This window comes from Chroicocephalus ridibundus, chromosome 1 (assembly GCF_963924245.1).
Source record: "Chroicocephalus ridibundus chromosome 1, bChrRid1.1, whole genome shotgun sequence".
NCBI classification, from domain to species: domain Eukaryota; kingdom Metazoa; phylum Chordata; class Aves; order Charadriiformes; family Laridae; genus Chroicocephalus; species Chroicocephalus ridibundus.
The window spans coordinates 96,561,156-96,849,513 of record NC_086284.1 but is presented as its reverse complement, the minus strand read 5'-3'; the positions used below and the strand labels follow the sequence as shown (position 1 = coordinate 96,849,513).

The window sequence follows — 288,358 nt, the reverse complement described above, 5'->3', positions numbered from 1 at the left end:
CCCACACTTCAGAGAAGGGGAATAAATCACAACAAAATCTGGGCAGCCAGTCTACCTCCCCTCCTTAGCTGGTGACGGAGGTGCAGTCAGACAGCACTTTCCCCCCGCTTTGCAGCCACTGCAGGACCGCCTGCAAGCTCAGGGAGGAGATCTCCGCCATCCTTAAAGGGTAGTCCTGCAAGGACATAGAGATATAACACATTCCTGCCTCTACTTCATGTGTTCGTATCTGGGGACAAACAAACCAGACCCCTCACACTGCACTCCCAAGCCCCCAGCCACAGGGTGGTCTCTGCTTGGTGGGCACCCCACTGCTTTGGAAGCCCCCTCCTCTCCTCCCCGGGGCTGCACTTACACAGAGAGCGTATGTGCTGCAAATCTGGTTCTGAACACTGTCTTCAGTCATCACCTTAAACGACTGTTTGGCACAGTCAAACAAACTTTTCCTTTCTAGGGACATCTGAGCAAAGCTATATGTTTTTCCAATGCAAGGTGACATTCTGCTATTAATATGTGATTCTGGGAGTCAAAGACCTGCAGGAGCCCCACTGGGAGCATGAATGGCACCCGGCTGCATGGCAGCTGGGAAGAGAGTAGCACTGCTCTCTCATTTACCCAGCTAAAAGCCAAATATTTACTCCCAAATTGAGCTGAGCTGCAGCTAGTCTGTACCAGCTGGTTATCCCATTGAGCAAAGAAAGGAGGGAAATGGATTTCTTCCTGTTTTCCTTACTGGTCAAAAGATTAAAAGCAATATAGTGGTGTTGGTCCCTAGGTATTGCCTGATTAATATCCTGTTAGCCAGCTGGCAAATTGCCAAATACACTTCTCTCTAAATGAGACAGAGACTGTTCCATGAGCTCAAATGGACTTTATTAGCATAACACTAATAATTCAGCACTTATAACCCAGAGAAAAGATTATAAGTAAATATAGACATGCATTTCCTATAAAGGTTCCTTTTTGCTTTCCTTCTGGATAGCCAAAGAAATACAATGCATCAGATATTTCACCACCGCAGTCAGGTCAGAAGGGTTTAACTTTTACAGGAAAGGTGTTATGAAGCAAAAAGGCCAGAAGCCCTGGGAAACTCCTTTCTCTCAGCAGCATCTAGAAACTTGTGCCTACTGGTTTTTCATGGTGTTGATCAGGTAAGATGTCACACAGAGAAGTCTTCTCTCCTAGTTCCAGGTTTCTTGTCTATTTAGTAAGCTAGGACTTGCCTAGCTGAATGTTGTCTGCTGGCCTATAAATCAGGTCCCTCTCTTGCCTGACCCTTCTAGCATATTTCACATTAATAACCATTCTGAACTCTCCAGTATGTTGTTTCCTTTGGTCTTCCTCCTAGCAGAGGTTTATAGCCAAGTTCAGTTTAAAAACCACCGGTACGAGGCTGGAATCAGCAGCCCATAAGGTACCTGAGATCACTTCACTCATTCAGTGTTATTCGTATGTTTGGGAGTGCAGTTATGACATGCATTTCTTTTGCCTACTGTCTGCATCAGCCACGCATGTCAACAGGGATTTCAGAGGAGATAACTCCTCTCTGTCACCTCGAGCAGCGGTTGCTTCCCAAACGGCGCTCCCTGAGGGACTGACATGCCATAGAAGAAGATAAATGTTCTGAGGACACTCACTAAAAATACCCTGTGTTAATTCCCCAATTAAAAGTCTCAGGAGGAGAATAATGAGTGATCTGTTAGCAATTCTGTAGGTTCGCAGTTGTCTGATATCCCACATCTGGGAGCTACTGCCCTCGGGTAGCAGCTAATTGGCCCCAGTTACCATAGTGCCTCACAGTCCTTAATGTATGTATCCTCACTGCTGCTCAGTAAAGCAAATAAGGACTGATTTCAGTTCGACAGACTGGGAGCTGCGTTTCAGAGAAAGCAGGGAACTGACTTTACAGCATTATACTCCACGTATAAATCACAGAGTAAGGCAAAATCCCGGTCCTGAACAAGTACTTTCTACCCAGGGGAGAAACTGGCCACAGAAGAAGAATTTTCTTTGGGTCAGACTCGCTTATTTACAAGGACTGCAAAAGCGCTGCTTCCTTGTCAAAATCAAACAACAAGCGGTTCCTTCGCCTAGCCCCTCTCAGCCAGCTCTGTAACCAAAAAAAAGCTGTCGCAAGGCCTTTTCTTGAGTGAAGATCCAGCGATTGCTCTTTCTCCTCGGTTTTGTGTTACTTTCTGCCTCTGTCTCTGTGGAAGTCCTGCTCCTTCTCCCACACGGGCAGCCACGCAGAGCTCATTACCTCTCCCTCCAGGGCTTGCTCTTTTATTCTCACAGGCCAGCATAATTCAGCTTTTGCAGCAGCTTAAGAACTTACTTCTGTGGTTTTGGAGGCTTGGTGCAACCAGGGAGCTCTGTTACTTGCAAGGCTTATCTTGAACAAAATGTGGCTTTAAACCCACTCACCCCCTGCAAACGCACCCAGGCTGTAACAACGCTGACATACCTCAAGCATTTTTTTTTTAAATGCTCCATCAGCATTGATTTCAATAGGAGCTGGATGCCTAATCTGCTTATGCACTTCTGAAAATCCTATTAAGTGCCTCTTTACTTCTCTAGGTGCCTAAATATACTTTTCTTAATTTGGCTCTAAGTGATTTGCATGCGTCATCAAGATTTTTGAGAGCGTGGCTCGGGGGGGAGACGCCTCCCTGTCACAGTCTGTCACTTGCTCGGATACCTAAACCGGGAACCAAGCTCTTGTGAAGATGCTGTGACAGTGTGAAATATGTCTATCAAACTGCGAACGCGCTTCGTGCTGTTGCCTCCTTGTCTCATTACGGCTCCCATCCTGCGCTGAGCACATGTGCCCTCGCCCCCAAGGACCCCTTACCATGGGGTTATCACAGCTCCATCTCCCTTTCCACCACCTCCCCAGACCTATACAATTGTCTGCAGTAGGCCCCAGCTGCGGATGGAGACGCGACTCCTCAGAGAGAGCAGGGAGATGTATTTTGGGAGGGGGTAGGGTCAGTTTGGGTGCTTGGGGGCAGCAGCCGGGACAGCGGCAGTGTCTCACCTTGGCCTCCAGGCTAACAAATACGGTGCTTACAGAGAAGTGTTACCAAACCAGGCAGCGTATATAAACATTTACTTCTAAGGATGTCCTAGAGAATTAAACGCCTGTGGTTCAGAAATGTCTTTGCTCAGCTTTTCTTCTCTTCCTTGTCTTGTTGTTACTAAAAGGCAGTCACAGGCAAGAAAAACTGTGAGGGGCCATACATCCGAGGGGCTCAAAAGAGCTGATGCTCCAGGGTTTGCGTCAACAGGATGGCCAAACACTCTTTGATCTGAAGAAAGGGTACTAAAAAAGGGTCTGTGCCTTTAGACCCAGCACTGGATGCAGTAACTGCTTCCTGCAGCCAACGGACATAGAAATGGGGCCAAGAAGAAACCGAACTGGCCATGACCAAGCTGGTACCCACCTAGGGACAACTTCTTGGGAGAGATGGGCCCTGCTGGGGTCCTCAGCAGCTCTGCCCCAGCCCCACTGTAAGCCTTGGTCAGAAAGAAGAAAAGAGGAAATTAGCACCTCCGGGAATTACAGTTTAAACAGTCCTCAGAGCACCTTTAGCTGTTCTTAAGATGAAAACAAACTTTGAAAGGGGGATTAAAGTTTGGACGGTCTGGTTTTGATGTGGAAGAACAGCTATTTAAAAAGAGCAATGAAAAATGGGAAACATATTCAGAGATCTAAGCATACTTTAAGAGAAATCTAGAAAAGTGCAAATATGGAAATTCTCTGAATCTGGTCAGCTATTTGTCCTCTTACAGACCCTATGCTGCAGCCCAGAAAGCCTTGATAAACCAAAGCTTAGAAGCCCACTTGGCCTTTGCCACTGATTTCTCTCTGCATTAATTCTGTTTGCTAAAAATCCCAGCGCAGCAGCTGAAGTGCCCCGGCACTCGCAGCAGCCCCATTGAGGACCCAGCAGTGCAGGGTCCAGCCCATGAGCTTCAGTCAGCAGCTTCTGCGCTCCCAGGTCTTCCCTTGCAAAGTGTTGGCTTGAGCAAGTCTTACAACACAGATGTGCTTCAGTCCCCCATCTGCAATCCCATAGCAATAAAAATGGCCCTATAGAATCCTCATGGATTAATTAGTTACCATTTGCAGTGGACACCAACAGTTGTACTGCTGATGGAAAGAGGGAATAAACTCCCATACAAAAAGCCGAGCAAGTTATGATTTGCTGAAACACAACAAACAGGAAGACAGCCCAAAACCAGAAAAAAAAAAAAAAGGAGAGAATAAAAAGCCCTGATTTTGATCATCCTCCCATTGCATCTGTTGCAATGAGCAGAGAGAGGAAGAAAGGGTTACATTTGTTCCCAGCGGGAAGCCGTGAGAATATTCTCGCCTTGGATCTGCCAAGCTAGCAAGGAAGATCCCCAAGCTGGATTTCCTCGGGGAGCAAATGTTAACTAACAAACAGAGAGTTGGACTTTCTTGAGAGAGGAGCAGGGCTTTCCTCAATACCGCTTTGGAGAAAACAGTCTGCATGAGGCCTAGAGCCAGGGGCCAGAACATAACCTAATTAGGCCAGAAAGGGTGATTAGCTGTTTATTTTGAAGATGTTCAAACCATGCACTCACATTATACACTGCCCTGGGAGAAAGAGGATGCTGTTTATACTCCCAGATCTAAGGGATCAGCAGAGTTTATTTTCCCCTACAAATGAAGGCCTGTTCTACTTACATTCTTTCAACTGAGATCAGATCTGTTTATTTTCACTCATCTGCAGGAAATGGGAATATTTCAGTCTATTATTCTGAGTCCAGGGAAGCAGTTTGTATTGCTTAACCATGGGCAAAGACAAATTAGTCACAGCCTTCACACGCTACCTCAAAAGATTTGTTTAATAGTAGTACCATTAGTGGCAAAAGGGTTTACAAAAACCCATAGTGCAAATTCTGCTTCTTGAACCTTTTCCAGAAGGCATGAGAAACTTTGTTAAACCCCCAAGATGACTAGTGCTCCGTGGTGGGAGATGGAGTTGATCAAGTTCTCCCTCTTCCCAGCAGGCACCTCCATGTATTGATGCTGAGCTGAAGGGTTTAATGCAATATTTTCAAGCTCGCCGCTTCTTTACTCTATTGAATTAGCTGCTCGTTTGTGAGGGTATCTGGAAGCACGGCACTGAAGATGGAAAACACTGGTGGGAGAGGAGAGGTGCAGGGAGGCTCCCCACACAGGACTTCTGCTCAGACCAGTGGCAACAGAACAAAGACGTCTTCCCAATACCTACAGCCAAAAGCTACAGTCGGATCGCACTTCAGTGTTTCCAAATATTTGTTTGAGTTGGATTCATATTTAATTATAAAACAATCCCCTTTTGCTATAGTTTGTTAACAGGATTTGTTTGCATGCTTTGATCTTTTATTTTTAATCAGCTCTCGTGTTCATGAAGCCTTTGGTAAGATTCTCCGCTGATAAAAGTGCTCAAATGATAGCAAATGGAGTATGAGATGACACTATATCTTAGAGAGGGTTTTAATTCCTTTGAAGTTAAGCTTTTTGATGGTCAATTAAATTATTTTAATTGTATCTTACTTATTTTAAACTTAAGTCAAGACTGTTTTCCAACTACTAAAACTTAAAAATTCTGCAGAACCCAGGCAACTGCAAGCACTGCGAATGTAAATTTTATCTGTTGACTACATTCAGCAGAAACAACCAAGAATGCACCAAACATCAAATACTGTGATGAAGACAGAAATTACCGGCAACCAATTATAAAGATATGGAGCAGCAGAAGGTACAGTGTGTTACATACATTATGGGGCTGCCAGAATAGGCTACTTAGGGATGTACAATAATAATTTAGATTGTTGATCATAATAATCTCATGCTGGTCATAACTGTCTGGCTGTTATTTAATGCTTCCCCAGCCTGTTTGCTGAATCTGTTTGCTGTTTTTTGTACTTGTTTATAGTTTGAAAATTGTTGGAGGCAAAGTGAATTTTGCTGTTTGTTTGCACAGTATCAGCTCTCAAGAAGGGGATAGGAAGCTCCATGATCTCCTCCACCGAAAATAATTTAAAAATCCCTAATGGACGCAGTAAAAATTCTTCTCTAGGAAAAACAAACTCAGCTGAACTCTAGCTAAATTAACTGATATCCCTCATGACCCACCAATTTTCATGATGGATTATGGGGAAGCTTTATGAAGTTCAAAAATAGCACCATGTTCCTCCCTCCTCCTCCTCCTCGTTGTCGCAGGGTCCTGCCGGCTATCAGAAGATCGATCTGCCACAAGCAGAACTTTACCACTACAATGAACATAATCCTCCAGTTCACTGGCTTAAGTGAGTCTTGAAGGATTACTTTTCAGAGTAATGAGGGGTTAGATGCTTCCCAAGATAGCTAGGCAGCCTTCATGGGTTTTTAAGATGAGCCAGTACATGAGAAGTTACAAAGTGCTGTAGCCTTTACCTAGGTATTTTTCCATTTACCCACAAAAAGGCCGGGTGCTCTGAGACATCCACCTTCCTGGGGGCAAGTTTCTTGTGCACATCCCAGAGGAAAAAGTTTCTGAGGTGCAGATGTTTCTCTTGTTTGGGTTTTTTCCCAAATAGCTTCATTTTGTCTCTTTGTTACAAAAAAAAAAAAAATTAAAATTCTTTTCTGCTTCACTTTCAAAAATTCCCTGTGATTGCCAGGGTAACCAGACATACCAAGGTAAGATCACTTTATTTGCAGATTTTCTTACAGTGGAGAAGTGATAGCCCGCAAGCTCACACGCACGACATAACCCTGCATCCCAGTGGCCTGGCACACTGTTGCCACCCCTTGCTGTTTGAACAGTAAGAGGACTCACTCCCTAACAGACTTCCAAAGATTTGCCAGAGTCCAAAATCGCATGCAGGTAAGTCCTACTTTCAGGGATCCTTGTTTTCATGGACTCCCTGGCCAGCCGCTGCCACCTGTGGCATGTGTCCTGGTGAAGTGGCTCATGAGTTGTGGAAGTGGGAGAGTGACTGCGCAAATGCTCAATACTGTATTTTCTGACAGAGGAACACCCCAATCTTGCCTCCTGCAATGCAAGTAGCAGTTAAATGTTCCTGGAGAAGCTGAGGACAAGCAGCCACAAAAAGCAGCTTCCCCATCCCCACCTGCAGTCCCTCAGCAGAAAAGCTCCTGAAAGGAAGGGAGAAGGTCACAGCTGAAGAGCAGCAGCATCCTATTCCCCTCTCCAGGCAGCAATCCCTTCGTCTGAAGAAAACAGACACCTTTCCTGTAGAGTTTTGGCTGTTCCTGGTGTCCCGCTTGCATTTGACCAAAGATCCAACACAGACAGTATTTTAATCAGAAGCTTGATGTGAGCTATTCTGGGGTAGGAAGATTCCAGTATTTCAGATTTTTCTATTGTGCATTGGAAAAAAAGTGGTTAAAAGCTGATTAGCTAGTTACTTCTCCTGCAAGACCTGACCCACAGGGACAAGCATTCCTAATATCTACTTGAGATTATTAAGTAATTTCTAGGCTCACTAAAAATTGGACACACTTCTGTGGAATTTGCTTGTAGGTTTGTTGAAACATTTTGAGAAAATCCATGGGAGTATAGCTGATTTCTCCCAATACACACAGGAATCTATGTTAAATTGGCTAACAAAGCTGCTTGGATTGGAAAACAAATTAATCCACCCAGTCATTTAGAAAATGCCCACAAGAAACAGAAAAATAAAAGCTTTTCTACATTTTACTTCTGAGAAGAGAGAATGAAACAGTCTTGTCTCCAGAGATCTTCCAGTTCCCACTCCTACCCTTCGAGTTTTATCTTCCCTCTCCAGATTCAGGTTTTGGGGAGCAAAATAAACTGTTTTTATAAGACGAGGTGATAATGGCAAGAGGGGATACTATCAATCAAGGACCAAGTCCCTGGCCCCATGAACATCCAGAACAAAACGCTCAGAGCAACCAGACAAGCTGTCCAGAGGCTGCTGGGGAAGAGCACCCTGCAAGAGGTTCCCCCGCAGCATTGATGCTTCCAGCAGAGCAGGCATCTGAAGGTCTGATAATCGATGGCGATCTAATCAACACAACTATGGGGGGCCCGTGCTGTTGTTCATCTCAGGCAAAAATAGAAGCTTAAAAGCAGACATTTCCCTCCAGTGACTTGAACCTCTTGCTCACATGAAAGGATCCGCATTTAGCAAAAGGAATCCCACCCTTTCTTGAGGCTGCTTGTATTTCCCGAGTTGCTCAGGAGGGAACACTCTTTCCTTTCTCTTGCACCACAGCTGCCCAAGAGGAGGGTGGGCGCTCAAACTTCCGTTTGCAAGAGGAGTCCCCCTGATGATGAGTGCTGGGGGCAGTGCTTGCCGGGATGAAAGGAGGAAGAAGCTGCGTGTGTTCAAGTTGAGAGGTTCTGGCAGAGTCTGACAGAGACACACAGGCTTAAGAAATTCACCTCAGGGGAAATGCTAGGCTGTATTTTTGTCTCCAAAAAATACCCCAGCTGTACATCACGGCTGTGCCCAACAATGGAATCTGACCAGCAAAGTTCATCCACATCTGCTATCTTTTAAGAAAGGGGCAAAAGTATATTTGATGTGGCGTTCAGCTATTTGCACTTTGGAAATCCAGCTCCCAGGGAGTTATTCTCTCGTTCTGTTTTATTAGTTTTCACTGTCTCCGAGATCTGTGCAGTTCAGCTCCATGGTAACTCAGGAGCTTGCTTAGTTGCCTTACATATTGATGTATACAAGGAAAGCACAGTGCTAATACACTGTTTGAGCACCTCTAAGATATATTTAAAATAGACGTGTAGCAGAGTAGGATTTATAGAGGACACAGAATAGTGATGCCTTGCCTTAAGGTCATAGCAATTGTTTCTTGGGAAGTTCTTCCAAGTCACTCCCGGGCTTTGCAACAAGCTAAAGTTGTGATAAAATTTTGCCCACACTGTTAAGCAACATTCATTCGCCCTGTCCTCCAGAGATTACAATAAAGAAATACAAGGTGATAAAAAGGGAAAGAGAAACAGAAGGAAAACTACTTGCCCTATAGGAATGAGCGGTGTCTAGACTTACTAGCTGGGTGCCACTGACGTAGCCCAGGACATGAGCTCTGTAGTTCTCATTCTTTGCTTTTCCCCAGCACACCATGACTCTGCTCAGCCTGCCAGGCCTGGGCTCTTTTACAAACGGCAGTGGTATGTGACGGGATGCTGCATGTTCATGTTTTATCCTCACATGCATACCCAGACTCAGAAGCATTTCCAGGGATAGGAAACATAGAAAAGCCATAACAACTCTCACACAGACCTGAAGTCAGGTCCCTGGTTCCTACACTTTCATCCTGGTGCTGGCTAGCCCCGTACATGACATCAACTCTTCAGTCACTTTGGATGTCTGCGTTTCTTTCTATGATAAATGATGGGGTCCAGATAGCAAAATGCACAAGCTGCAGTTCTGGAGGCATTGTGGGGATTCATTAGTTAATGCCACAACGACCTGACATGGAACATCTAAAAGTTTAGTGGCATGCTGTTCCTTCTCACTTTTGTTAGCTTTGAATATCCTTGGGATTACTTTTTTATATACCATAGGGAAGATGACAGGAAAAGTAGAAAAAACTACCAGGAAAAAAAAAATGGTTTTCCCACATGTTTTGGGTGAGGAAACGAAGCTGCATTTACCCTTTAAATATTTGTATTAAGCACGCAAATTTTCAAAGAGCAGGAGAGGGATCAGCTTCTGCTATTTCAGCTGCAGAGAGTGACCTGTGTGGTGTTGGGAGAAGATGAGATATTTGTCCAAACACAATGGCAAGAAGCTAAAAAACTGTAACATGTTCTGAGATCCTCTGGCCTGGTTAATTTTTCGTTCTACTTTGAAAAGCCCACCTTTGAAAATTGCTAATGAGTAATCAATGATGTCAAAGCACAGTACTTGTTGTGCCAGTGAGCTTTTCACCTACTGCCATTTGGATTTTAATGACTTTCTGATGTGTATCAATGCAAAGCAACTCATACCACAAACCATCAGCTTTAACTGTTGCCGTTTAATTTACAGGATAAGCGATTACAGAAACACATCTCCCCAAGGCAGCTGGCGAAACAGATGAGGTGAAGTACCCCATGTCAAAACAGAGAGAATAAACACTGAAGAGCTTCTCAGGCCTGTGAAGGCATTTCAATTGAATCTACCTACATCTGCCTTTGCGCAGAAAATCTCTTCCAGTAGCACTAAAGGGTCAGCAACGTGTCGGCGAGGGGGGCGGGAAATAAGACCATTGCAGCTGGCTACGCTACCAAACACATCAGAATAAATGCAGGATCCCGACTCCCTCCGCTAGCAGAGGTAAGGCAAGCACAAGCATCAGTCACTGGTTTCAAATCTGGAGATGAAGATCTTCACTTGGTAGTTTCAGAGAGTTGCCAGCTAGTCTATGTCATCCTCCCGCTCTGACAGTCTTTCTGTCTGAAAGACACTGCTGTACAACATCAGGGTTACCTCAGGTGAGTTTTAATTGGTAGTATGCAACTTTCTGTCTGGCATATGTCTGTAATCCTATCGGCTGATTTCTGAAGTTAAAACCAAGCCAAATGCAGAAAAAGTGAAAATTATTGTCTTCTATCCATGTTTTAAAGTCTGTTAGGGCCTCTAAGATGATGTTCCTTGTTATTGCTATTACTACTGTTATTATATTTTTCATTTTGAAGCACCAAAAGATAAGAAAAGAACTAGGAGTTCAAAACTAGTTCGATTAAAAGAAGGGAGATTCACCCAGGTATATATGATATATAATTACACAACGTGTATAACTATACCCACTACTACAGAAAATGAATTTACACGGTCAGGATCCAGATCCAGCCTATGTAGATAAAGCAGATGAAAGAAAAGGTAGTTTAATTCTGGAGACATCTGTTGTCTGCTACTAAGTAGGGAACTAATTTCTAATTAGATAGATCTTACATAAAATGTTTGGCATTATTTGAAGCACCCTGCATTCTGCATCTTGTTTTAGCTACCTGACTCATCAATATTTTCCTTTTGTAGCTAAGGAGAGCCACACTATGCTAAGGCAAAAATAAGCAGTCATCTGATCTGTAAGTAAAAAATAATACAGTAACGGTAGTGACCCGTTATTTAAGGTTCCAGAACAATTTTTGCTTTGAAGTTCGTTACTTTAGAATGCTTCAGCACATTTTTCTCTGCACTGCTCCATGGTTAGTTCCCAACCAGGAAAATATTTGGAAGTTGCAGGTTTTAGGAGGAGCTGCTTTTTCAGAACATGAAATCAGCAATCTGTAACCTTTCATACTGAAGGTTTTGCCCATTCATAGTCCAAAAGAGACAAAACTGAACAGAAGTTTTCTCACTGGCCATGCTGTCAATGAAGACATGGAACACTTTTTACCAAGAGCCCTGGGGAGGATTTGTTACCAAAGTGATCTCTGCACTTTGTATAACCCCATGAGAAGTTTAGGGAAACGGTACAAGTACATCGCCTGTCCTATTTCTAATTCTATCATACTTTGATGGCTCGAGATACATTATGTATGTCTGGGGACTTATATTAATCAAATTTACATAAAAGTCCCCTATCTCTGCCCTTGTATCTCTCTAATGGAATGTAAAGTCCTCAGACTCCAAAGATCATCCTGAAATCCACCTCTAGCCTACCTCCTTTTATGAATATTCTTGGCAGATGTTGGCAATGAATACACTCAAGCAGTCGTTTAAATTCTGCTGCTTTCTCAGGAAGGGAATTTGTTATAAATTATATTTGGTAGCCTCTACTAATTCATTCATTCTCCTTCAAATGCCAGCTATAGCCTGATCCCTTATGTGTGTTCCTGTGAAAAACCTTCCCTTGAAGCACTGGGACTCCAAGACTCAGCAGTGAAAATACGTGAATTGTTGATTTTATTTTCTAAAAAAAGTTATGTTGAAAACAGCACATTCCCGTGCAATGTTTCCACCTTGATTAAATTACACACTTTCCACTGGGAAAAAATCCATTAGGACATTAGACATTTTCCGCTCTCTATTTATGGAACTGTCGGTCCGTCTTCCTGAGGTTTCTCCACAGTTCAGACAAGGGCAGTTTGCACTTTGCACCAATCAGCTGTTTACTGCCTTAAAAAATTTGGCTTCTATATAGCGAGTCACAGGCACAGGAGATCAGTGCCTGGGTCCCAACTAAGACTTAACTTAATTGTTAAAACGTATTTAAATGCTTCTCTGGGTTGGAGCTGTTATCAGTTTAGACCACAACTTAACATTCAATGGACAGTAAGTTTCAGTGCAAATGCCATCATGCAAAAAGCAAATGCACATACTCTGGAGTGACATCTTGTGTGAAAGCTAGTTAGAAACTTCAACTGATGAACGGTGAGCGTGTACAGACACGGGGGTAAAACTAAGGATGTTGTAGACTTTGCACTGGCCGCTTCCTGGATTTTTAGTATTTGTTTCACCTTTATTAAATGGACTCGTTGTTTTGAAGAACAATAAATTCTTGCAATTAAATCTGCTTTACAGTTATCTCATTTGGGAAGTTCTTTATGGATCACAGTCTTTTCTGAAATTACACTGTGCAAATATTACTGCTTGTGAGGTGAAATTATGCTTAGTGAGTAAACAAAATATATGTGCAAATAAATAGACGACCTTCATCAAGCAACTTATTTCTGAATACATTTGGTCATACCCATAAATTTGGCCTTCTGCTGGCACTGAACTGTAATTTCAGCACCTCAATAACACAATGAGAAAAGCAAACAAGAACGTAGTCCCTGGGTTTTAGTTCAGATTGTACAGAGTAGCATATAACTACAAGGCCACAGCATCAGATCATGGTCCTGGTGAAGACTGGAAGGTCTTATTCTTTGAAATTAATGATTGCCCATGCTGATATTTTCTTTATGATGACTATTTTCAGAGTTTCTTTCTCCTGTATCAAGTGAAATATTAAGGAGATATTATTTCTACCAGCATTGGCTCAAAAGTTTATGAATATTTCCTTCATTTTTCTACCTCTTTATTTTACCCTGTACCCATTCCACCTACCTTGAGATACCTGAGACATCTACATCAGCAACCTCACCACCCAAGATATATCATCTGCCATTCAAAACTCATAGTTACCAGCTCTCCTCACTGGTCCCAGAGATGTTTTTTTCAGCCTGCAACCTGCAGACCCAGAGGCAGCTATGAAATAGTTCTTGACGGGGTTTTGAAAGGTAACCAAGGAATACAAGCCCATAGTCCGCAGGATGAAATTCACTGTAGAAGGGCTCACTCCACCTTAAACGGGCAAGTTGAAAGGAACTGTAAATCAAAAAAAAAAGGTGGAGGAAGACTTTGTCCACTCTTAGCCACTTCAGTGGCTAAACCTAAGCCCTTGGGCCTGGCTTTGCTGTGTAATTAGCCAATTCTGGACACTTGAGGAACAAAAGACTTCATCACTCCTTAGGCTTCTTTGTAAAGTTGAAATATCTTGTAAGCAAACTTCTTACCATAGTTAATTGCATCCAATTGTTCAGAAACATCCAGGTGGTTATCATCTCATAAGCACAGTATAACAGGTATCAAAAACCATGAAAACTTACATTTTGCCTCTGCTGAATTGCTAAAATTATCTAATTGCAAAGCTAGTTACAAAATGAAGAGGGAGAAAGCTGAGGACAACTATAGTAAACTCTAAAGTCAACATTGATAGAAACAAGGTGGCAGGTGTCAGATTAGATAAATTAAATTGTGATTGCGTAACATAATGTGCCTTCATTAAAAATACAAACAAATTTAAGCCTGAGGTTACAAAATTGACCTTAATTAGTCTTCATAATGTCAACTAAAAATTTCAGAAAATGTTGGCAGAAAAAGAAACTGAAGAGAGCACTACAAAGGAAGTTCTATTTTTTGTACCACATAATCAAAATTGAAACAAGCCTTATGTTGAAAATCAGAAATATGATCTGGCTTCTAATTAAGTGGGTAAAATGAGGTAGTTATGTAAAAATTAATCCGTGTTTCCTTGAGCTTGAAAGAAAAATATATATAACTAAGTGGAGAAACTCACTTTACCTGCTGTGCTCAGCTGAATTCAAGTTGCTGTATGTTTAAAGGTACTTACAGTTTTTATGTGAACCATGTCATTAAAGGGAAATATTTACTTCTAAGTAAAAGCTAACTGAGGATCCAGTGCAATCACTGGCCTTCTGATCGTTCATACTAGTTAACTCTTAGGTCATTGCGTTGCAAGCTCTGTTTTGGACTGTTTCGATCAGATATTTCCAACACAGAACTGCTACTGTGATTAGGTTAGCTCTGAGCGTTATAAATTCAGGTTATTCCACATAATTCAGATGCAGCGCCCCCTTGGTTTTCTTTTACTGAGCCACACAGACACAGCCTGGGTAACTTGCTTTTACAATCTCAGGAAAGCTTAATGTGGTTTGGTTTTGCTTTGTTTTAATCAAGCTAAGCTACAACAGCAAAATTCAAGTTTTGTGGCATAAACAGTTGGATTTCTTCAGCTCATTTCCATCAGTTGCACCATGCCACCCTTTTGCTAACATGATTTTGAGAGCTAAAACTTTTCTCTCTGACACCTAGAAAGCTGGCTTCTGTCTTGGGCAAATTCCACACATCTGAATACAAAGATCATCCTAGTATAGTTTTAGATTTGGGACTTCATTATTAAATATTACAAAGGTATTTTATCCCTATCTGACAAACAAAGAATATTAGAAAAGATAAACTGGAGTATCAGAGCCACAGAAGGGCCTAAAAGGTTCATTAGACAAAAAAATCCGCATGAATTTAACTCCTAACCCCAAAAGATAATAGCAAATTGCTTGTGTTTGCATTTCAGATAGATTTTTTTTTTCCCAGATTTCTCTACAGGTTAAGAAAAAATTACTTGGAAACAGTGACTCCTAAAACAAACTGAGCAAAGATTTATGTCTATTTGTTCTCTATTTGAGAAATATTAGTTCTCACTGGGTATGTCTGCATTCAATATTGCCTATATTATTACATGGTTTCACTGTTGCCAGAATCTGTTCAGCTACTCTAAATATTTTTTTGCTTAAGGACATATTTTATTTCTGTTGATGGGAAAATCTGGTCCTTGTAACTTTCTGGGCTACAAATTCATAAATAACAGTCAGATATGAACAGAATTTCTCTCTCTCTTCAGCATGCTCAGAAAGCAGAAACATGGAGATGATACCTTAAGTACAAGCAGGGAATACTGATGTTAAAGTGTTGTTTCAAAAACTGCCAAGAAAAAATGAAATTCATAGGTATTCAACAAAGAAAACTGAGAAAAAAAGAATGAATTAATCTATTTTCAGCCAGCAAACGTGACACACATTAAAAGACCAGCAAAACCAAGTTCATGAAATAGGTTTCCTCTAGATGGAAGTCTTGAATTTGAAAGATGACAGTTGGGTAACAAAAGCATTGAAACTTAGGAAATTATTCTCTTCCTCTACTGATTTTTTCTCCTACTGAAACACCTCCTTAGAGGAAAATGGGCTTACCTCACCTACTCAGCCCATTGTGTCATGAGACACAGCTCTCCTGTGCAGGAGACTTGAATTTGAAGGACTTGAATAACGTGGTAAAATAAATAAAATGATGACTACGATAGAGGTTCTGACAGGTGCAGAGAGCTGTTTATCTGTGTATCTCCTTTTAGAGTAGGATTAAAACTGCTAATCAAGGATTTTAGATTTGACTCAGCTCTTGCCATTGAACTTCCTACTAACACTTGCAAACCTGCCTGGACTAGAAACATTATATTTAATTTTTTTTCTAATAAACTGTTTATTATTATGTAAGCAAAGCAATTATATAAAAATACTTGGGAAGTTAATGGGCAGCAGAAAATCAAATCAAATCAATTCAATAAAACAGAATCTTTGTAAAATATAATGAAGTACCGACAGCCATAGAACAATATTACTTAGCAACTTTGTCATCAGCATCAGAACAGTTCTACAACAATCTTTAAGACAAGTGTGATATCTTTTAAAACTAATCATTAAAAATATATGGTAGAAAAAAAAATTTATACACCTACAGACTATCAGCTTCGGAAAAACACAAAAATGCCATCAGTAACACTGAGACACCACAAATATATTCAATGAGAACACAAAAGTAGATGAGACAGAAGTGCTAAAATGATAAAGAGCTTTGCAAGGTAATACATCCCAGCTGAAGCACTTGCCAGGTAAAATATAATAATATGAGACAGCTGCTCCTAAAGCCTCTGCACTTGCACTGAGGAACCAGGTATCAGCTGAGTGTCAGGCCCTTGAACCCTCCATCAACACTGCAACAAAAGTACCTGCCGTAACCAAGATCTCTGCACTTCAGCACAACACACGGTGTGGAATTTATAATAGAGACACATTAGAAAGCACAATGTGATAACAGGTAGCGAGTGTTGACTTCTGCTGGTGACTGTGCCGTTTTCATTCTTTGTGTTTTCAGCTTCACATCTTGACTGCTGAAAAACACTTTTCTTGGGGCTATCTTTGAAACATAGAAGAATCTTGTCTGGCAGAAAACATAATGTGCATGACCTACTGTGGTATGTATAAGCATGCGCTGTACTCTCATAGCTATCTATTTGCTGCTGGCTGTTATTAGAGGTCCCAGTTACCCTCCTAATCTCCTACTGCATATGTAGCACATTTATCTTCAAAAGATCACTTTTCTCGTTGAATCTCTCGCAGCAGTAGCAATGCTTTCCTGCCTTATGTCTGCGAAGTCCTAGGACTACATCCGGAGATGCCAGTAGCCAGATATCCACCATGCATGGGCCACACTCCGGGAGCTGCCTTTTCCCTGGCAGGGCTCCAAAGAGGATCCCAGCCCCACAACCAATGACACTTACAGCTTGGATGTAACTCACAGCAAAAATTAAAAACTAAAAAAAAAAAATCATTTAAAAGACATCCCTACACAACGCCTGCAGCAATAGTGCCCCAGCCCAGAGGCAGCCCAAAACACAGTCCCCGAGAGGAGTTAATAGCCACATGTAGGATTATTGCTCCCATGCATAAGGAAAAAAACTGCACACAGATGAAAATGATGCAGCAGATCCCAAACACATTAACTGACCTATTTCTATTTCTGACGTAAACAGTAGGGAGGACTAGAGCCACCTGCATCCTTCTGAGGTGCAGCAGAGACCTCTCTTACTGCTGCCGGAGGAAAGAGACCCTGCCCCTGGCTTCCTCCTTGCGCCCTGGCACAGCCACTGGTCCCAGCTCTGCTACATGCTGAGACAGAGCGTGGGGCGGACCCTGGGTGTCACTGGGTGCTCAGCGGGTGCTGCTGGCCCGGGTTGGCTCCTGGGTGCCGAGCCAAAAAGTACCGTGCAAAGTCTGTCAATTGCCTGCTGCCCCAAAACGCGCAGCAGCAGGCGGCAGGGGTGGCGATAGCTTTTCAGAAGACATTTTGTAATTGCGACTGTGTGTTTCATGCACAGCAGACAGATGCCTGGTGGGGGAGGGCGGGGAAAGAGCTATAAATCTATAAATAAGTAATGGAGTGTTGGGCTATGAAATTCATAGATTAGCATTGGAGAAACTCCCTCAGCGGCTGCATTAACGCCAGCACAGCGTTCAGCTGTTTATCACTTTGAAATGGCTCCTGCCTCTCACCGCAAAGGCCCATGCGGGGCTTGCCTGGCCTCCCGTGTGCTTTTCTCATGTTCACCTCTGGACATAAAGAATTAATTTGTCACTGAGATCGAACAATCGGGATCTCAGGCTCTGCTAATGCCCGCTTAAATAATATGAGTCTGCCTCATCTAACGCCAGCCTCTTTCATCTCAGAGCCCAGCTGAGCCCTCACTGCCTGTCTGAGAAGTTTTTGGGGAACAAGAGGCACAAGGGGCCACCTCAAACCTATTGCTGCTCTCACACTGTGAGCCCACAGTTGAAGTCAGGATCCCAAGGTCAGGGCAATATCCCGCGTGCTTGAGACAGGTCTGTGAGAGGATTTATTGCTCTCGAAGAACGCCATGAGCCACTCCTAGTTGTCAAGCAAGGACCAATTCAATCCATCAGAAGCCCTTGCAAATACTGCTTTTTCAGGGAGGAATTTAAAATTCCTTAAACACTGCAGCAGTGAGCTGCACACTGTGCAAGCTCAGCAGGTGCTGGTACTGTGTCTTCTGGAGAGCTGCTGCCATGACCCGTGGCTCCCCAGCAGCGCTGTGTCTGAAGGGGTGATCATCTCCCCAAAGCTGCTTCCCCACGGTCCCCTCTGCCCTCCACTGCCCAGGACACCACTGAGATCACTGGCATCCCTGGGGCAGACGCTGTCTGTGGTGGGTGGCTCCAAACCTGTTTCTAACCCCTCTGTTGCAGGGACAACACACACTTCGCCTTGCCCAGCTGCCCAGCTGGACACAAGACCTTCCCCTGCGTTTCCCTGCCGAGGGCAGACCCCAAGCACAGCTCACAGAGGTACCTCACTGTCCAGCACCTCAATCCTACGGCCCTTCTCCATCTACATTTATCCTGTCCCTTATCCGTTTTATAGTGCTTCTCTGACTGATCATCATCTTCCATCATGGAAATATCATAAGCTTTGTAGTTAGTCACTTTATTCCTCTGCCAAGGATGCTCTCAAGCTCCTGTCACTAGAAGCACCCTGTGTTCTCTTCGTGCCATAGATCTTTAAATGCAGTAGTTATACATTACTTGAGCTGCACATATTTCTTCCTAAAATAACACAGGCGTCTCTATAGACCTTCACTAGGCCTTTGATGCACTCCAGGCGTCTTGCTTTTCGGTCTATTATTCAGCCGCACAACTAAAATAATTGGGCCTTAGTACTGTCTAAGTCTTCACAATTTTTTTGACTCCTAACAGGGTGAGTGGTCTGGTGTGATACAGAGCTCAGAGGAAGCTGGAAGAAAAGAGAATACATGAGAGTGCTAGGAATTACGCTAGTTCTTGTTGTTTGCCTCTGTTAGAGGGGTGTGAGACCTACAGAGGAGAAAATCATAGATAGCACCATTCTGAACACAAGTGAAGAAGGTGAATGAACAGAAAAAATGTAAGTCAAAGACGACAAAACCTGTGTGGCTCCCAAAGCAGCATTTCATTCCCCTCAAAACACTGGCTAAAATCCCTGGAGATTCCCGTCTCAAGCAGACCAGCAGGGAAGTCCACAACTGTGGTGCGCGTGAGACAAATCTGGTTCCAGCTGCTTCGCTGGGTGCTGCCTGATCTTGGACAGGAGCATCCTGGAAGGATGCAGAAGGTGCCCAGACACGAGTCACTGAGCAATCTGTGCTGTCCAGGTGGAGCACTCCCCATTTTCAACCATAGCGCTGAAATCCCAGCTGCCCACAGGACGTACACATTGTACTTTGCATCTAGTGTTTGCTATGGAGCGAATTAGTCCTCTAGGCAGGGAAATATGAGTACAGATGAGAGGCTGGAGCTGGTGGGGACTGACCCTTCAGAGTACATGCCTTTGGCCTGCTGCAGTTCTGCAGGAGTACCCCAGCAAGGCCCTCATCTTGCTGCAGTCCCCCATATCCACCCACTGTGCCCCCAGGTACCTGGGGCTTGACGCAAAGACGTGGTAACAGCTGGCTGCAAACCAACCTTCCCGTTTGCTTCTAGATTTTCCCATTTGCTTCTGCCTTCACCTGGCACATGCGCAGTGTTTGAGATCGAAGTCTGGAGAAGACAGGGGCCTGCTTCTTTGTGGGTACCACATTTATAGACAGGGATTTGTAGGTGGGAAAAGCTGTTCTGAAAAAATAGAGATATCAGGACTTGTGGTATGTCCTCTGCTAGGGCCCAGGAACATCCTACACTTGGGCAGTAGGGCCCTGGCATATCAGGGAGGAATACATCTTGTGACGCATGTGTTGTCATCATTCTGAAGTACCCTTCCACTGCTACGAGACTTGGGGGTGGCTTGGGCTTAAATGTTTATTAATCTAATAGAATAAAATCATTAATTATCTATTTAAAGCAGTCAACATTTGAAGCGTTACAACCTAAAGAGGCAAATAAAAACACTCAAGAGAAAAAACAGGTAATATCTGTTAAAAAAGACACAGAGTTTGAAATAGGATATACCGGTTAAACATATTCCATCATTTAGCTGCACCACTGTCTCTGAGGAAGCAGCCATGGGTATGCTCCTTGCGTAGTAAGCTCCAGGAAAACATTTCTGCAGTACCAAGGCGTGCAGGCTCGCAGTAAGGTCAGCTGGCCAGACTTGCCCTGGAATCACCTCTTGCATGATCTCACTGAAATTAGCAGGGTTGAACATGCTTACAAACCAGAAGAGCAAGATGCCCACGTCTAGCTGTCAAAGTTGCAAACTAAATCTGACGATCACAGCCAGAAATGTGTAAGAGTTTGGTTAAAATGTTACAGAGAAGTCTAGAGATGGTGTGGCAAATGTTCATGCTGGTTCCTCCAGTAAGCCTAGAGCACTTCTGTTTAGGTAGATCATTTTTCCCCAGGTTTAAACCATTGGGACTGCAAGCAGAGTTTGGAACAAGAAATCCAGTTTTGCCCATGGCTGGCAGGTAACTGAAGCCAGGAATTTTTTTGCTGAAGCCAGATTAATTGGGTAAGGGGAGATGGGTGAGGCCATAGGGTGGCTCCTTGAGCAAAGTGTTACGTACAGTAACACCTGAAGCGGAAAATACTCCATCCTAAAAAAAAATAAGAGAGAATTACTCTAGAGGCAGACTCTTGTTTCATTAGGTGTAAATCAGATGTGATACTAAATCCATATGGTAAAGGTTAACATGTAAGAAGTATTGCATATTGATCGCAGCACTTTAGAATTGGTCCATTTTTCATTAGCATTTTATTGGCTTCACAATAGGCAGCAATACTGATACAGAATGCCTAAGAATTAACTGCAACAGTAAATGTTAATGCAAGTTTTGAAAAGGTAATAACGCCTTCCTTACGCTTGTGATGATAACAAACAGCAGAGATCCCTAATAGCAGCATCAATTCCATCTCATAAACAGGGAAAAATTAACAAAAATATATTAATTAGTACCTTCTCCATTCCACTGCATATATGTCAGACTCCAGTGCTTGCAAAAGCAGGAAAGCTTGCGGTATCAGGGTTCCTGTCTCTGAAACTCATCTTTCTATGACTGAGCAATTATCCTCAAAGGCAACTAAATTAAATAGAGGGAGACAGAGACAGTACCTTTTTTTTCCCAAGGACATAAGTGGATTGTAAGATTAGACATCTCGCTGGCATTGCTCTCCATGGAACTGTAAGACCCTGCTTCCTTCTTATCTCTGCATATTAACATCCCAAACTCTGCCAAATACCTCCCTGATGGGTGAACCAGACCTGACACTGACCCTGCACACTGGCAGGAGTGGGCTGGGGTGGGCAGGAGGCGGGCTTCGAACCCCCCTCAGCCCCTTCGAGGTCAGTGCCTCTGATGGCAGGGAGCAGCCATCGGTCCCTGGCTCTCAGACCGACCCCACTGCTCGATCCTCAGGCTCATGCAGGGATATCTGCGCCGATTTGTGTCTAATTTGCATTTCGTGGGCATGCCTGTTTAAATGCAAGTAATTGGGACTGTGAGCACACAAAGTACACACGGTAAGGAAGGCATCAGTGAGTGAAACTGCAGCCTGCAGGTCCACCTGGACCCCTGCACAATCCTGTTAGCTGGGCAGAGCCCACGCACACGACCAGCGTCAGTCCTGGCCATCGGCACGTGCCCCACAGCAGCCCAGAGGCTGGGGGCCTCTGAGCCCCACCAGCGGCCAGGGAACAGGCGTGCTTTCTGAGCCGGGGAGAGCACAGAGATGGTTGGTATTCAACAGACAGCCAAGCTGAGGATTTACACCATAGCATAACAGTGAAACTCTATTTTGCCAGCAGTTCCAGGCAGACTCTTTTCTTTTTGCCTCTTGCCTGCTGCTGAACACTGCTCTTTTCTTAAATCTGCCTCTTACGGCCCAAGCTCTTTCCCGAGCAGTAATAGCTAGGTCAGACACCATTGTTGGGCACGTAAAGCCTGGAGAAAGTCTCCATTTACACTGCTTTCTACCCATCAGCACTGACTTCCACCTGCTGTTTTGCTACGTGGTCATTCAGAGTCACAAAATCCTTCTGTAACTCTCCAGGCAGCTTCCATTTGCACTGCCCACGGTAACTTAGTGTCATCAGCCAGAGATGAAGTTATTTTGGCAAGTTATCTGAAATGTCGTCTTCTCCCCACAAGAAAATCATTCTGTCAAATAAACAATCCCTCTTCTGTGAGCACACCACTCCAATTAATGGAGGTTAATTGTGTATAACAAACAACTATTCAATGTATTCATTACACTAATGAGATTTCCTTTTTAGAGGATTTATTAGTTGAAAAATACAGTTTTGTTCACTCGGCTTTTAACTGCAGCAAGGAAATGTGCTTGAATTTGGGAAAATCTTTCATCACAAGAGAAAATGACAAACCGCTCTTAAAAGAAAATGGATATTTATCCACTAGCTGACACTTTAGATCTCCCTGAGCAAAAGATCAAAACTTCTTTCAAATGCACTAATTTACTAGGTGTTTTGTAATATATATGTGTGATACTGCAGTTGCACCCACTTGTTACACTGATTATAAAGATTTTTTAAAGCATAACTGACCCTAAGAAAGCAATCTGTCTTCCTGTGTCACCACCAGGTTACCATCATAGAGCCAAAATTACCTAATTTTAACAGCAATGTGCTGGAAAGACACACGTAAGTAACAGCTAAGATACTTTCAATGGTCTTATTTTAAAGTTTTCACAGTTAAAATAATTTGGCTGATGAAACTTTGTCCATGAACATTAAAAGGTGTGTATCACCAGAGATGATTACACTGGGCTGGGTTGGGCACTGCTACAGCCAGAGCACTACGTCTTGTTAATTTACAGTTAGGCTGCGTATTGCTCTTCTGCTCTCCATTCATACCCATGCTAGCAGTGCCGGCTATACCCCAAATAAAATCTAGTGTGTTAATGATGAATAAAGGGATATTCAAACCGTTCCATAAGAAAAGAAAAAAAAAATAGATTTTGGTACACAGATATTAGCAAGCCTTTAAAGGAAAGAAAATACGTTGACTGTGATCTTTGTCATATATTCCTAAGCCCGTCCCCAGCATTGTCACATCCCATGAGTATTTGTGCCACTCTCATTTTGCTTGCACAAATGTTTGTGCTGATCCCTCTTCCTTGGTGTGTGCCACATACTAAGCTGCTATCACAAACAAGGCTCTGTCAGGCCAGGTGTTCTGCAAAGACCTACAAAGACATTTTATCCCGATAAATCTGAAACTAAGAAATTTAAAAAGTGGTAACAACTTCAAGTCTTATGTAGATGGCTTTATGGTATTTACCTGTCACTTGTTTAGACTGCAGTTGCTGTCACACCTGGCTCAAACTCCACTTTGAAGGTAAGGTCCTCCAGTGAGGTTGTCCACGTGCATGTGGACATATAGTCATCACTTGATAAAAGATATGTAAAAGCTACATGATGTCTTTTGAGGGAAGCGCTCTGCAGTTCGTAGAGTAATTCTGATTTGATGATAAAAGACATATATAGAATAGAATCATAAAATAGTTTGGGTTTAAAGCTCACCTAGTCTGACCCCCCTGCAATGAGGAGGGACATCTTCAACTACAGCAGGTGGCTCAGAGCCTCGTCCAACCTGACCTTGAATGTGTCCAGGGATGGGGCATCTACTACCTCTCTGGGCAACCTGTGCCAGTGTTTCACCACCCTCATCATAAAAAATTTCTTCCTTATATCTAATCTGAATCTGCCCTCTTTTAGTTTAAATCCATTGCCCCTCATCCTATTGCAACAGGCCCTATTAAAAGGTCTGTCCCATCTTTCTTATAAGCCCCCTGTAAGTACTGGAAGGCCAATAGGGTCACCCCAGAGCCTTCTCTTCTCCAGGCTGAAGAACCCCAACTTTCTCAGCTTGTTCTCATAGGAGAGGTGTTCCAGCCCTCTGATTATTTTTGTGGCCCTCCTCTAGACCCATTCCAACAGGTTGATGTCTTTCCTGTGCTGAGGACTCGAGCTGGATGCAGTACTGCAGGTGGGGTCTCACCAGAGCAGGGTAGAGCGGCAGAGTCACCTCCCTTGACCTGCTGGCCAAGCTTCTTTTGATGCAGCCCAGGATACAGCTGGCCTTCTGGTCTGCAAGCACATTTTGTCAGCTCATGTCAAGCTTTTCATCCACCAGTATCCCCAAGTCCTTCTTGGCATGGCTGTTCTCAATCCCTTCATCCCCCAGCCTCTATTGATACCAGGAGTTGCCCCAACCCAGATGCAGGACCCTGCACTTGACCTTGTAGAATCTCATGAAGTTCACACAGGCCCACTTCTTAAGCCTGTGCACGTCCCTCTAGATGGTATCCCATCCCTCAGGTGTGTCGACCCCACCTCTCAGCTTGCTGTCATCTGCAAACTCGCTGAGAGTGCACTTGATCCCACTGTCTATGTCATTGATAAAGATATTGAACAGTACTGGCCCCAATACGGACCCCTGAGGGACAACACTTGTCACCCCTCTCCATCTGGACATTGAACCGTTGACCACTACCCTCTCGATGCGACCATCCAAGCCATTCCTCATCCACCGAACAGTCCACCCATCAAATCCATATCTCCCCAATTTAGAGAGAAGGATGTTGCGGGTGACTCTGTCAGAGGACTTAGAGAGGTCCAGATAGAGAATCTCCGTAGCTCATCCCTTGTCCACTGATGTAGTCCCTCCATCATAGAAAGCCACCATGTAGCATGGTGAATATAGAGAGATAAATGGGAAAGATAATGAGAAACCTCATCAAAAAGACATATTAAAAGCCTCAAGTACTTCACCATGCCAACAAACCAACTCATTCTGAGTCACTTCCACACTTTCACTTATCTTTTCCAAATAATATGTCTTTAGCTTTCAAGAAAGGCTTAGCTGTGGGGACCGAAAACCAGCCTGGGCCACAAGGCAAAGAACGGTGCATGAATGTTTATAAAAGCAACTACTTAAAAGTAAAAACTCACTTTCATTGTGTGTGTAGGTTCATTTCCCACTTCAGCTGTGTGTGAAGAAAAGATTGTTAAGAGCACAGGAATGAATTATGAAAATGTTTGACAGTAACTAATAAGATGCTAAACTGAATGAGATGTGATGGGAAACACGTCTCTTGGCATGGATTCCACTGCTGCTCCATTTGGACTGAAGAAAGCAAATACCAGCTTCAACTCAATTATTTTACTCCAGCAAAAACCGCTGTGGCCTTATTCATCCTATTGAATTTGCCTTCTCTTCATGTCTCACATATAGCTCCTCCTCCATGAATGCTGTCAGTTGAATGACACCATGGTACTTTTCCCAAAGATAAGTTCCATTATGCTGTCCCAGACCACTTTGATACAGAATTAGCTCTAAATATAATCTACTTCTCTCAGCCCTCTTCCCCAAAGTCTCCCAACTAGTCACATATGCAGCCAGTGAAACAAATGCAAAGCATCACCCCACCAGAACTCGTATTAACAGATTACGTTCTGAGGAACTGCTACCACTCTGGGTAGTTTCCCAAAGCTAGCGCTTCCAAACCAAGCCTTTATCATGTGCCTTGGATATGAGATACCTTCTGGGTGAATGGGGTTACGAACATTTTATTAATGCCAATTAAGCAGCAAGAGTAGAAAAGACATCAGATGATCCAAAAATGAAACATTTAGTAAGAATAAATAACAAAGAAAAAAAGTGTAAAAAAAAAAAAGAATCCTCAGTCTCAGTTGATTAGGTGATACTTCTTTAATCAGCAATTTGCACTCTTGTTTCAGACTGAAGATTGTTGCTACGAAGAGCATAAGAACAAACCAAATCATCTAGCACTTATTTAAAATGCCGCAACACCAGCAGGCTTATTGTAATATAACAGCGTAGTGGAACAATTACACCCTGAGATTAATATTTATAGAACATAATCAGGTTTTCCTTATTTAAAATATTATTCAATAATTTGTGGTCCTTAAAAGCATCTTCAAAGTCGATGTAGGGTTTGAAATAAGTTTTAATGGAAAGGTATCAAAACCCTGGCAGGAACCTGGAACGATGTTCACTGTCCCTCAGAAATCATGCGTGGTGTGGTCCCTGCAAGTCCTGCACTTCAGGAACGAGGATCTCCCTTTCCAATCTGAGGAACGAACACGAGATAGATTAGGGGATGGATTATAAAATGGCCTGAAGTAGGTGCTGTGAAAGGGATTTGCTACATTGCCTGAGAAATAGCCATTCCGTAGCAACAAACACGGGAAAACAACAGAGGTCAGATACAGAATCTCAGCAGGAGGAGGGAGAGTATTTTTCCGCAAGCAATCCAAAAAACTGTGGTACTGACATACCAGCAATCCCTGTGAAGCCAGAGCATCACAAAATTAAGTGTGAACCTCCAGGATGACTGGCCAGTGACACAAGGACCTGGTGACACAGGCCTCCACGTTTCTTTCTTGCTGGACGGTGCCTTCTCTCGAGCAGGACCTGTTGGTCACTCTGTGTTCGTACTGCACAAAGCCCAGGCATGACCAGCCTCGGCGAAGGTCTCTGTGGGCTATTGCAACACAAATGGTGTGTAATAATGGCTATTATTTCTGGAATATAGTTAAAACTAACATTGGAGCTCTTGAGCTATTTACTTTAGATGTGAGAAAGGTATATGCCGTGATTTCCTTATCGGAGTCAGAGCAATAAGAGTGCCCAGATTACGGAAAGAGAGAATGAAGCTACAAGGTATCAAATCCCTTACACCCACAGCACAGGGGATCAATGTCTGCTTTCTATCAGCAGGAATTGACAGCATTTTAAGGTGCTAATTGTTAGCACTGCCAATTCTGAGCTCAACGTTTTCTGCTATAATGAGCCCTGTTTCAAATTCCAAAATGCATGCACATTTTATAACGGGGTGTGGGAGTGTTGTTAATTGCTTAGCTGCACTCTTCAGGAAAGCATTTCTTACATCTAAGTCTGTGTAACTCTTGATCATTTTATTCTTTGCCTTGTATTTCCTACCTGATTTTACCATACAGTAAATACCCCAAAGTGCTTTATCAACTCTGCACCTAATGTTAGTAACCACGATATGATTTTGCTTTATAAGCATGTGGGAGAGTCTTCAGTTTCCCTGTTCTTCAAGGGACGTCCTACTCACAGACAGGACAAAACCATCACCTGGTTCTGGATTGCTCAGCATCCTGTTTCTCCGGTATTAGTAGAGATTCCCAGACCCCGCTCCCGGGACATCGCCGTTTCACTCTGTGCCCAAAGGCTGCTTGGTGCTGCCCAGTGGAACCTGGGTTCAACCCAACACCCTCCTCAGATTAGCCTGGGGAAAAACCCCACACCTCTCCTCTCTGAAAACGGCCTGTGACACCAGTGAAGCAGAGGACAGCCCAACCAGGCATCTTCACAGGGAATAATGATAGGTTACAGCAGACACACAAATGAAGAAAACAGAATACTTGAGATTAAATTAATTAAATTCATTTCTGATACACCTTCTGGCTTCAGCGAACTTGAGTTTTTACATCTCACCGAACACACAGCTCCCTGGCCTCCCTTCTTTGTCTTCAAATTGTAAGAAGGCCAAATTTCTTGTTTGTTCGTACCATCTGATCAGCTTCCTGGCAATGGCTGTCAGCAGTGGATTTCTTTTGACATCATTTCACTAATGGGGACAACTTGCAAAATATTGTCACAACGTGGAGCAAAAAATGTTTCGGATTTCGTTTTAGAAAGCACTAAATAGAACATAGCATCTACCACGTAATTCCCCTGTACAGTCTCTGTTAACTGCTCAGAGGTGCTCAGTACCTGGGAAATCCTTGAAATAAAAGTGCATTTCCCTCTTGTGACTTGATCCAGACAAGCCCAGGCTGATTGGGGTTGCTGGTGGAACTGAAAACATTTTTGCCCTCTGCCTTTTTAAAAATAGCAGCCAACCATGTCAGTCCAGCTTTGTTTGTGACATGAGTAGAAGCTACAACCTGGCCACTGTCATTGTTTGTTTTTTAATTTCCCTCCATCAGGCAGTACTTTATTTTCCTTCACCTTCATATCTTTTACATAAATGTATCTTTTTCATATCTTTAGCAAAGATATTTTAATAAAAATATTAGCTTAACTTAGGTGCGCCATGCCAAAGTGTACTTCCAAGTATAAGCCTCAATTAAAAATCAGGGATTTGCTTTGATATTCACAGTGCCTTTGGTCCTTGTAAATATTCATACAAAGGTTTTTTTCTCGACAGAGGCATCCAATACATTTGCAAGTTCATGTGAAGGCACTGGCAGTTTTACAGACAACAAGATAGTCAACTAATTACAGAACAAAATACATGGCAGGGGACTTAAGTGGCTATTCCAGCACCAGAAATAATAAAGTACAAATGGATAGCAATACAAATATTACCACTTGCAGGGGAATAAGAGTGTGACTTGCACTCACCTCTGCCAATATATTAATCCATATCTCACATGTATTACTGTTTGGTTATTTAAATAAACAGCTGGATTTCTCCATTTTCAGCGGCTAATATGAAAATAGAAGATTTCCATTCCTACATCACATGGGTGAAACTAGAGAGGAAACGGTAATTCTGTTTTCAGAAAAGGGACTGATCTGTACCGGATCACTGATTCTGTAATAGAGCTGAACAGTTAGTCCCATGTATCCCTTAGTTTTCTTTTTAACTTTAGGATTTAATTCTCTCTCTTTTTTTTTTTCACCCTGTCTGAAATAGTTAGTCATGTTCTGCATGTGAACCTGGAGGGTGCATCAGCTGGAGCATATTCGTTTAGCAGTTCAGCTGGAAAAGTGCATTCTTGAACGTAGACCCATTCCAGAAAGTCAGTTCCTGGTGCCTTATGGAAGGCAGGGAAAACACTTCACGGTTTGCAACCTGCATCCTGAGGAGAGAGCACCCGCAGTGCCCAGCACTCTTTTGCACCCGTAAGAAAGATTATCAGGTTGCAGACCCGGGAAGGGCCTAAACTTTGTGTCTTCACTTGAGGTGCACGAAGTGGGCAAGAAAACCAAAGCTCTGCAGGGAAGTGCTGTGCAGCACGGGGCCGTGTCTGCTCACTGGGGCTGTTCTCTTTCTTCTCCCTCCTCAGCGATGAGCTGGCTGTTTTCAAAGCGTGGAAGACAGGATTGATTTGTGAAATTCTCTTCCTGTGTATGAAATGCTTTGCACGCAGTCTTTTTGACAGGTAGAAGCTCCTGTGCTTCCTTTTCTCCCTTATTTAGGAATTCTTGATTTTAGCAGGAGAATACTGACTGTTGCTACCATGAGAAAGGTTACGTGGTGTCAATCTTGTATATGATGTAGAAGGAACTTGTAGAGAAAAGACTGCAGGCAAATTAATGCACACTGTCAATCTAAACTCACTGTTGCCAGGCATTTATAGCCCCTATCTAAATTATATTAATTTTTGACTGTCCATACTGCCAGCCTGACAGATGACTGGTTCATGTAACAGTTGTATTTTCTTCTCATTAAAAGATACTTGCAAAAGCATCCTCAGCAAATATAAAAGTCACCCGACAAGAAAGCAGTGTTTTCCTAGCAACCTTTGCTCTGCACGTTTCTGGCATGTTTTTTACCACATTCCACATCAATAATGCAGCAGCAACCAAAAGGCCATGTAGGCATTTAATCTGTGAGTGCTGAGGGCACACAGCTACCGGCCAAACGCTCTGCAAACATTTTCCATCATGTGGAAACTCCAGGGAGTTGCCATTGGAGACTCCTCAAAGTCTAAGTTAGATTCATTTTAAAATACAGCACTTTTTGACACTAAATAAAACAAACTCCTAGCTTTATTGAATTATATGAAGTGCTGCAGAAAAAAAAAAAAAAAGAAGAAAAATTATGCTTTTAAACCGTATTCGTGTCTCATCTGAAAACAGCTACCAGGAGCAGACTAAAACTTCCAAGTGATGGCATGTAAAAGTACCCTTCGTCCAATTTATAACTCGTATATATCTACATAACTGTATATATCATCTTTCTTACTGCACCCAACAGAGCTACATAACACTGATGCCAGCAGGAGAGAAGGAGGAACAAGAGACAGCGTGAAGAAAGAATGGAGGGCTACAAAATTAAGAGAGCAGAGGACAGACTCCACATCTACTCTCACCCAAGGAGAAAGGAGCAATACAAATTATTTTCTCCAATGGCATCTTCCAGACACAGCTGAAAGTGCTTTGTTCGCCTTTGTCCTACACTTTGAGATTGTTCACTTCATTAGACCAACACACAAATATGGAAAGTAATTATTTTTGTGAAACGTGCTTCAAATAGTGAAGTATTATTGACTCTAACTTGTGTCCCATTATATACACATTGCGAAAGTGCAATTAATCATATGCAAACATTATAAACATTATTAGTTCTCAACATTTAAAATCTATATAAATGCTTTTGGCGGTAATTAATATACAGAAAGCATTCCCTCAGTTAAGGAAAGAGAACACCTAAGGAATAGTATGGTAATCTTATCTTCTCTCAAAGGCAACTGTAAAGATTTTAGTGGTGACACTGCCTCTGTAATAAATGTAGGCTGCCTGAGCTAAACACATGAGAATATATATAGCATGAACTTTTAAATAAAAGTTAGCTTGTTGCCCACAGACAAATAAGAGGTTTTTCTCCCTTTTCTTGCTGCTTCTGGTACTTTCTGACTCCTGAATGCCACGAAGTAGAAAAAGTAATTAATATTAAAAATTACTGTTGTTACATAGCAAATACTATAACATATAATGCCCCTGACACCAAATCTCAGATAAGAATTCAGTCCACAAGAGGACCCTATGGGAAATGTTATTGTGCAACTGCAAAAAGAGACACACAATCCTTGGTTTTGCTTCCCATTCCCAGGGGCAGAAATAAAAATAGAAACTCCAGGGGGAGCAGGGACAGGAAAGCTCAGAGGGTAGGGAACTGGGCTGCCTTCCCCTCTTCCCTCTTGCAATGTCACAGTAATCTGCCCCTGCTGTTATCCTAAGGATGTGTCAATTGCCACTGGAAGCTCCTTGGCGCAGCTCAAGTTTGAGAAAAACACTGTGGTTTACCAGAGGGGAAAAAAAAAAGCAAGAGTAATGAAGTGAAAGGACAGTCCTTTCTACCCATGTGTATATCTATCCTTATACTTGATCTGCGGTACTTCTAGAACACCCAAGAACTTGGTCTTTGCATGTGCTTTGAAAAAAGAAGCGTACACAAACGTACGGCAAACATGTTCCCAGAAAGAAAAATAGCTGCTAATAAATGAGCTCTGAATTAGGTGACAAACCCGCTGTAGGGGGAAGGACTGGAGAGATCAAGGTATACCCGCGCTGCCATCTGTGTTAGCGCTGCAATGGCTACCGTAAGTGCAGGAGTGCAGGTCTGGCTGTGTGCTCGCTGCTTCTCGGGTGGGTTTGGCAGCCCGAGCTGTGCTCGGAGCTGCTGCCACCGAGCTGCAAGGCAGCAGCTGCGAGAGTTAATTTAAGACCGGCTCAAGCATCCTTCCAGTATACAACAGAACTGACTAGGACAGTCTCAGTGAAATGGGAAACAAACACACCTAGGACAGACTTTTGCATGCGAGGCATAATTAGCTGATGGAGTTCCTCTCTAGCACACGTTACTATGCCCAACAAATCAGAAGAATTACAAAACCGGGTAGAAATTCGTATACCTACAAAAAGAGAATGAAAGACAAATTGCACATGAACACTGAATAACACTAATGCTAAAGGCAACAGCAAAAACTCTCTTTTAACTGTGAGGATTTAGGAAGACAACAGACAATATATTTCATAGTTGTTTCTTACACATTTTCTGAATTGTTTGGCAAGGGCTGGTCTCAGAAACTGGCAGCGTACTGGAACAGAGGAGTTCCCGGTATGGGATTTGATACAGGAGGTGCTAATGATGCTGGGAATGATCATCACTGTTGCTCAGCAAGCATTCCCCAGGCGCGAAGAGAGTCTACAGATGCCGCTTGCACTCCTTTTGCCCTGAGATGTTGAGCAGTGATACACTCAACAGCACATTCTTTTACTGTATTGGTTTTACGGTCTTTAAAGGTCTGAATATGCCTTTCCATCTTTCCGGCAGTGCTTTTTCTTTATTGCTTGCATGAGTTGTTCCATTTCATTATCCACCGGCACAGTAAATCTTCCTTGTTTTGACAGGGACTGTTCTGTTACAATTACCTGCTGTCGCTGTGGTTCAAGTGAAGGTGCTGCCAGCTGGACAGAGCTGTAAAGCAACACCAGTGAATTCCCCAATATTAAAGGGTTTTTTTTGAAAATACAGGAAGCAATTAGCAATCTCTATATTTATAAGAGTGCTTATATTGCAGTGAGACACTGCCAGCCTGAGGTTGGGGGCAGACGGAACCTAGACGCTTCCCAAACTTCAGAGATGTTTGACACTTTCGTCACATTTAAAAACTCTTCATCTCATCTCGAAAATTCGTAACATATAGGAACATGTGATACAGCATTCCCCATCATTGTCACAAGGGGAAATGAAAAGTTCATGACAGGCGGCAGAACTCACAGAAAGTGCACGTTTCTCTGATGGGCCGAGCACCTCTTTTCTCAGCTGACCTGAGTAGGAGCAAGCAGGGAACAGAAACTAGGGCTTACCAGCATTACAGGTCTACGTCCTAGATGACTGATACAGGAGATGGCAGCATGGTCACCTGCTCCACTACCAATGATGGACAAGGAACTCCGTCATGCTGGAGACGCAGTCTGTGACCAGTGGTGACCGCCAGACCTGGACTGATAGAGGAAAGGCTTAGGACATATGGGACACCTACCACCTCCCTAAAGATTGGTTCACACGCTGTAATTGTGGGGGAAGAAAAACACAAAAACAGCCTCGTTTTAAGAAACAAACAAATACTTTTGAAAAGGATGACAAGAACACATTTGGAGGCCATGATAACCCCAAAGCACATCACCATTAAACCAGACTTCGCAACCAAACATGCAGCTTCAGAAACATATGAGTACAGACCAGGAGGCTGAAGCCATACACGAGAGGCCATGCTCCTACACGTAGGGTAGAAGATTGGAAGAAAAAGAGGAATTTCAACTCTTACATAACATGATAACTGAAGCTAATCAAAATATAGTACATTTAGCACAGTTAGGACTTTTTGCCAAATTAGTCTTAGTTATATAAATTATCTTTATTTGCCTCAATAAGTCATAGGAATGTTTTTTTGACATTTTTGGCAATTAGTTTCTACTGAGCTAGTAAGTCTGGAAAAAATCACTACTACCTGAAAAATTAAAATTAACCTCTTACTAGCTTGTTCCCTCTAAAAGTTTACCTGTTAATCATAATTGCAATATCCTTTCCTTTTTCAAGAATATACCGTACAAATGGAAATATTTTCCTTCTCCAGAGCAGCTTCAGTTTCATGGAAACCTAGGGAGATTCCTGTAATTTTCCAACTATTACAGTCCCCAAACATTTTACTCTTGAACATGATTATCAGATCCACCAGTTTTGTCTTTCATCTATATATTCCTAACAGATAAGCTGGTTTTGTACCCCCTCATAAACTTAAAAATTAAACTCCTACATGCTCTCCTGCTTCATAATTTGGTGCTTTGGGACAGCGCTGCGGTTAGCTCAGTTAAGAACAAAACCATTATTCAGATGAGCTACAACTGCCTCATCTTCAAACAGCAAACTGCAACTTACAGAACAAATTTGCATTACACTCAATATTTAGCTTAAACATTCAGTACCACACAATACAAGCTCAAGCACATTCAATTTCACAATACATGGAAGACATTCTTCCCAGAAAAGTGAAATTTCCTTCAGAAGTCTGGGGTAATCTTGTGTTAATGAAGACCATTTTGATGGCTCTTTTCTAGTCAGATTCATCACCAACTGCCCCTTGCAGCACTGACAAGTGAATATGGGTAAATATTCTCAGGAGCAGCATATAATTGCCACTTTATGCAGTATAAATAATTGCTTAGGCAGCAAAAAAATAGTGAACTGTTTGTTCCCTAGACTTGAAACTGGACTATCAGTTTTTTCAACACAGAGAGACGTACTGCAGGCTCTCGCTGGAGTGCACAATCCAATAATGAGGCATAAGGATAAGGAGGCAAGTTAATCCATAACTCCTAAAGGCAATTAGGGTACCTAAAAGTACTAACTGCCAGGATGCTTCTAGTGATGCTCAGTAGATAGCAAATTCAGGGATAGCAAGTGCCATGCCTATGAAAGGTACAGTGTATGCCCCAGGCCCAAAGCTACCACCCAGCTACCACCCCGTTTAGTGGAAAATATGGAGGTACGGGTATTCTCACTTACATGGCAATGAGAGTGTGCAGGGGCCAGGCTAACCCTTGCTGCTTCCCAACCCTGCACACTTCTTAAATGTGGTCAATAATTGGCCTAAAATATTTAGCTCCATTTTCTATTTTCGTAGAGCAGGCTGCAAACGTACCCAAGAAATAACTATCATCAACACTGCAGCAGCTGCTGCCCTTCCAGAGGGATTGATGCGCCCAGGGGAGGGAAGCAGTGCTGGAAAAGAAGATTTGGTCCCTCGGTTTCTTCCTAGAGATTAGAGACACGTGTGAAACAGGCCAGTGTGTGTCAGATAATGAAGAGACACAAGTAAACTCCATCTCCTGGTAGTCAGGATGAGAGATTAAGCTAAGGAGACATATAGTCAGGGAAGTCACGATGTGAACGAGATGCTACCTGAACAAAGCCTGCATTTATTTAAATAAAAGTCGTTACAGAAACCTTTCTGATGGACTGATGAACCTCTCCTGTGTCCTAGCCAGAATGATGTCCAGGCAACCTCAGGTTCACAAAGGTCAGAACAACACTAGGCTGCTGAAAGGCATACAGGAATGAAAGCACAAAAACCCCAAACCTGGTATTTGTTATAGACTCCAGAGGTAAAAAGTGGAACTTCTATCACAGTAGAATTACTCATTAAAATCTTCCTCTTTCTGTTTCAAATGCTTATTAGTTGGAATACAGGGAACTACATGCAGGTTTTTATAAATCAAATAGTGCTGCATTTATGAGGGCTTATAATGCAGTGATGGCATTTTAATAATAATAATCATGATTATTGTTTTGCTTTTGAGAAAATTTATATCTGAATATGACTTGTAACTCAGTAAATAAATCTCTTGTCTAGATTGCAATTTAATTTTTCAAAAGAAATTACCAACTGTTTTAGAATTTGAATCAGTTGCTATTGAAATATTCACAGTGTTTCAAATACATCATTTTACACAGGATTTAATTTCATATGGGTATGTATCCTAGGGAAACAATGCCTATTTTTTCTTTTTGGAATGCACTAGTAGGCGACAGGTATGGCTCCCTGCATTCCCGCCCAAGTGAAACCAGGTAATCAAATCACCGTGCCAGAAGGGGCCTAGGTACCCAACCAAGTTAACAACGTCATTCCAAACCGATGCCATGAAACAGAGCACTGTTAATTCATTTCTCTGAAAGGTACAAGATATTTGGGAAAGCGCACTCACACAGTGACTTATGGCTGTGGGTGCACATCTCCCTGCCCTGCCTTAATCTCTACCACCCTCAGCTCCAGGAGACCCACTTCTACCTACTTCTGAATTAACAAGCTGTTCTAGTCACTGAGTCTGCATCCCTCCCCACCTCTCTCTCTCTGTGGCTATCAGCTTCCATTTGCTGACAACCCACTTATTCCTGGGATGAGAATTTGTGAGGTTGAAGCATTCTCTTTTAGTTCAAGCTTTGGCAAGAGTAAACACTCCTAGGCTGGATGAAGCGAGGCATGTGGGTTTTTTTGCTTCCTTACTCTGACGTTTTTCCTCAGGGAATGGTATTTTTCCCATTGTTTCATCTCCCACGTAATTTTCCTTTACAGCACTCTTCTGTTTTAACTCTTGGATATTAGGTAGGTTAATAGTGAATAGATAGCCTGCAAGTCACCCAATATTGTAAAGATATTGTTAACATTGCTGGCACTTCCCTCACTACGCCCATTAGAGATTTTCATCATTTTATCTTCAGTGATAGCATACACAGAAACCATTTCCAAGGACGCTAGACAAGAGAATCCTCAAGTTTAGTGGATAAATTAGAAAAATATAAACAATATAAACATAAGCTTCCATGATTTCCACAAACTTCCATTACTGCCAGCAAGACATTTTGAAATGATGTCATAACATGTACATCACAAATATCTGGATGAGCAAGGCTTGTAGCAATCTTCCTACCAAACAGCCAGAGACCATACATATATGAATATCTTTTTGACAGTATTTGGGCTGGAGGAAAAAACAACATTTTTCTCAGGCTCATCAAAAAGCAATTGGCTTTTTAAGCACAGGGTTTCATCCATGGGGATTTATTTAGGGGAGTTTATTGGTTTCAGTATTTTGCCACTGCACGTTGATAGAAACAACTTATTCTATGCATATTTCAAATTTTGTCTTTGCTCATTGTGAAATTAAATAGCCTGATACGAAATTTGAAATTACATGCTTTTATTTCTGTGTAAACAGGATTTCCCAATAAAGTAACCTGTAATGCAGTTATGGAAGGAAATTACTTTAGAAATGGCAATTCTCAGTTGAATTTGTCCGCTCCCTTTACAGATTGAGTCACCAAATCTTTATAGCCAAATATTAGTCTTTACTACCTTTTGCTTTTGCAAGTACTGCATACACCTCTGGGAGCCTAAACTGGGGTGTCTTTATGAATCATCAGACTCCAAGAATCGCAGTGAAGCCCAGTAACTGCATCACAAATTCAGAAATCCCGCTGCTGGTCATTCACAAACTACAGAGAGAGAGACAATCTTAATTTGCAGGACACATTTGCTAAGCTGGTGTCTGACAAAGCAATACATCTGATGCAGGAAGGACAGAGGCAGTCGGTCTGGAGCCCTCCAGTCACCAGTTTTACGGTCTTGTTTAAGTCCAGAGCTGCAGTGTCCTAACAGCACTTTTGGCTGAAGGTTTCTCGATTGCACAGCAAGTTGATAGCCTCCATCGGTTTGGATCACAAGAGACAGGCTAACTGAGTGCTAACCCTCCAGAAACAGTGGAGTTGGGACCTGAATCTCCCAAATTCTCATCAAATCAGCTGGATCTCTGGGAAGGGAACATCTGCGGTCAACATAGCCAGATAAATGGAGATCCTCCCTCCAGTCTGCCAGACAATGGTTAAAGCAGCTGCTTTAACCTCACTGAACCTGATTTAATCAGAGCAGGTGAGCCTCATCTTCTAATCACTCCGTCATAAAAAAGACTTTGTGGCACCATCTTAGGAACTCTCCTGTGAGAGGAGAGATAAAGGCAGAGGTAAGGGGGCACAGAACAGCACACACACCATGGCCCTAGAGAGGCTGGGAGGTCCTTACTATATCCTCATGTCAGGCAACTGTCTAATGATCGTGGTCTGTGACCTCTTGCTCATGGCATTTGTCTCTGGCACTGCTAGCTAGCTGAACTGAACCACAACAATCATCCAAGCTGAACTGTAGGTAGGGATGTAATTGCACACACCCTGCTGCCACCCTGAAAAAACTCACTGTAGGTTGGAGCGTTTCCAGGGCCCCGGGCAGTGTCTCGCTGACTATACTTCTTATGTTTAGAAACCACTCTCCTTTAATAGCCAAGTTAAGATTCCGTATATTACTCTTACAGCTTTCACTCTGTGACTTTTTAATGACTCAGCTATTAAAATCTATAGACTTTAAAGGCAACAAAGGCATAGCTTAAAAAAAAAAAAAAAAAAGAATCCCCAAAGCCCTACTATTGGTAGGTGGTAATAGCTGAGTTAAAAAGGGGTGATATTTGTTGGAAAGGATCGCTCAAAGGGAAATTAGGAAATTCTGTAAACCTGAACTGTCCATTAAAGAGAAGGTCCCAGCAGTGGAAGTCAAGTGTAACAAGACAGACACTGACGTAGAGTGAGGTTCCTGCATACTGCAAGGTGAGCTGAACAGAGAGAGAAGGCATCAGAAGTAGGTATGAGAAGAAAGTAAGAAATGAGTTAAAGATCAGAATGAGGCACACAGAATAATATGGCAATATTCTATTGAAAAGATTTTGAAGTTCAAAGGTGTACCTTTGATCAGGACTGATATGGACAGAGAGCCATAGACTCCAAGATTAAGAGAAAAGCATTGTTATTTATAGGTCCAAGTAAAGAAAAATGCTACACATTTTTGGGCCAAAGAGAGGACAAAGAAACCTTAGGAGTACTAAAAACCTAAAATTAAACTCTGAAAGGCTGTAAGTATTGGTTTTAAAATACAGAACTAAGAAAAGGCTGGCTATAAATATAAGATTTGTTTTCATAACCAAAGACCCAAGCTCTCAGATTAGAATCCCTTCCTATTTAAGGAGCAAGGCTGTGAACATCCTATAATAAGGACTCTCACTAACTTCTTTCCAATCAACTTCAGGTCTCGAAAGTACTGGCTATAACATACGGTAGAGGATGAAGATGTTTCTAAATAAGCTTTAATGCCTGAGGAGGTCCAGAATGACACTTTTATTCCTCCAGGGATGCTGTGGAAACAGCTAACTGGGCTCTTGGCAGAGGCAGGGCGCGCTTAGCCAGTGCAGCTCCGTCCTATAGAGCAGCAAATGGCTGAGGAGAAACATGCCCACATCTTCCCTTCTGCCCAATATCTCTTACGTTCTTCACCCTGGTGGAGTGTGAGTGAACTCCACTGTCTCTGGAGCGCAGAGGTGGAGCACGATCAGCTCTGGCAGGAGAGCAAAGAGGGCCCAGCTCAGCTGCCGTGGTTTAGCTGTTGGCTACACCGGAGCGCTCCTTTCTGGGAAGCTGTGATGCTGGCACATCCTCAGCAAAGTGGGAACTCGGCTTCCTTTCACTACCCGCTGGATAATATACTGGGAGATAGGAACCAGTAGTTGTTTTTCAGGGGAAAAGAAAATCCTGGATGTAAACGTGGACTGAAGAGTGACAGCAAGCTACTTCAATGCAACTCTAAATGCTAGTTGAACTGTGTTTTAAACATAAAGCTCTCTACTATTCTTCATTATGAGAAAAAAAGTAAACTCTTCAGTGCACAGCAAGGTCTCTACAAACTCTACTCTCCGTGAGTCCACGTGTGACCCTGTTCTGCCAAATCCTGACCCCCTGACAGGGGCAACGCGACTACTTTTAATAAGGTGTTAAAATAATATGTGGTGGGGGGAAGGTTCCTATAACAACCAGACAAGGAAACTCCTGGTTATTTATACCCAGTTACACTGAGCTGGAGGCAGCCCTGGCCAAATGGGGGTTCACATTTGCAGCCAGGGCAGCCACTTCTGTGATGGTGTAACCTGAGGTACTGCTGCATCACGTGTGACCAAGAGGACTCAGGTCACCACACAGGTCCCCTTAGTTATGCATTCTGCCTGCTCAGCAACCGTGACACTTGAATCTCTTGCTGAAGGGAGTAATGCTAAAAAAGGTTTTAAAACTGAACCATGTAATTGACATACTCACACGGCCTGTACTGCTTAACTTTGGCCTCCGCTCCAATTCCATCAAAAAGTGAAAGCTGTCTTCCAGGAGGTTTATGTCCTTTATATCACATTGAATTGAGCCCATCAAAATGGGCTCATTTGACAAGACACAGCACATGAGACTTCTTAGTTTTTGGACATCCACGGTGTTAGGGAAATGGAAAAAACATAAATTTGGCAGTACAAAAGGAGAAGACTATGAGCTTGGATGCACCTTAGGCACTTCATTTTTTTTCTTCTCCAGGATGGAGATCCCAGTCATTAAAGCAGATGTGAACAAAACAATTAAAAACGGAGACAAGAATCTCTGTGGTTCTGTGGCATAACCTGTCATTTTGCAAATGATTGTTTATTTTAAATGGAAATATTTCTGACCTCTGGTTTGTTCAGATAGATACGGCCGTGGTCATGGTGCAACAGCAAAACCACTTTGTTGCAATCCTTATTCTGATGTTAATATGACAATTGAGGATTTCTAGTTATGAATAAATTGGCCACAGCTGTACTTCCTTTCTTTTATGAAGTACTTCACTGAGGCAGATTTACCTTGGGTTAAAAGATGGGCAGATGGCAGGGATATACAGGTCACATGCTCTTCAGCGCTGATAAAGGAACCCCTCCATGCCTATACATTGTCTGTCTCCTGCTGATTAAGGCTGAGAATAACTATAAAAGCACTCATTATATACTGAAATATCTGAATCAGATGAACATACTGCCTAAACTAATTATTATGTTCAATTTTATATACCCCCTGCGAAAAATAAACTTCCCAATTAAACAAAATGAAGCATTTGATCGTCCAAAGTATGAAAGCGACACAATCTGTTGGGTTTTTCTATTTTTCATATGCCCATGATCTTGTTTCCTCTAATTAACACCTTTGACTTTCAAATGGGTAGACTAGATGGCACCGTCTAATCTAGGGTCCTGTCAGCAGATGTTGACAGTCCCAGATATTTCAGATGAGGAAGACAAAATCCTCCTCTTTGTGCAAAAATGAAATAGCCAGTCCATTTCCTTCTTTTAATGTTTGTTTTTAAGTCCCTGAATTATGATCATTTTTACCATCCTTCCTCTTTAGTCCTATGCATACAGTAGTATGTTTTAATTGAGGACATAAATGTCTTATAACCTCCTCCATCTGGTTCTACTCCTGGCCTCAGGATTATAGTCTAATGTTGCATCCATTGCTACCCACTATCCATTCTGTATTTATTTAAATATGATCAGGTTTGTTTGGGTTTTTTTATGTTTGGATTGATTGAATGTCTCCTTGCTCTTGTATTATAATTAAAAATACAAGAAAAAGCAGCATCTTCCCTTTTTTTACTGTGTACTTCTCCAGTTACCCATTCACTTCTTATCTAGATAATCCTAATTTCAATTTTATATGGAAATTTTGCCGGGTCATTCTTCCCAGTGGCTTCTAAATCCTTCTTTTCTGCTGCTCATTCTTTCTATATAATAATCAGGACTGAAATGTTACAAATAACCATACCACAGATTCATTTAGCATATAAATCCATACCTTCCTCCATGCCACTCCTAGGTTTGCACTGAAGTTTTCACTCAAAACTCTTTCTTTTTACCGGTTGCCATTAACTTTGAGCTCTGACATCTGTATAAGCGGTTCAGGCAATTCTTCCAAAATGCAATAGCCACATTAATTTTCATCCGACGCTCGGTGACCTAGCTTAGCTATCTCACTAGTGCTCTTCGGTCTTCTCTTGTTTTAATTATCCCAACCAATTTTGTCATACTGCAAACGTTGCCACCTTCATTCTTTTACAGACTGTGGATTATATTAATCACTGAGTACTGGTACTCAGCCTCAGGCCATCCCACCACCTCTTTTGACATTTCTTTATCTGTCTCACTATGTTTCTATAACAACTTCCTCTTCCTCCACAACAATTAGCTTTTTTTCACAGGTTCCTACAAAGATCTTCTTCAGAATGAAAATAATTTTTATTCATTTCTGTGGAAAATCTTGCATTTTCTTTGATGGAAAAATGTTTGTTCCTACCACATTACATCCACTTAGGGGTCTCATACCTGTTCGGAATTGTTTAATCCAATTTACCCAGCAGTGAAGCAAAGCTCACAAGGGCTGTAATCACAAGATTGTCCAGAGCACTTACAATCTGTTCAGCTGTCTAATACCTTTGCAGCGACTCGTTTCCCATTTGTGCTCTATCTCCCCGGAATAAAAACCACACCGGTGATGCAGGCAGAAGGCTGGGAGTCAACACTGGATTCTTGCTCTGGCTCTGCCAGTTCCTGGCAGTGCAACCTCAAGTAAGTTTTCTAACCTTTCTGCATCTCCCTCCTTTCTCCAATGCAGATGGTGTTTAACAACGTCACAGGAATAGATTTGACAGGTCTCTGTGTTTGTTTCAGTGCCGATTTCTGGGGGCTTGTTAGGTGTCTCCATCAGAGCATTACAAGTCGGGGCACATGAGCACAGAGCAAGCAGGGTGCCCTACTCCTCTGTACATCTCTGAACACCCTTCCAGCTTTCCCAGTATTTCCTTTCTGGATGGGACAGGGAACACTTTGGGGGCATGCAGTGGAGGCTGGCTCTGCGGGGCTTCAAACCACCTGCCTGAGGGAGCAGACACATCTGGAAAAGCTACACATTAATTTTTTATGAAGCTTGATTATTAACATTTTGTAAAATGCTTGGGGATCCTTGGTAGGAAAATTTTACCACCTGCTAAGTATTAGCCTTCTATAAATATTTCCAAGCAGGGCACAGTTGCCAAACATTTTGGTTCAAGTTTAACCATTCTAATGCTGGGCTGGGGAGAATTTTCATGACAACCCAAATCTCCTTGCCAAACAAATGTTTTACACTGCTCATTTTTCTGGTCTTAATAGTCTTTTTCTGTCTTGATAGTCCCCATTGTCTCCTGCCCTAACCTGTCCTTTAAATGGTCATTTTAATCACAGATATAAACATTTTCTGTCAAATGTGTATCTTCTTTCTCAAAGCTAGAACAATATAGTCTTAGTATTAATGTGCCGGTATGCTGCAGATATTAGTTTCAAGGTCTTAACATATGTAATGTAATTAGAGAATCTGACTAATTTGTTCCGGTATTGTCATTTTAACACTCTATTGGTTTTCAACTTCATGAAGCATTGTATAGGACTCTAACTGCAGAAAGTCTGAGATAAATTACACCACTTGAATTTTGAATTTATTTACTCAGTCAGTAGCTTGTAGCAAAGTTTGTAGCAGTAATTCTATTGGGTAAATTATGGTTGTAACTTTTTGGCAGCTTTATTTAAAATATTAGTAGCTGACTTCAAAATTAGTGAAGCAATTTAGTTCCATTCAAAATGATGCAAGACCAATATGAAAATAGGAGAGAGTGAGCATTTTAGAAATGTAGAACTATTACTATTTGAATACATATGTATTTAAATTTGTATTTAAATAAATACATCACGAGACACAAGCCAATGCCAGTTGGTCCTCCTACAGTGTAAGCTGGCTTTGATCTCCATGTTCCCCGTATTTCTTTCCTTATTTCAGCAGAACTCTTGACGTTCTCTCTGCTAAGGCACCATCTAAATGGCTGACTTCAGAGCTGTTTTTTCTCTTCTTTTCCACATGCTGGTACTTGAATGAGAAAATATTATTCTGATTTTGTACTATATTTGTGTAGGACACTATTTTTCCTTATCTCAGTATGCTCTGGTAAAGACAGAAGAGTAAATTTTTGTTGTTGTTGTTTGACTGTTCATGCTGAATTCCTGGCAACCTGTAAAGAAGATCCAACTCAGGTCACTTTTCACTTAGCATCTCTTCCATAAGCGTACTAGGAAGACAGGGGTCAAAATACACAGAATTAGGTTAGGGAGTAATGTTTTCTTCATGTTGTACGTCCAGTCTACATGACCTGGAGATCCACCCTAAAGGCTTGGTGTTCTGCAGCAAGAAGCAGCAGCAAAGAAATCACTATCCAGGGCAGGCTACATGCTGAATTTGGTGGGGGATTCCTGGGTTAGTCTCTCTCCTGCATTATCTCCCCTTTGGAGGGAGGTCTTTTTACTGCAGTGGCTGAAAATGAGCCAGGCGTGCTTTCAGAGTTTATTTGAGTTTGATATCACCATACAGAATGTTGATTCAGTTAAACAGACAAAACAAAGTTTTCAGATACTTAAACACATATTTGATCTTCCATATGAGAGATTCCAAGTTTAAGGAACAGACTGTAGACGTGATCTTTCAATGTGCTGCAGGATTGAACCTCAGGGGTTTAATATTGTGTGGGAACAAGGCTTTTTCTATGCTATTTCTCCTTCTCATAATATTTTCCAAAATATTTTGCCTATCTGTCGAAGAACGACACAGGTGCTTAAAATTGACCCTGAGTCAAACAAAGAGAAAAAAAGATTTAATTTTTAGTCAAGAACTAAGTTTAATCAATTCTTTTCATCAGATTAATTTAAGAGTCTCATGAGCAATCTTCTGCTATATTTAGGGCTACTGTGTCATTTGTGTGACATGAAAAATCAAAGCATAGAGAGGAAAAGGTAAAATGAAAAATCAGGCAAATGCCTAATGTAGTATCTAAGAAACAGAGCAAACGATGTTACCAGACTCCTCTTATTTGAAGTGAGAGGTTAAACCTAAAAGAAAACAAAAAGCAGAAGTTCTTTTGAATATCTTTAACTTTTGATTTCAATTGCAATTCTAGTAAAACAAGGGTATGCTGAGTAACAGCAAACAGATCTGCTGAGGGTAACAGGACTGCTGAGACCTGTGACATTTTCACATTGAAGATGGAATCCCTTGAGTGTTGAAATTAAGTTTGTTAAATTGCAGTTAAACTGCCAGCATTTTTTTTTTTGCCTATCCACAGCAAATTATTTCTGTAAACACTTTCAGCATTGGGAAGCATGTTTCAGAGAAGAGTGATAGTTATGAGTGTCATCCACAGACTTCAAAGTACAAGACCTGAGAATATTTTCTGTGCTGCAGCTGCTGTTAGCCAACAGTATCAGCTGTAAGGCTGGCCAGTGCAGGGAACTGCAGCTTTCCAGAGCTCTGGAAAAAGCCAGGAGCTGGTGCAGAGAGCCAGGTTAAGCCATGGCGGTCAGTGAGATATCAGACAGGGAATGAATCAGATTTCACTCAAACGTCTTGGCTCTGTATGCTTACAGAACAAAGCCTGGGACCGAAAATAAAATGGACTAAGGGTATAACTTCACTGAAGATGGCAACGGACAGCACAGATATCTGAGTCAAATTTAACTAAGTGAGCTTTCAGCAGGGCAAATTAACCTATGCAGAACTTTGTGCTCTCATATACAACTAGCTCAGCATGTGAGCATGCTCTCAGAAATTTAGTCATAGCTCCTTTAGTTTATGAGGTTTAAACTAAGGTATATAATCTTGCAGCTGGGACATGCCGGATGCTTAGGGACCAATAGACATCCATTCCAGTTGTAGCAGTCGTGGCAGAAGCTCATGTGTTCAGTCAAAATGAGCTGGGTAGCTTCAGCAATTTAAATAATAAGTCTTCATTAATCCAGCTCATTTTCTAGAATGGTTTAGGAAATGATCACACGAGGGAGGTTGATGTTATCATTAGTATACCTAGCCTGACAGACAAGAAAGGGTTTAAAGATTCCTTGGAGAGACGAATGTTGTAGGCAAATTTGTGCCTGATGGTGCTGCCAGAACCAGCTTTCTAAGCCTGCTTCTCTACAAAACAGAGGGCATGCCAGAGTGCTTGAGAAATGAGCGCCACCGCTAGTGACAAAGCTTTGGAGAAACTGAAGGAGTTGAGAGAGGCCTGTAAAAGTAATCCCAACATGAAGATTTCTGCCATGGGCTCCAAGAATGGCAGTGGCAGAGTCCTTTTGAGTGTCTCAAGTGTCAACAAAATGCCAGTGCCCTCAAAAGGAGAGGGAGTCAGTGGCAGACAGCCCTGCAGCTAGAGAGGTTCACGCTCTCATTCCCAACAGTTCAGTTTTAGCTGAAAGTGATCGCCAGCCACAGGGACCTGGGAAACAGTACTTTAAAGAGGGATATTCAGCTACAGATAAGGGATTTGCAAGTCAAGTGTAAACCTAGAAAAGTTCTGGGGTGTGGAGGCACGCTCTCCTGTTTAACAACAGGGCCGTGGTTCAAAGTCCATTTGTCAGATTTTACGTGAATTAGGCAGATTAAAAGCAACAGTAAAAACAGAATACAGACTGTGATTGTCAAAACTGCTCTTACAAACAAGTTTCTTACAAAACGTAATTAAAACTATTTACATACCGTGCCACCTGCCCAGCACATCATACTGTCTTTACTGATAATCTTTATCACACTAGAGTTGGGGGAAGCTCTTATTGCCAGATGGATGCTTAAAGACACTGGAGTGGTCATTTTTAAGATGTTACTGAAAAATGGTAAAATGGATAGAGGAAACTCATTCAGGGATTGAAAACTCTAAGAAAAGGACTAGAGATTTGTCCTGATCTTAAACAAAAGATGCCATTAAGGAAGTGGTAAGTCTTGTCACATGGCACAGCAAGTACCTGTTCCCAATGCAAAGGAGAAACAAACTTGCACGTCCCGGCTGGAAAAGGAAAATATACAATCAGCAGTCCCTTACTGATAGATGTGTATTTAGAGTATTCTCATTTTCCTGAGACAGCGTTGCTAGAAAAGATAACAGCTTAGAAAGATGACATCCCAAATTTGATTTGATATGCTAGGCCTGGTATACCCGATATAGTGATGTCTGACATTTATCAGGTTCGTGTTTAACCATTCTGCTCTGAAATACAAGTTTGGCCATATAACCATAACCTCCATTATCTCCAGCCTCTGAAGGCTAGCAGAAAATATGTTAAAGAATATACAGGAACAGATGTCAATTCTGATCCGTACTTGGTACTGCTAAATAACGGAGCGGTACCAACCAACCAACATGACCTGTTACTTGCTGACATTTTATTCAACAGAAAACTGAAAACACAAGTGCCTGCTCTTGAGCACCTATTAGGAACTCATGTCAAAGTCATGGCAACCAGCAGACATATGGGAAAAAAGACGGGGTGGGGGAGAAGGTAAAAGAGAAACATAATCTGGGGTACTGGGAGCTGTCACCATTTTGTAAAAAACAACCGTGAGAATATCTATAATGAAAAGCAATGACTGCAAACAGCAAAATGTCACAAGAAATATCCCGTGGTCAAAGAAAAACTTGACACGCCAGGTGGACGTATGCAGAGGAATAAGTGACACTTTCTCCAAAGGAGAAGTACTGACACAGCCATTTTACCTGAGAAATTCTGACAGTCAACAGCCGCAGCTGGTTGAGATGAATTAGTTTCAGGACACGGCACAACTGGAACTAACAGACTTGCTGCCATCTGACAGCAAGAGTATTGATACTGTGGGAGAGATTTCCAATTCCATGAATCAGTGCAGAGTACCTCAGAGACTAATTGAACGTGTGCTTGTTCATTAAGTTAGATTAAGTTAGTATCTGAACTTCCTTATTATGTTAATGTTTAATTTCAGGATGCAGAGGGAAGTTGCTGAGAACCATGTCTTTAAGAGGCTCTGGCTTGAACCAGTTGTTAAATAAATCTACAAAGTGCAATGCTCTTGTTAAGGCAGATGCCTATCAACCTCCATGGTGCCTGCTGGTCGCAGGACAACCCAGACATATGGAAGAGACATCTTTTTCATTTCTGCGGAAAGTGAAAGCCAGACCAGGAAAAAATAATACATTTCTCACTGCTTTTTAGAATGCTAGTAATTTTCTCCTTTTCTTTTAGGGCACCCATTACTATATTAATGGAATAGTTTAAAGCATCCCCTCTGAAAGATCAGAGGCAAAACATCCCTATTTTTATAAAGAAATCCTAGGAACTTTGCTGCCTCCCCAGCATATCCAGAGTAATTATGCCCCAGAAACACCTATATATATCTGTGGACTAGCTGTAAATGAAGCCCAGATAACTAGCTCAGATGTAGACCTCTATACTATTGGTCTCTAAAGCTACATGAGATGATTCGTATTAGAAAGTCACAAGATGAGAAAACAGAATTAATGATCACTTGCCAAAATCTTGATTTACTTGACCAGCTGGGCACTGGCTGTAGCTATACAGCAGAGGTAATAATAGTGTGTTTCCCTATATATATTCCATTCCTGGTGTGCATGTCCTTCACATTCTTGAGTTGACATGCTTCCGGACAGGTACAACTACTCTGGGCCACATCTGCTCTGTGATTATCTTCATACTTCCAATCAAAGGCACCAAAGGAGGGACAACACAACCACCATCAGGCCTAGTAGTACGAGTCACAGCTTTTCCACTCATGATAGGATTTACCCATTGTTCTGACAATTACTGTAAATAAGTACTTAGCTGTTTAATTATTAGATATCAATGCTAAGTTACAAGATTTTTAGATAGTGTCTCCTCTCATGTGAAAAAAAAAAACACTTGATCCTGTTTTTTTCGTAATGGAAAGAATCAGTTATTATGACTGAACTCGGTCTAAGAGTTGTCCTTTATCCAAAACTGTAATGATTGAGCACAGGCACACCCAAAGCCTGTGGGTGTGGAGCACGTAATGGACACCATGGTATTTCTAAATCGTCCTCAAAGAGAACCCAAACAGCAAGGGAGCCTGAGGGATTTGAATGACATGTAGTGACAGCATGGTGAGGACGCCAGTTTGTATTCCTGCTCTGGGCTGGCCTCGGAGATGCTTCTCTATTCCTGTGCTTGTTACAGCACAGAGGTTTAGGTGGACTGTGAGCGACAGGGATGGCTCTAAATTAGCCTAAAAACACTGCACTGTAAGTGGGTAGTTCAGAGTCTGAGTGACAGGCAACATAGCTATCTGTTCCATAGGCTGGGGAAGACAAGAGATGTTAAAGCAGATCCTCCTTTCTTCATCATCAGAGCTCTAATTTTCTTAAGTCCCTTGTAAGGAAGCCAATACATTGAATCCAGAGCCCAGCTCTAGAGCGACTGAAGCAGAAATTATTTAGAATTCATCAAAAAGTGTTGCTTCTGGCTCTTGTCCTCACAGAAAACATAATTACTCCTAAAGCTTTGTCCCCCTTAACTCACAGTAAAAATATAATCTTCAGATTATATTTGGCACCTTTTGCTAGGTGCTTTTTTGTTACTTGTGCTAAGGATATCACCAGCATCAGGCAGTGCTGCTGATTACGAGTCATCATCCATAAAATTCATACTAAGTTAGAATAGGTATTCACGGTTCTTTAAAAAGCATTTATATATTTCAATGATCCTTGGTTTTCCTCTGCTCCTATGATAACATATGGATTTTACATAAGCAAAGGAGCAGAGAGATGTGTTCGATGTTGCTGTACACCTGGAGCTGTGAGAAAACTGGGGGCAAAGTCTTGTCTCCAGACAAGCACTGGTGGCCAAAAAAACCTGAAGCTGAGCATACTGGCCTCAGGTATAAACAGTGAGCAAAGCGTCACCAGGGACTACACTTTACTACAAGGTAAATAACAACTTGTTCACCTGTGTGTCAATCTCCTGTCCTAACATCAAGATCCTCCTCCTACTTCTTCCAACCTCCTGTTACATTCTCCAATGACATCCCAATAGTGAGAGCAAATAGGGCAGCAGTCCTGAAAATAGCCTCACACATAGCACAAAAATGCCTTTTCCCAAAGAAAAAAATATTTTCCCTTTGTGGAAGTATCTTTTGCCTCCTAAATGAAAAGGCCCCAAGCTACTCATAAAAATCTCTGCTGAGATTAGAACCATGCACAGCACACAGGTGATCATCTGGGGAGTATGGCTTGAATTTCTTCAAAATAAGGGTGCTCTTGAGCCCACAAAGGAAGAGATCAAAGAGATACTATGGGCTGGGTTTAGAGAGAGCTATTACAGAGGGTGGTTTTGTTTTTTCTCTCTCTGCTGCCTCCAAACTTCACTTTCATGACAGCTTTTTAGCTACAGCCAGAGTATCAGGCTCCCAGCACAATGCTGTGTGCAGTGGACGCTGCCTGGGACGAGAATGCCCATGGCCTTGGATGGCTGCCAGAGTGCTGCTGACAACATAAGCCATAGGAAAAAAGGATATTTTTCTCACAGTTTCTCCCTCTGTCAGACCTGAATAGAATTTCATGGGACACAGAAAAGCATACATCTTTGCCCTCTAGGACTTTTTCCCTGCTAAATTTCAAAGATCTGTTGCAAACAATCTATGAATTGGATTTCTGAAGGCAAAAGATTTACAAGAAGCTTTCTCAATGGTAACTTGGCTGGTCCGAATCAGGAAGTCGATACTAACTCCTTCCATTGCAGGTGGTTTTGTTCTTGACGGATAAAAGAGCCTCAAAGTCTGTCTGTGAATAATCACGCAGTGTCAGCATAACACTTCAGAAAGGGAAAGCGTAAGGAAGAGGGAAAAGGAAGCGGGAAGTGACTAAGAAGCCAGGCAGAGCGGTCTCTGCTCTCCTCTGTGAAGCTATACCCCATCTGAAAAAAAAAAGCAGGCTAAGAAAACCAGGAGGAAAGGAAAAAAAGCTAGATGACAGGCAGGAAGTCGGAATACTTGGCAAATAATTATTTACAGAATTAATATTCTCTTCTAAAGTTATAAAATGTGGTAAGCTTGGCTTACCCGGAGGCTATAGGATAAGTGGTAAAGCCATAGCTGTGTCTTAGAAGCCTCCAACTGTGAGCCTTGTCAGCTTTTGGATTGTATTACCACACATTAATAGAAATAGTGATCTGGGAAATGCAGTAAGAAAAAATAGGTATCTCAAACCTCATAAATAGGGCTTGGAAAATAAATTGGTGGCAGAATGAGGACAAAATAAAGCAGAAAGTTAGAATGAAAAATGAAACATAGGATGAAACTAAAAGGCTGAGAATACAAGAAATGCCCTAATGGGTCCACCTAGCCCTGCTTACCCAACAGGGGAAAGACTGAGATCAATAATGTGGCCTTCCTGGGTGAGAAGATTCTTTGCATTTCAGCTATGCTGACTCTTGTGATTTCCCCGAATGTGGAGAAGCTGACTGCATAATTTATAATGAAAGACTGTATTTACACCTTTAAAAATTAAAATGGAGCAGTGGCAGTAAGAGATAGTTTAGAAAGTGCATGAAAGCCCAGCCACTATCTGCAGTCAGTTCCCCTTCCCCAGCATCTACATTTGTTGTACTAGGGATGCTCCGTGGCACACCCCTGCCTATTCCTTCCAGTGTTTGTTTATAATGATGTGTCATCCCTGAAATGCTGTAACTCCTTTTTGAACCTGATGATGCTATTTGTGTCCATAGCCTCCTGTGGCAGCAAATTCTCAAAGTTCACTATCCAGGGGGTGTGTGTATTTTTTTTTAAAAGTGCTTTCATGTATCTGTCTTAAACTATCTTCCCACTTGTTTTACTGAGCGCCCCTTAGTTGGGTATTGCTGGATTTGGTGAACAACAGTTCTGCCTTCACCTTATCTACCACATTCATGATTACGTAAACGTCAACGTCTCCTCTGCCAATTGACAAGTCCCAGCCTTTTGCCCATTCCTGGCAAGGCAGATGGCTCATCCTTGGTTTCTTTTCGTTGCCCTTTTCTTTCTGTTCTGTTCTTTTCTTTCTGTTCTTTTCTTTCTGTTCCTTTGTGTCCTTCTGGAGATGGGGAGGCCTGAAACACCCCAGCCCTACAGCTGGGTGCATCAGAGCTTTATATGGAGGCAAAATGACACCTTCTGCCTGGTTTTCATGCTTGTCCTGATACATCCAATATTTTACTGGCTTTTTTTGACTGACACTGCACCCTGCAGCAATGGTTTCAGAGAACTGCCAGAGTCTGAGGCCAGAGCCAGTTCCAAGTTCAGCATCACACAGAAATAGTGTAGATGAGGATTTCCTCTAGACACAGTATTCCTTGCCATTTATCTACACCAAACCTCCTCTGAGTGCTTACTCAGCTTTGTGGGGCTGTTCTGGAGTTCTCAACTATTAGGGTGGCACCCATCTACTCCAAAGAGCTTAATATGCTTCTACAAAAGATAGTAGGAGGGTGAGAAATGCAAGAGAGAAGAAAAGAAAGATATGAAAGGAAAATGTGTTTGGGTGTTTATTATTTCAGTGCTAGTACACAGCATTTTGATAATGTCCTTATGATGTGGTTTTTAATTATTTTTCTGTATATAGGTGCATGACTACAGCATACAGTTACTTTCATTACCTGGTTTTATCCCCTGTACATCTTGTAAGATCTTTTTAATTTAAAAACATTCAAAAGAAGGATCACGGAGAGATCTCCTCCACGATTCTTATTATATAATCCATACCCATCAATGAGGAAAAGCTGCAACGGGGCAGAAAAGAAATAAGCATCTCCAGTAATCCAATCAAGATTGTTCACAGGTACACAGTACACGGGGAAGGGGAAAATAACCATAACGGCAAGGAACAGCTAAAAAAGAAACTCCATTAAGTAGGGGTTTGTGTAATTTTTAAGTTTCCCCCTCTCTTTTGATGTTGCCAGCTGTTCCTACCTGGGACTGTTTCACCTTTGGATTTTGAAGGATGACCGTGAGCTTCTTTGGCAGTACCAGATCGGCTCGGCTTTGGTTTAGTTTATTACCTATCTTCAGTAAGGTTACTGTAATTTATGTTTAATTATTACTACGGTCAAATTACAGATTAGGAACATGACTTTTTTCCTTACCATTCCTTGACCAAGACCTGGCTGATTGCCGCTCTCTCCCAGCTGGGTGGCTGGCGAAGGTGATGTGGCCACCATGTCTGCAGAGCAGTGAAACAGAATTCCTCATTCAAAAGCGGCAGCTCTCAGATGGTTGCCTGCGGAAATGATGTTGGTGTTTTGCCATGTTCACATATACATACAAGCTTGTAGCTTTCCCAGGAACTTTTGAACCCAGGGGTCAATTTCAACAGAATTAGATGGGGGCAAGGTACAGATCCCAGTGATAAGCGCCAACTGTCCTTTGAAGATAGAAGGCTGCAGAAAAGAGAGAGACCTGATATTGTCTTCAGCGAGGAAGGGTGGCAGTGAAAGTCTACTTCCCATGGAACAATGGAGAATTGACACCATGGAGGAACTTAAAAAAAAAACTCCACTAAGGAGAAAATGCAGTTGAAGATTTATCTTCCTAGACAAACTTCATTTACCTGTTAAGACATGCATTTGTGGGAAACGCGGCCTCCTTAATTATGGTGTGGCATGAGTTTGTGCAATGTGCTACACCTGAGCTCCGCAGCTGCAGGGTGCCCTGACACACAGTAGAATTCCAAGTTGAGTTAATCATATACTTTTGTAAGAAGTTAGTTAGAGCAATTCCAGGTTGGCTGATGGCTTTTTAGGGTTCCTTTGACTGACACTTTTTACAAGGATTGAAAATGTCTGTGTCTGTCATGATCAAAACGTCATCTCTTTTCATTGCAACCAAAATACATTTCTATTGCTCAAAATATGAACTATTTTCAGTTCATAGAATTTGCACTCCTACGCAATATGGCACAGTTTGTCAGAAATCCAGTAGGCCTCCAATATTCTCTCTTACAAAGTACTAGCAGTTCATACTCATCTTCAGCGTCAGTACGATCCTCAAACCTTGTAAGAGGGAATGAATTAACACCTGGGTTACAAATCAAAGTACCTGGGGTCCCGTGTTCTACTTGGAATCTGAGGCACAGAATTCAGTGCTTCCTACACCTTTTTGGATTACAGAACACTGTCAAACCCTTAAAATTTCTTGTTCATCATCACATACCTTTTACCTCACGCTTTTAAGTGAAAACACTATAAATGCTGTTCGGATGTAACTGATAACTATGGTTCCATAAACAACCTTTGAACAATTTACCTGTCCAGTGGCTCGCCAACAGCATACAGACCATATGTGCACACCCTGCGAAGACAACAGCCAAAGAAAACTTGAGAACCCCATGAAATTTTAAGAAATGGGTTTTCCAGTGCCCAAGCCCACACTCAGCTATTTCTTAAGACTTGAAAATAAACTTTTGAATTAAACTATAGCGGGTTGCCTAAAAACACACCACCCTAACCTGGCAGTTCCAAATCTGACAGACAGGCAGCTCAAACATGCGCAGTGGTTTGGGGAGGGCTACCAGGGATTGTAAAGCGTTTCCTTCCTGTGAACAGCCAGTGCCCTTTTCTTCTTATTTCCCTACGAAGAAGTCCCTCTCCCAGCCTTGAAATGATGGATGCCCTGAACTGTTTTCAGACCAACCATTAACCTTGTAAGCAAATCATTCCAGGTCTCAAGTGTAAAGTTTCTTCTGCTTGTATTTCAAATGTTATTGATACAAACTTTTTAATAAGATGTTAGATGTGCCTATTTCAGAATTTAACCTCAAGCTTTTAAGTTAAACCCAGAATCTATAAGGAGATGTATTGGATACATGGGTGAAAATCAAGAATGCCTGCCTGAGAAAGGGAATAACTACTTTCAAACTTGTGGCTGAACATGATCACAAACATATCTCTATATGCATGGCTTGGATGGTCATATATTGGGTATTGGCTGCTGGCAAACTTGGCAAACTAATGCTCGTATTTTCTTGAGCCCATTCAACCTGAAACTGAGTTACAGCATAGCTCTCATTTGTTCTAGTAATTGCTGAGGTAGTGGTATCCTTGCCGCTTCTGCTGGTTCAGTATGCAACTTTTTATGATACAGATCTGCACACAAATCCTAGTTCAGACAGATTCTTCTCATGCGACTGAAACGGTAGGTAGCACCCGTTTTCCCTCTCCCCCTGCACCGAATGTGGACAACTGGCACATTTGTCGGCTTTGATAATTTGCCTTGCCTCTTGCCAGCCTAAGCAATGAATGCTAGAGCTGCTCTCACAAGCGTGTCTTCTTTGCTCCAGAATGGAAAAAAAAAAAAAAAAAAGTGGTAAGCTCAGCCCACCAGATGAAAAAAGCAACTGCTACACTCCTTACTGGAAGGTAGCAGGACCCTTTAAGTAGGCCAAATGCCACAGAATGAACCCCCTCTCTTAGGGAAAGCCCATTTTTTTGTGTGTCTTGCAAACACACCACAACCTTCCCACAACAGCTCTAACTCTCCAACCTGTGCTCTGAGACCTTGTCCATTAGCAGACAAAGCACGTTTATGTGCTGCATCATGTCAAAATGGAGACAACTGCCCTCCAAGACTCTTAAAGGGTTTGCTCTAACACAGTATTTTGGCCCAAAGGCCCCCACATATTATGTTTGGCATTCCTTGTTTTCATTTCAGCTTAGGGTCACACCTGGGTGATGTGGCCTGGTGTGACTCTTGGCACCCAGAGGAAGGCGAGGCCTCTGTGAAGTGACACTGCTACAGCAGGAAAAGCATTTACCTCAGCTCAGGAAGGGAGCTGTTATGTGCGTTTTTCTTCCTTGTCCATTTTTGCATTTTTTCTAGTTAACTTCTAATAATGGCTCTGCATACAGCCAGATGACAACTTCTGCTCAAAATATAAGCGAACCATAATATCACTCACCCATAGTCCAAAACTTACTACTGTCAGGCCTATGTGGTACTCAGCCTGATGGCCTCACAAAAGGAAAAAATGGTTGCTCACATGTTTATCTGTGTGAAATTTAGGGAACAATCTAAATATATGGGCTTTTTGTTTGTATTCCAAATAGCAGATGGTGTTTAAAATACTTTTTAAAGGTTTGTATGGCATAGAGTACAGCCTTATGGGGACATCTCTCACCTTATATGCTACCATTTTGCAGGAGATAATTATTCTCATGGCTTTTCTTGATTTATTTTTTCTTTTGAATTTGTCTGGAGACAGGAACAAGCTGTTCTCGGTGAAGTGTCATCAGCTCTGCATTTTAAAGCTAACCTTTAAACCATTTCATCAGATAATTCTGCTTTGACAGGTTTTTTTCTGTGTGTGGGGAACAACTGTATAATTTACCTTTGTTAACGAGTTTTAAGAAGTTGCATGCTTGCTAAAGTGCTTTGGCAAAAATAAATACTTTGTAATCTGCAACAGTTCCTGACTAATTCCTTCAAAAGAGCCTTGCTTTCTTCTACAAACCATCCAGTCTGAAGTTTGGAAAAGCACACATGTGCAACTTACATCTGTCTTTCGTACACAGTTTTCTGTATGATGTTAAAAATCACACAAAAGAATACATCGGGTAAGTACTTAGCGTTTTAAAACTCATTGGATGCCTCTGACATCGTTTTCAAGTAGCTATTAAGAGAGACAGCCACCAGTTACTTGCCCAACTGGAAGGGTGTATCTAAGAGCAGTTCTAAAAGGTTGTTTAAATTCACTACTTGTAGGGCTAGTAAGATGACTGCTTTCCCAGTAACAAAGGGGGTTCAAATCGTGCTACACAAAATACTTACACCCTTCTGAGGAAACAAAACAAGAAAGCACTTTACCGACGCCTGGACAAAGCTCCACAAGCCCAGTTTCGCACAGAGCTTCTTTATTCCTACAGCCCGGTGCGTGAAATCGGCGACAGTCACCCCTCACCACAGAGACAACGGGTCCGCCGGCAGCCCCGGCGCCGTACACCTTTACCTCAGCGGCGGCCTCCGCGCCCCGCCGACGGACCGGTGGGTCCCCCCTCTCCCCTCCCCGCAGCGGCCTACACGCCCCAACGCACCCCGCCTCCAGGAGCGGCGCTCCCCCGCACACCCCGCAGCCTCGGCGCGGCGGGAACATCGGCCCCTCCGCCGCCGGCTCCACGGCAGCCGCTGGCGCTCAGCGGGTCGGCGGGAGCAGACGATGGCGTCCGGTACCTGCGTTCCCCCCAGGCCTGGCTCTGCCGCGCCCTCACGCACCGCAACAGCCGACCGCCCCGCCAAGCCCCCTCCCCGCGCCATGACATCACCACACGCCTGCGCACACCGGGCCGACCCCCCTCATAAACTCGCGTGGTGGGCGTGGCCCCGCGCGCCGTTCTGGCGGGGCGAAAGCGGGGAGGGTGGGGTAGGGGAAGAAAAGGCAGCGGAAGCGAACACAGCCCCCCGCGTGCGTGCGTGCTTGCGTGCGTGCCGCGTCTGCTCGGCTCGCCGGCGCGCGCGCCCGCCCCCGCCCGCCCGCTCGCTCGCGCGCGCCGTGACGGCTTTGCGTGACGGCGGCTTGGGCGCGCGCGCCCGCCCGCCCTCCAGTAGAGCGAGCGCCTATCGCGGCTGCCGCCGCCGCTGCCGCTTCTCCTCCTTCCTCGCGCCTGGGAGCGTAATCAACGGCCGCGCCTGTAACTGCCCGCCCCTCCCCCTCCCACTATTATCCTCCCTCGCGGAGCGCGCGACAACCCCCCCCCCTCCTTCTACCCCCCCCCCGCCTTTCTCCGGCCGGGAGCGCGCGGCCGCCCGGCGAGGGAGCGAGACGGCGCTGCCGCCGGCCCCTCTCCCCGCCGATCCCCTCCATGGAGCCTGCGCCGCCCCGCTAGCTGCCCGCCGCCGCTGGGGAGTAGCCGGCTGAGAGAGGGGGCGGGAGGGAGGGAGGGGGGTGGGGGGGGGCGGAGGAAGGTGGGGTCGCGGAGTGTGTGACACGCGCGGGGAGCGGCGGCGGCCCGCGGGAGGAGGAGGAGCGGGGAGTCCCGGCGCGGCCGCGGGAGCCCCCGGGCGGGCGGCGGCGGCGCCCCCGGAAGGTGGCGGCGGCGGGAGCTGCCGTAGCGGTCGGGATTCACCGCGGTGGTGGCGGTTGGCGCTGAGCGGCGGGGGAGCGCGCCGCGCGGCGGGGAGCGTGCCCGCGGCCCCCCCCCTTCCCCCCCGCTCCCTCGCCCCCCCTCCCCGGGGCCGCCGCCACCGCCTCTCGGGCTGATCCCCCCCGCCCGGACCATGGCCGACGACGACGTGCTGTTCGAGGACGTGTACGAGCTCTGCGAGGTGATCGGCAAGTGAGTCCCGCGGGGGAGGCGGGCAGGGCCGGGCCGGGCAGGGCGGGCGTGTGCGGATGGCGGGGGGGGGGAAGAGCGGGGAGGGGGGGCGGCGGCGGCGGTGCCCCCTGCCCGGCCCCTCCCGCCGGCCGCGCGGGGGGAGAGGGATGCTCTGCTCGGCACCCACCTGAGTCGCCGCCGCCGCCAGCGGGTCCGTGCGAGCGGTGCGGGATCCGCGTCCCCTTCACCACCACCCACCCCCCCGGCTTTTGGCTGGTGGCGGTGACAGGGCGAGTGCCCCCGCCGCGCTGCCCGCCACCTTCCCTATCGCACGGCAGGCGGAAGGGGGAGAAGTGACCCCATGTTTCCTCAGAGCCACCATGATTAACCACCTAACCATCACTCAGGCTGGCTGCAGCAAGCGGCAACCACTTCCCACCCCTTTTCTTCTCCTCCCCCCCGATATCCCATTCCTGGCACACCCATCAAGGATTGCCTATTGGGGAAGCGAAGATATCTCCCTGTAGATCCACCTATTCACTGGGCGTCTGCATATTTGTGCGCCAGGTGTTGGGTTTTTCCTCTTCTTTGCTGCATAATAACCGGCTTGTTAGTGGCCGTCCTAGTGACGCTGGGGTTAGTGCTCGGTTTTTGTTCAGATCTTTCCCTCCACTCTCATTCGTCTGGAAATAGGGATTTGTAAGGCGGTAGGAGTGCTTGGCCTTTGGAGTCGTCTTATGCAACTGCTATTAAACCCATGTTCGAGTCTTGTGTCGAAGCTAGGAGTTGAGGTAGTTGCTAGCGTTCCCCAGCTGGCTGCTTCGGGTTGCCACTGTTGTAGGGTGGATGAAAATGACAGTTCAAGCCTCTGTGTAATCGCACCAAGAAAATGCATAGAATCCACCAAATCAGATGGTGATAAAGAATTAAAGCTGAGCTCCGTTCCCCCCCTGCCTCCATATTTTTGTGACTGCCTGGTTTTGAAATAATTCTTTTTATTATTTGTTTGTCATCTTTCACATATTTTCTGTAGTTGTGTCTGTGTTGCAAAATGGACATGAAAGATGTAGCAATATTGTGACTTACTAAATTTTCTGTATGTTTCTGATTCTGAAATTGCTGTGGAAGCCTTAGTAGTCACGCTGTTCAGTGTGTTTGCAGTTTTTTCTTCCTGACAATGAATTTTATAAGAATAATTGTTCACCGTCTTTTGATTATAAACAAAGAATTTTTTCTGCATGTATTCTCTTGTCTGCTCTCCACCAGTATGCCTTTCAGTTTATATCTAGTGCTGTCTACTTTCAAAGCTAGGGCTAAAAATATTCTAGAATTAATCTTTCCTTAGGATAATACTAAAATGCTAGTCTTGGATTTAGCAGGTGACTCTGTTGCCAGCAGAAGTTTCCGCACTCAGTTCTGTCATTTCACAAGGTGAAATGACACACATACCTTTCTATGAACACAAACAACTTTTAAAAATACTAAGCTCAAGGGGCTTTGTTTGCTGTCATAAATGGTAAGTGACTGCTTTAGCTTAATGCTGGTTGTTGGTGGGGAGCTTCTGTAGCTGAGAAACAAAACTCCATTATTAAACATGTTTTGAAGACAATTTTCGGCATGCTACTTTCACAAGTGGTTTTATGCTAACCACTGCAGTTCACACGCTATTTTATTCATACCAGATTACCGTTAGAAAGAAGGTGCAGTGATTATGTTTGACATGACTGCACACCCTTTTAGAGAATGGATGATTCACAGGGGTCCAGATGTTTGCACATCTCAAATGACTTCTTGTTTTGTGACTGGAGAATTTTGAAGGAGGGCTCAGAAACTGTGGATTAGGTATTAGCTACAGAAGTTCCACATGAGATTTAGATAGTATAGATAGTATTGTGATGTAACTAGATCTAACAGATAAATATTGAATCACAGTAGCATAATGATGCCAAGAGCACTGTAGCAAAAACAGGGTGGATCACTGAAAATAGCAGCAGTGATGGTGTGAAGGGTTGATAGCTTGTTGTGATTGCTCAGGCTTTTCCGCACAGATGTCACGTCAGTCCTCTAAAAAAAACCCATTTAAAATAAATACACAATTTCATGGACAGTTTCTTAAGTAGTATTCCTGTTTCTTTGCATACCACGCAGGTGACTTCCAGGGAACCAGGGATGCAGCATCTTTATTTGGCTTGCAGATTCTGGGTACCACCTTGCCTGTCTTTAAGCAACTTGAGGAAAGCTGCTATAAATCTGCTTTGAATTGCTACATATGCATCTTGCCGAACATCTTTCAGTGAAACATCCACTAAATGTCTGCATGGTCCCGTGATTTATTATTGATTGATACAGTAATTTAGTTCTTGCAAATAGCACATCTGGCCCTGATTTGTGTTTCAGACACATGAAATATTAAAATGTGTAATTTATCTTTCCTAAATAGGTAGTTACCACTGACATTTAAGGTAGTAAAAGATATTTTCACAAAGGGTGTGGGAAAGAAATCTTTGCCTGTAAAATCTCTGAATAATTAGTCTAAGAGAAGTCCCAAAGTTCCTGTACAATTTACTAGAGAAATAAGGAGAGAATCTCTTAGCTGACAGTATGCGGTCCAGTTTGTTGAGGCATATTCTGATCCTCAGGATACACTTTAAACACTTTTAAGTACAATAAACTGATAAGACTTATTTTGTGTAAACGCAGTGATAATAGCTTTTGGTGTGCTGGAGTGTGGAACAATTACAATGCAATAGTATATGAATGAATTGACTGGAATGACAGTGATAAACTGTTTATTATGTGACATTTAATGTGTTTAAATTCTGCAAGCATGCATTTTTCATTTTTAATGGGTGCTGGAGAAAAGAAAGGCCAGGAGGGATAGAGAGAGATTTTAGTTCATGTTTCCCTTAGAAAAAAAATTTAAGGGAAATCTTCATTTGCCTATATTTCCAGTATACCTTTCCATTGCTGAAATGTATAGAGAGATAAAAATTGGAATAGTAACAATCCCAATGTCTTGTTGAACTTTTTAAAGTGGCGTTTATGACTCTAACGTTAGTCACATAGTTTACTTTACCAGATGTGTTGTGTTCTAGGTTATTGTCTTGTCTTTAAACTTGGCTGACACAAACACACTTCAAGCAAGAAGTAAATTGGGGATTTCTATGTTAGCCTTCAAAAATGTCTTAATGTATCTCGGGATAACTGGCAGTTATGAAAAACACAGGTGTGCCATTTTTTTCCAAACTTGCTTCCAGGTAACTTTGAAGAGATTCTCCTTGTGTATGCGTTGAGAAGTACACAAGTTAAAATATTTAAGCCATTTGAATGACAGTTCACAGATAATAGCGCTAAGTGTACTTCCTTATTTTTTATTAAAATTTTCATTTGGAATGCATTGAGTAGTTTAGAAAATGTAGTAGGTGTAGAGTTGAAACATCTTGGGTATTCATCTGAGTTGAAAACTGTTCTGAGTTTGTCATAGGAGCTCCACATACACATAGTAATAGTTTTCTTTATGCCAAAGAAAGAATGCCTGGTTTTAGTTGGTATTGAAGACTGAAGCATGGCTTTTATGATAGACAGAGTCCTTGTTCTGCAAGGACTTTATTTTACATTATCTGGTTTTGAGTTTCTGTACCTCTTAAGATCCATGTTGGTTTATGTTAACATTAGAGGAGTACCATAAAGATTGTCTGACCTCCTTAACAGTAGGATTGCAGGTTGCTTAAAAATTTCTCCAAATTTTAAAGTTGTGAATACTATGTGATAAAGTTGATAAAAGTTTATTTGTGTTAAAAAGGGCATTGGTCACAATTGAAATCATTAGTCTTCATATTAATAGTCACTTAAACTGTAAATTTTTGTAATTTTGTCTTCCATTTGTGGACCATGTATATGTACAATCATTGTGCATGGTAGTAGTACAGTCATTGGTATTTTTTGTACCAAAGTATGTGGTGATTGGTGCTAATACTACCATAGCTTTCAGAATGTTCTCTGCAATATGACTGGGTTCAGTCTAGTCCTTTTCTGCACTGCAAAACTGAGTATTTTAGTTTGTTTTCATCCATCCTTCCCCTGTGATGGGAAGATTCTCTCTGCTTGGGCTCTTCCGTCTAGTAAAGAGGAGTTAAAGTGCCTAGAGTTCCCCTTTCCTGCAGCCTACCAGCACTGCTGCAACACTGAAGGAGTTGTGAGGGGAGGATGCAAGGTCTTGGGGCGGGAAGTGGGACCGGGGTTTTTTTTGCATGAAAGTATGAAGGCTTGTATCTCACTGAAGTCAGACAAGAGGATGGTAGTGGCAGTTCCATCCGGCTATTACCTTGAGATGGAGGTGCTTTAGACTTATGCCCCAGTCTGGGAGTGTTTAGGAAAGGAAGGAGAGAGCTCATGGATTCCTTAATTTTAAGTGTTGTGGTAACTAAACTATCTAGAAGTATTTTGATGGTTTCAGTGGTGTTGTTTTTCATTGTTGCCTCCATTTTCTCTGCACAGGAGTGAGAATACTGTTGGTTCTCAAATACAGTTCTTCTCCAGTACACTATTGAAATTTTGCATCTCCTGTAAAACCAATGCAAATAACTGATGTGTGTAATTTGTACAAACCAAATGAAAATGTTAAAGGACTGTATTATATACTCTGTTTGGAAAGGAGGGGAGAGGGAAGGGAACTTCTCTGGGCTACAGAAAGTGATTTGTCTGGTTTAGTTTTTGAGTTTCTTAGTACTGTTTGAAATACTAGTGTATTAATAAAGTGTTCTTAGCTGTTTTCTGTGTTACAGTGTTTAAAATGAACAGATTATAAAGAATATTTGATTTAAGCCTGAGGTCATAATGTGCATTGCTTCAGGAAATTAACAGTAGATTATTTGAAGTGTATAGTTGCTAGAATATCTCCTTAGCTAAGTTATTCTGCTATGTATTTTAACAGTAATAGGGACCTGTTTCTACTTAAGAGAGTCTTTCTACTTAAGAGGTTCAACTGTAGCTGAACATAGAGTAGAATTAATACACCTAGTTGCAGAGTATGACATTTTAATCGGTACTCTCCTTTCCATTTGTGTGGCTTTTTCTAGAATTGTTCTGTTAAGCAGCTGCATTCTTGCGTACATCCTTATAAAGTGAACAAGACTGCTGTAATGATTGGGAAATAGAGGCTTGCCTAAGAGGGGACTTTGAAGGAACTTGATCTAGGAAAAATGCAAACTGAGAAAGATCATGCAAGGGCTTTGCAAATATGTTTTTGTGCTTAAACACCCAAGAGAAGGAAGCCCTTGAAGGTAAGAGCAGATGAACAAATGTGTGCAGACTAGTCCTGAGTTATTTGAGGCTGAAAATTAGAAGATTTTTAGACCAATTTAATACTGAGATAATGACCTGGTTTGAGCTGTCTGTGAGAAGTTGTGGGACAAAAAAATCTACCTTGTCTTGAAGATTTGCTAAGTTAAGAGTTTGATCTTTTTATTAAAACAGTATGAAACTTTGTTGCCCTCAAGAATGGGGGCTAGGTTTTAGGACCCTAGTGATCCCTGATAATCATTTCAATTAAAACACAATGCTTGAGATAAAATACTTCAGGATAAAGAAATATTAGGGAAAGAAAAGAACCTCATTTTGTGTCAACAGCCACTCACCTACTTAGTCTGATACAGATGTCATGACAATGAAAGGTAATCGAGCAGTATTAACTCTAATATGATGTTTCCAAAGATCACTTTTCAGAAACCTGTAGTTATATTAACTGTGCCATCTAAAGAATGGTGTCTTCAGAATTGAAAGTGGTCATTGTTAAAATACCTACGTCATAGGTATTTTATGTGAAATTATGGAGTTAATAAAAAAAACCCAAACAAACTATAAAACCCGCAAACACTCAAAACACTCTTACGAGTTCTCTTTTTTCCAGGAGTGAGTACTTTTTTTAATATACAGTGTGAAAATGTATATTCAGGATATATTTCACGCATGGCCAGAATTATCATCCCTAGTCATTTAAAAAGTTAGACTGGTCTCTTAAGGTAGCTTACTAATCAGCTAATATGCCCACTGGAAGAACCCCAAGAAGCCCTTTCCTTTTTCTTTGCGTACATCATATAAGCATATAAGAGGATACCTAGGTAAGGCATCCAATGCATGGGAAGAGAGAGCCTTCACTTCAACGTTGTTGTAAACTGAACTGTATTTTAGAGTGTTGAATTAGTAGCTTCTTTTAATAAACTTGTGCTGTATTCAGAGTGAGTTACATTGTTTCTTTGGAGATGTTGGTAAAAGGAACACCTCCTTTGTTGGAAACAAGTGCGCAGCAGGGTTTGGTGTTTCAGTTACAATACTGTTACTAGTGTTAAAGCCCCGTTCTTACCAATATCTTTTTTCTGAAATGAAAACAGCTACATAAGGTTTGGAATAATTTTTGGAGCTTTACCACAAAAGACCTCTGCATTATAATATGGGTTTAATTTCTCACTTCAGTTTGTCTGAGAAAGAAAGGTGTCTTTTCAGAGAAACAGCTAGAAAACTGTTACAGGGTAAATTTAGAACTAAAAGAACCACGGACTATTTCCTAATGTATTCTTAAATGCCAGAATTGACCTTCTGTTGGTTAACAAGTGCCTTGCTCTTTTGCTTTCATACCTTTTTGCTGGAATAGGGTAAGAAGGCGTTGCCAGAAGTTTACTACATACTTTCTGTCTTTTATTGCAATATTCAAGGTACAGTGGGGCTGTAGTTTCCCTCCAGGGTTAGGATTTGACAGAATTCTTGTATTGTCAGTATTTTGCCAATTTCTATATTGACTAAGCTTTTTCAGAAATCAGTAGTTAAGACATGTCTTCACCGTGTGATAATATTTATAATTGATACATAGTTCTTACATGCATACAAAGTTCACTGTCTGTCCCTTAAGTTCTGTATATTTTCATTCCACCAGAGCTTTCTAAATAGCATTTGGTTAAATAGATTTTTCATTTGGCTCCTTCATCTGTTTCTTTGGGTAGCCAATGGCATGTGTAACTGCTTGCAAGTACTCCGATTTCATTTTTGACTAACATCCCCATTTTCTTTTCTGGATAGTGTGGATATAAGCAGTTATTCCTAGCATTTAATATTAAGTAAACTTCGTAGGATGCATGAATTAAGCAAGCTGTAAAGAGCTTGCCTCTGAACAAAATTTTTAGAAGTAAAAGCAGGGGTATAAGTCCTATATGGGTATTTAAACTGGTATAAAATTTGTTCTGTTTCAGTTCAGTTGTTTAGGAAGTGCTTTCAGCTAGGTGGAAAAACTAGTTTTGTCTCATCAAAGTGTCATTTCTGCTGTAGTTGAGATTGAGAAACCCTTGCAATCTTAAAGGGTGCCTTTTCTAGGAACACGTGATTCTTAACTTGTGACTTCATTTAAACTCACTTTTACCAGGGTTTGGAAGGTAGTTCACACTTGGAAATTTTGAGGGATAAGGTAAAAAGTCTTAGTTGTAGTGAAGCTAAGGCTTATCAGGTACAGTGGCCTTTCAGATATTCAGGACTCTGTGACATCTGTCTCCAGATGTCTTCTTACGTAGGTACATAAAATATCAATTTTTCTTTTGTGCCTTGGGAATTCATTATGAACTTTCACAGGATGACAGCTGTTGTCTTTAAAATAAAAAAAAAAAGTTAATCTTTTTTTGTCACCCCGAAACTTCTCAACTCTTCTACCTTTTTGATGGCGTAATGTATTGCTCTTTCTAGAGGAGGAAAAAACCCCACAAAATAAACCTAACCAAACCCAACCAACCAACAAAACACAATAAAAAACCACAAACGAAAAGAAAAAATGTTTTTAGTATTTCTTGTAAAGGGAAGTTTAACTTGTCCTCACAAGATCTTCAGAGATGTTCCTCTGTCTTCTTTATTCTCCCAATTTTGTTTTGGGGAGAGGGTCTATGAGTAGAACCTTTGTCTGCACTCCTGGTGTTCTAGCTTAGAGAAGCCAGCCAGTAGGGTCTCCTGTTATGTTACTTCCACCCTGCTCCAGGGAAATCGTGCAGCTGTTGCTGCAAATGGAGTTGTCAGCTGCCCACTTTTTTCCTTATTTTTGGCTCCTGATGTTGTTCCCAATACTGAACAGAGGGGAAATGTGGGAAGGCACTAATTTACGCTCAATCAGAGGGATCTATACACCTGTTAATGAAAGGGCAGTGAAGAAGCAAGTGAGGTAATCTTATCTCCCTTCTCCAAACCACCCCCCAACCCGTCTTACTAGTTAGGAAAAGATGATATAGAAGGTGGGGTGAGGGTAGCCTGTGAAGATTACAAAAAAATTAGGGAATGATATATTTCAGTGGTAGGATCTTTCCTGCATCAATACTGATCTGACCTAGTAGCTTTTCCTAGAACAGAGCAGACTTTTGTGGAGCTCTTTAGGTTTGCCAGGGTTGAACTTGAATCCAGCAGGACCAGATGGGTTGGATTCAGATGTGTTTAGAGAAAACATTTGGGTCAGTGCTGGTCTAGCTGTACAGAGCAGCTAACCAGGGCAGTAACTGAAATGAAATTCTGCATCTCCGTAATCCTGCAGCATCTTTAAGTACATCGTGATTCCTGAAGGAGAGCTGTATCAAGTTGTAGCTGGTCTGTAGATTCTGTTAACATGGTAGTAGTAGCTTTTCTCCTCTTTTTGCCCCCGTGTGAGGCACTGGGGGAGTATATGAGTGCAATTTTGTGATGTGAACTGAATTAAGTTTGCTGCTGATGGAAGGGGGAGGTCTTGCTCTCTTTATGTGCTTCCATGCCCTGCGTGATCCACCCTTCCTCTGTGCCAGCTTTAGCATTCATCTGATATATATAAACCAGGTGCACTACAAGAGTATTCACTTGTTGGATGGGTTATTCTGCTGTTTTCACTGGCTTGACCTGCAATGCAGTCAGGGCTAGCTGAAGTTAGAAGACTTAGGGATGGAGAGAGATAAGGTGTGCATGACCCCTCCCCTCTCCCCACGTTTGACAACAATGAACTATTAAGTTAAGCCATATCTTAAAATGCTTTGTTGATGTTTTTTAAAGCATGTTTGTCTCTTTTGCGTAATAAGCATGACGATACCTTCCAAACTCTTTCCTGCAATAAACTGGAAAATGGTAAGGCAAGGGGAGGAAAAAAGGGAAAGGGATTTTTTTTTTTTTTAAGAAAAAAACCAACAAACTAACTTGCAAATTAACAGTTATTAACACACACACACACAAAAAAAAAACAAAAAAAAAAACAAAACAAACCCAAACCAGTTGCTTTTATGTTCATAATTTGCTTCTTCCTCCTTTTTATACACATGGACATTCACCATAATTAAAACCAAGCACTAACTTTATGTCAGGACCTCACCTCATTCAGCATTTAAACTGTATACACAGTAAAGTCAAATTAAGGTTAGGAAGGCAACTGTAAGTCTGGGGTTTTTATTTTTTCAATATTTGAATTAACTCTGAAACATATTAGCTTACGACAGTTTAGATGCTCTTGAAGTGTGCATGTATTTTGTTGGGTCCTTCAGGACTTCAATATTAGCGATTGGATGTACTCTGAACCTCAGGCATGCTTAATGTTTGTTAGTGCTTCTAATTTTTATAGAAACCAAATCTAAGTGTTCCTTCTGGTTCTCATGTGATTATGTGCAAATGCACAGATACCATGTTTATGAAAATTCAAGAAATTCAAACCCGAAGTTTTCCCGAGTTACTTTATTTCAGACTTTGTTTTGCTCTAAACCTAAATTTAAAATGTATTGCATTGATCAAGAGCTTGTTGAATTAAAATATTGGGGTTTGAGGTTTTTTTGGTTGTTTTTTTTTTTTTTTTTTGGGAAAAGTTTTGTGTTAATATATCTAGATTAAGTTTAGAATGAAAAGTGCCAACTTCTGTTTACAGAAAACACTATTTTCTTTTCTACAGCCCCCAAACTAGAGATAATCTCTCTTAGTGTGCTCCTGCAAGCATTAATTCCAGAGCTTCAGCACTACAGAGATGAAAGCAACAAAAAGGGCTTTCAAAACTGAAGGTCAGACAGAACTGTCTTCCTCAGTTACAGGTATTAGATTAAGGGGGTTTTTTGTTTGGTTTTTTTTTTGTGTGTTTGTTTGTTTTTTGTTTTTGTTTTTTTTTTGCTTTTTCCTCTGTGGAAAAAATGGTTACCTGTTGGCTGTGTTTCACAGACTCTCAGCCCTTAAGGTTCAATTATCTTTAAAAGCATAAACAGGGTGCTTAAAATATCAGGAGCTCTTTCTCTTATCTCAGATCTCAAGTGTGTCAATTTTTTTTATCAGCTGCAGACACTTCCAATTGGAAAGTGTTCAATACTTTGTAGCTGCCATTGAGACAGGATACTTTCTCAGCTCTTGCAGATACATCTTCTTTCTCAGATTCTTACTTTCTTAGTTGTTTTCAGAAGTCAGAATTGTCTGTTTGCTCTGCTGGTTAGGGATGTTTTCAAATAGATTGCCGGCTGAAGAGTTGGTTTGCTTGTGTTGTGTGTATGAAATGCTTACAGTTCTTTCGGAACAGGGACTGGCAGTCTGATTTCTTCTTTTTTGCTTTTTGAGTACAATCATCATGGATGCTTCTTTTCGTTTTTTAGTGATCTGACGAATATTAAATGATTCCATAAAACATCAGCTGGGAGTGTTGAAAATGCCTTTGTTTCCCATATCTTCTAGCCTGGTGAGTGCGTTTTCAGGCGCTGTGTGTTAGGGAAGGACTTGAATATGTGCCTCCCAGTTTCAGAGTGAGTGTTCCGAGCACTGATGAGTGAGTAGCATGGGCATGGACCAGCAGGTTGCATCTAAGAACATGTCCCATTTAGTAGCCAGGTTTGGTTTGGGTGTTCTCCTTAGGTGTGATAGTGAGCTACGCCTTGCCGTTGAGACAGTGCTTTTCAATGTGCAAGGATCATTCTGTTTTAGAGTTAAACAGCAAACTCAGAAATGTAGAATTTTGAAGTATTCTCAGGGATGCAATTCAGCGTCCCTGTAATTCTTTCACTGAATATTTGTTAGTTGGGGTTTTTTTTCTTTTTCAGAATAGAGCTTAGTTTCCTATATTGCTGATGTATTTTTTTAAAAAGTTAAAAGTGTTGCAGAAAACTAAGAGTTGGAAATTCTCTTCCTGAAACTGAGCCTGTGCGCAACTTTTCTGTATTTGTTACAGTTGCAAAGCTGAGGAAAAGCATGAGAATAATAACTTCCTGAAATGTGCTTTCAGATACATAGCTGAAACGTTCAGAAATCAGTGGTGACTTGAGAATATTGATAAATGGTAGATTTAAATGTATATTTTGTTGAAAGCAATTTTAAAATGCTGCTTCTGATATGTGCTAAAAATTGATCTGTGAAGTCATTGCATTTAAAAACAAAGCCTTACTGTGGTGTATACTTGTTCTTTCTAATGGGTTTCCAATTCTTTTGTCACTGTTTGAAAAAGGAAAAATAAAAAGAAAAAAAAACTTGAAATATTTACTGTTTGAAAAAAGCTGTAAGAATTATTCACAACTTTCCTCTTCATTTAACTTTTTCTCTTACTCTCAACTGATAGTTTGAGACTTTGCTGCCATCTCTAGTTTCTTGTTGAAATTTATCTTGAGCTGCTATTTGGTCCTGCATTTTCATCCATACTCTTAAAGAGACAAATTTGGGCTGGATTCCATGACTGACTGCTGTTCGAAGAATTTGTTTTGTAAAGGCTCTATCCGTGAAGAAGATAGCTATGTCCTCTGTTTATTTCCTTTAGAAAACATCTGAAAATTTCTCTAAAGAGAAGTATCTTGTATTCTTTCTTGCCTCATCTTCAGATACAGCTGTAGTTAATAGGCAAACTTGTAGCACTTTTTGCTCTCATTTTGACTGTTAAAAACTTGCAAGTCACACTCCTGTTACTGTTCTTACTATGATACAATAATTTAAGTTTCTAATCTTAGTTTATTTTCTGTAATTTTAAGACATATTTCAGAAAGATTATAGTTTGGTTTTAGAGATGAATATACTATCTTATACTACTTCTATGCATATTTGTATCTTTTGTTTTGTTCATCTTCCTCCTTCCTACACCTTTGAGTGCTTTCAGGATATTTTGAAGAAAAGATTATATTGGATCTGACTCTGCCTTCTCTGTTGGTTGGTTAATGAATATACAACAGTTTTATTTTTTGCTAGTCTCTTCACTACCAACATTTTACTTATAATTTGAGTGTCAATATACCTTAATGTTTTTTTAAGGGTTTCTCTGCCAGTTTTCATTCTTTCAGCATTTCTTTTATAATAGAAAACTCCTTGGTAGCTCTGCCAAAGCTTCTTTCTGGCTTTTTCCCCCCTTTGCCTTACATTTCTTTTTCATATTAATACTTTTATACATTGTTTCAGTGTGTATGTGCTGACCTACACTGAGACCTTGTTTAGTTTTCTTCAGACTCACTGGCCTCACAGCAGACTGCAGGATGTCTGTCAACCAGAATTTTGCTCCCGTGGAAACTGGCTTGCTGCAGAATCGAACCACAATTTCAGTTTCTGAAATAGAAACTAACACAAAGTTTCTCTAGTCCTCATAGTTACAAAAACCTTTGAAAAAGTGTCATTATGGTTTTATCTTAGAATCTGCAGCCAGCTGCGGGCTGTAGTGTTGCGACCTGGATGGTTTTCCTTAGAGGGAGTGGTACACAGTAATCTGTTCTCTTACTGTCTCCTGAAATTACTGATGACAGTTCAGGTACTTAATATGTGATGCGCTGTTTTTTGGTTGTTTTTTTTTTTCCTTCCCCTGTAGTATTTGTAAAAGCTGTAGGGGAAAGAGCTTTTCTTTTCTCAGGTTGACTTTGCCTCTGCAGCATGGGAGAAATAAAGTTTTGTGGCTTCATTGCTTCTGTCTAGAATTTGAGGAAGAGATGTAATCTTCTGCACTCTAATTGTGTCCCTGTGAGCATGTGTGGAAGAAGGGAGTTTACCTAATCTTTTCTCACCAGGGAGGAGTAAGATCTTTGCCGCGTTCTTTGAGCAACCATGCTTCCCTGCCTAATCAGTTTGGGGGAGAAGAAGGGTTTTTCAGCACACGATCATGTTTTATACCTAATAAGTATGAACCTACTCCAGTCTTTCTTTTATACTGTTACTAGCAGTAAATGTTTTTTGTATTTTTCACATTTTTCTACTTTGTCTAATTTCTGTAGCTTTGGGGGGCTGAGGGGTGGTCCTCAAAGAATGATTAAAATTGCTTCTTTTTTTCTTCCTGCTACTTTTGTTAAGCTGCTGCTGTTTTACAGGATAACTCTTGAAATCTCAGGAAATGGAAACTTGCATGCCTACTGCAAACGTTCAAGGTCCTGTTACTTCCAGAAATATAAGCCTCCAAGGGAAAGGAGAAAGTTGTATCTCCCAAGTCTGAAACTGTAATATGTCTTCTGCAGGACTGTATGTGTTCTGTGGAAAACATTAATGGCAATAAGCTTGTTTGAAGGAGTGTGATCCTGCCCTGTTAGTAATTGAGATATTATATCAACGTTGTATTTTTTTTTTTGTCTGGTTGGGGTGCTTTTTGTTTTCTTTTTGTTTGTATTTTTGTTGTTGGTTTTTCTTTTTTTTTTAAATTTGTCCACATGTAAATGGGCTGGTGGCAAAAATCTTCATTTTCTTTCCCCCATTCTCCTTCACTTCTAGTAAACATAAATATGCTCTTCCAGCCTATCAGCTTAAATGCTATTTGGTAATTTATTGTTTATAAACCCTCAGAAGGTATGCTCTTGTTTAATGTCATGCAAAGATCTTTTGATCAGCATTCTTTGGGATGGCTCAAACCCACAGCGGTGTGCTAAGTCCAAATTTACATTTGACCAAGTACTAATTAAGTGTTTTTCTTGTTTGGAGTTAAGACCCTGTGAAACATGCAAAACCCCGGTATTCGTTTCTGCTCTAATGGACATGAGCTGAGTTGTTATGGTCAGTATCTTGCTCAGGAGCAAATTTTTGATCCTGGCATACTTAATGCATACAGTAGGAATGAGAAAGTGGACAGTATTGATCTAATGTTAAAGTATCCTTTATTTTTTGGTGGATTTTTTTTTTCCAGGTGTTTCAGATGTTTTCTGAAATATCCTTCTTAGTTCTGTTTCTCAGTAAAGCATGTTTAATGTGTTACCTCCTCTTTTCTAACAAGTGGGTTGGGAAGGGCTATTGCACAGTATTAGCAAGCTAGTAATCAACAATATAAATATGCTGTTACGGTTCAAAATGATCCAGTATCCACAACTGTCAGTGTATTTGTGAATGTTTGGTGCCATCCAGAGTGAACTGAAAAAATCATGTTCATCTTCTCAGTATTATGTTGGAGGTGACTTGCTAATCAATTTTAATTAGCATATGCTCTTTCATCTTTTTCATTATCATGATTTCATCATGATATATTCTTTCAATTTCTCAATTTACATTCTTATAGACAGACTTACTAGACAGAAAAAAAATCTGTCTAGTAGTAGAATATTCTAACTGTAGTCAGACAGTTGTCATAAAAACAGTTTATTTAAATTATAGTCCATGTTGGTCTACATAAACAGTTTGTAATATTTATGTAGCATATGATAATCTTACAGATTTACGTAGGTAATTCTGTAAAATGGGAATTATTTCCTTAAAGAAGTTGACGGCGAGTAGTGGAAAATGTTCACAATGTTAATATTGCAGATCAAATTCATCTTCACCTTGTCTAGAAAAGAGTTTCTGTGCAACTGTTCAAAGTGATTTTTGTCAAAAAAAACAAAAAAGATTTTACATTTCATAGTAAAATGTATATAATGAAGTTCTAAAAAAATCTGTCAAGCAGTCTTCCTTCAGATGTGTTTCCCCCCCTCCTTGTCATTTTTGTTCATGTTCTTACTGTTTTGGGGCCTAAATCAGACTGAAAAAAAAAATAAATTCAGGATTAAAAAGAATCTCTGTTTCTCCCCCCACCCCTTTCATAAGCTTCCCACTGAGTCATTCTTTTCAGGGATTTTGGCCAGTTTTTCAACTACAGAGCTTAAAACCTTCATCTTTACCTGGATAGGAATCAGGAAGCACCGAAAAGCAAATTGCTGTGTGAATAGCCATGTGTCTTCATGAAAACAGCTAAGCTAGGAAACCAGTTTATCAGAAAGAAGATTACATGTCTTTGTTTTTAGAAGGAAAGCACAGATGATATAGGGGTTTTTTTAACCTTTCAGGCAAGTGTTTTCTGCTTCTCAGTGGATTATGTGTGCTTGTCACATGCTAGAAAATGTTAGTGAGGGAAGGTGCTTTTAATTTTGTCTCCCTTTCAGTGATCCTACGTTTGTGATGCTTGGAATGTGTGATACTTGGAATCTACTTTGTCACAGAGGAGTGTCATATAGTAAAAAGATGTATTTATCCCTTGAGTATCCCGTGTGTAGAAATTATATTGTTGAGAATCAGGCCAGCACCTTCCTTCAATGTTCCAAAAAAGCCCAGGAAGAGGAGGAGAAGCTAAAAGGATCAGGAGATTGATCATTAGCAGTTTTGAATAGAAAGATAAATATTTTATAGAAAACTTCTTTTAGTTTGGCAGAATTTTCATCCAGCTTGTATTTGAAGCCACATTCAGACTGGGATCTCAATAATAAAGTAATGGTTTTAAAGCTTTCTTTGGGGCAGATTCTTGCACAAAGGACAAGACTGTAAAGATGGAGTTTTCTAGCCTTATGAAGGGAGTCCTTTCTCCTTAAGATAGGAAATGAGCAATCAATTGGAAATAGATAATAAATTTTGAAAGTTTGCCTCAACCATTAAAACACAATGCTGCTACCCTAGACATACCGTTGAATTGTGACGTCCGTGAACTATGTAAAATGATATCTAGGTATCTTAGAGCATGGATTATATATTCTAGTTTTGGCCATGGTAGGATCTGGTTTTGGCTATAGCAGTTGGTGTTGGCTAAGATTTCCATAACAAATGGGGGGATCAGCTTCTTTGTATTCAGAGGGAAAATACAGCAGGTATGGAGGAGAGCTTGTTTATTCTGCGCTCCAGGTCTGCAGCCAGAGAGGAGAAAAGAAGCAAGATTTGAATCTCGAGGCATGCAGAGGGTTGCTTTAGTTCTTTCAGTTGCACTTTAGCCTAAAAATGAGGAAAGGGGACTTTTATTCAATTTGTAGCATGTTTGCATTGAGAATCAGGAATGGGATCTCCATTAGTAGGGGCTAGTTAAGGTGGCAGTTCCAGACCTGTTCGGCTACTTCTCAACTGAATGTGGAGAGAAAACGCAGGTAATAGCAGTGGCCACCATTCTGCCTAGTTCCTACTAATACATCACTGGGTCTTCAGGTAGAAGTAAATGAAGCTTGTTTTTTGCAAGGTAGGATAGATTTGAAATGAATGCTTGGACAAACTGATTAAAGGAAACTGTACTTAGCTGCTGCAAGTAATTATTTTAATTAGTACATAAACTTCTGAAATACGGACTAAGTTTACCCAAGACAGTTTTATAACAAGCTGATAACTATCTGTTGGGGGGGGGAAGGGATTGTTCATTTGTTTATTTTTAAAGCATATGCATAGCATAATTTTTAGCATGTTGGGGAAAAACGTGAGTTTTGTACAAACCACTTGGCAGTAAATCCTTCCTGTCAGCATTCAACCTTATTCCAGCTGTGGAGGTTCATGCAGTACAGCCTTGGAACTTTTTTCTACTTGTTGCAACTGTACTGAAGTTGCATCTCTGCAAAAAACTGTGTCAGATATATCATCTGCTACCATGTCTACTGAAGGCTTTCACCACCAGTCAGGATGCACGCTTCAGTTCTCTTTTGCCAGTTACTCATTGTAAACTGAGCCTTTTCTGCACCCAAGCTTGAGGCAGGTAGATGCACTTACTGTGGTATGTGTGAACCCTTTTTTATTCAAAACGTAACTGGAGAGAGAAAACTACCTGCTGAAATAGTTTCATGCTGTTCTGTCCAGTCAAAGGATGTAATGTTTGCCTTTTTTCTACTTATCACTCATATTGAGCTGCTGTGTTTTATTTTAATTAATATTTTGCCATTGCTGCTTTGGGATGACTGAAACAATTGTGTTTTTCCAGATATCCCCAGTGCAGATGTTCTTGAAACGTATTCACATCTCTTATGGGTTATAAGGTATAAAAGCAGATTAAAAGTTTGAACTTTTATATTGTCACAAACTGAAGGGATTATTATCTGTCTTTTAACAACATTGAGTTAATCATTAGGCTTTTTGATCTTACAACAGTAAATGTGCGGTTTCTACAAAAAATAATACTGCTTAATATTTCTAAAGTGTCATTTAATTTTTTCCCACAGAATGGACTTTAGTTGTATAATGTACTTTCTGAAATCATTGGTCAATTCGAGTCACTGCTTGAAATAGACCTGTCCAGGAAAAATATACATCTATATCTTAAATGGTATTGATGACTACATCCAGACCGAGGATTTTGCCTGAATTCTGCTTTCAGAAGCCTAGCAGAGCCTCAGTTGTAGGCTGTGGTTCACTTTTTGTTATTATTATTTTGTTGTTGTTATTTACTTATTTATTTAAAACTTCATATGCACCTTAATTTCACATGGTGTTGAAAATAAGTGATACTTACCTTTTGGAGCAATAAATTAGCAATGTGCTTCAGCAAAGTCTACAAACTCATGGTCAGATCTACTTGTCTGTCCAGGTAGTTGCTTAGGATTGGTTTGAGCTCTGTTGTGTTGCAGCAGTGAAGGCAACAGTGCAAAACTTCTCAACCCTTGAATGTTTTTACATAAGCTTTCTCAGGTCACGTCTGACCATTTTAGAATATCTTGAACTCAGTGCAGAGCTCATCAAGCATGGTTAGTTTTGATCAGAACTGGGGCAGGGGGTACGGGGAGGGAGAATGGGAAGCAACTTTTATCCAGTGCACCAGCTCTGACTGTTGGAGACCTGAGTTTGTGTGAGGGATTTAGATGATATTCTTGCCAGTGAAGGGAACTGCACTGTACAGGTTGGAATTTCTAATGCTGTTTATGCAGCTTGTTCAGTGTTGCTGTAATGAAGAGTACTTAAGTCTTTGGGGCAGGAGAAGTCTTAGAGCCATCTAGGATTTCTGTATATCTGTAAAAGTATGATCTGCTCCTTCTGGCTGTTTATTTACATTTTATCTCATGAATGTTGTTTTTTGATTATTGGTTTTGTTGCTTTCTTTTTTTTTCCTTTGGAGAGTCAGAATGATTTAATCATTTTTTCAGGTGAACTGTCTTATATGCAATAATATAAAACACTATTTCTAGCTCATATAAAAAGACATAGACATAAGGTATATCATAATGAAAGTAGTAAGGGTAAAAATTGAAGAATTTCATTAATTGTCTTAAAGACAGCTTTAACAACTTCAGGAGAAATCGTAGGAACAGGAAGATATAGAATAAATGTCTATATTTAAGTGACAAACTATTAAAGTTCTTAGAACTCTGTGAAATTGTTTATAGTTACATTCTAGTTTCAACATAGAAAAGAACAAGCAAATATGTTCTAGAGAGTACAAGGTAATTTAAAATGTAAAAGAACTCCTCACTTTTGCATAAAAATTACAGTATTGGAACATTTTATGGGAAAAGTATGAAAAAGCAACCAATGGTACAAATAAGGTTAATACATCAGAAAAATAAGAATTCTAAAAGTTCTCATAGCAACTTTTCAGTATAAGACTGATTAGTTATTCATGGTTGTTCGATAAGCGAAGGACTTCAAATTTTAAAACTCCTATAACAGGCTGTGAAAATGTATATGTTTTGTTTAAAAACTAAATCCTAGTTTAAAGTAAACGCATAACTTCTTGGGGTTATGCCTTTTTTTTGTTGTTCCTGAAGGGGAGGGAGCAGGAATCATTGAAGTCAAGGCCAAATGGATTTTGGAAGCTTGGTTTTTAAGTGGACCATGTTTCAGCCCAGTTCCAATCAGGAGTGTGCTTGCAGTTGCTGCAGGATGACAAAGGGGGGAACAGAAGTTGGAATTGGAAGCTGCTGGGGGAAAGACTCCTACCAGGGGTGAATGTGGGAGGAACAGGGAGGGAAAAGGATGAGTAGGGTAGGCTGATAGGAAGGAAAGAAGGAATAAGGAACTGTGTTTGAAAAATGAAATTGGATAACCAACCAGAGGAGGAGGATTTGTGATTACCAGCCTGCAAGGACAGAGGAAATGGGATGGGGCTTTGAGCAGCCTGGTCTAGTGGGAGGTGTCCCTGCCCATGGCAGGGGCATTGAAACTAGATGATATTTAACGTCCCTTCCAACTCTACCCATTCTATAATTCAATGATTCTATGAAAATCGTTTAAGGTAAGGAAAAGGCGCAGCAAGTAGAAATTAATTTTCAGGTTAATAACAGAACGTTTATAAAGGTGAGAGGGAAGACATCCTGGCTGAGCTAAAGGTTGTGGAAAAGAAGCAGCTGGTGCCTGAGAAGGTCTGGGGGAAAAGAAATGGAAGCGAGATGAGACTCAGGAAAGACAAGACTAGGATTAGTGAGGTGATAACTGGACGTGAGAGACACCATTTTAGCAAAGTGGAGTCGACAGTAGGGTGTAAAGATTGATTTGTGAGTAGAGATGGAATATTTGACAAGGTTATTGCCATCAATTATTCCTCCAATATTCAGTGGCTTTTAACTAGAATGTTTTTTAATTACATTGAATTATTTCTTTATTTCTGTGCTGTTTAGCCACATATTAGTGGCTAGATTATTAGTATGTTAAAGTAAGCTATGAACAAAAATGTTGACTTCAGAAACTGTACTGAGGTCAATCATAGGGTATAATCGTGGGTGGTAACAGTTGACTTTTGTCAGCCATCTCAAGTTGTCTTTTCCCTGTTTCTTAATTCTATTTTTTAACAGATTAAATTACTTATTCTGAATCCTCATTCTTGCTCTTCCTTCCTCTTTGTCCCCAGTGCTTATGGCATAGCTCCTTTCATTTTAAATGAATTGGCTTAATTTAAATGTTTAAAATATTGTGTCTTGCTAACCTAGCTCATTCAAACTAAAGCACAACTGTTAGCACAAACAGTTGCACTAACAGCCAAGGTGAGGGATGAAAGCCTGCTTAACCTCTGGCAGAGGAAACAACAGTTGATTATGGGTTTTTTAATACAAACTCCATAACATTATGCTAAGGTTATGCAGATTTTTAATATATTAAATATTATTAATATATTTATCTATTGATACAACCTAGCTTAAAGACATTTTCTGGACAAAATTTGGTGCCTCGCTCCCAGTTGACAGTCCTGTTATTTTCAGACAGTGCAAAAAATAGAAGACTTTTTACTTCTGATAGTAAAGACTTTTTTTTAAATCTTGAGGTCACAGCAGACACTTTGTTTTTTGTTTGGTTGGTTTGGTCTTTTGGTGTTTTGTTTTGGTGTGTTTTGTGGTTTTTTTTTAGTCTTCTAAAGCTGATGCTCAATGTATTCCATGCTAACATTATGATTCTGATTCATGCGGATTTCTTTTAGCTACATACTGGTACTTCTGTTGTCTTTCTTCTGAAATAATTAAGTTTGTTCACTTCTTGATATTCTTTGTATTTTGTTCTCAGTTAATATTTCCACGATGCATGTAAACCATAGGTTTAGGGGAAAAAAAAAAAAAGAATCCTATTAGTATTGCAAACTTAAATTAGCCAAGACTAATTAGTAAGTGTGACTCTTAAAATTAACAAGTGTGCTCTTTCCACCTTTCCTGTGGTGTGCAGTGTGAATACTATAACCAGAGCAGCTTTTTAAATCTACCGTCTAGACTTGAATGAGTTGCATAGAAGTCAACATATGGTTGTTAACTGGCAATGGTTTCCTATATCATATCCTTGCAGTCTCCTTGAGTAAGAGTGGGATTGTGCAAGGCTACCTAAAGATAGAATTCGGCTTGCAATGCTGCTGTTGTTGATGGCACATTACAAAGAAAGAGCACTTGATTAAACGTTCTTGGAAGGATGTTGCCATATAGAAATACCCATTTTACAAATATGAGCTGGAAATTACCTTGTACTTCAGTGTTGCTTTTCTGTAAAAGAACCTTCTATATAGATATAATAAAAATTTTAACCATTGCTCATACAGTATTTTTGTATACTGGCTTAGCAGAAATCAGGCATTGTAATTTTTACGTTTCCTTCTTAAAAACATGCAGGATACTGTGATGCTGCTCAGCTTTCCATGTCTCTCTAGAATTCTGTGATGGTCTTATCTGTCACTGAAGAAGAAGATTCCAGTGTATGGACGTAGTCAGAGGATGAGTTTTTGTGTCAATCAGACAGTTGTTTATATTCATTCAACAATAGGAAATGGTGCTCTGTCCCTCCTCTCCACGGGGTTTTTTTCTGTCTTTTATGCTGCTGGAAAGAAGCAGGTGTTTGTCAACTCTCTGCTTCAGACTAATGAGACTGGAGATGCTTAATGTATTATATAGTATGAATGCACTACAAACTCTCTTGCTGCTAACCTGTTCAAATGTCTGAAGATTTATGAGTGAGAAAATGAAGAATATCCCTTTGTTGCTGTGGCAGTTTCCTTTCCCATATGGTAACCCATCAGTCCAGAGGCAGCAGGATGGATAAATAAGATCTGTGTTGCATTGTTCCTTTGGCAAAATAAACAAAAAACCCTGAAGACTCAGATAAGTGAATGAGGTTTTGGGAATGAATGAGTTATGCTGTGTATGCTCACTACATGTGTGCTGTTAGGCCACTGCAAACATAAAGTAAAATTGATTTCATAGAATCTTTCAGATTAAAGGGTCCTTGAGAGGTCATCAGTCGAATCTGCTCCAAGTGGATTGCTCAAGGCTTTGTCCAGTTGGGTCTAGAAAAGGATGGAGAGCCATAATTTCCCTGGGCAGCCTGTTCAAGTGCTTAATTATTTTCCTAGGGAAATTTTTTTTCCTTATATCCAGACGGAATCTTCACTGTTTCTCTTTATGACTGTTGTGGCACATTCTTCCATTGTATACCTATCTTCTGGCTCTATCTTCTTGATGACCTCTTAGGTGTTGAAAGACTGCTAAGTACCCTGTTAAGCATTCTCTTCTCTAGGCTATACAAGCTCATTTTCCTCAGCTAGTCCTTATAGGCTGAGTGTTTGGAATTTAATCGAACGTTATATTTGTCAGTTTTTTTCAAGGACCTTTTGTCCCTACTTGCAGTTGGCACATCTCCATCTTTTTTTTTTTTTCTATGAAAAAAATCATGTTAGATGATGGAACAGCAAGGGATATTGTCTATCTAGAGTTCAGGAAGGCCTTTGACGCTGTCTCACATAAGATCCTCATAGTGAAGCTGAAGGAGTGTGGCTGGTTGAGTAAACAATGAGGTGGACTGAAAACTAAGTGAATGGATGAGCCTAGAGGATCCTTATCAGTGGCATGAAGTCTAGGTAGAGGCCAGAAACTACAGTTGTACCCCAGGGGTCAATACTGGGTCCGATCCTCTTCAACATCTTCACTAATGATCTGGGCAGTGGGACAGAGTTGTACACTCAGCCGATTTGCCAATGACACCAACCTGGGAGGAGTGGCTGGTAAACCAGAGGGTTGTGCTGCCATCCAGAGAGTCCCCGACAGGCTGGAGCAACGGTCTGACAGCAGGAACCTCATGCAGCTCAACAAGGGGAAGTGTACAGTATCCTGCAAGTGGGGAGGAACAACCCCATGCACCAGTACATGCTGGGGGCTGACAAGCTGGAAGGATTCTTTTCAAAAAGGCCCTGTGAGGGTCCTGGTGGATGCCCAAGTTAAACACAAGATAGTAGTGTGCGCTTGCAGCAAAGAAGGGCTAATGGTATCCTGGTCTGCCTCAGGAGGAGTGTTGCCAGGTAACTGGGGGAAGTGAGAGACAGTGGGCACAAACTAAAACACAGAAGGCTTCTGTCTGAACATCAAGAAACAGTTGTGTTGGTTTTTGTTTTTTTTTTTTTTTATTGTGAGGATAACTGAGCACTGGCACAGGTTACTCAGAGGGGTTGTGAAGTCTCCATCCTTGGAGATATTTAAAAGCTGGTGATCCTCGGCAGTTGGCTGTAGGTGGCCCTGCTTGAGCAGGGAGGGGTGGACCAGATGACCTCCAGAGGTTCTTTCCAACCTCAACCATTCTCTGATTCTGTGTACATGATTTAGAGAAATAGATAGTACATCTCATGTTTTTGTAAGCCCTGTGGCAAGCTTCCTCAGCAGTAGGCTGAAGACTTGAGTTTTTAATTGGATCCAACTCAGGTTTGCATGTGGCGTCTGCTTTTGATGTTTCTGGGAGTGGAATGGCCTCTGATACTACACTCAATATCCTCCAGTTTATAAAAATAGTGGGAATGGGATGCACAGTTCTATATGCTCAGGTTTGCTGTGATCAGAAATATGTTGAAAATCTGGGTGTAATATACCTTTAAGTTTGTCATCTGAAGTTGTATCTTCCATTTAGTACTGAAAGTTATCAGACAACATTCCAGACCTCATCTATCTAAACCTGGGGGGCACATACAGCTTCCAAAACATTTGGAACCATTTCTGACGATGCCTCAATTCCTAATTGCTGTCTCATTGACTATGTATGTATGACGATGCTTTCTCCCACAGCGTGGTGCTATTGTGTTTAGCTCTGTAAAGCTAGCAACAGAACTGAAATAAATCATTCTTTAAAAGGGCATAAGACAATAGCGCTACAGCTAAGAAGGATCCTAATATTTTCTCCCTTCTGAACACCACATTCCAGTTATGTTTGTTATAATAGAAGCTGTGATCACGGACGAGGCTTTCCTGGAGTTATGTGCTGGTAAACCTAATTATTGTTAAAGTTTTAGTGGCTTCACAGCCTCCTCTCATTTAGCATTGTAAACAAAAGCAAGAAGTGGAATATTTGTTGAAGGTAGTCTTTCACTGCGTCAGTCACAGAAACGTGAATGAACATGCATGTTCCTCATAGATTTTTCTATGTGGACTTCTATAGAGAAGCGAGATAATAGTAGGTGAAACACCTGGGTAGAAGGTAGTTCCTTTGTCCACTTCAGTCTCCACTAAATTAATGTAGACATTTGACTAGGTGATTGGACCACCTTTACTAAACGAGAAGTGAATATCCTTTTGCACACGAGTGAAAAAAAAATTAGCTTAAAACCATTATTTAATTTTGTTTAATTATGAAGTTGATTTTCCCCTTCCCTCCCCTTCAAATGATAGTGGAATTTAAACAGAAATGTTAAACCAGTGGGATGTTACACTAAGATACTTTTCACATTGAAAGTAAGACATAGTAAACCTCAGTTCATCATTCATTGTTTTGTTTCCTGTAACAAAATGTGCCCAGCTGCTTGCAGTTCAAAAAGAATTGTCAGTTCTGCTTGTTTTCTTTTTTTTTTCCCGTTTCTTAATTGTAAATCAAGAATTTGTGTTTCCTGAGAGGAAGTTGTTTCTTAAGACTTTGCTTTACACTAATGTGGCCATGAGTGATTCTAACAGAGCTTTCTTTGATTTTTTTTTTTTTTTTTTTTTGGCATGGTCTTCAAGTATCTTCTTTTTTACCCCATTGCATACACAGAGTTCAGATTCTTTTTGTTTTGTTTTCTTTTTCAAAACCCTTTCCATCACATTCTTCTCTTCATTTTCTGAGTTGCATCTCTCTGCCTGCAATGACATCTGTGCAGCAGTAATGTTTACTCTTCTCCATTTTAGCCATGTGGGTCTGTGATTTTTAAACCTCTCTCCTGGCACTGAGACCCAGTGACAAAGACCAAAATTAGCTTATTTAAATCCAGTTACAAAAAGGTATTAGTTCTTGAATTTGTCTTGCTGATTTAGTATGCATATACAGGCTTTTACTTGAAGGTGATGTAATGAATGGCTTGTTTGCTGTGATTGTTTGAATTCATGACATCCTTTAATTTAACATACTCTGTAGTTATTAAAGGTGTGAAGGGCTTTCAAGAGTAGTGTTGGTAACAAACTTAATAGGGTGTTATTTAAGCTTTAAAATGTTTTGAAGGAACTGAGGCTTATGCAGTTATTTTTAAGTTATTGCATCTTAAATAAACAAATCTTCAAATAACTGTTAAATAGGCTAATAAGACTTATCTGGCCTTCACCATGTTTATGCTATAAATAGATCTAAAGCCGGTCCTTGGCAGCAGGCCGCTTAACAGGCTTCTGTGTGGCTTTACAGCTAGAGCTGTGTATGTCTGGGAGACCCACCTGGTAAGTAAGTTCACTTTTTAAATGGACCCTTTTTTCAAAGGTGAAAGTAAATAAGAAAAGAAGTAAAATGGGAAAAGAGGAGGGGGCTTGATCCATCTAGTGATTGTAACTCTTCTAAACTCTTCAAGAGTTAACAGCATGCCTGTGATACCTCAGTAATTAGATAATAAATTGATTGTCAAATATCCAAGGAGTATTCTGTTTTTCTCTGAGTATACCACACGTAACACATCACAATTGATATAATTTCCTCAGTGGAAGACGTAAGTAAAATTTTGATACATAAAAAAGAGCATAAAGGATTACCTGCTCCAGACTTGCTACTCAGGAAGAGTAAGCCGAAAATACCCTTCCCATAGTTAAATTATATTTGAGCATGTGTTCCAATTTAGGGCACAAATAAGGTAATTGGAAAGAATGTCTTCAAAATTTGCTACACTGGAATGGGTCACTTGGACTGTTTTAGATACATAATTTAAATTTTTAGAGAAATATTAAGGTAATGGGGGATCAGATTGAAATCATTTTCTTACTGAGAGATAGAATTTAAAAATCTTTTCAGGAGAGCATGCCGTTTCTCTCGTTTAAATTATCTTGTAGGCATTTGATGAATAAATAGGTTTTTAAAGAGTGTATGTTTAGGTTCATTTCTGAATCTGCTTAAAATCAGTATGAATACGTATATAGTGAAGGCTGAAGTGCATCAAAATTGTTCTGTACTATGCATTATCCGTAAAAACAAAACCCCAAGATATGTATTTGAGATTATATACTCTACACAGTAATTGTTTCATGCAAAGCAGCATGTCTTGTTTTCTGCACAATACAGTGACAAGTGGAGGGGGGAATTTCATGAGAGACAAAGCAGCTTCTTGATTAACAGTGCCAAGATTCTGTTTAACGGCCAGTAGTATTGAAACCTGTCAGTTATATGCTGTCTGTAACCTGGTTTTGCTTTTGTACCTAATGCTGGAATTAGTTGTTGTAGCCACTTGCTTAGAAATATTGACTGCTTAGGACAGTAGGCATGTTTCTGGTTTCCAGCCCAGTCACACAGAACTTTAATTTTAAAACAAAATTACTGAAAATAACAGTTGGGAGACTAATAGTATCTTGTTATGTTTGTGAGCTGAAAAATAGTAAGGCAGGAAATAACAATTTGGGAAAAACAGGTTTTTTTTTTAATCTGTGTTCCTTTTTGCGAAGAGTTTTATTAATGCGTGCTAGCATTTCCTCTGAATATAATTTGTTAGGGGTTTAAGGAGATGGCTATAGCCTTAATGCCAGCCATGATATAGAAAATTCTATTCTGTAACAAAACTGTTTTGTAACATAATTGTGGCAAAGACTTTTAGTATTGATACATAAAGACAGTTAATTTCATGAGCAAATTCCCCCTCCCAATCCTGAAAAGTACTGCTTTTGCAAATACAGAAGGAAATAAAGAAATTAGTTTCACTAATAATTGGAGAATGTATTATCTGGGCGTTTTACTTAGAACTTTAATTTTCTTTTAGTGTAAGATAAGTGAGAAATAAAAAAGATACCAATTTCTGAGGCTTGGCTCTACACTGATATCACCATGCACAGTATTCTAGAGCTGTGTTCTGTAGTGTGTACTCTGTATGCATGTAAATAAAATTTACAAGGTATCTTATAATGTCTTTTTGAAGAATATATAATACAAATTTGTGGGAAGATTTCTCTTAGAACATTATGGAGAAAAATAAGCGTTTGTCATTGCTTTCTTGTGTTGTCTTGGTAACTCTGTGTACTTAAAATTGAGCCATATATTTTGTGAGGCTTGAACTTTTCTATGAAACATAGGACTATATGTTGTTTGCTTTATATGTTTCCCTAAACTGATGTATTTTACCATATACATTATATGATCAATGTGATCTGTGTATGAAATATACATGTAAGAGATACTACTGATAGGAGGATCACTAGCAGAGGCAAAAGAGTATTGTAATTAATCAGCTTCTATTGTTTTGGAAATGGTGTAACTTATTAATGTGGGCAATGTTTAAGTGAGTTTATCCTGCATGCAGTAATGCTTTATAGCACAGTGCTTAAACAGTAATTTTAGTGGTTTCATTTCTTTTGTTTAAGGTTCTCTAAACCCAAGGTTGTGGCCTGAGCAGATGCTACTTATGAGTGACCAGACCGTTTTCAATTTAGTGAAAACAGAAATAGTTTCCAGTTCAGCTATCAGTGAGCGGTGATTCCTTAATATAAAACAACAGCGCTATTGTTTTTGATTGCAAGCACAATGGTGTAAGTTAGACACAATGACAGCTTTCTTGACAACTTTCTTAACTCCAAGTTTTTCTTCTTTTTAACTTTAACTGCAACTGCTTTCCTTATATTCCTTATGGATCTGTTAATCTTTCTCTTGAAAACTGAAAAATAATTCGAGATACTGCATAAAAGTACATGTCAATAGATACCAAACATATAGACTTGATTGGACTTGATCTTAAAGGTCTTTTTCAACCTAAATGATTCATGATTCTATAAACAGCTATCAATCATTAAAGTGCCTGTGGAATTCCTGTACGTTTTCCAGGTAACTTTATTGCATGCTGTAAAAATTGCTGTACTGCTACTGTAGTATAATAAACTGATCTCCATACATCTTCTCCAACAGTTAAAATAAATCTCAAAGTAATACCGAAATGCTTTTCTAAAAGCATGATTAAAGATGGTTTTTATAATACTCCTGTGCATGAACTGACCTAAATGTTCATCTGTTTAAAAATAATTAAACGTACAAAACCAACAAAAAAACCCAAGCCAAAACCAAACCAAACAAACCAATGCCACAACAAAACAAAACCCTGCAAACACACCCAGCACACATGTTCCCCCAAAACTAGTACACATTTTGTGTTGAAGAGCCATGTTCCATGTGTATGGAAGTTCTACAGTGGTTCAAGTAATAACATTAAGTGAATATGGTGACCATAAGGAATATCTGCAGAACTTTGTTCTACATATTTAGTTCTAAATGTGTCTGAAATTAAACCACTTAGCTCTGCAAGGGGCTTTATTTTGTCATGGCTGTTAGAAGTAGCACCTTATTTTCTGTGTTAGATACACAGACTATGGTTATCTAAACTCCTCTTTTGTAACTATGTGTGGCTTTTCTAGCATGTCCGTGTCGCTGACTGATGGTTAAAACTGGACCAGAGGAGAGAGTGCCCCACTTTGTGTCATTTGATGTAGTCATTCCTGTCTATGAAATTTGGGAGTTAATGAGAGCTACTGAATTCTGTTTGTGAGACAAAACTATTGGTAGCCTAGAATTTTTACTAGTTGGAACAAGTGTTTTGGCCTTACACTTTGTGTGTGTTTTGGGAATTTAACATTGTTAGAATAACTACGTGTTCATGCTAAAATATTCTGACAAAATTGGAATGCAATCAGTAAAATGCTTGTTGTTATGGGTTTAAAGTTACATTAAACTCTACTGTCAGAAGTCATTAGAGGAAATATTGTCTGAATGCTTTTTTAAACCTGTATGAGTAGGACTTACATAACTTCTTCCTGCAAACACTACTCTTTCATAGCTGTTATGATCTAAGCATATTACACTATTGCTTAATTTCTTTGGTATCGGTAACAGTAAGACTATCAGTCAGATAAACAGTAAGACCGTAATTCAGATATACAGGCACTTAGTAGATTTCACCTTTTCTGTATTATGGTTTACTTTACTCCTGCAGTTAAAATAGTTTGGGTAAATTGAGCTACTCCTTTTTCAAACAGAATTCTGTGTTGTCTTTTCTAAATAGATAGAAGTAAATATAAAGTATCTCAAGGTTATTTGGAGATAACTTAGGGTTGATATTTTCACTGTAAAAAATTCTTTCAATGACTTGCTTCATTTTTACTAAAAACTGTGCCATGCTGGTACTTGTGCTTATGAATAAGTTGAAAAATATTATATCTAGCAAACTTGGCATATTGGTTTTTATTAGCAAAACAGGACTGTGTTTTAAGTTTCCAACATTCTGACATTAGTGTGTTACTAGTATTATCTGTACATACTGTGTTCTAACATTACCGTGTTACTAGTATTATCTGTACGTACCTATGCAGTTAAAAGCTGATCAAGCATTCAGTACAGTACATAGATTTTGTTCTGAGCACTGGTAACAGCAGGTTGCTGTTTGCTTTGGAGGCCGACCCTTCAAACTGAAGAACAGAATGAGTTGTATTCTGATTTTTTTGGTTTTGCGGAATGTATTTAAGTCGTATCCTAGCTGAAATATCTCCTCTGCTCGTAGCAGATTCTTACAGATCCTGATGTGGACTCAGGCGGGTGGGGGGAACAGATTAGGTCTGTAACTTGAGCAGCACTGTCTGGGACCAGAACTTCTATGAACTTCTGTAGTGTACAGCTAAACAAATTCCACTAACTTTTTAAAGTGTCATTTTTTGGAAAATCCTTTCTGTATTGGTTACCAACATAGTACCATTATTAACTAACAGTGAGAATGTGAGCCAGTAAAAGAATTTATCTTAATGCATCTATTTTTTAACACTCATACAGTGAATGCAGGTAGATTTCATACAAATTACATACATCTTGCCCTCTAGGTGGTCCAACTGTATGTATTATGCTTTAGGGCATATACCTGTGATTCTAAAAAAATTGCTGATAAGTAGGTTCAAATATAAAATCAAAATATTTAAATTTCCATAGTTGTTAACTCTCCCCATGGCTTAGGTTTTTGATTGCTCCCACTGCCTCTCTCCAGAAAATACCTCTGTAGAGCTGGCTTGCTGTGAACAGTGCATATATGAACCAGGTGGTGTTGCTTCACCTAGAGTCCAGGACTGGGTGTTTGTCTCTTATTTGGCTGTTCAACAGTTCAAAGGGCAATTTCTAACTTCTTACATTTGAATGTACAAAATCATTAGTGGAAATAAACACTTCAGTCATTGCTTGCAATTACAGATGTAGTGTTCCAGACTGCTTAGCAAATTATCTGTAGTAAGTTTGGTATGGGTAAGTATTTAAATACTGTTTTCCAAAATCATCTAAACTGCAGGTTGGTGTGATTACAGAGGGAGGAGGTAGGGAGCCAGTCAGAATTAATTAAAAAAAAAAAAAAAGAAAACAACCCCATAAAATAGCAAGAATTAAGAACATGTACAAAAGTTGGAGTACTGAAGACCAGATACGATCTCTTGAGGTCTAGTAACAGTGGAGATATGAAAAAGAGCGTAACAATATTCCTGCCCCTAGATAACATGGTGCATCTCTTGATAGAGTATCTTTAGAAGATTGCTACAAAATCACTTAGTTAATTTTGTGTTCCCCTTGTGAATTCTGTGGAAAAAGGGAAAATCAAGAGATTAATTACGTGATGTTAATAAATTTAAGACAGAGCATATTGAACTCTCCAGTTACTTATACTAATTCTTCAAAGGGAAACAATAATTTTTTTATTATTTGTTAAAGTTTTTAATTTGTCTGATATCTTTTGTGGGGTTTGTTGTTGTTGTTGTTTGCTTTTTTCCCAGTTGTCTCCCTCACAGTAGTAGGACAGTGTTTACAAGTCACATCACTATGTATCATAGTTTAATTCTTAATGTTGTTTGAGAGAAGAGGATGGCTCTTATCATGGGGCTTTATCAGAAATGTGTAGCCATACTACTTCTCTGGACTTTGTCAAAACATTTTTAAACACTTAAGAATTTACCAATCTAATACATGATGAAACTACATGCTAATTTTCAAGAACAAATGTACAAGAAAGATACAAGACTGGAAATCCCTTTCTGTTTGCAGTGTAGGTTGTTTTAAAGTGTGTGGTATATTCTTCCATATTTCCAATGTGAGTTTTAGATTTCTCTGTAACAGAAAAATATGTTTTAAATCATCAGACCTGCAATATGGTAGTGTCTCTACTCGTGTTTTATTTCAGGTCATGAGTGCTCTTTTGAATTAAGTCTCTTGATCATCCAACCTTAATATGCTTTGCTGCATTTCATATTGTAGAGTCATCTCAGAGTGTGTGAACTGAATTATTTTTGAATGAAACTAAACTGAGTAATGTGCTCTGAAGGTGGACATAATGCTTTCCAACTACTAATGGGTATTTAGTCCATGGGACCAGACTAGAGCTAGTTCGGAGCAAAACGACTGAAAATACTTTCAGTGTGAACATTTGGATTCTCAATACTCTTTCACTCTACCAGTCTATTCCTATTGCACTGTACCTCTTGAAACTGTAGAGTTGTGCTCTGGTACATGATTTTAAGTGATTTTTTTGACAGGGGAGGTGTTGCAGAATGTTCATCTTTAGCTGTCCTAGTGAATTTAACAAATGGTTTTATCTCTTAGGTTGTCTTTCTTTTCAGATGTATATGGTACCCAACTTCCAATATAAATTGATTTACTGAACATTTTTAGAGCATGTGATTGCAATGGTAATAAAGTATGAGGGATGTTGGGATGGGTAGTGGTTGTATTGCCTTAGGTATTTGACTACCACCATTTAAAGGTAGGGAGCTATTGCTACTCTGAAGGGCATGCGAAAGGGTGGAAATAACCAACTTCTTCCGGTATTACCCTCACTGTAGCTCTGCTTTCCAAAGAGAGAAAGCACATGGGTTTGTCTTGGTTAGCTTGGACTGATTTAACCTCATCACATTTTGGTCATATCTCAAACCAGAAAAACAAAGGTGAAAGTTTCATTATTAACACTCTATTTATATAGAGCTTGCCCTTCATTTAAAGACAAACTTGTGCATTGTCTTGCATTACCAGAGTGTGGTTTCTTATTGAAGTGAAACTGTTGTGTGGGGTGTGTTTGCTTTGGAGGGGCCTTCAGCATACAGCAGGCTTGCTCAAAGGCAGTGCAGCTGTGCTCTGGGTCCTCTGTGTGGCAGTGGGCAGGTTGAAAGCCTGTGCTGCTCTGTGGGTTAGCTCCTTCTAACTTCTGAAATGTACTGCGGAGAAAAGTGAGGCAGTGGCTGACAGCTTTTAAGCCAAAGTAAACCGGGATAGCCAACCGGTGTGCTGAAGGCCAGATCCAACGGTGAAGACAGCTTTATTTGGCCCTGAGAAACACTGGCAAAGGAGAGTCCATTCCAAAGTCAGTGATATTGTTGGTGGATTATGGGTGGGTCTGGTGGTAGTTATTGGCTCAACTGCAGTGTCTTGTAATTTTGGTTTATCAGTCACCACATGGGATGGGTTTATTACACCCAAATGGGAACAAAACTGACACCTGAGAATGCAGAAATTTGGCACCTTTGTCTACTTTTATAGTTTTAAGGGAGAACTTTCAAGCTGACTGTCTTCTTTTCCAGGAATTTTGGACTTCACATAGCTCAGTGCACCCTCCTGTGCTAGCCAGGCTAGGTGTTGAAGACACTACAGAATTTCGTTCTGTTCACCTTGAAGTTTATCTTGACAGACATAAATATCATAACTTTTACTGGGAAGTTTACCATCTGAAAAAAATGGGGGGGGGTGGTACCTTACTCTGACTTCTCCAGGGAAACTGTTCTGTGCTCCTTTGTGTGTGCATGCCACTGAACTGTACCAGGATGAGAGGCGGCTTTTGATTTGCGACATTCCAGATGTTGGCTGTGATGGGTGTCAAGATTCACACAAACCAGTTTATTAGTTATGTCAACACAGATGTGAAGAGGTGACTTAATGTGTAGTTGGGTTCTGTAATAGCAGAACAAAATACTGTAGTTTAATGTACAGTGCATTGTATAGTCTAAATATTGCAGTGTTACTGGTCTTTTTTGTCAGTTTGCATTCATTGTGTGAGAAGATAACGTGATGGATTATGTAAATGGTTGGAAATTGATCTGAATTAAATAAGGACGCTACAGGAGTAGTCATCATGGATTCACAAAGGGGAGGTCATGTTTGACCAACTTGAGAAACTTCCAAGATGAAGTGACTGGCCTGGTAGAAGAAAGAAAGCAGTGGATATTGTCTACCTAGACTTCAGGAAGGCCTTTGACACCGTCTCTCATAAGATCCTTATAGAGAAGCTTATGGAGTATGGCTGGTTGAGCAGACAGTGAGGTGGACTGAAAACTGGCTGAACAGCTGGTCCCGGAGGGTGCTCATCAGTGGCATGAAGTCTGGTTGGAGGCCAGTAACTGCCGTTGTACCCCAGGGGTCAATACTGGGTCCAGGCCTCCTCAACACCTTCACTAATGATCTGGGCAGTGGGACAGAGTGTACCCTCAGCAAGTTTGCTGATGACACCAAACTGGGAGGAGTGACCGGTACACCAGAGGGTCATGCTGCCATTCACAGGGACCTCGATAGTCTGGAGCAATGGTCTGACAGGAACCTCATGCAGCTCAACAAGGGAAGCATACAATATATCCTGCAGGTAGGGAGGAAGAACCCCATGCCCCAGTACATGCTGGGGGCTGACCAGCTGGAAAGCATCTTTTCAGAAAAGGCCCTGTGAGGGTCCTGGTGGACACCAAGTTGAACATGAGACAGCAGTGTGCCCTTGTCACAAAAAAGACTAATGGTATCCTGGGCAGCCTTGGGAGGCGTGTTCCCAGCAGGTGGAGGGAGGTGATTCTTCCCCTCTACTCAGCACTGGTGAGGCCATACCTGAAGTGCTGGGTGCAGTTCTGGGCTCCCCAGTACAGGAGAGACATGGAGCTGCTAGAAAGAGGCCAGCAAAGGGCTGACGCTAGGGTGATGAAAGCATGGGAGCATCTCTCCTGTGAGGAAAAGCTGGGAGCAGGAGAGGGGAAGGCTCAGGAGGGTTCTCATCGATGCGTACAAATGCTTAAGGGAGGGTGCAAAGGAAATTGAGCCTGGCTCTTTTCAGTGGTGCCCAGTGACAGGACCAGAGGCAGTGGGCACAGACTGAAACACGGGACGCTCTGTCTGAACACCAGGAAACGCTTTTTCACTGTGAGGGTTATCGAGCTGTGGAACAGGCTGCCCAGAGAGGTTGTGGATTTTCCATCATTGAAGGTAATCAAAAATCATCAGGACATCGTCCCGGGCAACTGGCTCTAAGTGATCATGCTTGAGCAGGGATGTTGGACAAGACGACTTACAGAGGTCCCTTCCAACCTGTAAGGTACATTTTACAGTGAAAAAAGCAAATGTGGAAACAAATGCAGAAAATGCAGGTGGTCTGAAATTTGTGGGATATAATACTGGATTGTTTTAAATAGTTGGCTCTGCTTTAAAAGCAGGTTTTTGTGGAGATCGTTTAGGAAACTTATTTAAGTAGTGGTATATATCGAAGATGGATGAAATACTGCTCACTTTATTTTCCTTTTGTCTCGTTTGGCATGTGACTTGCAAGATTATTTCAGGAAGGTGTTATACCTAAAATAACCTCTGAACTTGCATAATTTCAGAAGTGCAATGTGGGTGATCTAATTGAGAATAAAATACAGGTTTTGGAGAGCTTTTTTTATGATCATCTGATTGCATACTAAAGCATATTAAGATTTCATGACTATCTTAATAACTGTAGGAAAAGCAAAAAGGTTTGGTTTCAGGGTTTTGTATTATGACATTCTCAAGTATTTTAAAAATAGTTTTGAATGATAGGTTAATTCTTTGCATCTAAACTTTAGGAAAAAGTGAATTAGCTTTTGTCAGAAAAGAAGTTATAGAATGTCATTTTTGCTTTTATACCAGTGAGATCTTAGTTTTACTTTTATAATGAAGTTTCTGGCTAGAGTAATCTTAGTGATAAAAGGGGCTGTAATTTTTATTTGTGTAAAATAAGAGTATCAGTATGAAAGAGAAGCCAAACCTGTTTTGTAAATAGGATTGCTCTAAAAAACTTAATTTAGTCGGATTATGGTGTGACTTTTAAAATGTTTGTGTTTTTTTAGAGAAATTTTTTAAAAAAACATGGGGATTCTTCTATATAATATTGGTAGATGACAAACTTCTATAGCTCTACATTTCACTCGCGTTTGCTGAAGAATCGAGAGGTGAAGGAGCACTGTCCCCTGTAATTTTCTTCTGCAACTGATACCAAGGATTTACCTGGGGAGAGGAAACATAAATACCAGATATCATTGCATACCTACAGTGTGCTTGTGTGAAAATGTATGCATATCAACATAGAAACATAACTTTAGCATGCCTTTTCTGTAAGAACTTCAGAAGTAAGACTCCTGCAGTATTCAGATAATTCTATTTCTTTTTTTTTTTAAATCTTGCCTATGGGTTTAAATAACTGTCAGCTGTTGGAAAATAGTCTGTATTTTAAATGTATTCTGCTGTTTCATTTCTGCTGTCTGTAAAGGATTTTTTTTTTTAAACTGAAATTCAGTGCCTAGTGTTCGTAGATAAAGATCTGATGCACAACACAAAAATATTGATTAAATTATTTGTGTAGGATTCTCTGTTGTAAGATTGTGATCTGAAGTTAAACTTTTTTCAATAGATGAGAATAACGGATAGAGAAACAGAGGAGATGGGACATAACTCTGCATTCTAACCAAAAATCCAAATTTGTGCTTGACTGAAATACAATAAAGAAAGTCTTTATTATAAATCATGAATATAGACTTTGCAAAACTGGAATGGGCTCCTTGTATTGCTACTTATCTTGCAGTTTGTAGAAGAGTTTTCCATGTGCTAAAGACAGTTATTCTTGAGAATTACACAGCAGTAATTGCCGGGAGGAATGGTAAATTTCAGTAATGCACTGAGTTTACAGTTTTATTGGGATTTAATTTTTTTAACTTTCCCAAAAAAGCAAAAAAATTTCTATTCTTTTTTTTTCTATTTGTACTAATGCACAGATTTTAGCTAGAGCGTGAAAAAAGTAAAGAATGGAGGACAGCTAATGAAAGAGGTTTCATCAGTTGACAAGCTGACGAAGTATCCAAGTCGATCCTGATGAATTGATTTTTGCTGTTCTGTGAAGCTAAATCTTGAGGTGCTTTATAGACATGAGCACTTTTCTATCTTTTAGCAAACTAAGATCTGTGACTGATGAATTTTGCTCAGCTATAACTTTCACAGGATGGATTAAATTGTTGTCTGATCAGCAACTGCGTTGTTGATAAATGCTACTGCACACTATCAAATTTCATAGCAGGTCTTAAATTATTGGGGTTTTGCCTCATTGTCGACCCATTATACAAGATGTTTTTGTGCTGGTGTGCTATAATGATTAAAATATGTAACTTTAAGGTAGTGAAAATTTATACCTCAGATATCCATGTTTTATGCAAGAGTGGATGGAACTGAAAACTTAAAATGTTCAGTGATGCTTTTATCAGGCTTTTTTTTCAGAATGAAATAAATTTATCTGGTAACTTTCTGTTGTGACCCTGAGTTCACTTGCATATTTGGGCTACGCAGAATAAGAACTCCAGCAGAATTAAATGTAGAAGAATGATCTGAGATATTTAGTGATGACTCAGTAATTCAGTCTCAGATGCACTTAATTTTCAGAGAAGAAAACTAGATTTCAAAAGTGTTTGCAAGAGATTTGACTTGAACATATGTTGGAATTGCTTTGATGTACTGCATTTAAACTCTGTGTGTATGTGTACATATATGAGGGGGGGGGAGGTTTGTGTGTGTATATATGCATCATGTATATCTATGCCAATTTATATTATTAATAATGTACTCATTCAACTACCTCAGATGAAACTCCATGGAAAGGCTAGATCTAGCTTGGATATATCCTTGAAGTTGATGTTATTTTGAGTTAATGTTTTGAATATTATAGCAGTTTTGCCAGGGAATTTGGTATAGGAATTCCTCGTGCTATGCTGGAATCACTGCTCTAAATACGTTGCCACACATTTTAGTGTGAAACTTAGTATAATACTATCAGCCAATAAAGTTGCCATCTCGAGGGATATTGCTGGCCTTCAAGTTTATGATTTATTATAAGACTTTATCTGGGGATGCCACAAACACTGAAGTAAATTGGAAACTAAAATATACAGCTGAGTTAGGAGCAAAACTCTTATTCTAAAAGCTATCTGAACAAGTAGATTTTGTATCTAAATGACTAAATACAAAACAGCCTCATTGAAATTTCCTTTTAATTCTGGCATTGCAAGATGTCAAGCTACTTTCTGACATCAGTTTTTTCTTTTGTTACTCTGTATTTGCCATCATTCTTTGATTTTTATGCCTAGCCAGGTGTGCTTACTAAGCTACAAAAAGTATCTCTCCTGCTCTTATTTCTGTGCTAAAGTCTGGGATTGTGATACTGCATTTTGCCTTGATCCTTCCTCTTGGGATCCTGAATTCCACCATTTCGTGGCTCTGCAGCAAAGGCTGCCCCCAGTCTTTATGAGTTCTTTCTTGTTTGTGTCAGGTTTCAACAGACCATCTGCCCTCATCGATACTAACTTCCTGACACAAGTGATTGAGAAACCAGTGTACTCCAGAAACCTCCTGGTTTGCATGCACCCTACAGCTTTGTCCCTCCAGCAGATACTGAGGTGTGCCATAAAGACCTGGGCCTGCAAACATGAGGTTTCTTCCAGTTCTCTGAAAAGACCTCATCTGCCTCCTGGAGGACGTGTCAAAACATATGGAAGGCAGGGAGATTAGAGACACTCAACATGGTTTTACCAAGGGCAAGTCATGCCTGACTAATCTAGTGGCCTTCTATGATGGAGTGACTGCATCAGCTGACAACAGCTCACCTGCCTAGACTTCTGTAAAGCCTTTGATACAGTCCCCCACAACATGCTTGCCTCTAAATTGGAGTTATATGGTTTTGACAAATGCACTGTTAGATGGGTAAGGAATTGGCTAGATGGCTGTGACCAAAAAGTTATAGTCAAGAGTTACAGTCAATGGCTCAATGTCCAAGTGGAAACCAGTAGCAAGTTGTATCCCTCAACAATCCGTACTGGGACCAGTACTATTTAATGTCTTCATCAATAACATAAACAATGGGCTTGAATGCACCCTCAGCGAGTTTGCAGATGACACCAAGCTGAGAGGTGCAGTTGGTTTGCTAGAAGGAAGGGATGCCATCCAGAGGGACCTTGGCAGTCTTGAGGAGTATGGCTGTGCAAACCACTTGAAGTTCAGCAAGGCCAAGTGCAAGGTCCTGCATCCAGGTCAGAGTAATCCTCAGTGCCAATACAAACTGCGAGATGACTGGATTGGGAGCAGCACTGCAGAGAAGGACTTGTGGATACTCGTGGACAAAAAATTGTGCATGAGCTGGCAATGTGCACTGGCAGCCCAGAAAGACAATCATATTCTGTACTGCATAAAAATAAGTGTCACCAGCAGGTCAAGGGAGGTGATTCTTCCTCTCTACTCCACTCTCATGGGACCCCACCTGGAGTTCTGCATTCAGTTTTGGGGTCCTCAGTACAAGAAAGACCTGAGGAGGGCCATGAACACCTCTCCTGTGAAGAAAGGCTGAGAGAGTTGGGTTGTTCAGCCTGGAGAAGAGAGGGCTTCAGGGAGTCGTTCAATATGTAAAGTGGGGCTTATAAGAAAGATGTAGAGAGAGTTTTTACCAAGGCCTGTAGTGACAACAGAACGAGAAACAGTTTTAAATGGAAAGAGAGTAGGTTTAGATAGGACATAAGGCAGAAATTCTTTACTGTGAGGGTGGTGAGACTGTGAGGTGTCCTGGTGGACAACAGGATGACCATGAGCCAGCAATGTGCCCTTGTGGCCAAAAAAGCCAGTGCATCCAGGGGTGCATCAAGAAGAGTGTGGCCAGCAGATCGAGGGAGGTCATCCTCCCCCTCTACTCCGCCCTGGTGAGGCTGCACCTGGAGTACTGTGTCCAGTTCTGGGCTCCCCGGTTCAAGAGGGACAGGGAACTGCTGGAGAGGGTACAGCAAAGGGCTACTAAGATGGTTAGGGAAATGGAGCACCTCTCTTATGAAGAAAGGCTGAGGGATTTGGGTCTTTTTAGTCTGGAAAAAAGAAGACCGAGGGAGATCTTATCAACACTTATAAATACTTAAAGGGTAGGTATCAGGAGGATGGGGCCAGGCTCTTTTCAGTGGTGCCCAGCGACAGGACAAGAGGTAACGGGCACAAACTTAAGCATAGGAAGTTCCACCTAAACATGGGGAGGAACTTCTTTACTTTGAGGGTGGCAGAGCACTGGCACAGGCTGCCCAGAGAGGTGGTGGAGTCTCCGTCTCTGGAGACATTCCAAACCCGCCTGGATGTGTTCCTGTGCAACCTGCTGTAGGTGACCCTGCTCTGGCAGGGGGGTTGGACTAGATGATCTCCAGGGGTCCCTTCCAACCCCTACCATTCTGTGATTCTGTGGGACACTGGAACAGGGTGCCCAGAGAAGTGGATATTCCATCACTGGAGGTGTTCAAGGTCAGGTTGGATGGGGCTTTTAGCAACCAGATCTAGTGAAAGATGTCCTTGCCCATGGCAGAGCAGGTTGGATGTCATGACAATTAGAAGTCCCTTCTAACCCAAACCATTCCATGATTCTGAATTTTCCTGACCGGGCAGTCTGTAGCAGACACTGACCACAGTGTCTCCCATATTGGTTGTATGCTGATCCTGACCCATAGTCTCTCACCAGAGCTCCAAACATAAAGGTGCTCTCTTACATAAAGAGCAACTCCCCCTCTTTATTGTCCTGTCCTTTCTAAAGCCTTGTACCCACCCATTGTAGCCCTCCAGTTGTGTGAGCCAGCCCACCATGTTTTTGTGAACCAAATGAGACTGCAGCCCTGCACCTGCATGCAAACCTCTGACTCTTAACGTTAATTCCCCATGTGGCATGAGTTACTCTACAGATGCTTCAAAAAGGCACCTAGTTGTGGTGATTTTCCAGAAGATGTCTGAGAGTTGTCCCCATGCTGTCCTGTAGGTGCTTCCTTATTTATTAAGCTTTAAATTGGTCATTACAAGGTCTCTGCTGTCTGTATCACCCTTCTCACTTTGGTCCTCATTTCCCTCCCCTGTCATTCCTAGTGTGAAGTTCTCCTTTACCAAGATGATCACCCTGTTGGCAAAAATCTTTTTTGCCCTCCTAGAGTGGAACCTGCCACTTCCTAACAGTCTTTGATCCTCAGTGAGGATCCCATGCTCCTAAAAGCCAAATAAATTTGTGTTGCCAACTTCTGCTACACAATCAGTTGCCCAGTTAGTATGACTTAAAAACTGCTGGACAGGTGTTTGAAGGGAATGGATACCATCATAAACTTTTATTAAAGTTTTGGGGGTTGTTTTTGGTTGGATTTTCATTTTCACTTGTATGTGTTTCACCCAAGTATTGGGTGTCGAGTATTTATATTTTTACATCTTTGCAAGTAGGTTTGCACAGTTATTTGAAAACCCTGCCAACAGGAAGTTGCTTTAAGTGGTTGAGCAGTACTCTATGTATTCTCTGCGATCTATAGCACTTCTCTTTCTCTTTTTCTCTCTCTTTTAATTATTTTGACGAGAGAAGCATAATGAAGAAAAAATAGTATGATAATTTGATTTCTTCTTCTCATTTCCCTCTCCACCATCAACTGCCATCACTTTTCTCCTCATTCACTTTTTCCTAAACATTGCCTTTCTTAACAGTTAACTTCTACTTGTGTTTTGTATAGCCCTAATTTATCTAAAAATATGGTTAGACTTAAATTTACAATGAAATTTCTAGTACAAAGCAGGAGAGTGCTATGGTAGGGTTCTGTAGCACATGTTCATACGTTTAGTCCAAAAGCAATTGGCAGTTTTAAGTCCTAGTTTTATTCAAATGCGTAACCTTGCTGTTTGAATACTTGGGATTTTTCATAGCTCTGAGAATGTGTCATCATTCGAACCATAATACTAGCTAAATTCTCTATTTTTGTCTTTCATTTTTAAAAGACAGGGAAGCTGGTGTGGATATGTGTTTACTCCTTCATGTGTACATAGCCTAGAACAAAGCTGGAAGCTGCATTTCTACTACTAGGCTCCTTTCTGGTGACAGCAGCAGCAGCTGCCACCGGCTGCTTGTGGCAACCTAGCAAGCTAAGCTTGGGAATGCCTCAAATAGGCAGCAGCAAGTTTCTTATTGAAGTGTCTCCTAATCCTTTTTTGGGACTTCTACCAGTGACACTGGATTTTTTTTTTTTATTTTTTTTTAAGAACATCAGGGCACAGGTGGTTTGGTGGTTTGAGACAGTAGTTTAGGGAATTATTTTGATTTTGTGGTTCAAATCAGGGACTACAGTATTTATCACTGCAGCTGAAATCACTTTTAGTTTGATTTGAATTTAGAGTGATGTAACTGAAAGAATACTTCGACTTCTTGGTTGTTGGTGTGAGAATATGTCAGGAAACAAACTGAGATCTACTCTTGGACCCGAAGTGTTGCTCATCTGCCATGTTTCACTGTTCAATCCTTGAATAAAATAAATAAAGGGCAGCTGGAAACTGGTAAAATGTCAGATGCTGTTCCTGACGTGGACCATGAATTCAACTTCCTATTTTTGTCAATGTCCCAAAGGTCAAATAATCACTTGTAATCAGTGTGTGCGCCTTTAGTGGTCATGCAGATATGAAGTCAGTGTTCTGATTCCTGCTGATTTCATAGTTCCAGGAATAATTTGCTGTCTCGTGTTTTTAAAAAAGCAGTACTAAAAACCTTGTCCTCTCCTGGCAGTTTGCTAGCACCCCTGTGCTATCTTCACATTGGTGCTGCCACAAACTTTAGTACAACTGTGTCTCAGAGCTGATGGAGAAATTGATTCAGGCAGCTTTTCCTTTTTGTAATGAAAAAAAGGAAAAATATTAAATGTGGCTTTGAAGTAAAGGCTTTAAATTTAGTTTCAGGTTGTTAACAGTTCTATTAAATGTTTAGCAATTAGAAAAATAACATTGTGGCTTTTTTAATTAAAGAAATTGTGAAATGATCATACAGTACATTATGCTGTACGTGTATTAATAGCTGTCTTGCAGGTGATTATAGTTCATATAGGAATAATTGTACTGTAGTTAATATGAGATATTTTGTATGGTAGTCTTTCTAATGACAAGATTGTGCTAAGGAGAGGCGTTTAACTTTAAATCAGTACATGAAGAGAAGAGTTGAATTTGAAATTCATGAACAATTGTTTTACAAGAAGCTGGTATCTCATGTTTAAATACTTATGGTATTTGTTACTTTTACAAACAACAATGATTAATTCCCCTACTGTACTTATATAACAATATACCTTCCAAATATTTAGTAAGGTGAATAGCCCTATTTAGTTTTAAAGATTTTTCTTGTAGCTGCGTTAGCTTTTCTGAAGACATCTTTAAAGTTAGTGAGAGATGATATTTCTAAATAAAATACTAAAAAGTAACTTGTTTAAAGTTTAGAAAAAGGCTGAACTAGTACAAGGGGTATAATGGTGGGTTTTTTTCATAGAGATATCTAGGCTGTTGAGATGCAAGCTGTACATTAAAAAAAAATAAAAAAACAAAAAACGCACCCTGACTTTGAACAGTAGTTTATATGCATTACATACATAAAAATACAAGGAACTGTTCAGAAACATAACAGATCCAGATGGAATAGAGAAACTAAATTTTCTTATCTTCTCTGTGTCAGATTTTTTGTTCTAGTACATTGTTGAAAGCATCAGAGTTCAAAAGGTCAGAATTCATTCATTTCTCCCCTGAAGAGAGAATTCAACAACCTTCTTATAAAGATCATAACCTGGAAATTTTTTCCCAATATTTAGCTGAATGTTCTTAATAAATCCCATAACCCTTCCATAACTTTAAATGTTATGAATCACCCTAAAGGCTGATGATTTGAGACATAAATTCAGTTTCTGAAATACTGGAAGTCTTCCAACATCTTTAAAAGAAAACCTCAAGTATTTATGTTTTTCTTCATACATGATCTTGATGACAACTTATGATATTTAATACTAATCTGCATACTTTTGAGACACACAAGACAGACTTTCTTTTCAGGATACTTTTCATTTTCCTAACACATGAAGGTGTTTGGCAGTTCAGAGGCCAAACTCCTGTAAGAAGTATAGGAAGCTGTCTGTCTGGATTAAGATTCTTTGGGTAATTTAGCTTTACTGATTAGTGCTGCACTGAAGAACTTTCTCACTTAGAAACTTGGTTTCTCTCATGGACTTCAGTAACTTCTAGTTATTGGTTCCAAAGGGTCTTGTGAATTGGTATGCACACAGAAATATCCTTGAGGCTATGATTTTAAGTGACAGCTAAACTGAACTGAGATTATATTTTTTTAATAAAAATTTAGATATTGAGCTATACAGGAAGCAGTTTTGATTGAACTGATTACCAGAATAAATTCTGTTTAAATTCAGGTGTTGGTTTTGAGGGAGATACCGATTTCTAGTATATGTGTGTGTTTTAAAAACATTGTTGTGTTTGACCATTGCTGTCTTTCCACTTTGAGACTTAACTTGTGTAGTGGTAGCAAATTAAATGGGAGTTTTGTTCTTAATCAGATACGGGGAAGAGCGAGGCCCTCAAAGAATTTCTGAACTCTGAACCTTTTGCATATATTACAGTATAAAGGTGACACATCCTCAGTTTTGAGGAATGTCATATCTTATCACAGACATAATACAGTGTTTAAATGAGGGTATTTCCATAAAAAAATGTTAAGTTTCTTCTCTGCTTCTGTAGTGGCCCATGCAAGTTAAGTCTACCTTTCTCTGTTGTCTTGAACATGTAGGAAACTTCTGATTTTTGTAACACAGTAGTGTTGGGGCACCTGAATTAGTGGTGGTGTATTCCAAGCAATGAGAAAAACCCTTCTGTCAGTCATATATGCTAGTACTTCCTGCTCACTTCACTCTTGTAGTTTGGTTTGCTGTTTTCTTTAAAACAAACAATAAGATTACAATATGATAAATGTGAAGTATTCCATATTGGTCTAAAGAAGAGATTAAAATGGGGCATTCAAAGAGGAAAGAATGAAAAAAGTGAGGGTTTGTCATTGGTCAGGTTTGGATTAGTTGTTTATCAGGTTATTTTAAAAGAAAAGAACACTAAATTGAACTGTACTGATTAATCTGCGCTCTTTTTTTGATGCAACATTTGAGGATAATTGCTGCAGAGGAAGATCTGGACATCACCCAGAAAGGAAAAAACCCAAGGACTTTATCAGTGGAAATTATGAACTTCTAAATACAGGCTCCTCCACTTGAAAATGGAAAAACTAGTAACAGGCTTTGGAGCAGGCTAAGGCTGATTGGTTAGAAACAACTGAGGAGAAGATTGCCACTATATTAGGTAGCTATATGATGTGCATGTGGAGAAGGCAAGTAAAGGATTGTACCAGGCACAGTATTTCCAGCAGAGAAGAAAGCGTCATTAACATTGTGCAAACTTTTGCTAAAACCTCATCTGGAGTACTACTCACAGTTCTGGTTGCTTTTGCTAAGAAAAATTCAAACTGGAACACATGCAGGGAAGAGATTCTGAAATGAGAAAGCTCATCATAAAAAAGGGGCATTTTTGTTAGGCTTGGCAAAATCTGTGTGAGAGAGAAGAGGAAGTCGTATGTAAGCTCAGTTTTGTTAACAGGACTAATAGGTATAAAGTGGCCATTAATAATCTTAAAGTGGAAATTTAAAATAGAACCACAATGCAGGAGGGAGAGATGATGTAGGGAGCAGTTAATGCATATAAGTTCACCTGAGGGTGTAATCTCATGAAGGAATTTTTGGCAGCAGTCGAGGCTGACATATTCCCATTCTTCTTTCTCATCTCACTGTGTGCTATGTGTTATCGAAAGCACTCGTAGTTGCAAGACAAACTGTGCACAGTGGAGCCAGCTATATGTGGATTTACCTAAGACTTTCTCAGTAGATGAGTTCCTTTGCTTCATTGCGTGAGTGTACGTATGTGTATTAGTGCAGGCCCTACAGGTAGCTGTTGGACTGTATGAAAAATCATCGTAGTCTGAGACTAGATTCACTTTTAGCAGTAGCACTGCTTAAGCACCCCCTCTGTCCTGGCCGTTTGTTCCTAGGCTTGACTCTCTTGACAGCTCTTTGCGTAGCCATGCTTTAAGCCAAATCGAGCAACCGCTCTGGATGAAAATTAACACAGTGAAAAAACAGAAGTGGTTTGTGTGGGATATTTGGGTGGGTTTTGTTTCTTCTTTGATTTGGTTCAGTGTAACCATGCCAAAGCTGTTTCAGGGTAACACAATAGCTAGAAGGGTTGCTGGTTTGGCCAGTATTGCTGCTGAAGAAATGCTGGTGAAGCCACAGCCTGAGGTGGAACAAGACCTATTAACATGAATGGGATAAAAAGGTTCTCTGAATGGGAAAAGAGAAAAGTAATGATCGTTGTCTCTAGCTGATGAGACTGAAGATACTCTACAACCTTTCTCTGTTCTTTTGGAGGCAAAGCTATTATTTTTAATATACTCTCTCTTGTTCCTGTGATTGAAGTGTTCTTTTTTACACATTTGTTCATTCTTGCTGCATTTCTTCTCACTCTTGAATGATTTCATACCTAATGTAGTTTCATAATTTTTTTTCCTAGATTTCCTTCACTGCCTTCTGATCTTGTACACTATGTCTTTCTTTACAAAGAAGAGAAAGGGGCAAAAGATTTGGTCAGGTGTTAAAGGAGTCTGTTAGGGAGAACAGCATCAGTTTTTCCGAACACTTTTGAATTGATGTTCTTGATTCAGCTGCCGGTGTATTGTATTTTTGTCTGAAGTGTTACTGAATATTACAGTGTGAAATAACATTTTGGGGATTTTGATTCCATGCCTTTATTGCAGTATTTCCAGTGGGAATTTATCAGGGAACAAAGTTTTTCTTAGTTCTCCCCTCTCCTGTTCAAGAAGTAGATTTTGTGCTTTGATTACCAGTCCTTACCTGCCCTAAATAATTTCTTGAGTGAGATGTAGATTCTCATCTACCTTAAGGTGAAAAAAAGAGAGAGGAGAATCCTATTTGTCGTCAGTTTTTGAAGTTCTTTGCTGATGAGGGGGCAGAATGTTTCATATCAGCTTAAGAAACCAATTTTCATTCTTTGGTCTCACAAATAATTAAAAAACAGCGCCATTTTCTGATTTATAATTATGAATTATAATTATTTATATCTCAGTTAAGAGAATGTCTCATAATTTACCTGTGTATGCTTAGTAGATACACGCCTTAGGAATAATTTTTTCTTCCTTCTTTCATCCATCATGAAATGGGGCACGTAATCAGTCACTTTCTTGAAGACTGAGGCTGCTAGCATAGCATTTTAGACCCATGTACTGATTTAGAAAAGTGAAAATAGTGTCTAAGGTCTAACCTTGCAGCAAAAGTGAGTTAGTAGTGAATCACTGGAAACAGATTATCAAGGAAGAAATGAGCTAAAAATGGAATCTGTAGAGCCAAGGGTCTGAACTCTTTAAGAAGGCTATTAGGAGTTACTTGAATTCTTGACCCTTCTCTTGCAAATGACCTTTAATGAATTGAAAAATAGGATGTAAAGGAAGATCTAAGGACAGTTTCTTGAAAGAGCTGCTCTATGTCAATAACTATTGCTTCTGTTTAAAACAATCATCATACTTTAGTATCATCCAAACATGTACTTGAAATAACGTACTGTAATCTTGCTCTAAAAACCCTTCAATCTTTCATATGTATCATGTGGCCTTTCTTGTGGAAGCACACCCCTCGGAAAGCTGCCCAGCAGCTAATGTCTGATCTTGTTCCAAAAAGCTTATGGGTCTTAACAAAGTACACTTATTATTACTATTCCTGCTACAGTTGCAGCTTTCAGACCAACTCTTTTAAGACTGTGAAACCTATTACTATGATAATTATTGAAAGCAGAATTTGCTTGTCTGTATGCTGAGGTGAATAATTATTTGTAAATGGTTGTTTTCAGAGTGAGGTGGTTTCTGCTGTTTTCTTAAAAAAAAAAAAGTAATGGTGTAGTATCATTTTTAATAGCAACAAGTAGATGTTCTGACAAAATTACTAAGCATGTCACTTCAGAGGTCCTCTCCAGCCTAAATTGTTCCATGAGTCTATGAATAAAATGGGAGAATTTACAAGAATACAGTCAGAGTTAACTGATAATTATGGAATTCTGAAAATCGAGGATGTTGTAGTATATGTGAAAATAAAAATATTTTCTGAATAGCTTCCATGTGAAGAATGTTGTTTGTGACTGGTGCTAAAATTTTTATTTAATGATAATGGAATAGAGAATGTAGTGAGCATCTTATATCAGTGTTCTTCCTTTCCCATCCCCTCAATATCCCAGCCAGTCAATGTAAATAAAGAGTTGTTTACAAACTACAGATACATTATTGGTATTTTTATATGTCAGCATCTGTTTATAGCATATGTATGCCTAAGAGATTTGGTACGTAGACACCTCATGTATTAAAGTGTAGAATGACTGATAAATTCATTCTTGCTTTTTCGCTTGGTAAGAAGAAAAACCAGGCCACAGGCTTACTGTTTCTGTTGATAGAAGTTACAGATCAGTTAAGGATAGCTTATCCCCCTTGCAGGTTGGAGATAGAAAAGACAGTGTAGCAGAAGAGATCTCTTTCTGCCAATGTTTTGCTTTTATAGAGACAAAACCAAGCTTCTGAATTATACAAGAAAATCTTAAAACTGAAAGTAATTATTTTTTCAGTATGTCACATAAATTCTAAGCATACCCTAAGGTTTTCTTGGAGAGTGTTTCTGTTTCACAAGCACTGGAGTGGCTACTCCTGTAGTTTCTTAAGGAAGGAAAGAAATGGTTAAGGGCAAAAAAGGCTGGAAGCTCCTCCTGTCTGCTCTCTCTCTTTCTCTGGGGTAGCTCTGCCAATGTTTTGGTGCTGAACATAATTGTGTAGTCGTCTTTTCAATTCTAGTTTTCATTGCCTCCCTTTCTGTGTCAGATAAGGCTTTGAGGAGGGCTGGAAGAGTGGGTTCTAATGATACTGCAATGAGGGGAACACTGCCGGAAGGGCGGTGGGCTGGAGGTGGTCTGTGACTGGGTTTCTCGTCCACACTATCAGCCACTCCTTCTGACTGGAGTTCCACTGAGCTCTGCAGTAGAAAGACTGAGTGTTAAGGTCACTCTGGATGTCTAATTAGCTCCTATAGTGCACACTGCATTGATATGACTCAGCTTTTATTAGCATGTTTCCTGCGCTTACACCCCATCAGGTATTTCTATGTTGAATAATGAAAGTTTTAAGTTACTCTAGGTTTTTTTGACAAGTGTTTTCTCTGAGATTTTTGTTCCTATGTATAAGAGCTTGCTTAAGCCTTTAAAAGAAATGGCAGTTGAGTATTTTTAAGTTGTAACAATAATTTCTTATAGATCATGTTTTATCACTTAGCTAATGTTTTGAAATTCTTTAAATACCGTTATTTATAAATACCTGCCATTTCCAAATCTTTTTTTGACTTCAGTTTCACTAGTTTTAAATGACTTGTTTCAAACTCTGCCACTTTACTCAGTAGCCTTTCTCCAGCTATATAATTACTTATACAAAATAAAATCTACATTGTACTTAAATATTACATAAACACTGAGATTCAGTACTTTCAAAGGTGTTTAAATGATCGTGTCTCAAAAATGATCATGAAGGCAAAGGAAGATTTGTGAGCTGTTGGTTTTTTTCCCCTATCTTAGAACCACAGCTTTGGTACTCTGTATATTCTGTTTTCTGTTGGATTAATATTAGGAAGTATGTATTCATATTGGGCTGAGATCCAGTGAACTGCTCCTGTCTTGTGTTTTGTTCTTTGTATGTTTTTGTCCTAAAGCTGAGTTAAAACACTGACTTGGTTTCAAAGATGTGAACTGTTGAAGGATACCTGTGATAGAAATGTTGCTGCTTGGGAACTCGGTTTTGTGACTTCATTGGGATATTATCTAATTTTCTAAAGACGTATCAGATCTTCACAGTCATCATAATGCAGTATTTTAAATTTTCCTTTGAGAACAAAACAAAGAATGTCTACCCAACATTGCCAGTGATGGCTTTTTAAATGTGGATGCCCTCTAATCCAATGTGCTAGTTTACAGAGATCATGTTCAGTCACTGTTTTAAGCTGCAGTTCCACATGCAAATGAGCTGATAGAGTGACTAACTGCACGTTTAATGAATCTTGGAAATACTGTATCGATCGAAGGGGAAAACTGAAGAACAAGTATATTTTATAAATGACATGGATGAGTAAAGTGGGAAAGAGATCTATCTCTTTAAAATGTGGTTGTAATTTGCTTTCTTTCCAACAATTTTCATCAGTTTGGATACAGTTGTTTTGGAAATACTAACCACATTAGTAAAAAGCAGTGTTGTCTGCTGGTTAGTTAAGCAAATGCTAGCCTTTAAAAAAATAAGTAAATCTGGGTATATATGTTTTTTCCTCATGTGACTTTATCTGTATACTTCTGTTGTATCTTAATGCAACAAACTGACATAATCACTTTTAAATGGAAGACCAATGTTTCCTAAAATGTTGAATAAAGGTAACCTTAAGACCTGTATTGCGTATTTCAAGTTCTTAATCCTTAAGCCCTGTTAAATAAGGAAAAGGAATCTAAGGCCTTTTACTTATAAATGGAAGCTCATTTTTAAAGGAGTACTCTGTTCATTGGAAGAGTTGTTGTTCGCTATTGTTGGTTTTACTGTTCGACTTGAGTTTCTTACTTTTTTTTTAAACTTAAATTAATGAAAATTAATTTGAGAGCCAAAATGCATTGGTTTATATTAAGTTCCTCAAAAAATTGTGACTCACTTGGGAGAGATGTTGAGCAAATTCTTGATGATCCGATAAGTCAATGACTTAAAATCTCAAGTTTTGGGGTTCTGAAGCATAGGGGTTCTGAAAGTGTCTTTATATCATCCGTCAGTAGGAACTCCGTTCCCACAGGTCAGCTCAGTTCATTCAGGATGTGTGAAAAGAACAGGCTGTAGTTACTGGTTTCAAGTATTTGCGCCTGTTAGGAATCAACAAGGTATATTTTAATCACAGCTAGTTCTCATTCTTACACACCAACATGGATGGGAGGAAGGGAAAGGAAACAGAACAGACAGATAAGCCAACAAGATTCTAGTATAAAAAAAATAGAGTTTGCAAAATATTGGCTTATGATCTTTATGCCTGAAGTCCTAATGACATTTAAAGTGAAGGAGATGATAAAAAAGGCTTGGATGGTCTCAAGAGTTTTATGATTTTATTGTACTTTGAATGTTGTACCTCTGAAGGAGAAAGTAGTTAATAATTTATTTTCTTTACGTTTGTGTCTAGCTGATATAACATTAACTGGTTTGTGCTAGACAGTAAAGATTACATCAGGACCTGCCCTGCCTACTCGAAATTTTGGAAGCATGAAAAGAACTGGTTAAAAGGCACCTCTTCAGCATTTCTATCCACTTTTAATGGCCTACATATAATCAGTAACCTCCTTAATAATGTATTGTAATACTTTGATTTCCATCTGCAGTAGACAGAAAAAATCAGCATGCATTCCAACTTCAGTTTAAGAAAATACGTTTTGCTTTTTGGCATATATTGCAGGTGGGACTCAAAGTATTGCAGGTGTTGGAATGTGCTGCTGCCAATTGTTGACGAAACATCAGTGAAAAAATCATCTGTCCTTACTACTTGTGTATTTTAATGATTCTCATGTTTTGAACTGGTGTAGTCTGTTGTGTGCATGCTAACTGCAGTGAAAGATTTTGAAAGCATATCTCAGCGGTTATGTCTGTTAAGGATAGCACAGAGAGAAATGAAATGTAAAACACATTACATTATCATTTTAGTTTGTATGACACTTACAATATGAAGTCTTAGTATGCAACTTAACTCAGTTCATCTGTTTTAATAAATAAATGAATAAGTAGTCTGATCTGTCACTAACAGTTTTGATGATCTGTATCTAGAGTTCCAATTGTTCCTTCCCCTGTCTGCATCATCTCTGTATTTTAGATCAGTGTAATTTGAGCTGCAGGGTTAGTAAAATGAGCTATAGAAATTATCATTTAGTGAGGATGTGATATATGTTTCCCCAGTGGCAGATGCAACTGTTGAATATTGGATACTGTTGGATAAAAAACTGGCTGGATGGCCGTGCCCAGCGAGTTGTGATTAATGGAGCAAAATCTGGTTGGCGGCCGGTCATCAGTGGTGTCCCTCAGGGCTCAGTTTTGGGGCCAATCTTGTTCAATATCTTTATTGATGATCTAGACAAGGGGATTGAATGCACCCTTAGTAAGTTTGCGGATGACACCAAACTAGGTGGGAGTGTTGATCTGCTTGAGGGTCGGAAGGCTTTACAGAGGGATCTAGACAGGTTGGATCAATGGGCCAAGGCCAATGGGATGAGGTTTAATAAGGCCAAGTGCCGGGTCCTGCATTTTGGTCACAACAACCCCGGGCAACGCTACAGGCTTGGGGCTGAGTGGCTGGAAAGCTGCCCAGCAGAAAAGGACCTGGGAGTGTTAGTGGACGGCCAGCTTAACATGAGCCAGCAGTGTGCCCATGTGGCCAAGAAGGCCAATAGCATCCTGGCTTGTATCAGGAATAGCGTGGTCAGCAGCAGTAGAGAAGTCATCGTGCCTCTGTACTCGGCACTGGTGAGGCCTCACCTCGAGTACTGTGTTCAGTTCTGGGCCCCTCTGGACAAGAGGGACATTGAAGTGCTGGAGCGTGTCCAGAGGAGAGCTACCAGGCTGGTGAGGGATCTGGAGAACAAGTCCTATGAGGAGAGGCTGAGGGAGCTGGGCATGTTTAGTCTGGAGAAAAGGAGGCTGAGGGGAGACCTCATGGCCCTCTACAACTACCTGAAAGGAAACTGTAGAGAGGTGGGTGTTGGCCTCTTCTCCCAAGGGAATAACGACAGGACCAGAGGAAATGGTCTGAAGCTGCGGCAAGGGAGATTTAGATTAGATATTAGGAAGAATTACTTTACTGAAAGAGTGGTCAGGCACTGGAACAGCCTGCCCAGGGAGGTGGTGGAGTCACCATCCCTGGAGGTATTTAAGAAACGTGTAGACATGGCTCTTCAGGGCATGCTCTAGTGCCCAAGATTATTGGTTTGCGGTGGGGTGTTGTGTGGGGGGTTGTGGGTGTGGAGTTTAGTTGGTGGGTGCTTTTTTTTTGTGTGGTTTTTTTTTGGGTTTTTTTGGTTTTTTTTATGTGGTTGGACTTGATGATCTCAAAGGTCCCTTCCAACCACTAAGATTCTGTGATTCTGTGAATAGCTCCTTGTCTCATTTGAGAGATGAAATAGTGTAGTCCTTTTCCTGACTGAGGAGGGTGTGATTTTGGTGCTGGGGCTGAGGGTGGCCTGAAAGACTTCTGTTACTTAACTCCCAAACAAGGTTTGAAACTACTGTGTTAGGAATAGGAAGCACAGACTTTTGTTTTCTGATTACAGATTTCTGCTCGGATTAGAGAGTATCACTGTGGGCTGTTATAACTTTATTTGTAAAACTGTTGTGTTCCATTGCAGCTATGAGGAAATAAATACTTTGATTTCTATATGAAACTCTGAATTGGTGTATTTTTTTAATAGAATGACTTCATTGTAGGCATCACTGAATTCTTGTCTACTGTGCTTTACAGCACCTTTGATTTACTTAAGAGTCTTTGGCATTCCTCAGCCTAAGTAGAGAAGGCTCTGTTAAAACCATAAGTAATTTTCAATATGGCCATAAAGGTTGAGACTCTACAGATGGGTGTTTCTTGTACCCTCTTTGTTACAGAACTGAATAAGATGCATAATTTTTTTGTCCCAGACTTAATATGCAGGAAGCAAATAGCTCAAGTCAGGGTTCTAAAAATGTTAATACATAAGGGAAGGAAAAAATAAGTCATGGTTATGAGAGAGAAAGATAGGGGTGACTGCAAGTCTGCTCCCTCTTGGAGCTGCAGTTTCTATGTTCCTTTTTAATTTATGATTCCTGCAACTATCTCTCCTTGGCTGCTCAAAGTATGTACACGTATTCAGGTGGATGGGCAAGCTCTCCAGCTCAGACTTGAAGAAACCAGGAAATCTAGAAGTAGCTTGGTCAACACCAAGAAATATTTATATTCATAGAGTTTATGTGAATGAACAGAAGTCGGGGGTCTACCTATAAGTAAGGATATGGTCTTGTCAGATGTCTCTACGCTCTAGTGATCTACCATTTTGTATCAGATTACGTTAAAGCATTATTTAATGTTCTCAGAAAGGCTTTATGTGAGGAAAAAACACTGAGAATGAAAAGAAAAAGGATCATTTTAATGAAATACATTTAGTTTCTAGTAATTTATGGCAATTATGAATGGGAACGAGTATAGGCGATGTTATTCCAAAGCTGTGGTTTAGGTTTTGAAATGTTTTTAAATTACCATAATTTAAATGCGTTTGTACTATTTTAAAGCAATTTTAGTTTGGCAGATACTAAAAGTGTAACCAGAGACTTGGGATAAGAAGGTGACACTGATCTATATAAAATGAGACTTTTTAATAAATGATTACTTTCTGAAAAGGGGTAGGGATGGGAGGATTCCAAGTCAATAGCTGTAGTCTTTCAGATGCCAAATGAAGTCAATTGAGCCTTTTGCATTTACAGATGTAACTGAATTTCTATGTATTAGAATCTTAATTGAACATATTTTTAAAAATAACTGTGGTAACTGTTGGTAAAAGACCACATGCTGAATAATAGTGGGGTGTGGGATTCAGAGAAGAAAATATCCATCAGTATGGGGGGTTTCATTGTATGTTAGGAGCAAGGAAAGAGGGGAAAAAACCCAGGCACTTTCATGTGTAGTTAGTTCTGTTTGAGTACATCAGCATAATTCACATGTATGTAGTTGTGCTAATAAATATATTCCTTGTTTGTCAATGCTTAGATTCATGTCCTGTGTGAGAAATGATCTTATCTCAAGAAATCTGTGCAAATATGTTGTTTAAAGAGTAAAAAATTGGATTTTAGCTGTGGGAGTATGATTTTGGTAGTATGATGAATTACATTATTTGAATCATCTGGTATGTAAAGGAATACCAAAAGCCAGTTACAAAGGTTTGTAAGTGCCCTCAGAGGGACATTTCTCCCTTTTCAGGGAACTTTTTATTGGGAGAATTGTGTTACTTTGCAATCTCATTGCTCAGAAAGTAACTTCCAGTTCACTGCTTGAATGGAAGAATTTGTCTTTTAAGCTATATTTAAGCATTTATTTCACTCAGCAGGTGAATGTTCACTCAATAGGTGAACTTTTGAACAAAGGCTCTTTTCATCCTCAAATTTTCCCTTACGTCTTTTTGAGAAGACTTTAGAATGGATGTCTTTAGAACTATCATGTCAGTCATTAAATAAGTAGCAGTAAAAAAGGATTCATTTGCTACAACTGTTGCAGTCTTGAAACAATCCTATTCTGTTTTCATAACCTATTAATTTTTCATGTTTGGAAGCTTGACCTACCATAATTATCTGATTGTGTTGTTTGTTGTTAACACTGAATGGAAGATTCCGTATTTTAAGTCAAGGCACCAGCAACTTAAATCATCTACTGAAAGAAACTTCCGAAAATGCATATTGGTAGTGATGGTTTTTAAAAGGTTGCCATTGTTCTAACTCATGTTTTGGCAAATACAATTTCAATTTTGAAAAATAACTAGCTTTTTATTAGTTGAGTGCAATACTAACATCTGTTTGAACTTTGAACTAATTTTAATAAATCTTTTTATCTATAACTTTTGTGGGGGTTCTTTAAGTTCCACAGATGAGAGAAAATTACAAGTTTTTGTGGAATTTTTAAGTATTCCAATGGAGGTTGTTTATATCTAGTGGTGCCAAATAAGCTCAAAATAAACATAGTTTGTGTAAAACAAGCAAACAGATAAAACCAAACAGCAAGACTTAACAATTCTGTTATTCTTATTGTTTTGATGGAATATCCTTTCAGTTGTTTCAAATGGCAATTTCTAAACTTTAGTTTAGGACTGAAAGCAAGAATGTATTTCTTGCCTCCTCTACCCCACGCCTACCCCCATTTGGATTATGGATCAAAATAAAGTCCACTTAAAATTTAATAATAATGTCAGTATATTACATAAGGTTTCTAAAAGTATAGCCTTTCTAAAGTGGCAGGGCAAGAGATTATGTCTTTAGTATAGGAAAATACAAGACTCATTTGGTGTTCTTTACACTAATCTGTAGTTAAAATTACTAATTTTACATTTAATGGTCAGGAAGGATGAGAGGTATAAGCTTCTGTATAAATGCTACACTTGAATGTTGGAATCTAAACTTTGTTTAGAATAATGGAATTGTAATGCATAATGCATAAAAGAGAATAGGTTATTTATTGCTGTTTTCTGGTGTGTCTTTCAGGGGTCCATTCAGCGTTGTGCGGCGATGTATCAACAGGGAAACAGGGCAACAGTTTGCTGTAAAGATTGTCGATGTAGCAAAATTCACTTCAAGTCCTGGATTAAGCACAGAAGGTAAGAACAAACAATTAAGCAAATTCTAAGCACACGGGGTTTTTTTTGATTTATCAACCTTTTCTGTGTTTGCTTGCTTTGTTAAGTTCCTTTCTGTTTTATATTTTTTAGAAATTTTAAAGCAAGGTCTTATGTCTCCATTTAACTTGATTTAAATTAGTGCATACATTTCTAATCTTTAGTAGTTCCTACGGCTATTCAGTTGTGATAATACATAGTAGAAAGATTAGTAGGTATACTATCTCTAAGCCATTGCTATTTCTGTTTGGATATTAGATATTTCTGTTGTATATAAGAAAGTGAGTTTCTTAAAAATTAATTCAAATCAAAAAAGCATACAAAGGAAGGAAAGCAAGAACACATCAGTTTTGTTTTTACTAGTCTAGATTTAGCAAGTAATTTGCTATAAATCAGGTGAAAACTTTAGATTAAAGTGTGAGAAATTATATAACGAACTGTATACGTTTTTCATATAGTCAGGATTTCAAAACAGTGCTGCAGCACTGCTACAGTGTAAGTAAAAGGCTGTAACTCAACATTTCCTATTTTAGGGTAAAACAATACATCTTTTTTAAGTTAGGTGTGCAACTCATGTATAAAACGCTTCTGTTACACTATATGAAAACAAGCATGGTAACTGAATGACAATCACTGTATATTCCATATGCAGTATATTTTTGCTGGAGACCATATTCTTTTGTACAGTGATGTTTTTTGGAGATTCCACTTGTGCCATTTAAATCCTTTTGAACCCAAGTTCAGCAGCAATAAAGAGTCAGTGATGGTTTTGGTCATTAAAACAAACAATATTAAGCCTTAATGGGTAGTTTGATTGACAAGGTAAATCTCAGGTCTTGCTTCAGACTTTACCAAGGATTTTCATTTAAATCTGATAATGCCATTGCTAGTTTCTTTTTCCTAGCCCTTCAACAAAATATAAGCCATGCATTCCATAATATTCAGCTTGTATATAGCCACGTTATGGTTTTAGCAGGTTATGCCTAAATCATCACATTTTGAGCTAGTATATTTTTTACTAAAATGATTTTGTATCTGTTAAAGAAGTTCTGTCTGTATTCTAGTCTTTTTCTGAGCCTCATCTTAGCTACTGATCCTAGGACACATTTCCAGCTTTAGTGGGAGTACTGCTTTCCTCACTCCATGACAGTAATATTCAACCTTTTGGGGCCATGAAGGAATTTCTGAATGGGAGAAATAGTAGAAAAACGAATAGGGACTCATCATGAGGTAAAGAGAAGCCAACAGGAATTATAGGTTTACTTAAAAAAATGAAGGATGCCTGCTGATGGTTTGCATTTGCTACCTGGATCTAAAGAAAAGGCTTGGGAGTATACTAAGAAATTCTGGTTTTTTGATTCCACTTACATTGATATATTTAGAATTTAAGCTGGTCATGGAGTTAACGGATCATAAACACTTCCTGGGTTTAGCTTTTTTTTGTTTTCTTTTGTGGTTTTGGTTGTGGGGTGGATTGGGGTTTTTTTTTTTGTTCTTTGTCGGTATTGGTTTTGGGTTTTTTTAAGGTTTTGAATTGCTATGCATTAGATTTGTGATGTTAAGACACAGAAGTTATATAAGTGAATGTGGAACAAGTCCTTAAATCTATGTCAGAACCTGAGCCTGTTATTCGCAAACTGTTTCCAGCTTGTGTACTCTTTATTTTGTTTTTCCTCTGTGCGTTTTTTTGTTTGCATTTTTTGGGGGGTGGTTTTGGTTTTTGTTTGTTTTGGTTTTGTGTGGGTTTGTGGGGTTTTTTTGGCGGACCTCTCCTTTATCCATGTTTTAGGTTTACTTTTTCAAAGATTTTATTTTTCTTATATTTTTCTGTTTGGCTTATTTCTGACACAGCATTCATTAAACACATTGGTGGGGAGCCATGATGGTGGTAGTTGCATAAAATAAATATTAGATAACTTACCTAGGAGGAAGCTGCGTTTATAAATTGTGTTAAAGTGTAAGCTGGAATGGAATAGTAAGATTAATCCTTAGGAACATTCTTTACCTCAAAGTTTCGCCCTCTGCAAGACCATTTTGGTCCTGAAGTTTGTCTTTGTACAACCTTCCACCTGCAGTCTTTCTTTGAGGCATAGGAGTGGGAGAACAGGACATTCTGCATGTGAGGGAACTCGTGACAATTCCTTTCCATTAATTTCACATACATGTAGAATGCTGAGAAGTAAAGGGCCCAATATGCCTCCATGCTTATGATTAAATCTAAAAAATCTCTGTTCTTGAGTGCTTTTGCATCTATGTGGGATGAAATTTTTTATGGGTAAGAACTTCATCTTTACATTTGTCAGCAGTGTATTCTTGTGGAAAGGCAACTAACTGCATAGTCGACTGTTGCAAAAGTGTAGCCAGCAAGTCAAAGGAAGTGATTGTTTCCTCTATTCATCCCTTGTGAGACGACATCTGGAGCACTGTGTGCAGTCTGGTTTCCCCAGTACAAGAAAAACAATGATGTACTGGCATAAGTCCAACAGAGATGGACTGAGAGAACTGGGTTTTTCTAGCCTTAAGAAGAGAGGCTAAGGTGAGATTTAGTGCTGTCTTCAACTACTTAATAGAAGGGTCTAGAGCAGATGGAGCCAAACTCTTCATATAGGTGCACAGTGAAAAGAAGACAAGAAGCCATTCGGACAAGTTGCAACATAAAAAATTCCAATTAGAGACAAGAAAAAAAAAAATCACCCTGTGAGTGGTAAAACACTGCTACAGGTTGCGCACAGATTTTGGATAGCATCCTCAGAGATGCTCAGAACTGGGCTGCATGAGGCCCTGAGCCCTGATCTACTTTGACCTGCTTTGAGCAACTTTAGCCTAGATGGCCTCCGGAGGTTCTTTCCAACCTACATGATTCTGTGATTTTGTGGTATTAGTATCAACAGTCTACACATAGTCTGTGGGGCAATATGGTTTTAATATTACTTAGGGAGAAAATTGAGGCTAAACAGTACCGTGCTTAAAAAAAGGAATTAAATTAAAACTGGCTTGATACAATGTTTCAATTTTTGAAAGTTAATTTAAACTTGTTTTGATACAATGTTTCAATTTCTTTAACTTGTGAGGCTGTTGGGCATGGAATATAGAATGTTTTAAAAGGATTATCTGCTAGTCTAAACATTTAATTAAAAAAAAACCAAACTGATTTCCTACAATAATGTTAGCGGCCTTACCACAGTAACAAAAGCAATAAAGTTTGAAAAGTTGATACTTCTCTAGGCTAATCTATGTTTATCAATTGGTACTATCATAGAATCACAGAATGTGTTGGGTTGGAAGGGACCTTTAAAGGTCATCTAGTCCAACCCCCCTGCAGTAAGCAGGGACATCTTCAACTAGATCAGGCTGCTCAGAGCCTCATCAAGCCTGGCCTTGAATGTCTCCAGGGATGGGGCCTCCACCAGCTCTCTGGGCAACCTGTGCCAGTGTCTCACCACCCTCATTGTAACGGGCTTCTTCCTAATGTCTCATCTAAACCTGCCCTGCTCTAGTTTAACACCATTGCCCCTTGTCCTGCTGCTACATGCCCTTGCAAACAGCACCCCCCCATCTCTCCTGTAGGCCCCCTTCAGGTACTGGAAGGCCACTGTAAGGTCTCCCCGGAGCCTTCTCTTCTCCAGGCTGAGAAGGTTATCATGAGCAGTTATGGTATTTGATAGAGAAGCCACTAGCTTGCAATGCAAACTTTTATCTAGTATAGCTTTCTTTCCATAAGGCTGCTCAACACACCTAGTGTATATAGGCACAGACAGCTCAAGAGATTTTTATGTCTGTGTGCATCTCAGCAGTGGTTTGATAATATGAAAAAAATATTAATGCTATGTAATCATGCCTGACAGGTAACAAATATAATTTAGGCTGAATTCTATTGGATTTAAGTGTTAGTATTCATGGTCTTGCATACTGTGTGTCATCAACCTCTGTAGTGTTGTAAATCAACCATATTAATGAAGTACATTGACACTTTGTCACTGTTCAAGTGGCCATGTGATCTACTGGATTAACGTTGGCTACATTATGTAATGACAGATTCCACTACAGTTCACTATGCTTTCATACCACAGAGATACAAAACATTAAAAATATACATAAGAAAATGTGAAGCTGGAATATTTTTAGATGTAAAAGAGACTATTTTGTACAGTTCAATTTAGAGGATTCATGTGGAAGAGTACTTGATGCTCTCAGAAGCTAGTTTACTCAATGAGATCTAATAAAAATACCACTGTAAATAAACTTATTTTCAAATACAGCTCTCAGTTGCTATACTCATAACTTTTGGTATAGAAAAGTGTAAAAAGCATGTTCCTTATTTCTGAATTTGTTACAGATCACACCGTAGTTACCTTTTACTGTCTATTTCTTCTGCTGCTCTCTTCACATCCCATGCATTTTCTTTTTCTTTTATTTTTCTCTGCATGGCTTGCGTATCTTGCTTTTAGTTAGCTGTTGTAACACCAAATATCTGTAAGTGCAAACACTATTTCTCAGGAAGAGAATGGTGATTGGTTCCTTACTACTTAGTAAAAGCCAATATACATTATTTGTGTGCCTTTTCTTAATGTCAGATTGCTCTCTTTTAACATGCTGAGTGTTTTTTTAAAGCAATTTAAAGGGTAGTGCCCTGTGCTTACAATGCCTGTCTCTTTGAAGTTGTTTTTCAAGATTTAATTCATCGTATATTAGATTCAGTTATATGTAATTCATTTTGATAGAAATGTCCTCACGAAGAAAGTGATTATCATTACTTACACAGCCTTCTAATAGGCTACACCTTATTTATTAGGCTCATATATGCATCTGTACAGGTTTGTATACATGCAAGCCACTGTGAAGCTGAGTAGATGAGCTGATAAGGAAAGATTCAGGTTTCCTTTAGAACCCCAACTGGTTCTACTGGAAGTGAGCTGTGAAGACAGTCTCTGCAAAATCTTTGGCTGTGACAAAGAGCAAAATTGTAGCCAAGAAAGAATAGTTTTGAATATAGTTCTTGGACTACTAGCACTGAGAGGGGCAAGATAATTGAAGCTTGAAGCAAACTGGTATTGCTATGGAACATCAGTTGTAGGAGAAGAATTACAAAATTATTTCATTGTGGGAAAACAAATGTGAAAGTTGGCATCAGTTTGGTTTTTTTCTACAAAGGACCCACAGATCTTTCCCCTGACATATTTCCAGGTTGAGACCTTACTCTTATTCTCCTTATTTCCTTAAATAGTTTACCCTTGTTGTTTTTTTTTATTTTTTTTTAATTTAGACTTGGATTTTTTAAATCAGTTTTTCGGTTCAGTTCATTTGAAAGGCTTTGTTTAATTCTGAGTAAGGATGAAAAACAGAGTATCTTGACCTTTTGATATTGGAAGGCTGTGGTGAATCACAACTTATTTTTTGCAAAAGTATCTGTGTGTCAGAATCTGCACCTCCATCCCTGTTTTTTCAAGGGTTTAAGCAAAAAATGCAGTGTCAATGTTGAGCTCAACTCTTTGAGTAAAAAGACTTTGCTAGATGAAGGCACAGCTGTCCTGGTCTAATGTTAGCAGTAACCTCACTTTGAGATGGGTTTGGATCAAACGACCATCAGAGGTCATTTCCGATGAGCATTTCTACGATTTAGTGAAAACACGAGGAAGGCACCATTCTAGGTTTTCTTTCATTGAAGGCAGAAAATATGAGGATAACGCAGAGAGTGAAAACCTCCATCAGCTTGACTTTGCTTTTTCTTTTATTGCTATTATTTTAACCCTATGAGAAATCTTAATCAACGTGTTTAGTAATAGTAGTGTTGCAGATAAAACTATTGTACAGGAGCTTTCTTGAAAATTCATTGAATGTGTATGTTGTAGTACTGAGGAAGTTGAGGCATCTGTTTATGGACTGCAAAAATCACATGGCATTAGTGACACCTGTGTTAATACGAAACTGCACAGATATGGAATTTTGAAGTGAAGGTGTTTAAAATGGTGGTAGCTGCCTGTCATGGAGTTTATGTTGCTGGTCTTTTAAATACTACTAGGATTTGTGTATATGCTGTACAAACAATAAAGCAGGGTGGGGTAAAAAGACAGGAAACATTTGAATTTACCATGTAGCTATGGTAATACAAAACCAAGTACTTCAGTCCCTTGCCTTTAATATGTATCTGTTTTTACTGAATTTACTATAGTACTGAACACAAAATGGCTTTGGAAGAGCACACCTCATCTTCCCCCCCAGCTGTTTTTTTGGGTATTTTTTGTTAAAATCTTTACTACTTGGCTACGCATTGCTCTGATAACTTTGTTTATCTGTTCTCGGTTTAACTGTAGTGCAAACATTTTAAAAATTACTATTATATTTAGTGGCTGAAACCACTATGGACTAGTTGCACATTGCCAGGTTAGGTAAGTCTTTATATAACATTATCATGAGGGTGGTATAATGCAGCTGAGCAGCAAGATTAGTCAACACATTTGCCAATTTTATAAATGTAAACGGTACCCTTTATAGGTTTCAAAATGCAATGATATGAAGTGTATTTGACTGTCATTTTAAGAATTATTTATTTTAAGAATAACATATTATTAATTTTAAAATTACTGTATCTTGTAATTCTTAGAACACATATTAATGAAATAATTATATAATCCGTATATAATTTAACTTATTTTTGTTACATAGCTGAGTATGAAGTTGACATGGATTTTTTTTTAAGAAGCAATCAAAATTGATTGAAAAGTGCTCCTGAAGTAACATTGCTATAACCTTTTCTCTCACTTTACATCCCACTTTCATTTCTGTGGAACAAGAAAATATGTTCACATATGTGAACAAGAAAGTAAGACCTATGTAAATGATTCTTGTTATGAAAAGTTTCTTTAAACTTCCTGTCATTAAAGTCAGTGAATATGGTTTGTCACTTAAAAGTTAATTCCTCTTTGTACATATAAAATAGGGCTTAGTGACCATTTGATTGAATTTTTTATTGAAATAACTAATATTGTTAAATATGTGAATCTTGTTGGGTAATACATAACACCAAACCATTTTCTGAAGAAATACACGTAATTTGTGCACATCTCAGTCATCTCAAGTCATAAAGAATATTTACTAATTGAGGAAGGCTTCTGTACACGCTTGCACTTATGCATCACTTTGCTTAATCTGGACAAAAGCTGGTTGGTCCTTTAAATCTGTTACTTGAATCCCATCTGTACCTGGGAGCTCACAACCATTTAGAATGCAAGTTTAACTGAAAATTGAACTTGAAAATATTTTAAATTCCTAATAGAATTTTTGAATTTAGGAAAAACATTTTCAGGTAGTGCTTGTAGTTCAGCATAAATCACAGAACCCAAAAGGTAAACTGCAGTTGATAGTATTTATTCCAGGCAGACTAGCAAAATTATGCCATTTCCAGGCACGTGAATGACAAGAAAGTCATGAGTGGTCAGCATGAATTCATCAAGGGGAAGTTATGTTTGACCAAGCTGAGAAACTTCCAAGACGAAATGACTGGCCTGGTAGATGAAAGAAAGCGGTGGATATTGTCTACCTAGACTTCAGGAAGGCCTTTGACACTGTCTCTCATAAGATCCTTATAGAGAAGCTTATGGAGTATGGCTGGTTGAGCAGACAGTGAGGTGGATTGAAAACTGGCTGAACAGCTGGTCCCGGAGGGTGCTCATCAGTGGCATGAAGTCTGGTTGGAGGCCAGTAACTGCCGTTGTACCCCAGGGGTCAATACTGGGTCCAGGCCTCCTCAACACCTTCACTAATGATCTGGGCAGTGGGACAGAGTGTACCCTCAACAAGTTTGCTGATGACACCAAACTGGGAGGAGTGACGGGTACACCAGAGGGTCATGCTGCCATTCACAGGGACCTCGATAGTCTGGAGCAATGGTCTGACAGGAACCTCATGCAGCTCAACAAGGGAAGCATACAATATATCCTGCAGGTGGGGAGGAAGAACCCCATGCCCCAGTACATGGTGGGGGCTGACCAGCTGGAAAGCATCTTTTCAGAAAAGGCCCTGTGAGGGTCCTGGTGGACACCAAGTTGAACATGAGACAGCAGTGTGCCCTTGTCACAAAAAAGACTAATGGTATCCTGGGCAGCCTTGGGAGGCGTGTTCCCAGCAGGTGGAGGGAGGTGATTCTTCCCCTCTACTCAGCACTGGTGAGGCCACACCTGAAGTGCTGGGTGCAGTTCTGGGCTCCCCAGTACAGGAGAGACATGGAGCTGCTAGAAAGAGGCCAGCAAAGGGCTGACGCTAGGGTGATGAAAGCATGGGAGCATCGCTCCTGTGAGGAAAAGCTGGGAGCAGGAGAAGGGAAGGCTCAGGAGGGTTCTCATCGATGCGTACAAATGCTTAAGGGAGGGTGCAAAGGAAATTGAGCCTGGCTCTTCTCAGTGGTGCCCAGTGACAGGACCAGAGGCAGTGGGCACAGACTGAAACACGGGACGCTCTGTCTGAACACCAGGAAACGCTTTTTCACTGTGAGGGTTATCGAGCTGTGGAACAGGCTGCCCAGAGAGGTTGTGGATTTTCCATCATTGAAGGTAATCAAAAATCATCAGGACATCGTCCTGGGCAACTGGCTCTTGGTGGCCCTGCTTGAGCAGGGAGGCTGCACCAGATGGCTTCCAGAGGTCCCTTCCAACCTCAACCATTCTGTGATTCTACAAAGGCAGCCTCACAGCTTTGATGGGTGGATGGCTCTCCTGCGATGGGCCTGGGAGCAGCTGAGCAGGGCATTATTTGGGTCTTCCCCTGCCCCACACACCGTTGTCTCCCTGTGCTCCTTTGTGGCTGTGCAGATGAGGTTTCATCACATAACCTAACAACGTTTTTCTTCTCTAAAACCCTAGTTTAATTATAGCTGCCTTCTTGATTAAGAAAGCAAACTGTTTGAGAACGAGTTTGAGAAAAGCAAGTCTGTTCGAAAAAGAAATCTAGGTTGGAGGGGAAAGCAAAGATATTCCTGCTTTAGTGTTCCTAAATTAGTAAGCAATACCTAAAGCTTTTACCAGTACAATAAGCCAAATGACAAAGGTGTGTTTCTTCACCTTCTTTGCAAAGCAAAGCCATGATTAAATTTATGCAAAGAAATCTGGAAGTATGCTTTTTAAAAGACGTATTATGAGAATGCTCTCAAGTCTTCATTCTTAAACATTGTTGTCTTTAATCTCTTTACAAAATGCATGAGGTATGTCCAACTTCTGTTTTGAAAAATGAAAATACTTTCCAAAACAGTTCTGTCTTTGTACACAGTCTGTACTCATCTAACGAAGCATGATTCTTGCCAATAGCCCAGAAATAGGCTTCTAACTGTGCTTGCCATAATTCGGGCTGGTTACAAACATAGGGAAGATAATAAGTATCAGCTGTATTTTCAAATATTTTCTGTTTGGATGCAAGCATGTATTCTGTTCTGGTTTGTGCAATCAACAAAACTCAAGACTAATTGCAGCTAAGCTGCAATTTCTGTTAATTCATTGATCCGAAGAGAACCTTCTTTGACTCTTAAATGCTGGGTTTTGTTGTTTTGTGAATCTAAAAATATATGTCACTATGATAAGATAAATAATGATCATTGTGCAATATCGCTCTTCTAGAACTTCTTTTCCTGTTAGAATGACAAAGCTGTATCCTGCCATTGGCAAAAAGTCAGCCTTCGGGTTGTGTGATTTTTTGCTTGGGATAGCTTACATCCTGTGAAAATCTTGTCTAAAAATCTTTCTTTTTCCAAAAGAGAGATGTAATGCTTTGTGATGCATAGATTCCTATTCTGTTCTACTCTCCTGAGTTTTCTGCTAAGTTACATAGGTACATGATGATCTCAGGTAATCTTCACACAAATCAGCTACAAACATTTCACCCGGAGCTTTTCTGCATGCACTGATATTTTTACAGGATTATAGATGAACGTGGTTTTGAGCTATAGGCAACAGAAATTTGCAAAAGTAAAGATGTGGTAGCAAACCTTGATGGACACCCTAAATAATAGAATGGGAGAAAGAATGATAGCTTTTAAAATGGGGGCATATTTTTAATATGTAATACATATGTCTGCATATTCATAATAATATCCATATATATATATACAGACGAAAAAACTTCTAGATCAGATATTGTCATCTGTAGTTCAAAACTAAAAATACTTGCTCGTAAATCGGTAAAAATACAGGAGAAAAACAAGAATGCATACCTTTAATCAAACCAAAGTGTTTTTGATGTTGACTGCTTCATGATCAGTTGCTTAAGAAAATACAAAATAGCTACCTAATGGTTGATATCATTTGCTGTAAGTCATATCAACCTTTGTACACAGAAGCTCTTACCTTTGTTTGTCAATTTGCTGTATATGCACTGGTGATTGTAAGAACGGTATACTAAAATCAAAGCACATAGCGTAATCCTCCTACCACCTAACTGGTCTTCAAACTGAAAAATTAAGAAGGGGGAAAAATGGTAAAGCTAAAGACCAGTGACAAGCTATTGCAATCTATACTGCAGCTGTAGAAACTGAAAACTGAGCTTCATGGAAACTTTCATTCTAATATCTCCATCAGCAAATATTTATGACTAATACATGAAGTATATAGAAGTTGAGAGATCTTCATAGTATGTCATTATGTGGGAGAATGGAAATACTTTGAGGAGAAGAAAGTTCAAAATGTATGGGGTTCAGTAAGTTGTCAGTGCGTGAGTCGCTTGTGAGAATTAAATACTTTGGGTCATATTAGCCCATATTAACTTGTACAGATGCAAGTCGGTCAGTTTAGTCCAGCTTTAAACACTGACAAAAAATGGTTGTGTTTTCCGGGATAACAGTTGCTTCAGTAGGAAAAAAAAATAAAAATCTTGTAATCTTTTTGAGTAAAGAATCTCTGAGAAAAGAGAAAGAAAATGTTAAGAGAAACAACTAAGTCTACCTGATACAGAGGCAGATAAAGGTATTTGTTGTTTGGAACAGTTTAAAGAAAAGATTTTCATTAACATATAGAATAGAATATAGGAGATTTTAGCTTCTCAATGAAGAGAAGCATTTTGATTTAAATAAATCAAGGACCTGGAGGTCCTGAGGAGACCTGTGAGCTTAATTCTGTTTGTTAAAGACTTTCTACATTTTATCTGCTATTCTAGTTCAACCATGTCAAATATTACCATGTCAGTTGTCTTCCAGTATATTAATTATTTTAATAGAGAGAAAAGTTAGGTACAAAAAATAAGTGATTGTCTAGACAGTTAAATTTAAGATAAAAGTCCACTTAAAAAAAACGTGAATGAACATATGTTATGAATTCAGTTTTATCTTTAATACTGCATTGAATTTCCTCGTAATTCTATGTTTTAAAACTATTACATGTATAACCAGTAACTGTAAGAATTTAACTGAGGCAACTGTCATTCTCCCCACTACAGAGTAATGTAATGGAAGATGTATAGTTTTAAAACACTTCAATCACTTAACTACCTAGAAGACAGAAGGATGAGAATATTATATCTAACTAAGCACTGCAAGATACTTGCATTTTCTTAACGTTATAGCCTAGAAATTTTGGGGGTTTTAAGTGCCAAAGGCTTTAGGAGAGAGGCCTGTTTTTCACAGCTGTGTGTATTACTGCAGTCTGTGCACTCTGAAACAGCACTTACTGGCATGGCATTTTCCAGCTACAAGTCATTTATTTTAATGAAGTCACTTATCACAGACACCTGGATAGCCTACTCATGCTGAATGTATTGTATGTACTTGATTTCCTAATATGAATCCAACCAAGTGACGGTTCACAGTGACACAGTAAATTGTCAATGTAAATAAAAATACTGTGATCTACAGTTGGTTTACTTATAATCTGTGATGGAGATTTTTCTTGGAGTATTTTTTTTTAAGGTCACCTCATATATGAGTAAGACTTACGGTGCTTTTCTTGGTTGGGGGAGGGGATTGTTCTGTGTATTTATTTTGCCTAAAATAGTCAGTGGTCAAATTCTTTCTTTTTTGAAGTTGCTGTAGAAGAAAAAGCTCAGTTGCAAATGAGACTGGTGCTAAAAAGTAATGTTTCAATCTTTCAGAATGTCATAGCATTTGTTAAGGCACTTAAATGAGGATTTATTTTTAATACTTTACAGAACCCAGAAAAATTACTTTAAAGATATATTCCAAGTTCCACAGAAAGTTACTACCAGAGTCAATAATACAAACCCCACGTTTCTTGATTTCCTCTGGTTTCTCTAACTAAATAAAGTTAGGTTAAAAAATGTATTATTTGATCTGCTGTGACAGAACCAGTTACTGTAGATTTCTTAACAGCTGTCATTTTTAACATTGCCTGTGGTATAGTGACAATTAACAATTGCAGGTCCTGGTAAAAATATTGCCTTCGTTTATATTACAAGTAGTGAAAATGGCATATGAAATACTTCTTTGCCTGTGTAAGGTAGATTTTTTCCTTTGCCAAAGTAAGTATTTGAATTCAAGTTGCCACGACATAATATTACAATACGTATGTGTTGCACATCAGTGTTTTCAGGTCTGTAAAGATTATCATCACTGTATTCTCTTTTGTCCTCCTAGTTCTCTTTAAAAAGCTGTGCCAAACTGGAGCCTGTGTTTCAAGTTCAGGGCTGCACAGGTGGGGTTGAAAGAAGCTTTCAAACACGTGTTTGAAAAGAAGCTTTTCATCTCTGATGCTGTGGTTTTACAAGAACCTCTATTCTTCTTGTGCTGCAGACTGATAAGGCACCTACTGTCTCTGTCTCTCAGAACCTTATCTATTTGAGGGGAAAACCAGTAAAGAAACTAGTATGCCCTAGAAATGCAGGATGCTAACATCTAGGATTATTAGATGCCACTTACTATCTGCGCAGTGTGTGGGTGAGTCCCACTGCTTTGCATCTCCTTCCCTTCCCAGTCAATAAAACTGGCTGAGCTGATTTAACAGCTCCTGGCTGCTGAAGGGGGAGGGAAAGTCCTGTTCCTTCAACCCAGGTTCCTTGCTATGCAGTCCTCTTGCCTTGTTTGCATTGGCTTTGGTACTTTTTTTTTTACCTTTGGACTGATTTATTTTAACTCAAATTGGGGAAAAAAGTGAACAGAGGACTAGTTTTCACTTTTTTGTCGATCGGCTTGTTTTCTTTTTTAAATACACCTTATTTAGAAATCTGTTAGGGTTAAAGAAGAATTACCTTGTTAAGGGGAAAGTGTAAGCGACCATAGTTTGAATTTATTCAGCTGGGAATTTTGATATTGTCTTTAGAGGAAAATATTTCTGTATGTTGTGTGTTAGTCTAGAGTCTGAGATAGTAAAACAGTGTGGGATGCTTGAAAAATAGAAGAGAGGTACACCACTTGTAAGGGCTACCAGTGACTGTTTAACACATGAGTACAAGCTGGAGTTGGAGTAAGAACTGTAGGAGCGTGTCCTGTAAATAGCTGTGGTTGCTACCTCAGTTCCTTCCTAAATAGCTCATAGGCATTACTTCTTTTATCTTTTTGCCTTAAATAACAAGCAGCCAGGCTAGCTGGGGAAAGTGCATGCACAAGGTAACATTACCAAGGGTATCAGAAGAAAAAGCCTCAATTCTTTTCAAAGCTGCTATCCTTATCTGTGCTACTGTCAATCTGGTAGGACTGGTCAGCAGCTAAATATCAATTAAGGATTTGAAGATGTGTGTTCCATTCCAGAAATCGTCTGGACTACCAGGTCTTTCCCGCTGCAGTTTCCTGTTTCTGGTCATGTCCTGTTTTGTTTGTGAGTGTGGAGCTCTTTGTGTGATTGGCTCTTCTTAAGGGGACTGCCTGGTTTAGTGAAGGCACTCGTTCAGTTGGGATTAGCTGCTTTTGTGTCATCATCCATTCCCTCCCCCATCACACAGGCAAAAGAAGTTTCCTCATTTGGGGGAAATTTCAGTCAATTTAATTTATTGTCGGTTAACAAACTTTTAATTACTCTTTCTGGTATTGAAACAAACACAGACAAGCTTAGGCAAAACATCCCTTGCCTCCTGCCTGGAGACCTGATGTGGTCACCGTTCCCCTGGCCACACGTAGCACTCAGTCCCTTCAGAGAGGCAGCGGGCAGGCGAGAGATGGGGTCAGCGCGTGCTCGTTCCTCTCTGGAGCTGTGCCTCTTGGCCCTGCGTGGGCTGCTGCTCTCTGCTCCAGCCCCTGCCCTCTCCTCCTGCTCCAGCCTGACCCCTCTCCCTCAGTCCTCTTCTCCCTCTTGTTGTTCTATTGTGTCTTGTGTTTTTTGGTGCTTACTGCCCTCTCTTAAGCATGTTTTTACAAAGGCTTTATGAAGACTTGTGGCTCAAAGGCGCCATACATGTGGCTGATGGGACCCAGCTGTGTCCTGCAGTGGGTCCATTGTGGAGCCAACCGTGTCCAGCGCAGAGCAGCCACTCATCTCTTCCCGCTGAGGACACCCTGCAGCCCCATGCTACCAACACCTCACCAGTTATGCCCAGTACACAGACACGCACACACCACTTTTTAGGAATTTGTATGAATTTGCTCTTCTTTTTCTCTTTTTGGTCTTCGCCAGTCTTGCTTTTTCACCGTTCTGTTTGAAGACTTGGTCATTCACTGTTGTCGGGTAATGTTGGAGTAAATTGATTACAGGTGAAATACAGATGGAGTTCAGTGCAGCCTACTGTTTTGTTCCTCGCTGATCCCTTTGCGTGTTACAACATAAGAGAAATTTCTGCCTTGGTTCTGTTGTAATTTAGTAACTTCCATCTATGGAGCATAGTTTGTAACAATTTTTGAGGAATTATGGCCTGTACTTACTAACAGTCAAAGCTATTCACTGCTTCAGAGTATGGTAATCTGAGTTGCAGGTGCTGGTCTGAGGACTGAGGGTACATACATATGCCATTATGCGCAACAGTCTTTGAGGGCGGGGAAGTATTTTAATATTTATTCTGTTTTTTTATAAAAATAATTTACAATTTGAAAACTTTTTCTTTAAGTCTTCCTTGTCATGCCAATGAAAACTGATGGGGAGAGATAGTTTCTTTATAAAATTGGGTATCTTCTGGGTTACTATTTAGAAAAGTTATGCTGTAGAAGAGAACTTTGGAGCTGGTCATGCTGTAGTGACAGTTTGTTTGCTGGTAGTAAGGCAGGTTTATATCCTGAATCAAACCTGTACCCACATGTGAGATTGCAGTAACTTGATTTCCCCTTGCTCTCAGTGCTGTTCTTCACCTTTACCTCTTGCAACTGGATTGCTGGATTTGGCCCAAGAAAAGTAGCGCCTTAGAATAGAAGTAGAATGACATGCCACCCTTTGTTTTTCTGAAATTGTGATTACTCTTCCTCGTAGCAAGCCTGGCACCTTCAGCTCCTGTACATGTTTTGTTTCCTCGATTTGGTGGCTGTATTTATGATCCATTGGCCCAGAAAATAAATTAATACAATTGGTCTAGTTCTGAGGTTGCTTCTAAAGAGTAGGAACTGCTACACTTGAGGGCACTGGCTTTGCTGAGATGATGCCAGTTTCAGGATTTGCTTCATCTGTTTTAGAAGATTCTGTCCTCCTTTTGTATCAGGTAGTATGGAATTTCTGAGTTGTGCATCACCTCACATTTGCCACATGATTTGCCAGATGCTGGGTGGCACTTCTGTATAGTTTTGGTTTGCTGTTCCTGCTATTAATGAGGATCTTTCTTACGGCAAAGATAAGAGTTCCTTACCTCGCCAAGTGGACCAGATTCTGGATTAGTATTCCTACAGATTGAACTTTCCACTGCAGTTGTCTGGGGCTGTGAGAATTTAAAGAATCTTGTTTCTTTCATAGTTGGATGGAGCCTGTCTGACAGCAGTCCTTGTCATGTGTTAGTAGAAAGTTAATTGGTGTTCAGTTAGACATTTGCATATAGGAAAAGTTGAACCTGTTGAAGAAAGACCCAATTTCCAACAGCGTTTAGAGGTTTTAAGGACTACAGTGGGGCAACACTTAAATTTTTTTGCAATGTGATATGTGTTATTACTTGTTTGTGTAAATAGTGATTTAGGTAACTGTCAGTTCTCTGAAACGGTACAAGGAGGACAAACTTCCCTACAGTTAATTCTTCTCATGCTGTTCTTTAAAGATATGGTGTTTCCTTGAGTATTATTCCAAAGATGAATTCCATGTTAGCTTTTGCCACAGAAGTACAGTTTTTTGAGAGTACAAAAAAGAAGTTATGTTTTATGTCACAGACCTGCAGAAGAATCTTTTGAATAATAACAGGACCAGATGCATAAGGCAGGCCCAATGTACTTTTCACTGGTGTGTCTATAGGAATATCCATTCTCACACACTGACTTGGGAGGAATAATGGCTGCAATGAAGGTCTACTGTAACAATGTCAAGGTGGACCACTTTTCAATTGTGAAAATACACTCTAAGGCTGGTTGCCTTGTTGAGTAGTACCTCCAACCTTAATATTTGCTAAACAGCCAGTTGGAGCTCCATTCACATTTTAAGCAGGGGATACGCTGTGCTTAAGTGTCCATTCTTGACAGAGGTGGTCCTGCAGTTTGAGGGGATTCCACTTCCAAGAAATGGTGATTAGGAGCTCCTGGAGTCTCTTAAATCTGATTTTAAAAAAGCAACCAATCAAACAAACAAAAAAAACACACAACCAACCAAAATTAACCAAACAACAACAAAATAACCACCAACAAAACCCCCCTACCTAATTTCATGAAGACTGATTTATTTATTTTTTTAACTATTCATAAGTTTCTTTGAGCAGTGAAGGCTACACGTACCTCCACTTCTGCTCTCTTCTCTCCACCCTCCCACTGCTCTGAAATTCCTTCAACATCTGGTCAGGCTCAACAGGGAACAAAAAGAAATGTCTTCGCAGTGTTTCTTTTGCTGTAATTGTAGGGCATGCATTCTGATAGCACTGACTGGCAGAATGTTAAAGCTGGTCAATTTTCCTTTCACATCTACTAGCATGATCTAGATGGGCATGCTTTCCATGTTTGCTCTTTGGACTTGCTTGTGGTCATTGGGTGATGTATATGTTGCATTTTGATGTGGTGCCATAACGGGGCAGCCATTGTAACAACATGCTAAAACAGGAAAAGGAGCAGTTTTGTTTATGTACATGTTGTTCCTCCATTATTGAGATGCAAATTGTAATTTTCATTTGGTTTGTAGGCTTTTGCACAAGGGCTAACCTGGAAGAGAGTCCTGAGATCAGGTAGTTTGCTTTGGTTGTTATAGCGATGGAGTTTATTCTATGCATCTGAACGGTTTCTGAAAAGAGTGGGGTGTTTCATGTATCAGAACTTCAACAAAGAGGTTGTAAAAACAAGCAAGCTCTGTTCTAGGCCTTTCTTTCTTAAGCCTGTTGTCTGGGCAGGTCCTTGTTGGATCCTGTTGCAACTCCGTGGGTCATTAGATCTTGAAAGATCATAGAAAGGGAATTTTTTTTCCCTTTCATCTCATGCTATGCTGATACTTTATTTCGATGGCCAAGTCCATTCTTCAACAGATTTTAACCACTCAAAGAATGGTCGAAGTCCAACTCAAAGATCAGTTATCGCTGAAGGTCTTGTAACTTAAAGTGTTAGGTGATTATACTGGAAATGTGTTACGGTAACGAGGGATATGTGTATACAAGAAGCAAAAGAAAAGTTTTGAACTTTTAAAATAAGAAAATGGAATTTTTACTAAACGTTCGTACAAGTTTTTTGTGCTTACTAATTACATTATGTGTAAATAATATATTTGTATATTAAAATCCTTTTCCAAACTAGAGACAATGAATCAGGTTTCATTGCTATTAGCAGGCAACTGGTTTCATGTCATTTTTATCATGTGAATTTTATCAGTATTTTGGAAACTTGAAGATAAATTTGCTATCAAAAGATGGCAAAACAAAGAAAATAGTCTCTAGGAGAAATGGTTGTTACCTTTGTGCAGTATTACATACAGTAAGCTAAAGTTCAATAAATGTTTTCATTAAAATCTGTGGGCCATTGTAACTGTCCTCAAAGTTTAATTTGGCATATAACTTCTTAGATTTTGGTGCGTGTATTTTTGCAAAAACTTGTAAAAGTGTGTTATGACAGATATGTCGTCATCTGCTTTCACCATTCTTTGATTCCAGTATTCATTGCTGGCAACACTTGGCACTTTTGTGTCTATGATTGTTCTTAAGTCGGCACAAGCATCACTTGAATAATATTGCTTGTGGTAACAAAAGGTTTAAATAGATTCCAGCTTCATGATTTTCTGTGGCATTTGGAAAACACAAGATGAAAGATCATTTAATTTAATAAAGCACATCTCAAGAATGTTGAAAAGTTCAAAGCTTTAGGATCAGCTTCAATGCTAAAGGTTCAAAGGTTTAAAAAAAGTGTGTTGAGAGCTTTAATTAATTTGTTTTCAGTTTAAGAATGTTATGGTGCAGTTTATTCTGTTTTAAAATCCTACTTACCTAGCAATTACAAATAGGCTTTCCAAACTGGCTGTATAGTATGTGTACAACATAGGATATATATAAAAACTGGATTAATTTCTCTGTGCTCTGAGGCAGTTTTATTTCCCTGTGTTTTCCTATGTTCCCTATTTCCATTTGTTCATGGATGAAGACTTACGCAACACGATGATTTAAGCAGCCAAATCTTACTTCTCTATGGCAAATGGTGACTAAAGTACTGTAGCTAATAAGAAAAAGTGCAATAATACAGGTACAGTGGGATGTGTTAGAAAGCATGTGGATGTGCAAAACATGTACAGTGTGCTTGTATGTATTGCGATTTGTGAGCTGTAGCTTAGCACCAGTCCAGAACTGTCCATTTGGAAAATATCAACCCCATTTTCTTGGCATTCCATTTCTGGGAGTGTTTATTAGCTTATCCACAGTTTGTGTTTAGCTAGGCTAATAAATCCTCAAAAATCAGGGTCACTGTGACTTTCAAATGACCTTACATGTAGCTAGCTCAAGTCCATAATGGTTTATTAATTCAGGTATTGACTAGGAGAGACTATTCTGTATCATCATGCCCTGAAGCAGCATAGCTGTTTTGCATATACTGCATTTAAGCTAATAAATTCTGCTAGACCTGAGCTGGCTCTTAATACAATTGCAGATGCATATACAACCTGCATAAACAGCTCAAGGGTCTGCAAATTTGACTTTTTATGTCAAAGTCACAGGTGCGTAACTCATTCCCTTCCTATAGTGGGGAGTACACCCCTCCCTGCCTCAGTTTCTTGTCTTCCTCTGCCTACTGGAAAAATGAGAACGTGGTTGTGCAGCATGAGACACACTGAACAGGTGATTTCACAGAAGAGGTTTGTGAGGGAAGGGGGGTCAGGTTAGTATTTGCTTCCTCCTTCAAGGAAGGGGTGGGCAGTGCATCTTGTGCAACTAACTGTGCTTCAGTTTATTTTCAGGATCTAGGCAATGCTGCATTCAGCCTGAGAGTCATATGTTGTGTTAAGACATGGTTTTGATTTTGTTGTGCAGACAGGAAAGGTGGTCTAAAGAATCTGCAGAATGGGTCATGGCTCTCTTAATTCAGCTGACCTATGTTAGTGTTATGTTTTACATTTCCAAGTACCCCGTCATGTCAATGAAATTTTTTATCCTAGTGCTATTTAATGTAGACAGATACTTATTTTTCTTTTTAACTTGTGAGGAAAGGAAATTTGGTTCTTTAACAAAAGAACCCTGTTAACTGTTTCTTCCAGTGGTCTTATCCTCTCTGCAAAATAGAACTTTATACAGATTATTGTCAGTTATTCTACTTCTGTGGACTTCTAAAATATATTAGTGGACATATGCTTTGATCACTTAATATATATGTTTATTGTTGCTTTTGCACTTTTGAGCAAGGAAAATGGGCAGCATTTGTAAGGTTCTGTTCTTACTCTAATTGATCATCATTTCATATTTGGATACCAAAGAAAGAAAATGGATCTCCTGCTAAGCGTGCAGGAGTGAGGTAGTACAGATTAGTTGTTGGAACAAATTTGAGTCAAGCCTTTTAACACCTAAAAGAAGGTTCATTCAGTTCTGAGAGTGTTTTACATGCAAGTACTATGAGTGTAAGTACTTAGATAATCTTTACTCTGTCAAGCAGGAGCAGCAATCCATTATCCCCAGCTGGTTACTGCAAGGCTTTATGGATCGATGTCAGTCCCTCAAAATACACAGTGACAGTGAAGGAAATTGTTGTATATATTATTACCCTGTGGTTCTTGTCATTGACATCACCTGGAATTTCAGAGGCAGTGGGAAGCTCCCTCAGAACTTAGTTAAAAAGCCATGCATATGTACTGTTTCCAAGTCTGTTATCTCCTGCTTTCTGATATAATTTCCAAATTTATAGATTGGATTAAGTGACCAAACTGTTTCTAACTCAATTTTTGCTAAGTATGAATTTTAGGTATTTTTTATTCCTTGTTCATCACCAGATAATAAAGAGAGGAAATGAAATACTGGTTTTTTAACACTTGGGTGAGATTAAAGAAGTAAACTCTTTGTATCTGTATTGGGTGAAGAGGAATTGTTCTTTAAATATCATAAGAAGTGTGGGAATATTATGAGAGAAAATATTTCTCAGGTGATCTTTAATTGCTACAGGATTGAAATCAGTTCATAGGCAACATTGTCATTGGATAATTCTTTACGGGGATATGTGCCCTCTGTCAGTTTTGGCTGTTTTACAAAGAAAAGCATAAGTGACTATTTGTAAAATTTTGCAGTATTTCCAGCCTGTTGTACAACCAAGACAAGTTAGGCAAGTTAAAACCTTATTCCTAGAGCTGTGACTTGAATGTTGCTAGAAACAAGTTTGAGCTCAGTTGCACTGGTTTCATCACTAACATTTGATCTTTGTGGAAAGAAAGGGGGAATGTATTTCAAGGGCACTGGTTTCAGAGACATGCAGGAGTATTGCAACTGCACAAGCAGAAAAGGTAAATTGTGCTCTTTAAAGCACTACGATCTTAATAACAGTATTTAAAAATATTTCATGAATATGTGGAAGTAATAAGTCTAGCTAAAACTTTGTTGGTTGAAAGTGCTGGTAAAGAATAAATTCTGTTGTGGTTTTTTTATTGCTGAACTAAGACGTGCACCTGTTCTACAAAACTTTCTTTAGAGTATGTCAGTTGACAAAAGAAAAAAATTCTACAACTTTTGGTAATAATTGCAAAGAGAAGCATGTGCAGAAGTGGAGCAAACCAAAACCAACTTTTTTGCTTATTCTCAATTACTAATGCCTGGAAAGCATTTTCTGGTTCCTGACATTGTTCCATCACTGAACCAGGAAACAAATTTTGTTAACGTAATTACTCTCCAGCATTCAGACATCACTCTGCTACAGGATTTCCTAGTTAGACAGAATTGGTATCATCCTTAAAATTTGGCAGATAGTTGTCTATTACTTGGGGCGCGTCTCCACAGTGCACTGTAGATGCTGTTTGGCCTGGAGTTCAGCGTGCTGTGAAGGAGCTTTCGGTACTCCAGCTGTCTCAGAACGCCAGCTTGCACTATTTTACCTGAGGAAAAGCTGTAAAGTGACCTGTGCTGCATGCTACAGCTACCACAACCAAAACATCCACTCACTGAGCTATGGGACATTGTAGAATTAATTTCATCAGGGTGGATTGATATTTTAGATCCTGTTTTTGCCCGGGTTGTCTAGACTCGATAGGGCAAAACAGACTATTTCCTTTCCGGTATTAGTGAGCAGCTGGTTTCATAATGGCTGTGCAGAGCCTGGCAGTTCAAGACAAAAGAAACTTTGATCAAAGCAAACAAACAAGTAAATTTTGCCTGTATGAGAAGCATCTTAAGCAGTCATTTCCCTCTTCTGAGTGCCTTTGGGCACTCTGTTTCTGCCTGTTAGTGTTCAACAGCAGCAGTGTAATGGATTATTTAACCCTTCCTAGAACAGGAGTTAGGGACAGTTTGTCTAGACTAGCTCATTCTCTGAAGAATAGATTCCCTTTGTGTCTTTCAAATTCCAGACTGTTTCCTGTAAAATTGAGATCCTTTGTTAATATCAGAAAATGAATTTCCCTGTCATTATGTTGAGGAAAAGGCAAGGGCACAAAAGAAAAGGCAATTCAAACAAAAAGAAAACTGCAAATATTCTAATGATCAGCAACAGAAGTAACTTTTAATTTTTCAGGATCAAGTAACATTCTTTTCTTGATAATGTTCTGTTGCCTTCAAAGGCACTTACTTGATGTAATGTCATTACATTTTAGTACATGAGTACCAAAAACCTCATTTAAAGGACTGCAAAGTCTAACCTTTAGTTCATCTGACCTGCCTAATTTTGGCCAAAACATTAGAGATGTCAAAGTTTGGTGTAAAAAATTTTTCTGTCAATCTGAATTTAACATTGTTAATAATGCTCTTAACATGTTGTGAGAGATACATTGTGCTGGCCAAAGGCTGAAGAGAAAACATAAAAACACACATATATTCACACATACACCCCCTGCAGCAAAAATAATCCCCCAAAACAAACAAACAACAAAACAAAAACCCACCCTGTGTGATGAACCTTTAAAGAAGAGAAATTCCAGTGATTTAAACTGAACTACTTGCAAGTTCTAGCTTTCCAAAGCTTTTTGCCAGACTTCAAAGCAATAAACACTACTCTGTTATAGTTTTGTGGATTAAACAAAGAACTTCTGGCTCACAGCAGCAAACTGTTTAAATGTATTCTAGTTGTGTAATATGATTATCGATGTGTGCAGTGTAGTAGATTACTGGTGTAGTCATCAGCTCTGAATGGCTCTTTAGGCATAGGAAGAGAATGGTCTTCCACAGAATCGGGATAAAAGGGTGCTTAGCCTTCGGTGTACCTTAATTATTTTAGGGTGGCATACTTTTTTGTTTGGTTGGGGTTTTTTTGTGTTCTTAGATCTGAAGTGTAATCATCGTTAATCAGATAGATGGTGTAAAACCGGCCAAACGTAAAGCTCTCTGCGGCTAAATAAACGCAGCCGCCTTTTGTATTCGGTTGCTGAGTACATACCAGATCAAAGTACGAGCTGTGTTGCCACCTAGTGAGAAATCTGTAGGTACGCATGTTGAGTTGGGAGTTACAGAGAGGAAAGAGAAATAAGACCTGACTTATCAGTTCATTTTTCAATTTTAATTAGAATTTCAGTTAATTACATGAAAGTATAAAGCTACTTCAAGTTAGCATTTCCTGATAATACTGTGAAATCTGGTGTTCTTAGTTTTCTGACTTCTTTAGTCTTAGGGAGTAGGACAGCAATGTTGCAGTCGCGATCTGACATATTGTCAAACATTTTCAGCTGGTGCTGCTGTTGAGATGAGCAATGCTGCTGCAATCTGGCCATTTGTTTCTGTTGCTGTGCTGTATTGTGCTCCTAAGCGTTTGTGCAGATACCCAGAACTAGCCAGAACTAGTCTGGCTGAAAAATAGCTCTAAGGGGAGGGACAAAAAGATTGTTTGCAGTCAGATCAATTCCTTGATTGTGTTTATTGTGCAGTTGCACAAGCAGTTGTGCTAGCATGAAGGGGAGAGGTGGTGCAACAGGGGAGACTGAGTTGTCAGAAGAAGGAACAATTGTTGCTTTTAATGGGGCTGCTAGTTTTAGATGTTTACCAGTTTTCACTACCAAAAAAAACCTGTGTAACTTTGTGAAATTATGTCCTTTCAGTCATTTCAGTAGACAACCACTGTGACGTTACAGCTGAGCATTTTGCCACTTCAGTCCTCCAGGCAGCATGTAGCATTTTTACCAAATACACACCTTGTGTCTAATTGTTTTTCTATTTTTTGTTTTATTTTTTTAAAGAAGTTCCACAGCATATTCTACCAGATCAGCTGCTGCACATACCCTTCCTCTTCCCTCTGTTAAAGAATTCATTGTATCACAAAGTGTTTAAAATTGTGGTTTGTAGTATAGTATAACAACATGTGGTCTCTGGTAATTGGGAAGGTGTTGGGTTTCAGGCTAATATGCAGTGCTGCGTAACAGGTGGGAACATGGGATTTAATATAATATGATTATCCGTAGCGAACCCACTTTCATAATTTGATTGATCATGACTTGAGAGTCAATGACTATTTTCAATTTCCTTTCATCAATTATTGAAAACAGAGCAACGTTAGGAGAAAAGGAATGTGTTTCAGATTTTACAGCAGAGGTTCCAAAATGTCTTCAGCAGCAGCAGCCTCCATTTCTGTTTTGGAGTCCAAACTTGTTAAATTCATTTATGGAGTTTATAACACTATTTCTGATTATCATGTCCCTACTTGAGTTTGTGAAACACTTTTGAAACTGTTACTATGCAGCACGGAGATCTACTAACAGTGTTTTGAAATACAGATTGTGCATCTAAAAAAAAAATAATCTGGGAAGTGTGGAAGTGTTGGTTTCACTTTTCTGTGTTTCTCCTCTTCTTCCTCTGTTCCCCTGCCTCACCGAACTTGATGGTTGAGTTATAAACCAAGAGGATGTAGAATGTAGAAAATCTTAGAGGACAGATAAGGGTTTATCCAATCTTTGCTCCTGCTTGGGGAAGATGAGATTTGATTATTATTTTTTTTTCATTGTGGTGGGTGTTTTGTAAAAAGTTGCTAAGAATTATCATTTAATTAAATGAAATCAAATGATTTGGTTTTAATTATCCGCAATAGGCAGCAGTTCTTTCAGATATTCTTAAACATTTGTATTAGTTCAAGTTGATTCATTACCCAAAATACACCGTCTTATTGATGAAGCATTGCTTATTTGTATGGGAATAGAAATTAGGAAATGAGTAAAAGGAGGGAGGGTTTGCTTTCATGGACACAACTATACAAACCAACTTACCATGTCGGTCACATATGCGACTCTGGACAAGTCTGGTGGATGTATCAGAAGTTGTTAGAGAAAAGGAAAAGAAAATTTTTTTTTCACACCCACTTTCATGTTCTTCATAGCTGATGGACTATGAACTGAGGAAGGAAAATTGCCTTTTAAGTCTCCCAAGACACACAGATCCAGCTAAAAAGCCATGAATGTGCTTATATTTATGTACAAACACTGAGAAAGAATAGAGTAGAAAATGGAAGTTACTCAGAATTTATCGAGTGTCTATAAAGTCTGCTTCCACAAAATGGAGATTTCCATATGTTTCTGCATGAGGGGCTCAGAAATAGATTCTGGTCGTTGAGTATTAGATGTAACTGCATCCTGGTTTTCTTTCTTCATGTCATCGTTTTGTTTCTAAATGATACAGTAGCATTAAAACAAAAGATACTGACGGGAGATGGATTATCTCACATTCCCATTGTAATTGTTGATTACCATGGTGTTTTTATCAAGGGTCATTCACAAGCTATATGCATTTGTTTCTTTTTAGTATGTTTTAAGCATATTTGTTAAGGTACAATATGGTTATACAATGAAGATTTGGTGATGATGGAGACACTTTGCAGGGAAGGGTGTGTACTTGTACTCGTGTTTTGCAGCATCCTAAGCATCTCCAAGTACTGGCTTTCATAGTCTTTCTTACTTGCTTTCTCCTTCCATGTTCCTTTCCTTTCTTTTAAGCCAGCTTGTGTACTTGAGATTGCTTCTGAGCCATTTCACACACTAAGACTGCATGATGCCGAGCTAGTGGGGAAAAAAATGAATGTTTTTTACTGAGTAAACACTGAAATGGTTTGGTCTGTGGTGTGACAAGCTCCAGGCTGCTGCACAGTGGAACAAAGGGCAAGAATGTGTGTGGGATGAAGGGAGAAACAGCCACCAGTTAAATCAGCTTGGCTACCGCCGAGCTTTAGCCACCCTAAAGTGTGTGGGAGGGGAGGCAGGAAAGCTTTTACTGCTTGTTGAGGCAAGGAGTCATTAACTGGTCAGATGTATCTGTGTGATGAGGAGACAGTCACATATCCCAGGAGGGCAGGCAGTGCGGTTTTAATTAAGAGAAAGGAGAATACTCTCTTGTGGAAGAAAAAACCAAAACATCTTTGGGGCAGAAACATCACTGTGGTTCCGTAGTACAGGAGTTTCATTGCCAATGTCAGTATAGGATGTTCCAACCTCCAGCTGCTCATTCCTGTTGCAGTATGTTGGCTTTGCTGAGAGCTTTTATTACTTCCTTGCTATATTATTAGAATAATAAAGTCTAAAAATAATTTTCACAGAGGAACAAGAATAAGCAAACAGAGAGGGGATAGGGAAACTTTTTAAGCTGGTATTGCCCTGAAAGTTCATCTGATTTTGGATGTGTGACCTCAGGTACAGTATGATTGGTTAAACTAGAGTTTGCTGTCATGCAAGATGTGTCGTGTGCTTGTTATGTGTTGTCTTGAGGCAGAAGTGTGTAGTGGTATGCTCAGCTTGGAGGTGATCAACTCTGGGGTCCTTTGAAGCATGGTGTCTAGTGCAGTCTTGGCTACTAGAAAATGAAGCAGACTTGTATTAAATGTAAGTGGCAAGTTTTTGATAATGGGGTGCTGCAGGGGTGGCTTCTGTGGGAAGAGGCTTGGGGCTGCCCTGTGCTGGACACAGCCAGTTCCAAACGGCTCCAACAGACCAAAGCTGAACCCATCAGCCATGTGTGTGACACCTCTGTGAAAAGATATTTCAGGAAGGGTAAGAAATGCTGGACTGAGGCATGGGGAGCGTGGAACTAAAAGAAGGAATGCCAAGATCAGGGAAGGAGGAGGTTCACCATGGCAGAGCACATATCCCCTGCAGCCTGTAGAGGACCCATGCTGGAGCTGCAGCAAAGTGTGAGAAGGAAGGAGCAGCAAAGAGGAACCACTGCGTACCGAGCATGACCCACACACACCCCTGCACCACTCACAGTTGGGAGGTAGAGGAGTCTAGAGTGAAGTTGAGCCTGGGAAAGGGAGGAGGAAATTTGTTGGTTTAATGTTTATCTTTTTGATTCCCTCTACCCAAATCAATAAGTAAGTATTTATTTTAATTGGCAATAAATTAACTTTGTTAATTGAGGCTATTTTGCCCACAATAGTAACCGGTAAGAAGTCTCCCTGTCTTTATCTCAACCCATGAGCTTTTTTTGTTCCTGTTCTTTATATTTTCTACCCCCTGCTCTGCTGAGAGTAGAGAGTGAGGAAGGGCTTGGGTGGGAGTTTAGCAGCTAGCCAAGGCTAATCCACAAGATGAAAAACAATGTGGAGTGAAACAGTTGGTGCTGAGGTCTCAGTGTCTGCCTTACGCATGCACGCTTTAGGGGGTTACTTTGAACTAGAACTAGTCTGCCCTTGTGGCCTGTTCAAGACTGGAGTGTATCGGGCACATTTCTGAAGCACATCAATTAGTTTAGTTGTATCTGGAAGAATTCCAGTTGGAGTGGTCAGCAACTTCTCCATGATGCATACCAAATGATGCTAGAATTACATAACCAAATGAAAAAAGTGTATTGATTTCCTTTTAAAACTTAGTACTATGACATCTATTTAAATTGTATATAATCATATTCTCACTGTACAAAATATATAGAAGCATTTTAAGCAAGAAGTTTACTACTGATTTAGACACTTCCTTTCAAAATACTGTCATACCCAAGCTGTGGCTGGAGAACTAATCCTTTAAAGGACTGAGCCTGAAAAATCAGAATGCTGTTTAAAAATGTTGTATGTCTTCCATCTTGCTAAGAAACTTGATGCCGTCCTTCCCCCCAAAAGATGTGGCTGCTACAGTCTGTGCATGTCACTTTTAAGACATTAAAATGCTGCTGTAATCCAGGCTGCTAGAGAGCATCTAATTCTTCCATGCTGTAGGATACCATGACCTTACTTTCAAAATACGTTCAGTATGTTTGAGATGTTTTAAAACCTTGTGTATCAGATTCTGAAAAGAAATTAGGTGTTTGGCAGAATTGTCAGAGATGCATAGGCTATTAGGTAGTTAACTCCCATGGAAATTTTAAGTGATGCTCATGTTTTATATTTTCTATCAATGAATGACATATCTTTCTTTACAATTATTTAGAACAGTTATCTTTTTAGTGCTTCCAGCAATTAATTTTCAGGGTCGCTATCAAACACAAGGCTGCATTTTCTCTGTGTGGTGGTTATCACTGGGAATTCCCTTTTCCATCTTAGAAGTCTGAACTTTCATGCCATTTTAACAACTTCAGTGATTCTCTCTAATTAGCCATGTATATAATGGAAACTAGAACTCGCCTCCAGTTGCTAAAAACAACCCTCAGGATTCATAAACAGACTGAAATTCTGGAACATTTATTGGTAGCGGTAGTGCAAAATGACAGCTTTTAAATGCTTTTCAAATTATGATGTATCAGACTGTGTGCTAAGCAAGTTAAATGAAACACCACATCTTTCTGCTATTTCTGGTTGTATACCAATACCTTTCATGCAGTTGGCAGAGAAACTTTTTAAGTTTGTGCTTTTAAACCTTGCTGTTCTATTTATTTTGACTGTTGTCATTAATGTTTAATTTTGAAAGAAGTGCTGACAGAGAAGTCCTAAAGAATGGAGTGGAAAGTGATTTCTTCAGCCATATCAAGAAGAGAAAAATTAATTGCTGAAGTGTCCAAAAAGGATTCAAATGTAAAGTAAAATAGTCCAGCAATTAAAAGATGACAGTTTGTGTTAGATTCTAAGACCTTGTCTTGCCTTAGGGTCTGTTCTTTTAGCTAAATTTTGTTTACTAGTGAAGGAGACTGTTCTAAATATGAGATACGTAACCATTAGTAAATGGTGCATGTCACCTCTTGCTGCTTAAAGCTGATTTACTCCACTGGCAGATTCTGGAGCTGTCCTAAAGCTCTTTTAGGTGTTTGGAATATGAAAGGCTTATTTCAGTATGGGATATGTGTGACCTTCATTACTAAACGATATGGCTAAAATACTTAGCAGAGGTTTAGAAAACTTAATAGGAGGTAGCAAATAGTTCACATGATGTTATGTTCAGTATGATAAATTACAGATAATATGATGGCTTACAAGACAATAATGGGATTTTTCTTAGGAAATCTTCAGTCACCTGCTTGCCACCAAACACCTTCTTAGTTTTATGTTGTATTCAGAACTGAAACAGTATCTTAGGCACTTGGGATTTTAATTACATCTTGAGGAACACGTGGAGATGAAATTTAATTCAGTCTGGCAAAAACATTTGATAAAGGACTGAGTAGATGATGATATCTTTTTTTTTTTAAGTGAAAACAATGAAATATATGTGCCATCTCTGCCTTTTCTCCTCCCTCTCCTCTCCTTTCCTTTTTACTGGTCTTAAACATGACATATTTTGACATTTGGGTCACAGTCCAAATGGACTTCAGAATCCGTCATCTCTTTCCTGCCTTGTGGCTTTGTTGAATCAAGGTGGTATGTGCTCCTCTCTCTCTTTATACCTAGTTTTCTTCTTCCTTAATAGGTCTACTCTTAAACAAGTCCCTGCTATTTTTCAAGTAGGACTTTTTTCTGCTTTTACCCCCAAGACCCGTAAGTCATACAAAACCTTGTTCTGTGACTTCCGTTCATTTGTTTTCCTGTTTGGAGATTTTATTTTCCACTTTCTGTTTCTCCTTCCTCTGCTGCTGATGCTCAGGCTGTAAGCAATTTTTTCACTCATGCAGTATTGCACAAAGAAATGAGGTAAATGACAGCATATAGTCTGTTCCTCACAGTTCTACTTCCCTTCAAAATATAGGCAAAGCCCACAAGAAATTAATACAGTGGCCAAACTAAACTATTTTGAACACAACTTCTACCCATAAATAAAGCAGTCTTTTCTGTAGTTTGCTATTGGATTTTCATTCTGCGTTCCATCTAAAATAGGTATCAGATGCTATGGTGAAGTGTGGTAGCATTAAAGTCTTTAATTTGTAAGAGACAAAATAAAAGTGCCGTTTTCTGGAGATCATAGTCATTCATAGCATCACATCGTTTTCTGTTCTCGTATGCTATCCGTCGGTAGGCTTACCTTTGATCCTGTTTAGGAAAGACTGGATGTGTACTTCAGTGAAAGAGAAGGAGAACCTCACTGCCTAGGAAAGAGGTGGCAATCATTTAGTGGTGCATCAATGCCTAAGTGCGATGGAAGGGAACATTACAATATAGGTTTAGAAGTTCCTCTATATGAAGGTAGTGTAAAAACTGATATGTGAGTATTTTCAATAGTGAAAGATATACTGCAGTTTTCTTACCTGTTAGAAACTCTGTATAAAGGACAAATTTTACATTAATTTCTTTATCTAAATTTCTTCTGCGTCAGTGAGAGAGAGTTGTTTGCTTCTTTTTGCTGCTCTGTTTGCACTTCCTAAGATGACGTTATGTAATGGTTTCTAAGGGGTCGCTTTGCTCATTTTGCTTTTAGATTATATTTGCAAGGATGTGGGGGAGGATGTACGTAATGCAAGTGTAATATGAAAGTTCTAGTAAGAAAATTTGCACTTTGTGAACCTGAAAATTTTTCTTGGATTAAAATTCAGTCATTTCCAAATTCTGAGCATTTCTTCTGAATTTGTAGCTGACTAAAAGATCGAAAGTTTAGTGTAAATCTGAGTAACCTATTAAATGCTTCACATAGAAGAATGCTCATCTTGCTGCTGGTATTTTTGAATGCTAGAAATGTCATAGGACACATATGAAAACAGTGCACTTTAAGTTTCTTTCTAGTGTAGCAAAACACTATGGTAAGTATTTTCAAAACAAGAAATTGTATTTATATTTTCCCATAAATACATATGTAGGTCATTTTTGAACGATGAACAACTGTATGGAAAGAGAATAGAAAAGTAAAATGTCTGCTTCAGAATGCAGACTAATATTTCCCTTCATTCTCAAATTATCATTCAGGATTTTGCTATTTTTCTAGAATACTACTGGTAAATTAAAAGGGAAAAAAAGAAGTTTAAGGATGACTAAATAACAAAAAATACCAAATAGTTTCAACAAAGAAGAAAGAAAATTAATTCAGTGCGGTTTGGTTTTTTTGCATTTCTATACTAGCAGAAGAACTGATTTGTGATCAGAAAAAGAGTTGTTTAATTAAAACTAAAATCTCTTAAGCTTTGAGTCACAGTGGTTTCTGCTCTTTCTTTATTCACAACTGTTTCTACTTCTCTCCCTCTTCTCTAGAACAGAGATGCAAGCTAATATGCACTGGTTAAAATTTATGCCGGTGTAATTTCGTATGTTGTGATGTTGTTTTTATTTCAAAAATCACTATTAAAGAAGTAAACTTCAAGAAATTTAAACACAAGAAAAAAAATCTTCTTTACTTACAAGGGTGGTCAGATACCAGTATAGGTTTCCTAGGCAGGTTGTAGAGTCTCCATTCTTTGAGATGTTCAAAACCCAGCTGGATGTGGTCCTGGGCAACCTGCTCTAATTGACCTTGCTTTGAGCTGAGGGATCAGACTAGAGACCTCCAAGTTTTATAGTTCGGTAGTGTGATGAAAGAGCCTGTCTTCTGTATTTGGAGATAATTTTGCAGTGATGTTGGATATGTAGGATGAAGATCTTGGTGTAGCCTGCAAATGTGCATTAAAGGATCTTATTACCTTACAGTTCTTCAGATTATGACCAAAGAAATCTTTTATTAATAGGTCGAAACAAAAAAACCTATTAAGTTTCATGTGTTTATATTTTGAGATCTATGTCAGGTTTTTTAACTTAATTTCACACAAGTTCTGAAGGAAAATCATTATCATCTCAGCTGTGTTCTTAATAAAGATTAAAGAATTTATTAGAAATTTAGATGTGTGTGTGTTTCCAAACTTTGTGTTTCTAATTGTTTTAAATTTTTTTATTTTTTTTTTTATTCAACAGCTTGATTATAGAGTTAATACACTACCTCATTGTCTTCCACAGATCTGAAGAGGGAAGCCAGTATTTGTCACATGCTGAAGCATCCTCACATTGTTGAACTCTTGGAGACATACAGCTCAGATGGAATGCTTTATATGGTCTTTGAGTTGTAAGTTTCTCTCTTTGATTTTTACCTTCCTTGTTGCCATTTGTGAAATAAGATCCTAAAAGTATGTCTGCTTCCACCTGCTTCTTTTGTAGCTCAGAATTCTTGAGTGCTATGAAAATATTTATTTCTGGCAAGTACAAGTTGTCCCAAATAAAAAAAGTTGTCACACTGGCTAAGTGGCTAACATCAGGCTGACTCTTTATAGCATGCTTTCTAAGGGCAGACATGCTCTTCATTGGTGGCTACTGTGTCCCTAATAGTGTACATGAAAAAAGTTAAAAATCAGCTGATAGTCATTGTCTTTGGGTAACTGATGGTATTCTATTCCACTTGTGAAGGTTTTTTTGGTTTTGGTTTTTTTTTTCTCTGTTTTTTTTTCTTTTTTTCCCCGACTATTGTTTCTTTAGCACTGCTTTTCCTTTATTAGATAAGAAATTAAAGCTTACTGGAGTATTTAAGTATTCTTGTAAATTGATATACCCGTTCACATCATATGAAAAGAAGTATTTGTCTAGAAGATACGTTTTGGAAGCTTGAATGCAAGCTTTTAGTTACCATTGGTATATAGAAGGGTGAGCAAAGCATTACTTTTCAGCAGCGTACAGTTATTTTTAATTCATAACGAGAAACAAAAGGGAGGGCAGCCCCTAAATGGCTGTATTCCTTCTTTGAGGGAAAATTATTAGCCCTTCTTGAGTTAGGTTTTAGCTAACGGTGAAGGACAATGCAGAATGCTAATTTGTGGATCTTCTGTATTTGATCTTCCTTGTCTTCTCTGTAACTATCTTGTCTTCTTTTTATGTTCCCCATATATGCATTCCTAGTGTGTCGGGTTATATGTGTTCATACCTCTAATTTCTCTGATCTTCCTCCATTATTTTTTCTGATGCATTTGGCCTGCTTACGTTGGAGCAAGCCACAGCATGCCAGTGTGTTAGGTCAAATTGGCATGTCCACTAGAGCCAAATATTTGACTTGAGATATGCACTTAAAAAATAATTCTCAGATGTTAGTTTTACCATTGAGGTAGAGAAAAAGTAAAAGAAAGTAGTAAATCTGAAAATTTTTGCTTGGAATTCTTCTGCTTTTTTTTTTTCTTTTAGGTGAGTTTATAAACTTATGATTGTGTGAAATAGTTGTTTTATGCTTTCTGTAAGTTTTGATTCTGACTTTGTTTTTTATTCTGTAAATCCCAAAGCATGGACCAAGGGACTTTAATTATACTATTATGAAATAATTATGTATACCTTGGGGAGACATACTGTGATAATTAACAAGATTTTGAAATGGAAAAAAGGTTTTGCTTCTATTTTTACCATGCCAGTAGCTCAGAAATATGAGACAAAACCAGTAATTATTTTTTAATGACAAGCCTATTATCATTTATGTTTGTATACATAAAAAGTAATTAGGATTACTACACAAATACTGTACCTGACTTCAGGCCACATGAAAGAAGGAAATATGAGGCTAAATTATTTGAAGGATAATAATGCTTCGCCATCTCGTATGTCCTTGTCTCCCTTATACACTAGAAGACATCACTCTTTTGTAACAAACAGAGATAGAAAATGAGACAGTAGGAACACCTGTGCTCAACACGTAGCAGGGAATGGGAGAGTTGTGGGCGCAATGTGTTACGCTGGAGGGGATGCTTTGGTAAAGTGACTCAATGGAAGAGTGATGTTTGCTGTGGAGTAAGACTGCATTGTCTGGGTGGCATACATGTCTGCGTGACCGTATGATTCATGTGACCATAATAAGAAACTTATAGTTAGTAGAAAAGCGTCTATGTATTTGTAGGTAGCTTATTTTCCCTTGTACTGCTTTCTGTTAAATACGCCATTGTTATAACAAACTTAACTGCTTTGCAACTAAGTTCTGTCTACAGTGATAAAATATATTTTATGAGGGCCTAGTTACTCTGAAATGACAGAAAAAGGGAAGACAACACAGATCTGCAGAGGAGATACAAGTCCAGCTGGTGATGGGCTCTCTGTGAACTGGCAGATGCTTTGCATGAAAATTAATTCAGGTCCAGCACATGAAATGCATGCAATAACCAAACCTAAAACTTTGTGTCGTCAATTACACATAAATAATACGTGTAGTCCCACTACTGTTTCATAAGCTTTTTAGCTACATGGAGCAGCTGCTAAAACAACCTTAAATATCTTGCCAAATCTATTGTTACAAAGAAGTACAAGTTAAATAAGCAAATCCGGCATATATCTGATAACAAGAGATGGTTCCACTCAGGAAAAAATCTGTGCCCAGTTTTGAAAACTGTTGTTACAATAAACACTAAAAAAATCAAGTCACAATTCATAGAACCACTGATGAACGTGAACAGTAGCAATGAAGTTTAACACCAAAAAATTAGCTCTGTTTTTAACCACTATTTATACACAAATTCAAGCATTCTTTAGAATGGGGTCATAATGTCACATTACCAGTAGGTAGCCGTTAGGTACTGGTGTAATAAACTGCACAGAAGCAGCTGACTGTAATAGATGAAGGGCATATGTAGAGTAAGAAGTAGAGCCGGTCCCAGAAAGTCTTATTCTTAAAGTAAAATTATTATTTTAAAAGTATGTGCCTGTGCCAGGTAATTTCACACACACACTGCAGCTGCTCCCCAGAAGGGTAATGGACTCTTTCCACTGATGGAAAAGATCCCTGAGAGGCTCTAGAGAGACCTTGCATCTGAGATAGGGCCAGCTCTACAGGCTTTACCATACAGTCGCAATTTTCTTTCCCATTCTGTGGTGTTATTTGCTGACAGCTGTATATCAAGTGATCCATCATTAGTCTTGAGTTAACTGTGACCTTTTACCTAATACAAGCATGTAGTCAATAGAAGTACATCAAACAGACATATTTTACAGTGTCAAAACAGGTGAAAGCCATCTTTCTTTTTTTTTTTAAGTCTGTGCCTTGCAAAGGACAAAATAATATGTAAAATTCTCCTGCTATTTAAAAATTCCATTTATGAAATTGGGTGCAATCGGCTTTCTTTTGTATTTGTTCAACAATATGCTATTCTAGACAGTGCTGTCCCTGTCACGTGATGTTTGCGTGGTAGTTCGCGGATGGGGAAGGGGGAGGAACACTGGTTTTATATAAAATCCTGTTTTCTGTTTGGTATGTAACTGTCACACTCGCTTTTATAGTCTATTGCTTGTTACATATTTTTTTCCTAATGGCTATTGGACTTTTATCAATAAGAATACTTTGAGAAGGGACAGCTACTTGCAGTATTTCTAAAACAAAGCAAATATTCCATTTGAAGTGTCTGAGAACCACATTTTAGACTTGGAATACGTTATATGGAGTTTATCCTCAGTATAATCAAAGTATGTGGACTGAGTACTTACCTTTCATGCTGAAGAGCTCAAATACATGAGTAGTGAGTGAACTGCAGATAGCTTAATATCTGGTCATTTGCAGAATATTGTCTCATTACTATACATAGGTGGTTTTGCTTTTCTTAGTGTGTTCTAAGAGATATTTATCTCTTGGGACAATAGAAGAACTGATCTTATTTAGATTCATCAGTTGGACTGTGTGTATATATATATATATAGTTACATACATATAACTTTGCTGTTTAACCTAGCTACCATGAAAATAGTCTTTAAAGTCTCAAGTTCATAAAAGTGGTACTTCAAAATGGTTGCAGTTACTTAGGTTTATGTTAAGCGTAAGCTGATGAGCATTTAAAATGACGGTACATTCAATCATGCGGCTTCGTTTGAAGTGTTAAGAAAAAAAGAAGATAAAAAATGAATGCTATTTATTTATTCTGCTTTGTTACAATACTGTGAAGTAGCACAGTTCTTAGTTTATGGAGTGAAGCCTTTTTTTCATTATTTTACTCAATCATGTTAGGATTCCAGTTATGGTTTTATTTTCAAATGCAGTCTCACCTGTAGTCCTTTATCTTTTATATGGCTTTACTGTACTTCTGTTCTTTCATACTTGAGTAATACATTATCTAGGATAAAAAAAAGGTCTAAAAGTAAAATCAAAAGAAACTAAAATCTGTAATTTTCACACCGAAACAAGTTGCTGTGATTACTGAAAGCAAATAGTTTGAGATGCTTCGAGATTTAAAGTTTGGGCCAGATTTTCAAAATATCCAATGAAAGGAAAAACTTTCAAATTCATTTTGAAAAGCTTACAGTACACTTAGAGAAGTCATTAAATTAGAGATTCTGTCTGTCCTAGCTTCAGACATTTAGAAATTACACTCTAAATCTGAGGCATCTCTGTACATGGTTTTTTTTCCTGTGGACTGAAAGGGAGCCTAAAGTGTCTAGCTCTAATTTTAAATGCCTTAGAAATCAGGATTTTTATCTTTCATAATAAGTAGCAAAATTTGTCAGGGCAACTGAGAATTCAGAGCACTGAGACATTGATGCATTGAAATTTCAGCATTTATTATAACTAAATACCATAGGCTGCTAAGTTGCATTATTTCAGCAAAGCTTCAGAAGACCCGCTTTTAAGCAAAATTAACTGGTAGAAGTCAATATAAAATGTTGGTGCATATACTTTTTTTTCAAAAGTTTGTATAAAGATGAAGTAATTCAGACAGTATTGCTATAAAGTGAGTATTTTTGTATGGCCCCACGATACTGGCTGACATATGGAGGTTTTAACATTAAATTGGAGTATGGATTAAACATTTCGTGTTAGGTATGGTACTACCTGCGTATTACCACCAAAACTAGTGGTTTTTTAGGAAGCATATGTGCTATTTAATAATCAGGTTGGACCATTGCTGGGAAAACACTCATAGAAAATTGTTTCCAAGCACACCTGTTTAGAATTACTTACTCCCCCTAAGATCATCTTCTACGCAGTGATTTAGGAATTATTACTCAATGAAGTTTGTCCATTGTTTGTGACTAAATGGAATGAGTTAGTTTATGAAAAGCTCTGAAATCCATCTCTTGGCTGCCAGCAAAGTTGTAAAAATGTCTCAATCTAAAGTACTGAAACGCCTCTACACAGATGCTCATTTAATTATCTGGAATGAGCTAAACCCTGGATGCATGGGCAACGTATAGGAAATAAGAGTTTCTGTACTTTTTGTCCTAATTTTCAGAGCTTACTACATAAGACTTCAAGAAAAGTTAAATACTGCATTTTTCAAGTTAATTTATGGCAGTTTGTTTGTAGTAATTGAAGATGGAGTAATCAAAGTATATAAAAACTGTCCAACTGAAGGAAAAAATGCCATTGTGAGCAGGCCTTTAACACAGGGTATAAAACTCAGTAAACTTGGTTATGAGCGACATGCCAAATCTTTTTTTTTTTCTTCTTCTTTTTAAGTAACAATTCAATTCCCTAAAGCAGTGCTTCTCAAACTTTCTGATTCTTTGTCAATAAATGAAGTTGAAGGCCACACCTTACTAGGTCATCTGCGAATTCAAAGCTATCGTACCCCAGTATTAAAATGTAGATCTCTTCTGGAGTACGCTGTCTATTCTTCAGAATGACTATAAGCCTGAGAACAGATTTCTACATTGAGTATGACTCAGGAGTAAACTTTCCGGGCAGTCTGCAACTTACCATAGCTTTGTGCAGAATAGCAGAAAGGTTTTCTAAGGTGCAGGGTAGCACTGATCAGAGCTACGGAAACATTTATCTGAAGTGCTGAGGTCCAGGCATAGTTCTGCGAAATTATGGAAAAATCAATAGTAGAATATGGGAAATTGGGGGACGTAGTTAGTACTGACACCTAAAACAATTCAGATGCGGTGGTGTTTGTTAATTCCCTTTTCAGAGTTGCTTTAGCTGGCACTTTCCGTGTAAATACCATAAACTGGCCCAGTCGGCTTATGTAGGTTCCGTGAGTGCCCTCTATTGGTATCAGATGATTCTTAGATTATGAGCGTGCTGTAATTTTACCAACTTTTTTTGCATCTTCTACTTAGGTCTTCAGCATGTATATATCCCTGAGTGTTTATTTTACTGGGTTTTAACTTATCTTATTTTTTTTTATTTTTATGGTTTTCACATGCCTAATGCTGATAGTCCTTAAAAAACCTTGAGACTTCCTGAACTTTTATTTCATCTGTATCTCAAAACTTTAATGCTCTGGCATCACGTGAGCCTTTCAGTTTCTGCAAAGTCATCTTTGAAGTGGTTGTGATATTGCTGAGTTTTTAGTCTATTAGTGCACTGAAATTTCTGGGGTTTCTTATAGCTGAGGCTGACTCTTGCTTTTGCAGCCTCAGCTAGGTAAAAGTCTCATAAGATTTTCAGATAAAATTCAACATCATTGGGGTGATACAAGCCCTATTTATACACAAAGAAAAGTCTACTCTTAAAATAAATTTTTTGCCTTGAAAAAGTAGTCAATTGAAGTCAGAGAATAAAATACACCTGTCATATATTTGTGCTTTTGAGATCAACGGGGTTCATCTTAGTGGAATAAAACTTTCAAACGTTACTGCTCACAGTCTGTAGCCATTTTTAATATCAACATAATTTAAGCTAATTAAAAAATATTTGCAAAAAAAATTCACACTGCCACTTACTGTTACAAAATCTAAATTAAAAATGCTGGTATGTGTAAGTGGGAGGTAGAAATACATGTTAAAGACCATTCTTATTATAAACACATTGTTTAGTAGAAAAGCTAGTGTAAAGGAATGACACTCTTGGCTCAGTGTCTCAGCAGCTATTGATACTGCTAAAAATTGTGAATACCTCTGGATGTGCATTCATCTATTTGATAACAAGTCAGAGTGAAATTAGCCTTCTGGACAGTTCTGCTGCTTCATGAGAATAACACCTCCTAATTTTTGGTAGTTAATCGTACATTGTGTATGTTCTACAGTGCTTGGTGTCGCTCAGGTTTCAATTTTGTTTCCCATCTAGCTGAAATAAATTGTTGGGAGGAAACATTTAAAGAGAGATTGACATGAGGGGGTTTTTCTGGTGAGCTAGCTAAATCCAGATTTAGGCTGTTCTCATTGAACCTGACCCCGTTGCTGCTACTATGTGTAGTGCAGCACAGTATATTCTGTGAGTGTTATTTAGCTATGTATACAGGCTAGCTATGTGAAATTGAGCAAGACAGAAAAACTACTGGGAAGAAACATACAGAGGAATATATTGATGCAGTGATGAGCAGTCATGGTTTGGCAGTATGGGTTTCCGATTTGTAGGGCTTGTTAAATCTGAAGATTGTACCAGATGCTGAAATAAGTGGCCGGGATTTTTTTTTCCACCTACTTAAAAAAATGTGCATTTCTTTTGGTCACCAGTCTCTCTTATAGTTGTCAGTGCTCTGTCCGCACGATAGTGTATTTTGCCTGGGGATACCTTTAGGGTTTATTTGGGAATTAAAGCTTCTGCTCAGTGCTTGTGACTCCCAAACCAGAAGTTTTGTCATTGCAGGTGTGTAACAAAGTGAAGGTGGATATTCTGGATAGCTTACCAAAATGGTAACCTGATAGTGTTGACTTTCCAGATACCTTACAAATCCTGCTTCTTTTTTTTTTCACCCTTGAGTCTTTGGTGGAGAGGAAAAAGAAAAGGTGTGAAGGCTGAAAATTACATGTTACAATCAATATTTTTGCAAGTGCCTTGTTAAGCATGAATTATAATATGTCATTTTTATTGTTCCTGTTAAGTCTTCTACTCTCTTCTTGCCCCACCAAGCAATGAATATTTTTTAGATATAAATCTGCCTGAAGTTACTTAGAGGAGAAAGAAAAGGAGAGCAATTATGCCACACCAAGCTGCTTTGGTTTTAGAGAAATGGTAGCCTAATTTTAGCCTAAGGACTATAAATATATGTTCATCTAGAAGTGTTAAACTACTTATTGTGGGAAGTTAGGTTATCAGGAAGACTATAAACAATTAGGAAGAAAAGGAAGAAAGTATCGAGTATCAGCTAGTGATATAATACGTGTGCTGTCACTGTTTTCAGGTACCTTCAGTGAGGCTGTGAGGTGTAAAATATTTTCTCAGCTCCTTAATTATCCTTATGAGAACACTAACTGGAAAGACTATACTACATTTCTAGAGTATTTTTTTAAAGCCTTCATTTAAAATTCAGTTTGAGTAAGATTTTTGTATAACTAACTACACTCTTTATTAAATAGAATCGCACTTGAACACACTTAACGTAATATCATGCATTAATTGTTAACTTGCAGAGCCTTCTTGTACAGGGCATTGACTTTCTGCTGTCTTGCTTACCTTGTTCAATGAGCAGTTTAAGCAATAGAAGAAATGTTTGGTTTTTGCTAATGTTTTGAGGGAACTGTTATATGACGTGAGGGGCATGAAAAGGTTAACCTGTGGCAAGCCATATTCTCTTAGATTACCTATTAAATACTGTTTCGGTTAGTAATGCATTGTACATGTATACAGAGTATTTTATGTAAGATTTATATAAGTGGAGCATTTTTTATGTAATTGATTGTGGTTATCTGTCTTAAGCATTTTTTCCCCTCTTTTTACCTGCAGCATGGATGGAGCAGATCTGTGTTTTGAAATTGTGAAGAGAGCAGATGCTGGATTTGTGTACAGCGAGGCTGTAGCCAGGTATGTATTACAGTTTTAATTAATCCCAGAGGATAAATGGAAAAGAATGGAATATACTGTTGTACAATCTGGTAGCTAAAAGTTGGAATACTATAAATAATGCTGTTTCCACAGTCTGAATGTTTATTACAATAATTAGCATAATAAAAGTAGAATTTGGAGCATTTCGTCATTTACTAGATGTATATTTGCATGGGATTATTGAACAAAAACGTATTTCATATCCAATACTTAATTCTCTGTCTCTGCCTTTTATGGATATCTCATACAATGGTATTAGGTGACTTCCCTGACAGGTGTGAGTTTTATTGGTCTTGCTAGATGGAGTCATCTTTTTTTTTTCTTTTTTATATATCACTTTATTTATGGTCACTTCAACTTTTCACTTACAAGGTAAACTAAAATCAAAGATTCTATATAATTGCAGGACAACAAAACCCAGTGTCCTAGTGGCATGATAATTGAGCTCAAAGCCCATGAGATTCTTAGTTTGCTTTTCTCAATGCTGTAAATTTTTTAGTATCATAGAAGCCAGGTTGGAAAAGACATCATGAGGTCTTTATTTCAACCTTCTGCAGGGCGAAAATTGCATTTGGATCATGTTGCTCAAGACTTTGTCCAGTGAGGTCTAGAAAACCTCCAGGATGGAGATTTCACAGGCTCCCTGGGCAACTTGATGCAGTGCATACTTATGTTGCTATGGAAAAATGTTTCCCTATAACAAGCTGAAACCTCCAGTGGACAAGGATTACCTCCCTTAGCCCACTAGTAATGCTCTGCCTGAGGCAGCACAGGGTGCTGTTGGCTTTCTTGGCTTTCTAATATGGTCAGTAATCTGTTAGGGGATCCTTTGGACACAGGAGAAAGTTAGTCTTCAATCTGCATCAAGTAAGGTGAGATCTTGGTTCTATCCCTTTCTAGATAAAGAAGGCACTGATACTCACTTTTTTCCTTTCTGTGTTTTGTTATTAAAAAAATAGAAGGGTCCTGACTTCTTTGTCATATGAAACAGAATTACTGAACGTTTGAAACCTTTACAAAATAGAAAATGCAGATTTTTCTTTTCTAATTTTCCTTGGCTTCAATCAGAATAATCCTCAAACTTTAGAGTTTATTATTCGTTATTATAAACACAAACTCCATTCTACTGAACTCTGAATATTTAAGGTTAAGTTGATTGAGTAGTTTCATATAATTAGAGTCTTGAAACTTAGTTTGTTATACGTATACAGTAATTTTTCCTGCAGGTTTGTCATGTATGATGTCTTTGTTTTTTCAGTCATTACATGAGACAGATATTGGAAGCTCTACGTTACTGTCATGATAATAATATAATTCACAGGGATGTGAAGGTAAGGGATTTTAATTATTTTTTTTCCTTCACCACAATAATACAAATTTTGATTTCTGTAACTTAGAGGAAGGGGGAGCTGTAGAAAAGGAAGCTGTATTTGCTGAGTGTGTGTTTACTCTTACTGTGTAATGTAAGATTAAAGCCCATCTCTAATTCCATTAATAAAGAACATTTAGGAGGTCTTTATTCACAGATTACATACGCATTTGATTGCAACTTACTTTGAAAGTCAGTTTAATTTCTAGTTTTTTGAATATTCATATGAAATCTGCTTGCTTTTTTTCTTGTTAGGAAAATGTTTGTATAAATTAAACTGAAATTGGTAGATTAATAGCATAGTTTTGGCAGCATAATGACAGTCTTCATCCAAACTAAGATTTCAGGGAGGTGTGCGTGGTTAAATGCTACAATATTGGTAGTATTATCTACTTTTTGCAAACAGTCTTAAACATTTATTATTAGAAAAACTTATCTGATACAAACAAGCTCGGGAGGAGAAATACAATATTTAAGAACAGTGTATGTACATACTCTTTTTGATCTTATAAATTTTGTGCTATTTCTATGGATATTTATGAAACTAGTTTATACCAAAGTACTGTAATGTAAGTAATTGGGAGTTTTAACCTAAGTGGACTTGACTCTTTTCAGATCAGTCTAAAGTAGCGTAAACCAACAGACATTGTTTCATTTTGGCAAAATCAGTGCAGAAATATAACTCTAGGGTTTGGGTGTAGAACATACTAAGCTAACTGCACTATCCCAGCTCTAGATGTCACTGTAGACATTGTTTTGAAAGGAAGTAGACTAAATAACCAATTTCCAAATTATGTGAATGGATGAAAGTGAATTACTGAAAATATGTAAGGCTGATATCCTCATACTACATTTTTTCCCTGCATAAGCTTTCTGTGAATGTTATTTTGAACTGCAAAATGTTTGATCATGTTCTGATGCACAGGAAAATTTGCACCTTATAGTCCCTTGTAAGAATTAGGTGTCTTTTAGCCACTTCTGTGCTCCCTAACCTCTCGACTGATTAGGAAGAGTTAGACAGGAATACTTCAGTTTCCTGTAGTGGTGCCAGAAACCTCACATGACTTCTCTTAAGTGACAAGATCTGCCAGAGCTTCTGGAGCAGTCCAGCTGCAGCCTATGATAAACTCTCGTATGCCCCAGATTCACCTCTGATGACAGAACTGAAACATGAAAACTTTCACAAGATGGCCTGTAGTTGTCTTAATTTCCTTCACTGCTCTGCGCGACCAGACATTTCTTGAGCCTCTGTATATCGTTTGACCCCCTTCAACATTTCTTAAAGGTTTTATAATCAGTGACAATTGCACCTTCACCTTCAGTTAATGTGATCCTGCATTCATTCATTCACTGCTTGGAAGTTGGATCATATGATAAGGAAAGTAGAAAGTGCTAATGCAGGAGGGTGGAAAACTCAAGACAGCTATGCATCAGAAATGTGAATCTTGAGAACTTTTTCCCTTACCACAAGATGTATTCCTGTTTTGCCAACCTAGTGATACAGGACTCAGCCGTTCCTTTTATTCTTTCAGAACCTTGCTGTGTCAGAAATAATCCAAAAGATGGCTGCTGAAAATAGCAACATTGGAATGGGGTCTCTTCCAATATAGAATGTTATTACACAGTAGTTTGTATACAGAATTATTTTTATGTGAGAGAACAAAAAAAGGGAAATGGGAGTAATGTGGGTCTGAAATGACATGCTTGTCTTTTTCCGTAAAACACATGCTAGAGTTTGAGTACCATTTGTCACTGAAGTCAGCCACTTTCTTGTGAATTTTCAGTATTAGACAGTAATGAAAGTATTTTGTTAATGTAGTTATTAAAAAGCGATGAATGGGAAGAGGACCTTTAGAACAGGACAAAGAAATAGGAGGAAAATGGCTTATGTCTTTCATATAAATCTCCACTTCACTTACATTCTGTCCTGCAAAATAGTGTTTTCTCTTACTTCACCTTCAGGAAAAAGAAAGTAACAAATTGGATTAACTCTGCATAAAGTGGTTCTTCTCTTAACATAAATACAACTGAAGGTAGTTTCCTTGTATACGACAACAGATTCATTACAGGCAATAATGCGTGAGATTTTATGAAACTAAAAACAAGTAACCAAAATGCTCTATAGCTGTAATCTTTCTTCAAGAAAGAGAGAAATTACTAGTATGCCCCTGCAACTCTTAACTGCAAAGGATACCACTGATCATTGAACTTCCTTATGTTCTGTGCTATAGAATTATTTTAATAATTATGATTTTAAAAGCTGAAAGTGGTGGTTTTGTTATAAATAGGTGAACTTGAATATTTCCAGTCCCAATGGCAGTTAGTGTGGTGTGGAGTACCTAAAGCAGCATTGTGCGTTTAGCACAGTCACATTTGGCCAGCATTCAGTATTTTGGTTGTTATATTCTCAGCATGTAGAAAAAGTTGCTTTATCTTGTCATGACAGTTTTATTGAGTTACCTGTTAGTAAGAGGATAGACTAACATTGATCTTGGTAGAAGACTTTTGTGCTAGTTACTGAAAGTAGAATGTGATTCATCTCAAGAAATACACTGTTTAAGTATTGTATAAGTTATGAAGCAGGACAGTGTTCTATAAAAAGTCCATTTCCATAGTGTTTATGGCAGATGTTTTCACCTGTTTATTTTGCAATATCTTCAGAGGCATGGTTTTTTAAATCAGTAAAACACCAAGAGGTTTTACAATCTTCAGTTAGCCTGTGTTGTGATTCTTATGTAGCATTTTGTATAGTTGCAGAAATCTTGTTATAATAATACCTTTTAATATAACTGATACAAGAGTAATTTAATCACATCAAGAGCTTTAGGTGCTAGGGTTTTATTCTTAGTTCACTCCAAATACTCCAACTTTGTTCTATGATTTCCATATAGTTTGAGTGCTTGTATATGTTTCTGCGATCAGTAAGATGATTGGTGTGCAACTGAAGTCAGGGCAAGCTTGTTGGCTAAATGTAGATATCCAAAATTTTTATTATAGGTTTATCTCAGTAGGTATGAATTCTTGTTCCCAGCACATAATCATCTAAATAGATAAAACTGCTGAAGCAAAAATACACAGAATCTGCCTTCTCTGCTGTTATGATTCAGTCCAATATTTCTGTGACTGGAGGTAAAAACACTTTCCAGAGAGTAGAACTAAGCGTTATGCACTGTGTTGTGTGTCATATACAAATGTTAGTTGGTCCAGATGACTTGAGACTTGATCTGTGAATAGATTTGCATGCTGATTTACGTGCTATATAGAACTTGATTAAACATATGAATTCTGATAGCACACTCAGTTACCACTTCTGTTGTTCATTGTCTGAACTACTTGTAGTTAGACACTTCAGACTTTGCCAGTAGAGTTCAAGACTCTTGTACTTTTAGGTATATCTAGAAAATGAGTAACACTTGTACGTATGAGTTTGTGGGTGTGTTTATGTAAGTGTACATTCAACTATATAAAAAATAACCAGAATAGAAGCTGTTCTTTAAGACCATCTTCTCTTTCCAATCTTCGAATATCCAAAACAAGAAATCTGTTGCATGTTAGTTTCCTTCTACTCTTTTCACTTTGGCATGGAACTTTTTTTATGCTTTCTGGGGACAGTGAGTAATAACTGGTGCTTTTTCTGTATTTTCTGTAAGTTATTAGATCCTTAAGCTCCACTAGCAACTGGAGGATTTTGTGAGTATTTTGTTACATATTAAATTGTTAAGAGGTTATTAAGGCTGCAGAATCAATAGCATAGGTAGAATTAAGGTGTTCTATCTGCCCATGTTTTTCTAAGAAGTGGTTCCTCATTCAATGCAGCAGTTAAGAGGCTCCAAGAATAAAGCTTTCGGTATTTTTTCCTCAGAGTTTCTTCAGGCGGTAATTTCACCCCCCATTTGCGTCCACTCCTGTATATATTCTTCCTGTCTCAAAGTCCCTGTTTCTTGTTTTGTCCTGCCCTTTTCCTAGTGTACTGTTAGCTGACTACTGGCTGTTCAGAGCTGTTTTTGCGGAGAAGTATATTTATGCTGCTTGGCCTACCTGGAGCTCAATACCTACATGCTCTCTAACCAGGTAGTTTCTATATTTGAGTCATTTGCGCAACCAGCCAGAAAACATGTATCTTCTGATCGATGAGCATGCAGTACCAATGCAGCACATTTGACTGGGTTAACCAGAAAGTAGGCAGACACTTGCAGTCTTTTAAACTACTTTGCAAACCTTGTGCTGTGCATATTTGCCTTAGGATTTTGTGTTCCCTGCTATGGAAATTAATTCTTTTATTTTTTATTGTACAATTCACAAGTCACCTGCTAGCTTCTGATTTAGCACCAGGGTGTCTAAGCAGTGTAAAAGTTTAGCACGGGTCTGTGTTTTGCTGAAGTATTGCTCTGTCTGTCCCTCATGCCATTCTGTTTTGGGGGATTTTTCCTCCATGAGCTATTCTGTCAAATGCTATACCGATGTATTACTCAATATGTACTTTCTCAAATTGCCTGTACTGCACAAAAGCTTTTCCACTATTTAAAACAAGAAAAAATTTGATGCAATTCAAAAATTTAAAGGTGACGTTATCTTGGAACAGACTACACAGGAAAAAAGTAAAGTATATATCATTTTTTGGTACTGTGCAGAAATGGTGGAATGGGATCTTGCTAAGAATCTATTGCAAAGTTATATTTGATTTGTAGTTCCCAAAGTTTCATACGTTTTCTTGCCTTTTTGATAAATGCAGCACTGGGGAACAAGTGGTTGTGGCTAGAAAAGTGGAGAAAGAATGACTTAAACCTATGCTACTGTCAAAAACTCTGTATTTAGAAAAACATCCACAGGCAGGCATGCTGCTGAGATATCCTAATAACTGTATTCACTATAAAATGTATTTATGGAAGGACAGAAGTTAGTGGGTTCTCAGTTTGGGCCTGTGCAAGTTATAAGAACACATTGGTAGTAAACAACTTCGCTCACCTCGACTTTCAGCTACTGATCTAAACCCAGTCATTTAAGTAGTACTGTGTCATCTGGAGGACTTAAACTGCTTGATTCAATCGTGCTGTAGGTACTGGGTCATTGGTTGTGTTGCACAGTCAAACACCCACCCACACAAACCAGCCCTCCCACGCTCAAGGACTGTGTTTGCAGTGCTTTGTAGAATTAGACCCTGAAGCTGCCCACTTCAGGTTTTTCTGTAAGTCATGGGCTAAACATCACGTGGGAATCCTGTGAAAGAAGCAATGACTAAATTCTGTTATCACAGGTAACATTGTATTAAACAAAATACTACATTCCTATGATTTTCTGTCTTTTTCACTTGCATCTTTATTTAATGTCTGCAGAACATGAAGCAGCTGTCAGATGATATGAAGTCTTGGGGTCCTTCCTAGAGAAGACCTAATATCTTGTGTCTACTGGCAGAAGGGTCAGTTTAGTGTACCTGTTGTGGAACTCAGTAATAGTGCTGGGAAGACAGAATTGCTCACTACATTTTGTTTTGAAGTTTTGTGGGAGTGATAGGATTTCTTGGAATACGTAGTATTTTATAGCACTTTTTACACTCAGTAAACTTTTAATCTCAGTTGCAGGGAAGATTGTAGAAGGGAAGAGAGACCATTATGTAATCGTAGAATCACAGAATGGTTCGGGTTGGAAGGGACCTTAAAGACCATCTAGTTCCAGCCCCCCTGCCATGGGCAGGGACACCTCCCACTAGACCAGGCTGCTCAAAGCCCCATCCAGCCTGGCCTCGAACACCTCCAGGAATGGGGTATCCACAGCTTCTCTGGGCAATTTGTTCCACTGCTTCACCACCCTCACAGTAAAGAATTTCTTTTTAATATTCAATCTAAATCTGCCCTCTTTCAGTTTAAAACCATTATCCCTCATCCTATCAGTATACTCCCTAGGTGAGTACGGTATCCTGAGCACACAATGGCTGTGTATCGATAAGGAAGCTACTGCCTCAGCTGTTGAACGTGACTACCATGGATAAGACAGCAAGAAAAATGATTCCTGACAAAGCTACAGAGCATGTAAAAAAACCATTCTTCTCAAATACTAAGTAAAATCCTAGGCCACCAGAGTTTCTGTTCAGTGAAAACTTTACCCCTGCAGGTTATCCGTCACCATCTAAACTTTCTCTTCAGAGTCATCCTGTTGCAGATGTAATTTCAGTTAACGCTGTGGCCATGATAGGAAATGTCAGAGCAGGGAGATAAAGTACTCAAATCTTATATCTGAGATTTCTACTATTTTAGTACAAAGCTGTAGTAAAGCTTTTTCTGTGAAGGCTAAAATTAAAAAAGTGCATAAATTTCTTAACACAGTTTTTTACTCCTAAAAAAATAGTTACTATAGCAAAACCCTAATGTGATGGACATAGCTAAAGTAAATAATGACATTTTTCAGTAACTTTAGAATAAGATGTCATCAAGAACATTTCTTTGTGCACTGTAGCGTTTCAGCATCTCATGATGCATTCCCCGCAAAAGAAAAAAAAATAAGGAATCAACCTTCTAACGAAATACACCTGGAAAAACAAAACACATTTAGTCTTGAATGTGTTTTGTAGCGCGCTCTGCCTGCTTCCTTAAGCCTTTGATACATGGTTCAGCCATTCCAGAGGAAACATCTGTTCAGCCTTTTTTGTAAAGGAAACCCACGTCCATAAACCTGGGACTCTTATCAATGAGAGAAGAGATCTGGGTTCTCAACTTCAGACTAGTTTCTGCCTTCTTCCTTGATTATTCAGGTAGAAAACACTGTCTATAGGTCAAACACAAAATGTCTTTTACATTGCATGGGTAAAGGGGTATTACACAGTTCACTATATAAATTGGTTGGATCCATTTGGATATACACGTTGTATTTATTATGGCTAATGTTGATGTAGCAAGCAAAGATCATTTGAAAACAATATATACAAGTAATATGTTAGCGTTTATTTAAATATTTACCATTTCATATCAGAGTCTGGTTGTAGGTAGTTAAAATGAGTTTATTGTTACTTATATTCTACTAAAATCTTTCCATATTCCTTCACATTTTGGAAGTCTCTTCAGTGAAAATAACAGCGTTACGTTTGTGGTGTTCTGGTGTGGATTTTGTAAACAGACCATACAGACTTTTCTTAAATGTTTTATCTAGCAGAAGGATTATAATTGGATCTACGCTACTCTTAGCAGCAGCAAGACAAGTAAGGAAATTTTTAACTTCCACTAGATAGCTTAACCTTGGACAGTCATTATTTGTAAGCAGTACATAAAAAATTGGCCTAAAAATATGATATGGAAGAAAGCAGATGGTTAATATCATCTGGATGACAAGAATGTTTCTTTTCACTGTACTGTAAATTAGATGCTTTTCTCCTAAACAAGTATTTTTCTGTATTTTACTCAGATGTTTGTTAAGAGAATAGTATGACAACAAAACCGTCATAAAAGATAAAAAAAAACATGCAGTGGCAACAGAAGCTGCAATCCTTGTAGTAAATTCACCAGCTTCTACTCTGATGTTGTAGCATTGGCGATGTTCTTCCATATCCTTTTCCTGGACATTATATGCTATAGCTATTACCGTTATGCAGAGCACAGTAAGCCATATAATGATACACAAATATTTAGCAAATTTTGGCTGGCGAAACTTTTCAAGTACACATCTATAAAAGTTTTCATTAACTGCTTGAGAGTATTGTGTGTCACTGTTTTTCTTCAGTGTTGCATACTGACTTAGAGCAGTCGAACACAAAATTATAATGGTAACATACATACTGACGTGCATAATGAGAGTCCCAAGGTGATTTGCTATTCTGCACATTACGGAGTCATAATTCCATTGGTACCCTCTTGCAAAATAGGCAGCCAGAAAAGGCATTGTGCTACATATAAGTAAATTTGCAGTGACAAGGTTTCCCAGGTAAATGTATTGTGTTCTTTTTGTGGGTGCTTGCTTTGAAAATATCCAGGCAGCAAGAATATTTCCAAAACTTCCTGCAGGAAATAGCAAAGCGTAGATGACTGGTAGAGCTACAGAAGTAGCTAACGATGGCTGAAGAGGACATGTTGAATTTCTCATTTATGCTGGTATTTCTTGAATGAATGGTCAGAGCTGAAACACAATTAAAAGAATTATTCTTCTGTAATGTGCATCTAACATCTCTCTTGTTCTTTGCTCTTATTTTAACCGTTCCTTTATCTCCCCTAGTTTTTTAGTGTTACTAACTGCTTTCTGTCATCTGGGGTTATCATCTTGGGTTTCTATGAAATTATTGTTTTGGGTGTTCTCTTCCACTGAGATTTTGTGAAGAAACGTTGGCTGATGTTAAACCCCAAAGATTTCATGTGCATAGAATCTAGTAAAACACATGAGGAAACAGAAGGTTCAAGCCAGGGTCTGACGATAACTTGTGTGGTCTTGGTTTAGTTCACGGTCTTTTGGAGCATCTGTAACCTACTTTGGAAACCACTTCAAGGCTATTTTAAGTTAAATAAGCAAAATAAGTGCAAAATATTACTTTAATTGCAGAAATGCAGCAGAGTATCCTGTACCTCCATTTAAGTACAAATTAAACTGTGTGATGCAGGAATGTGGCTAAAAGCATTTATTTTGTGCCAGGGTCTGTATGTAATGCTCCTTTGTTCAGAGCTCTAATCTTAGATGTACATATTGCATAAACAATTCAGTCTGTATTTTTAAACATAAGAAATGGTTGTTGAAAACGGCAATATATTTATTTTTCCAAGTTCAGGTTTCAATCTTTTCTCAATTACCAGTCTGAAAATAAGAAATTAAAGCTATATACAGTGACTGCATATAAAAACTGTCATTTCATCTTACTAACTTGTAGTGAGAGAGATTTTATTGGTGTACGGATACTATTCTAGTGAAGTGTATCCTTGTTAGCTTTTGTTCCATATAAAATCATAAGGGAAAGAAAATAAAACATTTCAAACTTTCAGACTGATGATAACTTTTTTTAAAAAAGCTGTAAGCAAACGAACTCAGATACCAAAAAGGATTCTGTGTAGCTATGATAAAAAGCCCAGGCACCAAGTTGGTTAGATAGCAAAAAGTTGTAAACATCATATTTAAAAATTATGCTGTAGGCCATGTTCGACAACTTGCAAATTAAATTACTTTTATAGCTGTTGCATTTTAATGTACACTAAGTCCCATATGAATTGTTGAATAAAATGCATTATTTTATTACAATGACTTAAATTCACAAAGTAATTGTTGAATTCAGTTCTTTAGAAGTCTAATGATCATTTTTGTGTCGATGCCCAAATCTTGTCAGGTGAAACAAAGAAGTAATAGTTTTAAGCTTACCTATGCAAGTTGCAGGCACCTTCTTTTGCAGAGAGGAAGTTTTTCTGTCTGATGTCCTTTTTATCTCTATTGCTGCACTGAAAAGGCTGATATTTGAATCTGGAAAGTACAGTTAAAAAATATCTCTCTGACATAAGTAGGTTTTCAGAATGTACACTTTTCTTTTACAGTGACAAAAAGCAGCTGGCATTTAAAGTTCAGACAAGAAGATGTTGTCTGTGCAAAAAAGACTTTGAAACTAAGTCAAGACGCAGCTCCATTAGAAAAATAAAAAGAATGAGACAGTGTGGAAGAGTGATTGTAACAGTCTTTTGGTCATGTAGGTATGGCACAGAAACACTTTACAATCCTTTATATAGTGCTTTCCTCTTTTTGGGCGTGGAAGGATCATTACTGTCATTCTCTGTAGGACTGCCCACTTGCCAGAATGAAAAAAAAAAAAAAAAGTTGCTATTTTATGCATGAAAAACTTGTATTTTCAATGAGATTGAATTGTTCTTCAGCTCCAAGAGCCACCACAAAGCTGACTGTTCCTGAAGTCCATGTGCAATAATACTGCATCCATGTCTGTCCTCATATGAGTGACCAAATGAACACATCTCATATCTCTAGTCAGGTGATGGATTGTTGTGGAAGCAATTTACAGCTGATGCATTCTAGGCATCAGCTTGGGAAAACTGACTCTGTGTCCAAGAAATAAAGTATTTTATACAAATCATCCAGAAGTGCACACAGAACAGTTTCCCTCCTCCACAGGAAAGGTTTGATCATACATCAGTCAGCCTCTGTTTAGCTTTGCAGAATTTGAGAGCTTTGAATTTACTTCTCTCTGATACATCTGCGGTTGTCAGATACGACTTTTCAACAGCTATAAATAAGTTCCTTTATGAGAACAGAGGAGATACCATATAAAAACTTCTGCAATTTTGGTAAGGTTCTTGTTTTGTTAGTTTTGCTTGATATTCAAACAGACTGTGAGAATCAACCTCAATGATCTCCTATAAATTTTATTGTTCAATCTCATTAATTTTATATATATATATTATTTTTTTTTTTTTTCACTAAAATGATGATCATGTATGCTGGCCTCCTATTTAGACTACATAGTTGATCTCATTTAAGACTAAATGTGAGGGAAACTTGCTATGGATTATTAGTTATTAGTTTGTAATGCTGTAATTAGTTTGCATGTACTTTAATTCTTGTTCCTGTTAGATTTAGTTATACATTGTTTTTATTTTTTCCACTTTTGAATGTATAGTTATATTTAAAATTGTTCTAACAGACAGAGTCTTGTGTTATTTAAATATTTAATAGTTTCTTAAGTAGTCTTAGAGGTCCTTGTTACTGCATTATTCCATCCAGGTTTACACATAAGAATGCGTATCCTGAAAATTGCTAAGAGGAGACATGCCAAAAAATAGTGTGAGCAATTCCAGTTAGCAGGATGGTTTTTTCATTCTTCTTCTTATTATTATTATTATTTGTTTGATTATTAACTGTAGCCTGTGGTATTTATAATTCAATGGCCATAACTCTAGTTACAGAAAGAGATAATGCTACATTTCTTTCTGAATTATTATATGATAATAGATTATTATAGTGAGTTACAGTCTATCAGACTTCATTTTGGAACTGATTAGTGAGATGAGTAACAAAGGAATGGGATATTATAAGTTTAAAAAATACAGTTACAGTTGGTTCTAAGCTATAGTAAGCACCTCCATTATTCTTTTAGTGGACTATTTCCATTCACCTAACTTATAAATGGCATATTTTATCTAAAATATATTTGATGATATTCAAATGATACATCTTTTAAGCAATTCACTCTTAAGTTCCTGATAATGACCTTCACATGCATTCTTCACTTCAATTATTTATATTTTCTGCACTCTTAAACCATGACCACTTTGTAATTTAGACGTGTTACTAGATTTTATATGCCAGTAAGCAGCATATCATAGAATGGTTATGTTGCGTTTTGCCATTGTATGCTGACAACTCATTTTGTGGTCCCAAAGCACAAAACCAGGGTAATTCCCAGTGGTGAAAGGTATTCCAATTAGTCATTTATAACCCATACCTAGCGTGTTATGCAATGTAATCATATATGACAGAGTGATCCACTTGCAGGCTGCCTGGCCTCTTCCTTTCCCCTTTGCGTGCTTGAGATGGAGGCCAAACCAAATGGAGAACTGGACTGTTCCTGCTGCACAGCGGAGTATATAACGTGTTGGCAGCAGTTGCCCCCTGTAGGATGAAAGAAGGCGGCAGCAGCTCAGTTAGCTCTGCCTCCTTTAGCAGTCCTGCTCTCTCTGTGCTGTGGAAGGTCCAAGGTAGGCACTCAGTCTCTGCATCTTGAAGGATGGAAGGCAACTGCTGAGGACAGGGAACAGAAAAGTGCGTGACCCTGGGTATGGCTACTATGGGTGTTGAGGATGAATTGTACTGAATAAACGTATAGCATGCACCAAACATGCAGCAGCCTTTAACTTGAGATTTGATTTCATGTTCATGTCCCTCAAATTGATCTACTCTATGGCATTTAATACCAAGATAAGTTTGTAAGATGCACTAGCTACTACACACATGCAATCCATATTGTCTTTCAAAAAAAACCATTTACCAAGTAGCTTGTGTAGAACTTTGATCTTTGGTGCTTAGTTTTATTGGTGATCTTCCTTCAACATTAAAATTGAAAGCTTTTTTGACTTCATAAACTCTTAAGACAGATGCACTACACGATAGCCATTTTCAGTTGGACGTCTGTATCAGGAGAGTTGTTGCAGAGCACCATGGTTCCTCTCTGCCTGCTCATCAGCTTTCCATGCAGGCGTAGCCCAATGTATACGCAGCTCTTCTCCTGACTTGATATAATGAGAATTTTAGCTATAGTCAGTATATATATTTAATGTTGTAAGAAGTGCTTATCAAGGCAAAATCATCTCAGCTCATGTTTAAATCTACTCGAGTTGGGCACTATGCTGAATCAGTGAAGGTAAAATATTTGGCAGGTTTGAACTGGGTCTGTGTTTGCTGTTGAGTAATGATTTATTTTTACCAGTTTTAGAACTGCCCTTGTGGTTCATCAAAGTAGACCCAGAATGAAGATTCTTATGCTGTTTGATGAAGTACAAGTGTATGCAGTATAACTCTGTGGCATCATCAGGGATAGAGAAATGGGGATATATTGCACTCATAGCTTCAATTCTTTGGTTGTCATAAAATATGCCAAGTTAAGCATTTCACAGGCTTTGGGTAGTTGTTTCACATAAACAAAACACAAGCCAATGTCTTTTAGGCAGGAAAACTTAGCTTGAGGTTCACAGTACTAACAAAATTAATCTTCCAGCATTTTTATACTTCAGGTCCTTAATGCTAAATACTTTATTTTTTTCCCCAATGACATTCTTTGTGCAGCTTCCAGAGGTCTATTTAAATGTAGATTCTGTTGGCTGCAAGCTGGGGACTTCCTTGCTGATAAAAAACATTTCTGAACCTCCTGACAAAAATGTTCCTGTCTTTTCATCAGATCTTTGATTTGTTGTTGATCGTGCTTATGTTAACGTTTTTGTGGAAGGAGTAGCAAGTATATTTTTATTTCTAAAGCACAGTCATTTATCATAGAATCATAGATGGTTTGGATTGGCAGGGACCTTAAAGGTCATCTAGTTCAAACCCCCCTGCCATGGGCAGGGACACCTCCCACTAGACCAGGCTGCTCAAAGCCCCATCCAACCTGGCCTTGAACACTTCCAGGGATGGGGCATCCACAGCTTCCCTGGGCAACCTGTTCCAGTGCCTCACCACCCTCACAGGAAAGAATTTCTTCCTAATATCTAATCTGAATCTCCCCTCTTTCAGTTTAAAACCATTACCCCTCATCCTATCAGTACACTCTCTGATAGAGCCCCTCCCCATCTTTCCTGTAGGCCCCCTTCAGGTACTGGAAGGCTGCTATAAGGTCTCCCCAGAGCCTTCTCTTCTCCAGGCTGAACAACCCCAATTCTCTCAGCCTGTCCTCATAGGAGAGGTGCTCCAGCCCTCTCATCATCTTTGTGGTCCTCCTCTGGACTTGCTCCAAAAGGTCCGTGTCATTCTTATGTTGGGGGCCCCAGAGCTAGATGCAGTACTCCAGGTGGGGTCTCACCGGAGCGGAGTAGAGGTGCAGAAATACCTCCCTTGACCTGCTGGCCATGCTGCTTTTGATGCAGCCCAGGATGAGGTTGGCTTTCTGGGCTGCAAGCACACATTACTACCTCACGTCCAGCTTTCCATCCACCAACACCTCCAAGTCCTTCTCCTCTGGGCTGCTCTCAAGCCATTCTCTGCCCAGCCTGTATTTGTGCTTGGGATTGCCCAGACCCGGGTGCAGGACCTTGCACTTGGCCTGGTTGAACTTCAAGAGGTTCGCACAGGCCCACCTCTCAAGCCTGTCCAGGTCCTTCTGGATGGCATCCCTTCCCTCCAGTGTGTCAACCGCACCACTCAGTTTGGTGTCATCAGCAAACTTGCTGAGCGTGCACTCAATCCCACTGTCCATGTTGCCAACAAAGATGTTAAACAGTGCTGTCTGTGGTTTTAGAGTTCTAGGAAGAAGCTGGCCTTGCTTTCTAATAAGTGCAAAGATGTACTACCTGTCTCTGTATGCAAACTTAAAGGAAATCGGCATTAAAAGACCCACAATTTACAGACAAAAGAAAGAAAAATTTTGAAGATAGCATGTACCAAAATATATTATTGTGGTATATTTTAAATTATTGATTCAGCTTGTTAAAACATAGGTTTATAAGTAAACCCTAGCTTTTTTTTTCTCCTCATTTTGTTTCTCACTTTGCAGAGCTATATACACAATTAGCCATTTCACTGCCATTCATGTTCTTACTTCTGCATTTCCCACTCTGTGTGGTTTGAATGGTAAGGCTTTTTCCAGCTTTGTCCCTTCCTCCCAGTTATTCTCACAGTCGTGATGTGTGTGAACAACTTCTGTGCAAGGATTTTTCCTACCTATTCACTCTCCAAGCAGTGAATGGTGACAGCTTTGTAGCACCTTCTCCATTCTCCATTCTCTTGGATTCCACAAAGCCCTCAGTACTTTGGATTTTGTGTAAGGGATGGAAGAAAGGCTGGCAGAAGGTTCCCAGGGCTACACAGAATACATTGAAAATATATTTTGGATTAGTGGGACATTATCAATGGGTTCTTTGTACGCTTTATTTGTACTGTGCAACACAACTCCCTTCTCTCCACCTTGATTCTGTGCTTTTAGTGAGCATCAAACTAAAGTGTCCATATGTGAATTTTCCAGTTCCAGAAATAGTGTGACTCTCACTTGTTTATCAGTGATATGAGTTGCACTCCTCTTTTATGGTTTCGTTGACTGATGTGGGGGAAGTTGTTGTGGTGGTATGCTCTTCCCCTTTTGCCCCCCCACCCCTGGGTCCTGCTCAAGCCATAATCATCAGTGGGAGTTCTGATGAGTTGCACCTGGACTTTGGGGGATGGCTGGCAACACAGCCAAAACACTGTCTGGAGTGGGGACCTAGATATTTTGTTCTCATGCGAATATGACTATAGGTCAATTCCCTTACTCCATAAATAGTGGACAGCCCAAGAGCCCTTTGAGCTCTCCTGCACGCAGCAGGCTGCATGCCAGGATCTCCCCTTGAGTAGGGACACTCACTTAAGGTTCTTCTCCTCGAGGCTGGGAGGTTCCTTGCCACAACAGATTCTCGGTAAGTGAATGATAGCATGCTAAACATTGAAATCTTAGCTAAGTGATATAAAGGATTGATTGCACATACATAATCCTTTAGACATAAACCGTTGACCAAGTCTGGGACTAGGATTGGATCCAGCCGCACCTAGACTCCTCTCTGAGAAGGAGTTTAGAAAGCAGGGGGGTCCTTTCTGAACCTCATGACTCAACGGAAGGTTCTCCCTGACAGCTTGTCTGACTCTGGCCTCTATGCAGTAAATAATCAAGTGTACCTTGACATTGAATCTTGTAAAACACTGTTGCATTCACTACTACTTTTTTAAATCACTGTTTTATATTAATAAATATTTCAGTACTTCTCTCTTATGAGTGAAGTTAATCACTACGTGTGCGACAGTTGTTCAATTGAACATTTTTCCATGTTTTGTTATCAAAGCAATTTATATTTGTCTGTCCTCATGAAAAATACTGATTTGCAGGTTAAAACCGTAATTACAGTTAATTTCAGTGTGAAAATGAAAGTTGATGTTGTGGTTTAACCCTGGTAGGCAGGTAAGCCCCAAAGAGCCGCTTGCTGACTCCCCCGAGTGGGATGGGGAAGCGAATAGGAAGGGTAAAAGTGCGAAAACTTGTTTATGATTTCTGTCTCTTTCCCCTCCTGTTCTTGTGGCTACTCTGCTGCAGAATAGGCTGCTGCTTCTAATGCTCCCTCCTGCTCCCTCTAACATCCTCTGGTCACATCTGTCATTATCTCGAACCCTTTGAGCCCCATGTTGGATGCCAAAAAGTGGTGTTGTGCCCAGTAGGCAGCTGAGCCCCACACAGCCACTGACTTACTCTCCCTCCAGTGGACTGGGGGGGAGAATTGGTAGGGCAAGAGTGAGAAAACTCATGGTTTGAGTTGAAGAGAGTTTAATAAGTTTAAAGAAAAGACAGAAAAAGAAAAACAAAACAAAAACAAGTGATGGAAAAAAAAACCCAGTTGCTTATCACCAGCTGACTGAAGCCCAGGCAGTTCCTGAGAAATGGCAGCCCTGGCAAACTTCCTCCCCAGATTTTATTGCTAAGCACGAGGTCCTGTGCTATGGGTTAGCCCTCTGGTTGGTTGGGGTCAGCTGTCCCAGCTGTGTCCCCTCCCAATTTCTTGTGCATCCCCAGCCTACTCACTGGTGGGGCAGCGTGAGAAGCAGAAAAGGCCTTGACTTGATGCTGTGTGAGGACTGTTCCATGATAACTAAAACATCCTTGTGTTATTGACACTGTTTTCATCACAAATCCAAAACATAGCCCTGTACAAGCTACTGTGAAGAAATATAACTTCTATCCCAGCCAAAACAAGTACCGCTGTTTACTCAAAGAAGGTACGCTTTGATATATTTGTGATTCAAGTTATAAACTTGTATCTGGCAAACAGTTTTGTTTCTTGGTTTGTGTTTTCTGTTTGTTTTAAGGAATATCTGTATGACGATGTAGCTATTAATGTATTTGTCAAGTCTAAAAGGTATAGAATAGCATGTATACTTTATATGCATTTTGTAACTAGTATTTATTCTAATGAAGAATATGCGCTCCTTCTTACGTAGTAAAAAAGAGGTGACATTTTGGTGCACCAGCTAAAATTTGCGGATGCGTTGTAGAATTGAATAAAGAAGGAAAACGAGGTTCATGGGGGTTATGTGGAGATGTGCATTGAGTTAGCCTCCACTTACAGGAAGAACAACAAATAGAATGATTTTCATGTTGAAATTCAGCTGAAGATTCAATTAATTGCTATAGTTGGCCCTTAGGAAGCACTGCTAAGACAAGAAGTAAGAGATACTATTAAAGTGACTAATTATATGATCATTTGACATGTCACAGTGTCGCTTTCATCAGACTTCCCAAGATGTTTCAGGACTGTTTGCTCTTCAGTAATGCTTGTTTGCAGAGCCTGGCATTTTCCCTTAAATTTGGGAAAATTAATTGCAGAAAAAAGTACGTAAGGATTAAATATTTTTAAAAAATAGTAAAGATACCTGCTTTCGGTTTTTGGTCAGTAGTAATTGTTTCCTACATGACAGTGCTGTCTAGTTTCAGATCCCTTTCTGAACCGGTTTATACATCTGGCTTTTAACATCTTGAAGCACTGATTTACATAGTTGTGGAAATCCATAAGTATTTTCACTTGTCTGGTTGCTTTTGGGGGTTATTTTTTTGATCTAACTGCTACTCCCTTAATTGTCACACTCTGACAAAGGTCATATAGTCATACCTGTTCCCCTTTTCTGTGCCATACCTGCTGTTATAGACTTGTGCTTGCTTTCAGATTTTCATTTCAGAGCTGAGGAGTTGATTTATTTAATGTAGTCTGTATAGAATCTGTATCATCTAAATTATACAGTAGCACAAGGATGACTTCTCAGTTTTTTTCCTCCTAATTTTAACAGCCTGTTTGCTTTTTATTGCTATTGAGTAGAGAGTTATACCTTGAATTTTTTTTAGGTTTGACTGCCCTCTTTGAAAACTTTGTCATCTCCTTACTGTCATTCCAGGTTGTTAAACATGTTTGTAAATGTACCTATTTTCAGATTTTTGAGGAATATAATGAAGGAAAAAGACTATGTATTTTTAAGCTTGCTTTCTGATTTTTAACCAGTTCTAAAATGAGAATTAATATCTAACATCCTAGGGTTTCTTAGAGCCTTTATTAAGTGACCTCGCTGAAGTCCGAGTCCACCTCATCACCTTTATCTCAGTGCTTCCCAGCTCTTCCAGAGAACTCCTTTGTTATTAATATTCTGGTACGTGGTTTCCCTCAAACAGATCTATTCACTTTTCCCTAGGATACCTTATACACTCAAGCTTGCCTAATTTTGTCTTTATAGGTGCTATGGATTTCCCTAATACAAACATTAGACTATAGCTCCTGAAATCTCTTTAAAAGATTTAGGTCATATTTGCTGCTTGTGTACAGAGGCTGGTTTAAGTGATAGGTTATCCTGTATTGAAATGCTTTTGAAACATTTTAATGTGTAGCATGTACTCCTGGGAAAGTGTTACTCTTCAATATTTCTTAAAAAATGTTTTTTTCTGAAGCCTTGTCTGTTGATAACATACATGGCTTCCTTGGTTCTCTACAATCTGTAAAGAATGGCCGTCGCGTATAACACATCTGATCAATGCCAATAGGTATGGGTGTTTAAGGCGTTCCTTTTGAAGAAAATACTGACTACATTTCACTGTTAAAATTATTTAAAACAAAAAAGCCCATGTAATACTATCCACATGATGGACCAGAATCTTGAACTTTTTCTGCAAGACTACTTGCCTGTTGTTCTTGTATGTATTTAGTTGCTTGCAGAATAATGTTACAGTAACCAAGTAAACATTACATAATTTACCGCAAGTATGCCCAGAATACTAAGGTCTGGTTTTTGTCATGTGGGACACATTTCTATTTGCCTTTGGCTTTAAAAGTCAACTTCATTTGTAGCATTGAAGTCCTGTACTATTACTTGATCTGCTGAAGAGATCTGAGTCTAGTTTTGCAATCATGCTGTGTCCATGAATTGCAATCCTTGTAAATGAAAATTCTGGTTTGAACGGAACACTCTCTTCAAAAGAATTTTAGAATTCAAATTTTTTTCAAGTTTTACCATGTCATTTGTGTCCTGTCCCGTGTTCCCCACCCCGCCCCAGCCTGGTGATCAGTGTCATCAATCAACTGCTCACCGTAGAATAAATATAGGCAAAGAAAGAATGATGAAATAATGTATATAAACCATATATAATGATGGTTTATAAACTCGAGTAGATTTTCCAGAGTTCATGTAACTTTCTATAACTACTGTAGCGCATAGAATTGCAGAGGACAAGCAATATGCTATTTCTTGCACTATACAAATATAGAGCCAAGACAGTTCTTGCATCAGTGTACATATAATAGGATGACAAGATGATAGATAAAAGATCGTGAAAAAATATAACACAATTATTGTGAGAATCAATCAGAAAGGATTGTAAAAATATCTTAATTGTATGCTGAAATGTTTAAGGAAAAATACAGTTAACATCACACTTCTATGAAAATTACATGTTTGTAGGAATCAATCTCTCTCTTGAAGATTAAGAAATCCCATCCTTTTTCATTAAAAATTAAAAAAAAAAAAAAACAAACCAAAAAACAAACCAAGAAACAAACACTGTCTAGTCATTGTCATTTGTTTAACATGTTTACACCCAGTTTCACCAAACCTGAATGAAGTAAAATCACATGAAAGTAAACCAGGTGCATATCTAGCAGAGGTGAAGTGTTTATGTTTACTTTGTTCAATAGGAGTTTTATGTGTAGCTTCTGTAAAATGAGAGTATTGTACAGAATTAGTAAAAATCCACAGATTGATACAAATTTGGCATAAAATTCACACGATCCATCAGCGAAGTTACTGCTAGATGTGTTAAACCCAACATCTTTACACCAGCTTACTTGAGCAATATTGCTTGTATGTGTGCAGGATAATAAATCCTTATTTTATGGACCTTAACAGCTAGCTTCTAATTCATTCACCTTTCTGGCCTGACATGCCAGACATTTAAGTTGTTCTGGGCATAACTGCATCTTTACTTATATTTGGGTCTAACAACCCCCACTTTCAGCCCCGCTTTTTTTTAAACAATGTTACAGTTTGAAATTTTTGTTTGTGCCTAAACACGTAAACCAGTTTGGTTTTAATCTGACAATATGGTTGTATCTATGGGATGTTGCTGTTACATTGTTATTTACATAGCATCAGCAATTATCAAGATTATTTTAATCACATGAAAAGAGAAGGTCTGTGCCAGGGAGGAAGCGTGCAGCTGAAATGTGTGGCTTTAGAAATCTGTCAGTAGACCAGTGACTGAGCCTGAGCAAAGATCAGAGCTGATGAATCAGGTGTTCATGAGTGCTAATTTTTCTGTTCTGCTCTATATATTCGGTTCTGTGAGTTTATTTTCCTTGTTGAACTACTTTGTGTAGCTGCAGTCACCAAATTCGTCAGAGTTTGAAGGAAACCTTAGGTAACTGAAAACACCGATATGTCATCTCTCCTTTAATTTCTAGTTTCCAAAGCCATTGCTTAGTTTTCCTCAGGTGTTCGACCTTGACATTCATTAAAGTGTTGAAAATATATTAAGGTGCTTAGGAGGCTTTTAATACTTTAATTTTGCTGTTTAATAAAACAAAGTGTATCTTTTATAATTATAACTGAATTAATGGCAGTAATATTCTTCACCTCATTTTTAAGCCACGTATGTTGCTAAAATCTCAAATATTTTCTTGGAAAAAATACTTCTATAAATGTAGTTAAAATGCTGCTCGCTTTGAAACCTGTTGAAATGGAGAAATACATAAAATCTGTAATGGTTTTAAAATAGCTCTTTCAAATAGGACACAATTTACATTTTGCAAAATTCATCTATTATTTATATACACAAGTTGGTAATATTAATGTCTATACACAAGATTCCTTAAACAGGTTCAAACCACTTAGTGGAAATTTCCTTAAAGAGTTAGTGTTCTAGTTTAGTCCAGCAGATGATGTCTGGAACTTCCTATTTTGTTTTCTTGGATAAACAAGAGCGAAATACTTCTGAAAAGTTACTTCTCATTTTCACAAACAGAAGTAAGACTTCTCATTTTTTAACAGGCAGAAAGAGGCAGGATTAGTAGCTGGACAGTACTGCATTTGGTACATCTTAAATTGATATCCTGGAATGACAGAGAGAAGCTAATATCCATTCATTTAAACAATCAAATCAGAGACTTCTTCCTTAAAGAACTTGAGTGGGGAGTAGTAGTCGATAATCGCTCTTGTGTATATTGTCCAAGTTTTATTTCTGAAGTGCTTTCCAGGGCTAGGCCTGAATCTCCATGAAGTCTTCTGCAAATAAGTTGGAATACAGTCTTACGGACACTTCTGGACATTAGGAAATACATAACTGGGTCTAAACAGCTGTTAAAAGATGAAAATATGAGCATCACCTCATTGCATTTGTGAATGATTTCCTTCCAATAACAAGATGGATTTTGTAACTGTGATGTAATGTAGGCAAACCGGAACACATGGTAAGGAACAAAACAGATGGTGAAAATAATGAGTACAATGAAGGAATTCCTTGCTGTCTGGGTGTATTTTCCTGCGTTGGGAAAATGTGCTCTTTTCTTCGAAATTTTCAGAAGGTTCTTGGCAATTTTAACATACGAGAGTATCAAAAGAAAAAAAACTATCCAAAAAATTAGTACAATAATATAATTTAAAATTGCTTCTGTCTTTGCATTCTGTTTATTTCGGTAATGAAAGCACATAGTAGAATTGCTGTCCTGACTCTTAAAGAAAGATGGTGCAACTACTATTATAAATCCTGTTAGCGCAATTGCCCACACCATGCAACAAATCTGTATACTTCGTGTAGTAGTTAACATTTTAGGACGCTTCACAGACTTATTTATTTTTATATAACGATCTAGACTAATTAGTCCCAACAGTACTATGCTAATATACATGTTCATATAAAATAGAGTTCCTACAATCTTGCATAAAATCAGTCCAAACATCCAGGTGTTCTTGGTAACATGATAGAGTATTCGGAAGGGAAGACAGAAGATCAGCAGAAGGTCTGCAATGGCTACGTTTAGCAAGTAAACTTGGATAGAATTCCTTTTCTGATGAATGCATAGGAAAGCAAACAGGGCTATAATATTTCCCACCAATCCAACAACAAAAATAATGGAGTAAAAAACTATTAAAGCAAGTGACAGTGAGTTGTCATCTAAGGGACAACTGGCATTGTTTTGAATTTCCGAGGCATTTATGGCTAGGTTAGTTTGGTTACTCCAGAAGATTTCCTTGTGTGGCAGAATGGTCAGTAAATCAGCTGAAGCTGCAGCCATCATTTGTGAGGATTTTTTTAGCTGTTCTGTAGGGATGCAAAGAGAAATTTTAATAATTGGATCACCATGGGACCGTTTTCTCATGTTTGTTTGCTTTATTGCATACAGTCTTATGTGATTAAAAACATAAGAGGAAGTAACTGAAAAAAAGTAAAGGCACCGAAGTATTGCCGTAGCTGACTAGAAGAAGGACTTTTAGCCAGATATCATGATACAACGTAAGTCTAGACTAATTGGTTCCCTGTTTTTCTTCATGTGAAGTAGAAAAGAACAGATGGTACAGAGCACTCACACAGATAACTATTTTTATAATTACATCTTTATTACTGCCTTGTATTGTTTTAAAAATCAACTATTAAGTTTTGCTGCAAATTTTAGAATTTAAATTCTTTGTTTTAGCTAGAAGTACAATTTTTTTTTTTTTAAGTTCTGATGTTAGGGTTAGACTTTCTGACACAGGAAACTTTTTAATTAAGATGCAAAAGAGGGTAGGCATAGCTAAGTGAAGTATTCTCAATGTTGATACAAAGTATGTAGACACATATCAAAATAATTCTAAACACATTAGTATTCATTTTAAATAAATACCCAGGATCTTTTGCATGCAAGTCACTAAGTTTACAATTAGAAAAGCAATTGTCAATTAATATTTATTTTGCTGTGTAATCTGTTAAAAGTAACATTGGGAGTCAGTACTATTACAGTAGCTTGTTTCAAATAATTTATATCTGCATGTAAATGTAGGTATTTCCCTTTTCTTGACTGTTCAAAAATCAATATTATGCAAAGAAACTAATATTAGCTGGAAACCACATTAATGCAGCAACAGATTGTTTTCACATCTTCCTTGTTCTCATTGGTTTTCTTGTTTTCATGTCAAAGTTTTTAATTTTGCTAACCTTATTTTTGACCAGGAAGGTGCAATCTGGAAGATAAAAGTCAGCTTTGACCAAAGAAGAAAAACCAAACAAGCATGTGGTTAGGAGCGTAGAATCACAATGAGCTGTTTAGAGAGGTGCTTAAGGCTGATTAGTAATGATACAACTTTTGTCCTTGATTTGTATGCCATAGTGTTAAAAGATTGCATAAATAAGTTTATTTAGATTTTATTTTTTTTATTAAATGGGGCAATGTTTTTTCCCCTAATCTCACAAATTGGTTTTGGTACTTGGAATTTAGTGCTAACAAGAAAAAAAAACAAAATTTGCATGCTAGGTCTTCACAATGCAAATTTAGATTTAAACGTAATACAGCTACAGCAGTGAAAATGGTGGCATTTTAGGTAAAATTTTTAATATGAACTAATGTACATATAGAACCTGAATTATAGAGAGGACAGTCTAAAATATTTTAACATCCAACATTGGCTGATCTTACAATTGCATTTAATTTGTATGATAAGTTAGCGGTTTAAAAAATATTTCTGGTTTCATATTTGGCATTTCATATTGTCAGGGCAAGAAGTTATTTTAAAAGTTTGTTTAAAAAATGATGCTCTCAAATACATCTTGAAACCCATCTACTACTGTAATTTCTTGTTTGTGTTGCTTTTCTATAAAAGTGCTTGACATCATGACTTGCATAAGGAGTGACAAGTTTTAGGTCAATGAGAGAGAAAAATTAATTACACTGCAGATACATTAGAAACATAACTTTTAGCTGTCATAAATTTTGTCATCTGTAAGCAAGCAGGCATGCTTAAAAATAGGTATATTTAATTAAGAAAGGGATTAAAGGTCAGTAGTACCTTTGCAGTTAAGAGAAATTTAAATAAAATTCAGTTTATTATAGCTTAAATATAAAAGAAGCCACTTACCATTTATATATTAGGAACTTCTGCTGATTTTCAAAAACTGCTGGTGAAGACAGGGAGGAGTAACATGTAAGTCCTCTTGTTAGAAAGCTAAGGCACCAGCTTCTCTATGAAAGTGATGTGAATCAGCTGACACAGTACAAATAGCAACAAGAGGAAGTTTAACTAGTGTTGCAACTTTTTTTTAAAAAAAGATATTTTAACTAGCAAAAGTGTCTGTTGAAAAGATCAATTTTGCCGTTGATTTGTGCCTTTGTGGGAGAGGGTTCTATAATAAAGTTTTCTCTGAGCTTCGTTGTGAATTGGCGATCTGGATTTTTTCTCAGAAACTTCTGTTTCTGGTGAGCGGTGTCAGTGGCTTCCTTTTTGGATGACAATTATGGTGGTACAGCCTGTCTTCTTTTTCATACTGTCATGGAAATAGTATCACTTTTCAAATGTAGGGTAAAGAGAAATCAACACCACAGTGAAAGGGTACATTTTGCTTATGTTGGTGTAGTTCTCTCATCTACCTTCTTCTTTGCCTGGGGTTAGAAATTTGAGGTTGATCTTTTTCACTCGAAATTACAGCAAAGAGAGAATGTGACAGTGCCCGAAGTGTGCATCTTAACAATTTCAATAAGGCAGAAGTGAAATACAATATGCAGAGATAATACCACCTGGTAATACTATTTTAAATAGGAGGTAAGGGATTGAAAATTACATTCATAAATTGCAAATTTCAAAATGGATTCTGGAAGTCCTGATATAAGGTAGCCTAAATGTAGCGATCATCTCAAGAACATTGTCTTGGCTTAGTATTCTCCTTAGCATTTGAAATGAGAATACCCATGTTAACTTTCTTAATATATCATCTGTTTAAGAATCAAACTTTTATATGGGATTCTGCAGATTTCTGCTAGAATTGTAAAGAGGCTATGCATTCTTACTTGAAGCCGCTTGTTGTTGTAAAATTGAAACTTTTTTAAAGGAAACATGGGTGGTTACAGATTATGACTTTACAGGTAGTCAGATTGAGTTTGTAGCTCTGTGCATGATTTTGAGTTCCTAGTTTCGTAATTTAAGCGGTAATGTATTTTTAAGAAGCAGTACAAAAATTCTACATTCTTCCTTTTAAAATAATATAGTTGACTGCAAAGGGAGGCTCTGAGTAAATGCAGTTATTCTATATTAAATGCAGTAGTTTGGCTATGTGTATTAAATACTAAATTGTGTTCTAATAGATTTTGTCTGTATGTTACTTCCTCCTAGACCGGTCAGTATCCATCCAAATTGACATGTAATATTATTCCATTTTTATACATTACACCTCACTCTTATTAGTGGAAAGACTGTAGAAATCTAGTTTAGAAACCTAAACAATTTCTTGCCTCGCTGGAATATTTATTAGAAACATCCTAGGGATGTTCCTTTTCTTTTCTGCAGTTGGAAAGTGATCAGTGAATTCCATGATTAAGGCTCAAAATAGTGTTTTATGTTCTCTGCGTGAAGGATAAGATCCCACAAAGTGTATCATAGGCAGGTTGTTTCTGATGGAGAATTGAAACAGTTTAAGGCTTAAGTGTGAAAAGTAAAAAGAAATACCAGGTAAGGAATTATAGTGTTAATTTTTATCTTCATTTTATTACATTTTGTGTTCCTTGTGAGTTCCGGTAAGTCCTGAAAGGATTTTGCTGTGCCTGGGACAATTGAAAGGGAAGCCAATGAAGAAAGAGGGGTTCATGCCAGAAAAAAAATATCTGACGTTAAGAAATTCTTTCCAAAAAACTGAAAAATTCTAGCTTCTGTCTGCAAATTTATGAAAACAAGTTCTAAAATGCAACTGATATAATAATTTGTCTGGGTTTTTGTCTTTTCAGCCACACTGTGTTCTGCTTGCCTCAAAAGAGAATTCAGCCCCTGTAAAGCTTGGTGGCTTTGGGGTAGCAATTCAGCTAGGAGAGTCTGGGCTAGTTGCCGGAGGTAAGAAATTCTCCTTCAAAGTTATATAATGTTATGCATGTTGCACTGCAGAGTTCTGTTCTTCTGCCACAGCCTGGCCTGCAAAACAAGAGCTCAAAAATAATCTTTCACTAAAGACTAACATTATAAATGCACACAGTTGATCTAAATTGCTAACAGAACGTAACGGTGTTGTGTGTACATATCCTGAGTATTAAATCCCTCTAAATGTTACTCAACAGGAGCTTACACTGGTCTGATCAAAATAAAATTGGAAAAAAAGCAAAGAATTTTCCATTTTAATACAATCTTTGGCACAATTCTTCCATGCTTGACGAAGCAAATCAAATAAAAATGCTATCAAGATTGAAATGTATGTCAAAGCAATTGAGTAAGGACTTACTACAGCAGCCTCAATGCTCCCCTATGTTTCTTAGGCAATTTCTGTCAGAATGCTACACTGTTCAATAGCAAAATCTTACTAGTTTTCACACGTGACTCTTTTCTGTGTTTTAATATTTCATTGTAATTATTGCATAAGACATCAATATCTTGATACGTATGTATATTTTTTGACTACTAAGTGTGTTTTGTTTTCTGTGGGTTTTATTTCCTCTAGCTGCCTTCCATATTGTTCCAGACAATAGGGTTATGCTTTAATCAGCCTGCACAGATGAAGACCCAATCAATTTTCTGATGCTTTCATTGACAGAGTAGGAGACCACCACAAAAGATTTTTAGTTTTACTTTTTTTTTTTTTTCCTCCAAGACGAGTAACTTCCTCTCAGTACCATGCTTCTTCAAAAACTCATATTTCCTAATCTAACTATTTGAAGGTCTGCATCAACATAGCTTTTATATGCTCTTTTAAAATAAAAAGCAAATCCAATATAAGCATACCAGCGGCTTCCATTCTCTTTCCAGATATCACTAATACCCTGGAAATATCCAGATATCCTATTACCTAGAGACCTAGATACATCTTTTCAAAGAAAATACCCTTCCAGTGAAGCTACTGTTGTTTCCTTAATAAAAAGGTCACTCCTTTCTTAACTTTTCCTCCGTTTCTCAAATTTTCTGTACTTCAGACACTTTTTTTTTTTTTAGTGGCAGTTCCTACACTTTTGTTTAAGATTCTCTCATTTTTCTTCTTTGTATTCTCAGTGAGGAACTTTATCCATTTCTTGTGTTTCAGCTACTCTTCTGGAGGTAGTCAGATACAGTGTACTTTCTTTCAGACTAGCTGTCTCGCAATAAACCTCAAGTTCAACTTGGAAAAAAAATCCTGTGTTTTTCACAAAATTTGTCATGTACTCCATTACCTGTTACCATTCACTGTTCTGCAATCCCATCATCGTTCCTCCATGCAATTATCAGTGCTGGTCTAATCTTTCCTTTTCTATATAAAAATGTTTTCATTCCTTTCTAGTTCTGTTTGCAGTACTTACAGAAGCTCCTTTCTTAAGCCTCATCAGTATACTATTTCTCTGTATCTGTATTTTTTGCTTCATCTATCTCAACTTCTGCTGTATCAGTCTGCCTTCATATTTTTTTTCCTGACTCTCAGCTGTCATATCCAGTTTGTAGCCTTTTTGTTAACAGTGGTAACTTTCAGCTTCAAATTCCTCATGCTTTCAGGGATACCCAGAGTAATTCCTTTATTTATATACCATGGAAGGTCTCAGTTCTACTACTTGTCACAAGCTTTCTCCTTAACAGGCTTCTTATCTCTTTCTTCTCATCTTCCATTCCAGTCTTTATACCACAAACCACATCTGTTATCTGGCACTTCTTTTCCTTTCCAGAGTCCTACCTGAAGGCATATTACTGGACAGTCCCCTGCACAGCAGTAGCAAGATTTTATTTCTTCAACTGCACAGTATCACCTCATATGTGTTATATGAAAGTTAACAATACTGTCTGTTTGAACTGGGCTATAAATTTCTTGTAAAAAGTGGTTTATCTACCTGTAAGTAAGTTTAAGTAAGTTATCCATATACCCTATGGATAGGGTTTGTTCTGTAATTATAACGAATTACAGGCACTACTTATTTCTCAATTGTATCTTAAATGAAATAGAAACTCTCCTTAAAATGAGCAGTGTAATAACCAACCTGTTCAGTTTCACATTCTTTCTCTGAGTTTTAGTGAAAAACATTGATTCAGCTTAACATAGTTAATTATTTCCCTTTCAGCATGGCAATTCCTGTATTTGGGGGTTAACACATCAAAAAAAACAGTTCTCTATTAAATAAAAGCCATTGTGGCATTAAAGTTTCTCTTACAGACCCTAAAACCCTCTGTGCTTCTAACCCATTTCAGTGCTCAGTACATCTTAAAATTTTCACAATACTGAAAACACACAGCCCTATATCTACAGTAAGCGCAACTTATTAGTCTTTCTGTATCTAGGTAACATGTATAACCACAATACTCTAGCAGAATATACCCATTACTAGTATAAATCCCTATGTAGATGACCATGGTGTTCAAGAGCAGAAATGTTTTATTTTTCCTTACTTTATGTTACTTGGAGTAGTTTATCTTTTAAATCAGAAAAGGACAGCTTTCCTTTAGAAAAAGCATGTCAACATTTAAAGTAATTTAACTGTAGTAAATTTCAACTGACAGGACTCTTCCCTTAATCTTGCATAAAACCCCAGCCGTTGTGCAAAAGGTCATCAAGACCTATGATGGTCACTGTCTTTTGTGGTAGTATTTTTTCTCCTAGAATAGCAGTTGCTATATCTAAAACAATCAGGGGTTACCAGTGTTCTAATTTTTTTTTTTTTTTGCTTTCATGCATTTACATTTGTGCCATTTTGCTTACCTTTTTACATTGCCGCACTGGTGCCTGACAAGACCAGATTTTGTGTAGCCCAGGAGAACACAAATAGAAGGGAATTTTCTCCCTCAATGTCTTCTAAGCCTGCTGTCTAGGGCACAACTGTTGCTTCATTTGGGACTATGGGATTTTTTTAATTTGACAAAAGACACCTTTTTTCCAGTGTGCATAAATTGTTTGGGGGGTGAAGGGGATTTTTGTAATAAGGTTAAACTATGTCCCAGGTATCGAAAGTAGTTCAGTCTAAATCTTATTGATATAACTCCAAAGATAGACTTGTGTCTATCCTTATATCTAAGGATTATAATTACAGTGTTCTTTTGAGCAGATAGAGGGTTATTTAACAGAAGTGTAAGGGAGCTCATGGTAACAAGCTATGCCATCATACTGGATGTCATTAATGAAAATCTCTGTGGAATAGATTTTAGGAATATGACTGTATTTTATCAGCTAACAACCCAGTGGAGTTTATTTTTTAAGAGTGTTTAATTATTATTAAATATGTACAGACAAAAAAAAGAGTACTCAGCCATAACTCATTTTTCATAAGACCAGAAGGCAAAATGTAAGGAAATACTTTTTGTTTGCCCGTAAGCTGAAACGCAATGAATAAGAAGCTTGTACATCATCTGAGTTAGAGGAAATTGTTTTCATGAGCTACCAATCTCTGAAGGTCTCTTCTTGCAGTTCTTATGATCAGAAGTGGAAAATTTTGCTAAGTATATTAATTTAAAGCATTGAAGTAGGTACTTTAAGAGGAAATTCTTTCAGTATACACAGTAGTTACAGATTATCATAATTTATAAGTGTACTCTTTTATGGAACAGGATGTAGACAAGAAACAGTCCATGTTCGCATGGTTATGATGCAGCTGCAGTAGTGGAACCTCTGTGAAGTCTGTGATATAACACAGCAGTCTTATATTGTGATCTCTGCCTTCTTCCTTGGATAATTTTTCTTTCAGAATGTAATATGAGTTTCACAGTATTTTCTTAAATAAATGTGACATCCGATTTATCAGATATCAAATATCTTGGATGCTAAATCTTGGGATTTTTAGCTAGTATATGGTATAAAAGTCTGAAGGAACAAAAGCTTTTGAGTTCATAAGTGCTATTTCCTTCTTATAACCTACTTATTTTCTCCTGTTTTCAACTTGTGCAAAATAAGATAACTATATAGACCTAAATGGTATGAAGTTCTATACTAACTGTCAAGTCTTACCTATGGGTAGTTAACTGCTTTTCACTTTCTACCTTTAGCAGCAGAATGTCACAGGTACCATGATGCTAATCCAGTCCAGTATTGATTTTTATGTATTATTAGCTCCTCTAAGTTGCTTCAGAATCCTACAGTATCTTCCAGTATCCTAACAAAATCACCATCATCTTACTGGAAAACATCTTAACATGTTCTTTATAGAACTACAGCACATAAATATCAAGTGTTCTTGGTTCTTCGTCAGCTAATCTTTTAGACTTACTACAAAAATAGCAAAGGCAGGCATTAGCACAAATTTCCCTGTAAATAAGACTATGGAACTGGGAGGGGAGAGTTCTCCTTTAAGTTCCTTATTTTTGTTTTGTTCCCATCAATGTAAAAATGATCATAGAATCATAGAATGGTTTGGGCTGGAAGGGACCTTTAAAGGCCATCGAGTCCAACCCACATGCAATGAGCAGGGACATCTTCAACTAGGTCAAGTTTCTCAGAGCCCTGTCCAACCTGACCTTGAATGTTTCCAGGGATGGGGCATCTGCCACCTCTCTGGCAACTTGTACCAGTGTTTCACCAAACTGGATCTTCTTGGTGGTTTTATAAACCTCATTTTAAAAACCATATTTTTTAAATGTTGTTTTTTTCACACTGTGTAGACTTCTTTTCCTTTTCATCATCAGTGTCTGAATGATACAGCAAATCTTTGTTTTCCATTGAGAGGTAAATATGTGTAAGCTGAGGTCCTACACTAATATTCTTCTTTCACTTAAAGTGTAGTGTTCCTTTCCTCTGCAAAGCAAGAGCATGATTTCACTATTTTTTTTCCCTGAAAAATAAAAAATATAAGCCTCTTCAAAACTTTGCCTCTTGTTTTATTTAAAAGTTTACTTAAAAGATACAGCTGTGGTTTACTGTCTCTCAGAAATTCCACCTCGCATCTGGGTCAATTTGAGAGTGTTTACAGGAGGCTAATGTTTTTTAAAGTCAATTTAGTCAATTTACTTCCTCCATCACAGTTTTATGGCTCAAAAGGCCATTGAGTCAATTATTGTAATTTGTCTGGTTAACGTGTGATCTTGCATTGCTCATTTTCTGGACACTAATATCCAGTTGTCCAGTTGTCTGCTGATGCATCTTTTAAAATACATTTTCTTCAGACAATCTTTTGTGCTGAAGCTGAATTGCCTTTTTTATCTTTTTTTTGCTTTTTTTTTTTAAATCTAGTCATCTCCTCTGTACACCTGCTTTAAACATCTCTATTGTCTGGAGTAATGTGGAAAGGAATTAAAAGTAGTAAAGTATTGATCTATCGGATCTGTTGTGTGTGATTCTTCGATTCCTTCCACATTATTCTGGACATGCCACTCTTGTAGAAACTCCTTAATTTATGAACATATTTCTTATTACACTATTGTGAGAGGTCAGATGGTGATGTTTATTAGTACCTCACATTTTTTTCCTAAAAATTATTTGTTCCAGTTGTTTCCTTATACATCGTTCAGATACTACTGCTGTTGAAAGACTTCCTTCTGATATCTTGGTCATCAATCCCCTGCCTTAGGGATGACAAAATCTGATTGGGTCTCTGTATATACTCTTCTTCTTGTGGAAAGCATAGCCCTATTGTCTGGAATAATATGGAAAGAGTCATAGAAACTAAATTATCAAAGGTAAGTCAAAATTTATCTTTAGTGCTTGTGAATGATATCAGATTGACAACACCTGAAGACCGAAGCTCTCAGTTTAGCCACAGGAAAAATCAGCAAAATTAGCAGTTTTATAAATTTCCAGACTACCGACATGTCTCAAAACTGGCTGATAAGTAAGCTTACCTCTAGAAATAAGATGTCTAATGTCTGTACCTATTCAGGCATTGAGTGCTTCCTAAGTCAGCAAACACTTTGATGTAGGCATGATTTATTCATAATGAATTGGGTGGAGGCAAGTATCACATTGAATACATACCACTGCTGAGTCTTCATATACTGATGATTTTCAGTTAATGCTACTCTAGAACAGATAAGAAGAGCTAGAAGTACATAGACAGAAAATTGATTCCAGTGTTCCATATCATTTCTTCTCACATACAGATGCAACTAAAACTCATGTGTGTAGGCATGCATGCAACATTTATTTGAATAAAATAATGTTATTTTTTCATGGTTAGTCATTTGAATATATCCATGAGTGTGTTCTTACATCCTGAAGAATATAGGACCTGTGAAAAGGCAGAAGTTATCTATTAAAGAGAGAAAAATACCTTTGCTTACTGTTCTTTCTCACGCTGCCTCCAAAAAGTTGCAAAGCTTCTCCCAAAACACCAAAGAAAATGAGAAAGCTCATCGAATGTTTCAAAACAATTGAACAGCTGAGAAGAATTTTAAAATTTTACACTGGACGTGTTTAGAAGGCAAAAACTAGATAATTCTCAGCAGAAGTGATACTTGGTCTAAAGAGCAGTGAGTATCCATGATTTTAGAAAACTTTGCTGTGTATAGATTGTATCTTGTTACTGATACTCACCTTACAGGTCTTGCAGTTGCAACATAGGAAAAATCCCTATCTATGTAAGTTCATGTGTGCACTCCATTCATTTTGCTGAGCTAAGCAGAGCTCAGAAGTGCAGCTCAGCAGTCCTTGCTTAGGTCAGTTTTTAGAATAACCTCAAAATCATCATTTTACTCCCTTGATGAACCTTGTGAAGTGGTTAGTTGTCACGAGGATGACAGCTGCCCAAGAAATGACTTTAAGCTTCTTAGTTTCTAATACATACATGCACATATATATGCATTTTTTTTTACTTTGTTTAACTGGACAGTTCAGTCTCAACCAATTAAATTTTTGTTTGTTCTGGGTTTGCTTTTTCATGGAGATGAAATTGGGATTTTCACCAGCACCACACCCCTCCCCATCTAAAATATCAGGATCTTGTAATGTGCATGAAAAAGGATATGAAACCAAATCATTCTGTAATTATTTTCACTAATTATAATCTAGCAGTGGTAAATGGCAGGCTTTTATTAGGTTGGCCTAGCCTTCTTTCTCATTTCATTTGTATTTATGGAGTCCTCATATTAAATTTAAAAGTGCATATTAATGTTTAGTAGTACTGATTTTTCAAGCATGCTATTAAGTTGCATCCATTTTTCATCTAGTTTATAGCAGCAGTCTGTTGGGGTCTTAAACAGCTGTGTATAATGTTACCTATTATTGAACTAGTCTATTCCTTCCACTCAACATCAAGCAGTTCATTAAAGTGGATTTTTATGGTATGCTGGTTTTGAACCAGGGCAATAAAGATCCCGTTCTTCTGCCTGTGGTCAAAGTTCTTTAATTTCCAAAGGAAGAGAAGAAAATTTGTGATGAGCAGGGAAGGACAGTGGTTTTTAACCATAACTTCTGTCAGTTTGTCTGGAGGAGCTCTTGAGCGCTAAGTAAACATGCAGCCTCACATTCTGATGTGATGTCAACAGATCAAGCAAAATAGGAACTTTGAAGTATCAAGAGCCTACAATTTGTCTATTGTCACATAGAAAGTAGGAAATAAACCTCAAGAAGCTTGTTCTGTTAAAAAAAATGTGTCTATGGAAAAAAACTGTAATATGCTGAAGGTCATTGATAATGAACAGGGTGCTCGCAGTGGATGGCTACTGCATAAGAAATGCTTGCGTATTATGTTTTGTCTGCAATTTTGTTAAGCATACTGTTGCAAGTTATGTTTGCTTTTTGTTGTTATTCACTAGTTTTGTAAGTATTTGTGTATTTCCTCACCCTGTGGTCAGGAAGTGAAGGGGGGGGGGGCGGGGAGGAGGAAATCCGAAATTGTTGTCCACCATCAGGACCCTGCTTTTGCAAAATTTGGGGAAGCTGATTAATGCTCAGTTTCAAGAAACTATTCTGTTCTGCATATATTTACAAGTGCATATAAATGATGAAGGATTTTTCTTGCTTATCAATTTCTGCAAAGTAATTTTAATTTGAAGCACTATTTGCTGAAGGGGAGAAGGAAGCAAAAAAATACACACTTTTCATGCTCTCTTGACACTGTCAATTACTGATTTTATACAGACCATGATTAAATCAGGTAAGGTGGTATTTGAAAACCAGAAATGAAAGAAACAAGCTGTATCTTTGGAGGAAGATTAATCTTATTTTTCCCCATTTAATCAGTATTCTGTTTGTTAATACTAGCATAACCACATGTGGTGGGTTGACCTTGGCTAAGGGCTAGACTCCCACCAGCTGCTCACTCCCTTAGCTCAACAGAGCAGGGGGAGAAAGCAGGATGAAAAAGCTCATGGGTCAAGGTAAATACACACAAACTGCTTACCACTTACCATCACAGGTAAAACAGACTCGAGTTGGGGAAACCCAGTTTAACTTGCAGCCATTTCAAATAGATTCGGCAGTGGGAAACAAAGACAAAAATGAAGATACCACCTCCTCTCCTCCCCTTTCCAGGCTCAACTTCACTCCCTCACTGCTGGCTCCCTCAACCCCCATCCCCGGGAGGTGCAGGGGGATGGGGAACACAAGGGCTGTGCTCAGTCCATAACAGCCCCTCTCTGCCGCACCTCCCTCCTCCCGCTTTTCCCCTGCTCCGGAGTGGGTCCTCCACAGGCCTCAGTTCCTTCAGGAGGAATATCCACCTGCTCCAGCATGGGGTCCTCCGTGGGCTGCAGGGAAATCTCTGCTGGGGCATCTGGAGCACCTCTTCTGCTTCCTCCTGCTCTCACCTTGGTACTCACAGGCTCACTTTTTCCCATATTCCTCACTGCCAGACAATGTTTTTCCCTTTCTTACACATGCTTTCCCTGAGGCACCACCACCTTGGCTGCTGGGCTCAGCGGTGCCCTGCCAGTCCATGGGAACTGGCTGTGTCTGTCATGGGGCAGCCCCAGCCTCTCCTCACAGAGACACTCCCGACTGCCGTCACCTTGACACCGAAACACCCACACCCAATAATGCTGTTGTATTGCTTATGTAGCATGTGCTGCTGCTAACTATGCTGTTTTACACCATAGGAGAAAATGTAGGATGGGTAACTGTTGCCAAGGTCACATTTTCCTCAGAACAAGATGTTCTATAGGTCAACCTTCACCGTACTGCAAATAACCAGCAGAATTAAATGCATCGGCAAAAAAAACCCAAAACAAAACCCCAAACCTTTAGGTCTGCTTCTCACAGCACGTAGTCATTTTTTTTTGCCAAGTTCATCTCTGCAATTGTTTACTTAAAATACGAAGAAGGTCCCGAGCTGAGAGGAGTGACACACAATTATTGGAAATACCCATTAAATCAATTTAGATATCATTTGACACATAGAATTCTTAGTTTCATTAGCTACTTAATCCAGATGACTGTGTATCTCCCTGAACTTTAATGTCTCATTTAAATAGCTTTGTTTGTCCTTGTGATATCTTGTCTTCTGCTGTGATATCTTCTGCTGTTTGTCTTTTGAATAATCGTTTTTCTCTAGACTTCCCAGGTCTGGTAGGAAGGCAGAATCTTCAGAGTATATGTGATTTTCCATTCGCATTGATAAAAAAGATTTAAACGAGCTTTCTTACCACAAATGTTTTTTTCAATGTGTAAGAAAGGTTACACCTGCTGCAAAATTGCAAATGGGTATCTTTGCACCCAAATGTCAGGAAGTTTACCACTGAGATAAACAAGACTTGTGTAAGCCAGGCTGCTCTGCGGTCTTGCATGTCTTCTGTGCTAAAGATTTCCAGACTGTGGTATGCATACCACTAATGTCACATGAGCAGTCGAAGAGAGAACACAACTACTGTTTGAATGTGCAGGTGTTGCTGCTTATGTACACGCATAGCCTGATACAGAGCTGGAAATGTTAATGCTTTTGCTATCACAAATGATGACATCTTAGGGGGGAAAAAAGTTAAGAAACCCTTACAGATACAGATTTGCAAATGAGGAAAAAAAAAAAGAGATAAAAATCCCAGAGTTCTCAGCAACTTGTACATACTTGATATATATACTTTCCGTTTTCCTTCCCTGTCACCAGGCGTCTAAGAGACGCTTGGGTTGTCTAAGGAGATCTTTGCAATCTTGAAGATTTGGCTTCAAAGTTTATCAGTTAGGCTGAAAGATAAGTCATAAGCCTATAAATTGTGTGTAACTAACAAGAAGAATTAGTAATCTTTCCCCGTGTGCATCTCTCTCTGTCTCTGTCCAGAGTAAATATCCTTCCACTTCCCCCAGTGGTATAAGGGATGAGGTGGACTTGCAGCATCTTACTGGTGTATTCTTTTTGCAGCCTGGAAAGAAACTGCCCCTTTGCTATCATGTCAGCCTAGACTGCATGGACTTTTAAAGATGCCAGCCTGGCTTAGTGGTGAGGTAGAGTTCCTTTGTCACAGGCAGATTCCTAACATTTGCTTGCCAGAGGGATTGCCTCACAAACTGGGAATGAAAAGGTTTAATACAAAGCCAGGTGAAGACTTTTGACAATTGTGTTGTTTCTCCTTAAGAACGCTATGGTGAAAAAGCTACCATCTTTCTGTCAATGTTCTAATCCTTGTAGATGCAAAAAGGAGTGAGTGGGGACTGCTTAACAAAGCATGGTCAGATCATATTCCTGCATTAGGTGATATAAGCAAAGTATGATCTTTACTGAGTAAGCTACTGCCAGATAGTCTCCTAGGTGTTCGTTACTGATGCTGTGATTTAGCTTACTCACGTTCAAGTGGTGTCCAAGATAGGCTAGTCTAGCAAGCATCTCTTTACAAGATGAGACTGAATTAAATACATGCCATGTGAACACCTCAGATTCTCTAGACTGCACTGTAAACTCTCTGAGCCAGCACAAAGGTGCTGTGGCCCTTAAATGGAGCTTCTGAAATCAGTGAGCAAGAATAATTTATGAAGGTGGTACAAGTGGTAACAGTTTGCTACAGTTGTGGGGTTCTTTTCTTCTGCTGGTACTTGGTGGAACCAGGGTAGTCCAAAGACTAAAGTATTTATAAGTGTCAGTGATACGAGCATTCACAGCTTAATTCTTGCAAATCCTTTTTACAATGGGAAACATTTATAGGGAGAGGTAAAATGTTTGTTGCTTTTATTTGGCTTAATGGGTTACACAGAAATTGAATGAAACCATTCTGATCAGTTCACCCAGTCAAAAGATTAGTTGGTACTAAATATGTTTTGTTTCCGTGGGTGTGTACATTCATTACCAATCCAAAATCAGTACTGTCCCAGAACCACTACTGTGTGGCACTCATTGAAAGCACCCTGTGAAACAAATTAGCATTATCTTTTTATCTGCGGTAAGATATTGCCTACTTCAACAACACGTTTGCTAGCATTTTGCGTTCTTGTTGGCAGTTTCAGTTGACCGTCTAAGATTCGGGCAGAGCATGAGACCAAACTATGCTCTTGCCAGTTAGAGGCAGCTTTTTCAAGTAAGCAGTGTAGACTAGAACTTTCTAATATCTTTGTGCGTGCTCTCTGGATAAGTAATTGCTGTTTCAAAGGTTGTCCAAATTGATATTTTTATATGGCGTGTTTCCCTGAAGAATCTTAGTGCTCTTACATAAATCTTGTTTCGCAGTCTGCAGGGTAGGGTTCCTCAATTTATAAAAGTATAAATAAAGCAAAAGGGAAACTACTGATTTATCTCACTGGATATATCTAATAAATAGTGAACGTAAGGAAAAAAGAATTGTGTTAAAAGTTTAACCCATGAATAAAACTTAGTAAAACTGTTTTAGTTTAATGCAGTGATATTCTTCATTTCCATGTTTGACATACATCACTTTGACTCAATTTTGTTCTTATTTCCATTTAGGACGTGTAGGAACACCTCATTTTATGGCCCCAGAAGTGGTAAAAAGGGAACCTTATGGGAAGCCTGTAGATGTTTGGGGTTGTGGCGTGATCCTTTTTATCCTGCTAAGCGGTTGTTTGCCTTTTTATGGAACCAAGGAAAGATTATTTGAAGGCATCATTAAAGGAAAATACAAGGTAAATGACAGTATACATTAATCCTTTTCTAGTGAGCTGAGCTCTGCTGGTAAAATTTCTGGAAGTTGATTTTTGTATTTAGCCTGATTTAAATTTGAAGCTTATAAAAATTTGTCTGGGCTATAGAGGAAGAGAGGTGACTTTCTCTCTCCAGTCTGTCTTGTTCCTGCTGTGTTTTGTATCAATGTTAGGAATTAGAATACGGAAATATTTGCTCAGGTGAAATAATAAATGGGTGCGACAACTAGCGCCTAATTGTACATTGAGCTTGGCAGAATTACATAAGGTTTAGCTGTGAAGTATAACATACTGTATGTTACCTTAGGTTTATAGATCACTTAATTTTTTTAATCAACTAAAAGAACTATCATAAAGGCTGGTCATCATATTGCCTTGATTTAAAACAAAATGCATGTTACTGTAAAAAAGTAGTTATAAAAAAGTAGTTATGCGTTTTTCTTTTTAGTGCAATACGTAGTAAAGTGCAGCGGGTGATTCAAAAGCAGACACTTGCAACTGAAAGTTAATCGGTGTGCATGCAGGATAAGCATGTTTCGCAACATAAGCACCCTAGAGCCATTAGGGAGACAAATTTAAAGCTTCGACTTCACTATTTTTGCAGTTTTGTCTGAGATTGGTTTTGTTCTGCTTTGCAACCAAGGTCAAACATGGGCTGTGTATTAGAGAATTAAGAAGCTCCTGAAACTGTCTGATAGTCTGTAATATGGTTTAGGAAGTATTTTATTATACGAACTTAACAGTAGTCTGCTGAAATGTAAGTGACAGTAGTGGTACAGCACTTAGTCAGAGTGCATTTGTCATTCTTTAAATTTTGTATTCTAAGGAACAGAAGGATTTCTTCATGGCACTAGTTTTGGGATTGCATAGACTGGTAGATGGTCCAGTTTCACTTTATGAAAGATTTCTTCATGGAATCTCTTAAGCGGCTAAAACCATCTGGAAGCATACAAGTTAACTTTTCTTTGTTTAAAAAAAGTCATGGCCAGCACATTGTGTCTTCTCAGTTCCTTTTCTGTTCCTGTTTCCTCAATAATATGTCTATTCAGTGAAAATAGTATAAGGAATTCAAAACAGTCTTGCTGCAAATTTGCAATTACCTTCATTTTATTAGAGCTGAAAAAGAAATGACAAATCACAACTATGAATGCGCATTCCGTAGCCAGTTCCTGAGTACTCCAACATAAAGCAATCATTTTTCATAACAACTGATTTTAAATAAAATGGACCTCTTTAAATGAACAGATTATAACATTGAAAAGAATCTGGTTGTAATTTTGAATTTTCATGTAGTACCTTGTAGTTAACAGTGTACCAACTAAACTTAAGTTCCTTATAGATTAAATAAATACTAGAAATAGCTTAAGTATAGAACCCTTTATCACAGAAAGAATTTTCTTACTTTACTATGGTTTTATCAGGCGTCCGTCATCTTGACTAGTTGAACACAAACCTGCATATGCACAAGATGAAAATATATTCTAAATCATCCTTCACATTGTTGTCTCCTAAAGATACAGTTCTGCTCCAAAAAGTGTTGCAATTGCTTGTATTGTTGATCACATGTCAGTATGCTTTCCTACCCGAGTGGCTGAAGATGCTTAACTGTTGTAAAATTGAAAGGAATTTCTAGGGAAGAGCCATTGTCCATGATACCTGTGGGATAGGACCAGAATAGTTCACAACAGGCGTTAGATGATTTCCTTCTTACTCTGCATCACGGGCATGAAATCATGGGTTGATACAGATAGACTGTCGTGCTACTCCTTATATTGATTTCAGGAGTAGATTTCATTTCTACACTTATCATATGCATTGTTAACTGACAGGAAAAGCCTAATTATTTTTTCTTTTTCTAGTGAAGGGTCACTTTTATCTGAACAAAATGTAGCATAGGTAGAAAATTATACTGCCATTAAAACATAATACCAAGGATATGTCAGTCTTTATGTGATACAGTGCTTACTGTTTTCAAGTTTTTATGCTATTTCAATAGCAACTAATGTACACTTTTTATACAACTTTTTATAAGTTATTAAAAAGCTTAGAAACTTCCTTTTACATGTATTATAATAAAAAGTTTACAAGTACCAACCACTGTTAAATCTCTGCAATTACTTTACATAAAATATAGGTTCTTTTCTATATTCTTGTTACTAATTTAATTTCTTTTTTCTTGCCTGTAATCAGATGAATCCTAGGCAATGGAGCCATATTTCTGAAAGTGCCAAAGATCTGGTACGCCGCATGCTTATGCTGGATCCAGCAGAAAGGATAACAGTATATGAAGCACTGAATCATCCCTGGTTAAAGGTAGTAAAAGCAGCTGTTTAAATACCAATTTCCTCTTCAAGGGAGAAAAAGATTTATTTATTTGTTTCTTTGAACTTTTCAAAGTAGATGTGACATTGTATAAAATGTGTGATAATACGCTTTAAGTGTTTTGTAAGATTAGAGTCTGAGATTTTGGTAACTGCCAGGCTAAAACTCTTGCTTAACAGCAAGAGCAAACCTACTCAGCAGCACCAGAGTGCAGGGAGTAGGGCTACGTAGAGTAAAGCTTAATGGAGGTTTTTGTGTCTCTTTCTGTGGCTCTCAAACTCCAGAGGAGTAATTTCTGATCTCTTCTTTGCTCAGTCACATCTAGACCTGTTTCCTATTATGCACGTAGCCGTGCAGTTTATTGCAGTACGTTATGCTACTTAACTGTGCTGCTTTCTTACATTAGATTCCTGAAATATCCTACCATAGTGAAGGAAGTATGTAGTGGTGTGTTGCTCAAAGGCTGCTGCAACTACATAAAAGTATATGGCATCTGGTAGTCAAATTATTTTTCAGTGGCAGCAGAATTTACAATACAGCTTGAGCCAGTGGAAGAGTAGTTGCTGGACACTGAAGATCAACAACAGGAGCAGGAGAATATACACCTAGCTTATCAGCAGTCCCATTAGCCAGCTGTGCTAAACTGTGGAGTTAGAGAATGATAGGTGTGCTGCAGATTTAAAAGGTGGCAAGTACTGGTTCGGAGCATTGTATTTTCTTTGGCAGAAACTCATGAATTATCTCTCTTTCTTTGTTATCCTCTATTTCTTTTCTATAGTGTGGGCCCAGGATAGAGAGAGTCATAATACCATTAAGTTAAACAGGGCACTTATTTGGAAAGGGTGCTATTCTGGTGTCTTCTCCTGGACCGTTTAGATGTTCTATATTAGACAAACATTGACACCAAAAAAACCTCACAAAAAAAGAACTTGGGAAGCACAGGCTCATGTGTTCTTCTTCTCCCTCCAAGTAAATGCATCATAGTGCATCAAGTATTTCAAAGAGCATAGGAATGCACACCATGTTTGGGAATCCCAAATGATCATACTCCAGTGATTGAGTATGTGGTAAACACAGGTGATCTGGTTTTACCCGCGTATAATTTGATTTGTTCCTCAATTTGTGAACTTACACACATTTAGATGCCAAAGCAAGGATTTTGTTGAGGGCTATTTTGGCAGAAAACCTTGCCTTTTTTGCTGTTTGAGCAACTAAGCTGATTAGGCTTTTTAAAAAGATAATTCTGTAATGCGAATGTGCGAGTTCTGCCTGTATAGCAGAGCACTTTTGATGTCTGTGGTCTCTTTCTGCTGTTGACGTTATTTGTTGAAAAACAAGCAAGGAGAGAGAAGATTTAGTTTGAGACAACTGTTTCCAAGCTTAGGCCAGCATTCTGATAGTCAGTCTTCTCTTATTTTTGCCTGAGATAAACTGCCTTCCCTCCTGACTCAGAATTTTCTTTAAACCATTTATTAATAGCAGCCAAATCCAGCATGAGACAGAGACATCTTTAGTGCTGTAGAGAGACTGAATTACTTCTGCCAGTGATTTCACTCTGATTCAGGAGATGCGTGTGATAAACATTTACATTAAATTAATAAGTGTACATAGCTTCTGTGATGAACTGAGGCAGGGAAAGAAAGTAGTCAGCTGCTGCAAGTTCAGTCCCCACTATCCGCTCTTCATTGGCAAATTTTTTTTGTCTGCATCTACAATGGAGAATTCTTCCTGTAAGCTAGCACCTGGTTTCACCAGCCATCGAGCTGGCACCTACTGCTCTGTTGGGCACATGCGCCGTCTCCGAAGCTTACCTGAAGTATCAAGCACCCCTTAAAAGAGTGCTTGAACACATTGCTTCACTGGATTTTGTGAATCCCAAGAAGCAGAACTACTTTGTGCTTGCCAGCTTCAAAGTTCAATGCTAGCCACAGACTGACTAACAACACAACAGTAAAACAAAAGGCTAGGGTCTTACGACGAAGTGGGAAACAAAATTACAAAAAGAAAATATCCCTGGCCCAAGTCAAGAATTCTTTCAAAATATTTTAAACCCTCTCAGTTTCTTGAAGTTTTCCCTAAGTTGCAACAAATCCTCATTCTCCTTAGGATACTGGCTAGCTGGTACATTTCTTGTCTAGTTTCTTATTGTGGAGAGAATATTAAGAGTTTGTATTTAATGTTTCTTTTGTTTTGTTTTTTGTGGTTTTTTTTAAGGAGAGAGATCGCTATGCATACAAGATTCATCTTCCAGAAACAGTAGAACAATTGAGAAAATTCAATGCAAGAAGAAAACTAAAGGTAAAATGAATGTAGTGTTAAAACACTATAATTACGTAACTTGAATTTTGTGTGATACTTCATTAATTTTAAAAATGCTAAGAGAAATCTGTGCTCTGAAGTGAGCAATAAAATGAAAAGTTGAAAACAGACCCTCATAGTTCTTTATTGAAATGATGTCTTGTTAAGGGTGTTTCTCCTTTCTTTCTGAGTGCATAGTTTTCAAACTACATTTCAGTGCAAATTCTCTGGTATCAACCGAGGTGTGTATGAGGTCTTCATCTCAAATTAATTCAGTAATTCTGTGTAATATGAATTATTGGAAAGGAGAGAATAGAGCAATGGCTTCTGTTATTATTGTGTCACATTTATAGTAAAAAGAACGTAATAATGCTTTAATATCTTTTTTTCAAGAAAAGTAAAGATGTATTCTTCAGTTTATCACCTTCATGTTTAACTATACACAAGATTATTTCTCAGCCATATTGAAAAGAATGTTAACATTTTAGCATAAAACAACATGGTTTCCCTTCAGTTCCTATCTTGTAAAGTTTAACAGAAACATTTTTAAATTCACTGAAAGGTTGAGGAAATTTTAATAGAAACATGCAGCATTACAATTAATGAGGGGGTTTTATAATTCGTAATAAAATACTGATATACACATTGAGTTGCTGCTTTGCAGAAGTTTAATGTAGCTGCAAAAACAACTGATGATTAGGATGCAACAGCTGCCATAGTTCATGATAAACAGCACTTTCTCGTAGGTGGTTTGTACGTCCAGGTAATGCTTTCATTAAAATGTTAGAATATGACCCGTTTTCCTGCTCTGGATGCAGTTTCAGGTCTTTCCCATATTTCTTCCTTGGGAGGCCACTGTAGTTAGTCTCCTGAGAGCTTTTATACCTATGCTATTTGTTTTCTACCACTTTTCCAAAGCAGTGTTCTGCAGAATGTTTCCTAAAATTATTTGTTGTCCATTTTGCCTATTACCACAACTGTAAGACATTAAAACCTGAGTGGTTAAACTGTAATTTACTTGGACAAGTAAATACATGTCAGAGCAGATAACAATTTTTCTGGCTTTGTAACTTCCCATGTAACACTCATTCTGGGAGTCTGAGGTCATTACATTTTCATATAGATATATTATGGATGTCAAATATCCTAGTGCTGTCAGTGTCAGATTCTGACAATTTCTCAAGTAGCAACATATTGTGTTGCCTTAAAGAGTGAATTTTTATATGTGCTAAACCACCCAGTCTAGGCAGGAGGAAAAGAGAAATAAATTAGTTATTTTCTTTACATTGTACTATGGGAATTTATGTCTCACACTTATTATTTTTAAATGCTTTCCCATAATAATTGCTCTCATGAATCCCCTCGCAAAGAATATATTAACTGTTTATTGGAGTAGCGTATCACCAGCTCTTCTGTTAGATGTGGTCACTGGTAACAGAGAAGCAGAGCTTAAGACTGTAAAATTTATTTATTCTTCAGTGAGAAGGCCAACACACGAGAGACCTCAGGAGACCGAGTGATCCAAGGTGTCAGGAAATGTTCCATTATCCTTCTCTGTGTAATTTAGACTTTGTGGGTATTTTTATTCAGGGGGCAGTACTAGCGGCTGTGTCAAGCCACAAATTCAACTCCTTCTATGGTGACCCCCCTGAAGAGCTGCCAGACTTCTCTGAAGACCCCACCTCCTCAGGTATTTTAACAGAAAGTATATTTGTGGCAGTCAACCTGTCTTCATTCTATACTGACTAGAGTACCAAGTATTTACTAATTTCTCATGATTTCATAAAGTTGCGTAGTAAGTTAACTTCTAAATATGAAAGCATAAATAATTTTTAGTCATAATGGTGTTAGTGACCAGGAAATGAAGATAAAATCTCTGCATAGTTTCTACAGAAATCCTGTCTGATTTTTTTTATTTGTTGTATCTACATTTAATTACAAATAGAGTCATAACCTCATATTTCTCTTTATACTACTTGAGTGTACAAGCTTATTGAAATTTTGTCTTGAATTCTTAGGTAGAAGCAAAGTTCGCATACCTTACTAATAGTTATTTATAGAAAATAACCATTGTGTACCAGAGTTTCTTGACCTCCTGTTTTAGAGAACAGTATGATTAAGATGTCTCCTCTTTAAAGCATGCTGGACAGTATTTCTGATACTATAAACCAGACCCCCAAATCTTCAGAGAAAGGCAATGCATGTACTTCAAGGACCTCCCAACATATTTCATAGCGGAAGATATTACCTTTGCTGTGCTGTGAGCACATAGCTAGGCCTTGGGCAGGACAGTGATCTTACTCCAAGCAGTCCTTTTGTCCTTGACCCATATTCAGGAATTTAAATAACCTGGCAGTCCCTGTACTAACACAGCCACACTAACACAAGATACATAGTTATGTATCTTAACTTTGACAGAACATTACTCGCAACATGTGCAGTTCAAAAGTCTGGGTTGGTCTATCTGACCTAAAATAGTGATTTGGACTCAAGTTAAACGAACTTTTAAGAAAAATCTAAGGCAAATAGGATTCTCTTTCTTATTTTTCTAAACAACTAAATTGTACTGGCAAAATATTTTAGCTATAACACTGACTTTACTAGAAGACATTTCAGGAACTTAATTACATGTGCTGAACTGCTGTGTGACAATTCTCTTTCCCAATATTTTTATAGGTGAGAAAATTACTTACTGATTGCATACGTTAAGTGCAAGTAATTTTTATAAATTATTTCAATGTCTTTAATATAGGAATCAGGGGCAAATTTTTTGGTTGAAATTCTTAAATTTCACTTCTTGGAATTCAAGTTTGAGTACTTAATTTAGAAGATTGCTTCGTCCTTAGAGATGTACGCTGCTCACAATTTCCAGAGAAGTGAATGGGAATCTCAGATCGTTTCTTGCAAGGGGGTAATCACAGCCTCATGGCTTAACTTCAGGCAACCAGCTTTGAATACTTGCTGTACTTGTAAGTAAGGATCCATATATTCTTTCAAAGAAAGAATAAGTTGGGTTTACTTCAGCCAGAATTACTTGCAGCACTTTAATTTTGTTTCTAGCTACTTCTCCCATTTCAATAAAACAAATAGCCCGCCAACATGGTTTGCAGTAGCAACTTTCCTAATCTAAAAACTGCAGTTCCTCTTTCCAGTTTCAGTCTCACATCAACAGGGCATGTGTCTTCCTCGTAGGATGATGTAATTGCAGATATCAGTATACATCAAAGGTACAAGTTCTATTTTTTCTGCTCACAGAATACATGAATCCAGTACATGTGTAAATTCTACAGAGTATCTGTGCGGGAGCCGCTGTTATCTTGTGTTCATCTCTGAAATAACTGAAAAATTAGCTTGAATTTCTCAGGAAAGCATAGTTATTCTCTAAAATAACATTGTTGGTCTCACTGACAGGAGATCGCAGTGATCAGGAAACCATACTAAGTGGGTAGTTTTCATGATGTTTCCCTGACTGCATTAGCTGATCTCAGGATGAACACGGACGCTTGCAAGAAAAGATACTGCAACTTTCAGCTTCTGAAATTGCTAGATACAGAAATATATTTTGTTTCCTCTTCATAAGTACACTAATAAAGTTTTCAAATATTTCTAGCTTGTCATGATTCTAAACTGAACTAGTTTATAGAAATTAGACACAAAACTCTTGAATTGCAGTAAAAACTTAAGGTTATTTAAGTATCTTTCCTAACATCTCATAATGTTATTCCAGACCATAAACTCTAATGAAGAGCATTTAATATTTTAAATGTTGCTGCCTATTTAATCCTCCCATAAAATTTCGTGAAGCTTACCATCAAAATTAAATGATTTGTCAGAAATGGGCAAATGTGGAACTCCTACTGAGAAAAAAAAAACGCAGAAATGTAAATGCTTATTTGGTTATGCAAATTGTATATCCTGGCCTCCTCCAGGTCTTTCTAAACACAGAAACAGAGAATTTCAGTTCTGTCTTTTTTCCAGCTTAATCTAGAGGTGTTCTTCCTCAGACTTCAGTGAACCCGGGATTACTGAACCCTTTGAGCATCTTCCTATACTACCAGAGTAATAGCCTGGGATGTGAAGGCACTTCTAGGTAGCAAGTCAGATGACTTTCTTAGATACAGGATCACAAAGGATGTTCTTGTCAGAGAGCTTTCCAATGAGGGTCAGCACATTGCAAAACTAAATTAGATGGGAATGAACACAGATAAATTTCATTTCAAGTCAACCAGGTATTTTTCTGTACACATCTTCCTTTCATTTGTACAGAGTGTGTTAATAATCCTTGGTTTCCACAGCTTGTTCTGGGTGATCTATTTCCTCTTTCGTCAGCAACTGTCCTCTGAAGGACTTAACTTAATCCCGCTATCATTCTATTGCTAATGTGGCAGAAGTCAGTCTTGCTGAATTTTGAGGATATATGATAAAGGCTGTTAAAATATTTTGAAAAATTAGGTAAATTTTTATTAAACTAAAACATTACTGCTAATAGGCTGTGTTCAGTAACTTCTTTAGTAAAGCCACTAAACAACTGAAATGATAAGCATCTTGCAGATGTTTTTTGCTAGAATGTAAAATGTTTGACTTTCAGGTTGCCTGTCTCCAAGACATAGCAAAATGTCAATTTCCCAAAGCAGTGAATGTTCTGGATATTTTTAATATGCTGAAACAAATATAAATCAGAAGTTAGCAATCAGGAGCCCTAAAGGCTAAATCGGGCACATGAGAAAAATTGGCCTAGTAGAGAGTATTTGAGGTGGACCATGAAATCAATTAGGTGCTAGAGAAATTCACAATTGGTTTGCTCTCTGCTGCCCTTCCCCATCCTACTTCCTTCCCTCTCCCTCGCCCTCCCTGCCTCTCCTATCACCCAATTGCACACTAGATCAAGACGGAAGATTTCCCCTGCTTGTGTCATGTGCTGACCGTTTGTCCCCTGACAGAGGGTATGGAGATACAATTTTCAAGTGTTTTGATAACAATGCCTCAGGCTGAACAACGAGCATCACCAGTGTAAAGCTTTTCATTTTTCCTCCTTTTGCTTCTTCAGCCCCCCGTTCTGTGGCAGCCCAAGGAAAGGCTGTAGAATTGTTTGACATTTTGACTTGGGAAGCTGAATTCAGGAAGACCATTTAGTTTACTTCGGAGTTTTAAGTAAATTCAGGATGTTTGGGGTTTTAGGCCAACAGTTAGAAAAGCCAATAAGTTAAAGAGGATTTTTTATAACTTCATATTTCCAAAAACCTTTTTATAGCCATGTTTTCAGAACTACTGAGTCAGTGTTAGAGTTAAGCCAATGGATAGTCCATAGTCTTTGGAAAAACACATAACTGATTTTTAGATTAAAGCAAATCTTACCTTTCAGTATAAAGGACTTTCCTTGGTTTATAGTGCTTGTATTCTTGGTTTGCTTGGTTTATAGTGCGCATATTCTGAAACATGAGTAACAAGTTTCAGAGTAGCTTTTTGCTGCAAACGGTTTTGAATTACCGTAAGGCATTTTTATAATGCTGTGTTTCAGTTTAACCACAGAGAAAGCACAGCAGCATATTTTATAACAGACTGACTGGCCAAATGTACTTATTTAGCCTAGGCTAACAAAAAGCACTGTTGCAGTACTTCCTGAACATCTATGTGCTTTCTGAGCTCTGTGGTAAAAGCCTAAGGTGATGAACATAGAAGCAATGCTTTTGCATTGCACAGAAAGCAGGCACATTAAGTCTACATCTACATCTAGCTTGTTTTCTCAAACTGCGAGGCACAAATTTCGTACGGCATTTTTACAAATCCGTTTTGATATTTTGTCTCGGGATTGCTGTATGTAAATTGAAATTTTAATTCTTTTTTATCTTGTTAGGATCTATATTGTCCTATCAAATGAGAAAATTTTAACAGTATGAGATCTTGATTTTCAAATTTGAAAGTAATAATAACGGGGAAAAAGCTAAATCTGACAGTCTTTCAGAGTGGGATCGAACAACAAAAGTATGTCCAAGTTGTAAGATGACTTGATACATGGAACTAGCTTAACTCACAAGATAGTGAGTGGTTATTAGTTTCATAGAATTTAGATTCCATTAAATATGAGCAATATAAGCCCATATCTTAAAAGCTATCAGTCTCATTTACACAAAAAATACTGTTGTTACGCAAAAATTACCGCTGATTTTGTAAATATTCACAAAGGGTCTTGTGTAACATTTTTTTAAGTGTAAGTGCCTGGGAAAAAAAAACATGCTCACCTTGTAATTTACTGGTATTAATTCCTTGTCTAGTATTACAGGTATAACTGACTACCAGTTTTGAGATCATGAGTTTGAATGTTTCCAATACTCCATTATTATCTTTATGATTTTTCAGCTATTTAATCTTTGTTCTGGTATGTTTAAATACAAGAACTTTTAAGTATATAAAGTCGCTGTTAATTAGAATCAATAATGAAATGGTTATATTTCTAAGTGGTTCTCATAATGATGCTCACTGAAACTTTTGTAAAAAAAATATTTCAATATAATATTGCTAAATTGTAGTTAGTAAGTATATTATTTAATACGATGTTACGCTTTGTTTGCTGTATCTTGAAATAGTTTGTCAATTCACCTTTTATGATATTCTTAAAATCATTTTTTGTCCATGAGTTTTTTTAAAGTAGTTTAACCAATGTTGGAAAAAGTCTGGTATTATAGATACCTAACACCGCGGACAAGTGCTACCTCCCCAATGCCAAGCGTTTGTTTTCCTCCCAGTCCACAACTCACATTTGCTTCACACGTAGAAACCGTATTAAAGAAAAGGGGGGGTCTTGTCAGTTTGTTTATACTATTTTGTGGCTAAACTAGTATGCTAGGTTGCAGCTTTATAAATCGCTTGTTCTGAAATCTTCATACTGTTTGTTGTTTGTCCAAATGCTGCCTTCCTACTAGGACTTCTAGCAGCAGAAAGTAGGTATCCCTTTGTTTTCCTTTAAGGCATATCATTCAGCTATGGTGTGTGTCTTTGCATGCTTAAAAATCAGCTTTCTTCTCTTCTCTTTGCTATTTTCAGTTTTAATACTGCCTCTTCAAGAAAAGTAGAGCCTGTATATTTTTTACTAAATCTATCTATAACTTTGAAAGTATATTTATCCAGAAGTAACAATTTCCAAGGAATTCTGAAGATTCTACATCAGAGGCAGTATTAAAATTACCTGTTTTTTTGTTTTCAATATTTGCAAAACAACTGAAGCAAAATTTAATTCTCATTGAATTAATAAAGGATAAAATTATTTGGTTTTGCATTTTACTTCCAAAATTTGTGTTTTCATGGACTAATGGGCTTTTTTTTCTAACATTAAACATATACTGTAGTATTAGTCCTATATTATTTTCTTGCTATCCACTTGCATGAACTTTCTTTATCATTCTGTGTTGATGTGGTACATGATGTATGCATATGCATTGTGTATATGCATACACCTAATTTAAATAACTATGCAATAAGTGTCTCCTTAATGAAGGAATATTATTGACATGTAGGGAGGAGGTTCTGCTGCAAGTTAGCTGCACGCTTCATGAGAGACTGAAAGCACAAGCCCTTCTAAAACCTGCAGACTATGCTAGACAGAGGACAAGGTGTGAAATTCTAGACGCTTTGATATAAACCACAACCATGTCAAAAACAACAAATTCAGTATCTCAAAATACAGACTGTAAAAAGTGGGTTTTTTCTGGCAGCATTTTAAGATTTGTAGGCTAACAGTTCTTCTTCCATGCTAGGTCAGGGCAGCAAAACATATATCCATGTCTCCATTTATGATCAAAGTAATGGATTTTTTTGTTGTTGTTTGGTTCATTCTTTTGATCTTATAGGTTGTGGGGGATGTTGTTCCTTGTCCTCCTGTTTCCCCATCTCAGAATGCCTGTCCAGTAATGTGAGAGTGAGAACTCAGGGGATTTTTATGTAAAAGTTTTGCCACGGTCTTAGTTTTATATAGTTGTAGGGGGGGGAAAACCCTCATACAGAGCCTTTGCCACTGGTTTTTGGGAGGTTTTTTTTGTACATAGAGACTTTCTTCAATAAACTTACTGACTGATAGGATGTGCTGCCCTCATACTGGTCAGAAGAGGGTTTCCATGTGTTTTTGCAATGAGGAAGAAGGTATCTAAGGAAGTAATAGTGAAGGACATTCATTTGTTAAAATAGTTATTTGTTTAATTGCATGTGAGTGTGCTACTTGTAAGGTGCGGGTCTGATCTGAAAAACAGTACCTTCTCACTACATATTTCTTTACCACCGCACTAGACTGCCTTCTGTCATATTTTTGGCTAGCTTTACAGTGAGAGGTAACTGGGAAAAAGAACTGGCAAATTCTGTGTAAAGGTCCCAGGTATAGAGACAGGAGAAAGCTGGAGACGTGCGTACACACAGTGCCCCTGTGCGTGCAGAATGAAACAAAGACTGTCTTCAAAATCAAGCATCAGTTTCCCTCTCCCTCCTTCACACCCTCCTTTTTTGTATTTCTATATATATAGTACTGGCCTCTGCATTTTTGCTTCTGTTTGGGAACACTTTATCTCTTGTTTTCTCCTTCTTTTTTTTTTCCCCTTTCATTTTTCTCTGTTTGGTCTTTTCCTGTCTCTCCCTGTTTTTCTCCCCTGCACCTATTTCCTTTGGTTTTCTTCTCCGACTTTTACATGCCCCTCTTTCCCTTCTTGTATTCCATAGCTGTTTTTACCTTCTTTAATTTAGTTGTAAATCCCAATACCCTTCCATCACAACAACTGCCTTCTTTCTGCAGTTTCACTGTAGTCTCCATAAAACTCTATCTTTCTAGGTTTCTCCCCAGATTCTTCCTGATTGTTATATATACGTATAAAACTATTATATAGTGTGTGCATGTATATATGTTATTACTGTCTTAATTGCTTCCCAGTAGCATTCACAGAAGTGCGTGAGTGTAGCTTATTTATAAATTTAGAGTGTTTAAACTTGGCTGTTTGGTTTCTGTCCAAGAAGGAAGAAGTAATTAAACACTATATAGCTCAAATTTGAGGAGGATAGAGTCCTTACTTGCCTTTTGTTTTAATTACGCTGTTGTGTATATATGTGAAACATGTATCTCCCATCTTATTTTAAACTGTTACAGGCGTATATATGCACACATGCTTTGGCTGTCATCTGTCCTTACAGAGATAGTTGCTCTGGAATAGAGTGAACAGCAAAGAGCATCAAATTACTGTGGGAGGTTAGAGGCATCTCAGCTCCTGTGATTCTTGCAGATGTAGTTTAAAGCGATGAAGAGCATCTGGTCCTCAGTTGCCTTTCTCTTAATCTAAGAAGTTACATCAGCAGAAGTAGCGGAAAGGTCCCATCTCTGTAAAAGATTCTTTTCTCGCATTTAATGGAAGCAGCAAATGTCTAGTATTTTCTTTACAGGACCAGTAGGAAATAGAGGTGTTCTTTCTTATACATTTCTAACTCCTGTCCACTAATACTAAGGCAAACCTGGCCTTGTATATAACGTGGGCATGGTATTTTATAATTATGCTGATATTGAGCCTAGACTTTCATGTTTGGCTAAAGTGAACAGTTTTACATGTGTATGTGATTGTGATTTGAAAGCCTCAGTTGACAGACAACCCTTCATTTCCACAGCATTTTTGATACAGTGCTTAATTACCTAGTGTGTTAAACATTTATGCCTTGTGTTTTTTTAGGGTGTTGTAATCACATGCCAGCAAAAAAAACTGCTGGAGGCGTTGATTTATACAGTTATCACTAGATAGGTCATTTAAAGGTATAAGTGTCACTAGAGTCTTAAAGCAGAAGCAAAGAATCTTTGTAGTATTTGTCATACGTGAAAAATAAAAATAAAATCCAGGAAACATGAATCTCACATTACAGAATTGGTAAAAAATATCTCATTATCTCTTAACCAGATGTGCTCTGTCAGAATTTCACAATATTTTTTTTTTCCTGAAAATAATTGCACTTCATAATAATGCCCATGCTTGATTTTTTATGAGATTGTATCCAGTGACTACATTTAGGGATTCTGATATTTGATCTCTCTAAAATCTAAGAATTTCTGATGGTTTTTCTTCTGTCCTGGCTGTATGTGCCAACCTCAGACCTTTTCATGAACAAAGTGAAATGTAAATCCTACCTTCTAAAATGTCTGTGCTTTGAGAGCCAGGATTGTTTTTTAATTTCATTTGCAGCAGCTGTACACAAGAAGGCAGCCAAGGGATGAGACTGGAAGAGATCAGCTTGTGTTGATTGTAGATTGACTGGCATAAGAACTGAATTGTGCTATATAGAGAAATTGCAAACAGCAGCTAAGCTTTGGTTAGCCATTTAAAAAACACTGTAAAATCTTGAAGGCGTTGTTACTTACCTATTTATACAACACATAGAATAGTTGAAAAGCCAATCCAAATTAAGGCAGTTAATAACAATGAAGAGGATTACAATGGGTGGTTGGTGTCAGGAACTTAGTTTTGTATGGTTCTACAAATCTAAGGGGCTTAGATTTTGTCAGTGTCTCTGTAATAAAAATATGCTATTATTATAGTGGTTATTATAAGGTCTTTTGCAGAGTCATTTCCTGGAATACTAATCGCAGGAGACTTGCATAAAGGTCATAGAATCACAGAATAGAATCATAGAATCTTCATGGTTGGAAAGGACCTTTGAGATCATTGAGTCCAACCAAACAACCTACAATCTCTGCCACTAGAGCATGCCCTGAAGTGCCAAATCCAGATGTTTCTTAAATACCTCTAGGGATGGTGACTCAACCACCTCCCTGGGCAGGCTGTTCCAGCTCCTGACCACTCTTTCAGTAAAGTAATTCTTCCTAATATCTAACCTAAACCTCCCCTGCCGCGACTTCAGACCATTTCCTCTGGTCCTGTCATTATTCACCTGGGAGAAGAGGCCAGCGCCCACCTCTCTCCAACCTCCTTTCAGGTAGTTGTAGAGGGCAATGAGGTCTCCCCTCAGCCTCCTCTTCTCCAAGCTAAACATGCCCAGCTCCCTCAGCCTCTCCTCATAGGACTTGTTCTCCAGACCCCTCACCAGCCTGGTAGCTCTCCTCTGGACACGCTCCAGCACCTCAATGTGCCTCTTGTACAGAGGGGCCCAGAACTGAACACAGGACTCGAGGTGAGGCCTCACCAGTGCCGAGTACAGAGGCACGATCACTTCCCTGCTCCTGCTGGCCACGCTATTCCTGATACAAGCCAGAATGCTGTTGGCCTTCTTGGCCACCTGGGCCCACTGCTGGCTCATGTTAAGCTGGCCGTCCACCAGCACCCCCAGGTCCTTTTCTGCTGGGCAGCTTTCCAGCCACTCTTCCCCAAGCCTGTAGCGTTGCCCGGGGTTGTCGTGACCAAAATGCAGGACCCGGCACTTGGCCTTATTAAACCTCATACAGCTGGCCTTGGCCCATCGATCCAGCCTGTCCAGGTCCCTCTGTAGAGCCTTCCTACCCTCAAGCAGATCAACACTCCCACCTAGTTTGGTGTCATCTGCAAACTTACTGAGGGTGCACTCAATCCCCTTGTCCATATAATTGATAAAGATATTAAACAAAACTGGCCCCAAAACTGAGCCCTGAGGGACACCACTGGTGACCGGCTGCCAAGAGGATTTCACCCCATTAATCACAACTCTCTGGGCACGGCCATCCAGCCAGTTTTTTACCCAGCGGAGAGTACACTTGTCTATGCCATGATTCACCAGCTTCTCCAGGAGAATGCTGTGGGGGATGGTGTCAAAGGCCTTACCAAAGTCCAGATAGACAACGTCCACAGCCTTCCCCGCATCCAGAAGGCGGGTCACATGGTCATCGGTTGGTCACATGGTCACGGTTTTATAGTTTTGTATTTAGACAAGGTCAGGCTTCCTCTAACAAGTTTTCATTGCTCGGAAGAGAACTTATAACTGATCAAGACTTAAATGGGCATTTGTAATCTTCAGTATTAAAAAATAAATGGGATAATTCTCTTATCCTCTCTCGGAACGTGTTTTTAGTCACGATGTAGTCTTTGTGTTTTGCAGCAAGATCTAAATCTTCTTACCTGGACACTTATACACTGTCACAGATCACTGCTGCATGAAAAGAAGCTACTAATTCTCTGTACTGCCTCCTGCATAAGAGAGGAAGTCAGATGTATCTGCTTTGTTTGCTGAGCTTCGGAAAAACAAACTTTTGGGGTGGTTCGTGATGGAGACATATTACTATTGGAGAATATGTAGACAATTCTTGGAATAGTATTTTAAAGATGTCTTTTATTTTATTCTCCGTTATCTTTTATACTCATCTCTCCTCTTCTGGGGAGAGGTAATCAACTCCTACCTACCTCTGAAGTTCAGTTTCTCTAGCCAAACCACCCATTCTAGATTAGAATAGGTAGCTTCCAGGATGTAATAACAGCACTCTAGTTTCCCAAAGTTTTGTCTACTTGCAACTTGATGAACCAGTGTCCATAGTAGCTTCAGGTGGCATTAAGGGCACTGTATGAGAACTACAAAGACTCTAGAGATAGAATTCAGCTGTAAGAGAGAACGATTTCTGAATGGCCGTCTCCATAAATGATGTAAGAGAACCTGCAGGAAATACCTATGATAACTTTCACGACACACTGGTTGAAGAAAAAATCCCAAGTTATTGCCTTATAAAGCAAATATGCATAACTGACAAATAATAGATGTGCCTCAGTAGGCAGAAAGCTATTCAGTTCATCTCCATCTTCTTAGAAGCAATTTGGTATGATCATCAAGAAGTCATGCCACTAACTATAAAAACATTTCATGTACTAGTACTGACTGCAGAAGACTGTCATAAGCATTCTGACTTTTTTTTCTTAATATAGTGAGAGCCCATAGTTTTCAACTTTTCAGACTTGTCAGCCCCAAGGGAACTGTGAATAGTTGCAGCCATCCTTTCTTAGGTAGTCTTATGGGAGTATAAGAAAGACAAAGTTCTGTGCACAGCACAGAATAACACTGCTCATTTGCACACTGAGAACGTGTGTGCAATTACAATGGGATCCACAGTTACCACAGTCTTCTCACAGAACCATGTTTGATGAGGATTTTGGACTATCACTATGGAGAAGAGTCTTCTACTTGTATCACTGTAATTAAAACCTTTCCTGTGCAATCACACGTGTATATATTTTTTTTTATAGTAACTTAAGGTGCAGGGTGAGATTCATCTCACCGAAGTGGTTGGGGGTACTTGGAAGTTCTGTGGCAGTAAGCAGCATTTTCTAACAAAGTTTACTTTAGCGAGTCTTAAAAAACAAACAAACAAAGCCAGTCAAGTTAGTCAACTTCCTTTTTATCCTGGCTTCCTAATATTTATGCATCATTCTAATTTTTATATGTATAGATTCTGTCTTTAACTGGTACAGGCCGTGAGAAATCTGAGCTTTTAGATTGTGTGACTGTATAGTAACCCACTTAGGTCCTTCCTTTATCATCTGTGCTGAGGCTAAAAGGGGTGCATTTGCAATGATGAAAAGAGATTAAATCCTATTTCTAGAGGATACAAGCTTTAGTTGTAAATACTAAGTGCTTTTACACTTTCCCCAACGGTTAGAAATTTAGTTTAAGTATGATAGAATATTCATCTTTTTAGGGACAGATGAGCTGTAAAGGCTGGTTAATTTTATTTTGTGTAGTATCTTTTATCTGGATTTAAAACTCTTCTGAAAGGTACTCTTGGACTTTACCCAGATGTCTGTAACAGAAAGAGTTCAGGTGTTCTCAAAAATGCCTGTAGAATTGTTCTATCACTCTTTTTATGCAGTAAAATGCTGTCAATATATGGTTACTATGCCATTTTCTCATGCAAGTGCATGTTATTTATAAATGCATGAAAGACATGGCAGTAAATACAGCATAAGATCATAGGTTGAAAAAAAAAACAAGGTAGAACTGTGATTTTGAGGGATTAACAAAGTCACTGTAAGACCGTCTTGTCAAATTTGTTAAGGATATTCTTGGAAACTTTCTTTTACAGCCATCTATTCAATGAGACCAACGGACAGGAGAAAAAAGACCTAATGAACAAAGCTTAATGTTTGGAATTGCAGTTAATCGAAAGGTTGTTGAGATGCAAATACTAAAAAGAGTAACTTTTATTTCTATTTGAAAGACCTCAAAGCATTCCACAAAATAAACATTCCCAAAGTAAATAATACTGTCAAATAATGTGATGGTCCAGAGCATTCAGTGTTTCACACTAATACAGCACTGCAGACAACTTTGAACATACTTCGCATTGGTTCTAGGTTTGGCTCAAGTTTTAGCACTTATGAGCAACATTGAGCAATATTAGGGACTCTTAAGATATCCAGGCCTCTGAAGTGAATCTTCTCTTGAGTTTTCCTTAAACACTCTAAATACACACAAAGGGCTTTGAACCCAGAAAGCAAAATTTTGCTAGAAAAAAAAAATAATTAAAGTCTGAGCATGACAAGAGTAGAAATTAAAGAGAATTCTAACAAATTTCTTTCTGCCAACTTTCCTTCAGGCTTGAAGATCTCTAAGTTCATTCATCAACTTTTAATTGAGATACCAAAAATGTTAAAAGAAACTCAAGGCCTTCCCTTTTGTGTCCCTACGTAATGTTTTTCTTCCTTGCCTTGAGGCTTAGCTGTGATCTTTCCATGCTCTTACCAGCAGATTCCTAGTCCCTGTATTTTCTCAGGTTTCCCTGTGGCGCAGGCAGAGGAACATGGACAGTTCCTTCCAGCTGAGAACGCTGATTCGATATCAAAGACGGAGCGGTCTTTTCTTCAGTGCACCTGACCCCACACACAGCAACTACAATAAGGCAAACCATTAGTTTTATTTGCTGACCAGCCACTACTTTTTTAAAGGAACAAATTAATACATCAGTAGGAAGTAAGTAGTCAGACGCATTTAATGGGAAAGGACTAAGTCTTACTTCTCCTGAGCCATGAGTTGTGAGTGAGGGCAATACTCTCGTTCTTATCCTTGGTGTGTAAGGAACTGTGAGGAGAATCCTAGGTTGAGATTTGTACTAAATGTGATGCAAGAGTTTCTAGACTTGTAACTCACTCGTCCTTCTAAGCCATGAGGTCACAAGCCTTGTTACAGTCGTTTTTGTGTATTTTGTTACGTTTATTCCAATTTTTCAAGGTTTTGAGAGAAATAAGTGAATTTAACTTGTTTCCTTGTGTCATTAAGGGGGTTAGGTTTTTTGGTTTTATTACATTCTGAAAATGCAATAGATTATAAAAGGGTTTGAGTTAAGGAGGATGGCATTTCAGGAAATATAGCGATTTTTTGTATATTATCTGTCTTGACAAAAGGACACTGGCAAATGAATAAGTAAACAGAATAAACATATTAAGGAGAAATTAGTGAAATACAGAAGGGGTAGAATTCTGTATCCAGAATTAAGAATTTGTTTATGAAAAAGCATTCAGCAGTTCATTGTCAGACACCAGCATTTTTGCAGACTAACACTGTGTGTGCTACCGTCTTTCCAGATGCTTATACCACTGTGGAAAAACTGAAACCGTGGGCTGTGGGTGTTTAGATAAGCCAAAGTGAGCATTCTAGTAAGGCTAACTTGTGTTGTGATCCTGTATCTTCCCCTGCTGTGAGTTCAGCTCTCCTCATGCACTTCCACCTTCCGTAATACCTCCTCTTTCTCCTTTTTGTCCCCATATCCCTCTCGCTTCTCTTTTCACCCTTATGCCATGTAAAAATCATCCCCATCTTCCTATGACCCAAAACAATCCACTGGTCAAAAGGCAGCAAGTGCTATAACTGGGTCTGAGATAACTAGGCAAGCAGAACAAACAGAACAAAAATCAGAGCTCATGTTACAGCTTTTTTGCTCCCCAGAGGACACAGCAGTCAGGTCTTTCTCTTCCCTCCTCTATCCAGATGCTGATTTTAAAAGAATTTGTGAGAGCATTGGTTCTTCCAAATTTTTACTGGTTTGGAATATGTATTTGAAATTGGCCAGCAGTTCAAAAAGTGAAAAAAGAGAAAGTTGGGGTGAGAATGGTGAGGACAGGCAGTTGGGCAGATAATCCAAGTAACTTTCTAAGACATCATTGGAAATCAGGCTAAAGTAGAACAAAGCTAAGCTTAATAACAACAGGTTTTTACCTCTCTTCAGTTAAACCATTTCTTTTGTATATTTACACTATATGTGGGCACTGTTGATATACATAAAGTGTATTCAGTGAGTTTTCCTGTAAAAATTCCAGCTTTTTAAAGTTCCTGTTCCCATTGTGCCAGATGAAACGAAAGTTTCCTTTTCCAAAGTTCAGTTTACCATGAGTCTTTGCTTTATTGATTTTTATTCTTTCTTTTTTTTCCTGTTTATTGCCCCATAGGAGCAGTCTCACAGGTGCTGGACAGCCTGGAAGAAATTCATGCACTTACAGATTGCAGCGAAAAAGATTTAGATTTTCTTCACAGTGTTTTCCAGGATCAGCATCTTCACACGCTACTAGATGTAAGTTTTCTGTGATAAGCAATTTGAATGCGTTTCTGTATCTGTTGTTCATTGGATAACATTTTGTTTTATCCTGAATATATCCTGCCTCCTGGTAGGCATCATCAGGATCTGGTTCCCGTTTCTTCACCATCTGTCTGTAAGCATAGTTAACTGTCTGGCTACACGTACAGATCAACTGTGATATCAGATGGTTCATAGATTTTATTTTTTTCTTTCTACCAGAAAACTAAAGCACTCTATTTTACAAAAATAATTTTGAAAAGCAAATAGTCTGGTGTTTGACAGAAAAAAGGCTTGCACGCTTCTTATCTTTCTGTGCCTTGAGGACTTCCTGCTTTCAGAGTTTCATGTTATCTTGTGACATGCAGAAATCCTGTTTGTATTTCCAAGTAGTTTTTTAACCAAGAAGGCCTAACCAGCAAATACATTGTATTTTTTCTGCAAAATCGTGTGAATTTGGGAAAACATACGTATCATATTGAGGTAGAAGTATTTGTGGAACTTCAACTCTCTGCAAAAACAGGGACCTTCAGCACCACTGCAGGCTTACACTCCATCCCTCACCATCTGTAGATGATTTGTACACTTCTTACAATTTGTTTGGTGACTGGTGAATAGTGGGCCACCTGGATTCTGTGCATGCTTCAACTTTTAAGGATTCAAATACACACATACTTCCTTCTGGAAGAGGACCCAGCTGCAGGGTTCTGAACTGGCCTGTATGGGAACATAAGCCTTCTGGTAAAGCTTCCCCACAAAGTAGCTGCCCGTATGACTCAAGGAACCTGACATAATTAGCTGTTAAGTGATGAGGGCATTACTCTGGCCCGAGATTCTACAGTTCTTCTAACCTTTGTTCTTGATAACTGTTTATGCATTTTACATTAAACCATCATTGAATGAAATTACATGAAGCATGCAGGAAGAAGGGTTTAGGAGCTCATGACTTCCCTGAATTGCATCTCTAACAATTCATCTTGCAATTTGCATTAAAATATGAATCTTTTTCCCAGTGCATGTTCTTGTAGCTTGTGTTCCAAATAATTAAATTGTCTTTTTATACTGCATGCTGCAGTATGGAAAGGTGATCAGGTAATAAGAATGAGAAATAAAAATCTGGACAGGAAGACAATAACATGAGTGTAATAATAAGAACCAAAACACTTGTGTCACTCATGTGGGAAGGTTTTAGGTATTAATTACAGTTATTATGTTGTCCTATAACTCTTGGGCTTTGGTAAAGGCCCTAGGTTAATTATTTTGCCATGTGACAGGTCTAGCAGACATTAACTCACGCTTCTGTAATGTTTTTGCTTTTTTCTGTTTTTTACAGTACCAGTCTCGTTCATAGTACTTGCCTAATGATCTCATGTTTCTGTAATGGTCTGCTGTAGCCTTTTAAACAAGAAAAAACTGCAATGAATTCATACCATTTTGCCATTATTTTATTTAAAAGTCATGGTCATTCTCTTAGACAGGAAGGGATACATTTAAATGCACGCTATAACATATTTCTGAGAACAAAATGCTATCAAAAAGGCTTCTTGTTTTATTATGCTATGTGGAAGGGGGATGATAGAATCTTCCCAAAGATAGTTTGATCAGAATAATACAAAATAAAATTCTAAAACATTGCAATGTTGTGAAATACAGATTTGAAAGACTGAAGGAAGTTACAGAAAGTATTATTTGAAAGGGTAGCTTTATTATTTCAGTATCTTGAATGTGGGAGATGATTGATTTCTGCTTATGCATTGATACTATTCCATTTTTTCTCAGAACTCTGAAAAAAATCATTAGTTGTTCTTGGACGAAATTCTGTCAGGGACACTGTATATTCCTCTCAGAGTATTTGGGGTTAATGAGGCCACCAGAACAAGTCACCTGTAAAGCGTTATATTCCACTAAGTAGGAATTTTATAATCTCTTGTGAAGTTGTGGCTGTCACTTTGCGTTAAAACTACTGTTCCTCTTCCTTGGCATTTTTCCACAGTTAAATTTGTTCTCATGTTCCTACTCTTTCTCAAGAGTTATCCTTATTTTTAGATTAGGCACATGATCAGGATTTCAGTCCTGCTGCTGAAATACTTTCATTTGCTTCTGGACTAACTGTTTTTCTGAAAGCAAAAAAAAGAAAGGACAGTCCTTATGTTAAGAGTGCAAGTTACCCACATGTTGTTTGTTTCGGGTGATATAGATCACAAAATCGAAGTCGTCTTTCTCAGTAATTCATTAGGTGTTATGAGGACAGGCACCTCTGAAGGACATAGAAAGCAGGGTTCCTATCATCGTATTGGTTATTTTTAATTGTTTCATTTAGATCTATATATGTGTCTGTTTAGGTAGCTATCTTAACACTATCTTCCATTTTACTTGGGTGCCAAAGCTGTTCAAAACAAGGGGGAGAAAGGCGCCAACTACTTAAAAAGTAATTTACATTCAAACTGGGCCAAATGCTGCAATATACCAGCATATCCTGATGTGGCCTTATTGAATAGTTTCATTGTGTGATTTTGTTATCATTTTACAGAATCCTTCTGTTTTGAGTGGCATTTTCCTGTACAAAAGTTACACAATTCATTTTTAAAAACTTGATTTTGTTTACTGGGGAGAGGAAAGAAAAGGGCCTTCTAGAAACAACCATTTAGAAATATACACTACCTAAAAAAATATTTATTGTTTAATTAATTGATCTTTCTTGTAAAGTAAAAGAGTAGCTCTGGGTTGGACAGATTTGTTTTTTTCCTCGCTTCTGTTAGAAATGTGATGACCAAAATTTTGGTGAATGCTGTAGGACATTCCTGTGTGTGGCTTAGAACTGTCTGCGTTTATGCCTATATAAAGCTTTATAGATTGTTTCATTCTGGTATCCAATTTAGATAATAAAGAATGTAATGAAGTTAAGTAAAGGATATAAATAACTTTATGGAAAAACAGAGATAAATTTAAGTAGTGAAGCAGCTTTATATTAATTTTTATTATTTTTTTATTTTCTATTACTGATGGATTTTCAGAAGCGTTATCAAATGCTTTGATTAAGGTTTTTTTATTTACTTCAATGAAAGAGATCCTGGGAGGCATTGCTGTCTTGTGTCAGCAGTACTGATAAAGAAGTTGGAAATAAATGTGACGAGGTTACTAATTTTGGAGACTTCAGCGTTTGGCTGTTTTCTGTAGCATGACAAAAGATTTTACTTGAATGATTATTAGTTTTGAAAAGTATACTGGGCATCAAGGCTGTGCCTAATGGGGAAAGATCTTTACATTGTGTTTCACCTCTATCGGTGCATCAAAGGCAGCAAGGTTTGCTAAAAAGTAAAACCAGAAGCTGCTATTTTATGCAGCTGCCTACATTGAAGGAGACAAGAGGAATCTTTATTCTGTTGAGTCAAGTAGTTTGGTCACCTCTCCAGGGACACTTTCTGTGGGTGATTCTGAATGCAGATGTCGTTCGATTTACAAGTGAGATTTTCACTCAGCAGGAGAACAATATCAGCTTTTGTGTGAGTGGGGCCTCTCTCTGCTACTGGCTTTGTCTGCATCTGTCTGTCCCAAGTCAGATAGTTCTCTAGGCTGACATCTTTTGGCTGTTAACTTTAAAAGTTTGTTACATTATTTTTGTACATGAAATCGTCAAGGTAAGTGTTGTTATTTCTGCAAGTATACCTGCAATAGAAGCGTTACGAACTTTGAAGAAAGTTTATTTTACCTTTTGCTGGCATAACACATTACACGCGTACAGTTTTAACTAAATGAGATTAAATAAGTTTTGGAGTGGCTATATGCATCACATCTGTATGTGTAGCCACTTTTTCCCTTTAGAGTTTAATTTATGTTCATAGGGCATATATTTAAGGCATACTGATTTTTCAAGAGAATCTTTCTCTTATGTCTGTTATTCTTTGCTTGCTGCTAATGGTAATGTTTCAAAGGAGCATGCATCCATGCACGTTTTAGGATTGATTCCCTGAGTATTTCTTTTGAGCTCAGTCATCCAAACAGATTTAGTCCTGAAGTCCAGACTTTTAAGGAAACATATTTTCTCTTTTGCTAGAAAGAATGCTGTTGGGACCTCAGTTTAGCCTCTTACATGGTTGGCTAAAGCTTTCTACTGGATGTGTTTTGGTTTGTTCTGTTTACCCTCTCAGTGTTGGACGTTGGCACGGTAAATTTTAATGTCTTTTGTAAAAGTATCTGTTATTCAGCAGCGTCCAGCTATTGCTGATACTATAGTTCTCTATTTGAAAATGTTTTAAGCTCTTCATACATTTATCCCTGATTTGCTCTTTTCTGAGCAAAGTGTATTAATTTAACAATTCTGTTATATCCTTTGGAAAAAACAAAGCAAGAGGCATTTTGATTTCTATTTTCAGGATGCTTTCATTTCCTTCTTCCTTTCTTTTCTTTTCTTTTAAATCATGAATAGACTGGTGGAATATCTATCATATGATATAGAAAATAAAATCAAACCAGCAGCTGTGCATAAAAAGCTTAAATATTTTCATGAATCATCTAATTTTTCTACATCTAAATTTGAATAATGGCTTTCTATGTGAATCACAGAGTGTGGTTCAAGCTTTTGGGATCAACGTTGGTCCTTACCCTCTTGATTGCTGATTATGTTAAAACTAATAAGTGGAACATGTTTTAGTGGAACATGAATGTGTTTCTTTTGCAAAAACAGATCAGAAAGTGTGTGTGTGCTAGATGTCTTGGTAAACTCAGAACATGTTATGCTTATGTGAAATAATACTTTCTCATTTTTAAAATACCTTGTCTTCCTATTTTTAATTATCCTTTAGTTGATATGTTTGTAAGACAAAAGCAAGTGGAAAATATTTGTTAAAAAAAAGAAACTATGTTGGCAGGAAAAGCACCTTGCTATTTGGGGAACCAAATCTGGCTTTTATCCCAGTCCAGCAGAGGCAGCATGCTCAGCCGCAGGGAGTGGGAGGGACTGTCTCTCACACTGCAATGGAAACTCCTTTCCCAAGTAGTGTAGAAGAACATTGACCAAGCCTTAGGGAGAACTGTCTGAAGAATTCCTTCAGCAGGTGGGCTGGATCATCATCACCAGTGCTGTATGCTTTTTCTTTAAAAGGTAACTTCTCTGGAAGGCCATATCTGAAAGAACACTAAAAGCAGAGGCTATTCTAAAATTTCTTTTGCATTATTTCATACTCATTCTCTAAAATACCTTCCTTTTTCAACTTCCTTCATATATTTGCATTTCACTTTCTGTGTTCCTGGGATATATAGATCACTGTGGTAGTCAGCATCATCTCATTGTTTTCTTGTTCTTCCTGTTCCTCTGTCATAGAAACTTATATAGAGAATTTGTCTTATATGTAGTCTTCTGAGCAGAAAGCATTTTTGTTCACTGTTTTTATAATACCTTACATAACACTGATATATGACTGGGCCTCTTAAACACAAGACTAATACAAATAAGAGCTAACAGTAACTTTTATGTTTATTAAGATTCATTTTTGAGAAATTTATGCATCCACCAACAGTGCAAAATTCTGGGTCAGATTGCATGACACTGTGATAGTTGCTTTTTTTCACTTCATGTGTTTTCTTTCTAACTAATGTTCTGTCATTTCTGAGTATTTATAAGCATAGTACTGATATGGTGAATCATCAAGTGAAATTCAGGTTAATAAAGTATGTACTTTAAATGAGAATTGTACTAGCTAGCCCATTCCTCTTGACCTAATGTCATCTTCCCTGTATCAGTGGTGTGTCATTGTGAGTGTCTGTGCAAGTGTGTGTGTCTGTGTGTACATCAACATATTTTACTCCAAAAGCATAAATCCCATTGATTACAGTGTATTTTTATGTTACTGAGCTCTGATCTGTCAAAGAACGCTAGAATTGTATTCCTGGCACTTTTAGAACATTTCATCAACTTCACTGATATTGTTTTGAGGTAAAGAGGATCGTTTTCATATTTGACTTTCTACATTTTCTTCACTTCTTTTTATGTTGAGTGTAATTCATCCTTTTTAACTGTAAGGGCCACCTGTTGGGTGGGTTTTTTTCCTTATAAAACTTCAGATTTTCAGATTTGTTATTTCTCCAGGAGCCTGGGACTTACTCTGAACAATGACAAAAATAAAATGCTACAGCGCCTGGGATACAGCCCACAAATCTTGGATAACACTTCTGCTTTGTTGGTGCTGGGAGGTTTCTTCAGAATGATTTTTCAGTCTGCATTTAGTTTACATGAGAATACCCAAAGGCAATATAGTAACAGCACAGCAAGCTATGCTTCTATCTTTGAAGTCAGTCAGGCCTTACTGCCTCCCACTTCCAGTTGTTCAAGTAGTTGCCTGGTACACATTGACTGGTTCTTTTATTCTCAGTATATCATTACAAAAAAGTTACATGGATAGGGAGAAACAAAAATGGTTGTAACTCCGACATTAGCACCAATGTCACAAAGCAGGTGAGAAGTTGCGTTCTTTCCCAACTCTCTGTAATCATTGTGGATTTAGCTAGTTTTATATAGATTCTGTATCCCTCTGGAATGAGGTTCATGGTCATTAGCATCCTTTTCTTCAAAATGGTGATCTAACCATGAGAAGTTAGTTCAACTGACAGAATTGGGAATGAAGCCTATTTAGGCTTAACCTGAGTCTGTAGTTCCCGCTATAGGTCATTCCATCCATATTGGAAAGGTGGGGGCAAGACAGGGGGGAAGGTTATTCTGTGGGGCGTATCAAGGTGTTGTCCATGTGACATAACTCTTTTTATAGCCCTTCCTGTGTTGAGGGATTACCTTTTCCTCATGCTTCTAAAATAATTTAGGTTGGAAAGGACCTTTAAGATCATCAAGTCCAACCATGAACCTAACACTGCCAAGTTACCACTAAACCATGTCCCTCAGCACTACATCTACACGTCTTTTAAATACCTACAAGGAGGGTGACTCAAGCACTTCCCTGGGCAGCCTGTTCCAATGCTTGACAACCCTTTTGGTGAAGAGATTTTTCCTAATATACATCCTAAACCTCCCCTAGTGCAACTTGAGGCCGTTTCCTCTTGTCCTATCGCCTGTTACTTGGGAGAAGTGAGCAATGCCCATCTCGCTACAACCTCCTTTCAGGTAGTTGTAGAGAGCGATAAGGTCTCCCCTCAGCCTCCTTTTCTCCAGGCTAAACAACCCCAGCTCCCTCAGCTGCTCCTCACAGGACTTGTGCTCTAGACCGTTTGCCAGCTTCCTTGCTCTTCTTCGGACAGGCTCCAGAACCTCAATGTCTTTTATGCTTACTTTTTTCTGATGAGCTGCTTGATGTCATCTTTAAAAGGTCATTTGCATTGTTTTTGTTAAGATCAGCTTGAATTAGATATCTGATGCAGCAAAAAAAATTGACTGTTTTTGAAATAACAGGATTTTAAAATGTCCTTAAAATTACAAATGTGTTAAACTACCTTGTGAAATAATGATCTGAGCCCATGTCTTTGACAACAGTACTACTGGTACACTCCAGAACAAGAGTGGGGTTTTTTTATTGGGACCATTGAATGTCATTGTGTTTCTGACCACTATGCTTGTTTTCTTGGTACTGCCATGTGCAAAGCAGTACCTTTATCTCATCTTGGTTTTACTTCTTTCATCTTTCCAAAAGAAGTTAAACGTTTGCAATGTGAACAGAGAAAAATCTGGTTTATTATACAGGAATAGAGTTGAGACCCAAAAAAATAATATGGCTGGAGGGGGTTTTGTCGGCAGAGAGTTCCTGAAATAGCAGAAGGTTAGATGGCGTAATGAAGATGTCTTGTAGTGTATAGGGAAGGACTGAAGGGTACCCTGGGTATCTGCAGTCAGCTCATGCCAGCAGAAATTGAAGAGTTCCCACCTCCTTTGAGGAGGTAGGAAAACATCTTAGTCTACTTAAATCTAAATCCTTTTTGTTCTGTCACTATGGTTTTAAAGTGTAGCATGTATTTACTTAAGATTATTCAGTCCCAGGCTTTACTTACCATACTTTCCAATTTGACATAACATATGTTTACCTACATGTATTGCATATGATACAGAATTTTGCTAAATTGCACCCTCTTCCTCTTTGGCAAGCTACGTACATGTACTGTCTGGCATATCTTTTAACATCTGCTATCACTTGTTGGGAACTGCAGCTTCTACAGTCAATAGAATTTTTATGATGAGTAAAATATGGGTTTCTCTTAAAATATGAGACAAATTACTAGGTTGGAGTCCTAATTTATAGTGAAATATAATGCTGTCAGCTACTGGAGTCTGCATTCATTATACATGAATGAGGCATTGAGGGGCACCTGAAATTAAATAGAGGGAAATAATGTCTTGTGTGACTTTTGAGGAGTAGCATAACTGTTTATTATTAGTACTTCAAAAACAAACAAAAAAAGATTTCTTGGTAAATATGAAGCAAATCAAGAGGCACAGTTTAAAACGATGTTTGTGGAAAAAAAACACACACACCCTGCAGTTTCTTTTGTAAGAATATAGTCCTTTCCTCAGCTCTTTTACCTCTGAAGAGTGAAGGCTTTGAATTTACAGAGTAAGTGCATAGCACGTAGTAGTTTCTGCTAAAAACGAGTATGTTCTAGAATAGAGCTAAAATTTGTTGATAGCTCATGTATGCTGAAGGTAAAAAGTTATCCCCTTGCGAAGGAATAGAACATAGAAGTCAGATGTTACTGAACATCTTGATACTTAACCATGTGGTCTGAACCACTATAAGCATAAATGTGTCTTTGAATCTGCTTTTAACTATATCAGTTTAAAAAAAAAAATTGGATCAAGGATTGATTTAGAACAAATAGTGAAAATATTTGATGTCCTATGAAGACTGTAAAAAGCAATGTGCCATGTAAAATGCATAAGTAGAAATATTCCTTTTCTCATTTTAAAAGCTAAAATTGCTGCTTGTCCAAACTAGCAGTATAAGTACTACAGTTAAAAAATGGGTACACCCACGTACATAAGCACAGTGGATTTTAGTGTATGGAGTTGCATAGTTTTGTATAGACTTATTTTCAGATTGAACTTTGTGTGATTTCCCCCACGGCTCATGACTGCCTGCAGTTTTGCTGCAGGATTGTAACCTATTGAGGGAATTTAAACTTGGATATATTTGCGCTTTTTTAAGTTTTGATCAAAAGATAGATCATAGAATCATAGAACTGTAGGGTTGGAAGGGACCTCCGGAGATCACCTAGTCCAAGCCCCCTGCCAGAGCAGGGTCACCCAGAGCAGCAGGTGCACAGGAACGCGTCCAGGCGGGTTTGGAATGTCTCCAGAGACGGAGACTCCACCACCTCTCTGGGCAGCCTGTGCCAGTGCTCTGCCACCCTCAAAGTAAAGAAGTTCCTCCTCATGTTTAGCTGGAACTTCCTATGCTTAAGTTTGTGCCCGTTACCTCTTGTCCTGTCGCTGGGCACCACTGAAAAGAGCCTGGCCCCATCCTCCTGACACCCACCCTTTAAGTATTTATAAGCATTGATAAGATCCTGCCTCAGTCGTCTTTTTTCCAGACTGAAGAGACCCAAATCCCTCAGCCTTTCTTCATAAGAGAGGTGCTCCAGTTCCCTAACCATCTTAGTAGCTCTCTGCTGCACCCTCTCCAGCAGTTCCCTGTCCCTCTTGAACCGGGGAGCCCAGAACTGGACACAGTACTCCAGATGTGGCCTCACCAGGGCAGAGTAGAGGGGGAGGATGACCTCCCTCAACCTGCTGGCCACACTCTTCTTGATGCACCCCAGGATGCCATTGGCCTTCTTGGCCACAAGGGCACATTGCTGGCTCATGGTCATCCTGTTGTCCACCAGGACTCCCAGGTCTCTTTCCACCGAGCTGCTCTCCAGCAGGTCAGCCCCCAACCTGTAGTGGTGCATGGGGTTATTCCTCCCCAGGTGCAGCACCCTACGCTTGCCCTTGTTGAATTTCATAAGGTACCTCTCTGCCCAACTCCCCAGCCTCTCCAGGTCTCTCTGTATGGTGGCACAGCCTTCTGGTGGGTCAGCCACCCCCCCTGGGCTTTGTGTCATTGGCAAACTGGCTGAGGGTGCACTCTATCCCCTCATCCAGGTCATTGATGAATATATTGAACAGGACTGGACCCAGTGCTGACCCCTGGGGAACACCACTCGTCACTGACCTCCAACTAGACTCTGTGCCCCTAATCACGACCCTCTCAGCTCTGTCTTTCAACCAGTTATCTATCCACCTTACTGTCCATTCATCAAGCCCACTCTTCCTAAGCTTCCCTATGAGGATGCTGTGGGAGACCGTGTCGAACGCCTTGCTTAAGTCAAGATAGACCACATCTACCGCCCTCCCTTCATCTATCCGTCCAGTCATGCCATCATTCATCATAGAAGGCTATCAGATTAGTCAGACATGATTTCCCCTTGGTGAATCCATGTTGAGTACTTCTGATAGCTTTCTTTTCCGCCACATGCCTTGAGATGACGCCCAGAATGAGCTGTTCCATCATCTTTCCAGGGACGGAGGTGAGGCTGACCGGCCTGTAGTTCCCTGGCTCCTCCTTCTTGCCTTTTTGAAGACTGGAGTGACATTGGCTTTCCTCCAGTCCTCAGGCACCTCGCCTGTTCTCCAGGACCTTTCAAAGACGATGGAGAGTGGCCCAGCAATTACTTCCGCCAGCTCCCTCAGCACTCTTGGGTGCATCCCATCGGGGCCCATGGACTTGTGAATATCTAATTGACCTAATTGATCCCTCACTCGATCCTCCTCAACCCAGGGGAAGTCGTCTTCTTTCCCCATTACTTTCCCCAAAGCCTGGGACTCCTGAGGGCTGGGCTGAGCAGTAAAGACCGAAGCAAAGAAGGAAAGAAGGACCAGAGCAAAGATACAGCAGATATTCCAATGTTTAGCTACGTAACAGAATGGAAAACCTTTTCAGTGCTCTATACCATAACCTTCTAGTTCCTCTGGTGTTTCCAAGCATACCAAATACATCAATGCAAGATTTAGATGATAAAGTACTGAGTGGTAGCGTATGTAATGCCTCTTGGCATCTTTGGCTATTGCCAACACTGGCAAAGGGCTCTGTTTTCCTTACAACTGCCAAGTAACCAAATTGCTACCAAAAGACAGACCCTGTGAAGGCAATGAGGAGGATTTCTTTCTGGGTTCCTTTTTACCCCTTGGATTACTAAGAAGACAATGCATACACAGTCCTTTGGTTGTGCACTTCTTAGGGGTTAGGGGGATGTGTTTTCCCTCTGAAAGGAAGCTATGATCATTTCAGGCTTACACCTTAATAAAACATACCATATCAGTCACCTTCTGTCCTTTACTTCATATTCATCCTCAGTAGAATGAACCTCGGTCATTCCAGCTTTACTAAGATGCTGTTCTGGGAACTCAGTAGGACCATGTCTGACAGGCAGCGTTTGTTGTAACGTATAGCAAACTGAAAGGTCAAGGAATTTTATTCTAGCAGTTCTTGAAATAGATCAGTTAATGTATTTCCTCTTTCTCCAGTAGCAAGGCATTAACCACAAAGAAACATGTAGTATCCTCTGTATGCATGAGAAATGTGCCTATTAACAAACTGCTAACATTTATTAAACATTTTCCCGTTGGCATTTAGCTTCATTGGTATGTCAGGTTTGCATGGTCAGAATTTCAGGTTTTGTGTATGTACTACAATGACGTTTGTCATTCTTACTGTCTAGAAGACAGTTTTTTGCCAATTGTGTGCAGCGGGAATTGAACTAATATATAGAGAAAAATGTTTTGCCTAGTTTGGTTGGGTTTCCTCTCCTGTCTTCTTCCCCCCAAAAGTTAAGTTCTTGATTTAAAATAAAACAAGTGAAAAATCCCAAATGTGGAATGGTCCCAAAACCAGGAAGCAGCTTGGAGTAGAAGCTGAAATGCCATGGGGTTGATTGAGTTTACCTGGCACCATTTTTTCTTACCTGCTGTTGTAGGTAAAGGCATAAGAAAATCTGGGGGTGTGTTCATTTCTGACACAGGTAGCAGCAAATGTAACCCTGTTCTACAAGTAACACATTATGAATATATAAGAATACAGATGACTTTTAAAAACAAATTACAGTTAGCCTACATTTTGCAGATAAAAGTTCCTCTAAAAAGTAAAAGAAGAATATGAGTATTTCAATTCTATCACATAAATAGTCAAAATTAAAGTGAAATTCAGGGTTCCCATTGCTACTAGATTATCATCATTTTTTTACATAAAAAATAATTTATGTGTTGCACGAATGTGAATATGTAGAAAGAAATTGGGTACTTCAAATTAGCATAACCTCTGTCAGGGTTACTGAAAGTTAGTGCCTGAAGTAACAAGCTGCAATGATGGCAGCTATCAGTTCTGTGGCATGACAGAAGCAAACTCTTGTCTGTTCAGACAGAATTAATGTACTGCTTCAGACTGTCTTGTTCCGTGAATACCGGGTCAGAGAATCTTCATTTTAGTTGATAAACTACTTCCTGAAACCTTCTATTGAAGTAGTTTTGTTCACTGTTTAATTGCACAGCATGTCACTTGTAAGGAACTTGAATGCAAAGGTTGATCGTTTGCAACAGAACTTACTGTTCTACAATAAGTGTATCACACAGGAAAAAGTTTGAAGCTGTGGGGGTCTGTAACCTGTAATGCTGTAGAGGTCACAAAGTAGCGTCTTAAATATGCTTCGGACTTTCATACGGGTTGGGGCTGTAATGTGTGCTGTAGAATTATGCTGGGAAATGAATAACAGTGAGCTTCAGGCACAGTCCTTAACTTTGAAAAATAGGGTTTAAAAGAACAAACTGTCTTTAAACAAAGATAAAGCCCCTGCTGACTGTGACCTTGTTATTCAGTGTGTTTTCCAGTAGGATTTGTTACCTTCAGGGATGTTTCCTTGAGGGCATAGAATCCCACGGAAAGAGGCACCCATGGGAAGGTTGTAAACATTTTGCGTGGAAAAGCAGATGTGAAACAGAACTGGCAGAAGAAAGAATTAAGTGGTTTGTCAATTATCTAATTGACTCTTTAATTTTAGCACTTCTTTGATATTACTGCTTGTGAATATTATTTCATTCAGTAGGTCATGGATTTCTTTCAGACTTGCAGCACAAGAAACCTCTGGGGTAAGTGGAGTACCACAATAGGGAGCTGTGGAAGGTAACAGAGCATCAAGCCTATTTGTTGGTAAATGTTGCTGCGCAAGAGGCAAGACCTCCACACGAGAATCTTTAGATGGTACAAAAACCCAAAAGTGATGAAAAACAGTCCTCTAATATCACTGTATTGCATATGGTTATATTGTTTAGAAAGCGAAAACCAAAAATATACGGACATGTTTTAATGATTACTTTCAGATGTTTCAATTTGGGGATTTAATGTTTGAGGGTGGCAACCCAATATCTATCTGTCTGAATTACAATTGAATCTTCACGAAATGTGTATTTGTGTTGAGAGATCACGGGGTTTTATGCTCTAGCAGTTCAGTGGCTCTTGTTTTAATGAAAGTTTCTCATTTGCATCACAGAAACTTACAGATATTGGATAGATAAAATACTTACTGATTTCACTGTGTGATCTAACTTTGATTATATTCAAGATTAGACCAGGCAGTGTGGCCAAATTTCTGCTAGTTGTCATGTATCTAAATTTTTCAGTGTGACATTGAATGGGGGTTGCGTTTGGACAGTATTCTGACTCCTCTTACAGGAAATGGTTAAAAAGGAATTTCTGCACATCTGAAAAACTAGGCAGAAGAGAAGAGTTTGTTGTTTTGTCTCGCCTGCCTGATAGTGGATTAGGCTTTTGGCTGCCTGCTTTTAAATATCAGAAGAGTTCCCTTTATACAGGCAGAAGACAAAAAGTCTCGACTCCTATGAAGCTGGTCAACTGATACTGACGCGACTTGACATGTTGTGGGTATTCTCTTCATAGCATTTGTGTTCTAGTATGCAAAATCTAAAGTAAAACTTGTCTTTTAAAGAAGCAGTACTATTCTGTTAATTAGCTATAACGTCAGTTTATGTTTGTTATATCAAGTTTTGTTAACGTATCAGTTGTGATTGTTAAGCTTTTCTAGAGCAAGCTCTTAGTTTTGATTTTCTGTGTAGTAAATGCAGAAGGACTCGTGCTGAGGAGTGAGGCTGAGATGCAAAGTATTACAATTACTGTGTCATTTTACAATATTTTTTTTTATTATTAGGAAATGTTGATTCTGTTTATGCTTATTGCTGAGTGAAATTGTTGGAGGCAGCTACTGGGGGGAGGGGACAAAGTTATTTGCTAATCACTTCAAAATAGAGCGTCCCAGCAAAACAAAAGCCCATCATTAGGGGCACATACAGATTTTTGCCCTGCTGAAAGTCTGTTGGTGTTACGTAGAAAAGCATTCTGTTGTGGACAGTGAAGAATGAACCAGTTAACTCTCTTCCACAAGAAACCACTGTCGCTATGGTCCCTGAAGGACTGAGGGTTGCAGGGCTGCCGAAAGACAACAGCATTGTAAACAGGCTGGTTTCCTGTGATTAAAATTGTGCAGCTAACTGCACATAGTAATGTGTTCTGTACCACAGGAGTATGTGAAGCCTGGCTGTAATTGTCGTTAATGTTTACCTTAATCTATGATGTGTGCATACAGGTTTCATTCAGAGTTTTCTGAAACATTTTGTGAAATGTTTGTGTAAAGGTGTATTGGATTCTTATGTCCAAGGGAACAGATATTCTTGCTACTGCGTGTAAATGAAACCTCTAAATTCACATGCTTTCAGAGACAAATTATGGAGCTTTAAATTCCTTCTTCTAAATTGCCTCTGCTATAGCTATTGTTTAAGTACAAAAATACTTGAAAAGTATTGCAAACCAGTCTTTTTTTAGATTGCAAAGAAGGTAGGACTGCTTCACCGGTTCTGGTGCATTAATGCATAGTATACGCTTTGCTCCTCTTACCAGCCTCCGCTATGTTCTGACAGAAAGCTTCTGATCATCTTCTGTAACCAGTAAATACTAATTATTGTTGGAGTTTATGTGTTTTTTGAAATCAGCTTTATAACATAATGCTAAAAAATTATGTCCAGACTTAACACGCAGTTACTAAAATTGCAAATGAGAAATAGAAAATAGTATCCTGGATTCATCCTTCTGTTTATATGAGTACATACCAAACAAGAGACGCTTTTTTTTTAATGTCCAAAAAAAAATTCTGTGAAAGCATTGGTGAAATGGTATATTGAAAAAATCAAAATATAAAGCAAGTACTAAGAGGTACTAATATTTCCTTTGTTTCTGGGTTTAGTTATTATTACTTGACATGTTTTTAAAGATACCTATCTTGATTGTATGGCACTATATTTGCTTTGACTACATAACCAGTTAATGTAGAAATAGTACTTCTGGTACACTCTTGTATGTAATATTATTTTAATTTCTCCTAAAGGTGCATTAGAAATACAGAATGACATGTGAACCTGAGCAAGATAAATGGTTCATGGGGTATTGGTGTGTCTGTATTTATATATGTGAAAACAGTCTTGTCATTTTACTGTCTTCAGTGTGTAATAATTGCATTTGTCGTATGTATTGTAATTTGTGACACTACTTTCCAAAATAATGTAGTGTTATAATGCATTATACCAGAGAGAAGTTGCATGGCCTGGACAAAAGGTTGTTTCTAGATGAGATGTGAAAATGGACACTGAGACAGTTTGGTAACAATACTCATTGTCTCCATTAGGAAATTTTTATGTTGCTAACATGAAATGTCAGTAATCAGTACAGCTGATTTGGTTTTAAGAAGGGATTAAAAATGGTTTTAGGCCAAGACGGTGTTAACTATCATTTCAAGAAGCACAATTAAAACCTAAGAATTTGTGGCCCGTCTATAAAAAGACAAAGAAACCTTGACATGATGAAAGCCAGTCATCTCCTGTTTTAAAAGTAATTCAGAGCACAGAGATTGCAACAACTAGCTGAACACCTACCATGTGTTTTTAAAAAAATATTGTACAGAAATTGACAAGCAACATTTTTCTTTATGTCGTTTGGATTTTCTCATGTGGAAATCTTCTTTAACTTCACATACAAAAATAAATCTTTCACTACTACTATCGGTTCCCTTTAGGATTATTCATAAAACATCAGTTTTATTCATATAATGTTATTTTCCAACAAATTACAAAATAAATTTTTTACACTGAAATTTTAAAGCTTAATCTGTTGTTTATGGACTATGTGACTGGAAGAAACAATTTTAATTATGTAGCCTGGTCCCCTTGTAAGCTGAAAAGTCCATGAACTAACTTGAATTAGAATACGCCATTTCAAAAATGTCTGTTTCTGATTTTTAAAAACTCCCAAGAGAGTAAATCCATTACACCCTTCATTACCTGCAATGTTGATATTTGTGCTCTGAATTTGCCCTGACTACTTCCTTTCACTTGGATCATGTGATAGTTTTGTCATCTGAACTGAATTCCCATATATTACCAAACTTCTGTTGGCTTTAAGCATTTTATAATATGCTAGGGGGAGAGATGGTTGGTATTTTTGGAGTTTTTTTCTGAGCCCTCTCTGCCTCTTGACATCCTTCCTGTATTTTGAATGTGGAACTGAACAGTGGTCTATTGTGGGCGCGCCACAAACACATACAGCAGTCTTGTTCTTAATTGATATTCACATTATGGTATGGCATTTGGCTGTAGTCTTCCCTGGGAGAAACTCATACGTAGCTGACTTTATGCTTTCTGGCTGCCTGAGATTCCCCCTTCCCCCCGCTAAGATAGTTCCTCTTCTTTTAAGTATTACTTGTCTTCTTTTTTCTTAGATGTATGATCTTTTATTTGGGCAGAAAATACGCTTCTCTTTTTCCTTGCATGCAGAGGTTAAAGTGATGGTAACCCAGTTAAATGAAAAAGTGTATTTCTTTTTTTTTCTTAAATCGGCATTCCTTCATGAAACGTCACTGGTTTTAATTAGGAATTTACCATTTAAAAATGCATTTCTGGTTGGAGAGGTTCAAGTTTCTTAGTAGATTTATTGTGGGTTTTGTTTGCTTCTGGCTTTTTAGAGTTAAGGTTGAACAGAATTTTAGAGAAAAACACATTATACTCATGGTAAAAATGTAATGTGGTGTTGGCTGTTTGCATAGTGTTTCCATTAGACGCTGCAATGAGTGCCATCCACTGCCATGAGCTTTGGGCATAGAGTACCCAAGAAGATTCTCTAGACGAGATCTGCTCATGTTAGTGAAGCTGCCAAAAATACATCCTTTCTCTAGTTGAGGCTGTCTTCTACTTCCAGACAGAAACAATGAATGGATCCCGTAGCTTGCATAATATATAGGCTTTAAGCCTTAATGCAAATATGAAGGTTTTTTCTTTTAAGTACTCTGAGCGTCGCTCCTAATGCTTTGGTGTCTTGGAAGCAAATCTCAGTAAGTAGCACTCAGTAAGTAGCCTGGAAGATGAAATTTAAGTGCTGTGACTCAGTACAAAGGCGCGACACAAAAATAAATGCACTCTTGTTTAGTCTGAACTTTGCCTTGATTTTTTCCTAAACATTCTTAGAGGCACTTTCGTACTTTCCTTTTTGCCTCCTTCCTAGTCTCAGAAGATAACTTATCCTCCCTTGATAGCAAGAAAAAATTGTTTCTCTAAACTGCCGGTTGTTTTGGATCACGATAACATAGCAACTTGAGTGAAATCGTCAACTTCAGTGATTTAGCTTTTAAACAATTGCTAGAAATAACTAATAAAAATATTTTCCTGCTAACTTTTTGAATTCCATTACTGCTAAACAGGATGTGTGTGTGACTTTTAGAAAAATACATTCAGTAATATTCTTGTTGGGTATCATGCATTTTCAACAGCTCCTACTGCGCTTTAATCAGTACACAGGGCTTGATGCAGTTTAACAGGTGTATAAATGTGGTACTTGATAATTTGGAGTTGCTGGAGTTTGGGTAGGTTTTGTTTACTTATCTAAGAAAAGGTAAAACCAAATAATTGTGTATGCTACTAAAGTATTTCCTGAACTATAAGCTAGCAGAAAGCTTCTATTTTAAAAACTTCAACAGCGGTCAAGGCTGCTTAAACTGTGTAGTCTAGCAGTGTTTTGGCAGCACAAGGTGAAGTTGTTGGATGTGGAAGAAACTGATTTATCTTGACTTTCCTACTTTCCCCAAGATAGTGGTATAACTGTCCTCCAGCAATGTTTTTTGGAAGTGACATTGTTTCCTCTTTTTGTATTTGTTTGTGTATGGACTTGAAACTGTGAACATGTGCGTTTTGTATTGGATTGTATTTATTGCAATTTACATCTGTTCTAAAACTGAATGGTATTTCATGTGAGAAAGAGAAGAGGGCACTTCTGTAGCTTGACAAGGTTCCCTTTTTCAAAGGCCGTCCTCAGCCGAATGACAGAGCTGTAAGCTTCTCAGAGGAAGCTTCTGAGAACTCCTTGCTGAGCAGCCTAGTTGGGGGGTTCTTATCAACTCATCCTTTACAGTGCTAAGATTTGCTGAAGGTATTAGTGTTCCGTGTGTATTTTGAATATTTGTTTATGGACACTATTTTGAATTTCAGTTGAATTTTGAGTATTTCCAAAGTTGAGAGATTCCACAATTTCCCTGGGCAACTTGTTGCAGTGTTTCACCACCCTCACTGTGATAAAAGTTTCTCCAATACCCTAGAAATAGCTATTTGTATCTTTTTTCTGTCTTATGTTTCAAAGAAGTAGTCTAACATAAATAGGAATTAATTACAGGCATGACCATCTTGATATTGTTTGAAATGTAAGCCAAAAGTTTTTTATTTGAAAACAGTACCTTTTTATTCTTTATTTTTTATCTTTATTCTTTATTACAGTGCCTTTTTATTCTTAAGTATACATTTATTTCTTTAAAACATGCACAATCTTTTAGGTTTGTATGAAAGAGAAGCTGTAATATCTATATCTAATTTTAAATTGAAGATAGAGCTCTCTACTGTTGTGTTTTGCATAGTTGAGGGAGTTTTAAAAGTTTTCTTAAGAAAATAATTAGCCTGGAATGTTTACGATTTCCTATTTAAATACATTGGCATTCTTCTGACCAATAGAAAATCCTGCTAAAATAAGAGTACTCTTTTATTTGTGAGCCCTCTTTCTTGGGAAGTTTTGGTTTTTTTCTTATCCAAAGACTTAGGCTTTTGTAGCTTTCTGTCTTGAAGAGCATTTTCCCATATTCTGAGGTTTATTTAAATTACTGTTCGGAATGTTTGATGATTGATTTATTGCGAAAAGTGAGATATGCAGATCAATTTGATTTTATAGTAGAATGTATAATTTACAGCATTTATTCAAGATTCATAGGATCACTACTAGTAGAAGAATATAGTTTCTGTAAATCTGTGGAAAAAGCATGGGAGGTTTGCAGAATCCCTTAACCTCTTGAACTTTCCCATGTCATCCTATGAACTCTAAATCTATGGCACTGTTCAAATCAGGAAATGTTTAAAAATGAAAAGCCAAAACCCTAAGCTGCTAGATTTTGTATACAAAACATCTGTGGGACTTGCAGTTTAACAATCATCTTAATCATGGTAACATAAGCAGGCTATTGTTAGCACTCATCATTACTTTATATAAAGTAGCATATGATTTCAGTAGTTTGTTTTCTTGTTATTTCAGCTTTATGACAAAATAAACACAAAATCTTCACCACAAATCAGGAATCCTCCAAGTGATGCTGTACAGAGAGCCAAAGAGGTAATGGCTTTAAAATATAGGTTTTACTTGGAAAGTTTGATTGTATTTAAAGCGGAATATTTTTTTTCTTCATTAAGATACTGATATGTATTCTGGCTCATAACCGGAATTATTTCTGGAGTTCTACCGTTGCTTACTTAAGTTACATAACATGTTGCATAAACTTGCAGAATTCCATTATGTCTGTGAGGATTATATATATTACTCAGTTTTATCATTTAACCTTTGCTGCAACAATAGCAGTCTTAAAAGGAATACTTCTCTTATGTAAATGCAATATCTTTCATGTTCAGTTTATATATTACTTAGTCACAAAAAAAGATGTTTCCAGGTATTTTGAAAAAACAAGTTTATCATAGGTAGTTCTAAGAAGAGCAGACCTAGAAATGCAATGAAGGTGGCCCATTAAGATGAAAGATAAACACGCACAGATGTTCTTAATTCTTATAGCTGACAAATAGTATTTTATTTGTCTATTTATTGCAAGTAGTAAAAAAATAAATAGTTATATTTTATATTATCAGTAAAAATAAGTGTAGTTGTTGCGGGTAATGTCATACGAAAACATTTTTTATAGTGCTATTAAAATAGAATTAACAGGAAGACTAAATCATTATGTAGTAACTGCAGTCACATTGGTAGACACCCCAAAGTCCTATTCTGCAAAATTTCCTGGCAGTTAATCCTGGGAGGTGCTTCCAGAAGCAGAATATTACTTAGTCACAATATATTTTTTTGTAGTCCAAGTAGTTGCATGCAGAAAATAAAGGTAAAAGTATCGGGTTGCAGGCAAATGCCTCCTGCCTCCTCCCCCCACTGATAAGCTGAAGTATGGCTTAGATTTTATAACATCTGGAGCTTCGAAGTGGCATAGCAATTGAACCACCTACACTTGATGTCTTTAACAATTTAAGTTGTGGAGAGATGGTTTTCTGAGTATTTTTAATTCTGCTTTTAAACTGATTGTTTTAATAAGTTGAGACCATGTGTGAGAATAGCAATTGGTGATGGTGATGTGTGTCACCTATAAGTCAGCACTTCATTTCTGTCTCCACATATTTAGCTGTTGGAGGAATACTGTCAATTGAAAAAGAGCAACCATTTCCTTCAAATTTCTGCTTTAACCTCTCTCAGAAAGAAAACTGAAACAAGGTATTTTATTCTCCTAGGGGTGAACCACATTATCCTAAGCCCTTTCCTGTCAAAAACGTTGTTTTGTGTAATCATTTGGAGATATTCTGACTGACCAGTGAGGCTTTTTCATTTGTTTGATTAATAGCTTTATTTAAAAGAAAGTTACTATGGACGTTTGTCCTGCTTGTTTTGCAGGTATTGGAAGAAATTTCATGTTACCCAGAGAACAATGATGCAAAGGAGCTAAAGCGTATTTTAACACAACCTCATTTCATGGTAAGCAAATGCTACACTTGTTGAGGGTTTTTTTGGTTGTTTTTTACATATATTCTTTACATTAGAAAACTGAATTTCAGTAAGTTCTCCCTAAAATCTGCAGGTGATAAAACTGCTTACAATACAACATACCTGTTAATAAATGTTTCTAATCTCCTGGTCTGGCAAAGTAGCTTTTATTACTACTACTGTTGGGCCCCACGACTGTACTGAAACCTGTCAGCAGTTTGGAGTAATCTAATTATGGAGCAGCTTCACTGTCCTTTTGGGGCAAGCTGCATTGCACACAGGAAGAAGAATGAATCCTTTCAGATGTTCATAGGTAGAGCTGGGGTTCTCCTTTTTCTTTTTCCCAAGGTGATCTTACAATAAAGGTGTGTGAAGTCATTGCAAAATTAGTGTTTATTTAACATTATTTTACAATAAATCAATAGCTTGTGCAGTCTAGTGAATTTGTGTTGCATATCAACTCCTACTGTGTCTGTTTCACAAACCTGATTTGTGGGCAGTAATTGTCCTAAGTTGAGGGATGTAAATGCTTATAATAACTTGGTTCCGGTTACTGAAACTTGGTTCCAGTCTTTTGAAACTAAAAGGATTTCTGTTGTTCGTGCTGTGGATGAAGTTCCTAAGTTCAGAAATAAAAGTGTTTGCTTAAATCTGCTACACACTATTGTCAGTTTAAACTCATGAATTTGACTTTCCCTAACACAAAGATTATATGCAGGGGGTTTTGTGTAATTTGCTCACCTGAAAGCTGAATTACTGTAAGTCTGAAGGATAAACCTAATTTCCAGGAAAGAGTGAGCTGAAACCAACCTCATATTCAGGTATAAGATGAAAACTGGATAGCTGCATGTCCCAGTGTGTTCTTTTGATGGCCACTGTAGCTTCGGGTGCATTTATTTTAGTATTTTATATCAGACCAGGAGTGTGGTTTTGAAGTGAATCCCCTGATCGTCCCCTTACAATGCTTTGGCTTGTATCACGTGAGAGTCTCAGAGCATGCAAACTAGACTCCTTTCCAATAAAATTAAACTTGAAGACATCCACCAGAAGCTCAGCCAGTGTAATCCAGCAGCTGATGGGCATTTAGTCGACGTGTCAAGACAGAAGCTGGTCAGAAGTAAAAACTCCTGCAATGCGTTCAGTGTGTACATCAGGTCATCACTAACCCAATTGTTTTACTTGTCGATCCGTTCCTAATTCATTGCACTAATTGCTAATGCAGACGTTGGCTTTTTATGTTGCACTCAGAATCACACTGATATGTCATCGCCTGGAGATGATACCTATCCTGAAGTCTGTAACAAATCTGGTTCAGCATTTAACAGGAATACTTGCTTGAAATAGAACATAAAACAAGATGGAATGGTAGTCCGCCATATTGTAAGAACGATTAAAGAAAAAAAAAACAAACAAGGAGAAAACCCAAGAACAATACTTTCTGGTACTCAGCTTCTTTATTTGTAATCTGACAGGTTCATTTGATTTACCTTTTTTTGTGCAATACTGCACAGTATTGCAAAAACAGGCACTGTGGAGAAAGCATTTTTTTAAGTATAAATTATTTTCAGAGTAGGTATCAATAAAAATTATTGTGGCATATAAAAATTTAATGTATCAAATCAAGTGACAGGAAAAGTGAGTTGGACATCATCTTTTGTAGGTATCTCTATTTCCACCTGATATCTTCATAAACTTAAAACCATCTGTCAGAAATGTTTCTTATAAGAAATAAGCCACAATTCCATAACAAGTATTTTTGATGAGGAGTAATTTCAGTAAGTTAGTCTATGGCATCCCAAGATTAATTGCTAGTTGATGGAGTCCCGTCCCTTCTCCCCATGTTTTATCCTCTCCCTTACGATTATTCTGACGTTCATCTGACCCTGCACTTCAGTATCGCGCTGTGCTAAACTAATAGAAAACTTCTCCAACAAAACAATGATCAGTTTAGCAAAAAGAGCTAAGAGCAACTGGAATACTGCCAGAGCCAGAATGAGCAAGGGGACGGAAACATTCAGTCCGCGATGGGGAAGAATGGCACAAACATGTAAAGCAGCAGTTAAATCTGTATATGTTGCAGTGAAACCATACCTTTAGGGTGCAGATACCAAAGAGTCTCCAGATGTCAAAGAGGCAATCCCATCCTCTCAAATCATTCCCACTCCTGCTCCCAGACACACCTTTTATAAGGTATAAAATTATTCTTATGTATGTGGCATTCTGCCAAACTTTCCTTCAGCGCTAAGGCCTTTAAAATAGATATTCTTAGGAAAGGAAGTAATTGTATAAAACAACATTGTCAGCCTACACTCACAGTGTGTTTCCCAGGGATTGTACTGCAATGCTCTGGTTAGGAAGTTGCTGAGCTCTGATACACAGAGACTGAAGCAGTAAGGTGCAATAAGTAGGATCATGTGCATTAACACCTGTATGATAACAGAGTATTTTACTATTATTGATATTATTTAATTGTAAGACAATGGTGTATAGTCTGTCTTGTTTACTTAAACGTAGTGTTAGTGGTTTAGACTATGTATAGACTTTTACAGAACTAAAGCCAATAACCTATGTGTTTATAAGTACTCTAACTAGGACTGAGATCTTCAAGTTCAAAGGTTTTTGTTGTTTTAATTGTGTGCCTTATGGGTACAGGAATAAATTATAAATTTAGTCTGTACGTGCTTAACATTTTGATTGAAAGCAATGTATGTAAATTTTGCATAAAGGTCTTTCAGTAGATAATTATTTTAAGAATTCTTTAAAAGATTGTCAAGTACCTCATTTATTGTGTACAAATTTCAAGGAGCTTTTATTCCATTACACAACTTTGAATATTTTTTCATATGCGCCAGTGTTATCTGTAAAAGATTCTATTATATATGTTTAGTATGTGGCAGCAATTGAAATGTTTGCTGTACTAGGAGACTTTTACTTAATTATATGTTGGAAGTTTTATCCATCATCATGTGCCTTCCTACGCTGTTCTTTCCAGACAATGATCCTGCAATAGAGTAGAAAGCAGTTGTTCTCAGTGGACTTCTTTTCAGCAGGATTAACATGTTCTACAAAGGAAAAAGAGACAGGGAAAAAAATACCTAAATTACCAAAATTAACTTAAATGCATGAAAACAAGTATCTTTAAGTAAAATCGAATAGCAGTCTTTATATTAAATGTTTTTCAATATGAAAATCGAGGTTGCTGTACTTTAATAACTGGTGTTTCTGAATTTGTGTTAATTTTTGTTAACACATTCAAAAGTCATCCAGTATAATTATGAACCTTCAAAAATGTTCAAATTTCCATATTTTAATGTCCTACCAGGTGTATATTATTGCTAAAAATATAGTATAAACCAAGGCAAGTATTTCATGTCAAACAAATGAATTGCATAAGAAATGTAATATTAAAGCGTGGAGAGTATAACAGATACAGGCAGGTGCATGAAGTTGAGTAAGTAGCTTTGAGTAGCTTGAGGTGAAGGAAGCAGAGAACATCACCCTGGTCTGTTAAAGAGTCCTTGCACGCAAAGCCAAGACCACACACACTCTTACAATGGATGGTTTTTGTAACCGCCAGAGCTAAGGCGTGATTGCACATGGATGCTCTTATCTGGGACAATTGCAAACAGTTTTTAGATATTAAAATGAGAATTAAGCTAAATCCCCAAACCTATATGGGAGCATTCACACCAAAGTTTGCACCCAATTAAATAAATCAAATTAAGAATTTATTTAATTAAAGTCCTTTAACTTACATACATGGTCCAGATCGCTCAATATAAAATGTTGCTTCAGTAGTACAGACTAATGCAGAGGTATTGTTGCAAGTTTGAGCTTAGTGGTTGACGAAATGAGATGAAAAACAGAAAATGCAGGTACGGTTTAGTATTTAACTAAAAGTAGTATTTATGTAGAGCTTGAAACACTGGAAAAACAGGAGGGAATGTGGCCAGAGCACTGCTAGTTCAGGGAATTCCGTTCCATCATTATAATGCTGAATTCACAACTATAGTTTGCAAGTGATTTGAGGAAAGGGAACTTAAACTATTTATGAAGTCATATTTTACAACAAGGTACGCTTTAGAAGTGCTAACTTGGGAAGAAATTTAGGATTTCGTAGAGGCCATGAAAATCTCATTTCTACCTTGGATTCCACTTCAGAAATACATCTTGTAGGATGTGGTTTTATCGTTTTTCTCAGTTTAAGTTCTACATAAACATTTTAACTGAAGACTAAGACATTGGCAGAGTCATATTTCTCTGCCAAAACGAATTCTAGAGGGTCAGTCACAAGCCTCACAAGATGGATGGGGTTTGCAAGTTAAGAGCTGAGAGCATTAAAATGAAATTAACAAGATGTTAACTACAAAATAGATTGGCCTAACTGCACTGGTGGCTGATATCTGTACTATTGTAGAGATATTGCAAGAACTAGGCTTGATTTATCAAGCCTTAACTGAGAAACCCATCCATTTGGGCACAGAGGCAGGATCGATCTCTGGTCTTTGATGAGTTAGTATAGGAGTAGAACTAGCATGTTCACATACAAATCATATTTAGTTTTGTAGCAGAAGCAAGCTAGCTATAATATTATTAAGAGTTGAATCTAAACGTGAAATGGATGTGATATGGGGCTCTTGAAGATATCCTGGAGAACAGTGGAACGTCATATCATAAAAAAGCCTGGTACGGTTGAATACTGCTTTGCAAATGTTAACACTTTGTCCAACTTTTATCTCATAATACTGTGTTACACTTTTTACAGTTACACAGGCTTCATGTTTTTCCCTAGCTTAGAGTTCTTACATAGTCAGTTCTTCTGCTTGTCAAAGATACTTAAATAAATTTAATCAATTACATGTTGTACCATTCTTTGCATCAAGAAACAGAGTAAAACTAATTAAGTAGTATTTGAGCAGTTTGTTGGTTTACACTGTAATTTTTATCAGGTAGTTTGAACTTAGTGTGGTTGTGCTGGGTCCATGCTCTAAGAGAAGGGGGGAATATGGATTTGATTATGCTAGTAAACAACAAAAAACAGTATTTTGTTCTTTCAGTCAGTACCAATCCACAGTCTGTCTTCATTAGAAAGAAATACCGCGGGATCTGAATACCTTTTCATTTTATTAGGTTAATTATTATAGAATAGGGTGCTCAGAAAGGTAGCTTCCTAATTCTGTGTCTAGGCACATAAAGATGGATTATTCTGACACCTTGCAGGTGTCGAGAAGGTGGGGTAGAGGGAAGCAGCATCATTCTCATTGATGTTATCTACAGTAGAAAATCAGGTTTACTCATGCAGATTTTAAAGGCTAGGTATGTGTGTATGCATTTGCAATCTGCTGAAGTTTATCCTACAATCCTTTAAGGGAAAAATTCCTATATAGAAAGTGAGGCACAAATATCTTGAAATTCCTTTATTTTCTGGAAAGCTTCAAAAATACTTATGAGGAATGAGGGGGGGGCATCAGAGATGATGGACGACTGATATTTTTTTGCTGTAATCTCCTCTAGGCCTTACTTCAAACTCATGATGTAGTGGCACATGAAGTTTACAGTGATGAAGCGCTGAGAGTTACACCTCCTCCCACGTCTCCATACCTAAACGGAGATTCTCCAGAAAGCGCCAACGGCGACATGGATATGGAGAATGTAACACGAGTTCGACTGGTGCAGTTCCAGAAGAACACAGATGAACCAATGGTATGGAGGGAACCTCAATGTTTTTCTTGACACTGTACTGGTAAAGACCAGTATTATAATGATTTTAATGACACTTTCTGCATTTTGAAGTAGGGTTGCCAGTATAACTGGAATAGTTCAGCAGCCATTGCAGATAAATATACTCTTGTGTATATACTTAAAATGTTATATGTACATTCATACTACTGCTGTACCACTAGAGCTGTTCTAGAGCTTGAAACAACCTTGTAGTAGGTATAGCAGATCACACTTTAAACCAAACTGGACACTTTGCATTTCAATACATAATTACATTTTTAACAAACCAGAATCTCATATGCTTATATATTAAATTATTGCATCTTCACTTATAAATTGCAGTTTATAAGTGTTTTGCAATTTATAAATTGTTTTCGTTGCTCATATTTAAGTGAGTGGCAAAGTTTTTACTTTAACCTTAAAATGTATACCCTGCCTTCAGTCTTTTAGGAAAAGTGACTGCTCTTAACTGCTCAAGAATCACACTGCTTAATATCTTATTTTAAGGGTATAAACGTTTCTTTTTGTAGGGAATCACTTTAAAAATGAATGAGCTGAACCATTGCATTGTGGCAAGAATTATGCACGGAGGAATGATTCACCGGCAAGGTAATCATGTGTCATAAATAGTTTTGTCTTCAAACACGATTATGTAGATAATTTTCTACAAACCATGTAACGGTACATGCTCCTCATTTTGATTGCTACTATTCCATAGTAGTGTGCCCCTGTATCTGAATGGAGTCCTGTTAACTGCCTTTGTTACCTTCCATTTGCAGATATCTTCAAGCATTTTGAGATGAAGGCCCAATATGTTTCATTTAGGCCTTAATTAGGATGATGGAAGTATAGCTCAGTAAGAGATTGAAATGCCAACAATGCCTGGAGGTGTACTTATTTAATCCTGTTTTGTTTTTTTTAAAAAAAAAAAAAGTCCTTAGACTAGTTACAATACTTTTCCTTGCAAAAACTGACGAGCTTTTTCCAACAAAAAATTTAAATTTCTCCATATATTTTCACACAATTCCTGAGCGTCTTTGTACTTTTGATGTTGAAGCTTATTAAACAATTTGTGAAATATAAACATTTCTTGTGCCTAGACATGTAATCTTTATTTTCAGTTTTCACTACTATAGCAAATCCTGCAGACATACATCTTTTCTCATCTCCAGTCCTTCTTTGCCTCAGTCTTTAACAGTGAGACCAGTTGTTCTCTGGGTACCCAGCCCGCTAAGCTGGATGACAGGGATGGGGAGCAGAATGAACCCCCCATAATCCAAGAGGAAAGGGTTAGTGACTTGCTATACCACTTAGATGCGCACGTCTCTGGGGCCGGATGGGATCCACCCAAGGGTACTGAGGGAGCTGGCAGAAATGCTCACCAAGCCACTTTCCATCATTTGTCAGCAGTCCTGGCTAACCAGGGTGGTGATCCTAGTTGACTGGAGGTTAGCAAATGTGACACCCATCCACAAGAAGGGCCACAAGGGGGATCCAGGGAATTACAGGCCTGTCAGTCTGACCTTGGTGTCAGGGAAGGTTATGGAGCAGATCATCTTGAGTGCCATCACGCAGTGCATATAGGACAGCCAGGCAATCAGGCCCAGTCAGCATGGGTTTATGAAAGGCAGGTCCTGCTTGACTAACCTGATCTCCTTCTATGACAAGGTCACCCGCTTAGTGGATAAGGGAAAGGCTGCGGATGTTGTCTACCTAGACTTTAGTAAAGCTTTTGACACCACTTCCTACAGCATTCTTCTGGAGAAAATGGCTGGTCATGGCTTGAATGGTCATACACTCTGCTGAGTTAAAAACTAGCTGGATGGCTGGGCCCAAAGAGTTGTGGTAAATGGAGTTTAATCCAGATGGTGGCTGGTAACAAGTGGTGTTCCCCAGGGCTCAGTATAGGGACCAGTTCTCTTTAATAACTTTATCAACAATCCGTACAAGAGGATTGAGCGCACGCTCAGTAAGTTTGCAGACGACACCAAGTTGGGTGGGAGTGTTGATCTGCCTGAGGGTAGGAAGGCTCTACAGAGGGACCTGGACAGGCTGGATCGATGGGCCGAGGCCAATTGTGTGAGGTTCAACAAGGCCAAGTGCCGGGTCTTGCACTTGGGTCACAACCCCATGCAACGCTACAGGCTTGGGGAAGAGTGGCTGGAAAGCTGCCCGGTGGAAGGGACCTGTGGGCATTGGTCAACAGACAGCTGAACGTGAGCCAGCAGTGTGCTCAGGTGGCCAAGAAGGCCAATAGCATCCTGGCTCGTATCAGAAATAGTGTGGCTAGCAGGACTAGGGAGGTGATTGTGCCTCTGTACTCAGCACCAGTGAGGCCGCACCTCAAGTACTGTGTTCAGTTTTGGGCCTCTCACTACAAGAAGGGCACTGAGGTGCTGGAGCGTGTCCAGAGAAGGGCGACAAAGGTGGTGAGGGGTCTAAAGCACAAGTCTTATGAGAAGCAGCTGGGAAAGCTGGGGTGGTTTAGCCTGGAGAAAAGGAGGCTGAGGAGAGACCTTTTCGCTCTCTACAACTACCTGAAAGGAGGTTGTAGTGAGGTGGGCATTGCTCACTTCTCCCAAGTAACAGGCGATAGGACAAGAGGAAACGGCCTCAAGTTGTGCCAGGGGAGGTTTAGATTGGATATTAGGAAAGATTTCTTCACCAAAAGGGTTGTCAAGCATTGGAACAGGCTGCCCAGGGAAATTGTTGAGTCACCCTCCTTGTAGGTATTTAAAAGACGTGTAGATGTAGTGCTGAGGGAGATGGTTTAGTGGTAACTTGGCAGTGTTAGGTTCATGGTTGGACTTGATGATCTTAAAGGTCTCTTCCACCGATGCTATGATCCTCTGCAGAGCACTGTTTCACATGACTGTGTTCCATAGTAGGGGCAATAAAACTTTTAAAAGATGTTAAAACTGGGTAAGAGAAATCAAACTATGCCTGTTATAACTTTGTTCTTTTCTTTTTAATTATACAGTGTGTTTTATTTCTACAAGTTTGGGAAATTTAACGCATTCTATATGTGCTTCATCTAACTTAGTTTGAAAATGAACTATACTTCAGTGTTTCTGTAGTATCGTCATCTTTTTTTAAGTGTTTATAATTTTGGTAATGCTCTAGATGCCTCTTAGCTTCACTACTTCCTTAAAAATACCTATATTTATAATATTTCTACTGAATAGAACAACGTAAATGTAAGTTGACAGTGATCATAAGCTCAATATCTCTTTGAAGGGTCTGTGGCTTTTATTTGTTTCGGGTTTTTTTAATGTTGTTTCTGCTGTCTCATTTTGCTATATGGAAATCTGCCAGCAATAACAGTAATGACTAGATAATAGATCTGCTGGGAAGGTTACAGGAACTATATGATTTCAGGTCTAGCAGTATTAAGTACAAACTGAGCAATTCCTAATCACAAAATAGTAGCTGCTGTGGTCTGCCTCCTATCTCTATGTCAGTCAGTAGTCCTGCTGATTATAGCTGTCCTTATTGAAAAGATGGGGAAGTTGAAGTAGGGAGATAGGCTTGTAAGGATGCTATCTACTTGCACCTTCCAGAAGACTGAGCTCAGTGAAAATGCAACACCAGTTTCGGTCATTAAAAATCGTCTTTTTTTTGACTTGTCTGCTTTTTTTGGGGTAAGTAAATGAATTGTATCTTAGATCTCAGGCTTTCTCCTTTGGTCTATGCCTTAACTTAGCTCAGTTGTTCATTCACTTTTTACCTATGGATTCTGTTTAGACTTGTCATACTATAAATATTATTTTCAGGGGATCTGCATATAGCCTGGGTTCTCAGCAGCTCTCAGTATCTTGACCCATAGGTTTTTCACAGATGCCTGGTTTTGGGGCATACCTGCTTAAACATAAATTCATTCTTACAATGCATTTAAGAAGAGGTCTCAATATGGCATTTAAAAAGATTTCCAAAGAAGAGAAAGGGCTTATTGGCTGCCCATTTAACGTCACCAGAAAAACAGCAGTTGCTCATTGCCTGTGCTACATTCTTGAAGTGAGCTAATCTAAAACTCGCACCAATTTTTTTTAAACACTGATACCCCTGATAGCGTTTATTCAGTTGTAACAAAATGTATGTTATTACTTGGTGAAAATGTGATTATACATTCACAGCCTTTCACTTTCCAAGCTACAGAATTTTCTTTTGGCTACAAAACATGTTTATGAATAGGGATTCCAAGAATTCGTTCTGTCTTCTTCCTAATAGGGTAGGATTTCTCATACTTCTGTGCAGAGCAAGAGTGCACACCTCCTAAAACTGTCTTCATTCTGACTTGCAAAGACAAAGAAGGAAATAATTAACTCCAGAAATACATCCATTCTTTATTATTATAACACTGATGTGTTATACATCAGTAGGTCATGAATAGCTTAACTTCTAAATAAACACTGCGCTGTCAATAGAAAAGGAACCAAAAGCAACCAAAATGAGATGGTTAAGCACAGGTATCATGGGAGCTACAAATGGTACAGAAGACTCGTTATTCAAAGATGTCAAGAATACTCTTTTCCAACAAGAATATTTATAAAGAGCGAAAAGTTTCTGTAAATAATAAAAGTCACTTCCTTCTGACTGAAAATGTCTTCCTATGGTTTATCAATGCATCTGAACCCCAAAACAGAATGACCATCTACTGCTAAATGTCCATGCTTTATTCCTAACTTTTCTGTATACTGCTCCATTCCAGGCATGAACAGAACAATATTCTCTTCTATCAGAGTAACAGAAATGGGAAGTGCTCCAGAAGAGGGGATTTTATTTAAGTGCACTGTTGAAATGATTTGATACAGGGATATTACTGAGTCTGATTCTCCTTCTAATATTTAATTCCATCAGATTTATATTTTGAATAATGCTGAAGAATCTTTATACTATTCTAGGGCATATGCTGTTTATGATTCAGTATTATTGTTTAATAACCATTACACTCACTTCAAACACAATTTAATTTTGGCATGATACAGTCAACACAGAGCCTCATATATATATTTTTTTTTAGAATATTTTTTTAAGAATTGGGTATTGAATGCCTTCCTGAGAAAATCTGTTAAAACTGAACTTTCAAAGTGTTTCGGTAGAGATTTCATCATTAATATTCTAGATGTGAACTAGATTAATTTGAAATTCAGATGCAGGACTTGCATTCAAATTTGGTAAACTATTAATTGTAGTAATTTTTCTACTGAAGAGTGGAAGAAGAATTGTGATGCATCTTTTTTTTATAATTTCACTATCAGCAGATCAGCTCCTGTAGAACTGTTAGAGCATTTAATGTGGCTGAAGGACTTTTTATTGAGAGTACTGAAAGTTTTTGTAAACTTTGGACTTTCTGCTGTAGCACTGCCAAGTGAGCTTCTGTTTCGCAGAAGAGAGGCCAAAGGGAATCATAGCAACAGAGCTTTTCAGGATTCTTCTCTTTGGTTCAGGCTGTGCCTGTGTTTAGCAGGCACGCCGTTTGATTTTCATCTGTTTCAACCAGCTGAAAGTTTTGCTTGCATTGTATTCTTTGGAAAAACTTACTATTTTGATTCGGGAAAAGAATTTTAAGGATTTTTCAGGATTTTAGTTGATTGACTTTTTTCAGGTAATTTTCCATAGATATGTTTTAGTTTAGGAAATGTTTGCCTTTTGCTAGTTTTCCAAGTAAGATTAATTATATTAAGTGTAGTAATTGTATTAGGTACAGTATTTAGAGAAGGATACTTGCAAACATCACTGGCTAATAATAAGCCATGGAAGTTTTTTTGGAGAACTGCTAGAGAATTAGGTGGGCTTGAGCTACTCAAGTCAGAAATTATCATCCAAAAAGAGCCTCCTAGGTTACTTCTACTCCTGAAGAGAATTAATTAATTCATTGCCTCCTCCCCGTTGAGCTTTTGTAGTGTCTTAGAGCCATGTTGTAGCATGCCATTCCCATCCCAGCCTTCAGCAGGTCAGTTTATGACTTTCCTAAGCTAAGTAGATATTTGTTTCATCATCTGACATTGTAGGTAGTCACACCAATCATTTACATTCAAGCTGAAGTCAAGTTTACATACAGAAAATGCATACTGTAACTATGGCAAATCTAAATCTGTCTAAATTTATCAGTTTTAGATCTGATAAATGCATTAAGTAGTCATCTGATAAAATACTGCTTGAATGTCTCTGTTGAATGTTTGCAGCTGATTGCAGGTCACATTGCAGGTGACTTTCTTTTAAACGTGTGGGGTTTTGCAGTGTCCTTGTGAGGGACTGATATTTTACCCATGTACTTTACAGGGTACCTGGGCATCTTATGCTGGTGTATTGACAGTACTCTGACTTACTCAAACTTACTTTAATGGTGCTTCATATTTATGCCTTTGTATGAATATTAGTACTGTCTTACAATTATCTCAATTTGTAAAATATGTTGGAGGTGACTGTGTGTTTTCTTAACTCCGCAGGTACGCTACATGTAGGAGATGAAATCCGAGAAATAAACGGAATCAGTGTGGCAAATCAAACTGTAGAACAACTACAAAAAATGCTTGTAAGTGCCGGAAGTCTTTATCATGTTCTTTATAAAAGTGCCTACCTTATTTTGACAAAACTTTTATGTAATTGCATTGTGACTTCTCCTTTTTCTTCTATTTCTGATAGCCTGCATGTGCATGTAACAAAAAGTCTTCCTGTGTTCAGCCATTAAAGCCTTCTACAGGCTCTCCCCTGCTTTTTAGTAGTGTCTTTTTTGCACATTATACCCAGGAATGGTAGAGGGCACCTCCAGGTACCATTTTATTTATTCCATTTAGTCCCACGGAAGAGACCATTGACACTCAACCATTCCTGACAGATGTATGTCTGACCAGCTCTTGAAAACCTTTAGTAATGGAGGTTCCTCAGACTCTCCAGGCAGTTGACTTTAGTGTATAACTCTTCGACATTTTTAGAAAGTTTTTTCTAATATCTGGATTTCCTTTGTTGAAATGCAGGAGTTTCTTCTCTTGTGCCTAGTAGACATAACAGAAAAACTACTCCTTTCCTCCTATTACTCATCCTAAGTTAGTATATAAAGATCATGCCCTCATTTTAAATCTTCAGTCTACACCAAGTGTAGTCACTGAGTACGCTGTGAGAGAAAATAAACTTTTCTGAATTATTGGTATAATTGCTACGCAAATACAAAGACAACAAATCATAGAACCGTTCATGTTGGAAGTAACTTCAGGAGGCCTCCAGTCCAGTCTCCTGCACAAAGCAGGGTCAACATCGAATTCAGCCCAGGTTGCCCAGGGCTTTGTCTGGTTAAGCCTTGAAAATAGCCAAGGACAGGGATTTGACAGGATGGGTGTCTCTTTGGGCAACCTGTTCAATACTTAATTATCATCATAGGGAAAAATGTGTTCCTCATGTATAGCTGGAACATCCTGTCTTTCAATTTATAACTCCTGTGGCTCATGATTGTTGATGTTGCAAAGAAAAAAAAATATTTTGAGCTCAGGCAGTCTGGCTTTTTGCAGGACAACTCCATCTTAGGCCTTGCTTGTAGAGTCAGTTTGATACTCCATAACACTTGCAAATTTTTCTACGTGCAATTTCTTGGAATTTTGGATGATATCACTAATCCTTTTACTGTGTCCAGAACCATATAGACAAGCTTAAGTGAGTCCAGACAAATAGCATTTTTTTGGCTCACAATAAGCCAGCCAAAGAGAGAAAGGGGAAAAACTCTAAGATCACTTGAAATGATCTACCTACCTTTCTGCCCAGATCGAGTCCTGCACTTGTCAGCCATGTGGTGGTACTTATATTCAAACTGTCATTTAAGAAAATATGACTAAGCAAATATGTTTCCACAATCTGCTGCTATTTTGCAGTTACTACTTGTCATGAATATTCCTATACTATAGTAAATGCAAACTAGCAGACCCTGCATTCTGTTCTGGTGAAAGACTGTTTCTTACATTTCTACCTTTAGTACAGTAACATGCAGCTTTCCAGAAACTGAATATGCTTTTGCTATTTAACAAGTACGATGAAAGAGAAGAAAATATCACTTTAGTATCAATGTCTCTGTGGATCACAAGAGTGTATCTACAAAGAAAAGATTGACATGGAAGAAACCTACGCAACTCTGCATGTCTCACCTTAAAATACACCTTAAAATACACTAGGTTCTAGGCATTCGAAAACTGGTCAGGCAAATAAACTGATAATCTATGTTTACCTTTTAGATTAATGAGAGACTATTTAAATGTTTGTTTATAAGTGAAATGACAAATTAGCCATACCATGTTAGCTTTTCTGAATATTTATTTTAGGAAAACATATTGCTGCTCTCGAACTATGATGCTTTACTTCCAAGCATTAGTGATTTGGAGATTTTATCTTCAGTGTCTTAGTCTTTAAAGTGCTTCTCTTTTTGCAGAGGGAAATGCGTGGGAGTATCACCTTTAAGATTGTGCCAAGTTATCGCACGCAATCTTCATCCTGTGAGGTAATGAATTTAACGAAACATCCCATTTCTTCCTCAGTCCTGTAACTAACTGCCTGCTGATGGCTGAATGTTACTGCTTTCTGGGAAATTGTTTCTGCCTGTCCTGTTAGATCACGCACACCAATTTTACAACAAAGATAACGGAACATGAGTAGGTCCCACCTACCTACTCAGCCCTGCCTTCATATTCATCTCATCAGCACCTTAACTAACTCTTTACAGCCTATTAAAAAAAACAAAAAAAAACAATAGGAAAGGGGATCCTCAACTCATGCATTTAGGAAGCCCCTTCAAAAAAATTTACAATTTAAACTCATTCTCCAGGAAGTCTGTTAAAGTTCCGAAGCTGAGGAACAATCCTCCTTTTTTTTAGGCATTAAACATTATTTTACTGCTTTGGGCTGTTAAGGGTTAATTGGAGAATCTGTTTCTGTATAACCCTGTTGAGGTAAATTTGTGATGGTTGTCTGTAACAGTTACATGTGGCTTAATACTGTGTTTCCATGAAAAATTGGTATTTGTCATTACAGAAGAAAGCAGATTTGGAGACAGTTCTTGTTGAACTAGAAACTTGGTGTTATGGTTTTTGTACACCAACATTTAATTCCCTTCTGCTTACAAAGTTATGTTCCAGATTGCAACTGAAGGGAATTAAATTCTAGAAAATGACTACTTGAGAGGTACTGTTCCAATTTAAGCATACAGATGGCATATGCGCTATGTAGATGATGCCAGTCTTTCTGTGCCACATGCTTAACTGCGCAAACAGTTCCCAAATTAGAATTCCAAGAGTGAAATCACAATCCCTGTTCAAGTCAAGCACCTTACCTTAATTAGAGCTGTGATTTCACCCTAATTGTTTTCGTATCTCAGCAGATGCTAGAACATGCAGAAACTGCTGTTGTGATTGTCAGAACAATCTGTTTGAAGGGAAAATAATTACTGCTTTTTGGTTGCCTTCTGTGCTTTTAATAGAAGTCAACAAGAACTAAAAGGTTTTAGAGGTAGAAGGTTTGACAGTTTTCACCTATGAGGCTGATTTTCTTAAATGGTATAAATATGAAAGCAAGAGTTTTTCTTTAAATTAAAGGCTTTAAAAAAAATTAAAATAGAAATTCTAGACTGTGCTGACCAACCGGTGAAATGATACACCTGCTACAGAGATGACTATTTGGAGAAAAGAATTCAGCGTACAGCTTTAAATTAATATCACTAGGTGTCATTTCAGAAGTAGCAGTTCATCTCTTTTCTTTAGCTTTGTGTCTTAGATTCTTCATGACTATTTATTTCACAGAAGAGGGGGAAATGGACTCTCACCTTCCTTTGGAAAAAACAGCAAAACTAGGAAAAAAAATAAAAGCCTGTTTAATTACAACACTTCATGGCATTTAGTATTCATGTAATCAGAGGTGCCTGAGTCTATTCCACCTGCTCAGTCCCATCTATGACTTTGGCTAGTTTTTCAACTGTTATGAGTGCACACAAAAAGCCAACATCTTTAAATCATCCTATTAAAGCATCACTACTCCTTTGGTTCAGAGAGAATTTCTTTCACATAATTTTTCAGGATTATAATTCAGGTGATGAACCAAATTTTTAAGCATTGATAAAGGCTGAAAATGAATGCTGAATTATATTACTAAGACACAAAAAGCTTCCTTCTAATGCTTTCTAGCAGGGTAAATTCAGAGATATTGCGTCTTCATTAGTATAATCTTACTAGTTAAGGTATTTTTGGGCAGTATTTCAGATATTTCTATAAATTTATGTTTGGTTCCACTACCTCAGTCATGAACTGGTGCTCACATAGCATAGTTTTACCAGAAGAGGAACATAAAACAGAATCACTAATTGGGTTTTTCTTAAGGCTCCTACCATGATTGCGTCATTGGATTGCAAAATATCTTGTTAATTTTGAATAAGAAAACCTAAATATTAGTGGAATCAGCCTTTTATACACAATCTGTCTATATGTCTTTATAATACAAAGGTATGTGGGGTGTTTTTGAGGGGAACCTATTTTTTAAATAACAAATTTGCATCTCACGTGCCATATTTTTCTTCTTTTGTGGGCATTTAAGAGAAGCGTTGTGGTGATGTTTTCTAAATATTACACCACTTTTGCAAATTTAGGGAAGACTTGTCCCTGTAGTATGTAATGGTAGTTCAGTGTCACTAGGCAGTTTCCAAAATCTCAACTGGATAATTTCAAGGTTTTTAGGGATTTGTGGCTTTTACTGCACCTATGCCTTCCATTCAGTTACCAGGCTTTCTATTTCTTGGAGTAGACTTTGCATGAAAATATAATACGTATGTATTCCCTTGTATAAAAATTTGATCAGCTGATCTACTGTGAGATGACCTGCTTAGCCATTGGTGTGGTAAATGGCCTGAGTTAATCTGAAATCTAGATAACACAGTGTCCAGGATGCTGTGTTTACTGTTGGTTCAGATACCCAGAAAATTACAGACTTACATAAATAAGAACTTCAGTAATTATTGCAACACATTCTTCATATGGCCGATGACTGCATATGCTGTTTATACATTTCAGCTAGTACTTTATCCAACTGAGTAAATATTTTGCTCTAGCTACACTTCCATTCTTAATTTCATACTGACAAAACACCCTGAGTAACTTTTTATAGTGTCAGATACGTGAGAATGATAATGGAAGTACTTTTTTCTTTTTTTTCTTTTTTTTACAAATAACTTTCCTTATAAATGTCTTTTATGTTTCACATTATCTCTCTGAAACGCTTAGTTGTTTCATTAAGAAGAAAAGCCTTTATATATATGAGATTTTAAAAATCTGCTGGTAATCATCATGGATTTTTTTCCTTTAGCCTTGCAATGTTTCTGTTAGTGCTCAGCCTATAGTACTATTTACAGTCTTAAACCTTTCTGCATTTTTATTAAAAATACTTCCAGAAAGGTTCCTTGAGCAAGATTGAAATTGAAATGTATTCACAGGTTTTTGGAAAGTCTTTCTCTTTTTTTTTTTCTTTTATTTTTTTGTGGATCTGGCAACAGTGCCGTTAATCTAACTGTTGTCATTAGTGTCTAATTTGATCAGGCCACATCTAGTAGACATAATTGACTTCTGCTATAGAACTGCATCACAAATGCGTTGATTTATCATTCATGGTCCGCACCTAAGAACAAGGAATCAACAGGAAACTAGTTTTGGCATCATTTGGAAATAATTGTGATTGTTTCCTCTAAGGCTTCAGCTGCAGTGCTTGAACTGAAGAGCAAGGATCCAAAAGACTGCCGTTCTGTTATTTCACTAGGGGCTAAACGAGATTGGGAAGACTAGATAGTCAAGTTATACTGAAATATGATGATAACACTTCTGCATTACTCAGAATCATTGGATCCTCCAAGTGTTTTCCTGCTCTTATCCTCAGGAGAAGTAGGGCTTTTTCTGATTTACTGGAGAAACAAACTCACAACGAAAGATGAAGTTTTTTTCAGACCAGTTCTAAGCAATCCTAGCATTCTACAAGGATCTCTCTACTCATTGATTTGACTGATTAGACTGTGAATAATTGCAGGTTTTTTTCTCTTAATTTTTGAGTCTGGTATTTTTTTGAAAGACCGACCCAGGTCCTTGGGAAATTCAGAATCTAAATGCCTTTGAAATTGTGTCTGAATTGCCTAATTATTTAAAAATTGTACATATGCCTCTTGACTAGCTTGATAGATTAATTTCTTACAGTTAGTACTGAAATCACCAGTAGCACTGAAAAAATGTGTATTTTCCTCAGTATGTTCTGGTGAACATTTGCTTTGAGTAATATGCTGTCTTCTGTTGGGAATTGTTGGAGGAATACAAATCAAAACACTGTCACTATCAAACAAAGAAAATTTCTTTCAAAGGCAGAAGAGCCTTCAAGAGAGTCTGGAAATAGTGGCATCCTCCAAGTTACTTCAAAACTTGTTTTTCTCTAAATAACTTGGGTGCTTGCAACACTTTCCAAAGCTTTCCCTTGCTAAACCATCAATGACCATAATCATAATAAACTAGGTTTAAAAAAAAAAAAAGGAAAATGAATTTTTCACCTCTTCTTGAAAATGAGAAATTTGCAGAGACAGAATTGCAGAGCAAGCAGAAAATCTTTTTATAAAAGAAGGAAGTCACTGCTTTTTTTTGGAGAGAAGTATCTCCTAGCTGCTATTTGATAAAGATGATGCTGTTAATCCTGTACACACACAAAAAAAATGAATTACAGTTCCTTTAGGCTTTTCTTTTTCTTTTTTTTTTCAGTAATGAATAACTTTATTTGGTCTCATTTGAACATTTTGAACTTGTTATGCTGGAGTGACTTTTGTAAATAGAATTAGAGATTATTTCCCCCAGTTGCAAATAACTGTGGGAGCCAAATGACCATTGTATTATTATGCATGTAGCAGAAGTATACAGACCTACATACTTGGAACCACAATGATTTTATAGCCATAATAATGTCAGGTCTGTCCTCAACTGTGTTAAAAGCATGTAGGTAGCTATATATGGACGTTTCTACGAAATCATATATAATGAGTCCACAAAAAAGTGCAGAAGTTCTAAATGAGTTTGTTACACATCAAGGATACAGGCAGCAAGAGTAATAAAATATTGCCTGTCATTTTAACTTTTCTTAATGTTTTTCAGTAGCTATGAATGCCATCACATAATTAGTATAAGTTAGAGAATATTAGTAGAGGACCTCTACCTGCTTAATGTTGTTGCATGAACAGTTTATCTCCAATTCTTGTTTCTGATTTGTTCACAAAGGGCACACAGGGATAACTGTGTTTTCTTGGAAAACCCGTTCAGCCCTTTTTTCTGCTATCCTTGACTTTATGTAAAATCGCCAGACATTCCTAAATTCACCTTTGACATGGAATATTATATTGCAAAATTCCTTTGGTAGGAATTTTTTTTTTATGTATAAGTGAATTATTTTATTTCCTGAAGAAGTATCTATATTATCTAATCTTACGCAATTAAGTACTATACAGTCAAAATGGCATGTGAAAAAGACTGCTCTACAAGTGACGTCCTTGCCTCTGCAAGACCCGGTCAGAAATTCCTATTATCCTTTCTGTAGAATTCCCCGGTACGCACCCCACGTCTGCTGTCTGCTCACCGAAGTGTAGGACCACACTGGTAGCCTGAGCTAGGAGAGGTGGCTTATATAGGCTTATAAGGCAATGTAAAAATAGTTATTACCTAGGATATATCAAAATGTCAAACCTGAATCTTAAACTATGGAAAAACTTTTCAGATTTGTGGAGTTTATCGTCTGGAAACTTTCACAGAGGAAGCAGCTAAGCAAATGGTTCTAAGGCTGTGGATGTAACTGTTCTTTTAAATATATCTGTGTTCCTGTGATAGTGTTGTGTTGTTAATGAACCTTGTGTCTTATTTCAGAGAGATTCCCCCTCTACATCCAGACAGTCCCCAGCTAATGGTCATAGCAGCACTAACAATTCTGTTTCGGTAAGATTTCCAGTTCCACACGGAGAAAGTGTGAAAGTTTTGTTGGTGCTCATCTGCCATTACTGTTATACTTATTGTGTGGTCAGTGGAAAATTTTGTCCTGCTGATAGAACCAAGGTCGTTACATATGTAACTCCCCATTTTCTTTTTTAAGGGTTTTTTTCCAACGTATTCTCATTAAAAGCCATATAGTGAATTAAATGTTAATAACTGTAACGTGACACTTCAGTCATCCTTAAATCATCGTTAGCAGTTTCCTCAAAACTAAGCAAAGGTTTAAAGTGGAAGTTTTATTTCCATCCTGAACTTTGGAAGCAGTGTTTGAAGAAAGAATAACTGTGCAGTTGGTATTTCAAGACATTTTAGACTCTTAAGTTCTGTGTTTTGAGAGACCTCTGGAACGTGTACTGGTTTCCGCTATCTGAGTTAACGAATTGGTGTGCCCTCTGCTGTTGTGGTACGTGCACATACTTTGTGAAATATGAGCCTTGCCTGGATATGAAAAGCAAAAGGAAGTGGCTTTAAACTGCACTACAAACCAAGCTATTATCATCACATCTTTAACACAAAGTACTTCTGTTTCGTATGTATTCAGGTAGAAAGGTGCTGTTGATCTCCTGTTTTGCTAAAGTATATTAATGTCAAAATTTGTGTTGTTTATCATTTGTCATTGTTTGGACCAATGTAGTAACTGTACATACAAGTTTCTTCAGTGAGAGTGCTGCCAATATCATGAGTTCATGGGACTAGCTAAAAAAAACAACCCAAAACTGAGTAATTACTCCTTTAAAAAAAAGCTACAACTTAGAAATTATTTGCCACAAGGTAAAGTGCTTATTAATACAATGAAAAATAATTGTGAAAGAAAAATTTAAGAAATTTTTGTGCATTTAATTGAATTTGTAACACGATCAGTAGTTACAATCTTTTTCCTCAGCACAATTAATCACATATACATTTTTAATAATAATTTTTAATATTTATAATAGTCATCCTTCTCTTAAAAACAAGACTGAGTATTAAGTGGAAAAGGCATTCACATAAAGAGCCTCTTTCACTTGACGGTGCTTTTGTGTTGAAGATGCTGAGTTATTTATTAAAAAGCACATTCTCTATCTGCTTAAACTTTTTACCTGCTTTCTTCAGCTTGCTGCTAAACAGCCTGGGTTTGATTTTTCTTTAAGAAAAAAATATTTCTAGACATGGGTCAATGCGTTATACTTTTGTCTGACTTACCATTTTACTGTAATGTTGTATGAATCACTAACACATGGTGTTGTATACCCTTAAAAAGTAAAATGAAAATTTCTTCTCCTGGGTTGACTTTATTCTGCAGGACTTGCCATCGACCACACAACCAAAAGGACGACAGGTGAATAGATATCCTCCATGGGAATGTTTGTAAACTTAGCTTCTAGTGAACATCCCTGCTTATTGTTTTCCCCCTCATATTCTGTGTGTGCTGGACTAAAACATTTAAGCTTGGAAAATTTGTTCCATTTTTTTCATTTTTCTTTTTAACTCATTTGTTTGTGGCTAATTCAAAATAGCATTTTTTTCATGTGTCCGTATGTGTGAGAGTTAAAAAATCATTGTAAATTTAACTGGAAATGTTGTTTTAGTTCAGAATGCATTAATAGACTTACTGTTGTGCAGTGACCAGTGCAGATTTTCATCTTAGAGGAAAGCTCAAATTTATATTTTAGCTAAAATAGAGACTAGTACGGCAAGCGTCTAATACTCTACTCTAAAACATTGTACTGACAAAGATTCTAAAGCTGAGTTGGCCTATAACTAATTATTAACATTAAGAAAGCTCTTTAATGAAAAACATTAAGGACAGTTTCTAGTAAGAGTTAATAAGTTTGAAGATAGCCTCTGACATTTTCAGTCCTAAGGCCCAGATTCAGTAACCTGCCTTAACTTTGTTACCTTGACAGTAGTAGATGTCGTCATGGTCCAAAGAAAGATCTTCCCTTTCCAGAAAATTCCAAGAAAGCACTTAGGGGCTCAGCAAAGGATTCCCTGTGATTCCCTTTGCAGTTCTAAGAATTTATTTTTTTTACTGCAGCCTCCAAATCAACACATAGCATCAAGTGATTTCTGATTCAGCTTCAGTAACTGCTCCATTTATATACAGCCCTTCCAGAATCTGCATATGAATCTTAACTGTGGACTCAACCTCTTACTCTACCAAGGTTTTTAATAATAACCCTTGCAATTCCATTCAAAAGAGTCAATGGACTCCATGTTGTGTTGCCTTTGACAATCTTTTTATACTACTGTCTGGTTAAGTTGGCTGGAATACCTGTTACGAGGATGGATTGCTCTCACTTCTTTTCCCATTTTTAAAGCTTACAGCTATATGGTTCTTTCAACTTTCTGCTGTGTTCTGAAGTTTCAGGCTGCCTGAATGTAGTCCTGGAAGGGCTCAATGAAAGACCTTCCAAACTGTTGTGATAGGTTTTGGTTTTCCTCTCATAAGGTATTTTTCTCAGGAGAAGAGAGTTTGTTCAAGGCGATATCAGAAGATTGGTGCTCCTCGTACTCGCACCATTTATAGTCACCTGTTTTTTTCAAGAGTCTTTTTCCATTGAAGCGGTATATTTTTCTGGTAGCTTGTCATCCTTGAAGACAGTAAGGGCTTGAATAACAGATACGTTGCTATCTGTAAGGAAGTCTGTAATGTTCCATGAACAGCCAATATATGGTGGATAATGGCTCAAACTGGAGCAGGGACTTGAAAAACAAGGAAGTTTCTAGATGCCAAAAATACTGCTCCCTTTTCTAGACGTATGTTAGATAACGTTGAGGGGAAATAAGGGATTGGTTCAACACTGATTAGTTCATAGAAAACCAGTTACTAAATAAGCATAGTTGGTTTCAAAATATCCTATTTTTCCGGTGATTAAAGAAGTTGAGTTGCTTGTCTAAACTCACACACTCAATGCACAGCAGAACAAGGGTCAGATTTAGTATATTAAAATTTGCATTCTATATTGGTATTACCATTTGATGCTCTCACTGTAAACAGATAAAAATGCGTCAGGTACAAGACAGTAGTGATTAGCCATTTTAAGCTAATTTATTCACATGTTGGGTTGAAGATTGGATTACTATAGGAAGGAACTTTTTAAAATTTTCATGAATAGTGCTAATACTACATAATTACAACTATTCTTGGAGCAGAATTTGAGCAAAGTTGAGAAGTATTTGTTACAGTTGAAGGATATTGCTTTGTAATGTAATTTATTTTTTCTTAAATCTATAGTCAATTTTTAGTAAGAAAATCAGCAGTAGAATATACATGGCTGTCTGAGATGCTATAGGGTGATGCTTGAGGTTCATAAACTGTAGAAATTACCCATCTTGGACGTGACATATAATTACAGTTTTAAGATCCTTAGATGCACCAAGGCTGTAATTAGCAATCAAAACTGGAGATAACTTTATTTTACTTTTCTAGAGTTGAGACCTCACTAACACACAAAGCAAGGATTGGTGTATTATTTTAAATTGTGAAGTCAGAATCTGAATTCTTTCTGTTAATGTTCCTTAGAGAATAACTTACTCAAATCATTAGTTTTCACTTACGCGGAAGTAGACTTTTACTGAAAAACCCATGCAGAGAATTCCCAGAATCCTCCCAAGTAACTATGTGCGATAGCTGCAACAGAAGAATTCCTATTTAATCTTAAAAAAAAAAAAAGGTACTAAATTTTCATTCTAAATACTGAAGATTAGCAAGGTAGCTGAAGTTCTTTGTATTGTCCAATAAAATTTCCTGTCATAGAAATTTTTAAAACATATCATGGGACTTCAGTTCGAAAATACAGTACAGATCAAGTTGTAAGCTGACGGCGTTTAGTCTGTAATGGTTCGTGATAGTTAATACTGATTTGAGGGACTCTATCGTTTATTACATGTGTTCATTTTTGCTGTTTAGGTTTTACAGTACATGTAAAAGACACGAGCTTTCAAAATAACATCATATGTCTCCGTTGTTTGTTGGGGGGTGGGTTTCTGTTTCATTTTCAACTATCACTTATGCTTTTGCCATTCTGTTTCTTCCTTTGCTTGTTGCAAACAGTATGTGTAGCTACATGCACAGATCAAACTTTCACCTGTTACTCTTGCTACTGTACCAGTAATAATATCGCAGTGTCTTTTATAAATTCTTTTTTATAGATATATGTAAGAGCACAATTTGAATATGATCCAGCAAAGGATGACCTCATTCCTTGCAAAGAAGCTGGCATCAGATTCCGAGTTGGTGATATTATCCAAATCATTAGCAAAGATGATCACAACTGGTGGCAGGGTAAACTTGAGAACTCCAAAAATGGTACTGCGGGTCTTATTCCTTCTCCTGAACTTCAAGAATGGTATGACTTAAGTTTTCTATAAAAATGAATTTAGCTTTACTTTTATTTCTGTCTTTCATGCTTTTCGTTGTTGTATAGCTAGTGTTTGTATATTTTTTTCCTTTTTCGAAAAAAAGCCTATAATTACCTCAGTTTGCATGGCATTGTTTTTTTTTTCTCGTATATGCATAGCAGTAAGGGTTGCACACAATATCATATGTGTGGTTACATTAGAAAAATGAACACCTGTGTTAGTAAACATCATTTGTTCTTTCTGATATGCTGTAGGAAACTAGGTTTGAAGGCTACATGCAAATTGTTTATGTAAGGGGGATAAATTAATTCCTCTTTCAGTTTCTAAACACTGTTTTCATTACTACTGCTTATACGAAAGTGCTGCAGAAATAAGATGTTAGCAAGACGTCAAGCACAAAGTCCATTGATGGACTTTTGGGGTTTTCTCTCTTTTTCCTTTTTGATGTGAAAGCCAAGAAGTAGAAAGAAATCATAGTGAAAAGATTCCTGAATGACAGACTCAATGAACAGCAATGGCACCGAGTACTACAAAAGCAATGCAGAGCTCTTGCAGAAGTTGTTTAGCAAATATTTTAAATGTATCAGCACAAACTGTGGGAAGCAAGTCCTGGGCCATGAATGTTATGGCCATAACTCAGGAAAGTTTATCAATGTGGATAATCCAGCCAAACATATTTCATACAAGATTTGCTACCTAAAGGAATTAGAGTGCTGTGAAGGGTTTAACAGCAGCTGTGCCACCTGGACTGGCTAAGGGAGATGTTGCTAGAAGAGAAACAGAGGTAGACAAGACATTTCATTCCATCTCAAGAGCTCCTTTGCAAGCCCTGACATAAGGGAGACACTGGTATACGTTGCAACAGGAACACTTGCAATACTTCATCCTAAAGATCCACCTCAAAATAGTTCCACAGCACAGCACAACTTGCTGTGAAGTAATTTAGACCATAGTGGTCTTTTTGGACCTCATGCTTTTCCAGTCTAATCTGCTGCAAAGTGGTCTACAGCCATTTTAGTAGCTACCCTTCCTCCCATGCTTGATTTGTGGGTTTTATTGATCTACCACTAAGCAAATATTCTTTATATCAAAATATCTCTGTACATAACTGCTGTCGAGTCATTAAAAAAAAAGGTTTTAGAAAGTTTTACTAAACTCTTGTACTATTAAAAAGTCTTGTTTTTCTAATTCATTCTGTGTGGCTTTTTAAAAATACGTTGACTACAACAACAACAAAAAAATCTTTTTCTCCTCCATATACCAGGCGAGTTGCTTGTATTGCCATGGAGAAGACCAAACAGGAGCAACAGGCCAGCTGTACTTGGTTTGGAAAGAAAAAAAAGCAGTACAAAGACAAATATTTGGCAAAGCACAATGCAGGTATGGAAAAAAAAAAAAGCAAGTATCTTTAACAGGTTAAATTTTTTACAATCTAAACCTTGCCATTCAGCTAGCCCTGTTACATAAACCTATTGAGTTACTTAGGAAAATATAAGTAAAATTCTAATTATGCCAACATTACTCTGCTTGTTCTTTGCTACTTAAACATATACCTTAATCAGTGAGAGACAAGCTGCAACAAAATAATTGCCTCATAATAGGTCCTAATACAGACTTGCATTGTTTTGGGTTTTATATTTAAAGGAGCACTAGAAACCAACAGGATATGAATTTTGCAATCTACATAACTGTACTGTGCTCTACAGAAGACTTCATTAGCATCCTTGTTAATTTGTGTTGATAGTTATAGACTATATATGTGAAAACATCATGAAAGGGCATTTTTCTTGAAGCGTTACGTCTGGAAGTGGAATAAGGGCCATTGTGTAGTCAGTGTGTTATTTACAGTTACTAAATAGAACAAATGGTGGAAGTTCATCCTCCTTGCACTGATTTCTGCCTGAATCCTAAATTTGGGGTTTTATTTAGACTGCTGAAAAATTGAATTGTTTTAGAAAATTTTGAAAGTAGAAGTGCAGAGTTAAGAGATCCTTGCTCAGGAATATTCATTAGTTCTAGTAGTAAAGAAGGAAGACCCCTTCATTCATGAGCGGAATTTAGTTCTTTTCTTCTTTTAATATAAAATATTCAATGTGTTAAAACTGCTTCCATTGCTTTTGCATTGATATCACATACTGTGATGATAAGTATGTTGTTGTAATCTCTTGGGAGGCTTGCAGAGATTTTTATTAGAATTAAAAGACATACCTGTCCAAACAGTGCAGTGAAAGTATTTTATATATTGCATTAATTTCTGCGTTTTTTCAGTTGCGTTCTTGAACGCACCAATTAAACAATATAAATCTGTATTTTCACATTTCTCCTTACCTGTACAATCCGCATGCAGTATCAGAGCTCATAATTTATAGAATCATAGAATGGTTAGAGTTGGAAGGGACCTTAGAGATCATCTAGCTCCAACCCCCCTGCCCTGGGCAGGGACACCTCCCACTAGACCAGGCTGCTCAAAGCCCCATCCAGCCTGGCCTTGAACACTTCCAGGGATGGGGCATCCACAGCTTCTCTGGGCGACTATCAGTACAACATAATATCACTACTACATAATATCAGTACTACAGAATTTATATTCACTTAAAAGTCGTTTGAAAATAAAATCTAAGGAAGTCAAAGAACAGTAATTGTCAGTTATACTCCTTAATTCAACATCACATTTATGATGTTCACAGTTAAATACAAAATTACTTGTTACCCTGAAAACCCTTTTGGATTGTCTCTAAATATTTAATTATGAGACAAGTAGAGACTGAAAACTTTAAATTGCTTGCTTCCTTTTGGTGGTTTGACATTCTGGTTGTTTTAATGTTTCCACTCCATTGCAGTAGCACTAGACCATGTTTTACTAATTATGACCTTAACAAAAAGTGTTGAGAATAAACTGGATTTTATGACCTAAATCTTTGACAATACTGGTTTTAAAGTTTTATCAGTTGCTCCCAGCATACATTCCCACAGCATTGCTACTCCCTTCAGTTGTGCCACTATAACTTTGCATGGCCATGCTGTTAACTGCACTAACTGAAGAACAACCCAACAAAAAAACATGGATTCTTTTCCTTTAGGGCAGATATATTTCTTAATACAGTTCACAGTGCAGCTATATAGCGAATAACGTCAGTGTGACTACGCGTGGCATGCTACAAAGGAATAAAGGAAAGGAGAAGGAGCAGGCAATACCTTAGGAGCAAAACTAGCTCAAAGACTTTGTATCAATTAAATCCTTTAATGGAAGGCAATCTAGACTTTCCTATCTTGAGGTAGGAGGGACGTTTTGGAGAAGGTTGACAGCACTTGAGTTGTGCAGTTTGCCTGCCTTAGTGCTTGCCACTCTCAGTGCTGTTAGTCACGTTACATCAGAGCACAGTACTTGCCAAAAATTAGAAACACGAACATTAAAAATTATCATTATGACCCATAAAAGAAACTGTTCTTTTCAGAATACCATCTGACACTTCCCCTTCCCTCTAAGAAGTCAATGAAAGTGCAGATTGCAATCAAGATTTCTCCTAGAAATGTTTATTGATCTTAGTGTCCTTGAGGTATTAAAGGTGACACCGGTAATATTCCAGAGAATGATGTCAAATGTAGGATATAAAGAGGTTCGCTGAAATGCTATGGTGCTCACATGAGTTTAACTAAGGAGGTACTGAGTTTACCTTCTCTGAACCCCTCTATCACATCTGGCATTGTTAGTCAGAAATATGCCAACACTGGCTTTTGCAAGCTTTCAGTGTATCTGTCTCAGAATAAAAACCAGATCTTTTCTTCTGTTGGATCCAAAATAAGTATAATTAATTTGGAACTGGGAAGTCTAATCCAGATGTCAAAATGTTGCTCTTACAATAAAGTAGAATTTACTTCTCTTATATCTTATTATAAAATTCAATAAATTGTTTAGCAGCAGGTAATCTATTTGGACTTCCGTGTTATTTTTGTCTTAGGGATGACTGAATTGGGGTGCTGAGAAATGACCTAGTAAAATACTTCATAGTCAACTAAGATTTGTGTGGCTAGCTAATGATTTGAGAGCTAAGATTTTGGTGTTGATACATTGGGATATTACTGGAACTAGGACTGAAATTATTCTGCAAATCAGACATAGTTTATGAAATATTTCAGTTAGTTGTTGTAATTAAAAGCAAATATATTCTCCTTTACAAGAAAAATACCATTCCACTTTTCTTTCCTCCATACTTGATATTAGAGTACTGTGTCCTGCAGGAGACAATTTCATGATCATACATCTTATCACTGTAAAGTCAGTTTTAAACCAAAGCCCACAGAATTAGGCCATCATTATTAGGTTGACTGACATTTTTATAAATGCTCTAGAGATATACTGCAGTGATATCTAGATATATTTTTTATTTATTTTACTGAAATGTTATTGCAGGACTTCATAAAAGAACCCTCTTTAGAACATACTAGAACTGAGTTTCATATTATGCGTAATGTGGAAAATTGCCAAGCTTTTATAAAATATGTTTATCATTTCTTAATGTGATTTATTTGCCTTGTGTTTAGACTATTGCATGGTAAAGTTTATTTTGTGCATATACTTTTTATTTTACTAATATATTACAAGCCATATCTCAATGACCCCTGTACATTTTTCATGCTGTCTTACTCCCAATGGCCTCTGTGCATGTAAGTAACCTGTCAAGTGACAATGCCTCTTTATTTGCTTCTTACTGTTTCCTTTCAAGATCTCCTTTTCTTTATTAGCTAGTAACACAGAAGCATTAAAGTTCAGTCTTTAAATGTGCCCTGTATTCCTCCTATCTTGTGTATATAAAAAAATAATCGTTTTTCTTTTGCGTTTGAAAACCCTACAATCATTAGCTAAATCCATGTAGACTGAGACACATCATCTCCATGCTGCTAGTTTGTGATGAAGGCATTAATATGTATCATCTCTGTTGTTTGATCCTGTTGTTTGTATCTAACATAATGTGGTTTTGTTCAAAAAGAAAATAAAGGATTGATTTTTAATATTATTTTTTTTTAAATGGAAAAAGTTCCTTGCAGGCCTAGATGGTTAGAATGGTAAAACTGATTAACATGATGTAGGTCTTTAACCCTTTCCAATAAGAAGTGAATTATTAATTAGTTTAAATAGTATGAAGTTGCAAAAAGGACAGTAGTAAGAATTCCATGTTTGTGGAACGGAAGACAAGTATTACTAAATTCTTGCTTGTAATATTTGGGGAAAGGTTGAAAGAGATTTTTCTTTAGGATGAAATTCAAAATGCTTCACATGGACTAGGAAGTTTTCATATCTGTATCTTTTCAAGGTCTCAGAGAGTTGAGTATGTCAATTGACTGATTTATAGTTTGACCAAATTGAAGTAGTTGTACTTTTTCTCTAGGGTAAAAAGACTGTTGTTGAATTGAAAAATATACCCTATAAAAGGAAATAAGTTAAATTAAATCCTTTGCTGCTTTAACTGGGACTTTAGTACAAAGAGCACATGCTTGCTGGTAGGCTCCGTACTCTTAATGTTCTTAGTGGCTGGGAGCTTATGGAGCAAGCAAACTAAAGCTTCTGACACTGCCTGCTTTCCTAAGTGGGTTTGGATAGGGGGAGAGGGATATATCCAAACTGATCCTAAAAGACCCCCCCCTTGGATGGGATATAGTTGAGGTGAATACACCAGCTTAGGACTTGGAAACATTCGAAGATCCCATGCTTTAGATGCAGTCTCTCCTCCCTTCTTTTTATAGCATGCATAAGTACAGAACTGAAAACTCTTGTTCGTTATTCTGCTCACAATTGCTGATTGCTGTAATCTTTATAAATGTAATTAACTGCCTCCTGGCATCTTTTTTCATTACAATTCTGCAAGAATTACCAGAGATGATGTGCTATTGGGCACAGGAGGAATAAGTTGTTTTTAATGAACAAAACTTGATTTGTCAATCATTATATACCTTGGCAATTGACAATAGGTTGATAGGCATGATGGAATTCATCCAATTTCAACTGCAGTTGAAATTATTTCTGAAACAATACTTCTACAATTTTTCCCTAAATATGGTAGAGGTTCTTTTATGTAATGCCATCGCTTTTCGTTAAAATTCTTCATTCTGTCGCAAGTTTTAAAAGCATGTTAATTTAACTAGCACGTGTGTTTAAAGAGAACTCTAATTACAATTAACATGGTGGTAGTTTTAAAGAATAAATACCACCAAGTATTTACACTCTTCTCTATACATTTCCCGTAGATCTTGTTAAAACATGATTATGAAAATATCCCTATCTTTAGTGTAAATAGATGTTCTCATACTGTATTCATGTTGGTCACTGTCTACAGATTTTTCTTTAGTATTGCTATTTCTTAGGAATGCAAATGTGAATGGCATGCCATTTTATCTAATTTTTGTAGTCTGCTGAATACTGCATGAGAGGACATGCAAACCTTCCTGAGCATTTCAGTAGCTTTGTTATTGCTTTTTAACAGTTTTTTAAATGAACACTTTTGTTAAAATTGCATAATGAAATGGTTTTATTTTCCATAATATATTATTTTGTATTGTAAATCTAAAACTTGCTAACATTAGAATTTATAGTGCAATTAATTATCACCCTTAATATGCCTTTTTTTCTTATCCCTGTGGGGATTTCTTTTGTGTTTTAGTGTTTGATCAATTAGATCTCGTCACGTATGAAGAAGTAGTAAAACTGCCAGCATTCAAAAGGAAAACACTAGTTTTACTAGGTAATTTTGAATTATTATTCTGAACATAATAGCATAGTTTTGAGCCCCTTCTGGTGGAAAATTTATAATTCATTTTTTGTGTTGTGGATTAGGTGCACACGGTGTTGGAAGAAGACACATAAAAAACACACTCATCACAAAACACCCAGACAGATTTGCTTACCCCATTCCTCGTAAGTAGCAATGTTCAGTGTACTGCAAAATTGTTTGTTTCATCCTTGACAGCACACCCATTGTACTATACGTGTGTTCAGTTCTGCTGAGATGAATCCTATCTTAAAGGTGGGAACTGTGATAGGACTGGGTATATTTCTTCTTTTTTTTTTTCAGAGGGAGGGGTAGTAAGTAGCACCACTTTTCATAGAATGTGTTGGGTTGGAAGGGACCTTTAAAGGTCATCTAGTCCAACTCCCCTGCAGTAAGCAGGGACATCTTCAACTAGATCAGGCTGCTCAGAGCCTCATCAAGCCTGGCCTTGAATGTCTCCAGGGATGGGGCCTCCACCAGCTCTCTGGGCAACCTGTGCCAGTGTCTCACCACCCTCATTGTAACGGGCTTCTTCCTAATGTCTAATCTAAACCTACCCTGCTCTAGTTTAACACCATTGCCCCTCGTCCTATTGCTACCTGCCCTTGCAAACAGCCCCTCCCCAGCTTTCCTGTAGGCCCCCTTTAGGTACCAGAAGGCCGCTATAAGGTCTCCCCGGAGCCTTCTCTTCTCCAGGCTGAACAGCCCCAACTCTCTCAGCCTGTCTCCATAGGAGAGGTGCTCCAGCCCTCTCATCATCTTTGTGGCCCTCCTCTGGACCCACTCCAACAGGTCCATGTCCTTCTTGTGCTGAGGGCTCCAGAGCTGGACACAGTACTGCGGGTGGGGTCTCACGAGAGCAGAGTAGAGGGGCAGGATCACCTCTCTGGATCTGCTGGCCATTACATCGAATGTTCTTAGTATTCACGGAACTTCTCCTTAAGTATACTTCTCTCTACCCCAAATTTTTGTTACTTTAGAATGAAGGCTAAAACATTTTTCTGTGCTAATTTTACATTTACAATTCAGGTAAGACTGGAACAGCCTTGACGTTGAAAACTGTGCAATTCCTGTGAGAAAAAATATAAACTGGATTTAGAGGAAACCTTTAATGTGTACTTTATCTGAATGTTTTAAATTACTTTTCACAGCCTAGCCTTGAGGACTGGTGTTATACTAAAATAACTTTCCAGAGACGACAATAAGAAAAAGAAAACACAATTAACTTCACTGCTTACAAGTGGGTTGTTAGGAAGAACACAGGGATGTTTTCCCTTCACAGCAATCTCTAGCAATACCATGGCAGGAGTTGCATATCCTACTACGTGATCTCTTGGAGATGCACCCTTTCTCCTCAAGCTGGGCATTCTGAAACAAGACCATCCAGCAGTTAACTCTGTCCATTCTGTTTCAGGCTGACTTCAGAAACATCGTACATGGCTCAGAAGTGAGACTGATGACCATTATACCTTAATTTTCTTCATATCTTGTTAGCACTTTACTTTAAAATTGCACTAGGGTGTTTTTCTACCTATAAGGATTTTGTTGCTAAAAAGTGTTATTTTTAAAGGAAAAGGATTAGCTGGCTGCTGAGTTAAGTTCCCCAGGCTTGCTTGCTAAGGAGTTAGACAAAGACCAGTGCCAGCAGAAGGAAAATGGAAAGACCTAGCCCTTTTGAAAGCATGAACCGTTAGATCACCCCACCAGCAACGTGAAACTGCACTGTTCATATCAAGACACTAAAATCCTGGATTAGACGCTCCGAAAGTGCAATGCCAGGAGTATGTGATGTACGCTGTACCTATATTATTCGATACAGACAAGATTATATGGGGGGAAGGGAGTAGTAACCCAACAAATATGTTCTCCAGTACAAAGAACTAAACCAAAGAGTAATAAATGTTTTACAGTATGCTTTTCACACAATCTCTCTCAAGTACTGACTTTGTTGCTGTGGGGAGGTAGAAGCTGAACTAGTTATTTTATCTTCGAATACCTGTTAAAATGGTCTCACCTATGCCATGACAACCATGCCTTAGATTTCCTGAGTTAGCTTCCTGCTCTGTAGAAGCACTAGAATTGCTTCACTGATGATATAAAAAGACTAGACTGCAAATCAGGATGAAATTCAGGTGCTTAAGCATCAGTATGATGTTTAGATGCCTGTTTTAGACATCACCTGACCTCCAGCCCCACTCCAGAAGAACAATGGTCTCCTTTAACTCCTGTGTTATATCTAACAGTCCTATATGGATGTTTCAGATTTAAGGCATATAGGGCATTTAAAATAGCACTTTATGCTGGTGTTTAGAGACCCAAATTACTTCCTCATGTTAGTGATAATATCAATAGATCATATAAAAATATCACATACGCTTTACGTGTTAATGGGAACCTAATAGGTCTTTCAGATGACTCTAGGTAGTTGAATTTATTCTTCTCAACTCTCAGGAGTGGATTTTACTGCATTTTCTGCATTCTTTTACAAAACTGTGGTAGGAATAGGTAGCTTTTGAGATAGGCCTTTGGTTGGGTGTGGAGTTTGGGGGAATGCTTTATGAAGACATTATCTACCTACTGAAAACCTGATCATAAAGGTCATGTCACACACAATGGTAGTTAATTAAAAGGATTAGTAGGCCCTACATCTTTTACTACATCAGTCTGCAGAAGCAATATATTCAAAAAGTATATTCTTGCTAAGTAGCTTTCATCTCACTCAACAAGAAGTAATCAGGCCCTGACCCACTTTTTAGACTTACACTTTCACACTCAGCTTATGCTTTGTTGTTCTATGTGTGATTTGACAGGTTATCACTCAGTGAATAAGCATTGATAAATCAAACGAAAAGCCATGTATAAGCTTAATATTGCTTTTGTACTAAAAATATTTTGTATTTTCAGACACAACTCGACCTCCAAAGAAAGATGAAGAAAATGGGAAAAATTACTACTTTGTATCACATGACCAAATGATGCAGGATATATCAAACAATGAATATTTGGAATATGGCAGCCATGAGGATGCAATGTATGGGACAAAACTGGAAACAATACGAAAGATCCATGAGCAGGGACTAATTGCAATACTTGATGTAGAACCTCAGGTAACTAATTAGAAGTATATGAAAATGGGACTTACCACAAATCCTTCAACCTTATTTTATTGAGATATATTTATTTTTATTGATTGCATACTAGGTAAGTAATGCATACGATAACGTGGAACAAAAGCCCCTGGAACACCAAAGCGTCAATCTGTTAGGTAGAATTCTGGTAATCATCTAGTTAGAAGAACATACAGCAGAAACAATAACATAGTTTAGCTTGGTATGCAACCACTGTGGCTTGAAAATCTACTTACCGTGTAACTTTTTACTGTATTAGCCTCATATCCGGTGAAACGTATCAAAACAAGTGATTGTCATTGCCTGCCAGGAGTAACGTTTTGATATTTTCAAACATTTATCTTTGATGCTGTGTTAGAGGGTAGTCTTGTTCCTAACTGTGACACTTGGCTCCCTATCTCTATTGAGCATTGTCAGAAACATTTGTGGTCAATCACCGATATTGATGCTGTTTGTACAATGACCAGATCAGTGTTGTTACTGTACAAACTCCTTTCTGTGTTGCAGTATTACATTTTTTGGAAGTGGGCAGGAGGGAAAATCAGGCTCTCAGGAAACACTAATAGTTTGTTCATTCATTATATAAAATCTTCAGCAGAAACTTCTGATCTTTCCTTTGAAACATCCACATAGTCATGACTTTCAATTCACAAGGATGTGTTTATATGTTTTGTTAAGGGGAACAACATGAATATGGACAAACATGATGTTTATATTATTCTAGCAGATTAAAGGAAATGAAAGGAAAGACAAAATTGTGACCAGTATGTTATCTATTTAAATTTGCTGCCTTCTTTCTTCTTTGTGAATGGATTCAAGAACTTCAAATTCTTTAAGAATTTCATAACAGAAATATGACACCTGACTAAATTATTTAGGACAGTTCACATAGCATGCTAGCGTGGTGCTGTTCTGAAAAATAAAATCCCACATTTAACTGTTTTCAGGGAGAGCAGCATTTATAGTTAGTTCAAACGCCACAGTTGTTAAAAGCAAACTGTCTTGATAAACCTCCTCAACTTGCGTTATTCAGAAGCATTACAATTCTCAGAAGCCGTTTTCTTTGTTAGACTATATTTACATCTGGTAACAGCCACCTTTGCTACACTTCCTCCAGCATGTGTCTAGCAAGCCTCCTTCTTTAACCAGCTTCCTCCTGCATCCATCTCAGCTCATTAAGGCCAGCCTGTTTGTGGACTTACTCCCAGTTATCTTAAACTGCTTGCTTGTTTTCCCTTGCGTACTTTTAGTCATGTGAGTTTTCTTCACTTTCACGTATGGAGTTTTATCTCTTGTTTAGAGGAGGTTGGCATAGATTTTATATATAGGTGGGTTTCAAGCAGCAGACATGAAAACCCCTTTAGCTTGGGAAAAAGATGGATTGTAGGTTTTTCTTTGTTGGTGCTTGTTTGTTTGTTTGTTTGTTTAAAAAGAAAAAGAAAAAACTTTGGAGAAGACAGGAAGTGGAAAAAGCAAAACAAGAGCAAAAAAAGACTGACCTTTAGTAGTCTTACTTTATCTAGTCCATCCATTTGAGTTCAGCTGAGATATGTTTACTTACTGTCCTGCACTTCGGTCTAGCCTGGATCTGTACCAGAGTTTCACATATGGCGGATCTGTGTGTCACTCAGCAAATTATGGCTAAGTCAACTTTCTAATGAGAACTCTTTTCCATACCTTTGGTTCAGGGGATTGGTGCTGCATTTACTGCATTAGTGCTATGCTCACCTTTTAAAAATTTCACCATGCTTACTTTTTGAAAACTTCAAACCTCTCACATCACATTATCATTTGTTTCAGAAAATAATAATTAAAAAGTGTTGATAGGTAGAAAAAGTCAGACAAAAATGATACTCTAATCAATTTTTATTCTAAAATATAGTTGGCTCTTTTCCCTATTTATGGCATGACTGAATTTTTTTACCTGGTGTTAATCGTTCAGTTTAAATGCAAACAGAATTTTGCACTCTTTGAGACTGTATGGAGAAAGCCTCTCTGAAAATGCTAGTGTTGTCTTGAAAACTCACTTTAATTAAGCATAAATATATGGTTTGACCACCAAAAATGTAAACTAATGCAAAAAGTTAGGTGTCTGTCTTACTAAGGTCTAGACTCCAGATCAGTTTAAAAACAAATACCAGCATTTGTAAGTCACAATTTTGTATCTTTTGCTTGTGTGACTAAAATTATTTCACGTTGATTGTTGGGGGAGTCTTCTAAAATATCTGGTTTTTTTTTCACCTAGGCATTGAAGGTCCTGAGAACTGCAGAGTTTGCTCCTTTTGTTGTTTTTATTGCTGCACCTACGATTACCCCAGGCATTAATGAGGTATGGCATGTTGCAATCTAATGTCCTATCAGAGACAGAATTAAGGATGAGATTCAAATACGCAGATAAGACTCTTTAATTGTTTCCTTGTCCATAAATCGAGAGGCAGAAAGACAGTTGTATGGCAGCACTATTAAGTTTATTGAGATGCATTTGTTGTTTATTAACTGATTTTTCTAATTCAAAATTTGAGCTTCAAGTTGAAGGATCCACATGACGTATTCTAAAAAAACATATTCTTTTATTTCATTCTCTACCCTAGCTCAAAGATCCATTTCCAAATCCTTGACAAATCATTAGCACAAATTACTCAGTTCTGAGTTGCAATGTTAGCACTAGATTACAGCTGGCCTGAACTGAAGAAACTGGTGTGCGTGACTGTGCTGTCATCCCACCTTTATCTTTCAGTATTTTTTCTATACAACAAATATATATCAGGAATAGGCTTATTATTTTCAAAGACTGTTCTCTAAGAATCAGAAGCTTTGGCCAAAGGGTTAATTGCTTGTGGAATAATGTGAACTATTCATGGAGGTCCACATCCTGAATTTCCTACCGAGTTTGTATAGAGTATCCATTCTGCAGAGTGCTACTGATTTTGAAGATGATATCAAGCAATTCTGGATTTAGCTCACAACAGGGCAGACAGTATTTATACAAACACTTTATCTGCTCAGCCTTTTTTAAACGTGATATTAAGGTATTTAATCAATTGGATTTGACCATGAATCTGTTCCAAATCCCCTAGATGTCTCCTTGATCACGCAAAAATAAAGTCAGAAGCCCTGTCTCTACAGCCTGTTTTTATAGAAATGTAATTACGATATCACAAGTATGAAACTGTGACATCACTACAGAGGCTTGCAGGAAAACAAGGAACAAGACAAACATATTTAAATGCAAATACCCTGCATGATTATTAAAATAGCAAGTGGAGAGTGAAAAGTACTGGCCTCAAGCTGTAATTCTACTGGCAGCTGTATTCTACCCTGAATTTGCCTTCGTCCAAGCAAATGGCATGGCATCACTTTCAAAACAGAGCTGTTCTTAGGATGTGTGAGGCAAGCACCGTGCGTGCAGCAGCTCTCAGGCAGCCAGGTACCCTGTGCGATGATGTAGTTGCCTGGGTTTGTTGCCTCCGTACCTGTGTCTCAGCTCCCACACGGTCTTCCTTGGCCTCACTCATCTGCCAGGGGTATTTAACTTTTAATCTTCCAGCTGCAGGATGTAATATAGAGGCATTTGGGACAGTTCATATGAGGGACAAAATGCTTTCTGTGGTACACTGGCAAGAGGACAGAAATGTACCTTTTATAGTAGTGGTGGGGAAATATTTGTTCATGCCAAAGAAATATTAGTAGAAGTAAAGTGTTATGTTCTAAATATTTGCATTCACGCTGAATGGCTGTGTCTTTATTTTAAGGTCTTGTGACTAAAGTCTCTGTGCACGCAGGGTTTCACTCAGGCACGTGAATTGCTGAACCGAGGCTGCTCTTATAAAGCATGCTAATTTATGAATCAATTAAACTTAAGGAAAGGGAGGGGGAGGAAATGGTAATAGCAACAGACCTTAGCCAAATACAGCATCCTATTTTCCAGGGTTTACTGGGCTGCGTGAAGGGAGATATGCAAATTCTGTGTGTGTGTTAGCAGCCTGCAAGGCAGCAAACAAGGGTGGAGAGTGTGTGTTTCATATTTCCCATTCATGCTTCCTTTTTGAAGGGTTCATTTGCATAATGAGTATCCCTTTCTGTTTATCCTCTTATCCTACTTTGTTTATTTTACTTATGCTTTTTGAGAACACTTCTGTAAATGACTGTCCTTTTTTCCCCCCTTATGTTTTCTTAAATTTCATCTTTGCTTTTCTTTCATTTTCCTGCACTCGTACTAATTGTACATAGCTGCCAAAATGGTGCAGAAAATTGCCTGTAAGTACCAGCTAGGGGCTGACAAGGTAGTCCTGGTTATTTCAGTAGTTTTAGAATGTAGATACGCTCGCTCCCATTCTCCATTGGAATAAAAATGTAATGTAATAATGACTTCAGATACCTGCGCTAAAATTATTTGCTAGTAAAAAGAAACTAGAGAGTAAAATTTCTACTCTTACAGCTGTACATCTGAATTTTGTGGTAAAATCAGTGCAGAGGCCTGATCTTAAAAGTATCTCTCTTGAGACACTTTAGCCTATCATAGACCACACAAAATATCTCAATAATCGAGGACACACAGCAAGAGTCAGGAGACAAAATATTATGCTTTCCAACTGAATAGAGCGGTGCACTATGAGCAATTCTGCAAAGCACAAAACCAATTTAAGTCATATAGGAAATCTCCCAGAGTGTACCCACCTGTCTGATCACAAAGGAAACTTAAATCAGATTATAGCTGTGCTAAAACAGAGAGAGGAGAGAGCATATCAGGAAACATTGGAGTAGTTCCTCTTTCCTCCAGCTGTTTTCTACCTCCTGTTGCCCAGACAAGAGCAAAGGGGATTTTGCAGGCTCCGCTTTTTTGATCTAAATCTTTATTGAGCCATGTGTAAATCTTTATTGAGCCAAATTCTTCTGAATTTTAGCTATGCTTTCTCCCTTCCTACAGCCGAAGAATAAAAGGAATTTTTCTTAGGAAGTTTGCAGTCCACCAGCCTTTTAAATTAAGGAGAATTTCTTTCTGTTGGAGCAAAATTGGCAGAGGCCTGATGGTGTGTTTATACATTGTTCACAGCCTTAGAAGGGAATATTAGTAATTTGTTAGTCTGTGCTTTGACTGTCACAAGCAGCAGCTATTGTCCTATGTATTTTAAGGCCAAAAAAAACCCAGCCCTCAGAGACTGAAGATATCACTGGTGGCCATTATGCACTTGGGAGAGATTTGTGGATAAAAGCCATGTTTCCCTCCTTTCTGTCCCAGCTGTGGTGGAGAAGGAGAGAAGATCAGAAAAGTGAACTGAATTCTGGTGATCAGGAAAGAAGAACCTGTTTCAATAATGGACACGTTGCAACCAGACCCACATAAAATGCCTATTGCATGAGGGCTGAGGGGAGAAGGAAAGACAGATGTTCTGCTCCCAAAAGTGAAATTACCAAAGTTGTGGTCATTCATTTGTCTGTCTGCAGCTAGCTGAACATTTTTGATAAATATCTTCTTTCTTGACACTACTGAGAGCACAACTGCTGGAGAATATTCTTGGAGAATAATCTGGGATGTTTGCTATTCAAAATCTAATTAAGAAATTTTAGAGAAACTGAGAGGAACTTACTACTGCGAAAATTTTGAGGAAGTGTTAGCTTCAAAGATTAATTTTGTCACTGACAGACACAGAGGAAACACTTAGCCAAGTCTGACATGGTTTTGAATGTACAGACGGATACTCTGTCACAAACAGGTGAAATTTGGTCCCAGAATAAAACAAAAATCAAGAACTGTAATCTCTTTTCTTTTTGCAGAACATTCTCAAGTTTGAACCTATTTGAAATCTGCTGCCTGTCCCAAACTCATTACTGCCCCTAAAAGTATAAGAAAGAAGCATATTTTACATTTCCAACAGGCTAAAAAATTTAGATATTCCAAAATACAACCCACTTTGATCCCAGTAAAGTTGGATCTAGGAAAACTAAGTCAGAAAAATATTAAAATCTAATGAATTTTTGAGACTCTTAGTTTTGTGACATCTATGTGTGCAAGCTAAGTGTTAGTATTCATTTTTCTCTATCTACCAGTTATTTTTTTTAAGATGAGATGGCCGTAAGTTTTTCAGATTTTTATTGTCAGTCACAGTAAGACAGATGCTTTAGTGAGAAAAGTTCATTCTCATACTTGTAGGTAAAGGTGAGGCTGGGAAATCTGAATAGCAGTTAAAAAGCTACACACGACTTAACAGTTCTAAGGCTTCATGGGGGTTTTTCAGGTACTGTTAGCTTTGTGCCATGAGATTAAAACTCTTTTAAAGGTGCAATATGATTTTGCTAAAACTGGCTTTAAATATAAAATTTAAAGCAAGATACGTTTAAAGCACTGAAAATATTCTGCTTGACAAGTATGAGGTTTTTCCTTTGTAGGTTAATTTAAAAAGAAAAGTTTAGATCCCCTGCTGATAGAAATTGATGTCTCTTTTGGAATCTATGAGAAGTTGGCAGTTTACCTAACTAGGTTTTTGGCTTAAAGACACTGGGCCATATGAAATGTTCCACAAATATATTTAATATTAGTATTGATCCATATATCCCCCAGTTTGTTAATAGCATAAATTAAATTTGCATGCACTGGTATTTTCTATGGAAGTTCCAGGCATTACCAGCGATGCGTAATGGTCCGTAAAAGGAGCATCCCTTGTACAGAAGCACATGTGAGGAGTATTTGTTGGACTTTGAATGAAATTTGTGGTGATTATCAAGTGAAGGTGGCATTTCCCCCCTCATTTGAGGCTACAGCTTCAGGAGAGAAGCAGAACTGTAACTTTGGTGCAGAACTCCTCCTCCAGAAGTGGTTGGTTTCGTAGCTACAGGGAAGGAGAACTGTCTCAGCAGAGGTTGTTCCCTTCAGAGGACCTGAAAGCTGCTGTTCCACAGCTACTTGTCACTGTGAATACAAATACTTGGGAAGTTTAAACAGAAAAAAAGGGGAGAGGGGAAGTTTCTTATCAGCTGAATAAAACTCTGTTCCCAGAATAATTTCTTGTGAAAACAGCTCTGGGCACTGTGTCTGTACTTCCTGCAGCCTAAACTCTGTTACAACAAAGTGTATCCCAGTTGATTGATCAAGTAGGGTGACACTACAGATACTCCAGAGCAGCAGGAGCCTGTACTGTTCATATGTAATTTTGCCCCATATCCACCCCAAACCTGTGGGGCAGGAAGGACTTGATTACCTTCCCATGGCTATTTCAAGATTCCTGAAAGCAACAAGTGATTTTTTTTTTTTAATTTCTAAGGGAATTTTCAGGAAGAGAATTCAAACTTGTAATTGCTGCAGAGCCCTAGAAAGGAGCCTTTTTGCAATCCCGCACTCTCAGAAAGGCAGAACTCACTAACAAAGCCCGTCGCTGTAGCGTTGCTGGCTGCACACCCCCAAAGCAGGGCGCCCGCAAAGTCGGATGAACGTGCTTCTGTAAGGACACTGACCCAAAGCCATGGAGAGCACCAGTCTGCTGTCACTGGCCTTTGAGTGCGGGCCATGTGGTTCATCTTCAGGATCTCACACTAGGAGATGCTGGAAATGGCATGCTCTGAAATAGGAACCGCAAAGTAATGTGGAGTGAGAACTTCCTTATCAGTAAATGATTATTAAAGGAAGTAGACACAGAAGACTGCTGTTGAACAGAAAACATAACCGAAACCGTGAACAGCTGATACCTGACAATATACTCTCTCCTGTTTCTCATGTTCTTACCTGGACGTAGGCCAGATAGCTCTTATTTGTGCACTTTGTACATTTTAGTCATATACGGTCTCCACTGCTCATGTCTGTGCTGCTTTTCTAAGCTTCCATCCTCTGCCTTGCTTTTTTAGTGCTAGACTTGTGTTTTGTCTCAAGTAACATCAATAACTTGAGTGCCGTTTGAATGTCAGCTTCAAGAGAGAAATTGTGCCATTTCTCCCATGTGGTTTCCATATATTTAGGTGGGGTATGAAAACCACCTAGGCTTCCCTAAGACTTTTTAGCCTGTTTCCTTCTCTGTAAGTAACTGCTAGTAAGCTGTTGTAGAGGAGTACGAAAGGCTCCAACTTCTCTCTCTCCCATTTTCTTTCCTGACTGCCAAACAGGATGAGTCTCTTCAGCGCCTGCAGAAGGAGTCGGAAATCTTACAGAGAACATATGCACACTACTTTGACCTAACAATTATCAACAATGAAATTGATGAAACTATCAGGCACCTGGAGGAAGCCATCGAGCTTGTGTGTACAGCCTCACAGTGGGTCCCGGTCTCCTGGGTCTACTAGACCGGTCACGAGAGAATTGAAAAAAAAAAATTTAAAAAATCTGTCATTACTGGGATCCACCTCATACATGGAAAACCTCTTCGTTATTGACCTTGTGTCAACAGGTCTTGGCCCCTAGAGACTACCTAGATGTAGTGTGACCTAAATTTATAATTATTGTCATGTCCAAATAGATAGGAGGAGGGGGAAAAACAAATTAAACACTAATTTAAAGAGACAGTATCTTTTTTTAATCATTTCTCCTAAACTTTAATAAAATGTATCTTTAAATATATGCATTATTCAGTCCTTTGGAATGTTATATTTTTGGAAATCATAGCTTTTTATTTCAAGGGCCCCTAAAAACTGCACAAAATAGATGCTGCTTTCTATAATCTATTTTAATAGTAATAATAATAATATGATTCTGTTACCTTAACTTGGGGGTGGAACACTACATTCTTTTTAGGGTCTGATTTTATGAATTGGAATACTTTGCTTTCCTTTATTTATTTGAAATAATTAGTCTAGTGGTTACGAAACAAATTCATGAATTTTAAAGGCCTTTCTTCGCTTTTTTTTTTTCTAGGATAGTATTTTTAAGTACTTTTGTGTAACATCCAGATAATGTGATACTGTCTCTTTGAAGAACTCTGTAAAACTTTTAGAAATTTGAAATTGGGTCTTGACTCTTAATGCATGTGGACAGTCGCAAGCGTTCATGCCGTTGGTGTATCTGTGTTGAAAAAACCTGTAATCTACAGCAAAGTACATTCCGTTCATGGGAACACGTACCCAAGGGAATAAAGTAAAATATTATTCTGACTAAGTTGTAAACCTATGCACATCCCTTGCATTTTGGGCAACTTTATAAAAAAAAAAACAAACTGATTTTTATTAATAATAATCATGTAGTGAAATGTGTTTGTAATTTTGTCTCAATTTAATTTGTTGTAAGGTGGGAGGGGGCAATTACTGGTTTCACCATTTCAGATCTGTGTTGTCTGAGAGTATTAACGTTTTAATTAAGTTTAAGCAAAGAAATGCTGATTTTTAATATGTATGTAATTGTTAAAAAATGCACACATTTTAAAAGAAAATACTGTGCAATGAAGAAACCAGTTTAGGCATTGCGATAAACTGACTATTCCAAAAGACTCATCTGCAACAGCCCTGTAAATTCCTTTAAAAATGGTAATTGACTCTACAGTCTGACCAATTTTTTTTATTTTAAATATACTTCCTTTTATGTGTTCAACAATTAAGTGCTTTTGGGTCCTTCATTTCATCACAGGGAGTTTCAAGAACAAATCAGTGACTCTTGCAGTGAGAAAAGGTTTCTTAAAGTCTGTTAAGGGAAGCCCTGCCAGGGGCACAGCCTGTTCCAGGAGCTCAGGTTGAACAAATTTAGAATTAGAGCAGACCCAAGAAAGAAAATTTAACCACGTGCTGACCTGGTGCTTTGCTTCCCTTCTTCTTGCTCTCACTGGCCCAGGTGGTTTGCAAATTTTTTTCTGAAAATGGTTAACAGAAGCGAGCATTGCCACCAAGAGGTGTTCCTTAAAATTATTTATTTCAAAAGCTTGGTCGGCTGTGCTGCTGTGTATAGTATGACATTCCGTGTTTAGATTAAAATGATACAGTGTTCTCAAAGGACTTATCCTCAAAGTTGAACTATCATCAGCTGTAATTGATCTGTGGGCTGTTCCAGTTGTTTGGCAACACTGTGCATGTCATCGGAAAAGGTTCTCACAGTCAAACCTTTATCATAGGGGTCATTACCATAAAGTGCATAGGTTGGCAGTTTTCTCCTACTGCAGGTTAGGTGGTCAAATCTCGGTCCTTCTCGTAAAAATCCTTGGATGAAATCTCAGTCCAGCCAGGCATTCCAAACAGCCAGGTCGGGCAGGGTGTTTCTTCCGTGCAGCATTCCCAGCACAGCGCCCAGCCTGCAGCGCAGGAGGGAACTTGATCCATCTCTTTACCCTACCTGCTGAACCCACTTACGCTACCGCTGGAATCACAGTTCTGTGATCGCGTTCCAAAGCAAGTACCGTAACCAAGTACCTTGAGTTTGTAGTTTGCGGAGTGTTGGAAAACAGCCGATGAGAATGTGTATGGGCCTCACGTAAGGAAGGCAGAGAGTAAGAAGGAACCTGTTGGAGTAATAGTAGCTGCTCATCTGTTCTGAATTTAGCCCCTGTAAAAGGGGATAGGTACAAACCGTGAACTATTTAGTGAGTAAGAGGTAATTTTTCAAGCAGTTGTGCCGTCTCATTTTAGTCCTGGATGAACTTTAGGAGGTGTTCTACAGGAACAGCACACAATCGGCTCTTGCAATGGGAGTATTACAGTCTAGCTGAGCTCATCGAAGTGACAGGTTGCTTCACTCTCAAAACTACCTCTTTTCCCAGTAAAGCACAAAGATGAGAAGACCTACTGAAAATCAAGCAGTGGAGTGTTTCTGGTGTTAGGAATACAAACTTCTTCTCTGGTAAGCATTGGTGTCTGACTTCAGTGACACATTCTTCATCTCAAATGTTTATGACATTAAACAGGTAAAGTAATTTTGATAATTTGGGTATAGTCCACCATAAATGTTTTGACTACACACTTTTGACTCTGTTATTGTGAATTTCTTGGAGTTTCTGTGTATCCAGTCTGAAAGGATAGAAAACTCATGAGGCCCATGAGGGTGCTTCTGCCTTATGTAGATGACAGTAAGTAGTGATTTAATGTAACTAATACGCTTTTCTTCTCTCAAGTGGAGCTACCATTCAGTTAATATTACACAGTAGAAAGAGTAACTTGGAGAGCTTTGGGCCTTTTATTCTCACTGTATAATAGCCTATTATCAGGAGACAAAAACTGTAAAGCACATCAGTTAGCGTACTGTCCTGCCTCCTCTTTACCGCAGACTGTTTTCCTTGTAGGAACCTTCAGTAGCAAAAGATTAACTTGGAACCCCCCTAGGCTTTAAGTACAGCTGAACCATGCAGCCCGCTGAGCTCCAGGAACCGGTTTCAGCACAGTCCCAGGACGCGCAGAGCAAGCCCAGGACTCCTCAGTCTGCCCCGTGCACCTGGCCTCCCCTGCCTCCTGCCCGGCCTAAACCCCTCTGCTCCATCCATGTTGTTTGTGTGGTACATAGAGGGCAAGAGGCTGCCATAAATTCAGCTGGAAGCTTCACTCGCATAGGGAAGACTCATGCAGGTGCAGAGCTAATGTTGTGATTTTTTAATTTTTTTTCAGTCTCCGACTGGAGAAGGGTCCTCCTGGTACTGTAAATATCACTGCATAATTTAGAGCGCCTCTTGGACTTCTCTAAATCTATGCTGAATGTGACCTCAGAAGCAGCCCTGGGATTGGGAAGAAACAAATATTTCTGTTTGCCCCTTTTATACTTCATTTTTGTACGGGGGCTCATAGATTTGTAAAGAAAACTTGATCTTACCAGTATGCTGCCTCTCAGTCTGACTGATGCCTGTGATTTCAAGGTGTTAAGTTGGTCCAATAAATGTTCATTAACCTCTGCTTCCATTTACTTAATAAAAGTACACTAGGTTATTCAATGTCTCAGAGTGGTAAGATTATTGCATGGAAATGGTAACCTAGTTTAGGCAACCCCGGCCACTGTCATGCAGCCCACAGCATGCAGCTGTTTACAATCAGAGGGACATTTTTAATCTCCACCAAATATGAATTCTTCCAGATGTTTTAGCATTGGTTTTCTTTTTATTTGATTTGGGTCAAGAAGGATGCTGTGTCACCAGCCTCTAGGTGAAAATACGGCTACCTAGTTCAGAAACTTTGTTAGCAAGGTTACCCGGTTGATTTTGAAAGGACAACATAGAAGATGAGACGTTACAGCCTGAGCCGCGTTGAACCAGAGTGTGTACTTCAAGAACTGGATACTAGAGCCATTAGGAGAAGTTAATGCACGGACTAACTTCAGGATTTGTTTCATTCTTATTCTTTTCTCTAAGGAAATTATTCCAGAGTGCTATTATTTAAACAAATATTTGGAAATATTGCCAAAGCTCCCTTTTTTTTTTTTTTTTGCAAATCTAGATTGAAATACTAGGTGCAAACGGTCCTGGTCCCGTTCTCTTTCCCTGCATTTAGTTCTCAACATCTTTAATGAAGGCAGTTAGAACTCAGTTTCAGGGTTTAAAATACTTGGTAGAAGAGGATTTGTGAAAACTCAAGGAAAAGTACATTTCTTGACTGACTAGCCAAAGAGTCATCTGTTTTTAGAAGCTAAATTGATAGAGAATGAGCTAAAGCAGACACCACAAAAAGTCTGCTTTCTTTATGTATATTCATTTTCTTAATAAGCCTGTCTCTCAGTCTAGTTTATTCAGTACTTTTAATAAGCTAAGAGATACCTGTAACTCGCACCAAGGAGACTGCTCCGCATTGTGTCAAATAGTCACATATAACTTAAAATACCCGCACAACGGGAAATACATCATAGACAAGCAGGGCAGAAGTAACTTCTCCTGAATGATTGTGTGCACACCATGAGGATGGGTGCACAAGCTTCAGTTAGAGAGCAGTGGATTTTTTCTAACAACACACACAGTTAGTGCATCTACAGTAATTTTTACTTTCTTCCCCCCTTTAGTGATTTTTAGTAGGCCTGCTCCAATCCTGTGAAAGCTGGACTGAAGCAAGTACAGAAGCTTTTTTTTCTTTTGATTCAGCCTCAGAGTTAAAGGCATCTAAAGCCTCTTTCCCAGGCCTGTACATAACATAAATAATTAATTCTTACCTCGGAAATGTGTTTCCTGTAGCTGTAATCTCAGTTAAGATTTTAGACAGAAAGTTAATCATTTTCATGTAGTCTTAACCTTTACTTTCTAAGAAAAACTAAAGGCAGGGTGTCTGTGCACGCCCATGCATTCTGCTGCGTCCCTTCTTAGTGACTGCCATAGGAAGATTAGTAACAAGCAAATAAAATTTGGCCACATCTCTACCATATGTTCTTATGATTAGTATGTAACTTGAGCCTGGTTTTGTGTTGGGGAAGAAAACCGAACTAGTAGCATATTCCACGCTTCATCATTGAAAGGGTTCATGTTGAGTATTAGGAAAATAATTGCAAGTTCTCCCTTGTCAGTAGCCATAGCTGATTTTTCCATCCACATAAAGAAATAGCCACCGGGAAGGGAGCAATTTGCTTGTGGTTTTACGCGAAACTCATCTTGAAGCTGAAACATGTGTCTGGTTTTCTCCATCGCTGGCCACCCAGATGGAGTCTTCGCTTTCACTGTTTTTTCACAAAATAGTCATGGTGGGGGGGAAAGCCCTGAAAATAGCAGAGATAACACGTGGATTGTGCTGAATGTCACAGTTAACAAACCAGGGAATGCATCAAAAGTATGACCAGGCTTTTAAAAGAGATGTAGCAGAGGCGGGACACCTCCATGCCCGGGTCTGCTATGGGACTAACTCATCGAACACATGAAAAGAAATTCAAATAGATACAAACCAGCAGAACTGCTTTATACTTGGGTCCATCTTTGTGTTACTGGGGAAAAGGGGAGCAGGTGGCACCGCACTCGGAAACTTGATTTTAAGATGGATTTTCCTAGCAGCTGGCAGATGTGCCTTGCCCCTACTGTGTCCAGTTCTGGGCTCCCCGGTTGAAGAAGGACAGGGAACTGCTGGAGAGGGTGCAGCAAAGGGCTACCAAGATGATTAAGGGACTGGAACACCTCTCTTATGAAGAAAGGCTGAGGGATTTGGGTCTCTTCAGTCTGGAAAAAAGAAGACCAAGGGGGGACCTTATCAATGCTTATAAATACTTAAAGGGTGGGTGTCAGGAGGATGGGGCCAGGCTCTTTTCAGTGGTGCCCGGGGACAGGACAAGGGGTAATGGGCACAAACTTGAACATAGGAAGTTCCAGCTAAACATGAGGAGAAACTTCTTTACTTTGAGGGTGGCAGAGCACTGGAACAGGCTGCCCAGAGAGGTGGTGGAGTCTCCGTCTCTGGAGACATTCCAAACCCACCTGGACACGTTCCTGTGCAACCTGCTCTAGGTGACCCTGCTCTGGCAGGGGGCTTGGACTAGATGATCTCCAGAGGTCCCTTCCAACTCCTATCATGCTGTGATTCTGTGATTTAGTATCTTATTACAAAAGGTGTTTTAAGATTCATTTCCATATTAGCCACAGAGAGTTGAGGAGGAGAGAGAGGCTGATTAATAGTTTTGTAGAATATTTTATCTTAATTAACAAGAAGTATTAACAGGTTACAACGATGTTAACAGTACATGATACTGGATGCTGAAGAATCCCTTCCAGGCTTACACAAAAATTAAGTATTTAAAACTGTTTTTTAATCTCAGTGCGTTTACACTGAGCAGCATTTGCAGGCACGTTCCATGTAAAGTAACTTGGGGTTTCATCAGTAACGCATCACAGTAACATTCGGTGGTGCGCAAATCTGGATTTCAGTAGGTGCTGTAGATACGGGTTTGGGTCCACTGTCTCAGCAAAAGACAGGGAGCTTTCCACTGTGAGACGTAGGTATGCAAGTCTTTAAATCAGAGGTGTTAAACGCTAACTAGCTTTTTTAATACTAAGCTGCACGGGCTGTGTCCTTGTTAAGATCTTCTACTGACCAAAGACTGAGAAATTCCCAAGGCTGGAAGAAAGGAGGAGGGTTTTCTTGGCTCAGGGTGGGCGCTCACCAGGAATGCTTCACTGTGCCAAGGCAGCTGCTCACAGAGCCTAAAATGAGGGGCCTCGCAGTCTGTGGGTGTAGGTAACTTTACAGCTGTTTTCTTGCAGCAGTTCATTTTTTGACTCGGTTATAATGGTTGTCAGCAGTCGCTGGAGAACCCACCATAGACAAGGTCTGAGCCAAGAACCGGGAAACCCAGCTCCACCCTTAAAAGCGACGGCTAGGAGGAAGAAAGCAGAAAACATTCCACGCATCAAAGCGAACCTCCACATTCCAGGGCATTGTCTGGTGAAGGGCATTGTGCCCTGTGGCACAGAGCAGAGATGTCTCATTCATCTCTAGAATTTGTGATCATTTGTGACCCCCGGTGCCCATCACCTGTGCAATGCTGGTTAACCGGCTGGCTCACAGCCACTTCCAAAGGAGACAAAGCTTCATAGCTCCCACAAGACTTACCACCGTTCTAGGTCTCTCCATCTAAACAAGACTTACCACCTTCTAGGCCCCTCCTTCTAAACTAGACCGGTCTTTTCAGTTCTGGTTAATGAGAAATCTTACTTCCATGACTCATCTCGTTTACTTCCGTCACCAAACTTTATTTCTGCTATGTCTCTTCTGAGGTGGCAAGACCTAAACTGGACATATTCCATATCAGGATGTACTACTAAAAGGTATAATTGTCTATTGCATTATCATTTACGATTTTTCCTGTCCCAGTCTTTGTTATATAGAGCGTTTTGTTTGGTTTATGTCAGTTGATCTGCCAGCCCTTCGCAGCAATTCTCAGGTCATCTTCTCCCCAAGCGCCCAGCCATGCCTGTGAGCAGTTCATGGTGTGTCTTCTGATATGCGTTACCTTTACATATGTCAACCTCTATTGTATCTGTCACATGGCTCCAAATTACCTGGCTTTCAGGTAATTTGAAATTCATCAAAACCTACTTTAAGCTCTGCTGGCCTAAAAAAATTCTGCGTCTGCAAATTCTAGTGCTACTTTTTGCCTGTTAAAACAATCTATCACCTGTTTCAGCACAGATATTTACAACAAGCTTTGTCTGATTGCAAGTTTATCATTTATTTCTGTACTTTGTCTTCTGACTCCTTGGCAGTCTCATACATCAAGAAAGTGCCTGTCCACATAGTGCCTGAAATATATCGTATTGTCAGAGCACATTGAGACGTGATCATTCAGCATGGTGAGGAATTGCTACTGCCAACTCCATCCCAATTTATATGCACACAGTTAGTTGTCCTTTGTTACTGATTTATCATTGTTTGCCCACTTGCTTACTCCTGGCACTGTGCTCTTTACTTCTGGGCTTTTGATGATGAAAACAAAGCTAAAGCCTGCTGAGTTATGTGTATTTTTATACCTGCCTGCATCACACAGTTCGCTACGATCCAGCACATCCTCACCCCGCCAGGCACTTGGTATTTCCTTGCCTGCAGCAAGGAAACCTCTCTTGTCCCCTTGCCTGCCCTCACAAAGCTTGGGCCTCCCTAGACCTCTCCTCCCTCCTCCCCAGTACCCCCGTGCCCGTGAGTCAGCCCTCAGGCTAAGCAAAACAGAAATTAAAAAATAAAACAGTTATTTAAAAATTAATGCCCACAGTCCATGTCCTCTCAGCTACAGGCATGTCCTACAGAGTTCCCAGCATAATCCCGTCTCACCCATCTGGAGCTAAACCAAACACCTGCCACATCCAGACCTCGCTGCCTGTCCTCCGCTGCTCCTCCTGCCACCCAGCTCCTGCCCGGGAGGGCTGTACGCATCCAGGAGCAGAGGTTTTGAGGAGCAGCGGTTACAGGGGAGGCAAGGTGGCTCCAGGCCAGGTGTGGGAGCCAGCCCGCAGCGTGGTGCGTGGGGAAGACCTGGCTGCCACGGTCTGCCTCGGCCTGACTCCTGCCAGCCCCACAGTTTGCTTCCTCCACAACCGCTCACAGCTCACCTCTCTCCAGGGGTTAAGCGCCCGCTGGGGCAGCCCTCGCCACATTACTCAGAGACAAGGTTCTCAGAGTTGTGAGGTTTGTGTCCACACGGCTGCTGGAATCCATGCTATACTATGGATCTATACTCTCCGTGGACCTATACTGCCCATTGCTACTGAGGGGAACAGCCCCTTCCCCGTGTTCTCATTGCCCAGTATTCAGTTCAGGAAACCAGTTTTGTCCAAAGCTGACCCAAGGACAGCGGTTCCTTATCCAGCTGTCACACAGCTGTACAAATGCTAGCGCTAGCCCAGGAGAGAGGCAGAACAGGGCCACCACCTGAGACCTCCACCTCATTTGGGCTACCGTGCGTGTCAGGGCTGTGGTGGTTCGAAGATCCCACACAACTACGGCTCCGTGTTGTGTGATCCCACACAACAACTTCTGTGTCCTTGGGCAGAATTGCGCGCCTCCTTTCTTATATAACCGAGGCACGGCTCGACCCTGTTCCAGCTGAAGCCAGATAACTCCCAACAGTCATTTCCATAGTATGCAGTCAGATCTGATCAGTCGTTAGATATTTGCTTCGTTTTCATCATTTTAATTAAAGCACATAAGTAACCAGCTCAGAGGCTGCTTTTGTATTGGTTCAGGGATGATGCAGGAGGAGGCAGACGAGCTGCAAAGACGCCATCTTCAAAAAAAGCTGTTTGCACTAAGTAGGGCTAATGACAAGAGACAATGACAAAAGCCCTAGAATAAGGGCATTTTTACAGTGTGTCTTAAACTATAGTGTAGGGCCTATTTTGCTGAAGGGTTTTTTAAATTCAAGTGTTAATTTATTTGGGTCCCGAAAAAAGAGACCATCTCCCCCTGTACCTTCACACCAGATCCATGCTGGTGTGAGTAAATCAAACGGTGAAAGCCGGCAATCTTTCCAATTTAGCTTGTCCCCCTTTCAGATATAGCAATTACATTGTCTTATTATCGTCCCCAGTTTAACCCACTTATGCCCAACCTGACTCATAAAATTTTAGGGGAAATAGCTGGGCTCCTAACCATCAAAAAAGAGAGAGGGAGAGGATGATGGTTTTAACTGGGACATGTCGGCGGTCCAGTTTCAAGCACAGCCAGCCCTGCTGCAGCAGCGCAGCGAGGGCACGGGCAAGTTTTGGCTTGGAACCAGAACAAGCAGTTGCAAGTGGGGAAAGAGGGGGCGGGGGGGGCGGAAATAAGGCGGGGGCAGAAGAAGGACACCTTAAGCTTGTCTCATTGCAAACCTATAGCCACCTCCAGAAGCTCCTGTCACAGGTCAAAACCCTTGTCTTAGATGCTGAACAAGCATGAAGTGAAATTAGCTGTTAATCCAAAAAGCAAATAAATAGAATATGCACGTAAAGTAAACCATGGGACAGGTGAGTCTTGGGATTCGTCATACAGAATATAAGATTTATGCTGTACAAATTAAGAATTAACTCTAAATCAGTCTTTAAAAGACAGGGAGATGAAGAGGGAAGTACAATAAAAATCAAAGGATGTGGTGAAGGTAAAAGGTGAGAAAAACTGCAAGACTAATGAACTTTTCACATTCAGGGCTAAAACTAACCACAGAGTACAAGATCAGACTAGTTCAACGAACCACAGGGTCAATGAAATCAGGCTTTGGGCAAGAGTTATTCTGACCAGAAATATCTGTTTGCCATATTTGTATTCATCTTTATATTAGAGCTTAAAACACCAGCTTTGCCCCAAGACAAAGAGACCTTTCGGTGCTTATCTCATCTCGTGCATGGTCAGGTTTTGACGTATAGGTGCATCTGCATCATGTAAAATCTGAAGCTTGTCCAACAGCTGGCCACTTGGTAGTATCCCTTTGACACAGTTGTTTCTTAAACCTTACGTATTTTCAGTTTTAAGATTATTTTGTTATGCTTGAAAATTAACTATGTGGTTTTCTTTAAATACTTGTGGTACTTTTTCCTTTTTTTTTTTTTTTAAATTTGTGGTTATTATTCCATGGCTAACATTTTCTATAAAGCTCTTCTAAACCTGTTTTGGAGGTCGCTGTAGCAGATATTGTTCAAACTCCACGGGTCTCTCTCAGATTCAGGTGGGGGGGGGTGGAAGGACCCGATAAGATTCATGTTTGTGCAACAAATCCACACCTTGACCCTACAAAAAGACGTTTAGAAAGGTATGCTTGATGTAACTAGAAAGTATTTTTTTCTTACCCAAACTAGCCCTGTCTTCTGAAGCTCGCACTGGGGCGGCAGTGATCATTACAGGCTATTTTCTTGCAAGGCTTCATATACTCCAAAGGAGGAACAGCAGTTTTCTGGAATAAGAAACTTTAACTCAGTTAATTTGGTTCCTCTTGAATTTGTGAGCACAAAAATTATCAGGGGAAAACTCAAAATTTTTTTAGGAGCCAGCAGCTTGGTGTCGTAAAGAGAAGAATTAGCTAAAATACGCAACAACCCACTTCAAAACTGGCAATGAAGTCTCTGAGTCTC

General features: G+C 38.7%; 3 protein-coding genes across 12 annotated transcripts; 1 reads left to right on the top strand and 2 right to left on the bottom strand.

Moving 5' to 3' along the window:
* Positions 1 to 57,127: 57,127 nt before the first annotated feature.
* Positions 57,128 to 280,781, top strand: CASK (calcium/calmodulin dependent serine protein kinase). 10 transcript variants are annotated; one of them, XM_063344123.1, is made up of 27 exons: positions 57,129 to 57,487; positions 112,962 to 113,074; positions 144,894 to 144,999; positions 153,493 to 153,570; positions 154,850 to 154,922; positions 180,586 to 180,688; positions 192,544 to 192,719; positions 194,928 to 195,050; positions 197,274 to 197,357; positions 198,948 to 199,047; positions 204,278 to 204,295; positions 213,725 to 213,846; positions 233,499 to 233,576; positions 234,906 to 234,986; positions 240,510 to 240,698; positions 241,247 to 241,325; positions 247,166 to 247,251; positions 249,130 to 249,198; positions 254,618 to 254,686; positions 256,023 to 256,058; positions 258,875 to 259,071; positions 260,349 to 260,464; positions 265,756 to 265,821; positions 265,914 to 265,994; positions 268,753 to 268,955; positions 271,222 to 271,305; positions 277,068 to 280,779. In XM_063344123.1, exons 1-27 carry the CDS (start codon positions 57,429 to 57,431, stop codon positions 277,242 to 277,244), a joined length of 2,766 nt encoding a protein of 921 aa, XP_063200193.1. In that variant the 5' UTR covers positions 57,129 to 57,428; the 3' UTR covers positions 277,245 to 280,779. The 10 variants fall into 10 exon arrangements, with proteins under 10 accessions (XP_063200251.1, XP_063200193.1, XP_063200183.1 ...); XM_063344113.1 differs by having other exon boundaries at positions 265,741 to 265,821; XM_063344133.1 differs by lacking the exon at positions 204,278 to 204,295 and having other exon boundaries at positions 265,741 to 265,821.
* On the bottom strand, positions 161,897 to 164,597 carry GPR82 (G protein-coupled receptor 82). Its single transcript, XM_063353772.1, has 2 exons — positions 164,282 to 164,597; positions 161,897 to 163,060 (listed from the first exon to the last, which is right to left on the bottom strand). The coding sequence occupies exon 2, from the start codon at positions 163,025 to 163,027 to the stop codon at positions 161,993 to 161,995; it is 1,035 nt and encodes a 344-aa protein (XP_063209842.1). The 5' UTR covers positions 163,028 to 163,060; positions 164,282 to 164,597; the 3' UTR covers positions 161,897 to 161,992.
* On the bottom strand, positions 174,176 to 178,991 carry GPR34 (G protein-coupled receptor 34). The gene is made up of 2 exons (XM_063344100.1): positions 178,730 to 178,991; positions 174,176 to 176,939 (listed from the first exon to the last, which is right to left on the bottom strand). The coding sequence occupies exon 2, from the start codon at positions 176,914 to 176,916 to the stop codon at positions 175,774 to 175,776; it is 1,143 nt and encodes a 380-aa protein (XP_063200170.1). The 5' UTR covers positions 176,917 to 176,939; positions 178,730 to 178,991; the 3' UTR covers positions 174,176 to 175,773.
* Positions 280,782 to 288,358: the final 7,577 nt, after the last annotated feature.

Bases quoted from the DNA above. Each gene is read 5' to 3' on its own strand.
- CASK (XM_063344113.1), top strand. From the start codon at position 57,429: ATGGCCGACGACGACGTGCTGTTCGAGGACGTGTACGAGCTCTGCGAG. The intron at 195,051-197,273 runs GTAGTAAAAGCA...GTTTTTTTTAAG, and splicing joins TGAATCATCCCTGGTTAAAG to GAGAGAGATCGCTATGCATA. The intron at 271,306-277,067 runs GTATGGCATGTT...ACTGCCAAACAG, and splicing joins TTACCCCAGGCATTAATGAG to GATGAGTCTCTTCAGCGCCT.
- GPR82 (XM_063353772.1), bottom strand. From the start codon at position 163,027: ATGAGAAATTCAACATGTCCTCTTCAGCCATCGTTAGCTACTTCTGTA.
- GPR34 (XM_063344100.1), bottom strand. From the start codon at position 176,916: ATGATGGCTGCAGCTTCAGCTGATTTACTGACCATTCTGCCACACAAG.